The sequence below is a fragment of the Lethenteron reissneri genome, chromosome 22 (assembly GCF_015708825.2).
Source record: "Lethenteron reissneri isolate LAM-NWPU_2019-01 chromosome 22, ASM1570882v1, whole genome shotgun sequence".
Lineage (NCBI taxonomy): Eukaryota > Metazoa > Chordata > Hyperoartia > Petromyzontiformes > Petromyzontidae > Lethenteron > Lethenteron reissneri.
The window spans coordinates 7,718,156-8,004,484 of NC_083800.1; the positions used below are offsets into that span (position 1 = coordinate 7,718,156).

General features: G+C 46.9%; 3 protein-coding genes across 3 annotated transcripts in view; all 3 read right to left on the bottom strand.

Annotated features, from left to right (window-relative positions):
* Positions 1 to 9,264, bottom strand: part of LOC133345591 (cytochrome P450 26B1-like) — a 25,396-nt gene extending 16,132 nt beyond the window's left edge. Inside the window, exons 1-3 of the mRNA XM_061556499.1 lie at positions 8,972 to 9,264; positions 6,824 to 6,903; positions 2,828 to 3,192 (exon numbers count right to left, since the gene is read on the bottom strand). Coding sequence (XP_061412483.1) covers positions 2,828 to 3,034 — 207 coding nt within the window. The 5' untranslated portion in view covers positions 3,035 to 3,192; positions 6,824 to 6,903; positions 8,972 to 9,264. The remainder of the gene's footprint in view (positions 1 to 2,827; positions 3,193 to 6,823; positions 6,904 to 8,971) is intronic.
* Positions 9,265 to 25,027: 15,763 nt separating this feature from the next.
* LOC133345589 (exocyst complex component 6B-like) lies at positions 25,028 to 174,734 on the bottom strand. The gene is given in 23 exon segments (XM_061556498.1): positions 25,028 to 26,287; positions 27,896 to 28,008; positions 51,650 to 51,723; positions 68,367 to 68,508; positions 89,114 to 89,293; positions 90,241 to 90,375; positions 105,334 to 105,445; positions 113,289 to 113,398; positions 116,822 to 116,927; positions 117,407 to 117,504; positions 118,376 to 118,447; positions 119,737 to 119,857; positions 120,452 to 120,498; positions 123,535 to 123,618; positions 132,667 to 132,735; positions 141,154 to 141,348; positions 150,011 to 150,085; positions 150,087 to 150,216; positions 152,462 to 152,507; positions 154,607 to 154,697; positions 155,395 to 155,442; positions 156,876 to 157,041; positions 174,597 to 174,734. Coding segments are annotated over 23 exon segments (2,451 nt in total). The 5' UTR covers positions 174,701 to 174,734; the 3' UTR covers positions 25,028 to 26,154.
* Positions 174,735 to 229,999: 55,265 nt separating this feature from the next.
* Positions 230,000 to 251,753, bottom strand: HHEX (hematopoietically expressed homeobox). The gene is made up of 4 exons (XM_061556500.1): positions 250,803 to 251,753; positions 237,870 to 238,048; positions 235,163 to 235,213; positions 230,000 to 234,354 (listed from the first exon to the last, which is right to left on the bottom strand). The coding sequence occupies exons 1-4, from the start codon at positions 251,302 to 251,304 to the stop codon at positions 234,202 to 234,204; spliced, it is 885 nt and encodes a 294-aa protein (XP_061412484.1). The 5' UTR covers positions 251,305 to 251,753; the 3' UTR covers positions 230,000 to 234,201.
* Positions 251,754 to 286,329: the final 34,576 nt, after the last annotated feature.

Sequence of the window (286,329 nt, forward strand, 5' to 3'; positions counted from 1 at the left end):
CCGCTCAAGGAGAGGAGGGGGGGGGGGCTCTGTGGACGTGCGTGCCGGGGAAATCGGTGGCGCAGCGGACATCGGCGGTGGCGATCACCCCCGTGGCGCGCTCCTAAAATCGCGACCGACTACGCCGCGTGGCACGGCACGCGGTGGACGGGGTGAGGGGGGGGGCTCTCATCCAGCAGCGGATTGACAAAATGTTGCTGAAGAATCATGGGGAGCAATCAACGGTGTCGACTTGCTGTTGCTGCCTCCTGCTGCGCCTGTGCATCGCGCACGGGGAGCGAAGGACGCGGACGAGATCGCCCTCCCGCGAGTGTCCGAGAGCCTCCAGGTCCCCAGAGTCACGGAGAAGCGCGGTCCTCACCGCCGACTCGATGTAGAAAGAACAAGAAGCAAACTGCTGCTGCTGCTGCCTAAAGTGTTACCATCATCGGCCGTGACCAATCCACTGCTGGACGACGACCTCCCTACCGACCCCCCCCCCCCTCCTCCTCCTCCCGAGCGGCCTCGCGATGCGGGGCACCTGCACGCGGGACGATTCGTCGTTGCGACGTCGTCCCGAGTCTCCGGCGAGGTGGCGCGCCGCGTCGACAAACATCGAATCCGCAGTCGACATATTCACCACTGTGGCCTTGGCGGCGTTCCAAGTGCGTGCGTGAGTGAGCGTGAGTGGGGAGCGTGAGAGAGCGTGAGTGAGTGAGTTAGTGGGGAGCGTGAGTGAGTGGGGAGAGAGCGTGAGTGAGCGGAGTGGGGAGCGTGAGAGAGCGTGAGTGAGTGAGTTAGTGGGGAGCGTGAGTGAGTGGGGAGAGAGCGTGAGTGAGCGGAGTGGGGAGCGTGAGAGAGCGTGAGTGAGTTAGTGGGGAGCGTGCGTTAGTGGGGAGCGTGAGTGAGTGGGGAGAGAGCGTGAGAGAGCGTGAGTGAGCGGAGTGGGGAGCGTGAGAGAGCGTGAGTGAGTGAGTTAGTGGGGAGCGTGAGTGAGTGGGGAGAGAGCGTGAGTGAGTGGGGAAAGAGCGTGAGAGAGCGTGAGTGAGCGGAGTGGGGAGCGTGAGTGAGTTAGTGGGGAGCGTGAGTGAGTGAGTGGGTATGTGAGTGAGTGAGGAGCGTGAGTGAGTCGGGAGCGTGAGTGAGTGGGGAGAGAGCGTGAGAGAGCGTGAGTGAGCGGAGTGGGGAGCGTGAGTGAGTTAGTGGGGAGCGTGAGTGAGTGAGTGGGTATGTGAGTGAGTGAGGAGCGTGAGTGAGTCGGGAGCGTGAGTGAGTGGGGAGAGAGCGTGAGAGAGCGTGAGTGAGCGGAGTGGGGAGCGTGAGTGAGTTAGTGGGGAGCGTGAGTGAGTGAGTGGGTATGTGAGTGAGTGAGGAGCGTGAGTGAGTCGGGAGCGTGAGTGAGTGGGGAGCGAGCGTCAGCGAGTGAGTGAGTGGGTAAGTGAGTGAGCGGAGTGGGGAGCGTGAGAGAGCGTGAGTGAGTGGGGAGCGTGAGTGAGTGGGGAGCGTGAGTGAGTGAGTAAGTGCGAGTGGGGAGCGAGCGTGAAAGAGCGTGAAAGAGCGTGAGTGAGTGGGGAGTGTGAGTAACTGTGAGTGGGGAGCGTGAGAGAGCGTGAGTCGGGAGCGTGAGTGAGAGAGCGTGAGTGAGTGAGTGGGGAGTGTGAGTGAGTGGGGAGCGAGCGAGCGTGAGTGAGTGTGAGTGGGGAGCGTGAGAGAGCGTGAGTGAGTGGGGAGCGTGAGTGAGTGGGGAGCGTGAGTGAGTGGGGAGCGTGAGCGAGTGTGAGTGAGTGAGTGTGGAGTGTGAGTGAGTGTGAGTGAGTGGGGAGTGTGAGTGAGTGGGGAGAGTGAGTGAGTGGGGAGTGTGAGTGAGTGTGAGTGGGGAGCGTGAGTGAGTGGGGAGAGAGCGTGAGTGGGGAGTGTGAGTGAGTGTGAGTGGGGAGCGTGAGTGAGTAGGGAGTGTGAGTGAGTGTGAGTGGGGAGTGTGAGTGAGTGAGTGGGTATGTGAGTGAGTGAGGAGCGTGAGTGAGTCGGGAGCGTGACTGAGTGGGGAGCGAGCGTCAGCGAGTGAGTGAGCGAGTGAGTGAGTGGGTAAGTGAGTGAGCGGAGTGGGGAGCGTGAGAGAGCGTGAGTGAGTGAGTTAGTGGGGAGCGTGAGTGAGTGGGGAGCGTGAGTGAGTGAGCGTGAGTGAGTGCGAGTGGGGAGCGAGCGTGAAAGAGCGTGAGAGCGTGAGTGAGTGGGGAGCGTGAGAGAGCGTGAGTGGGGAGCGTGAGTGAGAGAGCGTGAGTGAGTGGGGAGTGTGAGTGAGTGGGGAGCGAGCGAGCGTGAGTGAGTAGGGAGCGTGAGTGAGTGGGGAGTGTGAATGAGTGAGTGTGAGTGAGTGGGGAGCGAGCGTGAGTGAGTGGGGAGTGTGAGTGAGTGTGAGTGAGTGTGAGTGGGGAGCGTGAGAGAGCGTGAGTGAGTGAGTGGGGAGCGTGAGTGAGTGGGGAGCGTGAGCGAGTGTGAGTGAGTGAGTGTGGAGTGTGAGTGAGTGTGAGTGAGTGGGGAGTGTGAGTGAGTGAGTGGGGAGAGTGAGTGAGTGGGGAGTGTGAGTGAGTGTGAGTGGGGAGCGTGAGTGAGTGGGGAGAGAGCGTGAGTGGGGAGTGTGAGTGTGAGTGGGGAGCGTGAGTGAGTGGGGAGTGTGAGTGAGGGTGAGTGGGGAGTGTGAGTGAGTGAGTGGGGAGTGTGAGTGAGCGAGTGGGGAGCGAGCGTGGAGCGAGGAACGCGCGCATTAACGCAACAATCGAGCCGCGCGCGCGTCCGCAACTCATCCATCAACCCCGGCAACTCCCTCCTCCTCCTCCAGCCGCCTCACCTGCACCATCCAGTGGAACGTTTCTCCCACCACGGGGAAGCCCATGGAGCCTTTGGGCAGCGGCAGGGCGCTGCTCTTGTCTCGCCCCGCCGCCCAGCGGAGCCTCCACAGCTGCTGCACGACGGTGACGAGGAGCACGAGCGAGGCGAGGCACGCGGTGACGGTGCTCGCGGCCGACACCGCGTCGAGGCTGGGTAGCAGAAGCATCGCTCTTGCGCTCTTGCGCTCTCTCTCTCTCGCTCGCTCTCTGTCCTCTCCCTGCGGCGTCTCACGTCGCCGGTGCGCGCTGCGTCCCCTGCTCCGCGTCGGGCGCCACGGAGTTGAGTTGCCGGCGGGCGGGCGGTTGTTGAAGGTTGGTGGGGTTGCTTGGTGGTCGATCGGATCAGGCAAAGGCGACGGATGAGGAGGTGCGGAAGAGGGAGTTGGAGGGCGGGGGCGGGTGGGGGAGTTGGTTCGAATAGCACAACAGAACTACGGTCAATAAAGGAACACGCGCGTGATGTTGGTGGACAGGACGCGTCCTGGCGCGCGTACGACTTCGCGCACGGCGAAACGAGCGCGCGCGCATGCGGGGAAAGTTTCGAGGTTGTCGCCGTGAGTTTGGGATGAACGTCTCTGGGATGTCAAACTTTCGCGGGCGCTGCTAATTTTGCCGGTGCCGCTCTGCCATGAGACACGAGAGAGAGAGAGGTGGACACCGTGTTGTCATATGCGAGTGAGTGGTGGTGGGGGGGGGGGGGGGGGTTCGTCGAGGCAGGGGCTTGGTTTATATTGCACAGGGGGTCGGCGCTGCTGCCGCTGCCGCTGCTGCCGCCGCTTCCGTGAGTTGAGCGCAGTGCGCGTAGACAAGCTACGAGCCTCATGCTCGCGCCCGGGTTGCCGTCACACCGCGCACACCGAGGGGATTCCCCCGACTCGCCGTCAACATCGGGCACCATCAACTCGCATCGCTCGTCATCGTGCGCTGTTGTCGTTACCGCCAACGGCAGCAGCACGACCGACACCACCCCGTCAGCACCGTCATCGTCAGCACCACCCGCACCACCCAATCAGCACCATCATCGTCAGCACCACCCGCACCACCCAATCAGCACCATCATCGTCAGCACCACCCGCACCACCCCCACCAGCACCATCATCGTCAGCACCACCGACACCACCCCCACCAGTACCATCATCATCAGCACCACCGGCACCAGTACCATCATCGTCAGCACCACCGACACCAACGCACCATCATCGTCAGCACCACCGGCACCACCCCCACCAGCACCATCATCGTCAGCACCACCCGCACCAGTACCACGAGTGCCACCAGCTCACGCGCCACTCGCACCACTCAGCACTCTGACCGTCTTCACGAACACTCGCGACCGGCATGGCAATCGTCACCAGCGGCGTCACCGCCACCGTCGTCACCGCCACCACTCTCACTCTTAACACAGCGCCAGCAGCAGCAGCGGCACCACCACCACTGCCAACAACGCAGCACACATCGCAGTCCGCGCCACCCGCAAGCCGGAGCCAGGAATGAAATGGAATAGCCCTATAGACTGTCAACTTGGAGAGTCTCTACTGCAGCAGCGGCAGCAGCAGCGGCAGCAGCAGCAGCGGTGCCAAGCGGGGCTCCAGGGTTGCACGGACAGAGAGATCGGCAACTCTCCGGCTGCACCCGGCGTGTCGAAGTCGCGCGTTTATCAGCTCGCGTCTGCGTGTGACTTGGAGCGCGCGGCGAGATCGTGCGCCCGGATTGCATCATGTATGTACGAACTGTATGTATGTATGTTGAACTTCTTTCGCGCCGTGCTAATCGGAGGTGCTGGAGGAGGTGGGGTGGGGGAGGCAAGAAGCGGTGCAATAAAGCAGCGCTCGTCGGATCTGATTTATGTGTCTACAGAAATATACGTTTGTTCATTTAGACTTTAGTTAACGCCAACTCGAGTTCATTATGTGTGTGTACACGCACGCGCGCACGTACAACTGGTGACAGCACTTTTGCAGTGACTGTGCGCGCTCTATGCGCGATGTGGGCGCTTTTCTCGGAGCGAACTTTTCGAGTTTGTGTGTGTGTGTGCGTAAAACGAACGAGGCGTGTGTTGCTTGTACGCACGGACACACGCGCCGTCCTCGTTCATCGCACACGCGCGCGCACGGCCACGCGATGAACATCGGATCGACGGATTGTGTCCGTTGCAATCGTAGCCTCGGTTGCGCACGAGGCTGCCTGCGGTGGAGCGATCGTGTTGAGTGGAAGAAAGGCGAACGAGGCGGACGTGTCCTCGGCGTGCCGAGTCACGGCTGTCCCCCCCCCCCATGCCTTGCGCGTGCATCACGAGCGAAGAGCAGCAGCAACAGCAACAACAGCAGCAACAGCAGCAACAGCAGCAGCAACAACAGCAGCAGCAACAGCAGCAGAAACAGCAGCAACAGCAGCAGCAACAGCAGCAACAGCAGCAGCAACAGCAGCAACAGCAGCAGCAACAACAGCAGCAGCAACAGCAGCAGAAACAGCAGCAACAGCAGCAGCAACAGCAGCAACAGCAGCAGCAACAGCAGCAGCAGCAACAACAGCAAGAGCAGCAGCAACAGCAGCAGCAACAGCAGCAGCAAAACGGCTCGAGATTCCGACGCGCGCGGCCTGCATCTCGGCGCTTAGCGATCACGGTGAGACGATCCTTAAGCCCGCATTTCGGCGGAACGCCGCGTGGGAAAGAGTAAAGGGGGGGAGGGAGAAGCGAAAGAACATCAATCCGTGTTTTGTTGTTGTTGTTGGGTGTTTTAATCAGAAAACCAAACAGTACCACCTAGCGGCCGCAGACTCACCTAGTCGGCTCACTCTTCCCGCCGCGTACCAAAGACGCACGGACGGGCAGACAAACGCGTCGCCCGCTTGCTTGCTTACTTAATCGCTGCGGTCAAACGCGCGCGCTTCGCACTGCGGGTAGGTGCGGGGCGAGGGGGTGGTGTCAAGGAGAGACGCGAGATTTGCCGAGCAAGACGGAGGCTCGCGAAGTGGTGGACCTGTGGCTGCAACGCGGATGGACGATGTCGACGATTTCGCCGGCTCGCAGAGCGGAGGAGTTTGCTCGCTCTCGGCTGAGATGTTGAGCGGCGTGGCATCGATCATTAAGCCCGTGGTCGTTTGATGCGGATGTGACTGCGATGATGCGCGATTTGCTTTTGAAAAGGTAAGTAAGGTGGTTGGTTGATTGTCTTGCACAGACTCGCAGAGGATCTCGGTGCTTGGGTTGTGTTGGCGGTGTGATGTTTCTCTCGCTCTCTCTCTCTCTCAAGTGTTGACGTATGTTACGTGTTTTGCGTAAAGTCAATTGAGAAGTTAAAGTGAATGCCCTCTCTCACCACCTGCTGCAAAGTTCGTAACCACTTCCCTCTTTTTAAATGTCAGCGTGTTGACAAAAGTAGCGATCGTTTGTACAATGCATTAAAGGGGAAGATGCGATTTTTTTTTGCCAAAATTATTAGCAATCAAAATACGGAAAACTTTTTTTTCGGAAGTTTGATAAGAAAATAAAACTGATTCAGTTAAGTCCATCGGTTTTCACGCACATAAAGTTCATCAAGCGGGTGTTTTGTTGTTTGTTTAGTTACTAAAATAAATCATCATCATCATCGACCCTTGGAAACATTCACAACTTTGTCTCGCTCACGAGACGGACACTCGAGCCAGTTACCACTTTTGAAAAGCCATCAGCGCTCTACGTGATATCAAATAAAAAACACACAAACAAGACACTCGCAAATTAATAGCACGGTAATTGTCTCGGAATTGCGGGCTGTTTGACCATGCGGGTTGGTTGAAGCATACATAATCGTAGAATCAGGCAATACATTGGAACTTTTTTGTTTTATTTTTAACGAATCAAAATGTTGTACAATAAAGAAAAGCTGAGCATGATAATTATAATGTCTAATGGGCGTGCGCTGGGCAAGCTGTGTTTTAAGTCGAATGCAACAATGACAGAGGGATGGACTCACTTGGTAAAGGTTGAGCGAAGAGAGAGAGAGCTCGCTTCAAAGTTGGTGGTGGTGGTGGTGATGATAGCTCTGTCTCGTCCCTGCTTGCATGGACAGACCAAGTTGGCTCCTGCCATCACTTTTATAAAGCAAATCACCATGGAAACACCTACTAGTATGACGTGCCTTATCCTGCATATATATACTCACACACACACATGCACGCACACACGCACACGCCGACACACATACATACACAGCGAAGGTATAACCACCAACCCCTCCCATCCACCACCACCACTTTCCCAACACGCCATTGCCTCCACCACCGGCACCATCCGCGTCCTCCCACCCACGTACTCCACCAGACTCCATCACCTCCTCCCCTCCACCACCACCACCACCACCTTCCCGATACACAATCGCTTCCATCACCACTCCACCACCCTCCCCTCCCACCACCCACCCACCCACCACTACCACCACCACCACAACTACCTCCCCCCCCCACCACCCTCAATACTCCACCCACCACCCCCGCCTCCTCCTCCTCCCCCACCTTCCCCCCCTCCACTGACACTGCCATGTGCGGTTCACTCAAGCCTTGTGAGGTCGCTAAGCGGTGCAGGCGATTAGTGTCCAACGTTTGCGAGGAGTCGATTGAGATCGCTGCTACTTCTGCCGCTGCCGCCGCTGCTGCTGCTACACTTCGACCAAATGCGGTCTGTTTGTGCGTGCAGGAGCGGTGGCGCGGCGGTTAGCGCACTGCGCTTTGGAACCCGGCGAATATCGATTCCTGGCCGCGGATTAAAAAAAAAAAATCAGTGGCGAGTTATATCAGGTATCAAGCGTTCCTGCGTCCTCGCTAGGTCGACTCAGCATGAAATAGGTCGGCTAGCTGGTGCTGTATGTATATATCAGCACCGGGGAGACAAAGGCGGACGGGCGTGGGGCTAGGCACAGCACCACCGCCACGCAACCCTCCTCGCTCCGGCCTTGACAGTAGTTTTCCCCAACAGTCTGGACACGGCTATTCTGTATGGTTGGAATATTTGTTTTTAATTGCACATATATACACACCGCGTATATGTACATTGATAATTATCTATTATTCTGTATACATTCACACGCGTATGCTATATTCGCAATTCAACGGTAACGGAATTACAACGTTAAATGGCTTGGCTCTCCGACACGCCGGCGTGCTGTACGAGTGACGAATTGGCCACGTTCCGTTTACGTGACGACCCTCACTAGTTGGCCGTGTCGGGTGGTGGCGGCTTTTAACGACAAAAAACCCTCGAAATGATGAGAGCCCATTTATCACTCGCCGCTTATCCTCACTCGTACGGCCTGCGTCCACTCGCGGTAATTCCGTGACCGTGAAATCGCGACCGCACGCACCGCGCACGCCAACCGAAGGTGCCGTTTGATGACATCGAGAGTCAGAGCGGTGGCGCGAGTGGACAGGGCGCCCTGCGCTATGAACCCGGCGGCAACCGGGGAGTTGTATTCGCGGCCACGGCTAACATCAGTGGCGAGTGATCTAACTCGACCGACTCTTGGTTTCATCCACCCCCTCCACCCATTCTACAACCCGCACTGAGATTGCGTGGTGAAGTATGGTCAAACAAACCCCCTGACCCACGCGGCGTGGGGAGGCCTTCATCCAGCAGCGGATTGACAACCGGCCGTAGGCTGATGTATTATTTATTGCATTGAAAGGAATTCCTGAGTCTTAAGGCTCTAAATTTCGATTTAAAGCTTTCGTGACTGCATGGATTCATCTTCTTGGTTCTTTCGGTAAAGTCACGTAGAATAGAAATAATAAAATAATAAAAATAAAACATAATAAAATAATTTTCACGACGTTTCGGCCACAACGCAAGCAGCCGTCCTCAGGTGAAGAACAGTCTGTCGATAAGTCTGTCGAGTCTGAATGACACGTCCTGGGCTTGGAGCGTCTATTTAAGCTTAAGGCTCTGTGGAGATAATTTAGACATGCCTATACTTGGGCACTATTGTCCAACGATGCATGAACGCATTAATTAATGCGTAATATCAGCTCAATATTCCATCAGCCATGATCAATCAATTGCTGGATGTAAATTGGCATCCCCCAGCCGACGCCGTCACTCACGACACAACCAACAATCCACCTCAACAGACCTGCACCACGAGTCCCAAATCGCCGCTCCGTCTCCCCCCCGTGCCGACGTCCTCTCCGGCACGTTCCACGCCTTGTGGCTGCCATGCCGTCATTGATCTCGACCATCGGCCGTCTAGGGTGAACTTCTCCTGAAAAATCCGTCAAGAACGCCGTTTGCGGGGAGCGACTGAAAATACACTGGGAAACGAATGTGTAACAGGCGACGTTTCGGGCAATGGGCCTTCTTCATAGCAGGTGCTGCGACGAACGTGTTTGAGTCGCTGTTTATTTATTTGTGCTCGTGCACCACTGGACAACACACCGGAAGAACTACACAGTTCACGTTGCATCAAAAAAGCACAGCACATTATAAAGGACTCTTCTCACCCTGGACACTCACTGTTTGAGCTGTTGCCATCAGGCAGACGATTCAGATCAGTCAAAACAAGGACAAACAGATTCAAACAGAGCTTTTATCCTACAGCGATCACCAAACTCAATAATGCTAATTAATTATTAAGTAATAGTGTTTACAATTGACTGTGAAATAGAGATGTGCAATGACAAATGTAACCTTATGTGGGTATGTGGGTATACTTGGGCTGTTTTTATATATAGTATAAATTGATTATCTTTCATTTAATTTTATTTTTATTTTCTTGTTTTATTTAATTTAAATTATGAATGATGCCCTGACTGGTGAGCATTTTAAATTTCGTTGTACTGGTGACAATGACAATAAACGATCTATCTATCTAGGCCGCAAACCAGCATTAGCCGCTTTGTTGACTTTCCTGAGCACTTTGAGTGACGTCGTTCTTCTTAGAACGTTCCCTGGCCCACGTGGTCCCCATCTCCGTGTCTCCCTCCTGCTATTGCGAGTATCGCTTTGGTCTCTCCGTGAGTCGTTCGTGTGTACGTCACGTTGAACTTCTTTCGCGCCGTATGTGGCACACCTTTTCCAGTTTTGTTCCGTTTTCTTAGTTAATTACCGTGTGTATGTATATTCGATATGTTGACGGACGCGTGCATGTATGAAACATATGTTAATGGCCGTGTGTATGATCCATATACTAATGACCGCGCGTGTGTGTGATACATATGTTAATTAAGGTGTGCATGTACAATCAATATGTGTATTCACGTATTTATGATCCATATATTAATTACCGCGTGTATGTCAGATCTATATGTTAATGATCGCATACATGTATGATCCATATGTTAATTGCGACATGCATATATGATTCATATGTCAGACATCGCATACATATATGATACATATGCTAATTACGACATACATGCATGACCCGCATGCTAATTAGCGCATGCATGTATGATACATTTGTAGATTACAATGTGCATGTATGATTCATATGTTAAGCACCGCATGCATGTATGATACATTTGTAGATTACAACGTGCATGTATGATTCATATGTTAAGCATCGCATGCATGTATGGTCCATATGCTAATTACGGTGTGCATGTATTATGCATGTGTTCATTGCCTTGTGTATGTATGACACGTATGTTAATTGCATCGTGCACGTATGATCCGTATGTTATTGATCGGCGTGCGTGTATGATCCATATGCTAATTTCTGTGTGTATGTATCATGCGTATGTTAATGATAGCGAACATGTATAATGCATTCGTGACTGCAGGGATTCATCTTCTTGGTTCTTTCTGACTTTACCGAAAGAACCAAGAAGATGTATAATGCACATGTTAATTAAGACGTGCATGTATCATGCAGGTATTACGCACTCAGCGACAGCTCAGAGGGACACCAGGTAATTCTCACCACGCCAGCATTAGCTGTGACCGGGAGTTGAACTCAGTCGGCCGAGTTCACAGAGCCAGCGACAACACACACGTGTTTTACCGTTACTGTTGACACGGTTTAAATACCCCCCCCCCCTACACCACGTTTGGTAACGCGAGAAAGATAACGCGTGTGTGAGTTCATGCCGGACAACAAAGCGCCCTGGACTTTCACGACATCAACGAACCTGGGACAACGTCGCATTACTGGTAGTGTCACAAGACGGTGCGATTCGGATTGCAAGACGCTCCAAAACGTGGCCAATGCAGTTGGTTTCCAGATGATCTCGTCATTACCACCGCACTTGTCTATCATATACATGCCGCACTATTGATTAAAGGTCGCGCTAACGACGTAATTGGCCAGCGTGTAGAGTTTGTATTGCATGAGCATCAGTAGCAGCATCACCCGATAATTTTTTTTTCGATTTAAAGCTTTCGTGACTGCAGGGATTCATCTTCTTGGTTCTTTCGGTAAAGTCGCGTAGAAGGGAAATAATAAAGTAATGAAAAAAATAAATATTTATAATTTTATTATTTTATTATTTCCCTTCTACGTGACTTTACCGAAAGAACCAAGAAGATGAAACCCGATCATTTGTGCAGTGTATCGGATTGTAAGGCGCACGCTCTCGTGTTGCTTTTTGAGTACGCGGCGAAGTGTGCGTCTTATAATCCGGGAAAAAAGCCCGCTAATATTTTGATAATTACGTTAGAATGCCCCGAAAAGGCGGCTATATGCATCCTAAACACAACAGAATAGAATGCTCATTCATTCCATCATTGCAAATGTATTCTAAATTATAAAGACATTTAACGTTAGTATTAAACTTGTATAATTGTTTATCATAACAGTACAAATATTGAATATGCAAAAGACCTTTCACGTCATGCATTCCACATGTAATATTCATAACTCTGACATCAATGTACTTAGTACATGCAGAACATGCAATATGTCATCCACAGACTCACTTGTGCACTTACGCGTACCCAGAAACACGTGCCCGTACACCGACTCGTATACTCGTACAACTGTAAATAAAAAAATAACAAAGAAGCCCCATATAGCCTTGAATACTCTTAGGGCAAGTGCTGTTAGCGAGCACCTACGAAGGCCGGCATGGCACACGAGAGGGTGGGTGGCCAGCACCACCCACGCCCGGCCGCCTTTGTCTCCCTAGTGGCGATGTTAATACGCGTTCACACATCGCACCAGGAACTCCTTTCACGCATGCTCACATACCCTGATGTATATTCATATACACATATCGTTATATGCATATACCCAGACACACACACATTATGTTATGCATGCATGTAAAACATACACATATATGTACATGCGTGCAAAGTTCGGAGCGCAGTGCGCTAACTACTGCGCCCAGCGCTCCACTCCTCATTTGAATATATTTAAATTAAATAAAGTATTTAAATAAGCCTTGACATGAAGCTGCAGTCACTTTTTACTGACGTTGCTGTCAGCTCCTGCTTTTAAACTATTGATCTCTTACGGAATTCCGATGAGTCGCCAAAGCTGTTTTGAAATGTGTGCAACAGCCAATCAATTCAATCTTGATTGGAAGCTTTTGTGACTGCAGGAATCCATACTCTTGGGTTCTTTCGGTAAAGTCACGTAGTTGGAAATAAATTTAAAAAATAAAACAAATCACGACGTTTCGATAGCAACACAAGCAACCATCATCAGGTGGGTAAAACCACAGCAAGAAATTATTTTTTTATTAAATATTCCCCCCCCCCCTCTCAAATACTATAGCCCCAAAACAAAAAAACGAGGCTATTGCAATCGCCTTTGTAATAGACTCCTCAGGTTTCGATTGAAAGCTTTCGTGACTGCAGGGATTCATCTTCTTGGTTCTTTCGGTAAAGTCACGTAGAATGGAAATAATAAAATAATAAAAATAAAACATAATAAAATAATTCTCACTGAGAATTATTTTATTATGTTTTATTTGTATTATTTTGAGTGAGAATTATTTTATTATGTTTTATTTTTATTATTTTATGATGTTGTATTTTTATTATTTTATTATTTCCATTCTACGTGACTTTGCCGAAAGAACCAAGAAGAGACTCTAGATTTGAAGCTTTCGTGACTGCAAGGATTCATACTCTTAGGTTTTTTTGGTAAAGTCACGTAGGTAAACAATTTAAATTAATAAAAGTAAAATAAAACAAATTAAAAAATTCACGACGTTTCAGGAAGCAACACAAGCCTCCGTCTTCAGGATCACGTCGGGAGAGCGCGCCTGGTCGCATCGCCACGTCGCTGCGAGCGCCAATGACAGCAGCAGCACGCCGACGACCACGTGACTTCAAGTCTCACGTGGGGAGCTCTCCGGCCACGGCTGTCACGCAGCTCAGACGTGTCAGTTACACGATTCTTGGTACACGGCTGACTTCCGTCGTAGAATACACACGTTTCGATTTAAAGCTTTCGTGACTGCAGGGATTCATCTTCTTGGTTCTTTCGGTAAAGTCACGTAGAAGGGAAGTAATAAAATAATATAAATAAAACGTCTAGACGCTGTCGCCTCGACAGACCTGGTCTTCACCTGAGGACGGCTGCTTGTGTTGTGGCCGAAACGTCGTGAGAATTATTTTATTATGTTTTATTTTTATTATTTTATTACTTCCCTTCTACGTGACTTTACCGAAAGAACCAAGAAGATACACACGTTCATAACAATATTAGCCTGTGGTACATTCCTGCTTAAACCCCCGTGGTAGCGTCTTGATCAGGGATTGATCTCAGCCGGGTCGGTTACAGTCGGCGAACCAGACATCGTTCGTGCGCCCGGCACACCACATTCAGTATACATGTTGCCTGTGGCTATTAGTTGAGTGGGGTGCTGCGGTGGCGAGATGTTAACGACCTCGCCTGCTATGCAGGAGGTTGCGGGTTCCAGTCCGGCCCTGACAATGCCTGTATATTTGGAGGCTGCATGTTCTCCCCATGGCACCGCGTGGATTTTGGTCCTCCGGTTTCTCCCTCCACATTTAGAATCAACGTGCGTTTAGAGCATCTGACCACTTCGTTGAGATGTCATTTGTGGCCAGATCGCTTCTGAAAAAGAGCTATATAGCCCAGTGGGATTTACCTGGTAAAATACAAATAGTTTTAATCACGTTTCACTCATACGACAAGCACTGCCAGCGACCCGGACAATATCTCCGCACCCGGCAAAACCGCATCCAGTACGTATACCCTCTCGCTATGGCCAGGTGGCTACTGTCGTCACGTGCCAGCCACAATCCAGTGCTACCCAGCGGTCAGGAATAACATTTCGTGATACACTGAAACCTCTCTCTCATCTTAATGCGCGCATAGATGGCAGGCGGTGGCGGTGCGCATTTCAACGGAGAGTTTCAAACCTCGTGTGTGAATCGCGTGGCGAGAAATAATAAGGGACTCCCAGCTCTATTCTATAAAACATATAGTCGTGTGTCGTACACACTCCGCCACCCGACACGGGCAATTAATAAAGCTGTCACGTGAACAAAACGAGATTGGTCTCCAACACAGCGTTGATGCTGGGGAAGCAGAAATTAATTCTGCCACGGGCCTGATGATGCTGGTTGTAACAATAAGTTAAATGTTGCGCGTTTGCTCTCCAACACAGCGGTGATGCTGAAGCAGTAATGCATTGGCCACGTTTGTTCACGTGACAACTGTGTCGGGTGGAGGAGGGGTCACGACACACATTTTATTTACGCAATCTGATCCCAAAAAACAAATCCATTAGGAATTACATCCTTCACTTGCTGCTGTCTGTAGGAGCAACGCGACACAGAGACACGCCGAGCACGTGACCGTGCAACACGTGTGCGTGTGTGCGTACATATGACTGCGCATGCTCTGTGCGTGTGCGTTTCAAATTGACTATGTACACAATTCCTGTTTGCTTACAATGTAAAATGTAAAATTATAATAGTATTGTGCATTATAATTTAATCATCTGATTAATTATAATTCGTTTTGAGTGTGATTATCGTTGTATAACTATATTAATTTATGTAATTTGAAATGCAATCATCATTGTATCATTCACCATTCGCAAAAAGAGCAACAGGGCATTGGCCGATTAACACGGAGAGACAGCAAGAGATGCGGAAACGTGGTTCCGGGAACACATCAGGATATTACTAGTAGAGGAATCCGATGAGCTATAAAGCTCTTTCCCACAGAAGTCCATTAAGGGGGCACGGGGGTCATAACGTTACAGCAACAAACGGTGCAGGGTTAGGCACGCCGCGTTGACTCTGAAGGAGGACAGCAGCTCGTGTGCCTGGGCAGGACACATCGCTCCGAGAAGGGACAGGTGATCGGTGGGTGGTCAAGACTAAGGTCGGAGTGGCAGCCGAAATGAAGGAGCGATTGGTGGGAGCGATGATCAACCATCTCGAGTGGATTACTGCATTGCGCAGCCGCGTTTGACAGCTTAGATGCCATTATCCAGCAGTGGATCGATCTTGATTCTTGCTGCTGCAGCTGCTGCCACCGATGATGTATACACGGCACGTAACCCCGGTTAACGTCGGGGATGCGTTCCTGAGAAGTGCCAAGACGAGTATCCAAACGACGTCAATCAAAGCTATGAACAGGCTCTGCGGAGGCGGAGGCTGAGAGGCGATGAACACGAGAATTGGCGGACGATGCTGTCAGCGACGTTAAGCACGGGCTCGAGACGAACCCAAATCATGCCGCGGTGTTAACTAAAGTGACGACGTCTTAGCGAAATAACGTAAAAAAGGGTGGGGGGGGGGGAAACGTAATTTGGGGATATTACCGCACATAGAAATAATGTGTATAGATTGTAATTAGACAACGGGGGGAAAGGAATATCACAGCGAGAACCACGGAGGGCCCCAGACTCACCCAAGAGTGACGTTCTGCATCCACGCGACGGCCCCTGGGTCCGCGTTGCTCAATAATCACGACGATGTTGAATGTTTAATTGATTAATTAATATGTATGAAAAATAAACTGGAGTCTCGCAGCTGTTGTGGTCGCGCGAACACCGAATCTTCGCTTTTTTTTCACGTGCGTATTGAATGTGCCACGCGCGCGTGCACATTACCTGTGTTCGTTCTGGGTTATGTTGGTGCCAACTTACAGCTCTGTCCTCGCCCTTGGAGAACATCAGAAGCCGATCACGCACGGGTACGCGTGCTCGTTGTTACTCATCAGTGAGTCGTAAAACTACTAAAAAGCCACGCAATTTGCGTGTGCATACATTGCGATATATTTATGTAAAGTGCATTTAACTGTGTAGACAGTTATTTTATGTGTATTCAACACAGTCAACAATTATTATTTGCATGCAATTTGTCAATGCACGGCTGGATAGAGGCCTCCGTGCGCCGGTTCAGTCGTGGGGGCGGGTTTTTGACCATACTTCACCACGCTGGTTCCACTGCGGGCTGGTTAATGGGGGATACCCAGGAACAGTTCGGATAACCACTCGCCACTGATGTTATCCGTGGCCGCGAATGGAACTCAAGTCGCCGGGTTCAGTGCGCTAATCACCGCGCCACCGCTCCTCCACACGCACACAGTAACTGTATGCACAGTTGTCCATTGCTGCCAACACGCAATTGAGTATCATTACGAATGTTAAAATACACGCACTTGTGTACGCAGTTCATTAAAGTGATTGCAATACAACGAACGGGACATCGTAAAACAATGTTACACCCCCCATGTCGATCCACTGCTCGATGGTGCTCGTGCATTTCGTTGCTTACGCGTAAAATGTTAAGGAATCTATTTTGAACGGAATGTATTAAATATAACACGCTTAAACACCACACGCACCACACACACGCACTGCACTTTGTATTTCAGTTCTCAGTACTTATTGACCGGTCCAATATCGTGTCTATTTACAATCACAACATCACCACCATCATCAATCATCGGGATCGTGCATTCACAAGCATTGCATAAATATGAGACCCGCCGTGACCCACCAAGGAACGGAACGCGCCCAACAGGGCCATACCCCGTGCGAAGGAGACGGAGCGATGGATTAAGTTCTTTGCGCTGGTGCTCGTGGTAGAGGCGGATCATTGCACCGCACGATGGCGGGTCGTGGCGGAGGCATGGGAGTGGGTATGGGGAGAGGGGGCGGTCTTCATCCAGCAGTGGATCGACCAATGGGCTCATGATGACGACGAATCGCGCGATCAATATGTTCCACGGATTGCATCGACGCGAATGAATGAACGCTCGCTGGCGCGCTCGGAGCGAGCGAGCGAGCCAGCGATGTCTTCAAAAGGAGCAGCGCGTATTGGCCCTCCGGATTTTGGATGTGTGGCTCAATGAGCGGTATGTTTACCCTCTGACCCGGCTCTCATTAATTACGGACAGGCAAAACGGCTGGAAGACTTTGAGCATCAATCTTCATCAGCGTGCTCGGTGTCTCGCCGGCACCGCTCATGCCGAACGCGCGCGGCGGTGTCCTGCGCTCGAAAGCCCCGCAGCAGTGTCGGCAGCAGTGGCAGCAGTGGTAGCAGCAGCGGCAGCAGTGGCAGCAGCAGCAGCATCGCGTAATCCTAGATCGGTCTTAAGTTACAACAAACGCACAGACAATAGAGGCTTTTTAGGAGGGGTTAGATCGCGTAAATATATGAAAGTGTCGTTAAAACCCGCCACCACCCGACACAGCCAACTAGTAAGGGTTGTCACGTAAACAGAACGTGGCCAATTCGTCACTAGTACAGCACTAGTGTGTAGTTTATAGTGTAGTGTATAGTAGTGTATAGTGTAGTGTATAGTAGTGTATAGTGTAGTATACTAGTACAGCACGCCGGTGTGTTGGAGAGCCAAGCCACAACATTTGCAATCTTGAGTACGACGTTTCGTCAGTAATTACCAACTAGGTTCATCAGGCGACAGCCAGATTTGTGGAGAAGTCCACCTGTTATTATGGATGATATTAGTCGCGAAAGCCCACCTGTTAAACAAACGTACAGATCTTTGGAAATCCACTGCTGAATGGATGGGTGAAGGCTTCCGCCGTACCGTGTTGCGCTCGTGGGGATTGTTTACCTTACTTCACCACGCTGGTCAGTGTGGGTTGATGAAAGTGAGAGATGGGGGACGGGGGAATGGTTCCTGTAGGGCTGGTTCAGATATCACAAGCGACTGATGTTTGCCGTGGCCGGCGAATATAATTCACGTCGGCTGAGTTGTTCATGGCGCAGTGTTCAGCGCTCCATCTTCCCCGCACTTTGCAAATTCCGCCTGCAATTAAAATAAAAACATCTCTAGTCCTTGCTTAAAATCCGCATTAGTTACGAGGTGCGTTTAAAATTAACCAACAATTAACACCCACACACGTGCAAACATACGTGTCATGTAGTCATGCCACTGCTGGATGTCGCGTCGGTCACGGGAGGGGGGTAAATGGGGGGGGGGGGTGCTTGACCATACTTCACCAATCTGGTGTGGTCAGTGCGGGGGGAGAGAGAGAATTAGGATTTGTTCAGATGTCACTCGTTCGCCACTTGTGTTGTTAGCCGTGGCCGGAAATCGAGCTCGGTCGGATTCACGCGGATTCATCTCGCAGTGCGCTAACCACTGCGCCACCGCTCCACCGTGCCAGAGGACTCTGATTGACGCCAGGGCCGGATTAAGTCGTGGGGGGCTCTAGGGGGCTGCAACCCAGGGGCCCCCGTCAGCTGGAGGGCCTCCAGAGATTCAGTGAAAAGTTATTTAATTTGTGAATGCTGAATTGTATGTTGTTAGAACTTGTAAAAATTTTATTTTTTATTTTTCTTTAACTTTCTTTTCCTTTTGAAAATATTACTGGGGGCCTCAAAGTGTACCTGCAGCCCAAGGGCCTACAAAATCTTAATCCGACCCTGATTGACGCAGACAAACGCGGTTGTTCATTTCTGCCGCAGTGGAGCAGTTGCCGTGTTGGAGTGAGTTTTGTTTGGCACGGGAACGCACGCATTTAAGAGCAGGCAATCGCACACAATAGGCTCGCGGCGTTCGCTGGGGCGCTCCTATTTTCACCAACCCGCACCCGATGCAAACTTTGCATCGCACACCGACAGCTGCAACAGAAAACTCCGGTGTATTAATGACTCCACTTTGCTTTCAATCGGAGAAACGGGTTCGGCAGACTTCATCTGATAATTACGTGCCTATCAGCCCACTTATTTGCACGGTCGGGGTGCGCTAAGCGGTGTAGGTTTTGTACGCGCGCGAGCACACGGAGAAATACACACGGGTATATTATTTTATAGTAGCCTTTTTTGCAATACACTGCTTGACCATACCTCACCATACTCTTAGTTCTTTCGGTAAAAGTCACGTAGGTAAAAAATGAAATTAAAATTAATAAAATAAAACAATAAAAATCACGACGTTTCGGAGACAACACAAGTCTCCGTCATCAAATCTGGCTGTGACGGTCCCACCTGATGACGGAGACTTGTGTTGCCTCCGAAACGTCGTGATTTTTATTGTTTTATTTTATTAATTTAATTTCATTTTTTTACCTACGTGACTTTTACCGAAAGAACTAAAAGTATGAATCCTTGCAGTCACGAAAGCTTCAAATCTAGAATCATACCTCACCACTCCGGCCTGCGCGGGTTTGGCGAAGAAGGGATCGATTTGAGATTATAATGCGTGACTGGTGTCACTCAGCTCGCCAAAGTTGGGGCTCGAACTCAGGTCGCCCGGTTCATCGCTCAGTGCGCGAACTGCTGTCCCACCGCTCCCCCCCCCCTCCCCTCCTCCCAAAACGACATCACACTGGAAAATCGCATTTGTGCAGGCTACAGTTATACACTCGGTGTATTCATACTTGTTATACGAATGCTCGATTTATTAAGATTGATGTTGTTTTCATTTGAATGTTTTTTTGGTGTTGCAAGCGGTGGGGGGTAATAATAGCATTGAAAGCAGCGGATTATGTTGGGATTAATTACATTGATACCATACTGTGCATACACAACGCACTCGCTCTCTCTCCCGCTGCAAATAGTGCAAGTTTGAGTCGTGCATTGCAGTGTCGATTACCGTGGGGCAAGGTAATTTGCTATCCAAGTAATAAACGACCGCGTTTAAAAAACAAATAACGTCCTACTATTGCGAACGGCTATATGCACGATGCGACCCAACAAGCATTACCGCATTATCCGTATTATGAGACGCTCCAGAAAGTACGACGCGGTTTGTAAAGTCAAGATAATTCACATGCGTAAAGTTAGACAAATATGGGCACGCAGGCACGCCCTACCGGAATATAAGACGCACCATAACTTAAAAAAAAAACATTTTAAAATGTAGGTGCATCTTAATAATCCTAAGAATACTGCAAGATACGATGAGCCGTGTGTCTGTGTTGAGTGAATAGAAAACTGTTAAAAAGAAAATCACGCGCACAAAAAGTTTAACGCAAACTTCGGAAACGGCGTGGACACTTTCCCGGACTAGCACGTGTACTTATTTACCTATCTGGAGAAAGAATACACAATCAACTGTTTTCGCGATAACGCGTAACGATGATATCCCATACGTATGTTGAACTTCTTTCGCAACCGTAAACGTACACGTGTGTTCTATACACGTACGAACACTCCCGTGAACATCATTATTATTAATAAAAATTTAAAATTAATACAAATTGTAATTTTTTTACCTACGTGACTTTACCGAAAAAACCTAAAAATATGAATCCTTGCAGTCACAAAAGCTTCAAATCTAGAATCATTATTATTATACCATCGGCATTGGTCCATCGCTGCTAATGAGTTGTTTGTGCACTCCATGAATCGCCACGCTTACCCTCCGTGCATTATGCTGTTTAACTCGAGTGCAAGATGGACATTGAAGGTAATTTAACTGAAAGCACGCGTCAATATGGCTCACTGCACAAGACGAAACGCGAGGGTCCCACTCAAGGAAAACTACCGTTCTCATCGCGGTGACGTCGGGTACGCAGATACACGCGTGCCGCCCGAACAACGACGAGCACACATGCGGGAGAGCGAATCATTTCTGCTCGGGAACATGATGCCTTCAATGTGCGTGGCAATGCGCTCGTTTTACAGACAAGGATACAATCGCAAAACGCGAGTTGAACACATTTTTTAAATAAAAACAAATATATACACCTCCCCCCCCCCACCGACTCACTGTGCCATGTTAGCTTAGAGAAATTAAATCTGTAAGTTAACTTAAAACTCACGTAAAAAAAAAATTAAACAACAAAGACACGGATCCCCTGCGTAGAGAATTTAACAGACTGTTGGGTCCAAGGTCTTTGCGCGAGCAACCTTGCACGACCACGTGGGAAGGGTGAGTGAGCATCACGCCCGGGCAGTCCGGAGTCTCTCCCCAAGTGCCGACGGTGACGCACACCGCACACGACCAGAGCCTTATTCACGGCTGAGTCGACCTAGGGCGAAGCCCAAGACCTGTTCGAGATATTCGTCAAACCATGTTGCTGGCTGCGAGCAGGAATCCCAACTCGGCACGACCCATTTTCGTAGCGTCAACAAAGTTTTGTTATAACATTTTTTTGATGACCAACGCGAAACCGCTACGCCGAAATGGACCACGCACACACGGGGCAAGACGCTGCACCGCTGGACAAAAACAAAAAAATGAAATTCAAATGTCCTCGACTCTGGCATGGGAATTCGACCTCTCAATGGCAGCATTGTTGCACCACCGCAAGACACGATCAGACACGATCAGGGCATGTTTAATATATAACGCAGTCCGAGCAAACGGCGTAAAACAACTTGCCCTCGCATTGATTTGCATAATAGTTCTATTAGCGCAGCCATTACACTCATTAATATGAGCACGTGCGTGGCATGCCGATGGCGCCCGCAGTGAATGAAAAGAATAACTTTGGGCCCGTTGTTGTAAGTTACGACTATTGTATACTGTGTCGCCAGTGACCAAATCGCCCGGAATGCACCCTGAGCTCATCAGACCCGAAAAGCCAAGCGGAGTTTAGCCTGTGCAGTGCTGTGTCTTGGATGGTCGACCGCCGTGTGTGTGTGGCATATACACAGCACATCGCTGTGGTGGATGGTGGTGGTGCTGCTGCTGCTTTTGGCATTGATACAAAGTAGACGACGTTTCGGGCAATGAACCTTCTTCTACAACGTACAAAGTAGGCGCCGCAGTGGCGAGATGTTAACGACCTCGCCTGGTATACAGGAGGTCGTGGATTAGATCCCGACCCTGACGATGCCTGTATGTTTGGAGTTTGCGCATTCTCTCCGTGGTCGCGTGGATTTTTCTCCGGGTCCTCCGGTTTTCCCGTCCACATTAGGAATCAACATCACGCGTTCAGAGTATTTGGCTGCTATTAATCTCCCCACGATAAGCCACTTCGTTGATCTATCATTTGTGATGGCCAGGTCACTTCTGAAAAAGAGCTATATAGCTCAGTGGGCCTTACCTGCTAAAAATAAAATATATATTTCGATTTAAAGCTTTCGTGACTGCAGGGATTCATCTTCTTGGTTCTTTCGGTAAAGTCACGTAGAAGGGAAGTAATAAAATAATAAAAATAAAACATAATATTCTTTTAGTATGTTTTATTTTTATTATTTTATTACTTCCCTTCTACGTGACTTTACCGAAAGAACCAAGAAGATAACCTGATGATGAGCGCTTGTGTTGCGTTCGAAACGTCGCGATTTATTTAAATTGTATTTGTGATTCATTTAAATTGTATTGTATTTCTACATACGTTACTTTACCGAAAGAACCAATGAGTAAGGCACGTCACGTTGCAATGTTGACGAGCACGTGTTCGGATGTGCAGCTTGAACGTGCCTACCAAGGAAACACCGTTGCGCAGGGATTCCCAAACTCAGCTCCTTGGGACCCACCACGCGACGGACATCCGCGCGTTTACCAACTTACTCTTCCCTGTCGAATACAAATCAACTCGTCCCGCGCTGCTCGGGGCCAGAAGATGGCGAAACACGTCCCACGTGTCGCTCCACGCGATTGCCGCTGTCTGCGCGATTCAAATGAAGATTGAGATGCGCGTGACGCAGAGAGGGTGACTTGTTTGGAGCGCCACGCGTTTAGCAATCATCAGGCGCGTGCAGCGTGAAACGAGTTAATTTGTATTTGAACGTGAGGAGTAAATTGGCAAACGCGGAAATACGAGGGAGTGGTGGTGGCGGGTTGCGATGACTGGAGTTCGGGAGACCCTGGACTCATGCCTTTAAATTACAATCATTGATGATTCAGTTCGCCTGTGAACAAAGCAGACGTTAACGCAACGGTGTGTGCATCGAGCCGGCTTCTGTTGTAACGCAGTGCTTCCTGAAATGCGCTGCCGATTAGAGTCAGTTGCATTCACACACTCAGCAGAGTTTCAGTTGACAGGCCTCTGGACATCCACTGCTGGATAAAAACCTCCCACCCACCGCGTCGTGTCGGTCGTGAGGGTTGTTCCGAACATACTTCACCACGACGGGCGGTCAGTGCGAGTTGCCGATGGGATCGAAAGGCCAGGACCGGTTCCGCTGTAACTCGCCACTGATGATCGTTAGCTGCGACCGACAAACTCGGGTGGCCGGATTCATAGCGTAGTGCGCAAACCACTGCGTCGCCGCTCCACCCCAATTTCGACACGATATAAATCCAAACCTTGTTGCATTGTAATACATGGCACAGGGCCGTACAGCATCACGACAGTAGAGATATAGCATGTGTTGCATTAAAATATAACGCTAATGCAGGGACAGTGAGCCCATTGTGTGTGTATGCTCCGTTCACTGTAGACTCTGTATGCATTGGGACAAATGATGCATTGTCGCTAATGGCTCTTTGTTATTTATATCAGCTTCTTTTTCCAGAGGTTTGTTGGGTTAGATCGCGTAAATGTCGTTAAACCCGCCACCACCTGACACAGCCAACTAGTAAGGGTTGTCACGTAAACAGAACGTGGCCAATTCGTCATTAGTACAGCACTAGTGTGTAGTTTATAGTGTAGTGTATAGTAGTGTATAGTGTAGTATACTAGTACAGCACTAACCGGTGTGTTGGAGAGCCAAGCCACGACATTTACAATCAGAGTACGACGCTTCGCCAGTAATTACAACTAGCTTCATCAGGCGACAGCCAGATGTGTTTCTCTTTTCCGCAGTCATTCGGAGTAGCCACGTGACACGAAACCCTCCCCCGGGCCATTCGCCAGCACGGTGAAGTTAAAACTAAAAAGGACCCCCCCACCCCGAAACAACGCCAGGACAAATTTGCACACGCGTCTCTGGACGAGGCGGCGTAGGAAGGAAGGAAAAAACGCGTGACGTTATCCCCCGACGTTTGAGTTTATTCGAGCTGAAACACAATGAGTGCAGGTACAGGCCACACATCGACAACTCCCCCCCCCCCCCCCCCGTGTACGATTGTTTTTTTTCACACACGCAACATCCCTGCTCATCGTAGCGGACCGTGAAACGCTTATAAAGAGCTCCATTTGTATCAATTCAGCAACCCTCAACACTCTTATACTACACATTTTGGCTGCAGCAGACATTATTGTTGTAGTAGTAATAATTATTATTATTTTACGAATTATTTCCGTACTATTATTTGTAATTAGTTACACACACGCAAAAAAACCAGTAACCAATGCCGGTGTGTAAGTTTCAACGAAATCACAATTAATCGCGACCTGTCCCCCATTAATTCCACTCCGCAAAAGCTGGTGGATGAAGCGTACGCTTTGTGCAAAATGAGTAAAAAAAAAACTGTAGTCATTTTTAATAATTATTTACATGAAATAAAACGAAAGCCACGAGGCCGCGCGGCGCTGCCACGAGCGGTTGTGAGCGGTGCGGATTTCATTATTTTTATTGCCGAACAAATTCCATTTGAGACAGCCTGCGAGCGACTGTGTTTGTTAGCTGGGGGGCACGGGGGGGGGGGGCACGAAGGGCGATCGTTACCGGGAAGGGGGGGGGGGCAGAATGCGGCTACGCATCTTTTGGCGAGCGCAGAAAACCGACGGACCTTCTCGCATCCGTGGGGCGCGAGCACGGCCGCACGTGCACCGCGGTGAAAACGACGAATGTGACAGCGACATCCGCGGAAGACCAAAACGCACGGTTTCAAGCAGGCACACTCTGGTCGGCCCACACTCTCGTATAAGCCGTGAACTGAACGTCTCCCTGCCCCCCAAACCCTTCGCCTCCACCCACCCCCCCGCCCCCCCCCCCCCCCCCGGAGGAGTGTGCTTATCTTTTGAAGTTTATACAATGGAGTGGTCATTATGTTGTAGTAAATATTGGGTCTGGAATTTGTCAATTTCAAGCCAGGTATGTTTTCTTTCACCTGGTACTCACCCTCAATAGTCAAAGCGTACTTTTTTTTCCACTCTGCTCTTGCGAATTGTCAAGCCTTGGGGCCGCATTCTATGAACTTTGCAGCCGCATCATCTGATTTCATTGGTGTACTTTGCATTTTTTTCTTTCGATTAGGCAAACATTTCCAAGCGGCGACAGCAACAGGAACAAAAAACGCCCGCCCGCTCGCCGCCCAATCCCCCCCACCCCCCCGCTCCACGAATGAGTAAGCGTCCGTGATTCCCGACTCGGGAGCTGAAAACGACCAAGGACCCCTGCTGCTCACAGCCGTGTCGCAGCAGGACAGAGTCCCGAAGCTCAGAAGTGACGTCTCTTCCGCTTCACAGTGGTGGCGGTGGTGGCATCAGTAGCAGCAGCAGCAGCAACCTGCTTGGCAACATGATTTCTTGAAAAAAAAACCGATAGAGAGTCATGCCGTAAAAATTAAAAAATCTCTCCCCCACCCCACCCCACCATGACAGGGGAGGAGAAGACGGACGGATAGACGGTTACTTGCGCAGGCACTCGGCAAAAGGTTAACTCTCTCCAGCAGGCGTGAGAGTTGCTCGCGTGAGATTTGGCCGCATGACCGTGTGGGGAATTACGCACTTGAGGCGTGGGGTAGAGGGGGAGTTGTGGCGCTCGCTCTCCGCTCGCCGGAGGATTTAGGGCGATCCCAAAGCCGCTCGCTGTGAATGTCGGCGGCGGCAGAGGGCCGTGTCTCGGTTTTAGGGCCGCGGGGAAGTCTCCGCGTCGCTCCCCGTCGATTAAGAGGCAAAAGCGGAGCGACGCGAGTCATCTCTCCCGGTGTCTGACCCGGGGGCGGCACCACAGGCATTATATAAAAAAGAAAACACAAACAAAAATCCTTCGGGGGAAGCGTCGAGTTCTCTGGAGGTTGCAGTCTTTCCGTAAGGATTCGCAGAGCTCCAGTCCAGCCGGTGGGGGTCGGGTCGGGTCGGTTGGTTTGAGTCGGGCACGATCGCGCACGGCAGCATGCGCGCACTAGCTGTGGTGGGCGGTCCCATTGGCCAAGCTTCGGAGCTGTTTCGCCACTGTCTCGATCAGCTTCTGCTTATCCCGCTCGTTCTTCCGGAACTGTGCAAAGATGTTGCTCTTGCGGGTGTGGTCTTTCATCCTGAACAAGACGAGCGCGAGACAAAGTCAGCCGTACACTCCCGAGAAGCGTGGCCGGCACGCGAGGGCCAACGCAGAAGACCGACCGCACACCTGAATGCCGAGCGGCTGTGAAAAACTACTTACTGAATGAGCTGCGTGCTCTTTTTAAGCACATTCAGAATCAGGATCTTGATTTATCCTGGAGGAATCTGATGAGCGATGAAGCTCACAGATGTCCATCGAATAGATAGCAGCAGAACAAGTCAGGGCCGTCGTATTGACTGTTGAGAAAAAGTAGGCGAGCCTCTGGCTGGGTACGTCGCTAGAAGGGCTGGTGGTCGTTGAGACCGACGATAAGTGGCAGCAGAAGAAGGGAAACAGAGGCAAGAGGACATCACTGGGGAGATGAAGGTGGCCGGGCGTGGTGCTAGCCCACCCACGCCCTCGTGTGCCGTGCCAATCTTCATAAGTGCTCGCTAACAGCACTTGCTCCTACAGTCTTATACGGCTATACGGGGGATCTTTGCTTTTGAGAGGACATCCACAGAGCGGATGGAGTGATGGACAGATCGTTGCATTAAAAGGCAGGGGACACTATCATCCAGCAGTGGATATATCATGGTTGATGATGATGATGAAAATTGTGACATAGCAGTATAATTATAATTTTATTATTTTTGTTAACGAAACAGTTGCGATTAGGAGAAAATGCTTAAATTATCCGTCACTCGCGCGTAATAATTGCCGATTCCATTCGTTCCATACTCACCCCTTGTTAACTCTGACTCGGCAAAGAGGAAAAATATTGGAAAGGAGAAACGGATAGCATTAGAACAGAGCAAGCAGCAAAGGGAGACTGGAGAGATAAAATGTTTGGCTGATAACGTCCACAAGTTAGCAATTCACATAATTGTCCTTCGAAAAAATTACATGGTGTAAAAAAAGATAGAATTGCATCACAGGTGTCTTCCCCCCCCCACCCCATCAAAGGCAGACAAAACACAGCAACCACTATTTGGATATTCACTCACCAAAATCTCCTCTGGCATACCGATTACATTATTATTAAATTTCGATTTAAAGCTTTCGTGACTGCAGGGATTCATCTTCTTGGTTCTTTCGGTAAAGTCACGTAGAGGGAAATAATAAAATAATACAAATTAAACATAATAAAATACAATTCTCACGACGTTTCGGCCACAACGCAATCAGCCGTCCTCAGACCTGTTCTTCACCTGAGGACGGCTGCTTGCGTTGTGGCCGAAACGTCGTGAAAATTGTATTTTATCATGTTTAATTTTTATTATTTTACATTATTATTTTTTTTAAAACCGAGCTGTACATTTCTTAATGGAGTTGCAGGTCACGGGTTTGTACACGCGGCTCGATTGGAGGATGACACAGGGCTCCTAATCGCGAGCTTTTAAGTTCAAACCCGAACTCTGGTCCCGCTCAGCCAAAGCACCCGTCTGTCGCAATACCACAGACGAGTGCGCGCTACCCACTGCACCGCCAACGCTTTTCTTAGTGAAGGCGGAATTTCACATTGACTCTCCCTCACCCCCCCCTCCACCCCCAGTCTAAATAAACAAGAGGTAATCTCTTATTCAAGTCGAGGCCGGTTTACTTTTCGAGGAGGATGAGAGCCGTGTTTGGGTTGACACGCAGGTACTTGTTGTTGGGATGCCCGTAGTCAGCCAGGTACGTGGACCAGTCCCAGACCATGAACAAGTCCAGCAGCTGTGGAGGCAGAACACAGAGAGGGAAAGGCGGGGGGAGGGGTAGGGGGCACAGGGGGGGGGGGGGGGGGGGTCAGGGACAACGGCACGACAATTTTTTTTACAAGGGTCAAGCTATCGATGAGCAGCTTCTTAAGGGGTTGGAGGGAGGCAAGGCTGGTCATGGGGTTGGCACACAACGTGAGAGGGGGCGGCGGTGGTGGAGGCGGAGGACTGTGGGGGAAAAGGTGGATTTGCTCTTTGGTTACTAGCATACAAGTATGCTAGTATTTAATTTATTATTTTCTCTTTATACGTGACTTTACCAAAAGAGCCAAAGAGTAATTCCTGCAGTCACGAAAGCTCCAAATTAAGTTTGAGGTGGATTTGTTTAGGCATCACGATCGAAGCTTTGCAACTGCAAATGCTCCGTCGCTGACTAAAAGAACACTGGGCCACACCTGCGTGAAAAAATGCTACTGAAACAAATATGGGAGTAAGCTGTATGATTTTTACATAAAATTATACCAACAATGATGTAAGCCCTTTGGTAAAACCACTGATGAATGGAGGCTTCCGCCCCAAGCTGTCTACGCTGATCTTGGTCGAGGGATGCCCAAGATCGGCTCCAATAAATATCACTCGCCACCGACGCGAGACGTGGCCACGAATCGAACCGAGGTCGCCGGGTTCCCAGAGTGTTTGCGTCATCAAGAAACTGGACACAAATCTTTGAAAGCAGTGGAATAAAAGCATCCAGCACGAGGCGTGAGGCTTATATTGACAATTAATGAACAATCACTTTGAAATAGACCAATGCATGCAGCATTTATATACACCACACATATGTGCATGCTTAAAAGATGTCAAAACTAAACGTGTATTCCTTTAAAATAAATAAAAATAATTTTAATAAAAGAACAGAGACCGTAAAGATGATGAAAGCTTCCTAGGTGCCTCAACGGATCTCGTAGAAATCTCAGCGAGATGAATTGCAGACAGATGAAGTCAAAGAACATTTGAAAGCACTGGGACAAATTTATTTACCAAGGGGAGAAGGACATGTTTGAAGATAATAAAGTCCCAATTGGATTTTCCTGACTGATTTCAGGCAATGGCTTTACCATCCCTTTGTGAGCTGTTTTTTTTTAATAATATATATTTATATTATATATTCCCACCACAAGACAGCTTGTGGGTATAGTTTTTTGTTATGTTTTCAAGGGACTTCTCTGCTTAGCCAGCGATGTCTGAACGACGACAGACAGTACACCGATGGCGGTTACACGAAGCGGACACACAACGACACGAGCGGGCGAGGCGGCTTGCGTGCAGTTGTCAGAATCAGAACGTTTATTTGTCCTGCGGGAGGAATCCGATGAGCTATAAAGCTCTTTTTCGCTCATGTCCAGTAGCGGCACCGGGTCAAAACGTTTCCACAACAAAACAACACGTAGAAAAAGAACACAACAGGAGCGCCAAAGTATAGGGAAAAAACTAAATATAAGAAAACGAAACTACTTTTTATCTTACCAGATAAAGCCCTGTTTAGCTATTCGCTTATTTTTCATAAGCGACCTGGCCACAAACGCTGGCTCAACAAAGTGGCTTTTTACGTGGAAATGTATTGCAGTAAAATAATATAAATAACCCAAATGCACGCCACTGCTCAGCCTGACTTCTGCTCCGAAGACAAGCCATGCCCAAGACGTCAGTCTATCTATTACCTTACATGTTACACGTCTGTTATTAGTCATCGTTCACGAAAATGTAATTTGCTGCATCTTGAAAAGTGGTTACATTTGGATGCTACTACGTAAATACCAATTTAAATCCAACTAAAAACCAAACTACTCTACTTAGCAGGTAAAGCCCACTGAGCCATGAGCTCCTTCTCAGAGGCGACCTGTCCACACATGATCGCTCATGGAAGTGGCTTATATCATGTGGGCATTCATGGCTGTCAAGTAATCTGAAAATGAATCCAAGTTGTATTATATAACGCACTACATTGTGGATTACTGCGCTACACATGAATACAACGCAACTTAAATGACGCGGCACAGGACCATGGGTATCCTGGCAAAAGGAAGTAGAATGATACTCTTTGGTGATTTTGTTGCGGTTTCAATTTCATTTAACTTTTTAGTTTGTCTGAATGAGCCGGTTGTATTTATAGGATTTCCATGAAAATAATCTTGAGCCGATGAGTGTTTGTACACTACATAAATTGCAAACTACTAACACCCAAGTATGCGTATACTCTCAGGAGAGAAGCATAATGAAAACGCGATGTTTCATTAAATAATAATAATTTGGAAAATGATCACCGTATTTTAAAGGATTTATCACAAGACGCATTACAGAGGGCTATGCATTTACAGGGAACGATCGCTCAAAGGAAGAAACAAATACAACCGAGGGATTTATTACCAATGCTGTCAGAAAATGCCCAGGGGACACACAGAATGAAATATAAGGGGCATTATTTACATGGCCGAGTGGCACCGGGCGTTTATCGGAGAGCTGTCAGCGTTGGCAGTGGTTATTTACACCGTGCTGCATGGACAAACAAGGTCCCGCCATAAAATGCGAGTCTGTGAAACACTACCGCCACCACCACCACCGTCACCACCACCGCGATCACAAACCACACATCCCTTCTGACGCTGAGAAACAGAAAAATACACAGAAACGGCACACCTCGTGATATTAGCAGAAGTGTTCGGGCGCCGCGAACTATTAATCAAGTCGAGGTCGAGTGTCGCCCAGCTCACACAGGTAAAGAGATGGCACCGGTGGCAGCGCATGCGGCGGTGGCGGGCAGGAAAGGTCGGGACGATATTTATTTTTAAATAAAAGTTCAGTACTCTGCCTGAAAAGACCAAAGGCCGATTTCTTCAACCTTTAGCCCAGTGAATATTTTTTCACCCTCATATTTAAAATTAAGTTTAAGGGTGGTAAAACGATATTCAGTCTGTTCTAAAATAACCGTGGCTGTGATGAATGATATCAATTGTTGAAATCAGCCACCTTAAAAAGACGTTTCGGGCAATGGCCCTTCTTCACAGCACACCGAGAGAGACCCAGAGAGGTGGAGCGCATGTGCACCACTGCCAAAGCAGAAGCACCAAACCGCCCGTTTAACTTTCGTGACAATGCAAAATAAGTCGACTATATTAACACAACCGCTTTAAAAAAACGTGTCACAGTACATGCAGTATTGCGATCGCGAATAATAATCGTGGGTTATATTTCCAACTGAATTTCACTGGGCGAAGCCAGCGGCTGGAAATTCCACATTTCTACGGAGGGTTGAGGTATTCCATCGGACAACTGCTGTTGTTCGACTTCCCACAGGAGGACGCGTGTGATCAACTATGAAGGGACAGAGAAGAACAGAGCCGCCCTCTTGACGGCAACTTCAACTCGCAAGCTTCCGATCGCGAGCCGCACAGTTAAATTAACGACAACGACGACATCACCCGAGCGGTTACACAGCATCACCAACGCAGTGAGGAGGCAGACACAAGAGAGTGCTGTGGAACGCATCGCTTAGAAACGTACGGCTATCGAGTTTACGCCTCCGCATCATGCCAAAGTGTACCTTCTGACAGTCTCTTCACATTCTGGGGCTCTGATACAGTAACCCTAAAGTGACATGACTAGTTTTTTTTAAGTACCCAAATTTTTAACTTTTTTTTTGTGTGTGTGTGCGTGTGTGTGTGCGTGTCTCTTCCTCGACCGGGCTGGGTGGTTCACACCAGTCAGGCCAGATTTCTTCTCTCCCCATGCAGTGTCGCGTGCGTGCAACACTACCGCACCTACGAGCGAGGGCGCGGGCGGGGGAAAAACTTCTGATACGCCCCGGCTCCCAGCGAATTGTGTCGCAGGTTCACGCAGAGTTCAAGCTCAAGGGCAAACTCTGCCTTGGCAGGGCACAGCTCAATCGTGGGTTGTTTTTAATTGATTTTTGTTGTTTACAAACTAGGGGCAGGCGAGCCGGGCAGTCAAGAGGACACCACGCGCACGGCACACAGCGGCAAGGTCGGGGCTCCCCACTGGCGATGGGAGGTGGCGTCTGTCAAACAGCGACCAGATGAATGGCACGAGCAAAACGGCAATAATTGTACGTGTGGCACACAGAGACGTAAAAAGAAAATGTCAAAGTCCTTGTGTGCTCGGTCCGTTATTTATGAGCTGACACCAGCTTGCGTCTTTGAGTCAGTGCAATGCACATCATGATATTTTTTGTATCAATTACATGAACAAATGCTATATACCCTATACTTTGTGTGTTTTGTTGAATTGTTGTTCAGAGTTGCGATGTGAACACTGGCTCACGCTGAAGCAACGTTGCGTCTCAGGGCGTGCTGTGTTCAAGAATCCGCAGAAGCACCTTTAATTAACAACACAAAACACGAGGCAAATATCATCGGTGCTTGTCAAGGATTAAAATTGCATTGCTCGGAGCCGATCGCGCGGAATGTCATTTGCGCAAGGGAATTAAGCGCCAATAAATAATCTGAATAAAGTTCTCCAAAGCCTCTGACACCCATCAGATCTCTGCCCTGCATTACTTGGCAAGGATATGCCTATGCATTCGGCAACTTCAGCCGGCACAATTCACACACCCAGGCAGCAATAAAACGCGGCCAACTGCCTGCAGGCTGGATGCATGGAGCGTTGGGAAATAACCTGACCGGGGGCTCAAACGCTTTGCAAATTTTCAGTTTTCGCTAACGTGCCCCCCCAACCCCCGCCCCACTGCTCCAAAGGAAGGGGATCGTGGCCGCATCCCTAAAGAGGTTTAATTTAGACACAATCCAGATGATTGCCCAGTTCATGGCAAACTTTGCGTGCTACGTTTACCACCAACAATCCCTCGCATCAAGGGCTTAGACGTACGACGGGCAGCGGGGCTCCACAATGCACCCTATGTTTGTGGAGGGCTGCCCTGGATTATGGGCACAGGGATAATATTGGCAAGGCAGAGGCATCCCCCCCCAGCCACCCCCCCCAAAAAACATCCAACACTCTCGCTCAACAAAAAAAATCACGCAACAGCCCACAAGTCCATCTTTTCTACCACCACCATCATCATCACCATCCCCAAAAGCTCCAATCTCACCCCCCCCCCCAACCTCTCCCCGGTTCTCTCTTTCCCTCCTCCCTCCACCCCCTCCAAAACACCATTACCAGAGCCGGATGGGGAGCGAAGGCAGGGACAGGTTTTAACGGCTTTATTCACACAAACAATGGCTTGGAGAGGTGGGAGCTCTGCTCCTTGCTCGGTGTAATGACCCAGTAATTAGCTCCCGGTTGGTTGTGGAAGCCGAAGCCTCCTGGGACCCTGGTCTCCTCCGGGAGGGAGGGGGAGAGGCGGCGAGGGAGGGTGGGGGTGGGAGCAGGTACGGTTAGCGGAACCGCCTCCACATCACTGGCCAGACTGGACTCCGAAATCTCGCCCCGAAGGCATCGGCGCCTCCTCCTCCTCCGACCCACCCCCCTCGCTCCCAGGCTTCCTGTGGCCATCTCACTTCCCAGGCGGCCAAGAAGAGGATAAAAAACCAACCTCTCCCATTATCCAAAATCCAGCAGACTTAACTTGGGGAGATATCACAGCGGGATGCCTTTCCTGCTGTATCTGCTTTGGGTTTCTTCCCACCCAGCAGACCACACAGATGCTCCGATTATTCTCCAGGCCACGCTCTGACCCATCACGAGAACTCGGGCGAGCGGCGTGGGGCGGCTAGAAGCAGCACATGTGCTCAGTGTCACGCTGTTGTTTATTGCTCCAAGAATTAGTCGCTTAATTGGATAATTAGGTAGTTATTTAACAAATCTTTTTTCTCAATATACTTAATAAAATGTGACAGAAGTACTTTGAGTTTGAATGTGAAAAGACACAGAGCGGGTGCATTTATTTAACCATAATGTTTTACAATGCAATCTACTGAATAAATATTGTAAAGTGGAAAAATGTGTGTGTGTATAAAGTTTACATCCAGAATAGGGAGTCTCGGATGGAACAGTGGTGCAGCGGTTAGCGCACTGCACCCTGAACTCGGCAAACCTGAATTCAATTACAAGCCACGGCTAACATCAGTGGCGAGTGATACCCCATTCACCAACTAATGCTGACCAGCATGGTGAAGCATGGTCAAACAAACCCCATGAGATGACAAGAGGGTGGGAAGGGCTTCATCCAGCAGTGGATTGGGAAAGGCTTAAACAAGTTTTTTTTTAAGATAGTGAGCCGATACAATTAAGTGGGCAACCAACACATACCACAATAGCATGCAATTGTAATACAAGCCATGAAAAAAAATCCAACAATATTTGCAAAAGCTACTGTTCAACATTAAGTAAAACAAAAAAAATATTATTATATCAACGATTAATTATTAAGGACAATCTATTACTCAATAAAAATATAATCGTCGGTTGATGTTTGCCAGGAGTTGAACGCAAGTTTCCGGGCTCATAGCGCAGCGCACGATGCACTGCGCCACCGCTCCCTCCCCAACGTCTGCGTAACGCAACCTAATGGACTTTAAGGTGCCACCAAGCAACATCAACTTCGCCCTGGCAAACGACTTATTCATGCAACCCAAACGCGCACGTATTCCAGGACACCCGCCGATGGGACTGGGCTCAATGGGCAACCCAAGGGAGAGAGAGAGAGAGAGGAAAGCTCTGAAGCTAAGCCGTCTACAATACGCGCGGACACCCAACCCCCCATCCGCAAAGCCTCTCAACCCACAGCCAGTGCTCGCACATGCACGCACGCACACGCGCACACACACACACGCAGCGTGCGCACCCCTAACACCCACTCCCTTCAGCAACCCCCCCCCCCGCCAAACCAAATGTTATTCATACCGGACACAGCAATTAGGAGGGATCAGGTCGTAAAGCCTGTCGAGAGGTCACTCGGAGATTTATGAGCCGAGCTCTGGGCGGTGCGATCGCCCGCTCCTTCGCTTGCCGTGCCGCCCGCTGCTGCTGCTGCTGCGTCATCCTCTGTCCGCTGGCCGCGCTCGCTCGCTCGTTGGCCCCAACACTCGCCCGCTCTCGCTCTCCCGTCAGTGCGTGCGTGTTTGTGCGTGTGTTCGTGCGTGTGTGTTCGTGCGTGTCTGTGCGCGCGAGCGAGCAGAGGTGGGCCCGCCGGCACACTATGCGCTGTTGTTAAAACAAACACGGTGACAGCAGTGATGCTCGCTCCTACTTTTGTTTTTAGGTTCCTTGTTTTTTTGCAGGTTACTTACTCTCAGTTACTCTCTTTCGGGGCTTTTCTCTTGTTTTTTTTTATAATTGATTGGCATTGGTTCAAGTCATGCCATTTGAGGCTTTTGTACCCTTTGTCTATAAATAGTGCGAGAGGTGTTTGTCAATGTATTTATTTATTTCCTTGGTGAAGTCCCGCCAAGTTTCAAGACATTCTATAATTATTATGTTTGTTTTTGTGGGCGCCACGGTGACAAGATGTTAACTACCTCGCCTGGTATACAGGAGGTCGTGGGTTCGATCTCGACCCTGACGCCTGTTGAATATTTGCATGTTCCTCCGTGGTCACAGAGATATTTCTCCACGTCTTCCAGTTTTTCCCTCCACATGTAGAAACACGAGTTGAGAGTATTTTGCTATTATAAATTTCCACATGATAGGCCACTTCGTTGAGCTGTCATTTGTTGCCAAGTCGTTTCTGAAAAAGAGCTATATGGCTCAGTGGGCCTTACTTGGTAAAAAAAAAAAATTCTATAGTTTAGTTTACCCAAGAAAGCCTCGCCGAGTCTCGCGCCTTTTTTCAGGAGGGTCCTGCAACATTTTAGGGGGCAATAATCAAAGTAGGTGGCAATGATCTATATTTGTATTCTCAATGATTAATTTGACAATCATTAATTTGAGGGTAAAATGTGGATGGCACGCAATGGCCTACACTTGCAAATGGCGTCACGGGATCTTCCACGTCCAATGCGAAGGAGCTGGTGCGTGATTTGACGGTGTATACACACCGCAGTGCTAATCAGTGCGGATTTGACCCAATAAGTGGCAAACGTGCCACTGCTGGGCCCTGCTGCCTGACGTTTGGTCAATTCATGATTTAGTATTTGCACATGTGGGAGTAAACTTGGCGTGTTTCTGGAGTAAAAATACGAGGGGATAACAATTGAATTCTGCAGACGAGTCGTCAACATACTTTCTGTACCGTGATTGACGCTGCAAAGCTACTCAAGCTGCCTTCGTGGCGAGACAAATACCACCGATTGAAGCAACAGAAAACGACACTCCACTATCACCGACGTAAATATTTCCATTCGTTTCAGCAGGCATGCTCATTGTAATGTGCTTCGTTGACATTACGTTTTCCACTTTCATTGTTTAAAAGGCACTATATTTTTTTGGGGAGCGGAGAGAGAGGGGGGGGGGGGGATTCAAATTGCACGGTTGCTCCGCAGAGCGACGGCGCGGACGTGCGCTTCCGTAAGAGTTTGACGTGCCATCCGACGTGTGTTGTGCTTTGCGATCCATCACGCCCCGCTAGATTGCCCACAATATTTTCCCATTTCTTTGCAAACACTGGGTATTGGATTTCCCAAAACACATCCCATGCAAAATCATTACTTGCTGGGTCCGACGGCCTCTGCGCCCATGTTAGCATTCCAGGGAGACCCGCTTCATGCGACCAAGGGTCATAAGATGCCGACTTTTGCCCCCCCCTCCCCCCCCCCCCCCCCCCCACTGAAAGGAGGGAAAAAAGAAAGGGTGAAGGTAAATAAATAAATATATAAACTAATTAAAATTCCCCGCTGGGCTTAAAATCACTGGCCCAGACACAACTAACACAGGCTGGGTGATGGCACGCACCTGTCTTGACAAAGGTCCCAGGTCTGCTTAAGCACGGGGAAGAGGGCGACCGGGTTGAGAAAGGGTTATAAACAATGGTGACCTTTACGTGAGCTCGTCCAACAATGGGGACGTCAAAAGAAATGTAACTTTTCTCAAAACGCCCCGGCGTTCGCCCACAAGAATGGCATTTGCACGTTCGCGGAGAACGTGTTATTTATTTTCAACCATGCGGTTAATTTCATCGCTCGCATTCCGCACATTCCAATTCGCTGACATTTTTTTTTGTCACGGACAGGTTTCGGGGCACGATCGTCCACACATTTGGAGACGCCTTCATTACCAAGAGCGATGAACTTCAGGTCGTTCTGTCAAGATGCGAATCGTTCCGACAAGTGGTCTATCCCTGAGCTGAGCATTCAGACAACAACAGAAATCACGATGCAAAAATGTTGTTTTATCATCAGCAGCAGCATCCACTGCTGGTTGGAGACCTCTCCAATCCACCACTGCCACCAATCACCTTCCTAGCGATGTCATAAAAATCCACCCAGCACCTACACACGAACCGGTTTCATCGCGCAGCCCTCCCGGAAACGCTCCATCATTTGGCTGCCAAAATGTTGTTCACATATCAATATTAATGCACTCTGCCCACCGAGTTCATTAACGCTCGACGATGACGGCACAAGCAGGCTTTCTTTAACCCAGCAAATATCCGTGCGGTGGAAGGGGGGGTGGGGTTGGTATTTTTATACCAAGCCTTGTTTACAAGCAATTTCAAGTTCAGACTGCGAGGTATGAGCTCGCCGCAAGGCACGCACCTGTGTCACCTCCTTCGCCTTAATACAAATAATGTTGCAGGTGCCGTGTGGCCAATAGCAAGGGACGACGGCTTACAGCAAGGGCTGGGTTTGCATCGCTCCAAAAACGCACGCTCGCACGTGCTCACAGGGGCAGGTCAAATTTCTCTGTAGGCAAAAAAAATAGTAATTGTGACTGCAGAAAAAAAAATCAAAACACCACGATTGTGTTTACTTAATGCGCCTTCATTTTTCGCCCCTTTGTTAATTCACTGACGGATGAAAACATGTCTAGAGCAGTGTGCAATAACCTGCCTCAATGGACTCCCCCCCCGCCCCAATCGAGGGCGTCTACAATCCGCAGCCCAGTGCTGGGGTCTACAGCCCAAAGCCCTGGAACCAGTTATCGGCAGATCTTTTGGGATCCATCCTTGAGCCTGAGCCAGTTTTTCGCAACAGACTTACAACAGCATTGTTGTTCCAAAGAGCTTACTCTTTGCGCACGATCAGTGGGCATTCCCGACGGACTGGACTCGGGAGAGTGCGTAGAGTTTTCAGACTAACTTACTTACTCCTCGATGGTATAATCGTCACGGTGACTTGTTTAACCATACTTCCCCGGGGTTGTTGAGTATCGTGTGGTGAAGGGGAAGCGGGTGTTGCCGAGGACCGGCTGGGATATCACTCGTCATTGCTGTTAGTCCGTAGCCGAGAATCAGGTGACAAATTTGCGCGGTGCTGATTGTGCGTCATTAGGACAAACGAGCAAGTGAGAAAAAAACAACAACAGCAAACAACAAACCCCACGGAGAGACAGAATCGCGAGGTAAAAATGTCAGGGCATAGGATATATATATAATTTTTTTACAAATTACTTTGGTGGCAATAGGTACAAAGCGCATCTAAAGTTATTAATATAATTAAGGATATTCAACAATACTGTGCATGCAACCAGTGGCGTTCTTAAGCAAAAATACAAATCCACCGTCACTGCAATTTCCTTACGAAAGACACGGTTGTTACAATCGTAACTGTACCCATGTCTGGCACATGCATTATTTAGAGAAAAAAAAGTCTCACAAGATTGAAATTGTTTGTATTAATTTAAAATAATAACACAAACGTAAGGTTAACTGCCATTAAGCGACGTAAAGTTGCCAGTCGAGCCCTGCGGGGAATCTGAACAAGTTCTTTGTCACCTTTGGCGCCAGATTTGGCCAAGATTGTGGTCTCATGTGAGAGCTATTAATGGGATCGGACAAGAGAGAAGCCAAGAGTGCTGCTCAGTGAACTGATGTAATTGTTTTGAGCCATTGCGCCGATTACACGGCAAGCAGCCTGGTACCACGAAAGACTTAACTCAGGCTCAGCGCTCCAGTTAACATTCTGACACAACCTTATGACCTTTCATTTGACAGGATTTTCCAGCCGAGTCTGATTTTCTGGATTCATTAGCTGCTCCAGCTCAATATTTTTTTAGCAGTGGGTTTTTTTCTCTCTCTCTCTTCCGTTGGTCAAAATGGTCTTTCGAAAATTTCATAAAAGTCTTAAAACGTAAACACAGCATGCGTCTTGGCTAATTAAATCATCATAGGTGCTCGATCATAAAATCCATGTCTAGCCAGAAAAATGTGAAAAAGCTCGTGTTGTATATTTAATAAATAAAAATTACGTAACAAGTAAAACCGTTTCAATCACCTAGAATGAAAGTCAATGTTTGTCGAGGGGGCCTTGACAAATGTTCATCTCGCCAAATAATGGCGGAATTTCTTTGCGTGCGCAAAATAAGTTCCTCCTTAACTTTTACAAATGTTTTACAGACTGACATAGAGCCGGACGTAAACACACATCGACATGCATATACATACACATATATATAAAACACAGCCGGCATGGAGGCAAAAAGACTGACGCACAGCTCTCCTAGCTAGCAATACTATTTACTTCACACTGTTTGGAAATGCAAATGCATTTAACGCCATAGCTTAAGTAACAGTGTCATTACGTTTGAAGGTGGCAACCCCACTGCCCCACTGCAGGAGGTACAGTCCAAGGGTTAGGTAATCCTTAAGACAGCTTTAGCTCATTATGAACACAAGGCCAGGATAAAATCCTGAAAATAATCTCATTACCCATAGCGGGGTTTTGTTTTCCAGGGCTGTGTGGTAGATCGTGAATGGGCTCCATCCAAAGTTGTGTGAATATCGCTGGAAGCCGCGCTCGCTTGCTAAGCCATAACATGCGCAAATTCGCCCGGGCTACAAGTGCATTCATACACATTAGGCCAGAACGCGATTAGCCCAGAACGCATCTGAACGAGCGATGTTTTTAAAGGGCGGACGTCTTTAATTAAAGTGTTCAATGAAGAAATCGAAGGAAATTACTTGACACAGCAAAACAGTCTAATCCGAAGCCTGATTTAGTATGAGTGGACATGTTATGTAAATGTACCATGCACAAGCACTGTGAATGCAAACGTGCACTCTTTGGCATCAGTATTTTAACAGCGTTTTTCTAAATATACATATGTAAATATTAACATGAAAAGTGAAACAGAATATGATAACATTTGTATAAGTCGTTGGGATAAAAAAAAATATCCATTTACATGGTAATTTTTTTTTACCTCTGTGCGTTTCTATGTATATGCACATATACAAATGGTTTCGGTGTAAAAGACGATCAAAGGAGCATTAACGGAAGCACGAGGCATGTTGTAAGGAAGCAAGAATTCACCAATTAACATCTATTCTGGTTCTGCAATCGTCCTCAAGGACCCTGCTGTACACATTCTCTGCAATGTTTACGTTTTTGTCTTTTGTTTTTGTTGCTGCTTTTGTGCTCGTGCACAACCACGGATCTCCTTTGCAAAACATCCGGGCGACTGGCTAAACGGGAGCCTCTTTGTAACAAATCAAATAAACTCGATGTGTATAAATGATACGCCAATGTTAATTTGTTTTGTTGTTAAGGCTAACCAAGGCGCAAAAAACTGAGTAAAAAAGATGAGAAACAACACAAACGAGGCAGTCGAAAGATGACAATAAAACGATCGATTTGTGAATCGACTTAGGGCTCTTGTGTTAATTAATCCGGGGGTGAGAGGGGATGTGTGGAGCAGGATGGGGGGGGGGGTAAATTCGTTAAATGCCTCACTAAGACCAATTACTACGGAAACCAGAATCATCCCCTCAATCTGCTTGTTTTCGTTGTTTTAACGTACATTACATTTCATCGTTCAATACTTCCGATTGTTCGATTACAAATTTCGAAAATAAAATAATTCATTTTAATTTGACGAAATAAAATTAATTGTTATCATCGAATACTTAAAAGCGACGTATATGCATACATTAATGTAATTTTAATTTGTCGATCGATACCTTGTTCAGATCCTGCCAGATTTGTTTGTGTGTACACGTACAAATATTTAATACGTACAAAGATCACGCGGCATCATTCGCGAATAATCGAAGTAAAACATTTACAAATCACGTGCTTTTAAGCGGTCTGGAAGTTTTAATGTAGCGCTGGATCCCGACCCCGCGTAGATTACGCTACATTTAATTTAACCGCCGTCGTTTTCTAACCCGAGAGGGCTCACAGGGCAAAGGGGGAAGCATTTCAATCGTATTCGCGGATTACGCTGGAAAAGATTTACACCCAAGGTGGCAGCGATCAGAATTTAATCTCAGAATCCATTCATTTGTCCAGTTGCAGTCACAACTTGCGACGGTAATGGAGAAGAACGCTTGGTGAACCTCACGGTAACGTGACACAGGAGCAGCTTGACAGCAGTCCAGCGTAGAACTGCACCAAGCGAGCATTCTGAATAATCAACCAATCACCTCTTGCTCCCTATTCAGAGATAACAATTAAATATTGTTCAGTCAATTGGCTTCGACTGATTGACAATCATATAGGTATAAAAAACAAATCTACTCATTTAGTTTGATAGCAAGAAGGATTTTATAAAGTGCCCTTTATTAAGCTGTTAACGAGTCACAAAAACCCACGCGCAAATTCGATTCAAGATTAAACGTTATTTAGCACTGTGGTGAATGGTAATACCTCTAGTCGCTAAATGGGTCACGTCAACTACTTACTGTACACACAACATATGCCGGTTGAAAATAACAGATTCTCACAAGCAAAACAGTTTTTTTTGTTAATGCCTAGCTTTGAATGTAAAATATTCCCGGATATATGTACGTTGTTCTAGCGCTGATATAAGCGCATTAATTTGCACAAACAACAACAAAAAATCTTCGTCGTCGCCGCCGCTTCCAAAATCTGGAAAGCTTACAAACGTTTGCATTCGACGCGTTAAATAAGCGGCACTTGCGCTGCACGACGGACACGCTGCGTTTACAAAAACTAGCGCCCGCATTGCTGTTTTCCCCCACGCGTGAGATTCAGTTCATGCGCGGTCAGCCGTTTCGCGCCGCTGTTGTTGTCATCGTCGTCATTGCAGTCGCGCTTAAAAAACACATGTCATTCGCACGGCCGACGAGCTTCCTGCCAACGGCCGGCGGTTTCCTTCCGGCGCGACGTACTTTCGCCGGCCAGCTTTCACCGTGGTGGCGCTGACGAGGCCCAGAGCGGAGCAACGCGCCGTAACGATGTTATGACTGCAAGTGGCCAAACGTGCGAGACTGTGCCACACGGAAGAAATCACACCTGGGCCTCCTTTGCCCGGGGGGGACCTCTCATCAATCTGAGATGAAAGACCAAGCGAGGAGAGACCCTCGCCTCTGAGAGATGACTCGCATCAGCCATAAGATTTCCCGGCTAGCAAACCCAGGCCGAGGCTATTATAGGCAACAGCCTTGGACACAAAACAATGCAGAATATGATGCATCAGGGACCTAACTGTCAAACCATCACATCACGCTTAATTAACGCTTTTTAAACTGACTCCGAGCCTCTGGCAGTGTGAAAAGCCTTGGAAATGCAAATATGCTCATTATAACCCTCACTTATGCTTTCACAGGCATACTGTTTGTCAGAAGAGAGGGTTAGGGGGCAGGGAACGGATGCTTGGAGAAGTCTCAATCAATGTATTCCCACATTGGGGGTTTGGAGTCACAGGACATATTTTATTTATGAGAAAGTAGCGCAGAGGACTGTATTATCGTTCTCTGAAATTTGGGATTTGAATGCCAGCGCCGAAATGTTTGACAGTGTTGTCTCAATTTGCATAATTGTATTCACCCGAATATAAACCTGAGCAGCAATATCATTGTTTTCGATGAGTGCTGATTAAGTTGTTTGCTAGAAACAGATTGGACAATAATTTGAATGTAGAATGAAAGCAATTTAAAAGTCAGAAAACAAGTCTACAAATGTAAATATATTTCACGAACATAATATATGTCGAATCAGCCAATATATTTCATGTACTTGGCAAGTCGCTGGCTCGCAAATACAACCATTTAAATAGAATTTAATACATTGAAATTGTTTATTGCTTTTGTAAATGCGCACGTGTAATTAATTGTGATATTTAAATGCAAAAATGTTTTCAATCATATTCCAAAAAAGGAACATCACAATAAATTACAACGTTCAAAATGCGCTCGTGAGATGGAATAGCACACATTGGTTGACGTTCCAACTCTTAATTAGGACCCTTAACCCATCGCAAATGCATCATGGGATTCCGTTCAAGGAATCTGCGACAGAATGCCTGCGACGGCTTGTCATGCCGGGCAGGAGCTGTCAGAGGGACAAGTGGAATGAGACAGAAACATTGTGGCGCAAGTGGGCAGATCCTGCAGCCCTCGCTTCGCTGGACAACTCCATTCATTAGACCGCCCGACCGCGGCTCCAAAAAAAAGGAAACAGGTCAGCAGAACTGACAGCACTCCCACGGCCGGTCCATCACGCCGCCACTCCGGCCCCTTTGTGCCGGCCTTTGTAGCGAGCGGCGGGGTTGGGAGGCCAGCGGCTCGCGCTGCGTCCCCACCGCCGCGCTCTGCGTGCCTCTTTACAGTCCGTCTCGTGACCCCTGACGCCCAGCCCGCCCAGACGGCCGAGCACCCACCACCCCCGCACACCCCCCCCCCCGCCAACCTCTTTCCTCCCCCCCCCCCGACCACTCCGCCTCCAGAGGAAGGGGATGATCAGGATCGCACCCGGAGGGCTGACAGGTGTGGATGTGTGGACCCCGGCAACCCCCGTGCTTTCGCGGGGCTTCGCGTGAGTGACGGCCGCTCACGCGAGTGTCACCGTCACCGTGCTTCCGAGGGCCCTGTGGTCCCCCTTTCCTCAATCTTAAATCATCGCCATATGCTAAAGGTGACTTTGCAGTCGGAGGCAATGGCTCAGACTGTGTGGACACATAAAGCTAAAATGCAGACTTAACAGTCCTTTCGTCGATCCACTCCAGGGTTAGGGACCTCCCTTCGTTGTGCAGTTTGCGGGGATTATTTGACCATACTTCACCACACTGGTCGTCAGCGGGGGTTCGTGAAAGTCCGGAAGCTAAAGATCACTGTGTTAATGATTTAACAAGACGTTTGTCAAGATAGCCAAAGCCAGAGTTCAGCGACTTTGTTATTTTGTTTTGAGGCCTCTAGGCACCTGTGGTCTTTCCCATTTCCCATTTCACGTTGATCAGTTGTGCTGAGTGCTGGGCTGCAATTGCCGTACTCCAACGAAGGATTAGCGGTCGATGGCATTGCTTCAAACTATCAACAACCATCGGTGAAAGAAGCTAATAGGACCTAATTTATTGCTTAAATGTGTAACTTAATGACAAATTTTATATGGCCGCGTATGTTCATCGGGTTTTAGAATGTTTTGTTTTGTTAAATTAATACAGTAAAACCTTGGATTGCGAGCATAAACGTGTTTGTAATCCAAAGCACTCGTATATCAAAGCACTCGTACATCAGTTGTGATCACGCGACGCTCGGCAGACAAAGCATATATGCGTACTACTCGTGTTGCAAGACCTCGCTCGTTTATCAAATTAATCATTTTTTAACATTTTTGCTCGTCTTGCAAAACACTCGCAGACCAAGTTACTCGCAATCCAAGGTTTTACTGAGACAGCGTCCATTTCGGACGCTGTCTTTCCGACAGACCTGTTCTTCTCCTGAGGATGGCTGCTTGCGTTGTGGCCGAAACGTCGTGAGAATTGTATTTTATAATGTTTAACTTATTATTTTATTATTTCCCTTCTACGTGACTCTACCGAAAGAACCATTTCGGACGCTGTGTTTCCGACAGCCCTGTTCTTCACCTGAGGACGGCTGCTTGGGCTGTGGCCGAAACGTCGTGAGAATTGTATTTTATTATGTTTTATTTTTATTATTTCCCTTCTACGTGACTTTATCGAAAGAACCAAGAAGATCAATATAAGTAAGCAAATGTAAATAAAAGTGGTTCCCCTTGTAACTGAATGAAACAGCCTTTAAATATAAACTCTGCAAAACAAACTGTTTATAGGTTTTCGGACTCTTATTATCATTGAATATGAGGACCCTACATTGAGATGGTTTGATGAATACAAATTTTCTGGGATGTTATCTGAGCAGACTGTGTAATTATTGGAACCGTTTGGCAATGTTGTGAGTACATGAACATTTCAATGGTGTGTTAGTATTTTTTACACTTGTGTAAATTCGTTAATAAACGTAAAAGTTTAAATGAACTCATTAAACTGCATATTTTCCCTTTCAATTTAACGTTTGACTAAGTTTCCTTTCACGATACTTGTTGCGTACGTTATTTTAGACTTCTTATTATACACGTTGATTGTGTACAGCAATCAGAATAAAACAAATACAAATATCTCTAATGCTATTGCAAGACTACACTTGTTAATGAACAGTGAATTAGAAAATGAACATTGGAAATAACTTAAAACTTACGTGGGTTTTCGTAGTCAATGCAATCAACGATCATACATGATTTTAGGTTAGGCCATTTGGTCATGGGTTTATGCCAAATTGAACATCATGTTGACCTCAGTCTTGACAAGTCTGAAGCCACCGGTGAAGCTGGAGATTTACTGGTGAGAATTTGATCGATACGTTGGCCACGTATAAAAAAAATATACGTATCTTTAAAAACTAGGAAATTTTGTTGGCTGGTGGAGGGTTAATAGCAGGAATGTTGGAATAAAACTATGACCACGTGGCCTAACCCCAAAAACAAATATAGATCGTTGGAACGTCGCTTTTCCAGGTAGTTATGAAACAAGGTTGCTCTATTGTCATTTTTCTAAATAACTAAACTAGTGCAAATGGATATTTTAAAATTATAACTTAATGATAAATACTACAAGTCCCAAAATGAGACATGTTTTTCATCGTCACAACGTAATGTTCAGCAACTGTGCTAAATAATACGTGCAAAATACTTTAAAACTATTTAAATTCTTGCAAGTTGTAAGAAAATCCCAACTATAATAGATCTTCTTGGTTCTTTCGGTAAAGTCACGTAGAAGGGAAGTAATAAAATAATAAAAATAAAACATAATAAAATTATTCTCACGACGTTTATTATGTTTTATTTTCATTATTTTATTACTTCCCTTCTACGTGACTTTACCGAAAGAACCAAGAAGATGAATCCCTGCAGTCACGAAAGCTTTAAATCAAAATGTAACCATAATAGAGTTTTTTTTTGGGTTAGATCGCGTAAATATATAAACGTGTCGTTAAAACCCGCCACTAGCTGACACAGCCAACTCGTAAGGTTTGTCACGTAAACAGAACATGCCAATTCGTCACTAGTGCAGCACACCGGTGTGTTGGAGAGCCAAGCCATGAAGCGAGTTGTAATTGCTGGCGAAACGTCGTACTCAGATTGTAAATGTTGTGGTTTGGCTCTCCAACACAACCCTGACTAGTTGGCTGTGTCAGGTGGTGGCAGGTTTAACGACACACTTATATATTTACGCGATCTAACCCCAAAAAAACCCTCTATTATGGATGATATTGGTCGGGAAAGCCAACGTGTTTAACCAAAATACCAACTACGGGCACCACTGTGTCTTTATTACTGCCAAATAACACTTTTGTCAAATAGATTCAATATGACAGCATCATCATTAACATTGAATAAAAATGAATTTTTTTCGTAAAATATTTTATAAGGTCGCGCAATAACGGCGGTGCTTTTACACCGTTGCAAATGCGGCATCTTAAATCTTAAGCAAACGAATATTCATATTGCACTGTGGCATCTCATGTCACAATTAAAGACAAGTTGATAAACAGCACACGACCACGTAACTAAGCTCGCCCTGCGACAATCAAGAAAAACAACAAAACCACCCCCCCCCCCCCGAGCTTTCCGCCACAATACCCGTCAACAGAACCGAAGCATGCGAAATTGTTGGCAGCACAGGAAGCTGCCGCGTCTTGGCTGGCGCGCGCGCCACTAATGAAGAAATCATGCGCTATTGTCGCGCGCGTCCGCGCTGGCCCCTCCCCTCTTCCGCGGTGGCGGCCTATGGGATGAAAGGAAATGGGTGGGGGGGGGATGACGACCGAGGAATCTGTCGCCTTGTCTAGCCTCGATCTTGGCTCATCCATCAGGCGGCTCTAAATGAGTGCTGGCGACGCTGACAGCTCATGTCAGGGGTCCTTCATATCCCACAGGAAAAACCCCGCTGTAGCGTGCCCACGCGCGCATCTCCCCATCGGTGCCTTTTGTAAGCAGGGGGGGGGGGCGGGGGGACACGCACTGCTGGCCAGGCTAAAGAAGGAGGAGGAAGAAGAAGACCAAGAAGAACGGGGAGACACAGAGACAGAGGGAGGGTGGAAAACAAAAAAAAATCCTTCCGCTGCAATTGGGTGCTGCGTCGAATGGACACGACGGCGTTCCGCTCTACGGACGAGTATTTGTTTGTGTTGGGCGACAGACCGAAGATGAAATGCCGACCGGCCTGGGATGGTTCGGAAATGATGCCTTTCAATCAACAGCGGTTCGTCTTGGGAAATGCTACGTGTATATTACTGCTTCGATAAAGCACTTGCATCCACCGCATCTTTATGGAACGAATAGATTAGGCTGCATGCAAGGGTTCAATTTAGGCTGGTTCGGCAACCGTGAAAATATTACTCGACCCAGTATACCACATCTAGTATATCCCACTTGCTATGGATGGAGCTACCAGTCACGTGACTACTCCAGTCTACCAGTGACCCGGAAAATATTCAGTCAGAAATGAAGTTCCTGCTTTATGCTTAAATTTATGATTTTTATATAAAATGTATACAAGACCAAGATCCCCCGTATAGCCTTAACAGACTTTTGGGCCAAGTGCTTTTCGCGAGCACCTATGAAGGCCAGTACCAGACCTGGCCACATTTATCTCCCTAGTGGCGATATTTACACACCGCACCACATTTAAACTGTTTAAACAAATTTTGTTTGATCAAGTAAGGCACACTGAGCTATATAGCTCGTTTTCAGAAGCGACTGGCCACAAATGATAGCTCAACAAAGTAGCTTATCGTGTGGAAATGTATCGCAGCCAAATATTCTATTTAGTTTATACATAGCACCAGGTACTCGTTTTAGGCTGAGTCTCCCTAGGGGAGGCCCAGGACCGGTTCAGATAATCGTCACTGGTGTTGGCCATGAGCGGCAATCGAACTTGGGTCGCCAGGTTTGTAGCGCAACGTACTAATCGCTCCCCACAAAATTTATACACACGTGCAAAACATGTTAATCAAATTAAAAGAAATCACATAATAGTTCTTTATTTTTAGTTGTCTAAGGTGACAACTGAGGTTCAGTGTCGCCTGGCAGCCCGTCCATGGCCAACCTACAATGCTGCATGTCCCTGGCGAATCTAAATTATTCCAATGTTATACTAAACCTATGAACAACAATGATCATCATGAGTATTGCGGTGGCATCAGTTTGACTTTGGTCACGATGACATCTCAATCATTCCATTGAGTATTTAAATACTACGCCTGCAAATTGCACAAAAAAAATCAACCATATACTTTATCAACTGATTTATCCACATCAACATTCCTCGTAACGAGCACACGGCCGCCGATCAAACCTCGCAACAACCACCGCTTGTTACGTTTTTTGTTTGTTTTAAAGCGCGTACGCTGCGTTTCGCGGGGGCCGCGCTGGAAGATGGATTTCCCCGGACTCTACCGCATTATCTCTCCGCTAGTTCCTACGCCACTCTAGCTGTCTTCCCAGCACGTGGAGGCGAGTCCATTTGTCTGTCCCATCACGGCACGGAAAAGGCCCAAGAACGGAGGGGGGGGGGGGGGGCCGTTTTCAGCACATGGCACCTGCCAAACTCGAGCGAGCCAAGAAAACAAACCGACAAAGGCTCCCCGAGCCGATCCATCTCTGTCAGGCGCCCAGTGAAAGGGCGCGCCGCGCAGAAAAACCGCGACAGGAGCGACGCGCATTGTGTTTTCACTACAAGCCATTAACTCGGAACAAGGCGGCGAGCGTACGAGTCACGGATTGACGGTGGCCGTCGATGAGAAGATGTATGTGGCGTGCGTGCGGCCCATTTTTAATCGGTCCCCGCTCGGCCATCGAGACTCGTTCGGGCAGCCATTACTCAAAGCGCTAATTCTTCAAGTTCACCTCGTGCATAGAAAACGGCGCCGGGCGCCGTTAAAATAAGGCATCGCCCCACTCATGCGGCGTGTCTTAATTTTTAATTCGCATTGCGTCAACACGTGTGCGTATTGTAAAAGAGTAAACACTTAAATACCTTAATCCTTTGCTCTTAAGCAAGGGCAGTTTTTTAGGAGTTCATGGTTTCAAGTACACGATTTTATGGTGTATAAGACGTACTTTTCTGCCCCCTGTATTTAACGCAAAAGTCAGGGGTGAGAGTTATAATCTGGTACGTGTGTATGTGCGTGCGTGGCCAGATGCGTAGAGGTTAATTGACACCAGGCACAAGTTTGGTGTGCATATTACTCTCTCGAGCGTCTAATCATCCGGAGATTACGATGAAATGTTACATTGCAAAGTAGGCCTGATTAATTGAAATATCGACTACTCTTTATTTTAAATGCCTTGGTATTAAGTTATATTTAATGCACAAGATTTACAGTGCTTTAAACTCATGGAATAACTCAGAAGGATCATGACTTGCAAATACATCCAAAGCAACAGTTACATTTCATATAAATAAAACACTGTACCTTGTTATTGGGGGGGTGAATATAAACACACGCACACGCACGGACAACCTTTATTCTTCATGCACCTCCTTTGAAAACAACTCAACACTCGCCAGAGCTCTGACGGACAACATTTCTGACCTCGCATGCAGTCCCCCCCCCCCTTCATTGTGAGCGGCCTTGTGCAAATATTTGGAAATTGTTTTTCTCCTTTCAAATCGAATGGAGGGGTTGGGGGGACGACAACTACGACACTTCCCTGAATCAACAGGGCTAACACCCAGCAGCCAGCTACCCCGCTGCTGTCACAACAAGCGAGTGACAGCTCTTTGCTGCCGCCTGCGCAATCGACGACACAGGCTCGGCTGGCCGTGCGCAAGAAAAAAAAACTCGGAGAACGCACGCGGCGCGGACACGTGACGATGACAGATATATATATTTTTTTGGCGCTTGCGAAGATTTTGTTTGTTCTACAATATTCCGATTTCAGAGCGTGCGGCCCCACAGCACCTGCATTTGTGCTTCTTCTTGCGACTGAGCGACATCACAGGGTTTATCGCCGATATTCACTTCTCAGAAGGCGGAATATTTTTGCGAAATTACCTGCGGGCAGTCCCCTGGGTGTTGACGCCAATCAAAATCACAGGCTCTGTGCAAGCCGGCCAAAAAGAAAATTAGGCCACAAACAGCCTCTAGATATGAACCATAATTACCACTGGAACTACACGATGAATAATAATTTAGAGCCCTTTGTTAATCCATGCTCTGTTGGTCATGGAGGTTGTTTTGAGCATACTTCACTACCCTGGTCAGTGTGCTGGCCTGGAATTGAACTCAAGTCACCGGATTTTTGGTGCAGTGCGCTAACTACTGAGCTGCAATTTCACCCCGGGATGCAATTAATATCAAACTCAAAATTAAGCAATATCACGTGGAATGATTTAAAGTACCCTTAGATTGCACAAACAATATACATTTAAGGGATTATAAACCAAACCTAATGCTACAATGTATTTTTTTAAATTTTCATGAAAAAAAACTACTTCTGTTACTTAATGTTGTGTATTAATGTAATATGTCTCTGCAATGCTTAAAAATTACAATCCTGCATGACATTTTTCACCCTTTGTATCTTAGGCGAATGTATTGCTTTCGTGTCAAGATGCCTTCGCCTGCATTTAAATAAAGAACACAGCGGATAAGGATATGATGTTTCACACCCCAAGAAATTCGATGAATGGTTAAAATTCAGAGTCAATTCAAAAATGTATTCGTAACATTTGTACCGCCTCGTTTGTATAATTCAGCATTACTTTTAACGTCTCATTTCAGAGTTCTGTTCACACCATTCGCCTAATTTCAACATCGGCCTACGACTTGGATATTGTTTTGATGATTTATAAACGACCGATTCTCACGCGCAATTTTCAACGCATGTGTCGTGGAGTACAACGTGTTTCGCCACTACTTGCCTCGGTCATTGAAACTCCCCGCCGAGTACTCGGGAACTGAACGACCGAAGCTACTCCACGCTCTGCTATTTTGAGCTCTGCGATTACAATCATATAAAACATCCTCCTGGCGGTTACATTTACAACCCTATCCGTCCATCTTGGTCTCCGTCTACCTCTGTTCCTCTTTCCTTACGCTTTACCAACCGTGACGCATGCTACTCGGGTATTCGCCATCATCACGCCAGGCTAGGAGTCCAAAACACTTTAGTGTCCCTCTTCTCTATCACACGCTTAGTTCACACTCGCGCACCTACCCACCCACAGCTCAGTCGCAGGCCAAGACACTGCTCCAGCGAGAGGAAGCGCGAGGCTGAGGGTGGGAGGGTGGGTGGGGGGGGTATGGGCTGGGTGACACTCACTTGTCTCAGGTCGATGAACGCCAGCTGGAGGGTGTCTCCCTGCAGGCCTGGCACTGGCTCGGAGCTGGCAAACACTGTGGGAACCACAGGGACAAACCTGCGTGTGAGACACACCGCCGCCGCAGCAGCAGCAACACACCCGCACGGGCGGCACGGGCGACCTTCAGCGCCACGACCGGCCACTGGTTCAAACGCTGCTTACGAATTCCCTCTTCTTCGCGCGAGTGAACCGGTACAATGCACGCGTACGTGTGTGCGTGTGCGTGCATACATTTTCCATCAAATGTGCAGTGAGATGCAACAAAAGTTTGTTATTTGGCATTTTGCACGCTGCTGAAGTTCAACGGTTTTTGAGTGTGCGGGCGCAGCTTGTGCCTGCGCGCTCGAATGCATTCCCACGCTTTGTCAGTGAACATTGGATATTGAAGATTAAATAAGATCAAAACATCAAGGACTTGTGTTGGCATGGCTGTAAAAGTACAAACATATGTTTATAAATAAACAAAATAAAAATTCTCCAAGTTCATTATTCGCATTGATCCGCCCTCTACTGGACACCTGTGAAAAAGAGCTTCACAGCTCTTCAGATTCCTCCAGTCTAAATAAAGAGTACGATTCAGATATTAACTGCGACCGAAACACATATTGCAGGCTTATGCTTGTAGGACAGCGTGAATGGTGAATACGAATGACATCGGTTTTGCCCTTTTCATTTTTTTGTTCATCATTATGACGATGATGATCATCATCATCAGCCATTGCCTATCCACAGCTGGGTGAAGGCCTCGGGGCAAGCAGTCCCCCCCCGTCCCCAGTGAAGACGCGAGATTAATCAATGAATCCAACTCCCGCTCACGAGCCGATCTCATCGTTCCATCTCCGCAGCAGACGCAACCTCGCGGCGGCGTTCACTCCTGAAGACCGCCGGGACACTGCTCCTTCCAATCCCCAAGTTCAACCCGAGCCAACGTACTTTTGTTAACGGACAATTCGATCCATGTACCAGTTGGAATGTTTCTTCATTGAGGCTCAAAAGGTTGCTTCCAATAAACAAATGTAACTTGCCAAACTCACTGCGACCTGCTTTTTACTGCCTCTTAGTTTCATTATTTCGATTCTCTCCACTGTATTTTGTTGTGGTTTTCAGATGTGCCTCCCCAACAATCATTTTATTTTACTTTGGGAACTTATTTTATTTGCGCAATAACATTGCAGAAAAGACAAATGAATATCTGATATCGTATATACGTCTGGCTTTTGCAGACTACGAAAATGGTTTTGATTCTGTGGAAAGTCATGCAGTAATCCAGGCTCTCAAAAATACGCAAAAAGTTATCATAGCAATTTACAAAGGTGAAGCATCTATACTGAGATTCTATGTAGAAAGTACAGACTAAAGCTAGAAGCGAAGTCAACTAAAGAGATGCACTTCACACTGTGACTATTCAGTTGTACGAGCACATATATAAATCTAAATGAAAAAAAACATTAAACACCACGGATTTTTTTTCATGACAGAGTCTTCATAACCACAAAATGTAAATTAACTATGGGAAACGATGCATTAACTTAATGAATAATGCAAAGGTGAGTTACAAATAAATAGAAGCGACTCAAAAGTATACAACATCATAATTTATCATCGTCAGCCATGGTCAACTACTCCACTGCAGGATGAAGGCCTCCCCAAATCATAACATGTCGCAAAACGTATTCATGACATAAAAGCAGTCATATGCATATATGAGTATTACTCGCATATACACCAGCACACACATGTATATACACACATGCATTTGTGTTAAATGACAAGACTTGTACGCCAAATTACACGCCATTCGAATGAAACGTTGCCAAACGATCACTCCCTGCTGGGTCACGTGCCGTTACCCTCTAAGGCAGAATGAGTTCAGCGACAAGCACACGGCGGCGGCTGCCACTGCCGCCGCCGCCCCAACGCCCCGGCTGAAATGGAGCGCGGATGCCAGCGCGCGCCAGCCAGGGGCTCAGCGCGGAGGGCTCAGCAGCCGGACAGGTGCTGGCTTTGTGCGACTGGAATGTAGACGCGGATTGGAGGTGCGGAGCAGGGGTTGGTGGAGGTCAAGGGGGTCACATGGGCCGGGATTAGGCCACGGGGAGATGGCGGAGAGCGAGCGGGCAGGAGGGTTTGGGACAGACGGGGCGAGGGTCGCGCGAAGGAGCAGTACACACGAGAAACTACTGATGTACGCGTGTCTATGCGTGCGCACATGAGCGCGCGTATATACACACACACACACACGTGCACACATACAAATAACCGTCAAAAAGTTTTGAGATTGGAATATGAATGTGGTATTAAACTCGCATGCATGATTATTCATGTATCCATGAACAAGACTAGAATTACTGTTACATACGTTAATATTGTATGACTAATTGATACCATGTCAAACTACAGATATTTTTTTTTCTACTGAAAACCAGCGTGTAAATAACATGTGTGTGTGTAAATAGAGCTGCGCTGTGTAATGTTCTCACATCTATACTCCCCATCTTCAGCAACCGGCACTGACCAACGTGGTGAAGTATGATCAAATAAACCCCATGACCCACACGGCACGGAGAGGCCTTGATTCAAGGGTTCTATGCAAGTATATGTACATCTTTTTAAACTAAAACTAAACTACGTTTTTTTTGTACCAGGTAAGAGTTACCTCTGTTTATAACTAGGTAACAGCCCAACGAGAACACCCACGAGCAGGTGGGTTGCCAGCACGATGCCCGGTCGACCTTTGTCTACCTCCTCGTGATGTATACACACCGCACCAGGTACTCATTTGAGGCTGAATCAACCTAATGGAGGCCCAGGACCGGTTCAGATAATCATCACTGGTGTTGGTGACCATGAGCGGGAATCGAACTCGGGTCGCCGGGTTTGCAGCGCTGCGCGCTAACCGCTACACTACCTGCTGTCTACGTGTACACAAAGCAAAGACAACTTTCCCCCGTATAGCCTCAACAGACTGTTGGGGCAAGTGCTGTTAGCAAGCACCTATGAAGGCCGGCACGGCACACGAGGGGATGGGTGGCCAATACCACGCTCGGCCGCCTTTGTCTCCCCAGTGGCGATGTATACACATCGCACCAGGTACTCATTTGAGGCTGAGTCGACCTTGGGGAAGCTGCGCGAACACACACACATACGCGCGCAGTGGTCAAAAACGTCTATCGCCGCGCGCGTTCACTTTGCTGCCCACTTACATCAAGCGAGGAACAGCTGCTGTTCGCTTTTACAAAGCGCCCCACATCAGGCGTATCGGATATAACCTAAAGTGCAATGATTGATTGTATTCCTCGCGATGCAAATTCAATCCGCCCGCCGCACTTGACGCGGGCGTTCTGGAAAGTCCGGCTCGTTCTGGCGGGGCGGCAGGAATGCGAGCGCCCGCATTGAAGCGAGCGAAACGCTCGCTGTAGCGACGCTACAGGCAGACAGAGATGAAAAGCGTGTCCGTTAATTAATTACTAAAACTATATAAATTATATGTATCCAAGTGCTGCCCACTGAGCTGCATAGCTATTTTTTCAGAAGCGACCTGGCGCCAGGTGATAGCTCAACGGACATCTTAGCATCTGTTTTATTGCCAGAGGGGGTAAAAGCCGATTCTTATAGTTTTCATCAACGAAGTGGGTTATCACGTGGAAATGTATAGCATCCAAATACTATTAAACGCAAGTTGATTCTAAATGTGGAGGGGAAAACCGGAGCACACGGAGAAAAATCCACGCGACCACGGGGAGAATGTGCAAACTCCAAATGTGCAGGCGTCAGAGTCGGGATCGAACCCACAACCTCCTGTATACCAGGCGAGATGGAAAATAAATTGATGAACGCCGTTCCCCTCCTGCGCAAAGATGACTGCAAGATCTAAACGAGAGCAGCTCAACTTGGCGATGGTAAGACAGATTAATGCGTTAAGATTTTTGGGGTGCGCGCACGGAATGCAACTCGTTTGTATACATTAGGAGGAGAGGATCGATGGCCACTGTATGAACAACTCAAAGCGAGTATATTGTGTATGTGAGAAAACACACTATAAGGGGAAAATGGGTGCAGGCTGGAAACACACTGATATAAATTAAACAAATTTTGTTTAACTTTATCAGGTAAAGCCCACTGAGCTATATAGCTCTTTTCAGAAGCGATCTGGCCACAAATGATAGCTCAACAAATTGGCTTCTCACGTGGAAATTTAAAGCAACCAAATACTCAACAACACACAAGAGGTGTGGCTGCTCACAATGAGCGGGAAGGCGCGGAAACTCCCGTCACGTGATCACCACGTTACATGTGGAACGCTCTCAGCCTTGCCTAGACCACCAACTAAAAAGAGTAGAAAAAAATCAGCCATCGCAAGAGGCAGCAGTGAAACAAAAACAACTGCATACTGGTTTTGTCCTCGTGAGAAGTCATCAGTGCAGTGGTAATCAATGTCACCCCATGCCTCTGGGAGCCCATATGTGGAGAGCTTATCTCGACACTGCTGGGTCGCACATGAGCACTTTCCTTAAGGTAACGATAAATCAAACCCCACACATAAATAATGAGACAAACCGCAAGCTAAATAAACACATCTCAATTCATAAGAAAAAAGATATTACGGCAAAATACTTTGTTATTAAAGTTGCTATTATTATATTTCGTGGTCAATGCCTGAATTAGCTGGAAAGATATAACTTGAATTACATTGTAATGCATTTTCAGTGTTTCCGTAATGACTAAATAAATACGCCTTTCACGTCTAATAAAACTAAACATTGTCAGCATTTTATACACGTGTGCGCCGATTTATCTCAGCAAAAGGGAAAAAAATACTTCCAGCAAACATGTGGCTGACATTAAGGGAAGGATATCATCCATTTTATGTTTTTTTTTTTCCCGAACTAAGAAAATGAAATCCCCTGAACAATTTCAACAGGCAAAGGGGGGCCATTACAGCAAAAATCCCAGGACCAAAGTTCAGCCTGGGGTCACAGCAGCAGCACTGCGATGACTCGCAAGCGATACACAACTACAGCGAGCCAGCCAGGCAGGAGGGGGGGTGGATTGTCCAACCAAGTCACATCAGGGAATTCTTCAACAAAGTACGTGCGTACAACAGACGGCGGGGAAATAGGAACGGAGGCACCTTCCAGAGGTCAGGCACGAGGTGGTGGTGGCTGGAGGGGGGCGACGACGGGGGTAAAAATAAGTGAATTTGGAAAGAAGAAAGACGCGCACGTTTTAAATTATACACCGTGGGAGCTGCTTAGTGTCACTGGCATTGACGCTGGGGCAGCCACCAATAAAACCAGCTGCGCATTTTCGAGAAAGCCGACCTCGGTGCAGATGCGTGCCGAAAGAGAAGAAAAAAAAAATCTGTTTTTTACAGGGAAAAAAACGCATGTTTGCGATAATGGCCGCGAGCCCTTTGTGAATGCCAGAAAGATTTTCCGTTTGGTAAATAGTCAAAGGTTTACTCCTCAACGTTGCGAAACTTATTTTGTAATGCGAGCACGGCATCTGAACCATCAAGGCGGGAGCTGATTAAAATCTGAGCACGACACTACAGAGTATTTTACATAAAAAAAAGAAACATCTTTATTCGAAAGCGAGGAGAACAGGTATAGAATGTTTTTTTTTACTTAGATGTAAATAGATGGGGGAAGGGTTGGTGCGGTGGTTACAGCACTGAACCATGAACCCGGTGAAACTGATTTTGATTCCTGGTCATGGTTAACATCAAGGAGCAAGTGACATCTGAACTGGGATTGCTACCTCGATTAATCAATTTGCATCGACCAGCATGGTGAAGTATGGTAAAAGATCTCCCATAACCATCGCGGTGTGGAGAGAAGGCCTTCATCCTGAATTGGACTGACAAATGGTTGTCTATTTTTCCTACTTCTTTCCTTCTTCGCCACCTTACTGCTCAAGTAGTTTCGATTTAAAGCTTTCGTGACTGCAGGGATTCATCTTCTTGGTTCTTTCGGTAAAGTCACGTAGAATGGAAATAATAAAATAATAAAATAAAATATAATAAAATAATTCTCACGACGTTTCGGCCACAACGTGACTTTACCGAAATAACCAAGAAGATGAATACATTACATCGTGTTGATAATAAGACAGAGTCTGTCTTTTCGACAGACCTGTTCTTCACCTGAGGACGGCTGCTTGCGTTGTGGCCGAAACGTCGTGAGAATGATTTTATTGTTTTATTTTTATTATTTTATTATTTCCATTCTACGTGACTTTACCGAAAGAACCAAGATGATGAATCCCTGCAGTCACGAAAGCTTTAAATCGAGATGTAATGTATTGTTAAGTAGAAAGGGTTAAGACACCTCAGTGTGTTTTTTTTATTATTAATCACACCGAAGTTCATTGTCAGGGGCACAACTACTCGCCTCTCTCGCGAATCTGTGACTCTCCACAATTCAGGGATGCGATTTGGCTCATGCATTCAGAGTATTTGAATAATTTTTGCTGCTATAAATTTCCACGTGACAAGCCACTTTGTTGAGCTATCATTTGTGGCCAGGTCGCTTCTGAAAAATAAGTTAATACCACAGTGGTCTTTACCTAGTAAGATACAAAAAATAGTTACATTTTATTCGTATTATTTTAAGTGCTTTGTTTACCTTTCCTATACTTTGCACTCCTATTGTATGTTTGTATTGTTTGTTGTTGTCATTTCTGACCTGCCTTTACTGGACATCTGTGAAAAAGAGCTTTTATAGCTTTCCGAATTCCTCCAGTGTAGATAAATATTCTGATTCTGATTTCTTTCACTGACCAAAAGCTCAACATTATAACTGCGAACATTTGTTTTGGACCTCCGGCGAATGAAGTGGCCACTCGTGGCTAGAGGGGTCATGTGACTCTATTCGCTATAACATTTGTGAATGACGGACATTCTTTCACGCACCATTTGATGTGTGTATCACGCGTAAAGCTGAAGAGCACCATGTGACTCTACAAAATGATTGCATTTGCTACGACTTGCATTGATTCACTGATACCAATTATATTGTAATTTTAAACACCCGCTTAATACAAATGATTTTCGAAAATTCGTTTCAATCGTTTTAGTGAGTCTTATTAATTTAGAGAAGTGGAGGAGGAAATGGGAAAAAACAGGTATTGCATTTGCATTAAAAACCCTGCTAAATTATTAATGCAATTATTCGTCAATTCATCAACGAAAATCTGTTGTTACGCTCACAGTACATGCATCGAACCGAACAAAAATATCGCAATTTATGCAAATTAAATGGTAGAGATACAATTAGGCTAAATCTGTAAGTGAAACCGCTTAAACGTGACAAAAATCATTGAAATTACAAATTCTAAGATGTCACTAAGGAACTGAAAGAGAGCCTATTCTTCAATAGAATCGTGACGCTGAACCGTGACTATTCGTGACATTCTGCGAGGGTCGAATTCGCTACTCGCCTCCCTATGAGGTGTATAGGCTCCTGAATGTTTTGCACAGATTATTATTGCACGGGTTAGTCTGAGCAACGTTCTACACACGTTTTGTGTCAAGCCACCGGTGGATTCACGAGGCAAGCTCCATGCCTTGTGGGTCGCGGGGATTACCTGACCATGTTTCACCACGTGGATGGTCAGTGCAATTTGGTGAAGACAAAAGAGTGCAGATGTGGAAGCATACAAGTACGGTACAACTGATTCTGCCGCACGGCCCTTTGCTGCTCACAACGTAGACCAAACAGCATCCGATAGTGCCCTGTTCTACGCACTGTGTGGTAGGTGAACAGCAGAGGGTTAACTGTGTGGTAGGTGTACAACGCAGGGTTAGCTGTGTGGTAGGTGTACAACACAGGGTTAACTGTGTGGTAGGTGTACAACACAGGGTTAACTGTGTGGTAGGTGTACAACACAGGATTAACTGTGTGGTAGGTGTACAACACAGGGTTAACTGTGTGGTAGGTGTACAACACAGGGTTAGCTGTGTGGTAGGTGTACAACACAGGGTTAACTGTGTGGTAGGTGTACAACACAGGGTTAACTGCGTGGTAGGTGTACAACACAGGGTTAGCTGTGTGGTAGGTGTACAACACAGGGTTAACTGTGTGGTAGGTGTACAACACAGGGTTAGCTGTGTGGTAGGTGTACAACACAGGGTTAGCTGTGTGGTAGGTGTACGACACAGGGTTAACTGTGTAGTAGGTGTACACCACAGGGTTAACTGCGTGGTAGGTGTACAACACAGGGTTAACTGCGTGGTAGGTGTGCAACACAGGGTTAACTGCGTGGTAGGTGTACAACACAGGGTTAACTGTGTGGTAGGTGTACAACACAGGGTTAACTACAGGTAGGTGTACAAAACATGGTTAACTGTGTGGTAGGTGTACAACACAGGGTTAACTGTGTGGTAGGTGTACAACACAGGGTTAACTGCGTGGTAGGTGTACAACACAGGGTTAACTGTGTGGTAGGTGTACAACACAGGGTTAACTGTGTGGTAGGTGTACAACACAGGGTTAACTACAGGTAGGTGTACAACACAGGGTTAACTGTGTGGTAGGTGTACAACACAGGGTTAACTGTGTGGTAGGTGTACAGCACAGGGTTAACTACAGGTAGGTGTACAACACAGGGTTAACTGTGTGGTAAGTGTACAACACAGGGTTAGCTGTGTGGTAGGGGTACAACACAGGGTTAACTACAGGTAGGTGTACAACACAGGGTTAACTACGTGGTAGGTGTACAACACAGGGTTAACTGTGTAGTAGGTGTACAACACAGGGTTAACTACAGGTAGGTGTACAACACAGGGTTAACTGCGTGGTAGGTGTACAACACAGGGTTAACTGCGTGGTAGGTGTACAGCACAGGGTTAACTACAGGTAGGTGTACAGCACAGGGTTAACTGTGTGGTAGGTGTACAACACAGGGTTAACTACAGGTAGGTGTACAACACAGGGTTAACTGTGTGGTAGGTGTACAACACAGGGTTAACTGTGTGGTAGGTGTACAACACAGGGTTAACTGTGTGGTAGGTGTACAACACAGGGATAACTGTGTAGTAGGTGTACAACACAGGGTTAACTGTGTGGTAGGTGTACAACACAGGGTTAACTGTGTAGGTGTACAACACAGGGTTAACTACAGGTAGGTGTACAACACAGGGTTAACTGTGTGGTAGGTGTACAACACAGGGTTAGCTGTGTGGTAGGTGTACAACACAGGGTTAACTACAGGTAGGTGTACAACACAGGGTTAACTGTGTGGTAGGTGTACAACACAGGGTTAACTGTGTGGTAGGTGTACAACACAGGGTTAACTACAGATAGGTGTACAACACAGGGTTAACTACAGGTAGGTGTACAACACAGGGTTAACTGCAGGTAGGTGCACAACACAGGGTTAACTGTGTGGTAGGTGTACAAGACAGGGTTAACTGCAGGAATTCAGAGTGTGCACAGACAGGTTTAATTACACGTTTTCGTGAATGTACATCTCATGCTTGACCTTTAAGGTTTAATGCAGACTGTACAAACGGTGGCAGACAGCTGTAGAAGGACATTGTCCGTGGTTTGGCATACCTATAAAATCTTGCGTAGAGCTACGTTTACAATAGATGATGATTGGAATTGCAATCGGTTTATGCGTGCATTTTTGTTTACTTCAAGAGCGTTGTTGACACGAATAAACATTCCTTAATCGTAATATATGAACCTCCGCGAGTTGCGTATTGCACAGTGTTAAGAATATTATTACTTAACGATAACCAACAGAACATGTCTCGTGACAATTCAAAGCTGTTGAATTGTCAACCATCTCATGCCCCCCCACAGTATCAAAGTGTGATCTTCGACGACATGTCAAGAAACCTCTGCCCTTTCACTCCCTCTACCTCTCTGAAGAGCCAACATATACAATATCAGCCGTTAAATATGTACATTTTTCTGTTACGAGGCAGCGTTTAATGGTGAGTTATCAAGATAGATTTTGATCGTTGCTGCTAGTACTAATATGTATATTACATTGCTATTAAATTGTTTAAACCATTTAAGAATGTTAGCCAGAAGTGTGGAAAAATAGGTTGCCTTCGCTGATAAGATATGCCCTGACTACACATTCATATACTGCATGTAAGAAAGGGTCAGCAACAATGATTGAGAATGACAGTTACCCTGCCGTATTTTGGGTACATTTTCTCATCCCATATTTATTCATAAACATAACTAACTTTGAGTGAATGTGTAATTTTTTTTTACACATGATTAACAACACAATGGATTGTTTTTCATATACCGAGGTATATAAGATGTGAAATGCAACTGAATGTTTGAAATATGGTTTAATGATGAAGACTTCAAAATGAATATTGGATTGTGGTTTATATAAAAATAAATCCCATATTACTTCTCCCAAGAAAACTATCCCCGATACCACAACAGTGATATTAAATGTATAGCTTTCGGAAGTATAGACTGGTCCTAACAACAAAAATGTGGAATCTCGAATATGTTTTAAACTAACCTCTGTATAAAATGACATCCGGGAGTCAAACATTAATTAAATCGGTTGCTTCTTCTCCACTTCCCCTCATAGGAGTTTGCGTAACATACACCGCACACACGCAGATAAATTACAATCACTTCATCAAACTCATCCACTCCTTTAAACATCTGACACTTCTATCGCTCAACCTTGAATTATAGCAGAAAAAAATAAATTTGGCGGCCAAATAAATTCCCCACGCGGATTTCTCGGGATTATAAAATCGTTCCGTAAAAACAGAGGGTGATATAAGTGCACCGTGCCGTTTGAATAAAACCGTGCATCGGAGATCTCAAAACTCCTAGAAAAAAAAACCCCCACCAACGGGGGGGGGGGGGTAGAAGCCAGGTGAATTGGCTTTTTTTTTATTCCCAACGTGCTGCTACTTGTTTTCTGATGGATTTCGCAGGCCTGCTGTACGGAGCGCGCCAGAAGGCACGGTCGCTCGCCGCTTGTAAGCGCGGATTGAGTTACGCCGGCGGTGGCCACAGGGAGAGAGACGCGGCTCTAAGAATACGGCAGACTAACGAATGCTCTCACTTCCCCTCGCCTGGTGCTGCCCCTTTTCCCCTGACCGTTCCAGGGACCACCGCCCTCCAACCCCCCCCCCACCACCCCAACCCACCCTTCCCGGCCCGTTCAACCTCCCTGCCCGCAGACTCTCTGGGCACACACACACACACACAGGCAGCACCGGAGACTCCAAACTTGAGACTCCCTGCTGGCTGGCCCATCCATCAACCTGGACAGGCCTAATGCTAATAGGAAGCTGAGTGTGTACACGCCATCAATCTGATTTAGCTGTACACCGTCTAGCAGCATGGAGTCCGCCGCGGCTATTGTGCCAGCGAGTCGCGGATGAGTACGTCCTCGGAGCATAGAACTCATCATTCATAGTTATTCTTTAGTTCCCTGTGGGCTCACCCATTGCTCCTGTGAGCCCAGGAAGATTTGGGCCGTGGATACAGAGTAATCTGTGCGACGTCGTCGCTCATTAACCGTTTCCCATTCCAAGACGTCTGCAAGTTGCAGGGTGGATCTTGTTTCACCACTGAATCTCGGAACGTGCAAGCGGTTCGTCTTTAATTTTATTTAGAGAGGCGTAGCGCCATTGTTTTAAAGACATTGTCCTCACTGTAAATAACTGTAGCCACACAACTGCACTCTATGATAGCTGGCACCAAACTGTACCACACGCCCTCCCGTATGGCCTTTTGGGAGAATCAGCACCAATAAAGTGATTTTATTTATTGCAGGAGTTTTGAGATCTGAAGCTTGCGTATATTAACTCTTTCTCGTTCGGAAGAAAAACAAATGACGTAGGATGGGAGACGTGTAGGTACGTCATCGGAATGGGAAAGGGTTAATACACGGGCGTGAAACGAGGGCACGGCGTCTCCCAATCGTGACAACTCTTGACAGTGTGTTGCGCAACATCTATTTGCTTAAAGCCAATAAAAAAAAACACTGGCAGGAATTTCGTTAAATTCAAAACGTGTTTTAGTTTTTGTCACAACTGTAGTTAGTTCAGTGGCTCATCCTGGCTGAGCTAATTATGCTATTTCACGTAAGGCTTTCTATCAATCTGAAAGGGTCGATGGTTACACTTCGATTTTAGAACCATCCGCCTATACCGATGTAATTGTAGCAAAGAAAATGTGTTTTCGGCCAGCGATCAAATCGATAAACTTCCTCAATGTGAACTAATTGCCACCCTTTAAGGCCATTTCAGAGGAGACGCTCAGATTTCCCGTTACAATTTAACTCCGTTTCGTTATCAATCAATGCTCGCTGCCCACATGGGGAACAGTGTTGCGCTGTTGCAGCGTCTGTGCTTCCTTGGCTCTAAATTCTCCAATGAGGGCTAACTGGACATCAGTCTAAATAAAGATTCTGATAACGAATCCTTAACTGTGCATTATTTTACACATATACACACACAGAGTTCTGATGTAAGGTCATTTCATTCTATTAACAAATACATGGTTGAATATTTCTACTGCTAAGTTTGTAATGCACGATGATAGAGGTAATGAGATGATCAGTTTTTTTTAGCAAGCGATAACTTATCAAATCAAATGCACAGTACTAAAAAAAAAAGTCAAATCACAAACCTGTAATGAGATCGCCAATGTTACGTAATTAAAAGAAAATTTGCACCCGGTTTCCAAAGGATCAATTATGCAAATTGTCTTTTTGGAATTATGATCAGGGTATTTACAAACGTAAGATGTTTATCAAAGTCATGCTCACCGCAAAAATCATATTATGGTGAAGCAAATGATCAGGTTGATTAATTTTAGAAAAAAATCTCGGAAAACTCGCATCACATAAGAATTGCACGCAGCCAATTCCAGAGATAAGGGTCCACGGTCTTTAGCCTCTTTGCTATTAAACAGAGGCACTAAAGTAGTTCGAGACCCATCCTCCACAACCGGTGCTCTATTCCCGAAGGACAATGAGGAACATTTACCTTTACGGTTATTTCACTTTGCAGAAACGTTGCGCGAAAATAACCCCTTCTTTAGCTGAACGTGCGAATGCGTGTACGCATTCCGCCGGATTTAATCATTCATAAAGTTACCGCTAGTTACCGATTTCCTCGGCCATCATTCACAAAATCAACCAAGAGCGCATTTAAAGTAGCGCCAATCTGCGGTCAACAAAAGCCTCGGCAAATGCAACATCACAACCACCGCGGCAGACAAAACGTCCTAACGTACAAGACGACCTCGCGACAAAGTGAAAATTTAAAAAAAGGTGGGGGGGGGGGTATAAAAAATAACAAATCACAGCGGCGCCCGGCATTCTGCTGTGAAGGCCATCAATCACGTGTGTCTTAACCTGCCGAGCAGTGGAACTGAAAAGGGGCTATTGCGGCTGGCCACGGGCTGCTGATCAAACCTGCTGGTTACATTGCTAACGGCTACAAAGGGCGTAGATCTTGTCGAGGCTCGCGGTTCGTTTGTAGTACGAGCCATCAATCTAAACTTGTCCGGCACAGGCCCGGGCGCTCCGCACGGTCAGCAAGAGCTTTTCTTGCCGTGGCTGCGGGAGCGAGGGATTTTTGGGGTTCGCGTGACGACAGGCCCCCCCCCCTCCCTCCCCCCGTTCCTTGCCCCTCTTTCACAGTTGGCCAGATACACTGGGTTTCCGATTACTATTGAAGTGGGGGAAGAAATACGTTTCCGACTTGCATCACGTATGCATTTGAAAGCGAACAACAGTCGCGCGTAAATATTTTTTCCGACTTTTGAAGGGGACACACTTTTTCAGGGCAGTGGTGGTGTAGTCCTACAGTTTATGGTTTTAAGAGAGACAATTTCAACTAAATCGATTATATCAAACGGATGATTGGGACTCAATGGATATTTAAATAGTTACATGACACTGCGTATGTTTTAATGCATATATAAGGCATGCGGTAAGCATTCATCCAGCAGTGGATTGAGATAGGGCTATACATTATTGTCATTATACATGTGTATGGTCTAGAAATGTATAATGCATATACAAAAAGCATAGGCTATATATATCAATATTAACATGCGTACATATACACATAATGTACATGCACAAATAAATATGCCTGTAATGTTGCATTGAGCCAAAAGTAAGTATATGGGTATAACTGCCTACTGTGAGAAACACCACAACAAATACTATTTAAAGCATCCCGTTCATATCACCATGAAATAAATGCATTGTCTAATAACAAGAACAGTGGGGGGATTTGTTTTGCTGCCATCCTGTGCACATGGGTGGACGTGATTGTGCGAAATCACACATCCCTTTCTCAACATGAACCTGCTTGGATCGTTATCATCACATAAAAAAATTGAGCCAGATTATAAACACTTCAATGTAGGTTGCTTTGGATTAAAAAATACAACTTTAATAGCTACTCATGTGGTTTATTGTAAAGTCATCGATGCCTTTTGCTTATCTTAACAGGCAAAATTATGCTTTTTAAATTACAGACATCCTCTAACCCACGTGTTCTTCTTTGGAACTGTAATTCCATATTGACTCTTAACCCTTTCCCGTTCATGATGACGTATGTGTACGTCATCAGTTTTATTTCCGATTCCATTCCGTTGACGTACACGAATGTATACGTGTACGTCATTGAAAGAAAAACAAAAATAACTTTATCGGTACCGAGGCTACCACAAGGCCATGCGGGAGGGCATGTGGCACAGGTTGGGACCAGCTATCATCAGTGTGGTCGTGTCGCTACAGTTCTCTGCGGTGAGTGGAATGTCTTTAGAAACGACGCTATGCCTCTAGAAATAAATTGAACGCTAACCGCTTGCGCTTCCCGAGATTCAGCGGTGAAGGGGACCCACCCTGTCACTTGCAGTCATGTCAGAACGAGAAAGGGTTAAATAAAGTAAATGGGCTTGGGGGCAGGTAGGCAGGACCCACGCAGCAAAAAGGGATGATGACCGGCGGTTGGAAAAAACGACGTAGTGGCAGCCAAAGGAGGAAACACACCCGACAGCACGCCTGTCACGGAGACGGAGTGATTAAATCAAGCTCATCCGCCGGATGGATTGTTGCAACGCAGGACCGCGAGAGATGGCGACGGCTTTGGAGAGGCCATTCATCCAGCTGCGGATTGATCACGAAACGCCTGACGAGGGACGGCGTCTTACGCCGCTACGAATGTTCGCGTAGCTATTAACGACGTCGAGGCAGCACGTTTCCTCGCACCGTGTTGAAGGAGTTTCCGTGGCAACCGGCGGATACACAAACTGATCTTGAACAATCGCATCCCTCTTTTCGCGAGTGACAAGAGCTGCACGTTATTACACAAGCGGAAGAACGGAAAAGGGAGAGAGAGGGGGGGCCCTTTCACATCAAACGCTCTCATTTTTTTCTTCTTTTAACCATTTTTGTAAAAATTCCTTCAGACCCACGCCGCAAAGCGTAATCAGATATTCTGAGTGAAAGGCTGGTCTCCATTGGCCATGTCTTGTTTCCTCTAATCACCGCCAGCTTGCACCACGTGCAACCGGGCAGCTCAATGCATTCTCTAACTGTAATAATCATTAACGTCTATTTCGGCGTTCACAACAAAGACCTGCTCGTATAGCCTGAACAAGACTTTTGGGGCAAGTGCTGTTCGTGAGCACCTACGAAGGCCGGCACGGCACACGAGGAGTTTGGCAGCCAGCACTACGCCCAGCCACCACCTTTGTATCCCCAGTGGCAATGTTTACACACCGTACCAGGTACTCATTTGAGGCCGAGTTGATCTAGGGGAGGCCCAGGCCCTGCTCGTGGTGGCCGTGAGCGGGAATCGAACTCGAGTAACTGGGATCGTAGAGTAGCGCGCTAACCACTGCTCCATTTGGAGCGGTTCAATTAGTTCAGATTACGCTCTTTTTTGGCCTTTGATCTATAAGGGTAATGTGCAAAGTGACTTTTTTGGAACCAGATTTTTTTAAAAATCCACCGTGATATCCTCAAAGTATTTCAACTTTTCCATTCCGTATCAAAATGTAACTTAATAAAGTGGTGGAAAATACATCGGTTGCTCGTTCATAAATTGCAGACTTTAAAAAAGTATAGCTGCAAAAATCAAACAGGTTTTGTACTGATGAATAAACCAGACTACAATGCTGCCTTAAAAGTTCAAACGTACTGTTTCATTTCTACTCTTTTCTTTTTAAACTCAATAAATATGTCACTGACTCCCTTACGTAGATAGCACGTCATGTGCTTTGCAAAAGGCCCAAAATAAAAGTAGGGCCAAGAAGGGCCATTGCCCGAAACGTAGCCTGCAATATATATTTCTCCTTTTAAAGGACACAGGGTTGTTAACGAAAATGTGTCGAATTTCTGCACCATTGCCGATGGATGCAGCGTCACCAAATATTTTTTAAAACAATTAGTTAAGCAACGCCATGTATAGGGCACATACACATTCCCTCTGCGTTCACCCTTAACCTGCACCGTCGACGGGTAGCTGTCCCCCTCCCCCTCCGTGTTCCCCCGCATTACCCCGCGTTACCCAGAATTCCCCCACGTTAACGCGCGTGTCCCTGCATTACCCAGCATTCCCCCACATCATCCTGCGTTACCCAGCGCTGTCATCACCGCAACCGCTCGCCATGCCCCGTGCCTCCCGAGCGTCGCCCGGCGCCCACTCACGTTCGCACTGGACCAGGTCGAGGTTGAACTGCTGGATCGCCCCCATGGTCACTTGCTTCACCTCCACGTCCAGGATTTGCTGCAGGAGCCTCGATGCCAGGTGCTTGCTCGCGGACATGCAGGCGGTCTGAGCCACCTTGCCCTGAGGAGAAACGCGACCAGAAACACGCACACGCGTCGGTCGCGGTCGTGTAAACACGGGGCGCGTACGTACAACGGACGCATCGTTTAATCAACATTTTGACATTAGCGATACACGCATCATCTAGTTCGAGCGCACGTGTGCGAGGGAGAACCGATTATTTACGATTTACGTAAATAACGTGCAAAAAGGATAACAACAGCCGACGGATCTGTACGACTGATACGAGGTGGGGGGGAAGTTAAAATGGTCACACAAACGAGACAGTAACAAACAAGACGACAAATGATCGATTATTGAAACAAATCCCGACGGTGAATTGTGATGATTGATCGAATCGCCACGGGTAATCCTCTTTGAGCAATTCGCTCAATGCAATGCCCAGCAGACACCCTCAATGAGCAGGCATCACCAGAGGACCACTGCTGCTTGCACGAGTCCTGGATGTGCATTTCAATTTAAAGGTTTAAAAAAGTTGTATTTTATATGCAATGTCACCCCACTCAAGGGGGGTATAAAACTATAGTTACAAACAAATTCAGAGATTAAATCAGATAAAATACACTTAAGGGAAAGCGACGAGGAAGGAGTGAGTCTTGAATAAAATTTGAATTTAAGGTAAACATAATGCATCACCTCATACATGCATACATATACATGCATACAAACAATACGTTAGAGACCCATGGGTGAAGGCCTCACCATGCCAGGTCAGTCATTAGTGGTTTGACCACACATCACCATGACAGGTCGGACCGGGTTGGTAGTTGGGGTTCCAAGACCAGCTCAGATTTCACTTTACACTGATGTCAGCCGTGGCCGGGTATCAAACTAAGGTGGTCGGGGGGTTAGATGGGCAGCATGCTAACCACTGTGCCAATGCTCCCATCCTATGTATGCAAACAAAAATATGAATCATCAACAGAGTTACTTTTGTTTTTAAATCTACAAAGCAACAAAACAATAATCTAAAGAATGCTTAGTTCAAAGGAAGGACAACTAATGGCAAACAAAAACGGTAATCTAAATAAACAGAACATTTATTTATAATCGACGTCCATTAATTACAGGGTAATTTCATTACGTACACTGGCACATTTCTGTACGTGATTAGTTCTGGCATAATTGAGAATTACTGAGGTGGGTGCCGCCGTGGAGAGATGTTAACTACGTCTCTCCTGGTATGTCGGAGGTTGTGGGTTTGATCCCAACCTGTATATTTGGAGTTTGCATGGTCTCCCCGTGGTCGTGTGAATTTTTATCTGGATACTCAGGTTTTTCCCTCCACATTTAGAAACGTGCGTTTAGAGTATTTGGCTGCTACAGATTTACACATGATAAGCCACTTTGTTGAATTATCATATGTGGCCAGGTTGCTTGTGAAAAAGAGATATATAGCGCAGAGGGCCTTACCTAGTCAAATAAAAATGTATTATAGAATAGGTATTAACGCGCAGGCCTTGCAAGCTACCACTTAAGTGCACGCAGAGGCTCATGGAACCGCACCCAGCCTGAAGTCACTGAGGGTAAGCAGAGGGGGGCATGGGCTAGGGCTAAATAATTTGATATTTAATGTCCATAACAGGGAGGACCAAAGGTCATATTATATAGACGCTGCCACCAACTGCAACCAGTTTCAGGTGTGCGTTCCAGCCAATGAAACCGATTGTTGGTCAGGATTATTTATTTATCTGAAGTTGTAGTTGTCAACATTATCGTAACGATCATCATCCTTAACCAACTGAACGGCCACAATCGCAATTTAGTACATTTTTATTTGAGCCAGGAAGTATCCCTCCCATGAGAGTAGAAGGCAGTCAGCTACATCGAGAGACGAAGATGATACAATCGAGAATACAGTAAGTGAGCAGATTTTTTTCAGTTTTAGCCCAGACATGGGTGAGTAATCGCTAACGCTTTGCCAAAATGTCCAGGGATGTTTAGAATTTTCACCACCAATTGGGGGATCGAAACCGGTTCTCCCCTCCTCCCCCCTTCATTCACCTACACTGGCCAAAGTGGTGAAGTTTGGTAAAAAAAAAAACGAATGCCATGACTGACATTGCGTGCAGAGGCCTTCATCCAATGGTGGACTAAGAATGGCTGGAATGTATCTATCTACCTGTCTAAAAAATTAAGAAATGTGTGAGCTCTTATCTCTTACATCTTCTAATAGTGCTGCTCATTGCTGGCCGCTGGGAGATTTGGGCCCTGGGGCTTACGCTCAGCCAGCTAATAAAAAAAAGATTAACACACACAGTACATGTGATTTCATTTTATGTGCGTGTAACAAAGAAGGGCCTGAATCATTGCCAAGAATATATGTATTGTTCCTTTTAAGGCCACGGTATTTTTGCCGAATGCGGAGAGCTGCTTATTTATTTGTCTGTTCGGGCGATCTCATGCAGCGCGGGCGAGATGGAACACGCGAAACCGTGGCACCAATCCGGCTCCGCGTCCCACGCCGGAGGACGGCGGCGCCACAGCGGTACGGGGGGACGCCGAGCGGTGCCCGCCGGGGGGGCTCGCTGTGGCTGCCAACGCCTCCGCGCAGCACGCGGGGATCGGGGAGCCGAACGTGCGCTTCATCAGAACGGCGTGGGCGCCGATCGCACGGGGGGCCCCTCGCGAACGCGCGCCAGGCGCTCTCGCGCGCTGACAACGCGGGAGATTAAAGCGCGAGTGCACAAATATTGAGGTGTCATCTACCGTGGAGCAGCAGTAATCTCTTTGGAGAATCGTATAATGAGAAGAAAAAGTATTTTAAACATGGGAATGTGTCGTAACTCTTGCTCAGCAATGCAAGTTTGGATCACCATCGAACAAAGATGGTCATTGCATGGCGCAATTTCAGATGCGCTTCTGCGGCCGTCTGCAATGCCCTTCCTTCCGATATTAGGAAGCCACTGCAGTAATGCACTTTCAAATCTCGATTGAAAACTCATTTCATTTTAACTGCTTTTTGTGTTTAACTTGTTGTCCTCCCCTGCACCTCCGATTATCACGGTTGGCTACGTACGGTGCAAAAGAAATTTCAACATCCATGTATACAACTTAATGAGATTGTGAGAGCACTAAGTTGACGGCGTGAATACATTACGAGCGATACCCACAATGCCTTTTACACCGGGGTGCAGCGGTGGCGCAGAGATTAGCGCACTGTGCCACGAACCCAGCGACCTGCGTTCCTGGCGACGCTTTACATAAATGGAGAGCGATATTTAAACCAGTCGTGGGCTTTAACATTCCCCAAACCAGCACTGACAAGCATGGCCAAGTATGATCAAACTCCCATGGCGGACACAACGTGGGGAGACCTTCATCCAGAAGTAGGTTGACAAAGGGCTGGAATCGTCAAAATAAAAAAAACCACACTGTCACTGTGGATCCTGAGAGACGAACCAACCCCTGAATAAAAGACTGGGTGCTTCAGCCAAACAGAACGTGCCACCACACATTAATACAAACGTATTTGAGGGAAACAGACAGGTCCATGTGTGGCCACTAGAAAAAGGATTTCTCCCGATGATTTGTGAACTTTTCAAACGCAGTTTCAAACTGTCCCCCGCAGAGTGTCCACAAAGAAGAATGGGCGCGCCTCGGCGGCAACGGCGATTTATCAACTTGGAGCGATTGTGCGCGAGACGTTTCTTAACTTGAAAGCTCGGGCTCAAATTAACCATGAAAATGGGAGCTTTTAATGGCCGCGCTGAGCGAGTCCGGCACGGCTGTCGGAGCAAAGCGGCTTTATTCTTTAATGTTGAGAAATTACTTTATCATTCACGTAATGGCTTGTACCGACATCATAGACTCCCTTCTTTCCGCATTCAAAGCGACCGTGCCATAAACACTGTTTAGCGGCACATTAAAATCTCACACTTGCCAATGTCGTATAAAATGCCACAGAGGCCAGCGTCATTTCCATGAACTCCTTAAATGTGGATTCTGTTTAACGGTAGAGATAAAAATAAGCTTCGTGACCAACTCATTTGTCACAATCATCATCGGCAATTGCTTAATTAATAGAAGCTCGCTTGAAAAGCACAGGACTTATTTACACACTTCTTTAAAAAACGGGTAAACTGCAAGCAAAGGTGTAAAACTTTTCCGTGACAAGACACCAAACGGCGACTTACCTGGTGGGACATTTAACCTGTGAGGTGCTACGCTAAGCAAACAAACACCGAGAAAAGGAACGCGAGCAGAAATGCGGCATGGAGAGAAAATTCCAACAGCATGCCAGAATAAATCACGGTCCAAGGCGCACAGATCACGCGCACAGCATCCACAGGTGCTCTTTGCAAAGTAAGGAAACCTGCTCAGTAACAGTCAGACGAGAGTTCAAAGGGCAGCAGACAGACACAGACACATACACACACATTCCATGGGGCCAGAATCTCGGTGCCCCCGAAAGAAAGGTGGTGCGTGATGCGATGAAGACAGAAATTACTAAATGACCTCACGCTCCGCCATTCCTATCACTGGTGACAATTTTCAGAATGATTGTCGTGATGGTGCATTTGTCGGCAGCATCAGACACTTGAAACACATTACCATTATATATTTGTTTAAATATTATAAATGGTTATATTTTCAAGTTGTTCAATGTAATAGAAGATTAAACAAAGTATGAATCATTATTTATTCTAATTACCCAAGCACTAATAAAGCACCTATGCAGCAACACACATGTCCGTACTGATACCAAATACCAGGGATGTAAGAATTCATTAAATTCATGACTCTACGATGTGATTTTACAAATTGTAACAGATTCTGTGCAACGGATTAAGAACCAAGTCCTTTTGGTCTCGTTTTAAACCGCCTCTATTATATTGTCCTATTTGTCCTGTCTTGCTTATAGATTATGAGCACCCAAAATGTAACATCAGCATTGTGTACAATTTCAATAAATAACAAAAAGCAGCTGCATGTATTATGAAGCGAGGCACTGATTTATAATTGCCGTTTAAAAAATCATTACATTCCATCCAAGAAAAGTGTTTGCAAATTGAAGACTAATGATATACACTGCTGAATGCTTTGTGCTGTGTGTTGTGTGCGATTAGCGAGCTCTGTAACAGTGACAACACATTGTGTATTTGTGGCCTATGCTGTTAGAATTGCTGCACGATGTGTGCTGCTGATATTTTGTGAAATGCGATAATGTGCTAGAGTGGAGTGGTGGGTGCGCTATCATGCAAACTCGGCTACTCGACTATAGATCAATTCACTTGGAAATATTACATTATTTTAAGAAACAGCTTTAACTGGGCGTATCACAGTCGACAATTATACGGTATTTGTATGAAAATCATGATTTACAACAAACTAAATTTACAACCAAGAACTACTGCGGTGGTCTGGTTAGCAGCCTGTGCTCTGCACTTGGTAACCAATTCCCAGCCAAGGCTAATATCGGTGGCAAGTGACATCTGAACCGGTCAAGACCTCCCCCCCCCCCGATTCAGCAACCATGCACTGGACTAGCGTGTGGAAATATGCCGAAGAAACCTCAAAAACCTACATGGCTAAACACATTAATTATGGAAGCCAAACCAGACATGGGCATTGCACTTGCCAAAACATACGGATTAATATTCACACGAGGTGTGGAACAATTCACGCCCCCCTCCCCCTATACCCTGATGACAGTACAATTCACAGTTGCTATTCAATTCAGGAATCAAAACTTGCTTCAACACAACAGTGAACGGTGCCGCCTCCAGTGACTGCAGGGGTGACATGAACAAATTAGAATGACAAACACGACTACATAAAACAAAAATCCATTCGTACACGCACACCATTCGATAAATCAGCACGAGTTTCATAATTAATATTTAGAGAGATAAATCAACGCACCGTTCCACCCCTAATTCACCCAATAACTTAACACGCAACATACCTTGACTAAAATTAACGTGCAAAGGTAAATGAAAATGGACAGTGTAATAGTGCGAGTGCACCGCGCGACAAGGTGAAACCGTTGGATTCTGTTGGCGCTCGTCAGCATGTTGTGAGCGCCCGTTAGCATCTTGTTAGCAGCGAGGACTCCGTTTGCGCTTCCCGCACACGCGAACCGGCGTTGGGTTATCGATAAGCTGCTAACGAGGAGCGCTTTGTGCTCCTTAGGCCAGTTGTTTCCATTCACGTGGCCGCTGGGCCCAGTGCCGGGTGAGTGACCCCGGCGCTCCGAGGTGGCTGGTGTTTTTCTTGTCGGGTGACGGACGAGCCCCGTAACGGTTTAATCACGCCGGGCCGCGGTGCGGTACCACGGATAGCGCGGCTGACGAGGGCGCTATGCCGCCCGTCTAAATCGGCAGCGGTTTTATACGACGGAATAAGGTTCGGGATGATAAAGTGTCTGAATATACAACTGCACGATGAAAAGAAGAAGAGGCTTTACACTTACTGGCAATAACACGACGGGCGTTAAGATGTTCAAACACCAAATAGACACCTATTGCAAGGCATCGAGTTGGTATTAACATGTGGTAAACCATGCAAACAAACATGCTCTGATAATAAAGGCATTGTCTTTGAAACTGATGGTCCACACCAGGTGGCTGGGTTGCCAAGCATTGAGCAAGACGACACAGAATTTAAGATACTGAACATTTGGTCCTTTGGTTTTCAGCTTCAGTTTTTAGTTTCGCGATATGTTTTTGTTATTATTGAGGTCGTTTGTAACCAAGTGATAAAATCTCACAAATAAACCCATTCCTGAATTCTGCTGATTCCTGAATTGTGCTGGAATGCCGATTTTCTGCCAAATTTCTATGCAAATATCTGCCGGATGTTGACATCACAACATCCCACATTCTGTCGACTTGCTGGTGACAGATGCACCATTATCAAAGTAGAAACGTTAAACTTTTCTTCATTAGCAACCCTTCCATGTATTATTCTACTCAAAGAGTTGAGCTTCCTCCGAGCACATTTTAAAATAGAGGCATGCGTGGTTGTCACTTAAACATCAACCAGCACCCACCCACCTCTCCTTCCAAATATATTCCCAACAATGCCCCCCCCCCTTTCATCCCCGCCCCCCACCCCCCGCAAAGGCAATTCAATGGTTTTCATTAGTTCCTAACGCACCGTGCTGTGCGAACTGCATCACACGTCTTTGTCACTCTATCTCGATAGAGTAGCTAAGTTTGGATCTCTAAGTCCTATCCATTTACACGCCATTCTTGCACATTTTCTCGAGCATGTGAAGTTCAGACACAAAAAAATTGAAATAGGTTTAGAGAAAAAATAAAGAATAGTTCACAAGGGCAATTTAACGTCTGGCTATGCTGCAGGATATTTTTTTATGCTCCATTTGATTGAGAGGCTGCACGTTGGACTATAGGGTGAGATATATGCATACGTGTGTTTAAATGTCTTCTTGCAAACAATATCTTGCTCGTAAATGTCAATAAATTCCAGTGCGAAATATTTGTCGTGCCCTTATATTTACATCTAACCCCTTTGTACCAACAGCTTTGTGTGAGCGTGAATGTGTGATGCGAGTCAAATCATGCCAGCCAACAGGTGTACAATGAACTGAGATGTAAAGACTCGGAAACAATTTGTATTTGTGATGCTTATAGCATTTTATAGTAGGTCTATGCATCTGTAGGGCTGTTACAGAGGGTCTGTTTGTGTAGGGCTGTTTACATAGGGGCTAATGGAAAACAGACACAGTGGGCGGGGTCTCCGTGAGCACACGGGGTGGTGCCCGCAACGACGTCCGTACTGGACGGCGTGAGGGGGGTTTCGATCCTCTAACGGGGTATAAAAAGGGTTGAGCCAGAGAGCTCGGGGCTCAGTCTTAGAGTAGTTAAGAGAAGAGAGAAGACCAGCCAGATAGGCCCTGGACTCCCCCTGGGACGCCGCCCTTGTAAGGGCAGTGCAGGCTGGAGCCAGTGGCGTGGTCCCGGAACCAGAGTCAGACCTCTGGGATTCCGGGTACCGTAGCCCGACTAACCAGTGTCGGGCCAGACAGCCTCCCCTAGCCCGTTAGCGGAGGACTCAGCTAGGAAGGCTAGCTAGGGGTGAATTCCCAGTTGTACGGGTGAGGGGGCCGATACATCCCTCTAGTACTGTAAGCCCTTTGTATAAATAAATACGTGTGCCTTACCCCGTTGTCCACGCGTCTTCAACAACACTTCATCTGGCGTCAGAAGTACCAAGAACATGGACACGCGCCAAACAGCTCGAGCCAGGGAACAGCGGGCGGAGGACGCCGCCGAAATTGCCGAGCCCGAGATGGCTCTACTAGACGACGTGCAGCCGGGGCCGGATGCGGGCTTACCGGAGCATCGCCATGAAGAGGAGCAGCGGGGAGACGACCTGAGGCTGGCTCATGAGAGGCTGGCGGAACTGCTCTACGCCGCTGCCGCTGCGCTGGGGGACATCACACGGCTGGCGGCTGGTGGTCCACCGCGGGGCGAGAGGAACCGGCGTGGGGAGCGTCTTCCCGCCATTTCTGAAGATTTAAATTTTGAAATTCCCGCCATCGACGCAGCGACCGCTAGGGGCGTGGCCAACCTCAACCTGGGGTCCGACATCGGCCGCGCTGGGGCTGCTGCATCAACGACGGAGGAGGGCGCGTCATCAAAGCTGCGACAGGCGATGCCATCTGCCATTCGCGCCGAGACGCAGCCGAGTCGGGGAGGCAGCAGTCCACGGGACTCCACGGCAGCCGCTGCGCTACACCAAAGGCTGCCCCCGCTTAAAGAATTCGTGGGCGCAGAGGGCGACTGGAGCGGCTTTCAAAGACGCTTCCTCGCCCACCAGGAGATGGCTAAATGGACGGACGAAGAAGCTCTCAGCGCCCTGCCGGCGCTCCTGGACGGCGACGCGCTTGCCGCCCTAACATCGGCACCCAAGGAAAGGCGCTCCACGTTACCGATGGCGCTGCAGCTGCTGGGAGGGGTCTACGGACCGTCGGCGGAATGCAGACAAGAGTTCTACGACCGCAAGCGGGGAGAGAAGGAGTCGCCCCTAGCGTACCGAACGAGCCTCCTGGCGATGGCCAAGTCGGCCTTCCCCCGGATGGATGACGACGGCATCGACGCTATGGTAACGGAGAAGATACTCCTCCTGGCCGACGATCTAGACATCGCTGTCGTCGCACAGGAGGACGCGGAAATGACATCGCTCCAGGCGGCGCGGCTCCTCCACGCAAACCTCCTGTCGCTTCGACGCAAAGCCAGCAGGGCATCGGCGGGGCGTGCGGTGGCTGCAGCCACCCTTCCGACGGAGGAACTCTACGCCGTCGACCACCGACGGCAACAGGCGACGAGTGCACGGCCGGGCCAGGACGGGTCAGGCCGTTCCGACCACTCGTCACCTCCGACATCGCTCCCGCGGTGTTATAACTGCGGCGTCCGGGGCCACGTCGCCTCGGGGTGCCGCTCTCCTCGTCAGCGCGGGACGACACCTCACCGGGACGACGGGCCTCATCCCAAGCTCCACCGTCAAAAACCGGCGAGTCGCGGCACCCCACACGTTTGGCCCACACACACACCCGTCACGCACTCAAACACCGCGACGAGAGGGGGGCCGGTATCACGCACCATCGCACCATCACGCACCACTCCGGGTACCCATATCGAACCCGGCCAGTGGTCCGTGCTGGCCGATCGTGTGGTTGCCGCATCGTCGGGGTCGTCGGCCGTTGTAGGATATATCGACGGGGTGGAAGTGCGCATCCTGGTCGATACGGGGGCATCGGCGACTATTATTTCGGAATTAATTTACAATATTCTCCCTGTCCGGAGCCGTCCTTTGATGCCTGTTAACGTACCATTCTATGCGGCTAACGGGGGCTCACTTGGCATCATCGGACAAATTCGTGCCCAAATTTGTATTGGGGAAATTAAATTGTCTGGGCCGATTTTTGTTTCGTCCTCGCTGGCGGTTCCGTGCCTGCTGGGGACGGACTTCCTGGCCAAAATGCCGATTGTAATTTTGATCGACCAGGGGTGCATAGAGCTTCCATCGGGCAGACGCATGGCGTTCCTGCCATCACCGGTTGCGACTCGGACGGCGTTCGCGACGGTGCCGGCGTTCGTGGAGAGAACGGTACGCGTTCCTCCGGGAACGCAAATGTTGGTGCCCTTGAAGCTTCGGCGGCCCCTCGTTAAGGGTGCCGGGGCGCAAGGGGTACTGTTGGGACCGTCTAGGGCCGGGGTTAGTGGACCTGATTTACTACCGGCCCAGACCATAGTGAGAGGGGATAGTGAACCCTTCATCGCGGTCCTAAACGTGGGCTCGCAGACGGTGGTGCTCCCACAGGGGACCGTGCTTGCTCACGCAACGCCGGTGCCGTGTGAGGAGCCCGCCGTAAATTCCGTCAACACTGTCCCTGCGTCGCGACCACGTTCGGACAGCGATGAAGGGTGGCTCGAGGCGCTTTGTGCGGGATCGACGGACCTGTCCGATTCAGAGCGTCAACAACTTAAAACGCTATTGCGAGAATTTTCCGACGTTTTTAGTCGAGATAAATATGATTTGGGCTGCACTCACTTGCTGCGTCACCATATTGACACGGGTGACAGCGCGCCAATTCGCCAAAATCCGTTTCGGTTGAGTCCCGCCGAAAAGGAACATGTCAAATCGGCTGTTGATGACATGTTAGCCGCGGACATCATTTCTCCTTCCACCAGCCCTTGGGGAGCGCCGATCGTCCTGGTTAAAAAGCAGGACGGTTCGTTGCGGTTTTGCGTTGACTTCCGGCGTCTTAATAAAATTTCGGTTGCCGACGCATACCCGCTCCCTCGGATGGATGAATCGCTTGACGCTTTGGCGGGAGCGCGATTCTTTTCCACACTCGATTTACTTTCGGGATTCTGGCAGCTTCCTCTGGATGATGAGTCTAAGCCTAAAACTGCTTTTCGTACACCGCACGGCTTGTTTCAATTCAACAGGTTGCCGATGGGCTTGCACTCAGCGCCGGCAACTTTCCAGCGTTTGATGGAATTGGTTTTGGCTGGACTGCAATGGGAGTCGTGCCTCATTTATTTGGATGACGTTATCGTCTTTAGTAAAACTTTTGATGACCATCTCCAGAGGTTGCGGGCAGTTTTCCTAAAGATGCGGGCTGCTAATTTGAAATTTAAGCCCCAAAAATGCCATTTGTTGCGTGATTCGGTGCGTTATTTGGGGCACATCGTGGGACGCTCGGGTATTGCTACCGATCCCGCCAAAACGCAGTGTGTCAGCTCCTGGCCGACTCCCACTACAGTGGGAGAGGTCAGGAGTTTTATTGGGTTCGCGTCGTATTATCGACGGTTTGTTGCTGATTTTGCAACAATTGCAAAACCCCTGCACGCTCTAACATCTAAAGGGGTTCGTTTCCACTGGGGTCAAGAGGAGGAGGCTGCGTTCCGCTCCCTTCGGGACGCCCTGGTGAAAGCCCCTCCCTTGATCTACCCTGATTTTTCGAAACCCTTTTTGCTCGACACCGATGCGAGCAACACGGGTATTGGGGGTGTGCTTTCCCAGGTGGTTGATGGCGTTGAACGGGTGGTCGCATACGGTAGTCGGGTGTTGTCTCCTGCGGAGCAGAGATATTGTGTTACCCGTAGAGAGCTGTTGGCAATTGTTTTTTTCATCCAACAATACCGCCCATATCTGTACGGTCGGCATTTCACCGTCCGCACAGATCATGCGGCACTACAGTATGCCCTGCGAGTTCAACAACCATCGGGACAGTTGTCTCGATGGTTGGAGGTTCTCCAGGATTTTGATTTTGAGACCACTTACCGTAAGGGCGTTCGCCATACCAACGCGGACGCTCTGTCACGCATGCCAACCGCCTCGGAATGTGCATGCCTCCTGGGGTCGGGACGTTGCAGACCTTCAGGGGACGCATCGGTCCCGGTCCTGGCAGCCACCGACGATGACGAGCCACTGGCTGATAATTCTATCGAACAACAGGGAAGGGATTCCCTGTTGGGGTTGCCCGTCACTGAGTGGGGGCGCCTCCAAATGGAGGACACCTCCCTCCTCGGGTGGCGTCGTCGCGTCGGGGGTGCTGGCCGGGTGAAAGGTGATTCGGGTGCATGGGAAATGGTACAGGGTCTGCTCATGCACTGGGACGCAAAATCACAGCGACATCGGCTGGTCGTCCCTTCGGAGTTGCGAGGCAAAGTGGTGTGGGCCGCGCATGAGCGCCTGTTACATCTGGGGACTCTAAAGACCCTCGCACTAATACAGCTAGATTTTTTTTGGCCTGGTATGACAAAGGATGTGGGGGATCTTCTGAGTTCATGCCCGCGGTGTGCGCAGCGGAAACCGCCGGCGCGGGAGTCTAACCCGCCGTTACAATCCATCAAGGTGTCCAGGATAAATGAGCTGGTCGCACTGGACATCTTGGGCCCATTTCCCGCCACCCCCAGGGGCAATAAGTATTTGCTGACAGGTGTCGAGTATTTTACGCGCTGGCCCATGGCCTGGCCCCTTGCCAACCAGTCGGCAGCAGCCATCGTGGACGCCTTTGTTCAGGGATACGTCCTGGACAAAGGTGCCCCGGAACGGCTGCTGACCGACCAGGGTAAAAATTTTTCCAGCAAATTACTTAAACAAGTCTGTGACCTCTTAGGCACAAAGAAAATTCGGACCTCCCCGTATCACCCACAGACTGACGGAATGGTCGAGCGCCTGCATCGCACCATTTCGTCAATGATGGCACAGCAGGTCTCAGATTCCCAGACTGATTGGGACCTGCATATTCAGGGGGTCTTGGCGGCATATCGGATGGCACCCCATGCGGCTACGGGGTTTTCCCCCTTTTACCTTATGTACGGTCGCGAACCCGACCCGCCTGTTCGCGCCCAGCTGCAGATCCCCGACCAGCAAGGTAAAACAAAATTGGCTGACCACGTCAAATTTAATTTGGCTAAGTTAACAGAGGCACGGGATGCTGCGAGGTTAAACTCGGACCTCCGTCAAAAGGCGAACGAGCGCCTCAGGTTGGGTCGAGCGCATGTCATACAGTGGAAACCGGGGGACAGGGCATGGTTGCACTGTCCCCAAGTACCCCTGGCTACCTCCCCAAAGCTGGCGCGACCGTGGCGGGGGCCTGTGGAAGTGGTCGAGGTCCTGCGACCACAGTGCGTGCGCATTCGTTGGGGGAAGCGGCGATGGTTCGTGCACCCCTCTCGGTTGAAACCTTTCGTCGCGGCACACAAACCCACTTCACACATGCGTGGCCAGACGTGTGGGGGGTCGACCGACTCACTAGGTCCGTCCCCACCGCGCTCACCTAATGCCTTGCCGGCCGTGCCACCTCCAGGTGCATCGAGACTGACGGGCTCACGCCCGACCACCCCTTCTGGGGATACCAACAGTCACGAGGCATCAGAGGAGACCCCGCTCCCGGACGGACGATTGCCACCTGACGGTCCGCCAACCGGGGTTCCCCCGTGTGAGGGGCCCGCCGCAAGGACACGCGCAAAAATGCGCAAACTGTTGTGATACCGCAAGGACACGCGCAAAAAAAAAAAATGCGCAGACTGTTGAGGAACCGCAAGATTTGTATATATATGTTGTGTTCATTGTGTGTTGTGTGGGGGGGGGGTGTCCCCTGCCCATTGGTGTGCATTGTGGCTTCGCTACATATTGTATATAGCTCGTTCTTACGGTATCCGTATTTATTCGGGGGGGGGGTGCGTCGGATTGTTCCCTTTCAGGGTTGAGGGTTTTGTTGTTGTCATTGTCGTTGTTGTTGTTGTTACTGTTGGTTCCTTCAAGTTAGCGTTCAAAACGTTTTTTTTAAGGCACACGCGGGGATCCAGGGGTTGAATAACCTTTATTGAAAGTTGTTGCAGCCGGGACGGCTGCGAGCTGTACAGGGGGGGGTGATGTAGGGCTGTTACAGAGGGTCTGTTTGTGTAGGGCTGTTTACATAGGGGCTAATGGAAAACAGACACAGTGGGCGGGGTCTCCGTGAGCACACGGGGTGGTGCCCGCAACGACGTCCGTACTGGACGGCGTGAGGGGGGTTTCGATCCTCTAACGGGGTATAAAAAGGGTTGAGCCAGAGAGCTCGGGGCTCAGTCTTAGAGTAGTTAAGAGAAGAGAGAAGACCAGCCAGATAGGCCCTGGACTCCCCCTGGGACGCCGCCCTTGTAAGGGCAGTGCAGGCTGGAGCCAGTGGCGTGGTCCCGGAACCAGAGTCAGACCTCTGGGATTCCGGGTACCGTAGCCCGACTAACCAGTGTCGGGCCAGACAGCCTCCCCTAGCCCGTTAGCGGAGGACTCAGCTAGGAAGGCTAGCTAGGGGTGAATTCCCAGTTGTACGGGTGAGGGGGCCGATACATCCCTCTAGTACTGTAAGCCCTTTGTATAAATAAATACGTGTGCCTTACCCCGTTGTCCACGCGTCTTCAACAACACTTCACATCTATATGTAAATTATATCTGTGTGTGCGTATATATAAAGGAATATGAATACGAAATAATACAATGTTCATGCACAATTGTATACAGGCATCACGCCTAGAACTGGGTGATTCACTTCTTAGAATCTGATATTAAATGGCATTGATTCGTGTTTGTGAAGCCTTTTTTTATTTCTCTAGAGAGTGCTGTGTTTTTTCTCCGATTTCTGTGTTTGCTGCCTTTCCGCCTTACGTTTGTTTCGGTGACCCGGGTCACCTTTGCAAATCAGACTAAATCCTCGTCCCTTGAATTCCCAGCTGTTTCAACAAAAATAAACTTGAACTTGAATATAAGTTCCTAACGGGATCGTGGCCGGCAAAGCGTAAGAAGCTAGAGGGGGCCTCCATGGGGGCCTCATTTGCCTCGTTGAATACCGCCGATGACTCGGTAATATGTTTTCAACGACGACTCGGGTCAATACCAGCCGGCCGGTTAATCACAATCGCCGTTGGAAACCCCTGGCCAATGCCTGGTGTGCAGAATTGGCCTCGATTCCATCCCGACTCCGGATGCTGCTACAAATGTCCAAATGATAAGCCACTTTGTTGAGCAATCATTTGTGGCCAGGTCGCTTCTGAAAATAAAGTTAATACCTCAGTGGGCTTTTCCTGAAAGGATGGGGATGGTTTAGTTTTATTTGTATGTGTTTGGGTGTTTTGTTTACCGTTCTTGTGCCGTGCACTCTCAAGTTTTTGTATTGTTTGTTGTTGTAACGTTCTAACCTGCCCCTACTGTACATCTGTGAAAAATAGCTTCAAAGCTAATCGGATTCCTCCAAAATGAAAAAATATTCTGATTCTGTTTGGGCAAGACGGTAGGGCCTGGGGGGCCTACACCCCTCGTGGAGGATGTACCAGTCATGGTACCGACTCAAGCCAAAGGCACAGCCAGGACACATCGAGCCTTCCGCGGCAGGAATATCCCTGGCAATCATCCCTTGCAGAATTACAATGCCTGCAGGAATTACCCAGGGTGCAATCATCGGAATCGAATACGATTCCTGCAGGATCCATTCAGCTCTAATCGTGATCATACATCACTCCTTAAGACAATGCCAGGACACTGCAAGCAACATTCGTCAACACCCATGGTCTATCCATGGCTGATGGCGGTAACGTGGGCCAGCGGTGAACACACTCGCCGCTTGTTGCAGAGGTTCACGTTTAGATTCCAGCGGCTGCCTTGATGATGATGGCTGCGGCTTCAATAACCATAATATCAAGCGCTGGCTACGTCACAGCGGACGTTAACGATCCCCTGATGTCATTCGCGTGAGCAGGCCTATGTTTGGACGGCATCAGGGACCAAATTTGCAACATTAAAAAAATTAGCGCGCTCAATTGGGATTACACACAGCAGCAATCAGCCACCCTATTGGCACACTGATGCCTCAGGTCACTTGCAAATGAGACTATCCTGGTCTCTTGGGTGTTCACGTGGTTAAACAAAATCAACTTTAAACTGTCCACTGGTGAACGGAGGCTCTCCCAAAGTGCCATTACCACCTCTCACAGTCTTCGGTCCATCTCGCTCTTGTACTGGAGCTGCTTTCATTTGCTCCATCTCCACGGTGGATGTACCTCTCAGGTGTGTTTCCCTCCTTTGGCTAAAGCTGTGGTGTTGTTTCTCTTTTGAATGTGTGACCTGGCCAAATACTCACGAAAGCTCTAATTATCCGACAGGCTTTGCGGAGCTTAGCAGAACATGTGCCTTCGAGGCAGTGTCACCCTTTCCCTACAGCTGCAATGGCTCTGGGGGTAAGTCAACAGAGCTTAGTGAGTGTATGTTACATGTGGGTTCAATATGAACCCTGTTGTCAAATTTATGATAGCTGTTAAATAAATTGACAATTTATAAAAAAAAAGACCATTCCAACGATACGAAACATTGCTAAATGTGTGTGTGTGTGCTGTTTTTACGATCGCTGTTAAATTTTGGGCACAGACGTGGATGAAGAGAAAAGGAAGTTGTAATTCACATATTTTTACAGCAAAATTGGGATAAAGTTATTATTTTATATAAAATATTAAATAAATGCAGCCCTTTTCCACTGCCCTGCTGAATGAAGGCCTCATTCATGTCATGTATGGAAGTTGTGCTTGACCATACGTCAATGAGGGTTGGTGAAAATGACTGGTTCCAATATCACTTGCCACTCATGATATGCATGGCTGGGAATCGAAATCAGGCCTCCGGCTTCAAGACAGCTCTCAAACCACTGGGCCACCGTACCACCCCATCCTCATTACTTTGATTTTAAAGGGGTATTTTTTTTTGGGGGGGGGGGGATTTTAGGCACAACATGACAAAACCCTATACTACACATTTGAGTCTCAACATAAACAACATGAGCGGTAAGGTCAAACAACCACATCCATGCGCCCACATTTAATGCGATTAATTGACTATTTTCAATCCGAGATGCCGCCAGCCTAACAGGCGCTCTGTCAAACATCAAATCAGCACCGTACGCGACCGCTAAACTGGCAGCTGCGCAAACACGGACCAACGACCGACGTACCAACGAAAGCACGTTGAGGGTAAAACGATGCACAGTAGGACGCAACTAAAGGTTGGGAGGAGGAGGAGGACGAAGACGAGGAGGAGGAAGGAGACGAAGACGACGAAGTGAGGAGGGAGAAAAGAAAAAACACAGAGAGGTCAAACGACCTCAGCAACTAACACCGGGCCCCAGGACCAGGCTTCCGTCTCTGGCAGGTTGGCAGCTCCTGACCACAGGTCGGCTCCCCCGGCCTGTCAATCAGCAGGCTCTGCGGGTCACGGGTCGTGCAGGATAACCAGGGCTAATTTACTTCCCACACTGGGGAAGGCGGCCGCTGAGTGACAGCCTTTCAGAGGTAATTACGGTACGGGGCCTCTAAGCATTACCTTGCTTGCGCACTGCAGAGTCGCCAACGGGCAACTCATGCCGTCGCGGGTGCCTTCATTGTGCCAACGCGTTCGCAACGGGGCATACCTGGAGCAGAGAACCCTTAGAACCTCTTTCTGATTGAGGGCCAAGTAACCAGCGTGTAAACTTCTAACCGAATGTCTTTCAGCTTCCCGGTATACTGGATTATAGGCACGTGCTTAGGAGCTACGGCCATAGTGAGAGGGATACTGGATGTGCAACGCCATGTGCTGAAATAACCATCCAGGTCACGGATCAGCACATACTCGGCTGAAGTCAAGTCCTGGATAAGTTCTTCAAATACCTTTGGTGGACCCTCATTCACAGACACCTTGGCGTTATCCAATAAGGAGAAAAAAAAATCAGGGATGAACGAAAGGCCTCTCCAAACTGCCACCACTACCTAAGGTCCTGTACAGATGTAATGCACGAGCCCGAAAAGATTATTATTAGTATCTCCCAATTTGCGAGTGAGTCATTTGTGTTCTATGTCTTTGCTGCATGTCCATCACCAGTCTCGTTATTAAATACATACACACACACAGGTGGCTGTGTTATCAATATAGTGTATTAAGCATATTGTTATGGTATCACAATAGCGTTAAGTGCCTGTCAGTGCTGCACATTTATACAACGAAGACACCTGGTCCTGAAAGGGCCGAGTTCAACTGTGAAATGCAAATGTGTCCGCTGAGCTATGCATTAGGGAATGCTTTTCGAGTGCACAAAAGGTGAAAAAACAACACCAACTCCTTCTAACTTTCCTCCTCGAACATCGTAACATGTGCGTACTATCAGAAAACACCAAACAAACGCAGCGATGCATTTTGAGATTTTAAGATAGATTCAAAGCATTTACAAATAAATTCCCATAACGTTGCATCCACAGATTCCACAAAAGGATGAATTACATTCAAATATATCCATAGTCACACGTATACCGTTAAAGAAGTATGTATGTTGAACTTCTTTCACATGCTAATTGGAGGTGCTAATAAGATGAACCTCATGAACATTATGATCACACAATAACGCCATGAATATTTGAATTCATCACCAGGCACGATTTAATAACTTTAGCGGATAAATGCCTCTCCCCAAGCTGTCGCCATCGTCAATCACGGTCTTGCGAAGTAAAAATCCATCGCCCGCGTACAGAACAGCTGATTTCAACGCCCCATCTATGCGGTGGACGACCGTGTTGGGCGCGTTCCGTCCTTTGGCTGCAGCTCCATCAGTAGCCTCGACCCCCGGCCACCATCCCTTCAAACGACGTGTCCTGCCCAAGCCCACTGATGTACTTACGTAAATGTGTACTTTTTACTTAATTTATATTTCTATATTTACTTTTACTTGGTTACCCTTTCTCTAAGCTTACTTAGCTTAACTCTTCTTCGCTCCCTGTGGAGCACAAGGCCACAACAAGCCCACGCCATGGCGGATGGTCTTTAGCAGCATTCTCTCAATTTTTCACTCTTGTTTTTTGTATTTTTTGTTGTTGTAACGTGCTGACCCCGTGCCACTTACTGGACGTCTCTGAAAAAGAGCTTCATAGCTCATTGGATTTCTCCTCCAAATAAATATTTCGATTTAAAGCTTTCGTGACTGCAGGGATTCATCTTCTTGGTTCTTTCGGTAAAGTCACGTAGAAGGGAAATAATAAGATAATACAAATAAAACATAATAAAATAATTCTCACGACGTTTCGGCCACAACGCAAGCAGCCGTCCTCAGGTGAAGAACATGTCTGTCGGAAAGACAGCGTCTGAATGACACGTCTGAATGACGCTGTCTTTCCAACAGACATGTTCTTCACCTGAGTTCCCTTCTACGTGACTTTACCGAAAGAACCAAGAAGACAAATAAATATTCTTTTTTACTCTGCCCGCAAATCTGGATTTCTTTTCAATCCACATTTGCCATGAATTTCGTTTCACGAAAAAATCCAAGGGTGCAAGGGAGCCCTTAGTAGTTGAAATTCCATATTCCTGTGGCAGGGACCAGAATCTCCATGGGATGATCACTGATGGAGGTGAACATGCGGTACGAGTCTTGGTCGATTTCATCACCCTCGAAAAAAAGCTTGTTCGCTCAATAGACCCTAACCTCTCTCAACAAAACCGAAGTCTTCATACGGTGGAATATACCACACACAGGAATCTCATTAATATTCTTGATGGATTGCACGCACCTCTGGGCTTACACGGAATAACCAGGCACACTCATCAATATTAAAGAGCGCACGGGCAAGAGAACTGGCAGGTAATGCCTGGTGACAGTGGCGATGTCTTGTGCCACCCTTAAATGTTGCTACGCCCGTAGTCCCTCCCTCGCATAAACAATGCAAGTGAACGTTGAGACTCGTTTCATGACCCGTAGAGATATCAACATGAGGCAGGTTACGATTCACCATTGCCCTCTCATTACCCAGCTATTTCACGAATCAATTCATTTTGTCTTGATTTCATCATCTCATTTGAATACTCAAAAATGTTCCATATCACTCAAGTAATAATCGCTTGGCATTAGCGGAAAACAAAAATTACCACAAAAGATTTAGACACCAAGGCGGGACTGGCCACAGCGGACCGAGTGCTCTGTGGGGAGGAACAATGTCGAAAAACTACTCACTTCTAAATCTTTTGTAGTAATTTTTGTATTACTTTCGTATAAATACATGTCAATGTTGATTCATATGTTGTTTTTAAATGACTGTATGTGAACGAAAAGACACAAATTCGCCCGTTTTCTCATTGGAAATAGGTACATTTAAAAATATCACTGTCCTGAGCACAAAAGCAAAGTTTGTGGGGAATAATAGCCATTTTCTATGCTTTTTAGGCATAAGCAATTACGAAATAACACTTACTACCCAGGAACAAAAATTGTGTTCCATAGTGTAATCAAAGGCTTAAGAATCAATATTGATCATTTATACGGCGAATCGTTGCAATGACAGAAAATTAATTAAAATGAAATAAGGCGCGCTATTAGTCTGGAATTTTGGTAGTGGCAAGAAGCGGCGTCTAGCTTTCGTTCCAGATCATCTGACTAAGCCGTCGAGTTGTGGAGCCCATCAAGAAGCTGTTCGGGTGGCGAGTCATCGCAACGACCAATCAAGTCCCAAGCAACCGGCAAAACCAAGGCAGACGGAACTCCACGCGTACATACGTGCGACCGAACGAACGTGCCAGGCATTTCCCCGCGAGACGAAACTAATTGAGGAACAAACAGACTTGGGATGGGGCTACTCACAGGCAGGTGCGTGAAGACGGCGAAGGTGCTCCTCAGGAAGTTGATGAGGTCCATGAGGTAGTCGCTGGCGTGCCCGTTGGGCTCAGGCAGCATCCAGTCGTAGTCGGCGAGCTGCAGGAACTCGTCGATTTTCTGGTGCAGCTTCGTGTAGATCTCCTCCTCCGCCGTGTGCCGGGCGTCCTGCGCGACACGACAAGCCACGGGCCTCCCCGAGTTATCGACGAGCAGACGGGGGGGGGGGGGAGGGGACAAGACCGCAGCAACTACCCCCGGCGGTGCATCTCACCCGCATCGGATAAAACAAATACGGTCAAATCTCTCAAAGCCTGAATTAGGTGTAAGTCATAGAAGATGCACACACACACAAGATGCCCACACATACAAAAGGAACACTTTTAGCCGCACTAATTAAGCTCGCGCAGTCGGAGACGGTGTGTGATTGCAAGCGAGCAATTGTGTGATAGCTGGTGAACCTGAGCTCTTGGACTCCGCAGTCATCGATTTCAGTCTTGTTTTGTATTTTTTAGATTTCTATATATATTTCACAATATCTCTTTTGGCCTTCCACATCCAGTAAACCGCAGCCATCCACCTCTGCTTCATGGTGATGGTGGACTCGGATTACACTGGGCAGCAGATGTTTTTTGAAGTGTTATCAAAGTGAAAATATTTCCAATAAATATTCAGTGAAGTGTTAAATTATTCATTCTCAAATGTCTCAGGCATTATGTGCAAGTAAAATAATTAAATCGAGTTTTGCTGAAAATCTGTTTTGTCACAATGCAGTGGTTTGATTGCTTAACTCCCTATAGATTCAAACCCAGGTTGGGGAAAGATTCATCATCACTTCGGGGTGAATAAAAAAAAATAGTACCGCTTTGTGTGACGTCAACTCCCCCCGCTTATTCAACTCGCGTATTTTATCCGAAAAAACATTCGCACGTTCACGCGCAGGCAATGTTTGTACGGAGGCATTTGCCCTCGTGACACCGGATTTGGGAAGGAATTTGAGCGAATCGAACAGGAGGCTCATTCATTGGACCGGCTTGCCCCAGCCCGGCCAGGAACAGTGGCAACATTTCACCAACGTGACGGCGCTTCTCTTCTCGCCGTGACCCGCCCCCCACCTTGAAGGTGGAGGTGCCGTAGAGCTTGGTGGTGTGCACGGTCTCTGGGGAGACGTTGGTGATGTTGGTGATGAAATCCTCCAGGTATTTGCAGGACTGTTCCAGGTGGGTCGTGTTGATGATGATCTGCACGAGCTGCGGGGAGGGACGGCAGATGCGGAGACAATCGGCGACGTTGTGCTCACGCGCGCAGGGAAGGCATCGGACCGTGCGTCTGCACACTTTTTCTAAAACCGCCCCCCCCCTCCCGTCTCCCTCCCCCGTGCTCTGAGGCCGCATGTCGGCAGCGAGATAAAGCTCTGTCTCAAGATGAACATTTTTGATACGGCGGTTGGTTTGCATAACAATATCCTTCCCGGGAAATGTCTATTGGCTCAGTCAAAACATGAGATTTATTTAACTTAAAATAACCAATCAATGGGTCTGCCACTTTAGCCAGACATCATTCGCTCCGGACACAGAATAACCATTAATTAGTGTTATTAAAAGGCACGTTTGCGTAACAGCAAAAAATATACAGGACTTAGTTTTCTTCTTCTTAAAATTAGTTTCAACATTGCGACCGACTGGCTGTATTAAAGGAAAGACTTTTTCACGGGAAATTCCACACACATACACAAACACACGCACGCACGCACACGTACATACAAAACTGTTTCAACAATTTCAAACCATTTTATACGTGCGCTGCTTATTTAAGTGCTTGGCACTCAGCGCATCTGTTTTAAACATCAGCGTGGAATATTATTACTCCGCACTTGGGACGCCTTTGAATTGCATTCCTTCCTGCAGATACCCCAAAGGTGAACCGGAGAGTAATACCTGCTGATGTATCAGCAGGAAACCCACGAGCACTCAGCAGCCTGGCGGACAAAGCACGAGCAATGAAACCACGAAGCCGATGAAAGCTCAAGACGTCGACCTGTCAGCCCTTTAATCAGCGCTGTTATTTTGCTGGATTGGTGCAATTCCAATCGGGTGGCATATTTTAGCGTGAAAAAAAATTACGAAAGCACTGCTGATTGGGCCGCAGAATAATACATCAATCAACCTTAATCAGGTTTACCAAAAAAACAGTGACTCGCACGGTTGCATGATGGTTTGAACAGCCGTTAAAAGTGACAGCCCAAGTGTTTCAAAACGCGATACATTTCTTTGATTCCCCAACGTCAACAGATAAACACAGCCACCAGGCATGCTATTTCGAACTTGATTTGTTTGCACTTGTGGGTAGAATATTACGACACGGATGATGTACTTCAGTACTTTGGAATCTTATACACCCACACACACGCCGTGCTCTGTGGTTGACCGCTAATCACCTTATTCTGCAGCCACTCTGAGTGGAAGCAGTGATTTCTGACACACGAGTAATGGTGCAGTGGCTCGTGCACTGCGCCATGAACCCAGTGACCAGAGTTTGATTCTTGTTCATGCCCAACATCAATGGCGAATATCTAAAATGGTTCCGAGCCTCCCTCAGGTCGCCGTATAAATGTGCACCTGATGTGGTGTGCAGACACCAGACAAAAGTCAGCTGTGTGCGGTACTGGGCATACCACCCTACCTATGTGCCATTGCGTTCCAAATAGGTGCTCACTGTGTGGGTGTGATTGTCGTGCACAGCAGGCTGTTGTGGGCTGCTGTGGGGCTATGTACTGGACAGGAGCGGGCAGTGCGGAATAAGGCATGGTTACATTGTACTTCTATGCTCCCACATCTATACTTCCTGCCTTCAACCCGCAATGACCAGCCCAGTGAAGCAAAGTCCAATAAGCTCCACAGCCCCGCATGGCGTAGGGAGGCCCTCATCCAGCAGTGGATTGACAAAAGGGCTGTACATTCACACAGTACACAAAGTTACCGTCCGGCCCAGACAACAGCGGCAATGACGTACTGTTAGCACGTGTAGGATATGTCTACCTCATGCAGCAGCGGATTGATAAAAGGGCTGTACATGTACTTGTCCCAAACAGACACCTGTGAATGAGTGGATGGGACCCGTCAAAGGTAACCGCAGCACTGGAGGATGTCCGTCAGTGGCTTGTAGCAGCCGATTAATTTAAATGAGGATTTTTTTGATCGCCCACTTGACCATAAAACAAGATGAGCACAAAGAGAGAGAGACACAGAGAGACAGAGAGAGAGAGACAGAAAGAGAGACAGAGACAAAGAGACACAGAGAGAGACAGATACAGAGAGACACAGAGAGAGAGACACACAGACAGACAGAGAGACACAGAGAGAGACGGACAACCAGACATGGCTCCTTTGACCGCACCCAACGTCACAGCAGCAAACGCAAAATGCAGTTCCCGACTCAAAACCGAACACTGTAATATTTACAAAACAAACTTTGTGCGACTAACCTACATTTATCTTGAATCCCCAGCCGACTGTCGATCCATGGGAAGTCGCCAAGTCTCCTCTACCGCCCCCGTCGTTTGGAACTCCCTTCCCGACAGCCATCCGCTCGTCTGGAAATGCCTTCCCCAGTCATCAGTGCTGTCGACTCCGTGCCCGCACTCAAGTGGAGGGCTCAAGACCTTCCCTATATTTTTCCCTGCCCTCCAACTGATTGTCTTTATTAAATAAATAAGTCTATTGTTTCTAGGCAGGGTCTCGATATGCGTATGCATTTAGATATGATACAAATAAAAATTGTATTGTATGGAGCTCAATAAACTAAACTATTTTTTATTTTACCAGGTAAGGCCCACTGCGCTATTTAGCTCTTTATCAGAAGCTACCTGGCCATAAATGATAGCTCAACAAAGTGGCTTATCGCATGGAAATGGAGAGCAGGTTTTTATTCCGAAACGCATGTTGTTTCTAAATGTGGAAAGAAAAACCAGACGACCGCGAGAAAAATCGAAGGGACCACAGGGAGAACATGCAAACTCCAAATATACTAGGCGTCGGGGGTTGGGATCGAACCCACGACCTCCTGTATACCAGGCGAGGTCGTCGTCATCTCGCCACCGTGGTGCCCCACTGACCTCGGGTAGTCGTAACATGGGGAGCGATGTCGCAGCGGCAGAGGTCGCAAACGGGTTTTGATTCCTTACCCGTACCCGGCCGCACCAGGGTCGCAAACGGCTACCCGTACCCGTACCCGGCCGGGTACAGGTAGCCGGGTATCGGGTAGGGTACGGGTATCGGGTACCCGGTTGCGACCTCTGCGCAGTGGTTAGCGCACTATGCTATGAACTCAGCAACCAGAGTTCGGTTCCCAGCCATAGCTGACATCATCAACAGTGAGTGCTGAACCAGTGACGGGTTACCCTCCCCCAGCCTTCACTCACCCACACTGGCCAGCATGGTGAAGTAGTCATACAACCCCAGCGATCGATACAGAGTGGGCGGGGTACATAGAGCAGATTTGGCTAGAAGTTCTAAATTGATTGAGGTCTCGTGCTCCTAAACAGCAACAGGTATTGGATCTCCATCATCAGTGAGGCAAAGTAATTCACTGGCCGTGGATTGTGACGAGACGGGTTGATAAAATACCAAAAATATCCAAAGCTCGATAACGATTACTAGCGCAACGTACAGGCTGTTTGCCACCTATACAAAGTCACCGCCGGTGTAACCTGTCCGGCAGGTCACAGCTTGGGCGTCAGCCAAGTAGATCGCAGAGCAGCAACAATAAGTAATTTTTTTTTAAAACACGCTTTAATGAAATGTACCCTACTAGTAATGGAAGAACTCCACGACTCCAGGAAGTGGTCCCGAAGCTTGCCATAACGTAAGGGACCGTGGCCAATTACAGCCAACGTCAGTTTACCGTGGACAATTAGACCCAAGCCGAAACATAACATGTAAAAAATATTGTTTAAAAATATTTATTTTTAATTTTTTATGATAGAATATGGTATTGTCATCAGTATGACATAAGTATACCAAGTTTGCAATCAATACCACATTGGGAAGTGGGTTCAAATTGAGTTACAAGATTTGAGGATACAACAACAGACACAGTGAGTTAATAGAAAGCGTGTAAAAAAAGTACACACGGTTAAATCTACTTCGGAGGTGGAGCGGTGGCGCTGCGGTTAGCGCAAAGCCATATGAAACCCAGCCACCTTCGATTCCTGGCCACGGCTAACATCGTTGGCGAGTGGCACCCAAAACGGTCCTGGATCGTCCAAATCTTCACCAATCCGCAATGACCAGCTTGGTGAAGTATAATCAAACGACTCCCATGGCCGACACGACACGGGGAATAGACTGACCAAGGGCTACAACTAGATGACGTCACCGTGCTGCTGCTCTATTTAAGACCGGGAGCAAGTGGAGGGCCTCGCCATTCTGGCAAATTGCCCGATGATGCTGGATGTAACGTCGTACTCAAAATTTTAAATGATGTTGATTCACTCTTCAACACACCGGTGGGCTAAAGTAGTGAACTATTTGTCTTTTGTAAACGTGACACATTTTTTACTGTTTGGCCGTCGTGTCGGGTGGTGGAGGGTTACGACACATTTATAAATAACGCGATCTAACCCAAAAGCCTTTATTATGAATAATATTGGTCGCGAAGGCCTACGTGTTAAACTAGCATAGTTACTTTACTATACACGCAGCCAGCTGTGAACCTTCCACCCCAGTGGCAGGGTTAATTGGCGACCACTCGGCGTGCTCCGGCAAAAAACGTCAGCTCCAGTTTGCCGGCCTCGCGATGCTCAAAAAGCGAGCGAGTGCTGCGATCAGCAACAACGCCCTACCACCGTGACAATGGGACAAAAAAATGGTAAGGCCGCTCGGAGCGTGCCCCGGCACGTTACGCTCGCACGTCGCGTTCAAATTCCAGTACCTGCACACGCCATGCCCCAAAAACCACCACGCGTGCCGAGCCCAGCTCACGCCTCCACGCTCCGCTGCACTGATCGTGGGCGCTTGATCCGGGGCAAACAATTGGCGACGTACGACGCGTGGCCCCAAGTTCACCTTCCAGGCGAGCGCACGCTGAACTCTGACCGAATTCTATGACGACTGCGGAAAGGTCGCATTCAGGTTTGAACAGGGAGCAACCGGCGGATCCTTCAGCGTAATCAGTAAGGGAATGACACGGGACGAAGGGACATCAATTAGCAGGTACGCTGCTTTTCGTAACGCGAAGCTACACGTTTTGATTGTGTCAAAATATTAACAGAAATGTGCCTCAGATGCCGAGGCGATGTTTCAGTGACATTCCACGGTCAGGAATTGCCACCTGGGACTAACAGAGACCAGAATCAGAATCTTTATTCATACTGGAGGAATCCCATGAGCTATAAAGCTCTTTTCACAGATGTCTAGATGGGAGCTCAGCGACTGCAACACGTTGTTACACTTGCACACAAACAGAGTAAAACATCTCAAAGCCAGAGTTAAAGTGAACTGGAATTCACACGAAGCGAGAAAAAGCTATCGGGGAAAAGAAAAGCATAAAACTTTAAAAACTTCAAACGGAATTGTACTCGCACGCTAACGACCACGTGGACGAGCTTCATACAAATCATGATCAGGAAATTTGAGATGTGCTTGTCAACACGAGTAAGTTTAAGACACTATCCACTACGCTATCCCGCCAATCAACGTAGCGCGCAAACATTGGTGCATTTGTTTACTCGCAATTCTGAAGATGTCTACCTACTTGTGTTTTATATGGAAAATTCGTGCACCATGCCCTTGGGACACCACGTGTACTGCCAAGTGCTCTCTCTCTCTCGTGTGCACGTTCTTTTCACTTTAAATAAACTAAATAAATCCTTCAACCCTATCAGAAAATCGTGTCAGCCTTCCGCATCCACGGAACCTCACATCTCCATCATGGTGATTGCTCAGCAACATGGTTTATATCCACACCTACGATTAGCACGGTTGGATATGAGCGGTGTGAAATAAGTTCAACATGACATGTCTACAGTCATGTTGTATCAATTAACGCCAAAAAGAACAAGGATGGTGTCTGCTGTGACTGTGCTCTCATATGCAGCATCTTATATGGGCTCCGATGATATAATCAGTCATGTATACAGCCTAATCTGCAAATCGACACACGGCGTTCTGTGAACCGGTATGTGTGTGGGTTACATTATGGCGAGTAGTAGTGTCGGGGTTACGCGCTGCGCTACGAACTCGGCGACCCAAGTTCGAATCTCGCTCACGACCAACATCGGTGACGATTATCTGAACCGGTCCTGGGCTTCCTCCCCGAGGTCGACTCAGCCTCAAATGAGTACCTGGTGCGGTGTGTAAACATCGCCACTGGGGAGAGAAAGGCGGTTGGGCATGGTGCTGGCCACCCGCTCCCTCGTGTGCCGTTCCAGCCTCCATAGGTGCTCGGAAACAGCACTTGCCCCTACAGTCTGTTAAGACATTACAAGGGATCTTTATCTTTGTAGGTTAAGTTGCTGCATGAGCTGGTCACACTTCTCTGTACCCCGGTCCACCCAATCCCGTCTCGATGGTGGGGAAATGTCAGACTGACTATGGCGATAATCTCCCTGCTGTAGTCCAATCTTCTTACTCATTAAATAAAGAGGCTGGCTGTGACCCAGCCTTCTGCCATCAGTGTTCGGCCGTCTACGAGTAATGCTACAAAAAGATTGCTCAGTATTGAAAGAAAAGGGGGAAAAGATAAAAAAATTAATGTATATTCATTACTGTTAATCGCTCAAAATACAAAGATTGATGATGCAGGTTAGTTCACAGTGAGAAAGCTGAAAGCGGTGATTTATGGATATAAGTTACCAAAGAATAAAGCTGATGTTTGTTGTAGCTGTGTTGTTTAAGTTTCAAGACGTGCATAGCATCTGCTGATATAATCGATGCAAAAACATTTGCACGTAGGAAACGCTACGCATTCTAACATCTTACAAAACACAGATGTGTCCTTTGTGGCTTCATTTTTTTCAAATAAGAGGTTAAGGTATGTACCCAACCTGCATGGGAAAATTATTTCACGAAAAAAGAACTATGGGAAGAAAAGAGGAAAAAAAAAAGGGACTCAAAACAAATTAGAAAATGTGCAGGGCTAAAGTCAGTTTGTCGGGTCAAGGCTGAGCAAAATGTGAAAGTGTTTGGTTTCACGATGCAGCCCCGGGCTGTAACAGGGAGAGTCACTCAGCTGTCACGGCAGCGTTTGGTGAAATATCCCATACGAACATGTGCAGGTGTGCGCATACCATTATATGTGTGCACAATGCACATACATCATCATCATCATCAGCAGCAGCAGCCGTGATCTATCCACTGCTGGATGAAGAGGCCTTCCTCCCCCCGCCCCCCCCAACCGCCAAGCCGTCGCGAAATCTCACGCGGCCTCGCGATGCAGCAATCCGTCCAGCTCCTGCACGTCAGCCCGTCTCATCATCTCTCCATCTGCGTGGTGGCCATCCTCCCGGGCGTGTTCCCTCGTCTGGCTGCCACTCTGCCGTTGACTGGCGACCGTCCCTTCGAGCAACGCGTCCCACCCAAGCCCAGTCAACATGATGTCTTTAACTTGTGTGTGTGTTCCATGCGATATGTGGGTAGCGCAAGTGTAGCAGTTGGCGCGCTGCGCTACGAACCCGGCGACCCGAGTTCGATTCGCACTTACGGCCAACACCAGTGACGATTATCTGAATCGGTCCTGGGCTACTTCCCCTAGGTCGACTCAGCCTCAAATGAGTACCTGGTGCGGTGTGTAAACATCGCCCACTGGGGAAACAATGGCAGTTGGGCGTGGTGTTGGCCACCCACCCCCTCGTGTGCCGTGCCGGCCTTCATAGGTTCACGCCAAAAGCACTTGCCCCAACAGTCTATTCAGGCTATAGGGGGATCTTTATTTTTTGTTCATACAATATCCACGCTTCTGCAGGCACTTATAACCTTCTTATCAATGTCCATGCGTTTTGGGATACAGACAACCTATACACCAAAGAAACCACAAAAATAATTGCACGCCGCTTCTACCCAAATTACCTTTCATTGAAACGATAGAAAACCGAAGTGGATATTCGTTCAGTGGAATGTGATGAACATGTCAAACGGTAGAAGTCCCTCCTCCAAAACGACAACAGCCAAACCGTGACAGCTACTTTATCATACGCACTTTCTAAAATCAAGTCCAAATTCAAAATCAATGCAAAAGCACCGTCGTTCTCGCACTAGCAATGGGGCAGTACTCATCCCCCACGGGCAGCCCTGTGGAAATTCCACATTCCCACCACCGGGACCAGTGTCCTCATGGAAGAACACAAGTACAGCCCCTTGTCAATCCACTGCTGGATGAAAGCCTTCTCATAATGTGTGGGTCACGGCGGTTATTAAACCAGATTTCATGACGCTGGTCGGTGAGCGTTGGTGAAGGGAGGGAGCATAGAAAGTAGAGCACAACAATGGCTTGTTCTGCACTGTCCTCCACTGTCAACAATGTAGCTACCAACACAGCCCAAACAAATCTACTGAGTGGTGGTCGCACATACAATTGCTATCCCGCCCATCCAATTGCGATCCAGGCTCAAAACTGCTTAGGTTCTGAGATCTGATGAGATCGGGTGCATTCCGGGTGATTTGGTGATAAGTTCAAGAAAAAAACAAGGATCTCACACGTACAAAGCTCACATACAAAGGCACAGTGTATGTGCAGTCATTCACTTGTGCTAATGTGAAAAATATAGCAAACAATGTGGAGAGAGAGAGCACTATGAACCGCTAACCTTGAGTCCAGCGCAATTTCGCCGTGGGCGAGGAATACAGATATAGCGTGACAATGAAATGTTCCTGATAATGCCTTGCGCCAAAAGGAAATGCATGTATGAGTCTGTGTGTGTATGTGTGTGTGTGCGCGTTGCTGAGAATATAAGGTCACAGTGTGAGGCATTGGAAAAGTCACTGGGTCTATTGGAGTGGCCACACACAAGGAGACGCTGCATCGGGAGCTCGCGCTTTGTCCCGAACCGGGTCACGTAACCTCGCACGAAAGCGCGCCGTCACGTTATCGTTACGTGCGCCAAGCTTAAATCATCGTCACCATCGTCAGCAACGATCAATCCGCTGCTGGATGAAAAGCCTGCCCAATCCATCTTCATCTTTTCGCCGTCATGGGATGCAACGATCCATCTCGCTCCTACACAGAGCTCATCTCGTCGTTACGTCCCACGATCGATATGCTCTCTCATGCGAATTTCCTCCTTTGGCTGCTGCTCTGTCATTAAGTTTTGACTGTCAACCGCAATCCCATCCCGAAAAGCGCCCTGCCCAAGCCCACTTCGCTTTCCTTCGCAGTCAAATCGATTTCTTCAACTTGTGTATGTTCTCTAACCCATGTGTTGCACTTTCTGTCTCGCAGCACAATTACAAGCACGCACCTCTCTCACAGGCTTCTCTGAGCACTCGTCAGCTTTTGTTGAATTTTCTTCATCAATGTCCATGTGTTTTTTTTGTATCTGTATGTCATAGCCGCTAAATGTACACTGCTTAAATACGTGGCATGATATTGTGATTTACTGCAGTGGAAACCGGTTAAGGAATTGATCTTCAACAGCACTTAAGAGGGCCATTCGAGAAATCATCAGAGCCGAGATGGTGGCAAACACCTGGGGGACTCCCTCTCTCTCAAAGCTTGCTGTGACCATGTGTTGCCAACACCCTGGTGGTTGACACGTGCATGCTCAGAGAAGGAGGACGACTCACACGATGAGATAGTCACACACTTCAAAGTTCTTGCCACAAATGAACCACAATACCTCGCCGATCTCGTCAAGGAGCATAAACCATCACGCAAACTCCGGTCACCCTCGGAGCAGCCGCTTTTGGCTAGCCATCGAACAAAGACGGCCACTGCATCGCGCGCTTTCAGATGCTCTTCTGCGGCCGTCTGGAACGCTCTTCCTTCCGATATTAGGAAGCTACTGGAGCTGTGCACTTTTAAATCTAGATTAAATTTTTTTAAATAACTGCTTTCTGTGTCTCGTATGTTGTTCTTCTCCAGCACCTCCAATTAGCACCGTTGGCTACGTCCAGTGCGAAGTTCAACATACGTACAAACAAAGTGTGTGTCTAATTATAATTCTTAAATGTGGTTTTAGTGGTGCGGCAGTGGGTGCGGCGGTTAGCAAACTGCGCTATTAATCCATAATGGTTGATATTGGTCGCGAAAGCCTGTTTGTTAAACTGCGCTATTAATGCGGGAGGTTTAATTTTGTTCCTTGGCCTCGGCCGACGTCAGTGGCGAGTGATATCTGAACCGGTCCTGGCCTCCAGCCACCTTCTTCAGCAACCCACATTGCTCAGAGTGGTAAAGTATGGTCAAACAATTGCTGACGACCGGTGTGGCGCAGGGAAGGCCTTCATTCAGCAGTCGATTGACAGATGTCTGTAAATTAAGCCGCATGTAAAAAGGGAAAAAAGTTTGGACACTGAGTAAATTAAGTGCGAGCTTTGCACATTTTAAAACAATCTCATAGCCTTTTGAAAGACAAGTTAAAAGAATTCGTTTTCATCTCATTACCATTTTTGCTTTAATATAGTTTCTATTTAAACCAAATGTTAACAACCAATCAATAGCTATTATAGACGCAGCAGAAAATGAACAAGTCATTATACGTATGTACAAACATTATAAAATATATGCATTTTAATGTTTTAAAACTACGGTTAAAAAGTGGATGGTTTTACTTTGTTCGAGAGGCCACACGGAACGAATTGGCACGCTCAGATGACCCGAGGATTGGTTCTGGTCAGCTGCTCACAATCCTTGCTCGTTTCCCTTCCCGGCGTGTTCCCAGGTAAATCCACAGCTGGCCGGCAGGGACCGGCTTAGGATAATCCCCGACAAGCCCTAAATTGTGGCGTCCCAGGACCCCGCAAGAGTCAGAGGGGTCCCATTGCGCATTACAGTGAACCCAGTCCAAACAGATTAGGTGCCTCGAAACACATCTTAGCCTCTGCCTAAACCCACATCCTTAGCAGCGGGGCCAATGCCAGCGCAAGGCAAACAAAGTGTGCGCACTAATACGCCCTAATACACGACAATTCAAACCTTTGTGTGTGTGTGTGCGGGGAGCGCTATTTCAGCGGTTAGCGCGCTGCGCTACGAATCCAGCCACCAGAGTTCGATTCCCGCTTATGGCCAACACAGGAGACGATAATCAGAACCGGTCCTGGGCCTCCTCAGCCTCTAATAAGTACCTGGTCCAGTGTATAAATATTGCCACTGGGGGGACAAAGGTGGTCAGGTGGGGTGATGGCAATCCACCCCCTCGGGTGCCATGCCGGCCGCCATAGCTGCTCGCTGACAGCACTTACCCCAACAGCCTGTTAAAGGCTATATGGGGGATCTTTGTCTTTATGTGTACCGTCACATATTTTTGCCTTATCTAGGTTGAGCAAATGCAATCATATATCGCCTAATTAAATGTTGTCATGGCTATCCGAGACTTTTCAACTATTAATCATGAGATAAATGGTATACTTTTAATGCAGTAGGGAAATCGTGTTAGCGGGATTGAATTAATTTAAAAAATAATGGCTGGCAGATGTTTAAGCAACCAAGTCTTATAAGTTTCATGACAGACGTGTATTAAATCGTGACAACTAGCCATGAATGTCACCTTAACTTTTATTATGACAGCTAATTAAAATCCTGTAATAACCTTCTCTTTATTGCCTTATTCGTAGATAGTAAATGTAAAACGTCCAGACCGCCGCGTGGCGGTGTGTGCCGTTATTAGCTAGTTCGCCAATTACAATGATTTCCATGTCTATTGATTGCCAAGCACACACAAACAGACAAGGTGGATGTGTAAAGCCCTTTTGTCAACCCACGGATGGGCAAGACCTTTACCATGCCGTTGCAGCCAATGGCAGGGCCCCGCAGCAGTCTATAACACATGTTATTAAACATCCGGGTGGTCGCTCATCGAAGGACTATTTGGGCTCAACACTGCTGGTGATTTGTTCATAGGCTGATAAATGTATATGAGCAACGTAATGCAACTTTTTATTGGATTCTAATTTCGACGTTCTTAGTTGAAAACAGCTGTGAGGCTCCGTTCATCATACGTGGTGTGGTACCACCTCTAAACGTTAACGTTAGAACATGAAGTTTGGAACAAAAAACACAATCAATCCACTGCTGGATGAAAGCTTCCCCAAGCGGTCTCCGTCTCTGAAGGTCCTGTGATATAACCATCCATCTAGCACCTGCAAAACGTGCTAATTCCATCGCTCCATCTCCGCAGCAGCCACATTCTCTGGCGCGTTCTTTCCCTCGGCTGGCATTCCATCGTTATCCTTGACCACCAGCCATCATCCCTGCTATTGGGACATCTGTGAAAGGGGAGCTTCACGGCTCATCGGATTTCTCCTGGACAAATAAAGATTCTGAACAGGATTCGATCGACGTGTCGTGCCGAAACCCACTTACCTCTCTTGTTCCGAGTATGTATTTTATAGTATGAACGCTACTAATAGCTCAGTAGGTTTTACCTTGTAAGATAAAAAAACGCTGTCTTTCCGACAGACCTGTTCTTCACCTGCGGACGGCTGCTTGCGTTGTGGCCGAAACGTCGTGAGAATTGTATTATTTTATTATGTTTTATTTTTATTATTTTATTATCTCCCTTCTACGTGACTTTACCGAAAGAACCAAGAAGAAGATAAAAAAACTGTTTAGCTTTATTTGTATCGACTGTTTTTAAGTTACTCGTTTTGCTTTCCTATACTTTGCACTCCCGTGTTTTTGTATTATTTGTTATTGCAACGTTCTGATCTACCCCTACTAGACATCTGTGAAAAATAGCTTTACACATCATCGGATTCCTCCAGGATAAATAAATATTCTGATTCTGAAGACCTGGTTTTGTATTAACTACCGGGTCAACGGGCAGCTTTTAAGCATCACCTTTATTTATACATGCAAACACCCCCTTATAAACAGAGACAGATGGGCGGACAGGTTATGCCAGTCAACTGCAGATACCAACATATCCAGGAGTATACACACAAATATAAAAAAGGACCTCTGACATACTGAATCGCAGCTGGAACATGAAAGGCCGGGCCAAACGCTCTAATGTGCCGGATAAGCCCCATGTTTTCTCACACTGTCAGTCACAGCGGTTCAGCCAAGAGGCAGCCACTGCTTAGCGCTCGGCACGCAGAGGTCACCTGTTTCTCGGCTAATTTGACTTGGCCAAGGTAACAAACTCGTTTTTTTTTCTTCCTCTCTCTCTCTCGTTTTTCTGCCCGGCTTCAGCAGGACATGAGCGATCGCAGATGTCCGAACCCGCATTTTACCAAAACCACGGTAAAATGTCAACTAAATGGGTTTGGAAAGGAATGGAGTATTTATTTATTTATTTATTTTTATTTAATAATGAGCGCACGGCACTGTTATGTGTGAATGCATGTGGTATTTTCAACAACAACAAAGAAATAAGGGACTGGCTAAACACGCAGCCTGTACCACAGCCCAAGTCTGGAAGGTCGTCTACTGCAAGCACGTCAACACACACACGCTTACCAAAAAATCTCAGATTTCAAGCAATGACGTATTCTCCGATTTAGAAGATGCCCTTTTTTCCTCGTGCACTTTAGGTCATAAGTTGGGGGGGGGGGGGGCGTGGGGGTGCATCTTTTTAACCCGGCAAGCGTACGTGTCTCACCAGACTTGTATGACCTAATTGACGTCGGGCACAAGTTGAGAACCTATTTTGTCAGCAATCCCATCGATGATGTCCGTTTAATATTGCATGCTTCCAATTATGAACGAAATCCATCCCTCTTTCTTTGACGAATGGTGCACGAGTAAGGACGATGTATCAGCGGTGTGAATGCGTTTTAATTATGTAGTCGCTTACAATCGGCCAAGTTGGAAGGCAGCGCAAACTGTAATCCTCTGATTATGAAGAAGGGTTTGTTGAATAATGTGAAGACAAAGCTTGCTTGTGGAAGATAGCATGGCAAATAGGTCCCTGACCAATCTGTGTCAAGTTTGGTAGCTTTTGCTTTGTATGATTGCCGTTTATCCTCACCGTCCGGTTAAACCAAACATGCTCGAACAGGGTCCTCTTGAACACGAGCCTTTAGACTCCTGGTTAAACAATTGTATTGTAAACACAAAGCCTTCCAAAGGCTGTTGGGCTACATGCTGTTAGTGGTCATCTATGATGGCCGGCAGGAGCATTTGAAGGGAAGCAGTGGCCTGAACAACGCTAAACCACCATTTGTCTCCCCGGTGCTAATACTTCACACACCAAAACAGGCCGAGGACCAATTCAAATATTTGGCACCGATGTTGGCCGTGAGCGTCAATTGAACTCAGGTTGAGGAGTTCAGAGCACAGTGCGCGCTAACCACAATGATACCGCTGCCAAAGAAAACACACACACACACACTCCAACACACTCACACAAAGACAAAGATCCCCCGTATAACCTTGAGCAGACTTTTTGAGGCAAATGCTGTTCAACAAGCACCGATCAAGGCCAGCGCAGTACACAAGGGGGTGGGGGGGGGGTGGCCAGCACCACACCCAGACGCCTTCGTCTCCCTAGTGCCAATGTTCACAAACCACACCAGCTACTCATTTTAGGCTGAGTTGACGTAGGGGAGGCCCAGGACCGGTTTAGATATTGGTCACTGGTGTTGGCCGTGAGCGGGAATCAAACTGGGGTCGCCGGTTCGTAAAGCGATGTGCAAACCACTGCACTACCGCTCCCCACAACGCGACCACTCTTCTACCCACGTACATTCACGTACTCGCACATGCACACACGCCGCACGTCCCGATGCTGCTGCTGCTGCCGCCGCCGTTGCCACCACCGCCGCGTAGTAGCCGTGATGTATTACAGAGCCGCTTGAGTTACACGCCACAGGATCGCCACAGTTCCCAAAACACATCCCGCAAAACACTCGCGCCCACGAAATGCGACACCGGAACCCTTTGATGCTCTCCGCTATTAGGAGCAAGAGAGCACACGCGCGTGCTCGAGGAGGCCCCCGCTAGGAGCGGGTCACCGTGGGGTGGCCATCCGGACGCTTGTGGTCTGTGCAGTCAAAATTTAATTTATATATATATACATACACACGCGCGTGCGTGTGTCTGTGTGTGTGTTTTACCTCGGTCAGACCAATGTTGGGTTTCCGGATGAGGTTTTGCAGAGAACTGCTGAGGACTCTGCTTAGCAGAAGGTTTGCCGATTTCCGGATCATATCATCGATCTCAGTGGAGCTGCCACGGCAACAAGGGGAGACAGAGGTTTGGGGAGGGGGGGGCGAGAGAATGAAAAACAAAGAGAAAAAACACAGGAATTCCATTTAAAATGTCGGTCTTTTGTAAAAAAAAGTTCATATTTGTTTTGTTTTGCGCCGTGTTTTATTTGCGGAGGCCGACATTTCAAAAGCACGACGGAATTTTAAGAGAGCACCGTCTGAACACCTCGGATGAGGTAAGCATCATGAGATTTGAGGCAGTGATGGTCATGACGTAATGGCAAGACGCATCTTAGAAGACAAAGAAAAATACTAGCACCTTTTTTTTTTGTCTGTAAAGGAATTTCAGATTTGAACTATTACCACAACCATGACCAAAATGTCATCTTTAAGTAGGTAAGACCATGTTACATGTGCGAGGGTCATGATGTGGAGATATTTTTTTGTAAATATTCTATTATTTTAAGAATCAAATAGCTTTTACTAGGAATCATCGTAGACAATTCGATTCTATTTGTATAAAAAACCATGATTCTCAACAAATACAATTCACAACCAAGAATCTGCAGTATTGTGGGGGGGGGGGGGGGGGGGGGGGGTGCAGTGGTGTGGTTAGCGCCCTGCGCTCTGAACTCAGTGACCGAGGTTCAATTCCCAGCCATGGCCAACATCAGTGGCAAGAGTGATACCTAAACCGGTCACGGGCCACCCCACTTCATCAACCCGCATTGACCAGTGGCGGTGGTGGTTAGATACGGGAAAACCCATGACCGGCACGGTGTGGACATTACTGAAAGAACGGCTGTAAATGGTTATGGATACTCCGCGTGTAGATACAGTATAACCCATTTAAAGCAATGCCAAGCACCATACATAGGCACTTCTGTAAGCAGTAAATATTCATACCAATACACTGACCTTTGGGTCAACCGTAAAACTGCAGTCAAGAATTCGAGCTTATCAGGTTACGCAGTGCAATGCACGCTGCAAGCGAATAGTTATTTAAACCTGCGCACAACACGACGACACGCCATTTTTTTTGTCTCGCGATAAATGCCACAACAAAAAAAATTAACCGCGCATTGCATTACGCAATCCCAGATGCGACAGAATGCCTCTTGGCACGTACGCGAAATCATTGTGTGCGCATGTGGGAAACACATGGGGTGCACGACGATGAAGTCACGTTCATTGCTGCCGTCACTGCGTTGTCACATGCGGGTGCGGAGAGGGGTGGGTGGAATGAAACAATATGATAAAGGTCGCCACTCCCTGCCGCTGCCGCTGCCACCACTGCAGGTAAACTTTTTACCTTTACCCCGTGGCTTGCACTTGGAGGAATGCCATAAACCTGGCGCACTACAATGGGCCGTCACAATACGTGCCAAGAAAAAGCAAGCCGTGCAATAAAGGTGAACAGGGAGGTGCAAGAGATTGACATAATCTTTAAATGTCACAGCTCCTAATTCCCCTTCTGGCACACACTTTACGGCCGCATTTCTTTGTTTGTTAAAGTGTGAAATTCATCACTCGGTAACAATTTTCTCTTTTTTTAACCGTTCAATTTGGCGCATTGTTGCTTGGCGATGGCCATGGAACAAAACCACAAGCGCTTCGGATTCCTCCCGGCCGGAGCGAAAGGCACGACCGTCGTAAGAGGGACGTCTACGGTGCGACTGCGACGACCCTGCCCCCCCCGTGAACTCTGCCACAAATATGAAGCTCTCCGCTGCCTCTGACGCAACGAGCCGGTGCAGACAAAAGCAAAGACCCCAACAAGTAACCTTTCACGGACTATTTGGTTCAGGTTGTGTTAACGAGCACCTACTAAGGAGGGCACAACGCTCAATGTGGTGGTGTGGCCAGCGCCACGTCTCACAAGTGCAAATGTTTACACACGGCACAAGGCACTCGATTAACTCACTAAAAGCTGAGCCCACCAATTCTATACATCACGCGCCAATGACGTCGCTGTTGTTAGCTGCGGCTAGGTATCGAACTCAGGTCACCGGATTTGAACCACGAAGCCACCACTGTCCAATAAGCATACACACACCATCAAAAGTGTACACATTCGTCAAAGACTCGTTACCAATTACATTACATTTTGGATTCAACCTGTGGGCACCAATTCTCAATGTATTATTAGAATTTACTTTAATGCAGTTCCGTGAATATATTAATATTGATATGATAAAAAAAATACGATACTCGTTGCTTAGATGACAGTGAGGCACATATTTGTTACAGATTCTACCACAATGTACATACTCTTTGGTTCTTTCGGTAAAGTCACGTAGGTGAAAATAAAATAAAATTAAAAAATAACGACGTTTCGGAGGCAACACAAGCTTCCGTCATCAGGTTGGACCACAGATTTTTTTTTGCTGTGGTTGTCCCACCTGATGACGGAAGCTTGTGTTGCCTCCGAAACGTCGTGATTTAGTTATTTTGAAATTTTATTTGGTATTTATTTTATTTTCACCGACTTGACTTTACCGAAAAAAACAAAGAGGATGGATCCTTGCAGTCACAAAAACTTTAAATCTAGAATAGTGTACACAGTCACGAGTGTGTGATTGCTAGATGTGCTACGGTATTCACACATTTTGAAAGCAATGTGCTTAATGAATGTATAACTGTAAAAAAGCCAGCAATGATAATTGAACACCTGCTACTTAATACACTTTACAAACTCATAATAAAGCCTCGAACGAAGACAAGAAACTGATCAATGCACGCAAATCAGAAGTTGTTTCAAATAAAGGTGGCATATTAAACGCAAACCTCCACACAGCTAAGTGCTGCTAATTTAGAACATATAAAGTTTCCTTATAAATATCCTGCAAGGTCCAACTCAGAAAGAAACAAAGAATTTGCTGCGTCACAATTGGCTTTTAGCGGTAGAGACTGCGCCAAGTACCGTGCGAGAAAAATTTAATTTGTTGTTCAAGCTAAAAAGTCCTTCGAAAAGTAAACATAACCCTATGCACTTACAGCACATGAATACACACACTCAGACGTACGAGAATAATGAGCTGGTTCCCGAATGAGAGCAGTGTATAAATGGAATATGACACGTAATGGAATATGCATATTGAGACCTTGAGGGAAGTTGTTGAATTTTTTATGACGTATTACCCAAAGGTGTCCACGGCTTGTCAACTACGACTTCCAAATGTGGGGACCTATGGGGAAATTACCACTAAAATATATATATATTTTCGTGCTATAAACCACCAGTGACAACCCCCAGTTTAAGCTGTCATACCTTACTGCTGGAATGTAAAAGTCAACCCAAACAGAACTCTGGCGGCTTTACTCGGGCTAGCAACACGCGCGCTGTTTAGCTCTGTATTTCATAGTAACACAAATTACACAAATTAATCACGCTTATTTATTCATCCGCAGATACAGACAAACTCTCATGAGCCCCATCTGGGACAGGGAATACAAATGACGCCCTTTAAATAAATATAAATACAGTTTGTGGCAATCGACTGAGGGCGAAAGGCGAGGTTCTCTTTGTCACTCCAAACACACAAAAGCCATCGACTCACTCACGAGACCATTACTCTGCAACGCGTTCACTGCTTTACAAGTGCTTTTTTGTCAAGGTGACGTGTTCGGCGGTGGCTCAGTGCGGGTGGGTGGCTCTTCAGGTCAAATGTGCGTCTCTGACCATCGTTGACGTGTACAGAAGCAATTCGGTTTGAAGTGCGGCCCAATGAATACTGCCCCTCCTGATACCGCGCGGTAAAGTGCCTGCGAGCAGCTGCGGTGCGGTTTATCTTTGAGCAAGAACGTATGACCCCGATGGAGCTGTGTGAACGCAAACGGCATCAGAAATGTGAACTCGTTCGCGAAGTTCGTCCCGTGAACCGTTAAGAATTCCAAGCACCTCCGATTAGCACGGTTGGCTATGTATGGTGTGAAAAAAATTCAACATACATACAAGCCATCCTCGCTGATTGTCAGCAATGAACACCGCAGTTAGAATGTTTGACCAACTCGGCATTTTGGTAGTTTACAATCCCATGTACATTGTATAGCGTTTGTGTCAATCCACCGCTGGATGATGGCTTTCCAATATTATGAGAGTCATGGCAAGGTTAGGGGTTATGTGACTAAACTTTACCACACTGGTCAGCACGGGTTGGGTGAAGGGGACATAGAAGTAGGGTACAAGAAATTATGCTGTAACCACCACAAAATCCTCAGAAGCCCCATGTCAGTCAGTGCTCATTCATTGGAACAAGATCCAGGCTAAAGCTGTTTAGCTTCCAGAGATCTGTCACGATCGGAACTATTCCAGGTGATAGTCGTAGGCAATTGAAATGACACTGAGTTGTTTGTATTTTAAGCAATCGTCCTATGGAGCGATTGGCCCCGAGCATGGGAACGGGTAATCTATACCGATGGAACAGAGCCGCAAACGAAGATGAGCACTGCCCAATCGGTCAAGTAGGAAGCGTTACACTTTGAATTTTGACGACACATATAAGCTGCTGAAATAATCATCTAAACTTCAACATCGTGTATATGTTTAAGCTCTCTGATTAATACTGTGAACTGTTATAACAGGCCTGACTCAGGAAAATCATACTCAAATGATGGAAATGCAGTCAGATTTCTGAAACATTAGACTGGATTATGTAAAAGGCTCATCCAGCTTAACATTTCAGACGTGATGTGACTGCCACAGAATACACCGTGACGTGGATGAAAAACTCCATGAAATTCTGAAAAACATTCAACCCACATGAGGACTGGAAGATATTTTATTGCACTGGATTGCCATCCACAAGCATGCAACTTATTTTCATACAACTCCCATCACAAGATCCGACATGGTGTTATTCTTCGACATCACTTTATTATAACTGTTGCACCGCAATTCCCATCCTCTGTGTCACCTCTCGAACTACGACGCAGAGCCGTAGTAGTTTTACAAAGTGTGGAGTTTTGTAACGAGTGATAATGTAACTAAAGTGGCTACCAGAAGCAGATCAAAAAGGGTACCCCCCCCCCCCTTTCTTAAAAAAAATATAGCTTTGGCTTCAACAAGAACGTGCCTAATGCTCTAGGGCATGAGCAAGCACAAAAGCACGGGATCTTTCTTGGCTCCGCTGGAATCAATGGCACAGACTGCCGACGAACGCAGGCAGAAAAGCATGCGGGGCAGAGCACAGTGACAGCCCGGGACAAACGCGGTTCACGTAACGACGCTTTCAAGGCCTTAACCCTGCCACATGGCGGCTCACAATAGGGTGGGGAGGGGGAGGCTCGTCCGATAGGTGTGTGCGCTCGACGCCACAAAAGGTCCCTTTCTTCGTGGCACTGCTATCTCGATACTCTGCCATGGACTCACTGTACCGTGTTACATAGAGGGCAGAACATGAGCCGGCAATTACCCATATCGCCAAACCTCTGAGACGTCGGGGGCACAAAGGCTGAAACGGAGCGGCGAGTGGGGAGACCGCTGACAATGAGATATTTTCTACTTCTCATTACTGTCTTCACCCTGCCCACCACAAAAACTGCATCGTCCCCCCCAGCCCCCGCCCCCACACGTGTGGATTCCCATTTCATCTGGCAGCGACAAGAGATGTCAGGGGCACTCGCACACAAGCTCGTAAGAGTGTGCGCGCGCACGCGTAAAACGCACGCGCACACACGCGCGCGCAAACGCACAGCGCCGCTCCCACGCAAGCCAAGTCTGACGAACGTGTACCTTGGTGCGTACGCACATGCACATGTGCGCACACTAGAAATAAAGATTTCTTGCTTCATTAAAATTGAGCTTCGTCATTAGAATTGCATAACGTTCAATTAGTGGATTACATTATTCACCAATTAAAATCAAAGCAGCTTGAAAGTTGATTTGCTTTAATTGAGGATGGTAACACAAGCTTTCCTGAAATTTGCTCTAAGTGTTCTTGCATGAGAAAATATCTGCCAGTTTTCTCGCTGAACATTCTGAATTCATTACAACAAGACACCCACTCATTATGAAAGAAAGATTTAAGAGCATGTAATGAGATTTTAAAAGTTTTTTGTTCTTTTATCAAATTGAAGACTTTCCAAAAAGCAGAGCTAGGGAACTGAAAGAGCAACCTCTTTAGTGACGAAACGTGATACAATGGAGCAATGATTGTCTTGCGGCATTTTCCATTTCCAAGCAAGGTATCCTTGGTTGTAGTGCAGCCTCCACCGTGCCAATGGAGCTGCGCCAATGGGGTCACTACTCTCCTGTAAATAAACCCGGCATCACTGTTTCCCTGTCGCCTTTACGTCTATTCCCGTCATCCGTCATCACACAGTCCGCATTGTTCCCTGTGCAGACAAGCAGTCTGCGACCACGGCCAGGACTTGCATTAGGAGCTCTCCTCTCTTATGCCGGCCTCTCTAACGTCAAGTGAGGCGGGGGAGGCGGGGAGGGGGGGGGTTAGGGTTTATCACAGGGGTGGGCAACCTTGCCCTGACTTGAGGGCCAAATGGAACTTTAAAATACTTTTGGCGGGCCACACATTAACGCATGCCTCTCGTTCACTTCTGTCACTGCGAAGAGGCCCTTGCAGATATTTTCTGTAAGGGATTAATGGCATTTGAGGCACGTTTCTTCGTGGCAGACATCATGCGGATGCAGGCCGTATGACATGAAGTCATTTGTCGTATTCCCAACCCTTGGTTTATCGCGCCGCACGCTTACACGCCAAAGCACCACGTATGGCAACGCCAGGCGCTTAGCGTGCAGGGCGTGTGAAGTGGTTTATTAAAAGGGGGTGAAAATGTATTGATATGGGGATTGGGGATTTCAAATCATTTCCTCTTTCATCACTTGTTATATTTTTTTTATCCAAAACATAGACCCTCTACGTGCTGTGCGAACGCAAGGCTCCTTCCTATAAAGCAGTGCCATCATCAACATCATCCAAAATCACCGCCATCCGACACACGAGCCAATTTCCTTGAACTTCCTCCAAGAATGACGTCCCCCCTCGGGCGAGTTCCCTCCCTTTGGCTGCCACCCCGTCGTTAGTCTCGACCGCTGGTCATCGTCCCCTCCCTTCTAGCGACGTGTTCTGCCCAGACGCATTGACTTTTCAAAAAAGTCAATATTACACGTTTCTAAAACTTGTGTATGCGAACGCTTGCATGTGCTCCTCTTCCTCGGTGTATCCATCAGTGTACGTGTATTAAATTATATGTAACAAGCAATATATATTTTATAATACATTTTGAATTAGTTATATAATGTCTTGAGCAATAATACCAGCAAATGTTGTGTGTGTACGTATATATATATGCTTAAATTGGAGACTGAATTTTAAATACATATATATTGTTCCCCATAGAAATCCACCAAACATTAACTTACTCAGGTGACTACCACAGGGCTATAACATTTCAATTGCAAGACAAACACGCTGACAGGTTCCAATAATTAAACCCTGCTACTGGGATGAAACATCCACAGCTTTGCCCGCTACAGCCATTTGTTCATACACTGCTTGGATAAGGGCATGCCCACGCCATGTCGGCCATGGGGGTTAGTTGACCACACTTCACCACATTGGTCAATGCGCGTTGGAGAAGGATGGGGCCCAGGATTGGTTCAGACATGACTCGCCACTGTGATGTCAGCCGAGGCCCGGATTCGAACTCGGAGGACCGGCTCATTGTGCAGTACGCGGACCACTGTGGCAACGCTGCTGCTGCGCTGGGACGGCGTAAGCCAGACTCTTGAAATCTCGGCATTAAAGCTAAACGCACGCTCCCCCCTCATCCTCACGAGCGCCCTCGTCGCATCCAATGGGACGCTCCGATGTCCGCGTGCGGCTGTCAGCTCTGAGCCTCACCTGAGATGGAGATCTTCGGAGAACTTAAGGCAGGCGTAGATGAATTCCTTCACCTGCGTGTAAATGCTGGGCACGAACTGCGAAAACGGGATTTTCTTTGGGAAGGTTTGCTGGAAACAAAAGAGCCAAAAAAAACACGTCAAATAAAACACGAGATGTAAAAACAAAAAATGACGACATCCTTTCAACGGGCAGCCCCGATCACGGCATTATAAACGAAGAGGTTTCTCAAAAAATTGTGAGACGCGTAAGAAGAACGGCGCGTAATAATGCAAGGTCCGGTGTTGGGTATTAACTTCAGGTTGGGTCTACGAAACGTACCCACCGTTTGTACTCAACAGTGGGGAGTTGTATGAAAGGCACAAATAGCCGTGCTGAGTGACAAGTATAATCAACACTTCTTTTGTCTCATTCAAGTCGCGTGTTATTTCGTTCATATATGTCGGTCGACGCATTAAATCCGGACAGACGATAACATCACGTTGCAACGGCGCAAAGACCACACAAAATGTTTATATACAGCACGTAGCAAAATTCTGTCACGAAGAGCAAAAAAAAAAGCCCATTGTGTTTTAAGAATGAGGCCTTCAATGAGTGCATAATGATAACCGTGATGTATGGAATGTAAACACGCTTGCAACAAAAAAAAATGTACAAGACCTGAAAAACCACACCACGTGCGCACGGACAGATTCAACATTTAGAATAAGTCTAAGACACAATAAAATAACCGCACGTATTAAAAAAGTGCACGAATCCAAGACGTCGCCATCACAATTAATAAAAATAAACAGACCAGAGAAAGACGTCTAGCAGGATGGGGATGAGAATAGCATGAGTTAAGCAAAGGAAGGGTGGTCATGAGAGTGGACCACGCATGAACGGTTGCCCAAAGAGAAGAAGTGATGAAATGAGACTGAGCTAAGGTGCAGCTGCATAGAACGTGGGCTTTGGCATTCATCCATAAATCAATTAATAAAAAGAGCTAATGACCATGGTGATATATTTATGTATGTGACTGCGTATGCTAACTTATAACTGCATGTGTGTGTATATATATATATAAACAGAGCGGTGGTGCATTGCTTAGCGCAATACGCTACCAACTCGGCAACCCAAGTTCGATTCCAACTCACGACCAAAAAACGAGTGATCATTGTCGAAACCGGTCCTGGGCCTGCCCTAAGTCAACTCAGCCTCAAATGAGTACCTGGTGCGATGTGTAAACATCAGTACTGGGAGAGGCAAAAGCAGTAAAACTGACCACCCCAGAACGTCATTATGCGAGGTGCCAGCCTTAATAGATGCTCGCTAACAGAACTTGTCCCAACAGTCTGGTAAAGTCTACATAGAAGGCAGTGGGAGGGGGGCAGATCTTTGTCTTTGTGTATATAAGTATACTTTACTTTATTTGCATAGTTGCAGTCACAATGAGTCCATCTGGACCGGTGTTGCACTCGCGGCCAACCGAGCAGGGGTCAACGCACGGGCTAATCTATCTGCGCCGGGAAGATTTCTTTGAAAGTCGCCGAGGTCCGCACGCTCGGCGGCTGAAAGCTAAGCGAGCCCTTGGTGCCTGGGTGCCCCCCCCACCCAAAGGGCCGGCCAGGATAATCCCCGCAAAGCCAAGGGGGGGGGGGGGTTGGGGGGGGGGCTTCTGTAGGCGTGCAGCGGTGGCCCATCCCGTACGGGGGCTCTATGCAAGCAGCGCCCCGGAGGTCAGCGCTCGGGGTTAATCCCGAGCAACCTCCCAGGACCTCCGCGCCTAAGCCGCAGCGGCAGCCATGGCAACGGCGTTATTGAAAGTCGGAGATGAAATCGTCGGTGAATAACCGAGCGGCGGCGCCGACGCGCAAACAAAAAAAGAGGCGCTTCTCGCGAAGCGGCGAGCTGGCCGGGTGCGGCATGCTGATGAGCCATTATGGTGGCGAAACGAGTCTGTGGATGAGCCAATTTCGCCGCTAGAAGGACGTTCGGCCATATTTCGAGGTTGGCGAGCTAGTGGATGGCTTCAGTTAGCCTGGTGGATGCCCTAAATGCTGCCGGTGAATGATCTCAACAGGCAGTGCCATGCCGGACAGTGCCATGCTATGTGGTCAGTGGTTCGAAATATAGAAGACCCTTATACAGAGACACAGAAACTGTCAGAAAGCAAAAGCCAAACATTTGACATAATTAGCCTGTTTAGAAACTTAACTTACAGCAATTGCGACGACTATATTAAAAGAACATTTGACAAATTGGGCAGTAAAATATGAAACGCACATTCTTCAACGTCGTATTGGGTATAAGATGAATAAAAACGCTTCGCCTTTTGGCTTCTTATATAAACAAAAAAAATACTAATCAGCTCAGTTGCTGGGGTGCCGTGTGACCTAATCTCCCGTGGCTTCTTTCCAATTAAATCGAAAAGCCCAAGATGCCACGACCGAGCAGATGCATCGGGCAGGGGAAGAGTCAAAGGCGGCCCCGGCAGACAAGGTGGCCCCCCCCCCGCCTTGAGACTGCGGTGGCATTTCGGCGCCCAGAGCGCCTGTCAGATGCACTTAACCTCGACCCGCTGCTTGCCCTCCTGCCATGTGGTGACCACAGATGTCCCCAGCTTTATTTAGGTGCAATCGGGTCCCCGGGAGACGCGGGACCTGTCAGCTTCTGAGAGCCATCGCCGCATCAAACCTCCGCGCTTGTGAGCAAGACCTCGCAGACGCCCCCGCGCAAAGCCACGCGACGGCTGCGTTAATGCCTCCGTGACTTGCGCAGCTCTAATGTCAGCTTTAATTAGTGCAATTCACCAGAACCCATCTGGAGATTAATATTCGTGTGTCCTGGCCTAATCCATGTGCGAGTGATTTCATAGCCACTGTGTCATGATATTTGCGCAAATGCCATACCCTTTTCACCCCTCTATTTCTGCGCTTGTAAACGATCTCATAATACCGCTATTTATTTATTTTCCAAGGAAGGCATCAATGAGCCTACAAAGACTATTTCGTAGAGGGTCCTGGTACATTTGGGATGGTTGGATAATATAATTAAGAAGTGTTTGCTATACGGGAGGATACGCCAGTATCGGTGAAATTAATAAAGGTGTGATAGTCAGCGATGCCATCTCTTGGCCAGGCCCCAGTCCTATTCCTACACTACCGTGCAAGCTCTGGTAGTCAACAGTTTGGGTTAGATCAGGTAAATATATAGATATGTCGTTAAAACCCGCTACTACCGGACACAGTCAACTAGTAAGGGTCGTCACGTAAACAGAACGTGGCCAATTCGTCACTAGTACAGCACACCGGTGTGTTGGAGAGCCAAGCCACAGCATTTACAATCCGACAGCCAGATTTGTGAAGTCTAACGGTTTCATTGCTGATATAGGAGGCATAGGCTCAGCCTGCTTAGCTGTTGACATTTGAAGCCATTGGGTGCAATTCAGGCAATTTTGTCGTTGGCTATATTTGGCGGTATAGTCGCAAATCTAGCAGGATTTCCAGAGAAAGGGTTACCAATAAAAAGTTAATGTCAAAGACAGAACATACCTTCTCCAATTCTGCATCCATCAGGGGGAACTGGCTAACTATCTTCCGATATTCCTCGTCATTGTTCACTGGAATTGGGCTAAAGTTATCTCTCTCAAATATTGCCCTGTGAAAAAAAGGAATTCATGATTATTAACAATATTCAAATAAAAAAATGGACTTAATTTTTTTTAAACAAATGAACAAAACATATATTTCCCTACTCAAAACATGTATTCTATCACTGCAGTAACAATGTAAAGAACTCAAGTAAACACTTTACTTTCAAGTAATTTTGAGAGGATGTAACAGTTAAACCCTCTTTCCCTCAGAATCGATATATTTTCCCGATTCGATGTCAAATTTTTATTTTATTTTCAAAAAATGCATTAAATGCTAGCACCTCGAGAAGGTTGCATGGATCCAATGAACTCAATTTAATTTAACGTACACGAATCTAAAACCATCGATTGGCGTGCGTGAGAATCGCGAGCTTAAGAACCGACATCAATAAATGCATCGTCACTGCCCAAAGTAATCTCGCTGCTGTTTTGCCAATGCCGCAACTCCATCCCCACTGTGCCGGCAACCGGTACGGAACCTCACCGGAATTCGGCAGCCCACTTCTTCAGCAGAATCTCACAGTACTGGTCCCTGATCTCCAACAGCAGGTCAAACAGTTGGTTCATGGAAAAACCATAACCCTGTGGAATGAAAAAATCAGCTCACACATTTGATTGCGACAACCTGTAGACCACAATACTCTTTGGTTGACGTCAGCAGTTCTCCTGCTGTGTTTGTTTCATCTGATGACGGTTCGCTTGTGTTGCGATCGAAACGTCGTGATCTATTAATTTTCTATCTACGTGACTTTACCGAAAGAACCAAAAAGTATGGATTCCTGCAGCCACGAAAGCTTCAAATCAAGACTGTAGACCACCATTGCACGCGGTTTCCCCAGCGTTGCTAATGGATCGCCATACTTTTGGATGGTAACATTGCACGTATTGGTTTTTTTAAGCATTGTGTTCGTATAACGGCGGTAACGTGGAACATATTTTTGCTTGTTTAATAAAACTCTGCTGGAAAACAGAGGTCCACAAGGTGCAGGGAACCGGCGGGTCGAAGAGTGTTATTTAATTTTTCTGTGAAGAGATTAAATTTTGTCCCGTGCACTAACACAATCCTCCCTCAATGAGGTTTTAGAAGATATACACTTAGAAGCGTAATCGTAAACATCTTGCTTGTTACTCTAATATTAATTCAAGAGCACATCTCATTAATTTCTAGCATCTTAAGGCAGCTGCCACACGATACCTGCGACCCTCTATCATGAACGAGCGATCGTGGGCGAAGGAGCTCCCGGCATTGTAAAAAATAAAACTTGACAAATAAACCAGAATTCTGCTGGCAGCTGCTTTTGTTGAGCGTCAATTATCTCATCATTTCTCCAGAGTTGCACATCACACAGAATCGCACATGCAGCGTGGGCCAACACGACTCGCGCGGCTGCTGTCAGGCATTATTAGCAGTGCAAGTTTGTGCAGAACGCAGAGACGAGTGCATTGCCCTCACCTGCACAGTGTCTGCAAACAGAACAATGAGATGCTTCAAGTCAAGAACCAGGTTAGGGTTTGTGCAGTAGGACTATAACACACACGCGCACACACATACACGCAGAAAGGGCACAAAAATTACACGAGTTAAACGACAAGGACAACGTCATTGTTGAATCCAGATGCTGACCTTGGTTTACAGGTTTGTGAATGATTCGTGAACTGCTTGGGGTGGTATGCGGTGGGTCACAGATCTTGTGGGTCACAGGACGAACCATCAGGGTTGATTATCGCAGCAGAGACGCAGGTGCGCAATTTCGCATTTTCATTAAGAGCTGGCGGGATTTGTGACAACCCTGTAGACTTAGAATGTGACCCAAGATACTCTCAAAGGGCCCTGTGATGGGCCGGTGGAAATGAGCGGTAAGCTAACATCCGACCGAGGCGCTCAAGTCGACCCCACCGGAGGTAACACGGCGTCCGTAAACTGTGGTTGAATGCACTCGTGGTTTACGAGTTACAGCCCTCGATGTGCGGGAGTCCTTGGCATCGTATGGATGCACTACTCTCCCTACATTCTCAGACAGACCTCAAACGCATGTGTCTATCCAGCTTCATGTCGATATTTTTTTTAAATGCAGCGAGGGTTGATTTTTATATCGCTTACCTGGTCACTAAAGTGCAGTTCAAAACGCAATGATCTCAACACTGGCAAGAACTATTTTTTTATGATTTATGTTTTGTGGCACGGAGTGCGAGGCCCGCTTATTGAAGTCTGCCCGAAGGCAAAAGACTCAATTCCCACAAACAGCTTGCCTTATTTGCAATGAAATACCAAAGTGTGTTGGCAACAAAACATTTTAAAATGAGAAAGCCTGCGGTATCATTCGCTAGTAAATGAATGTATTCCAATGCCGGAGAATAAACCAAAATTAGAAAAATACTCACGAATACGTCAAAACACAAACTCGCTTCATGTAATCACAGATGCCTAGATTCCCCTTTGAAAATATCCATGAGCTCTTCACAGCCCGTTGTCAGTCCACTGCTGCATGAATGCCTCCCCATGCCGTGTCGGTCATGGGAGTTGTTTGACCATAATTCACCATGCTGGTCAGTGCGGGTTGGCGAAGGGTGGGGGGGGAGAAATCACCTGGACCGGTTCAGATATCGCTCGCCACCAATGTTAGTTGTGGCCGAGAATCGAACGCAGGTCGCTGGGTTCATAGCACAGTGCGCTAATCGCTGTGCCACCGCTCTAATACACCACTTCCTATTAATAGGTCTTTGGACGGATCAGCTGATACACAAATTAACCGCATCTACACTACACGCAGACAACCGTTGCAATGTTGCGAATGCTGCTCCCAAAAGTCTCACAGAGTGCGTGCGCAAGACTGCGATGATCCTGGAGAGGGCCATGTCCCAGAGCTCATCCATGTACGCCCGGTTTACCAGCCCTTGCGTCGTGTGCAAAATGTGGTCTTCAACCACAAAAAACCTGTCGGCGAAACCCACAGGTGGGGGAGGGGAGGGGGGGACACGGAAAGGCAGGCGGGCAGACACAGGCAGGACAAATACCCACCGCCGGCAAGGTCTGGATTCAATAGCGGCAATAACAACAACAAAATGTAATTACATTGAAGGAATTCTTTTCAATAAAACGACAATGAGTGGGCCAAAAGCATAGAGAGGGAGAACTGCATTAAACGAAAACCACAGGCATCTGTGAAAAGGCAGATGCCACGAACGAAGAGATAACGCTTTTGAAAGACGAAGCACGTTTCGGCTCGTTGATAACATTGCAAGTACATTCACGAATCCTTTTTTTTGCGTTTAGCTCCATGCAATTATTCACACGTGCTCGAGAGTCAAAACAAAGGGTGGCGTGGATGACAACACCCTCTAGTGGAAAGCAGAAAAAGGCACTTAAGCGTCGCATTTGGAGGAACTTCCAGTAGCTGGCTTTTTTTTGTGCAAATCAGATCAATGAGCAGAGGTTTTGAATTACAAGGGCTTTAGCTGCGGAAGCTGTTTGTTTGTTTGTTTGCGTGGCGGTTCAAGTGGTTGTTTTTTCCTAATGCAGTCGACTCACCCGACAATCTGGTTGAAATATTTCTTGTAGCCTTCTAGGGTTTCGTGCTGCGTTTCAAAGACAAAAGGGGAGAGGGGCGATCAGCTCATGCGACGGAGACAGTGAGACAATGCATGGAACCGTGCGTGTCTGCGCGAGGGCATCAGCTGGCATTCCACGGAGACAGGGCCCTCCTGTTTCGAGTTACCCCCTTCAAGAAAAGCCGGCAACTTCTCAAGCTCATCAGTGCTGCCGAGTGGAAAAAAATAAAACGCTCCGGTGAAGTTGTTTTTGGAGGCCACTCGGCGACGGAAAAATGACCACACACGGCGGAATAAGACTCCCTGTTGAAGCGCCTGAGAGGACGTCCGCTGCACGGAGGTGGAAGGAGCGGATGATCATAAGCCGCGATCAATCCACTGCTGGACGAAGGCCCTCCGAGTCATCACCAAAGAAGGGAATAAGCCCAAGAGCAACTCCACCGTAAAGACTGAGCGGTGGACATCAGCTCGTGCGCAGGTAACGAGGTGAAGTTACCGTGCAGAACCGTGAAAAACGGCGGCGGCCTGGGGAGGCCTTCATCCAGCAGTGGATTGATCATGGCTGAAGATGATGATGGTTGTTGAAGTGACATTGCTGCCTTGCTGAACTGTTTTGAAATGTGACATGAAAAATAAGTAATAACTATACTTTTTAGTTTTTTGCAGTCAAAGCCAAAAACATGACTGAAAAAAAGTCTTGAGAACGTTTTAATGAGATCAATGTTGGCTTTCCTTTATTCCCTGTGCAGTGATTGAGGTAAATAATGCCATGGCCTCATAAAAACGTTTCAGCTAATGGCCATGAGAAAATTAAGCTTGCTTTCCACTCTCCCCCCACCCCACCCCACTCCTCTCCATCCTCCCCCCACCTCCCAACGTTATCCCCCTCAGACCCAGCCTGCACCCACACTCTCCGCTCTCTCGCTGTCGCACTCTCCACTCTCTCTCTCCCGTCTGCTCCTCCCCTCTCACGGTCCCACTCACTCTGCCCCTCTGCCCCTCTCTCCCGCGCGGACACTCTGCCTACGCGTCTCCTCCAGCGTCTCTCTCTCTCCTCCCCACAACCTGGGCCCAATCCGCGCGACGTTAGTCAGCGGCAACAGTCGAGGAGGGGGTGGTGGGCAGGGTGGTCTCTGCAGTCGACATTCTCAAGCATTTTTTTTTTACTTTTAAAATGTCACTGGGAAAATTAGTGTTCAATCCCGGGAGAAGACCACGAACACCAGAGCAATCCATCATGCGGACAAACATTGACCCTTTGCCGCACGGAGTGCGTAGGTGGCATTGTGAGTTACCATTGTGTACCACGTCTGGCCACACGAGGGCACCTGTGAGATGAGTGAACAGACAAACAGACCTACCAATGATATGTAATCACAGCAATTACCCCGGTTTACGTTGGGGATGCGTTCCTGAAAGGTGCCACGACGAATATAAAAACGCCGTAAATTAAAGCAATTTACAGGGTAGGTAGTTGGGGAAGGCCGAGGCGACGGACACGAGAAAGGATGGATGATGCTGTCGGTGACGTGTTAGGGTTGAGGCGACGCAAATCGAGTAGCGGTATTCATAAAGTGACCACGTATCTGCGGAACGACGCAAAACGGGGAGACATAAATAGGGGTATTTCTGTACACGTAGTGTCCCTCCCTTTAGTCCTCTGCCCAATGGCAGGCCTTTACCTCAAACTCACTCCAAACTGTCCGATTCGGAGCTACCCACTTCGTTACTCCATACGGGCTTCCTTCCTTCACGTCGTCAAGCGGACTATTTTTAAATCCTTTATATTAAGTTCACTTGCTTGCTTGCTTGTGCGCTTACGACCGTGCAAATCTTTCGGTCGTTTTTTCACCCACTTCCCGTGATCCAATCGAGCTGACATTTTGCACACAGACCCGTTGTGCGTGACAATTTATTTTCGTGAAAATTTTTTTCCATAACTTTACACTTTTTAGGGAAAAAAAATGTATATTTAATTACCAATTGCTTAATGGTGGCAGGCAATCATCTGACCAATAGGTGGCAGCCATCTCAAGCCAGAGGACGAGAGGACTCTAGCCGCCATGCATATAAAGGATTTATAGTGAAAAACTTTGTTTTTCCGGGTTAATTTTTCTCCTGTCTGTTGGCCCCTTCCACAACTTCCCTCCTCCTTCCAGAACCTCTTTCACCCAGCTCTCACCTTTGTGAATGTGCCCAATCCAGATCTTTTGCCTTTTCTGGATATTTCTCATTTGGCGACTCTTCTCATGAACCTGCTCTACAAAGGTCCCCCATTTATATGCAAATAGACTTCCGGGGTTAGTGGTGTTAGCGAGTGCCTATTTAGGCCGGAGGATTACATAATTCAGTGGGTAGTGTGACCTGCGCACCCTACCCAGCCACCTTGGCTCAGGATAATCAATGTGTTTTGAGTTATGCAAAATACGAACAAAATGGCATAAATCTTCGATTCAGATTAATGAGAACAAAACTTTACAAAACAAGAGATAAGGAAGAGAAACAATCCAAGCAAGATGAGAATAAAAATGACAATTTCTAGAGCTCCGTGACATGGCGAGCCATTACAAGGGGGGTGATGATAAAAACAAGACAAAAAAACTCCTTTAAAAAAGTTTTTTAAAAACAACGGCTTTATTAACAACTTAGTTTAACTCACGGTCGAGAAGTACGTCAATGATGCAGCGCCTGCTCCCACATCAACGCTTACTTGAATTATTTGATTACTTTATAAATGAATCTTCAATGTACAACTTTTGTTTGTGTGGAGTGAGGGTGCCCGTAACTCGTTCACGAATTAATTTATTAATTGTTGCCGTTGTTTAAAAAAAGGGCATGCATTGTCACCGGATCTGAGTAGGTGTGCAAAATGTGGAATTGATTGGACAATAGGAAGTAGACAAAATTTTGAATACAAGATTTGACCACGACAAACATAGGAGTCAAGTTTAGTAAAACCGTTGATAAAAGGACAGAATTTTTCATCAAACACAGCCCTGAATCAGGACAATCGTTTACACCCGTGCGACGTGTGATGTATGACAGGAGCAAGGGAACACCTACCATGTTGGACTGTGCTTGTAACACCAATCTGGCCTGCTGCCTCCTTTGATTCCGGTAATAGTTTTCAAACGTGTCACGCGCACCCTGCGACAAACACAAGCGCACGCGACGGCGGGTGAGCAAAACCGACGACTCGCTGTACAAATGGAGCGATGAACACAATCGGTTTTATTCGTGAGGCTTATGTGTGTCACTTTGCACTCCGAGCCTGCGTGGAAATTCTTCATTCTTGTTGTCGCCCAACCAGATCCTTAAGTTTTGGACCAGGCGAGAGAACACTGAGATTGCAAGTCTCTCTTTCAAACCAGGGTTACAAAGGCAAACACAAGAACGCAGAGCAACTGCGTAACGCCACAATGAGGTGCAAGGTGTCGTTAATCATCATAACAACATGACGTGTAAGATGTCAGTAATAACTACTTACAATCAGCGTAAAATCAATACACTTATCAAAGAGGAGAGAGATAAAGTCAATATAGAAGATGCACTGATTAGAAGAGGCCGCACAACGATCAAAATATTTCAAATTGTGTACCGCGGTTATCAGTAAATATCCACTTTCTTATAAAATCCAGTTCATCATGGAAACGAGGTTGGATTGACACAATTCAGTACACGTTTTATCGACCCCTGAGACACGAAGGGATGATGCAATCCAAAACCAGTTGTCGTGCGCTCTCAATCTGCCCACTGTGGGGTGCACGGTCTGACCACCGCAACACCTGGGGCTGGGTGACCGCGATCAAGGCCAACACATTGTCAGTCAATAATGTACGCAATTCAACCTGTCATCCCATTCGGTAGTTCTATTTAAACCAGGTGAGAGCCAAACGAGTTCAGTTTCTTTGTAAGACGAGACCTTAGAAGCAAAGAAAGGGAAATACCAAGGCAACAGTTCTGCACGGTGACGTTAAAATAATAACAAATATAAAACAAATACATTTCTGACAATACAATAATATACATACATTGAAATATATATACACATACGCAAGTGTAACACAGTACGGTGTTTATCCAGAACATTCATAACTGTCAGTTGTTACGCAAAAGTAGCAAAAATGCCACTGGCTCAGGGTCACATGGACATAAAGTCAGCCTGCGTAATTTCATTCATTAACACCGCCCGGAACCCTTTGGAAAGTAGAAAAACATTAACCCAAATAAACCGTGTTATCACCACTAATACGCCCAGAGAGAATCTATTAGCTCATGCCGGCCAATTAAATTCAACAGAAATATCAGCGGAGCATGTGACACAATGGGATCCCATGAGGCTGCCCTTACAAGGGTCAATCATGAGTTAATGATATTTGTTTTACGTCTTTAGACGGCTGGGGAGCTCCATCACAAGGGTCACAAACCCGACTTAAATGGACCATAAACGCTTGGCTCGGCTTGAGAAAAGAAAGCACGGAGTCAAAGTGAAGTCATCCTTTACTTTTACTCCTACTAGCAGAATATGATACCGGTGGCGACTGTTTGCTCTTGGCTATCGTGGCCGAACTTGCAGGCAAATCGGAGGAATGAAGATTCCGTTGGATAAATTAAAAAAAACTGAAGACACCGTTGACACATACGGCGCATGATTATCGCATCGAAGCGTGGAAACGAGCCCAGTGCACGCTGCACAACGACAACGTGTAACTTTCGCCAACACAGATTTGCTGAAGGTAAAAAAAAACGAAGTAAAGGTAAAAGTACAAGATTGAAATTGTTGGCTCAACGCCGATGCGGGTGAAAGGGCATCCAAATAGAGGGAGCTCCAGAGAGCCCCTCGAGAGAATGCTAGGCCTGCTCTTCCGCGCTGGCTAGACGTCTTGGAAGATGTGGGATTACCCACACTTTACCCCACCACACGTGACCAGTTGATCGATTTACCATGGTGTACTCATACTGCTGCTGGGTGGGCAGAGGTGGTGGATGGGTGTTGGGGGGGGGGGGGTGTTAACAGCATTGCTTCAACTGCCGTGCCGGGAGATCGAATCGAACCATCGACCTCTCGATCACAATGCCAGCCAGAGTGTGATAACCGCCACAGCAGCATCTCTGGTGGAGGTTGAATTTCCTGCACGTGTTAGTAAAGTATCTGAACTCAAGCAGAGAGGAGAAGCAGAGCTTCGCATGGACACAAAATGCCTGGCTCTTCTTGAGCAATGCTTATTATGTTACGACGGTAGTACCACGTTATGTGCATCTGTCAATAAAGAAAAGGTTTGAAGAATATGCTACGAAAAAGAGCTCAAACTCTCATCACAAAACTACCTTATACTCAATACAGTCAGTCATGTCAATGTATAATAGATGGTCATATCACGAGTACTTACTCCTCCACGTGACAGCATTCTTCTTTAAACGCCCACATCGATGTAAATATGTTTGGTGTGCGTCCGATTATAAAGTCCGCACATCGTCATCATCAGCCTTGATCCATCCACCACTGTACACACAAAGTGCTTGCCACAAATGAACCACAATACCTTGCCGATATTATTAAGGAGCATAAACCATCGCGCGAACTCCGGTCATCTTCGCAGCGGCTTTTGGTTGGCCATCGCAAAAAGACCGTCACTGCATCTCTCACGCTTTCAAATGCACAAATGCGGGCCGTCTGGAACGCTCATCTTTCCTATATTAGAAAGCCACTGGAGATATGCACTTTTAAATGTAGATAGAAAACTCATTTCTTTAGAACTGCTTTTCGCGTTTAGTTTGTTGCACCTCCGATTAGCACGATTGGCTACATATGGTGTGAAAGAAGTTCAATATACGTACATACATACGTACGGAACCCATCCCAGATGGCCGCCGTCTCACAGTTCTGCGATCTTCCTAAGTCACCTGGCACCGACATAGGAGCCAGTTTCATCACTCGATGATCAATGCAGTGGACGTACACATGGGCATTTGCACCTCCCTTGGCTTCCACATCATCGTTAGGCTCAACCACCGTCCATCATCATCATCCCTTCTACAGATGTGTCCTGCCCAGGCCCTCTTAGGTTTTCAAATGTTCTAATATGTTTGGAATGTTGTGCATGTGTTCTCCAATCCATGCATTTCTCCTCCTGTCTATTCATGTAATTGCAAGCGTGCACCTCTCTCCATGCATGTTTGCGCACTTTTCAGATTTTGTTCCATTTTTATTTGTCGAATGGTCAGGTGTGTGATCCATTTCATAATAGGTAATATACAAAAGCAATAGTGGAATAAATAAAACACACAACCCCTTGTTAATCCATTGCCGGATGAAGTCCTCCAACAAAAGGTTAGTTGTGGGGCTTGTCTAATGACTATACTTCACCACACTGACTATTGTGGGAAGAAAGGGGGGGGGGCACAAGGTAATATGCACTGACCAAAAACCAGCACGTCACTGAAAAAACGAGGCCGCTTTGGAGAGCGCATTCGGCGCAAGCGGTCAGGGACGCACGCAGCTTTGCGCGATCGCTCGGCTCACCTCTTCGCATATCTCTCAAGCCATCTCGGGGATTAGGGGACCGTGAGCGCCGCCGGGCCCTAAGTGACCCGTCTCGGCGAGGCGAGTCGCCGTGAGGTCAGCCAAAGGCAAAGGGGAGGACGCGCGGGGGGTTGGCGGACGCAGGCCGCCGCTCACGCCAGACGCACGGGGAACGGCGGACGGGAAGGGAGGGAGCGATGTTCCCATCGGCTGCCCGTGAAGCGCCACAGACACACCGCGTCGTCCTTCAGGAGGTGAGGTGGGAGAGAAGGCGATTCGTGGTAACAGCCGAGCGGCAGTTTGTCTCCATCCGAAGGAGCCTGGTTTTTTTTTTTGGCCGTTTCTACTTTTGACTGCGAATTGTTTTTCATGTTTTGCTGCCCGGCGAGCATTTATTTAATGTGTCACAAAGGAGACCGCAAATCTCGAAAGTCGGAATACCGAGTATTAGTGCTCTGTCCAGCTGGCTCAGAGCTTCTGGACTTGGCCAATTTCAAGAATGATCGTGTTCATTCGTCATTCCTCCCCCACCATCAATTTGATTAATTGATTTCGAAAAATAACATAAGGGCTTCATGCAGTTTAAATTTGAATCGGAAAAGTGTTTTTTTTAAACAAGTGCAATTGCGCAAATTCTCTGTAAACTATTCTGAAACTGTTTTAGGAGCTCCAAAAAAACGAAACAGATAATTTGTCTGTAAAAGAGTGAGCTATAGCCTCCAAGATAAACAAGGACGAGCAAATGAGAAGATTTTTTTTCTCCCATAAAAGGTTCATTTAAATGGGACAACGGCACGGATAAAAAAAACTTAATTAATCTAAGACATAGCACAACAAATAATTTGCGGCGGACTTTGCAAACGCCATTAATAAATGCCCTACAGCCACCACCACTGCTATAAATGCAACAGAATGCTGCCTGTCAAAGCGATAGTATTCTGTGATCTAATCCCATCAATAATCCGCACCAAAACTAAGCAACAACACGCCCTTGTGTGTAACTGTCTCATTACAATGCTTCGTGGGGTTTTTTTCCTTGCCGGCGCAGATCACGCCGTGTCGACAATGGGCCCTTTCCTGGCAAATCTCTCCGCACTCGCATGCGGTCCATTTAGAAGCGGGGACTGCAACATGCTCGGAGGCGAGCAATAAATCATGGCATGCATCGCCGTGTCACAGCCTCCTTTCACTCTCCTCCTCCACCGGGCTTGGGAAAAGCCTCCTCCTCGCATGCGATTCCACAGCTGTTTTGTATCATTCCCCTATTGAAGAACGGTCCGCTTCTGGAGCCATTTCATTTCAATGAGGCAGGAGATTTTAACGCGTTAAAAGTTGCAGGGTCACTTACGGGGAAGGGTGCGGGAAGAAATACATTTCCAATAACGCTTCAATGCAGTTCAACTTTTAATAAAGCTTCATTAGTACGCGAGGATAAAAAAAAACTGAGCGCGCGCGCACGAAAAAAGTTTAACAAAGTATTTTTTGTTATTAATCCATCATAATAACCAGACTAGTTTTAATCCGAAAATATTTAGCATTTTGGCAACGGAGGGTGGGTGTAAAGAAATCATTAACACTATGTCAATGTTCATATTTATACCAGACTGTTTCTAACCCCATGCTGGCCTTACTGTGAACCCCCGAGAAAACCACCGTGGACTCCAAATGCACCCGGAACACAAGTGGCCACGCATTTTTCTTCTTATTCATCTTAACTCCACACTCCCGTCGTGCAAAGCAGAACAACGGACCGTTAAAAATAAAGTCCGTCTGCGAGCGCGCACAGTTCAGTGAGCGGCCACGACGTGAACCTTCCCGTCACGGCGGCGCGCACGGCTAATATTGTGTGTTGACTCAGGTAAGAGAGAGAGCTATGCTGGTGACAGCCCTCCCTTGTTAAGTCGCCGTGCGAAGGTAATGCAGAGTGCTGATTGATTACCCAGATTTTTTTTATGAAATAAAATCAAGCCCGTCTGTCCTCTCGCAGTTTGAAACCAAATAAACATAACTCGCCCCCCCCACTCCCCCCCCCCCCGAACAATTTTTGCTAAATGCACATAAGTCATGCAAATCATTTATCTCTTTATCGTTTTTTTAACCACCGCGTATAATCTTTAGTTTATTTGATCGTCGCAAGCCAAGACGGCTGAACACGCGTGTGAACGCATTCTGGTTTCATGCCAGCGTGGCTTTTGCGGTGTGTGTGTGTATAATGTATTAAACAAAAATTTTGATCCGGTGCTGACAACGGTCGTCAGCAAGTGAGAAGTGACGGCGGAGTCACCCGGGACCAATAAACCCGATGTGACCATGCATTAGCGCTTCGACAACGAGCGGAACAGCACGTACCATTCTTGCAGCAATGCGAGTGTGTACGACGTGCGTGCGTGTAGGTAAGCGAGCAAGAACGCATGAGCACCATGCAAAATTTAGTTATTCTGGAGCAAGAATGCATGAGCACACTGTTAAATTTTACGCATGAGCACAATGTAAAATTTAGTTATTCTTGGTTCTTTCGGCCACAACGCAAGCAGCCGTCCTCGGCTGCTTGCGTTGTGGCCGAAACGTCGTGAGAATTTTATTATGTTTTATTTTTATTATTTTATGATTTCCCTTCTATGTGACTTTACCGAAAGAACCAGGAATATGAACCCCTGCAGTCGCGAAAGCTTTAAATCGAAAAATTCTATTTTGTTGTTTTCATAAGGACGTTTGATTAACATTTGGGAAAACATTTTTCTGATAACAAAATGTTGTTCTTTAATATATATATTTTTATGGCTTAACGCGATGTCTCCTTTGTACACAGCGTATTTAAAATGAAGACTGCATTGCGTGCACATCGTAAACGCTTTTTGTTTAAGTAACGTACGAGTACGCTGAAACAATTGTATTCCAGCGTCAAATGAAATAAAAGTCGCACCACTGATGCAATGGCATAGAAATCAGTAACTTGGACCATGAAAGCGTACCCAAGGACTCTTGTTTGAAACATGGTTACACCGCATGTTTATTTGATTACGCGCACACGTTTCTTTATTCCCTGACAATGTAAATCCGTGTCGGCAACACACTCTCTCTTTGTGCGCTGAAACCAAACATTTCGGCTTGAACTTCACATGACTTCACCTTTCGCTCAGAAAACTTTGCTGAACTTTGCTGGCATACCTTCACTGCATTCCTATTTTCTTCCCCGGTCACCCCTACAGCGCCGCTCCCCCCCCCCCCCCACCACTCCAACCAATTCCCCTGAATGCCCTTGTCTTCCAAACACCCCCAAGCTCCCATCTCAGTGCAATGCCCCCAGCCAACGATAATACATACGTGCAGCGATCCCCCCCGCTGCAGCTGGAACATTATCGGTCACGACCCGGTCCGCACCCACGCCGAGTTATGACAAACATCTCCCCGGCGGCACGGCCGTGTCACGTTGGCCTGACAGCATTACTGCCCGTCCCGCCGCGGCGACGGACAGTAATATCCCCTGGCGAGCGCTTGTGAACGTTCCCCCCCCTTGAGCACCTTCCCTCACCCGGGCAGCATCGGGATATCGGAGACAGGCGGATCACGCGAGGTCACCCGCGCATGTTTGCCGAACGCCCTGAGACGATTCATCTTTCCCCCGCAACGGTGAGGCCGTGCGAGCGCGTCGATGCGACTCTGCCGGTGGCACGCGGACCGACTGCCGGCCGACGCCTGCTCTCCTTGGTGCTCCGCTTTTGTAGGCAAGGCCATGCGCGGAGTTCACGACGATACGCGGGTCCGCATTTGGACGCTACGTCAATCAAAACTGTGCTGCTTCGTTGTCCATCCGCTGCTGGATGAGGGCCTCCTCACACTGTGTGGGTCGCGGGGGTTATTGAACTATACACCACCACACTGATGAGTGCGGGATGGTGAAGGCAGGCAGCAAAGATGCAGAAGGATACAAGTAGAGTATTGTAGAACAAAGGATGTTTCAGCTGCCCACTACGTAGCGCCACATCAGCCTATAACACCCGTTCTGTCGATGGAAGACGCCCACCCAAGCACGACCCAGGTCCACATTGTGCAGAGTCCAACTCAAAGTGACTTTACTAGACATCTGTGAAAATACTGGACATCTGTGACAAAGCGCTTTATAGCTAATCGGATTCCTCAAATATAAATAAATACTCAGATTCTGACTTCTTGCAAAAATGAGCATCGCAATGGGCCTCACCCTCTGCTGGCAGCCCCGTTCAGCCAGCAGTGGAAATTCCACATTCGCTTGTGGCGGGCGTGAGTGGCTAGTGCACTATGCTATGAGCCAGAGGACCCGAGTCAGATTGTAGGCCCTGACTAACATCAGCGGTGAGCGATATCCGAATTGGTCAAGGGCCCAACACCTTTCACCAATCCGCAATGACCAGCATAGGGGAGTATGGTCTAACAACCCCCAAAACCAACATGGCATGAGGAAGCCTTCATCCGGCAGTGAATTAGCAAATAGAAATCGACATTGTAATATTCAGTACCTTTGTTGAAATTACGCTTCGTTTAAACGTACAAAAACGGTACGCTTTATGTATGTACATGAAGGCAATTTGGGGTTGAATCAGGCAGACAGAAGTAATGCTGGGCTTCCAGACAAGGTGGGTCAATTCTGGGTCACATCTATTCACACAACTCCTCACTAAACTTAAATGCTTATCTGTAGACACATTAAAAAGTGCTCGCATATAAAGTTAATCTATAAATATGCTCGCAACGACATTTCTCGAGACATGACATGGCGCTTACTCGCTTGCAACACGTTCCGTAAATACGGTAACCAGGATCACGCATAACCCATTTAAAAGAAAAGGCATCGTGCAGAAAAGCATAACGGGGCCCAGCTGCACACCAACGACAATCACCCGCGCACAATGTGCTCTCGCCGTCATCCCGAGCGCTCGTTACGCGATCGGTCCGGCTTACGAGGGTGGCAAGGCCAGCGACCTCTCCCACACGCCGGCACTGAGCAGTCATCTCGGGCTGAGTGCACCCTAAGGAGGGGGGTGGGGTGGTAGGGATGGAGGGAGGGGGTCTTGCCGCTGATCACAAAGGACCAATTGAAATGACAAAAATATGCGGTCCTCGTGGGCTGCAATCAGCCAAGACCACTAGAATGAGAGAGGGGCTTACATGTGGGCAAAGCCTCGCGCCACACTTTGCTAGCTACTTTGCTCACGCTACCCAACCGTCGATATATATTGCTTTTTCATTTTGACGTCTTTTAATAGACAGGGCAGCTCAATCAAAGTATGTGCGGCTCGCTCGCAATGAGCTGTCCCCGATAAGTACCCTATTGGGGTAATCGAGTACCTGCAGGTGATTTTCCACGCATTATTGACGCTGACATTGGCACGCAGGTGACCTTTGCGCGTGAAACACGAGTTAGGCGACGTCATTTCAGGTTTTTGGACATTAAGTGGCACCCACATAATATTCTCATTCCGGGTAAAATTACTGTTGCAAGAAGTGAGCCCCTCGCCAAAAAAAAAAAGCAAGCCACAGAACGAATTTCGTGAAGCGAAGCTGCTTCGACGTCTTTCAGTGCGGCCATTTATTTGGTCACGCACATCTGACATCGCGGCGGCGGCGTCGGCGCGGCATCGGGCAGGGTTCATTAGGGGCACCGCGACGCGGCCGAGTTTAGAGAAGGTTCCTACCAGCACGGTGTAGATGTGCAAGCAGCGATAGACTGGCGAGAAGTCAACAAGGTCCTGCGCATTCAGCACCTGCAAGAGAGAGATAACAACGCATTAGCAGTGTCACGTTACAGGAGGAGCCGGCACATGCTAATACACACAATCGCCACCACTGCCTTCTACCACAATCAATCCACCGCTGGATGAAGGCCCCTGCCCCCCAAGCTTTCACCATCTCTGATAGTTCTGCGACGTAAGCCATCTCTAGCGTGAGTGCACACGAGACGATTTCATCGCTCAATTTTCACGATGGACGTCCTCTCGGGCGCGTACCCTCCTTTGGATGCCACTCCGTCTTTAGTCTCGACCACCGGCCATTGTCCCTCCCGATTACTTATTAAATAAAATACAGCAAAAGACATATTGGCTATACATTTGTTAGTGTTGGTTGTGTAACCATATGTAAAACAAAGTGTCAGGCAAATCCATCAACGAATGAATCAAAGTATTTCATTACAGCAGACAACAAGAATCGTTGGCAAGAAAAACACGGATGAATGTCTACTTTGTAAGAAAGCTTAATTCATTTGCGCCTGTTGTGAAGGAGTAAGTGGTTCAATCAACATAGCACCTGTGGATGTTATTACCAAAATATATTTTTTCTGGTATTGTACTGCCAAGGCGCAGCATTTACATGGCATTTTAAAGCACAACATATCAAGAGCAATGTAATCCTTATGAAGTGGCCGATTAGGTCAAGGATCAGAGCAGTGACTGCTACACATCATTAAACCAGGTTCTCAAGTATAGTAGTGGATGGTCTATCAGCCTGCTCAACAATGAATGCACCCAAATAAAACATTATATTAATTACTCTTTGGTTCTTTCGGTAAAGTCACATAGGTATAAAATAAAATAAATCACAACGTTTCGGGCGCAACACAAGCGTCCGTCATCAGGTGGGAAAGGATTTTTTTTCTACCTACGTGACTTTACCGAAAGAACCAGAGTATGGATTCCTGCAGTCACGAAAGGCTCAAATCATAATATGAATTGTTATATTTTAAATATTTTGTATTATTCTAGATTTGCAACTTAAAAAATATATAGTTTAAATCCACAGGCATCAGACCCTCTTTAAAATGCATAAACAGGTGAACATTTTGAGTAATAATAATTCAATTGGAGTGATTTCAGTAGTAGTTCTGTGATGCCAACTTCTAGACCCATGTGAGACGTCAACGTCTAGACACAGGGCGATGCACTGCTCGGGGTTGTTTCAAGACGTAATGCCGATAATAAAATGTACAAAAGTAAAAATAAATTGGGCCTATTTGCAAAGTTAATTATGATCATTGTCACCATGTGACTGGCAAATGAAGCCGCATCCTTGCAAATTGCCAACAGCTTGTAGTCCAGTGCAAGTACAATCCATCTCATTCCCGTGTGACTCCATTTTATCGCTCGCCCCATCTCCAGGGCCGTCCAAAGGGAGGGTGCGGGGCCCGGGGGAAATCCCACCTTGTGGGGCCCCCCAACGCCGTCCAACTAAACCGGAGGTATTACATCTGACACCGTGACGTCGAAATGTGGGCCCCCCCATAGCACGGGGCCCGGGGCGGTCGCCCCGATTCGCCGGACACTAAGGGACGGCTCAACCCGTCTCCCATTCGGCTGATGCCTCGTGCACGTTCAATCACTCGGCTACGAATCCATCGTCAGCTGTGAGCCTCAACTTTTCAATTGCAAGTTTCCAATAACAATCGGCTGTTAGAGTAAAAAAATCGAGAGATAAAAATACACTTCTCCAGATCGATGTGATATATCTCTGAAATACATTTTATGATGTATTGCAAAGATAACAATCTGTGGTGGTTATCCTGGTAAATATTCACAAAAAGTAAACGGATTTTTTTTAATATATATAATTGCTTTTATTAAAATAAATGCTGAGATAAATAGCTCCCGTTCCAGTATGCAAAAGAAGTCTATACTTTAGGGAAAATTAGTGATATTTTATCTTCATTCCTCCGAGATGATAATAGCTATGGGCTTACGGACATGGAAAACATGGGATTTACCGGCAATGAAAGCTGCATAATCACTGCGACTTGGCGAGCTAGGAGAGAGGAAGGTTTGAGAATGTAGCTGAATCAGACCAACAGCTGGCACACTTGTTAGCTTTACACATGTGCTGGTGTCAATTGTCGAGGGCAGGGTGCCCCGAGAATTAAACGCACACTCGTATGATGATGCGCTTTAATAAATGCACAATAACGTAGACATTAATATGTAAGCAACATTATTCGGCACTCCGAAGATATGTCTTAAAGTGATTAAAAACATCCCATTTGTAAATAAGGCTTATACTATCAGAAATAATGCAATGCAAAGTTGGTTTGATAACGGGACGTTGAAGCATTTCATTTTCTGATTGCAGTACATGGAGATGTATGGCCCTCTTGACCATCCACTGGTAGAGAATCCTCCAGACAGCATGTGGGTCCGATGCCATGAGCTCCTGATGTCTTCACTTGTTGAAAGTTGATCAATGTCTCTTTTTAAACATGGATAAGCATTGTTGGCTACGTACGGTGCAAAGAAAGTTCACCATACATACAATCATGATTGTCGCAACATGTGCCCATGCGAGGTGTTGAGGCCTTAGGGAGGCCTTCAACCAGCAGCGAACAGTTTTCGGGCTCAAGAGGATGAACAGCTCAGCTGTACAAGAAGAGGACAACCCCACGACAAAACTAGAAAATGTTACGGCGGTGAAACTTTCTTCACGAACGGTTTTCACGCATCAACTTTGCCCCTAACAGCACCACATGGCGGTGGATTACTGTCACAGTGGCAGGTAAGGGACATTGGCAAAGCTCTTAAGCACGCGCCAGTTGTGAAGAAAAACCGTGTCCTCTACTGCACCTGAGCATAAACACACCTTGATACCAGTGCATGCCAGCAATACTGACATGTTGGGCAGCCGGCCAACATATTTGCATTAAAAGCCACGTTATGAAAAGAAAAAAGAAAAAAAAGAACAAATTTTTTTTTAAACGTCACTGACAATATTTGATCACTTCTCACTATAACCAACCATAACACAGGCCCCGAAAATATTTGCAAAAAAAAAGAATTTTCGCTAAAGATAATAAATGCGTATCCATCTTTCAATATTCGCAACTTAAGCCATAAACGCAGCGCGCCGTGACATTGTGACGGTTTTTTTTTCGCCAAACAAGATCCGAACGGGAGACAGTGGAACATTATTTTCAAACGAAAGCCAAACAAACCCCGAGCAATGTATGCGTTTCTGCACGTTGCACCACTTAGCAGTGAAAACAAACACGACGCTGCCAAATTGGACGGGGGGGCCATGATGCTGGCGCGCCTGGGAGCCTACTTTTAGTAACGCACGGCCAGAACGCATCTGTACGAGCGATTACGTGAAACGCGATAAGAGGTCGGAACGATGGAACACACAGGCAGGCAAGGCAAGGCATGCACACTTAAATAATAATAATAAAACAATTCGCTAGAAACACTTTGTCTCATGGTCTATTAGACTAAATATCCTAAAAAAACGATCATGACCTTTGCCATAGATAATGCGTAGCGAGCGTGCGTGCGGAGAGGTGGCGGCAGAAAGGTTAACACACCGCGCTACGGGCCCATTGATCTTAGTCCGATTGCCGACCACGTGAATCGAGTGATATTTGAACCAGTTCTGGAACTTTCCTCGGTTGACTCGGTCATAAATGAGTACGTGATGCGATGTGTTACCAACAGCACTGGGGAAACAAAGGCAGACAGACGTAGTTCTGGCCAAATCGACGTGCTCATGCAACGTGCTCGCGAACAGAACTCGGCTAGACAGAGCGTGTTGAAGGCTTACACAGGGGATTTTTGTCTTTGTATATTTCTAAAAACATTTGGCATTGTGAGTGTGATGGCATTGTGGCTTATTTGACTTAAATGGTTCTGTAGGAAACCGAGCATATTATCTTCTGGACAAAGCAAGCCACCCTGAGCAAAGTGTGAACTTACAATTTTGTCCGCTTCATGCGATCCATCTTTACAAACACCTCATGAACTGATTGTTAAGCATGCAACGAGGTAATCTAATCGATTAAAGTGAAATCCTAAGCTCGCGGTAAAAATATTCAATTGTGCGATGAAGAATGCGTTATACGTAGCCTGTGCAAATTACGTGAACATTTTACAGTTAAGCCAATAAAGTGAACGATACTGAAGGTCAAGATGGAACTAACAAGAAGCAACGCCAAGGAGATGGTAAAAATTAGACAAATAATTTGACTGCTGCATTCAATTGTGACCACTGCTCATAAAAATGTATCAAATCACCAGGGAGGTGAAGCAATACATGGCAACTTATTACTTAAATAAACACATTTATGAGTCTAACGACCTGAACTTGATTCCCGGTCACAACTATCACCAGTGCCAAGTGCTCTTTAAACCAGACCTATCCCCCCCCCCTTCACCAAGCCACACTGACCAGGGTGGTGAAATATGGCCGAACGAGCTGTACAACTGACACGGCGTGGAGAGACCTTCATGCAGTCGTGGAATGGCAAAGGACTGTGTACGACTATTATTATTATTACACATTATGTAAACCTTGCGCAAGGCAAAACTACGTGCCCATTGCAAACGTGAGCAGTCAACCAGCAAAGCACATCCCACACTCCGGGCATTCTGGAGCCCTCGATTTTCCCAGACGTGGGATGATGTGGCCGACTGCCTATGCACGATCGGTGGTGGTATCCAGATGGTATTGAGAATAACTTGTTCCGTTTTTGTGGTGCATTAAACCAAAGAAAAGCGCTTTCTTTTCTTTCCCCGAAGCGCGCTTGCACCCCGGCTCAACCGCCCCGTTTACGAGTTTCACGTCTGCGGCCAACGGGGTTGCACCCTGATATCCAGCGGGCACGCAATAAGAAAAAAACTCCGAGAGATAAGTTGGCCAAAAAAGCACGGGCAGCAGCAGCAGCAACAACAACAAAAAAAGAGAGAGAGGCAGACTCCAGAAAGTCACCGCTTTATCTGATGGACCTGAACGTGACCTCGGAGCAAAGCGCGTCAGAGATGGACGAGATAACTCGAAAATTACACGGACGGGACAGGAGGTTTCATATGGCCGACAACTCTCATCCCGTTCCAGCACGTCTGTCCTCATCAGTGTATAAACATAGGGGGGTGCAGCCCGAGGTCAGACGCGGCTGTAACGTACACACGGCCTCTTACTAACCCCCATAAATACTAACAAAAAAGAAATACCCATTTGCTTAACCCGGCGGACGAACCAACAGAGGAGGGCACCGCCGGGGGTTCGACAGAAAAAAAATAAACGCACCGCCTTTAAATAACCGCACGTTCCAAGAAACACCAAAACGCGACCGTTTGCTTAACCTTGAGCAATGTGGTCAAAATAAATTCAAGGATTTTTTTGTTAAATTCGTATAAAGAGTAACCCTTTATGGAAGAGCGTATAAACACAGACGTTTAAATGTCACTCTTGAAAGAGGCTGCACAATATTAGTGCTGTGAAGAGCCATGGTTCAACCGTTCTCATAAATAAACCACGTTTTTCCATCGCAAAGGCCTTTTGCAGAATTTCAGCAGCAGCAAATGCACGCATGTATCTTTTTAACATGGCAATAAGTGGAATAACACGAGTTTCCCTGGCGTTGTTTGTTATTTATCGCACTTGAGTCGAAAATACGCACGAAAACGCCTTTTCATTGGCAGCACATTTTTATTTACTGTGCATTGTACGCGGCCATCAAGTTGAACGGGAAGGACGCCTAGAAGTGCAAGGAAACGCTCGCCACATGGGGGCCTTACAAAAATGTAATTTACGCCATCTCATAAAACTCTGCCCGAAGCGATGTGTACGACCGCAATGACAGCGCAAATTTTCTGCACAATGCGAACAGATTACTGACCTCTGCGCAACCCAGCTCGCGCTCGGAACCTGCACCTCGCACGCAAGGCCGCCGTGTGGCCAGAGAAGTTGTCATCGGTGCGGAATCGGCACGACGGAGCCGAGATTACCAGGGCTCTTTTGTGGCAACCGTGGCCTCGGAGTGACCTCATGGAAATCAGCCTAAAGTACTCAACTCTTTACCCCTGCTATTACAAGCACTTCAAACGAATATGCCACGGCAGTGGGAGCTTTACACGCTTTGATAAAAATCTGGCTGCACCCCGTGTGGCGTTCGCTGTTGTACAACACACAAGTGAATTTATTGAGTGAAAATTGCAGCGATATATGTATAGGGTTACGAGAAAATTGGCACGCGGCCACAACCATCGGCTTTGTGCCGCCGCTGGAATGATTAGTTTTTAGGCGCTTGTTTAAATCAATAGAGTATATGTTTGGTAACAAAACTACTCCAGCTGGGCTTCATGGATGTTGTTTTTTGTTGTAGTAAAATGTTAATATAGCGTGCTATTCGAGAAATCGTTGAATTGGGACGGCAAGTGAGTGGCACATGGTTCGCATGTGCCACTCGTGCAAGTACATTTATCACAATTGAGTTTTTTGTGTGTCAAATAAAGTTGTGAATACTTGTGAACAAGATATACTGATGCTACAAATCAACACGAAAACTTTGTTAACCCATATGTGAAGACATCAAGAATGATAATTAAATTAAAAGATGAAGATAGAAACAAACCGTTTTTTTTGCTTGCCAATGTACGTGACGGAAATACGTCCCTTTTAAATCGGCAATCAATACTTGCTCCAAAATAATAAACTGTTTGTGAACGATGTCACAGGAATTTTACATCTACTTTAGCGGATCAAAGGCTTTGGTAATTCCTTGCAGCTATAGAAAATTAACCATAAATTGTATGCAAACTGGAATGCACGGTAAGTCATAGCTTAACACGATTCTTATATTCGAGAACACTTTTCGCACAATGCGGAATGCGCACCGTTATAAGGCGGTTTCTGAGCAGTCGACGACAATTTACTTTCTTGAGCTGCGTGGCTGAGCGGCACAACAATACAGTACGCGGAATGATACAGTACGCAGCATACTCTCATCTCAATTCTTTGTCCTGCCATGGGATGACTGCAGGCTGAAACAGTCCAAATGTGATTCAGTAAAGTAATTCCTCCCTTAACGCGGTTTGTCACTCAATGGGGCACTTTTAAGGAATGCATCTACCATATTCAACAAGGGATTACTGTTTTTAATTAATGGCTCACTGGTGAGTATGATGGCCACTGGACTACCAAGCTACCCCAAACTGCATGACTGTAGGACAGTGTTCTTCATTGCAAGGCTTGCGGGCCACTGGCGGCCCCTGTTGGCCTTTTGTGCGGCCCCTGACAATACACAACACGTGAACACACCCCATCATGCTGTCAAACCCAATGGTTTCAAATGTGTGGCAGCCCTCATACCGATGTCTTAGAGTGGCCCCCCTATGAAAATTAGATGAGGAACACTGTTGTATAACAGAACACGGGAACCCACCCTATGCGTGCCATGTATGAGTAATCACCCATTAATCTAGATTTTACGTTTTCGTGACTGCAGGGATCCATATTCTTTGGTTCTTTCGGTACAGTCACGTAGGTCTCAAATACAATAAATTCAATCACATGATTTAATTTATTTGATTTTATACCTACGTGACTTTCCCTAAAGAACCAAAGAATAATAGAGCACCCATTAATTTGTGTGGGTCTCCTCTGCGTGATCAGGTTTTCCTGCCCAATGCTCAACACGCCCGTGCGTGGCAGATTTCAAAATCTAGGCAATGTCTGAGCCTGGTGAGTTACTTGGATGGGAAGGCTGCCTCTCAAATGCCAAACTCTCATTTAAAGCACTGGCAAAACATTTTAATAAAATGACCCTTCTAAACCTTATTTGAGACTCAGTGACTCTTTCCTGGGTAAATAAATGAGCGTTGTCTGTTTTCAAAGGAGGTGGGGAAAAAGCAAGGATTCACAGTGGGAGTGGTGGCCACACCGAAGTCAAGCGATTCACGGAAAGCTTGAGCTCATTTAGAGACGTTAACCATCTTGTGCATTCCAACTGAAACTGGGAACCTTCACGTGGAAGCTTCTTGCCGCCTCAAACTCCAGCGTGCCAGAATTTTCCTCTCAACTAAGTTTGTGTTGTGTGGTTTACCCATGTTTGGATGTCAGTTTTGTAAAGTACAACGTCGAACATTCGACTCGATCTTGACCGAGATATTGGCGGCTATATAAAGGCTATATAAAAAGGTCAGATTTGTGAACATCTATGGAAAATGACAGTCATGACAGTCACACTGCTTGAACATGACAGAATGCTTCACTGTGCTTTAGAAGTGAATGCATGCGAGAAGGTTTGTACTTGTGAATGTTACACTGCGCACCGGGTACGGCCGGTTCAACGGCCACGGTAGGAAACTCGACGTTGCACTGCAATACAAAGGCAGACACAAGAAAATGTGAAGTTCACCGAACCGGCCACCCACCTCTTCCTCGAGCTCCTCTTCCTCCTCCTCCTCGTCCTCGTCCAGGATGCCCGAGTCCTGCTCGGACGCGGGACTGTTCCCGGCCGGCTCGGCGTCCGAGCCGGGCCCGGCGGCCTCCCTGCCGCGACCTCTCTGGGCTTCCGCGCTCTTCTGCCGCTGGTGCACGGCGCTGTCCAGGCTCCGCTGGCTCTGAGCCTACAACGGACATGCGCGCGTCATTTAATTCGGGTTCGTGACAGTCGCCGACAGCCGCGACCGATCCTCGTGGTGCCACGGTGCGGGAATCCATCCAGCTGGTGCACACGAGTCGATTTCATCAATTCTAGATTTGAAGCTTTCGTGACTGCAAGGATTCATATTCTTAGGTTAATTCGGTAAAGTCACGTAAGTAAAAAATTAAAATTAACAAAAGTAAAATAAAAATAAAATAAAAATCACGACGTTTCGGAGGCAACATCACTACGTTCCCAAAGCGGACGTCTTCCTGGGCAAACTTCCTCCCACAGCCACCACTCCATCGTCAGTCTCGACCATGGGCGATCATCGCTTCGAGCGACGCGTCCTACCCAAGCTCACTTTCTTAACGGTCGATATAATGGGCGCCAAGGTGGCGAGATGTTAACTACCTCGCCTGGTAAACGGAGGTCGTGGGTTCGATCTCGGCCCTGACACCTGCATATCTGGATTTTGCATGTCTCTCTTTTCCACGTCATAAGCCACTTTGTTGAGCCATTATTTGTGGCCAGGTCGCTTTTGAAAAAGAGCTATATAGCTCAGTGGGCCTTACCTGGTAAAATAACAATTGTTCATAGTTTTAATATCTAAAAATTTTTGCTTGTGTTCTCATCCATGTGCGCCTCTTTCTGGCTCTCAGCATCTCCCAAACACTCGTCTCTCTATACATGTTTGTTATTCAGCTTTTATTTAATTTATTTTGTCATTTCCCGTGTCTAGATCATGTCAGAGCACGATAAATGTGCAGATTAAAAACTATTTTTTTGGAGCCACATTGCTTTTCATTTTCAAGTTGAGATTTCCAAAAGTGCCCCAACCTGCTCCCATTTGCCTCTGTATCCTATAATGTTTTGATCTGTTTTCAATAATTTCCATAGGAATAAATATTCTAGATCTATACAACGGAAGATATATATTGCAGGGATACAACTAGAAAATACATACCTCGGACAATTGCTGAAGGTAAATTAACGACTGAAAAATCCTATACGGGACATATACATACATTTAATAAGAGATAAATTGTTCCAAAAAACATATTCCAAACACACACCAAGTTTCGCTATCGTACGATCATTCCTTCATAGTCACAGTGAAACCGTTTCCCTCCCACCCCACCCCCTCCCACAGCCGTATGTCTTGACACTTATAACCTCTCCTTGGACCATTAAACAGTTAAAATTTTTGTACACTGTAGCACAAAATGATGTTGTCAAGTCGATTATTATGGAACTGCAGCCATAACGACGAAAGGTGTTAACAGCACCGTGTCTCAGAGTTCGAGTGTCAACGTAGATCCGTTCTCAACGGCCAGCGTGTTGTGATACGCTCGGTTTAAAAATATTCATTAAAAGAGCGATAACCCCGGGTTCACGACGCTCGCTGCGACGAAGCTCTTGGTGCGGTGCGGCGTCCTCGTTGAGTCCGGACGATAGCTCTGACTGATTGTCATCGTGGCACGTGATATGACGGCGACGATGGGATTAGGCCTATTAGGCTCTAACCCCTATAACGAGACGGGAATGGCATGGCGAAATGTTCAATGCACTCCCGGCCCAGTGACCCGGGTTCGAAAAACATCAGTACCGCCATCGCCCACGAAATAATATGGGCCATCGCTACAAAAACACTCAGGGTAATACAATATCCAACGGCGTTATTATCCAGAAAAGCGAGTTCTCGGAGCAGTTTTGTTCGTGTGAAAATTATCTGCAGTACTGTACTTTGTGTAATACTGAAATAACCGGCTGTTAGACTGTAGCTAAAAGGTCAGTCCGCTGTGGCATTTACGTCAAGTGCTTAAGTAGCTCGTAAAGATTGCGATGTGCTACCATGCAATCAGCTGTTAGACGTCTTATGTCTCTCTCCCTTTGTCAATCCAATTCTGAAAGAAGCCATCACCCCCCACACTTGTTAATATAGGAATTTGTTTGAATATACTTCAACAACCTACTCGGTACTAGCCGGTGAAAGGGGAACCCGGGACAGCGTCAGATATCACTCGCCACCTATGCAAGGCGGGACCAGGAATCGAACTCGGGTCAGCATTTGTAACGTAGCGCACCGACCACTATGCCAAGGTTCCACCCCAGCTGTTAACATGCTGGTTATAATTCAACAGGTAGGCGAAATTCAATCTAGATGATAACAGCTCTGAACTTTTGACAAGCTTCACTAGTTTAGTGACCCACAGTGACACCAGCACTCAAAAGTCAAAAGTACAATTTGTCATGAAGTCTGCGTAAACCAGTTTGTTTTACATCAGGCGGGAGAAGACAGCAGCAGTAATGAGTCACATCCCACCTGCACACCCAAGTGCAGAATTGTGCAAGTGAGGATTAAGAGAGCAAAGTTAGAGTGCGCACAACGTCCTGAATGAGAAATCCGATAGAGCTACGCACACACACATATATATAAAGTGCTTGTACAAACGTAGACCTCTGAAAGCCACCGACGGATCCCCTGACCAACCCTCGAACCGATCCAACGATCCTCTGAATGTTCCTCGGATTCCACCCTCGGGAGTCCCTGCGTGCAAGCCGCATCAGAACACCGCACGATAGACGCAACCATCTCCGAGGCCGACGGAGAATTAAGAATGGCTCGCAGTGCAACTGTGGTCACCAATCTCAAACCGTGGACCGCATAGTAACGCCACTGCCCGCTCCGATCATTGACCGTCAGGGTTTCAGATTTCACCAGGTCACTCGCGAATCCGTCCAAGCACTGGCTCACTCACCGTCACGACCATATATACGTTACCGAACAACTCTCCCGCCATACGAAAGAAAGAATAAGATTTTGTTGGTCAGTCAGTCTGTTTAATGTATCTTTATTAGCGGAACTTTTAATTACCGTATCCAAAAATATTTCTGACGAATACATTCAAAATCGAGATTCAGTGACGAGTGCATTTGCTTGATTGAAAATTATTTTAAGTTCGAAAGAAACTCAGTTTTTTTATCGCACCCTTTTGTGGAAATTGTACATATTATTTTTTTCATTAACGCCAATGTGTGTTAAAGACAGCGATCGTATCAACAGAAGTAATTCTGACAATCATAATGGCCGCTGCGGTTTAACCCGCTGCAGTTCCCGTCACTGTAATCACTCGGCGACAGAAAACTAAACCTCGCCGATGCCTTGCCGGGCAAGCGGCGGTCGATCGCCGTGCGCTCGGCGAGCGCTGCACGCGAGGCGTGTGGATGCTGACGCGCGGCGTCGTCCAATACGAGGATCGTCGCAACTTTGCGGAGATAAATGTAAAAAGTGCGAATGCAGCATTCGACAACGTCAATCCGATGTTTAAGTTAGGTGTGGATAATAAAGCCATTGGCGTAACTTACCGCAACGCGCCGCAAAATCGCATCATGCAAATACACGAGGCGCGCATATTTAAGGTCACGCCGTGAAATCCCCTGATACGCTTTTTTGTTAAACGCTGTGTCATTTGTTCATTAATTAAGCAAGTAAATTGAGGATTTACGTAATGAGCACAATTGTGTAATAGAAGAGCTTTGAATACATTTTCATACCGTGTATCGCTAACTGAATTGTAAAACCTGCCAGCGATTATTGACATTTGGTTGTGTGATAGGCAAAGAAAAATATTTCCTACACTACAAATTTGATGTACATAGCACCTAAATGTATCTATTTGATTCTTAAAACTGAAGGATATTCCTCAATCGTTATAAAAAAAAGATGATGTAATTTTTGGTTAAGTTACTAAAATAAGTTTTACTCTTCTCGTATTTTCTACATATAAAATAAAAACATTTCTCACAGCAATGTTTTAAATAATACAAAAGACAAATTCCCCGTATAGCCTTTAACAGACTGTGAGGGCAAGTGCTGTTAGCGAGCAGCTATGAACGCTGGAACGGTATACAAGGGGGTAGGTTGCCAGCACCACGCCCGACCGCCTTTGTCTCCCTAGTAGCAATGCTTACACAACGCACCAGGTACTCATTTTAGGCTGCGTTTACCTAGCGGAGAGGCCTAAGACCGGTTCAGATAATTTGGCCGTGAGCGGGAGTCCAACTCAGGTCACTGGCTTCGTAGCACAGTGCCCTAACCTCTACACTATCACTCCCCACTTTATATATACACACACACACACAAAGAACACAGTGGGGCATCTACTTCTCAGCATGAAATGGTGATAAATTGTGCGCAGGAATGCTGGTCATGAACTCTGTGAAGTCCACGTGAATGTAATCAAGTGGAATATCAGCGAGGAATGTTTTGTCTTTCGTTGCTGCTTTACTTTTATCTCGTCACAGAGACAATGGCGATGCGAGAGCAGACAAAGCCGCAGGTGCGTGGGTATCACTGGGGCTGCGCGTTTATACCGTGTGCCGCGCAAAAAGGAAAAAAGCAAAGTCCGTAACCAGGGAACGTCGGGTTTAAACCGCTGTGAACTTGACACTGCGGCACGGAACCAAAACCTGTGTGCGTTTTTCAAGCACTAAACAAAAACACGAGCTTGGGTTTAAAAGAGCAAAGCGGGGGGGGGGGGGGGGGACATGAAAGGCGACGCAACAGGTGTACGAATCCATGCCTAACGAATGTCCGCCCCAACCCCCGCCGTCTCCGTTTCCCCGACCCTTCTATCGCCTTTTCCCACCGACGTTATCGCCCGCGAAGAATTGTTCCCCCGTGTCACGCAGAGGCCAGACCTATTTACGTCTTGCTTGCTTGCCTGCCTGCCTGCCTGCCCGCCCGCCTGCATACCACAAAGTTCGTTTTACCCACAGTTTGACCCCGAAGTGCGATGTGCTCGCCCTGTTGATGCTCCGCATCTCGTGGCCTCTGCTCACTTATTCGCGCCCGCGTTCAGGCCGGGGCGGCACTCGCGACAACGCTCGTAAAGCTGCCCGGGTAAATTCTGGCGTTCTGTATTTATCGAGTCTCACGTGTGTGTGTGTGCGTGGTTCACTTGTCGGAGCGTGTGGGCGTGTGTGTGGGTGTGTGGTGTGTGTGGGCGCACGTGTGTGTAGGGATTTGTTGGGTGTGTACGTGCGTGCGTGCATTTCTGCACGTTCAACTGGAAATGTATTAATTAATGACGTATTGTTACATATTATAAACCCGTCATTAAAACAGCACCTTGCAATATAGGGAATGGCATTTAAATACACATAAAAACATTAAATAACCTTTCATAATTTTCTTCATGCACTGCATCAGCGGGCAGCCATGGTGCAGTGGTTTGCGCATTTGGCTAAAGACCCAGACGATATGACGACCAAAGTTCGATGCCCAGGCATGGCGAACATCGCTGGCGAGCGATAATCTAACCAGTCTTGGTAACCGCCTTCTCTAACCCGCACTGACCGGCATGAAGGATGGGCAAACAACTTTCGCAACCTCTACGGCATGGGGAGGCCATCATCTAGCAGTGGCTTTATAACGGGCAGTAAATTACAATTTATGATTTATCTTTGCACTGCTTTATGCAGTTTGGCAGTGTTTTCAAATGTGTTCAACAGGGACAAAACAGTACAGCCTACATATCTGTCGTACTGCATATCAACCTCAGTGGTATTTAATGCCTTGGACGGTGACATGGCCTTAGCAGTAATGCATTCGCCACTTGTTGCAGAGGCTCATGGTTCGGAGAAAGCGAGTACCCTGGTTAATACTGAAGCAGAAGATTAGTGGTGGATACAGTCACATTTGCAATTGCGAATTGTAACTTTGATCCTGAGTTGTGTAACGATAGTTCCAAGTGAATGGGCCATTTTATTGAGGGACAACTGCTGTGTGGTGTTATTTTAGTGTGGCCTGCGACTGTTTTGTTGTTGTTTTTGCGGCCTTTCCCAAGGTTAATAAAGCGGACTTATATGAACGATTTATTATTTATTTACTTATATTTCGTTACTTGCTTATCATTTTCTCTATTTTGCACTTTCATCCTTTTTTGGTTTTGTTTACTGTTGTAACTTGCTGACCCCGTCCATATAGGACACCGGTGAAAAATAGCTTCATAGCCCATCGGATTCCTCAAGTCTAAATGAAGATTCCGAATCTGCATACCGCAGGTGTAATGACTGATAATACTGCGTGCCATCTACTACACAGTGGACGTTAAAGATCTCCTGCCATTGTCCGCAAGAGAAGGCCAAGCAGGATACAAAATTGCTAAATTCTAAGCTTACCCAAAAATTACACAATTGGGATTATACGTAGTAATTATCGCCCCCCTAACGCCAGACGAATGCCCCTGGTCACTGCGTATAGTGCATGCATAGGTGACCACTATGCATAAAACACCAAGTTTCAGGCTGCGTCATGCTACATTATAGGCAGCAGAGTTCAATGCAGCAACATCTATTTTAGTACAATTCTCCCACATCTATGCTCCCCACCTCCACCAACCCGCACTGGCCAGCACGGTGAGGTATGGTCAAACAACTCCCACGACTCCCGTTGCAGCGTGGGCCAAGCAGTGTACATGCATGCCACAATCTCAAAGGCCAATGCAGATCAAATGTAAACATTTCATGCAACCGACCTCAAGTGAAAAGTTACGCCGACATTAAAATTTGACGCTGCATTGCAGCCCTGCACTTCTGTTGAAGATCGCAACCAAATGAACCGAGGCGTAAAACATGTTACGTGCAAGCCCAACAACAAAGTAGTTGTGCTATACAGTACTGTGGCGCCCTCTGCTGACCAAGAAAGCCTTCAAAGTGCACGCTCCTGCTCCGAAAGGAGTCCATGTCCTAACGCTCCTGCTGGCTCACACCACCATGGTGCAAATTCAGCAATTAAGCGTGAGCTCGTGGCGATTTAACCAACACGGTCTTGTGGTATTATCGTCCACTCGGCAACAGCAGTAGCAGCAACGGCGCACAATGACCACGCTAAGCTTCACCACGATACAAAATATATCTGGATTATAATCCAGATAAAAATCTGGATTATAATCCAATAATTAATGGAGATGACTGGAGATGACTTTCAAACAGCCTGCCCCTGAAGTCACCCTGTTCGTTTTTTTGTTGGTGCTAAGCAAAAATATCTCCTCCTCCTCCGCAGCAGCTCAGAAAATCTGCACGCCCCCACAAAAATCGCAGCGGCCAGTTCCAAGCGGTGCAGCTGTTTGACCTTTTGCAATGGAATCACCAGTAGGTGGACGTCATGCTACACACACGTCGAACCGCCGAGCCCGGACTCCCACCTCCTCGCGTCGGTAACAGGAGCGCAAGCAGAGAGCCCTTTCACATCTGGATACGCATCACTGGAGCGTTCACACAGGCTGTGGCTGAGCCGGTTGTGTTTGGATACAAAAACCGGAGCAGAATACGGTGCTGAATTTTCACATGCCGGTTGCTTCTCTCCGCACCCAAAACTTGTGTGGCACGTGGTCTTAGTCCCCTTGGGCATACGAGGCACCTAAAGCGACTTCCAGTCCTCTGAGGGTGGTCGTACGTCTTATTATGTTCGATCCCTCCTTTGGCAGCCATTCCATCACCAGTACGTTATAGCATTGGTTTAATAGGCTTACAGCTTGCTGATGAGAGTCGGTTCAGGGTGTTTCCTTGCTGAAAACTAAATTCTTTAGCGATCGACACAGATGCCTGTCCATCTATTAAGTGCTTATTTTATTAAATATTAGAAATTCACCCCAAGCCATGTTGATGCATAACCTGTGGCCTAACCCGGCAACTTTTTGACATTTCACATGCCCTCAAAGTGAGGCCAGGAGCCGCATGGAGGCAAATTGCAAATGTTTTTTTATGTGTGTGCAAGCCACTCCCCACTGTGGGTGGTAGATACGCGGCATCAACGCGTGTTCAGGCGTATGTGCATCGTGCATGCACGGACAGGTATGTATCACGCATGCGAGCATGTGATGACTATGCCGTATATACGTGAAATAAACGTGGCACGAATGTGTGCAGGTGCGTGTGCATTACGTATGACGCGCGTGTCTAAACAGCTTTTGTTCGGCCAGGATCGAGGGGGCTAAACGGGCGAGGCACAGGGCTAAAGAAGAGATAGAGTGATGTGGTACAGGAGGACGTGGAGCTGAGTGGACTTGCTGATGACTGGTACCAGTGGTGTCAAGATCGGCCTTTGTGGAGGAGGCTCATGAAGGACGCTACTGGGCAGTTGGAGGCAGTCGCCCTCCAACAACAACGGAGGGCAGAGGAGCGACGCTCACAACGAGTAGAGCGCCAGGGTGGCTAAAGCACAGCAAGTTAGCACAGTAGGGGGCACAGGTGGTGCATCAGCCAGTTATCTCGGTCATCTCGGCCAGTCGACCCATGGCACCTGGGTCTGCCCAGTGACCTCCTGCCAGCGGGCATTCGACACTTCACATGGCCTCAAGGTGCACATGGCCTGGCACAAGCGTCGTAGTGACGTCACCGCCACTTAGTGGCGAATGGCGGTTGTTGTTGTTGTAAGGGGAGCAGTGGTATATTGATTTGCGCTACAAGCTCGGCGACCCGAGTTAAATTCCTGCTCATGCCAAATACCAGTGATGATTAATTAACCAGTCCTTGGCCTCCGTTAGGTCGATGAAGCCTCAAATGAGTATCTGGTACAATTGCTGCGTATGTGCAGTGTGTGCACGCGTGCACATGCACGTGCTGCCCTGCCCACGTGCCTGCTTCATGGCCATCTGGCCGATCTTGTCCGAGTGCTTGCGGATGCTCTCCAGGAAGTCGTTGAGGTCGGACATAGGAGACGTCGCGAATCTCCTGGCGCAGTCGGGGCAGCGTGTCGAGCATGAGGCGCGAGAAGCGGTACTGGGACACGAGTGGCAGGTACTCCTGCTCCAGCACGTCCAGCATCTTCAGCGCCGGGTAGTACCTGCGCACGCGTGCAGAACCCGCGACTTTTGCTCACTGCACTTCACACGGAGGTTGTTTTTTTTGTACACGTAGACTTTCGCAACCAATATTATCCATAATAATTAAGAGCAAAACGGGAAGACTTCTTCACAATTCTGAATAATTTCCTGATGAGACTGGTTGTAATTAATCATCAGCGAAACGTCGTACTCCAATTGTAAATATGGTGGGTTTACTCTCTAACACCACCCGACATAGCCAATTAGTAGTGTTTGTCACGTAAACAAAACACGCCAATTCGCTAGCACACCGGTGTGTTGGAGAGTAAATTGTAAACGTTGTGGGTTTACTCACCAACACACTGGTGTGCTAAACTAGTAACTAATTGATAATTGTTTTTTTACCCTTCTATCTGGCAACAAAACTGACACCTTTTTTACGAGGAGTCATGTTTGCATAGACCACAATACCTGCAGTCATAATGCAAACAAAAAACATAACTCTGATAATGTATGCACTGTTCTTGAAGTTGATTGGTCCACACCCGAGAGAGCTTTCCTTAGAGCCTAGTCTCACATGGGTTGGACCAGATGACGCCAAAAAGTGTCAGTTTTGTTGCCAGATAGAAGGGTAAAAAAAACAATTATCATATTTTTTACTGGCAAATGAGGTTCCAATGGTAGTAACTAATTGTCACGTTTTTTGTTTACGTGGCAAACCTGACTAATTGGCTGTGTCGGGTGGTGGTGGGTTTAAGGACACGTTTATATTTACGCGATTCAACCCAAAAACAACTTAATGCAGCAGTTTTTAATTTCACTAATTTTATCATGTTCATACTATCGGCAGCGTGTAATGTGACGAAGCATTTCATTCGGAACTCTCACGGAGCAGGTGCATCACCCTGTGTTGTAGAAAATTATCTGCATGAGGCCGTACCACAGAACTGCTTCTAAAATCTCTTCAAGTGACTTCTTATCAACAGCCCCTGCTCAGCATTGCACATTTTCCCAATTCTAAGATGAAAATACACTTTCAAAGTCACACAGCTACGTGCAAATTCAGACGGTGACCCGCACAAAGTGTCCCTCTTTCAATTAACGGCGCAAGTCCCTTCTGACAGGTCATACTCAGAGTCAAGAAATTGATGATGCAGGTTTAGAAGCTACAACCCTAAAATTGAAGACAAAACATAATGTGAACCCCACTTGCTCCACAGACGTTCAATTACTCATGCAGCCCACGGCTGCTTTGCCAAGTGAACCATAAAGTGCTTTAACTTGGTGCATTGCAATAAGCCCAACCAGCTTTTACTAAAGTCTGTACAGTATTCCTGTATCCCCCGCCAACACAAATGCATTCTGCTCTTAAGTCACTGCAAAACCCGCACGCCAGATAACATTGCAACGATGACTCAAGGCATATGGTGATGCCTTTTACAGTACTTCAACAAACCCTGTTGACATTAAAATTAAAAACTTCAGCTACAATTGCACAAGTAAATTCAAGAGGGAAGATAGTGTATGAATTCGTCTTGCTTAATGTTTACTTTGAGCGTTGTATAACTTATTATTTAAGTTGACAAACTTTGGTATTTTTCTTGGGTAACCTGGTGATCTAAAATGTTTGCCACCACACGAAGACGAAATTCTATTGGTACAGGACCCAGACCTCGACTGACCTGGCCAGAAACACAATAACCCCTCCTCAAACCCATTTCCAGCTCTTAATTTCTTCATGGTGTTATTTTTATTAATCAAGAGCCCCGGACAAAGCACGAGCGATGGGGAGAGGGGAGTACAGACATTCCGTGGACAATTAGTCCGAGGACAGGTGCACACGGGGCAGGGAACAGGGAAGGTGGCTGGACTCACTGCCCTACTCGTCTAAGGGCACCGTTTGGGAAAGTGGTATTTTCAGGGTGGGGAGGAAGGATTAAGGAAGGGGGGGGGGGGGATTGCAGCCCTTAAACTGCTTCGTAGGAGGAGCAGGGGCACAGCGATGAGCAAGAAGCACTATGAACCTGGTCCCCGAGTTCGATTCCCGGCCATGGCTAACGTGAGTGTAGAGTGAATTCTGGACCGGTTCTGGGTCAGTCTCTTCACCGACCCACACCGAGCAGCGTGGATAGATGCGGATCAAACAACCCCCATAACCGACGCGACACGGTGAGGCCTTCATCCAGAAGTGGGCTGCCAAAGGCACGTAAGTTATTGTGATTAATTATTTTTGAAGTAGTAACCACAGTTATTGAATTGACTTACCTTTTTGCTTTCATTTGCTCTTTAAGCTTGCTGTACATTTCCAATACTGAAAATAAATATAAAGGCATTCAATGTCTATTACAGTGGTGAAAAAAATCAACAATTCTAAGAAAAAGAATAACAAAAATCGATAATAAACTTCAGTTTTATGAAGACGGATTTTAAAGAGGCATCTTTTGACACAAATGTGATTTCATTAAATAAAAAACAAAGTGCTCGGCAAAGGCAAATACAACGAACAAATAAAACACACGAGCCAGTGGTCATAGCAGCTTTAAGCTAATATGCTCTAACTTTCAACAAACAAAGAGTGAACTTCAGCTGACCCACTAAAAGCTTGTTTTCTGTCACGACGAACAGGCAACAACAAGCTTGTCACTGGTGAAGATGCCATGGCGCAGCTTATTTACTGTTGGTCTATTTACCGGCCACAAGGTCAGTGCATTTCCTGTCCATCAAGCGGCAGTTCTTCTATTCGCCAAATTTTCTAAGACCTCGATGCTATGTTTAAATGAGTCATATTTTTAAAAACTTTTTTTTGAACACGCTTTTATGAAATGTACTAGTAATGGAAGAAGTCCACGACTCCAGGAAGTGGCCCCGAAGCTTGCCATAACGTCAATTACAGCCAACGTCAGTTTACTGTGGACAATTAGACCCAAGCCGAAAAACATAACAAAAAAAAGATTGTTTAAAATGTTTTATTTTTTATGATAGAATATAGTATTGTCATGATTATGACATAAGTATACCAAATTTAGCATTCTCAGGAAGAACGTAATCAACCAGGTAGGGTGTTGACTGTCATATTATCCGACTCTCTGTTGTATTACATTACATTTCTAAGTATACCAGATTTGTGTTTCTATTTCATTTATACCTGATGATGATTGCTTGTGTTGCAATCGAAACGTCGTATGCTAGTATTTAATTTATTATTTTATCTTTATACGTGACTTTACCGAAAGAACCAAAGAGTAATTCCTGAAGTCACGAAAGCTCCAAATTAAGTTTTTTTATAAGTATACCAAGTTTGCAGTCGATACCACATTGGGAAATGGGTTAAAATTTTGTTACAAGATTTGAGGATACAACAACGCCAACAACAACAACAGACAGAGTGAGTTAAATGAAAGCGTGTAAAAATAATGGGTCATCCACTACATTGGATGGAATGAAAATTGTCACGTAAAAATGTTACCGCCCATCATAAAACACGGCCAGACAAGGTGTAATTTCAGTACTTTGGAAACTAGGGTTAGTGGATCGTGCAGAGAATTGTGAAACTCTCAATCATGCTAGGTTGCGGGGGGGGGGGGGGGGGTGCGTGAAATGGTGGTACACCACGTGGATTCTTGAATGCATGTGTGTGGAACTTTTTGTCAGTCGCTCATATAACTAGCCTTGCTCTAGGTACTCAGGTTTTATCCAACATGCCAAATGCTCATGAATGAAAGTGGCAGAACAACCCAAATTCAGAACATGAAGCCTTTATTAGTATTATTAATCGCATACATTTTATTAAAATAACAGATTAATAAGTTATTTTCATTAAATTCCTGGGGTTTTTTTGAATGGCACTTATTTCATTTAAAATATTTAATCGTTATACGAATGACTGCTGCTGCACAGCAGCACCTATTTAACAACGTAGCTGACCAAATCAATCGTCATCTTAAGCATAAAATTATTCTTTGTTTTATAACTATAAAACCTTCCCTCCTTGAATACCAACTGGCCAGCACGTAAGCAATGCCTAACCTATCACCACCAAAACAACCAAAGACCTCACTTTAATCGATACCTACTTGAGCAGAGCAAACAGCTGGCAAAAGTAAACGAAAAAGCCCGTCAAGTCACTCAAATTAATCAGCCACTCTCTCCCATCCCGGGCCCTAATTGCAAAGCAAACTTACAGAGCAACGTCCAAAAAAAAAAAAACCTCCCTTCTGTTTTTTTTTCGATCGATATCCCTGGCGGCAGCGGCGCAGCAGCAGCAACAACGCGGCTCATTCAACGCCTTATCGCTGCGGCCGCCCATTAAAGGGTGCCGTTACCTTGATTCTTGACCTTCCATCGGCAGCCACTGGTTTACGCTCAAGATAGCCCAGCAACACCACAGGTGTGCCCCCCCCCCCCGCTCACCGGGCAGGCAGAGGTTGAGTTTGTCGACCGTGGTGGCGATGTTCCGCTGCTGGACTCGACACCGCGTCAGCTCCTCCATCTCTGTCACGAGCTGCGGGGGTCACATCCCCATTGCACGTGGCAGCCTCACGGTGGGCAGGAATGCCACTACTTTACAGGCTCGGCGCTAGCTTTCTGTCCACGTGTGCATGCGTGTGTAAGGGGCATCACTTTCCTACCTAAGCGGCCATAGACTGTAATGTCCATTGGGTGACAATGAAAACCAGAATTTTAATATTCACAGCTGGAATAAAGTCAAGTAAAGTGTAAAACCAATTTAGCTACGATGGGGTTTTTTCTACTGCAATCATTGGTGATTGAGATGAGATCATCAACTCGCTACACTTGAGAACAGGTTTAATCACAGGCAACCGGCAACATTCAAACCCAGAATCTCAGTGGTGCCAGCTCAAGACACTGACCTCTGAGCCACCCGGTGACCTCCCATTGGCATATTTTTTTTACTGTTTTCACCTAAAAATGTTTTAAAATCCATGGCCCAAAATGTCACTTTAAAACAAATAATGTCAGCTCCAATAACAATGTTGGCAAGCTAATTCAAGTGCTCATTCTTTATTTTCAAAGTATAAATAACTTGTATTAGAAAAACAACATTTAAGTGTCACGTTAGAGGGTTCACCAAGTCAATGGGTCTACGAGAAACAGTATCGTTTACGTCTCTAAAACTAAAGAAAAAGTGTGTTAATGGCCGTGTATAATGCAAGGAAGTTGATAAATCCTTATCCTACCTCCTTTCCAGTTTCCTGCAGTTGCTTATTGGTGGCAACGACTTGACACTGCAAGGAAATCGGAATGTCAAACAATCTACCCATATTTCCCTTTCATTTCCAAGTGACCTTTTACAACAGGCAACATAATTTTAGCAGAGAGCACATGGTTTACACAATGAAACCCAGAATCAATCACAGAAGACTGCATAAAAATAGCTGCGTGCAAAAACAAGCTTATTTAAAGATGCATACATCAGGCATGAAACGACGCCCATTCATCAACTACATTTGATCCTTACGCTCACGGAACATGTATCGAATTGTGGGTGCGATAATATATTATTTACCATTCACCCAAATCAAATGGAAACAGTGAGCTAATTTTGATTTAAAGCTTTCGTGACTGCAGGGATTCATATTCTTGGTTCTTTCGGTAAAGTCACGTAGAAGGGAAATAGTAAAATAATACAAACAATAAAACAATAAAAATTCTCACGACGTTTCGACTGCAACACAAGCAATCATCATCAGGTGTGAAATCCATGTGTTTTATATTTGTATTATTTTATTATTTCCCTTCTATGTGACTTTAACGAAAGAACGAAGAATATGGTGAGCTAATTGTTAAGACGATAGAAAGATCCATTCGTCCATGAGTCCACTCGCCCATACCATCTGAAGTGGTATCACTTTAGCGGTTGCCATTTATCGACGTTGCCAAAAACAGTGAATTCTATGATAACCATTTGAAATTAGTGGATTATCATCTAATTAACGATTATTAGGCGTATAAATAAATAAGTATTACAAATGTTTGGTTACCTTGTGTGGTACCAAATCTGCTCTAGTCCATGGATGACATCGTCGTACTATACGCCTTCACCAACCCGCACTGACCAGCATGGCGTTGAGTGGGGTCAAACAGCAGCGTGGGGAGGTCGTCATCCAGCAGTGGATTGACAAAAGGGCACTTAATATACATGCGCATATAGCTGCATGTGACGTGTATTAAACACTGCTAATACTAACCCGTGTAGTGACATGTGCTCAACAAAAAGATGACCGGTGAACATGATTAGTGGGTCAGTGGCAATTCAGCCCTCCCAATGATTGTACGAATTGTTTGTCTACAGCACGAGCCAAAAAGACCCCCCATATAGCCTTAACAGTCTGTTAGGGCAAGTGACGTTAGTAAGCACCTATGAAGGCCAGCACAGCACACAAAGAGGTAGGTGGCCAGCAATGTTTACGCACAGCACCAGGTACTAATTTGAGGCCGAGTCGACCCAGGGGAGGCCCAGGACCAGTTCAAATTATTCTCCACTTGTTATTGGTCGTGAGCAGGAAACGAACTCGGGTCACCGGGTTTGTAGCGCAACACACACATGACGCGCGCAAAAACACACACACACATTACGCGCACACTCGAAGGCAGTGCTGGTGCCAGCTACCGGGTTGGCGCGGTCGTGAGCCGCGGTTGGCGAAGAGCCGGGACTCACCTTCACCTTCCCGGCCTCGCTGCGCACTTTGAGCAATTCCGTGATGGAGTCGACGAAGCCCTGGTAGTGGAAGTTGCACATCTTCTCGATCTCGCGGTCATGGCTCTTGATCCGAGCCTCGAGCTTCTCCAGGAAGCGCTGGTGCTCCGCGCCATCGTACACCGACCTGTGAGGCACAGTGCCATATTTTTAAGAGACGAATTATAGTCACGTTTAAAGGGCCCGAGGTCAATCACCTGCGTCTGAACACGTAGTTGCTTTGTTGGTCTGTGTCCATGGTCCCTTGGCTGGTACAAAAGGATGTGGAGCTGACTGGACTTGCAAATAGACGACAGGTACCAGGCGGTGTCAAGATCGGCCTCTTTGGAGGAGGCTCGTGAGGGACGCTACTGGGCAGTTGGAGGCAGTCGCCCTCCACCAACGATAGAGGGCGGAGGAGCGACGCTCACAACAAGGAGCTGAGTGCCGGGCAGCTAAAATGCAGCAAGTCGGCACAGTAGGAAGCACAGTTGGTGCATCTGCCATTCAGCTCACACAGTCAATCCATAACACCTGGGTCTGTCCCATGACCTCCTGCCAGCGAGCCTTCAACACTTCCCGTGGCCTCAAAGTACACCTAGCATGGCACAAGCGCCATGGTGACGACACCGCCACTTCATGTAGAATGGCGGTTATTATTAGCTGGTGTTTAGGTGCTGTAGTCAACATCTCATTTTTCTATGGCTCTCGTTCTGTATTTGACATATTATCTTTTACCAAAGTTTCATTCAGCATGCACATCAAGTAATGTAATTCACGCACTGCAGGGGGCAGCACCTGTTTGCCGAGACGAATGCAAACTGTGCACTGGTCATGGCTCACGTTTAAATTATTTGAAAAAGTGCTCGTGATTTGTCACAAAAGAAATTACATCAAATTTCGATTTAAAGCTTTCGTGACTGCAGGGATTCATATTCTTGGTTCTTTCTTATTTCCCTTCTACGTGACTTTACCGAAAGAACCAAGAATGACATAAAAGTCAACGTAATTAACAATAGGTTTTCCCCCCCCCCCAAGTCCATTAAGAGTGTGCCATCGGTGTCATCACACAAGATGAAGAATGAATCCATTCGGATTGCTTACAGAGCAGTGAAATGTTCAACGTTCGAGAAAAAACCCATGTAAGATGATACCACAGATCTACTTCTGAGATCCCTTCGGGTGAGCTCTGTTATACACGGCAGAGGGCAGCAATTCCCTAGAGCTGCAATGTAGTCAAATCAAGTGTCCAACTATACTTCGTAAAATAGATTTACTGCGCCTTCATTGGTGACCGGCTGAGACCATCAACTCACTGCCCTTGCCTGGATTTGAGCCCAGAATCTCAGCAGTGCCTGCACAGCGGAATGACCTCGAAGCAACATGTCCATCTGGCTACGCTTCGTTCTTTAAAAAAGGTATCTGGTCCACAGTTTATTCATTTAAACAATTTTTGCTGGATAACATTCCTCCAAAAAGCTCATAGGCTAATACAGACAAAATTATATAAATGCTGTAGTGCTGGCAGACAAATATCCACAATTCAGGACCATCCTAAAAAATAAGTATTCTGGCTAGGTTACGCATTCCTAATACCACAATAGTCGACTGATCATGGCTGATGTCGATGATCAATGCTGCACAACAGGGATAACGTATTTTAACAACGTGCAGGTCGATTCCAATACGGTCTCGTGTTTCAAGAGCGCCGCCTGCTGGCAGTGTTTTTTTAATATCGTCACGGTCAGAAAAAAACACTGCCTGGTTTTGATGTTCAGCATGACCTGTTATTTGTTGTGCAGCACTGCCAGGTTTGGTGTGCAGCTCTGCCTGGTTTGGTGTGCAGCTCTGCCTGGTTTGGAGTGCAGCGCTGCCTGGTTTGGTGTGTGGTCATCAGGCAACAATGTATCAACACAGCAGTGTGCTGCACTAATAGCCATCTAGTGGCCAACTGAAGAAACACAATTTAAGAAAAAAATTCAAGAGAAATTTGAAAATAGATACAATTTACAATGTGTACAGCCCTTTGTCAGTTCACTGCTGACTGAAAGCCTCCACATGTGGTGTCGGCCATGAGGGTTGTTGGATCATACTTCACCATGCTGGTCAGTTAGGGCTAGTGGAGGGGGATGGCCCAGGACAGGCTCTAATATCACTCCCCACTGATGTTAGCCGTGGCCGGGAATCGAACCCATATCACCGAATTAATAGTGCAGCGTGCTAATCAGTGCACCGCCACTCCCCCTCAACTTCCTTGTTTGAAACAACCCATGCAAACTTCACTGGAACATTTTACAATCCACTTGTCATTGTTTTTATTGTATCATTTCCCACAATGTGGCGGCACAATGGATACAATGATTCAATGTTTTCATGGACTTAATCCACCTCCTCTTAACAACAGTTGACTTTCGGGGCAATGAGTGACTGCGGGTTATCAAGTGTTTCCAGGCCCATCCCTCATTTGTCGTGGAAAAATCAACCATTGCCGCCACATGACCTGCTGTCACCATTAGCTTACAGGGTGTAAATTAACTGCGAGGTTCGGGATTAACGTTCTATTTTAAAAGGTGTGTGGCATAGCGGAATTGCTATTCATAGAAAAGCATAAACGTGACAAGAAACGATGGCAGATGGGTGCAGCAAGACGTTGTGCAAGGTAAATTTTAAACTAGGTCGCGTGTACAATAGATATGCAACAAATCATCTCCCCCAGTATCACAAACGAATCATTATCATTCGGGGTAGTAATTTCTTTGATTGATTAATTTATCGGATTTTCCCCCCCATCTCATTTGTCTACTTGGCTCCGTCTCATTCTGTCCTGTTCATTACATCGGCCTGAAAGTAACATGAGCATACAGTTGGCAAAAGTCGTAAATATATCGATTCACACTCAAGATATGATACGTGCGATATCAGTGAGCGCGATGTCAACGAGTGGTTGAATTGTTACATGCTCCATGTAAATTCTATGTAAGTTTTGCAATATTTCATTCGAGAACAAAAGTGAAATGTCTTGAGATGATTAACATGGAATAGCATTGGATAAGTCTTAAATAACACTCCTGCCGTGCGCACTGTCAAAAAGTTGTGTATGTTGAACTTCGATCGCACCGTACGTAGCAAACCGTGCTAATCGGAGGTGCGGCGGGATTTGAAGCAGCAGAAAGGCCGACATCAAAACCCTTATTTTTCTGTTGGCACCTGAATAATTGCGATGAGCGATTTCACACCGGATCGGCAGAAGAGAAAAAACACAGTTTTTGTGCCCGTAATTGTGAGTTGAACTGAACGCCCAAGTGCTGGGGACATGCCCATAACAGTGTTATTATTATTACTACTACTCGCTGTGACCAACACGTACCGCATCAACCTTGTTTTTGTTGAGTCTGTACGCGTACTACCACAATAAACAGGGATTACGAACGCTGCCGATTTCTCGACGCGTATGCGCGGCTAATAGCATTACGACACCGCGCTGTAAATAACATGAGTAATGAACATCCTGTTGTTGGCCCCAACAGCCACAGATTAACAATGTATTTGCGCTGGACAGGAACACTTTGTTGCCAATGATAACTTATCCTGCCCCAAAGAACATGCACTTCCCACGTCCTTGCGGAACCACTACCAAGCGAATTCAATGCAGATTCTTCCGTTTCAAAACAAACGCCGCTTATTTTACCAAATTCGCGCAGCTGTGAATCACAGATGCATTTGCGTGACCCGTATCTGATAATGCGCAATATAAAGTGTCCTGCCGTGTTCGCTGTGGTGCCAGTGACCAAACTAAAAAACAAGCTGACTTTACCCAACAGAGCACGTGTGATGTTAGCTAAACACGAAAACACAATGTAACTGGTATTGGTCAAACATCTCAATGCTAACAAAAAATGTACCTGCAAAATACTCTATTGGAATTACACACAGAGAAAATGCCACCTTTACTGCAAAAATAATAACTGAAAGAATTTCCAAAAAATTGTCTCGAAATTCGTATTCTTGTGTTTTTTCGGTAAAGTCACGTAGGTAAAAAAATTAAAATTAATAAAAGCAAAATAAAAATCACGACGTTTCGGAGGCAACACATGCCTCCGTCTTCAGGTGGAACCGTCACAGCACGATAGCTGTATAAAGCGATCTTATTTATTTATTATTTTACTTTTATTAATTTTTTTTTACCTCCGTGACTTTACCGAAAAAACCTAAGACTATGAATCCTTGCAGTCACGAAGCTTCAAATCTAGAATTGTCTTGAGACTCAATGAGGCTTTGCTGGGTAAACAAGACATAACTACAATAACAAATCATTGCAATAGTTTTTTTGGAAAGTATAAAATTACGCAGTCTTTTAGAATGTATTATGCGGGTTGAGGTTGGTAAACCATTTCGCTGGCATCAGGAGCTGCTTGGGCAAGAAGACAACAACCTTCCCAGGGTCTTCCCTGTCCCGTGTCAAGACACAAACTAATGTCATGAAATCGGCGACTGAATGAGGACGGTCATCGTCCTCCGGGTCAGGTCAAACGCTCGATTATCTGTGGACTGATTATCTGGGTGGTGGATTAACTGTGCTTTTGGAAAAAATAATGAAAATAGAGAATAGGGTATTCCACACGCCGTATGCGCATGCGCCGGATTCTATTATTAGCTGCTCGTGACTCTGTGACCGATGACTTTAATAAACAGCAGAACACTACACATTCAATCTTATCCCTCCCCCCCATTCTGCGTGTGTAAACAATAAATATACATAAACAATGCATAAACATACAAAAAAAATATACGTAAACAATGCTTGTGTTGCAGTCGAAACGTCGTGAGAATTTTATTGTTTTATAATTTTTGAATTTTTTTATTTCCCTTCTACGTGACTTTACCGAAAGAACCAAGAATATAAATGCATACGTAAACACTATACAGTACAAATAATAAATATACATAAACAATGCATACGTCAACAAATAAATCCTATTTAATAGATGATTTTGGACATGATTTGCATCGTCCATGTTTCATTTTAATCCAGGTCACCCATCACTTCCCCCTCCACCCCCCCCCCAAATGACCCCGGGTAATCGAGAGTTGACGATGACAATAACCCACATAACTTTCAATGCGAGACTAAGCAGTAGACGACTATGCTTTGGCAGTGCATCCTCAACACAGCCATTGTCCATACAGCCGAAAAATAACTGCTGCTGAGTGAACCTGGGGAATCTTGAAGGCAAGCCCTCCACACCAACAATGCCTGGGTGGGGCTTTTATTGCCGTGCTAGGATGTAATCTCCGAGTGGAAATATTTTGGCGGACAACAATACTATTTTACGCTGCTGTTTTGACATTACACATTTATGAAGTCGCGCAAGCCACAGCGGTGGCCGTACTGCGGTTCTCTCCTGCACTGCAACAAAGCAATGCCTGCTGCACCTGCCTTCCGCTCACCAACACGCCGATGTTGCGTCGCAGCTCCCAAGTGGCGGATAAGATATGTTTGCAGGCAGTTTCGGAGTGGATGGCCGCTACTGTGGCCGGAATTAAATTAAGCCACAGCTCGTAGTTTCCCCCACCCGCACTTAGATACACAACTCTCAAATCGATATAGACAGACCAGGGGGTTTTTGATCATTCTTCCCATCACAAACCAATTAATCGCCTCGACTGGAGCTCGAGATTCAATTCAAGAGTCCAGGCTTACATTATGGTAAATAGTGGCCTCGAATAGCTGTAGGCAGTCACGCTAAACCATTAATCACAGTGTACAAATATAATCAGTACATCATATCTAATGACACGGGATTGTACTATCCTTGTTTAGATATCGATGTTAATTTAAGAATCGATACATCGATAAACTCATGCACACAATGAAGCCACTGAAGTTTTTAGGATTAGTGTGTCTATATGGGAATTCATCTACGGAGCTATTTTTAATTGCATTCACAAAGTGTATTCATCGAACAAAAGCAGCCGATAACCAAATAACCCAGATTCCACCTCGATAGCACATTGTAGGGGCGACCACCAAGCACAATCAGGTCGTCATAAGCGGTGGCAGGGCTGCGTTGCGAACGGTAGATGGCGGTGCTGCAAAATCCATCATTGTAGCGTACTATGCTCCCGCATCTATGCTCTCCGCTTTCACCAACCCGCGTAGACCCGCACATTGAAGCAAGCACTCAAGCAACCCGCCACAACCCCCACGGCGTGGGTAGGCCCTTATCCAACAGTGGATTGCCTAAAGGGCTGTGCACGTGTGCACACACGCACGAGAAAACAGAAGGCGCATAAAACATTTGATGTAGCTCAACGCTGACCCGTCCATCCAGAAACACGTCCGATACAAAGAACGCTCTGTGTGTGTGCAGGTTGATGATGGCCAGGCAAAGGTGGGCTACGTAAAGAAAATCTTCTACGTGAGCAAGGAGGGCCTCTGTGTGGTATCTACAGTGGAAAAAAAAAACACAGGAAACAGGAAGGTTCTGTAGCCCATCAGGTTCCGATAAGTAACGGAGAAAAAAAACACTCGCACTGCGAGTACCCAGTCAGCGTTCACTCAAACCCCTGCAGCTCGCAAACTGTAAAGTTAGGTCACCGTATAAATAAGGGACTGAATACAACACAACCAAGATGCCAAAACCCAAAAGTAGCTTCTGGCAGCTCTTAAGCAAACGATTCCCCACTGCCAAAACTGTCCAAGGGCCTCAAATACAACTGCTTTCAAGGCGTGTAAGTTGTCCACTTTGAAGATGTATATCGTGAAAAGAGTGCGATTGAACAAACATGAAAGTGGCTTTCAAAAGGAGGGCCTTTATTGCATTTGAACCATGCAACTAAATCACAAGTGCTGGCAAGGCTTATTGTGAGTGTGGGCGAAAAAGGCGCAGCTATGGGTATCGAGAGAGTAAGATTGTTTGTATATGCGTAAGAGGCATAATCAATTTTGGAGCTGAACCCAACTTGACAAACGCTTTGTCCACGAAGCTGTTGCTTAATGCGGATGGTGGCTTTTCAACTCACGTGAAGCGTGGCTTTGGGTTCACACCTGCAACGGCAGCCAGATCCGGGCGCCTTAAGCAGAGGCAATCGAAAAAGCAGTGTTCGTTCATCTTAAAAAAAACAATCATCCTCATCGGCAATAATCAGTCCACTGCTGCATGAATGGCTCCCCAAGCTACCACCACCACCACGTTCTCACGATCCTGTCCAGTAATCACCCCCATGTTCCTTCACCATCCCAACCGATGCCATGGTTGGAGGATCCTGAGCTTGTGCTTTGGGGCAGTGACATGGTCCAACGGTAGCGCATTCGCCGATTGTTGCAGACGTTGATGGTTCGAATCCAGCTGCCACCCAGATTTTTACTGCGGGTGTAATGAATGCAATAATACGCGCCGTCTCATTCACAGCTGGCGTTAAAGATCCCCCAATGTCATTCGCAAGAACAGGCTGTTTGTGAGCCGGCATCTGCGCCTAAATTTGGCAGATTTTGTTGTATTACCCCCAATTTACTCAATTGGGATTATACACTGGAATAATTGCCCCCTCCTGGCAGACTAATACCCCGGGTCACTCTTACATATGAGACTATCCTGGTCTCGTGAGTTCTCACCTGTCTTCTTGGTTCTTTCGGTAAAGTCACGTAGAAGGGAAGTAATAAAATAATAAAAATAAAATAAAACAATTCTCACGACGTTTCGGCTACAACGCAAGCAGCCGTCTTCACCTGAAGACGGCTGCTTGCGTTGTAGCCGAAACGTCGTGAGAATTTTTTTATTATGTTTTATTTTTATTATTTTATTACTTCCCTTATACGTGACTTTACCGAAAGAACCAAGAAGATGAATCCCTGCAGTCACGAAAGCTTTAAATCGAAAAGTTCTCACCTGGTTAAATAAAATAAACTTGAACTCTAGCTGTTGTGGACTGGGGGCCATGGTAATGGTGGGGGGGGGGGACTATACTTCACCATCGCAGAGTGTGGGTTGGTTAAGGGAGCACAAATTGTCTCTCCTCTCAATGAGAAGCTGATGGGTAGAGATACCCCTATTCAGTATAGCATGTATAATAGACTTTCTAAAACTGTCTGCTCAAGTTGAGAAGTCTACTTGACACAATGTACAAAGGCACGTAGGCGCACGCATTGACAAGACAAAAAACTGTTAAATTAAAAGACCTCGTAAAATGCTTTCAGACCAACAGCAATGAATCATTATAAAAAATTACACTCGTGTTTAATATGTTCCACAGTGGAAATATCGGCTAAGTTTACAAAGGCAATAAAAGGGCTATTATATCCAAGTGACTCAAAGTTGCGGCTATTCACCCCGAAGTATTATCAGTAAATCCAGATGGTGCAGAGACAATGCAAGATGGAGCAACCCCTTGAGGCTAACATAAACACACCCAGTCACCCCTTCCTCCGAGTTCACCCACGCACACAGCAACACAGGCCCTCTCGCAACCACTGACAGACAACATCTTTCTCCGAACACAGGGCTGGGTTTTACAACCACCCGGTCATAAATAAGAACCGCCTTGTCTCAAGTGTTACTCTACAAGCATTAATGTAAAGATAATTCGTTACAATCACGTGCAAGGCATACTGCGTACTACGCCCCAGTATTATAAACAGGCGCGTTATATTTTTAGTCCTTTTGTGATGAAAGAACAGTGTTGTATCAGATGATTCTTTTGTATGTCTTACAACAATATCAGTTTCCCCAATAACTAAGCCCAAGCACTCATAAGTGGCTCAACAATGCATTGAACACCGCCAGTAATTATGACCACACCTCGCTCTGAACCCTGCCATATCCTTTGACAGCCCAACGGGGGGCTGCATCCAAAATCGTTGCAATTCTTGCCAATTTGCACATGCATGCCCCAGCAAGTGAAAGCACGTGTAGTACATGTAAAGGAGTGTGCTTTGAAAGTGTAAGTTTTAGCGGTCCGTGTCTGTCTCTTACAGCCAATAGGAAATGTGGTTTGCGATTGCCCCCGTCTTATACTTTCCTGACACTGTTATCTGCCGCGCACACTCGTCTGCCGGTTCCTGTTTTGCACGAACAGGCTGCCCCGTCAAGAGCAGGAGGTTTCCTGTGCCACCTCTAACGGCCTTTCCCAGCCAACAAAACCATTAGCCGTTGCACCTATAATGTGCTAGTGTATGCACAGCGTGCATATCTGCACCATCATCGGCAGGGACCAATACCAAAGCCCCCCTCTCATTGTTGGTTCAATTGTTAATGGTAATGTTGAGCAGTGAGTAATCAAACTTATGATACGCTTTTTCCCTGATTGTGTAACCACAAAATGTTCCCTTTGGTCACTAACTAATACGAGTGTGGCTCTTAGTACAGCTAAGATTTGCACAGCCTGTGACAAAAAAAATTGCACGGCTATTCCTTTCCAGCATGTAGAACTAAAGTAATAAGGTTTCGGTATAGTGTTATGTGGATGTATGCACATGTACAGCCCTTTAGGAAATACACTACTGGATGAGGGTCTGCCCACACCTTATCGGTCGTGGGATTTATCCGACCATACTTCACCACCCTGGTAAGTACCGGTGTCCGACTGGACATCTGTAAAAAAGATCTTCACAGATCATCGGATTCCTGCAAGATAAATAAAGATTCTGATTCTGAGGTTGGTGAAGCCAACGAGCATAATTGAAGTGGATGATAACTGCAGTTCAAAAATGCATTTTGTTGCACCACTCTCGATTGCCTACCATATCGCTCCACAACCTGCTGTACTTGATGGTCAACCATCCAAGCGCGATGCTAGCCCGATAATATCCAGGCTCCACCGTTTGATCAACTCACTCAGAACGCACCCATTCTCATCAGATCAGTGGCAGAATATGCGTAAAACTTTAAAGTTAAAATGCAGCCCTGAAAATTCTGACTCGCGCTGTTGGCAGAAGGGCCACCAATAGAGGGAATTCTAGAGAGCTCCACGAGAGGGAATTTGGCCTACTCTTCCACGCTGGCCAGACCCCTTGGAAAAGGTGGGAATACCAATACAGTACCATTCACCCCACCATACATAACCGGTAAATCAAATAACTGGAATATGGATGAGTAAATTAGTTAAATAAATCAAAACAAACACCGATTCAGAAGGCTCGTAGACTGACCAATGACATTAACATATTATTTTCTAGAATGCAATTTTATTGGAAAATAATTTCCTGCACAAATGACCATCAAGGCGGTGCTCATCAGCCCTGAATCAGTGGTGGAACTTCCTCATTCCCAGGGCAGGTACGAGTCTCTCCACAAGACAACAACCACAGTTGCCTTCCCCACAAAGTGGTACTTATTTTATCGAAACCAGAAGGAAGATAGACTGAGTCAACCCTCAATCGTTATTTGAACTTTCAACCTTCAGATTGTGGAGTGCTTGCACATCCACTCAACTGTCTGCATTAAACTTCCATATATTCAGGTCACATTGATAGTGGTTACGCTTTAAATACAATTTTTATATAAAAATATTCATTTATTTTTACCAGGTAAGGCCCACTGAGCTAAATTTCGATTTAAAGCTTTCGTGACTGCAGGGATTCATCTTCTTGGTTCTTTCGGTAAAGTCACGTAGAATGGAAATAATAAAATAATAAAAATAAAACGTAATAAAATAATTCTCACGACGGCCACAACGCAAGCAGCCATCCTCAGGTGAAGAACAGGTCTGTCGATAAGTCTTATCGAGTCTTATCGACAGACCTGTTCTTCACCTGAGGACGGCTACTTGCGTTGTGGCCGAAACGTCGTGAGAATTATTTTATTATGTTTTATTTTTATTATTTTATTATTTCCATTCTACGTGACTTTAGCGAAATATGAAGGCCCACTGAGCTATATAACTTTTTCAGAAGTGACCTGGCCACAAATGAGAGCTCAACGAAGTGGCTTATCATGTGGAAATGTATAGCGGCCAAATATTCTAAACGCATGTTTGTAAATGTGGAGGGAAAAACCGGAGGACTTGAAGAAAAATCCACGCGACCATGGGGAGAATATGCAAACTCCAAATTTACAGGCATCGTCAGGGTCGGGATCAAACCCACGACGTCCTTTATACCAGGCGAAGTAGTTAACATCTCGCCACTTTGCACTTAAGGGTGATATGTATTGTGGCATTGCAGGACCATGGGGCTGGCGGTGGCATGGAAAGACCATTGCAAACATTGTGGTTGATAAAGATTAAGTTTTCGACCATCAGAAAACCTTCTCATCATATTACGTTTTGTCTAAATCAGAAGGGGCATAAGCTCAGAAATGCAAAATGTTTTAAAGGGCGGTGCCCATCTCCTTTTCTGAGCCTTTTCTGGGCCCAAAGCCAGATATGTCATGCAACAATTCCTGCGGATTTCTGACGAGTGAATCATCCACTCCTGTTGCCATCACACAACAACATGCAGTTCAATAACAGTCATGTCAGGATCACAAGGCAAGCACTCCTTTAACTTCCTTACCCGGATAATTGTAGATGTCCAGATACGAATCAGACCTGTCCCTTATTTTACAATCTCAACATTGGTTTCTATTGGAAGGAAACTTTTCAAGAAAGCAAAAAATTGTAGCGTGAAGCTGAAGAAAGGACATGTGAAACTGGGTCTTCTGTATTGCAATAAAGATGCTAAAAGAAAGAAGTGTTCATTGAGTAAAGACAACGCTTTTGGTACAATGTAGCAATATACCTCTCCAAATATAAAATATTTTAAAGTGTGATATATATTTATTTCAGTCATCGTTCATTCCACTGCTGGATTAAAGTATTCCCATGTTATGCGGAACATGGGGGGGGGGTTTTGGCCATACTTTGCTACCCTGGTCAGTGGGGGTTGGTGAAGCAGGAGTGGGTCTAGGACCGGTTTAGATAACACTCGGGTGAACAGGACTCGAACACGGGTCACTGGGTTCAAAGCGCAATAAAAGAACTCCTGTGCCATTAATTGTAATTCTTATTTTAATTGTAGAGGTGGCTCAGTGACTCAGGGGGCAGAGCACTTAGCCAGTATTGTTGAGAATTTGGGCTTGAATCTGGGCAGCCACCCAGGATTAAGCTGTGGTCTCAAGTGTAATGCGTTCATGGTCTCAGCTCAGTCACAAATGATTGTACAAACATCAAATACATTTTGGATTTCATTTCATTTTGATTATTTAATTACTGAGCTGTTTGAAATCTGTTTTACTCACAAGCAACAATCGGTCATTCCAAACCACACACACAAAGGTTTGAACCTAGTCTGCTCAGGAGGCCGGTGAAAGTGAATTCAACAGTAGTCTGGGGGTGCCAAGATGACCAAATGTTATCTCCTTTCGCCTGGTACGCAAGGTCGTGGGTTCCATCCTGACGATGCCTGCTGTATATTTTCAGTTTTCATATTCTCCCCATGGTCACGCGGATTATTCTACGGCGGCTCCTCCGGTTTTGCCGTCCACATTAGAAACGTGCGTTGAGATTATATGGCTACTATACATTCCCATAAATACGATAAGCCACTTCGATGAGCGATCGTGTATGACCAGGTTGCCTCTGAAACAGAGCTAATAGCTCAGTGCACTTTACCTGGTAAATAATGGTGTATATGTATAGGTCCGTGAGACCATCTTCTCTGACACAGGGTAGAAGAACTCTCCACTGAGGAACTCTCCACTGCTGGCTGGAGAGTTCCAAATAGAAATGTATTAATCTCCAGCGATGACACAAAAAATACAAATGGAATGTAATATTTGCAAAAAAAAGAAACACTGGTAATATTCATGAAATAAATTTTATTTAATTTGTTATCAGTATTAGCAATAAAGATTGTGCAAGTCATACTGCAAACTGAAAAAAATTCCTACCGAAAAAAGATATGTTCAGATGTGGCCTATAAAAATCCATAAATATATCAAAAGTAACTGTACGTTACATGTCGGTTTGCAGGAAATAAATCTGAAAAACTCCTGGAAATCATGTGCTCGAATCGTGTTGGTGTATGCCACAGCTGCCTACGGACAATATCACCTGGAATTTCCCCACAGCGTTGAGCCTGGACAGTGCTTGGATGAGCAAACACTCTGCAAAGAAGACTGATGTGGGGGTGAGGGTACTTTGCAGACAGCATGGGAGCAGTGTTCAATATCCATTGTTGTACTACACTTCTACACTCCCACGTCTATGCACCCCACCTTCACTAACTCGCACTGACCAGCATTCCATACAGCATGATGAAGACTTCATACAATCGAGATGGCCGATACGGCTTTCAATATACTTACAAGCAAGCAAAATTTCAGGACATTCTCAAGAAAATCAACTGCTTGGATTGATCTTAATGACGACCAGCATTACATAACATCATAATGTGATGGTGTCACCATAATATGACGGTGTCTGCCAAGAGACAAGATGTGACAGAGAGGATGTCCACCTTAGGAGGGTGATGAAATTATATCGTGTACAGGTGATAGGCAGATTATTACATGACAGGACCAAGAAAAATGCACCATCTTCAGGGTACCTTCATCCAACAGTGGATTGATCAGGTGATTGATGACGTCACCCAACGCGATGGTAAGCATCGTGAATTATTCAGTATAAGGCCATTCCTCAGGTAAACAATTCCAATAAAAGTGGCTATATTTGGAAATCGGAGTGCTATGGACTTGAATCTCTTTACTGTATCACCAATTAGCTCTGACAAAATACCAGACACTTCCCTGCAGCTTTTTCTATTCTTATCATACATTGTCACTGATAACCGTTCTGATGAGAAGAAAAAAAAACATCACATTAATTTTCTGGGAGGCTTCTGGTAACTGTTTGAAGTGAAACAATTAAATACTGTAGATGAGATATTAATATTTCATTTCCACATAAAAAATGTATTTGGACTTCCAGTAAATTAGCCGTTTCGCTGAGGATTCGGTGAAAAATATGAAGATGAAATGTACTCGGGTGCATTGCCAAAAAAGGAAAGAGATGGAGCAATGAAATCAGTTTGCGTCAAGTGCTAAATATATTGCTAAATTACTGAAACGTGACAGATGGAAACGGTTTGGAGATTTATCCAGCTATCAGTGGATTGATCGTGGCTGATAATGATCATGGAGGGTGAAAAGAAAATTAATTGTTCAATCAAATAAGAGTTCATAATAGCAGCCAGTTAATGACACAAAACACAGGCTATTTAATATTCCTGAGATTAAGTGACACTCAAACATGACCTGCCATATATACGCGTATGAACCCAACGCGAGCACATCTAAACAATAATACACCGTGAGATACCACATTAAACCTGGATTTGAATTCAATGGTAACACAACGTAACCACCCTCATGCCTTGGGTGGAGTGGTGACAAAGCGGTTAGCACATTGAATTTCGATTTGAAGCTTCTTTCATGACTGCAGCAGGGATTTCATCTTCTTGGTTCTTTCGGTAAAGTCACGTAGAAGGGAAATAATAAAATAATAAAAATAAAACATTATAAAATACAATTCTTACGACGTTTCGGTCACAACGCAAGAACAGGTCTGTCAGGAAGACAGCGTTCTGACCTTTTCTTCACCTGAGGATGGCTGCTTGCCGAAACATCGTGAGAATTATTTTATTATGTCAAATTTTTATTATTTTATTATTTCCCTTCTACGAGACTTTACCGAAAGAACCAAGAACAGGCTAGCACATTGTGCTATGAATCCAGCAAATATTTTTAGATTCTTAGCCATGGCGAACATCAGTGGCGAGGTATGTCGGAGCCAATCCTGGGCATCTCCTTCATAAATTATGACCGACCAGCATTGGTGAAGTAATGTCGAACAACCCTCAAACACAGTTTAATGCAGGTGTAGATTGATATAACTTTTTTAAGTTAATGATGACTGTTATTAACTGTCTTCTTGGTTCTTTCGGTAAAGTCACGTAGAATGGAAATAATAAAATAAAACATAATAAAATAATTCTCACGACGTTTCGGCCACAACGCAAGCAGCCGTCCTCAGGTGAAGACCAGGTCTGTTCAGACGCTGTCTCCCTGACAGACCTGGTCTTCACCTGAGGACGGTTGCTTGCGTTGTGGCCGAAACGTCGTGAAAATTATTTTATTATGTTTCATTTTATTATTTTATTATTTCCATTCTACGTGACTTTACCGAAAGAACCAAGAAGATGAATCCCTGCAGTGACGAAAGCTTTAAATCGAAATTGTTATTAACTGCTAAATACTTTAACGTTAACAGTCAATATAATGAAAAAGTTAAATCATGTGAGCTCGTCTGCAGTCCTCTCTTCTCCACGATGTGGCAGGAGTAAATATAGACGGGGTGAGATCACCGATGTCAGTTTAAGCAGCTGTCCCTCTCGAGAGGATACATAACACGGCAGCTCATAAACTAATATCTCCTGCTATACAACTGCACTAGTATTGATTCTGAAGTGGTATAAACGTATGCACAGCTAAATGTATACATTAAAAGATCACCAAGCTTTATTATGGATACAGAAAATAGCACCTTGCAGATGTGTCATCCCAGAAGGTTTACCATTTTATTCCAGCTTAAAACAGGGTCAGGCATGAATGAACAATACTGAAATATGGCTACTACAAAAAAAGATCAAATGTGGCCACAAAATTGGCACAGAAGGACCTACTCTAGCAAATGAGTGAGTTATTTAAACAGCAACCAGTGCATGTGAAATATTATTGCGTGGGTTGTTAAAAAGGAAAAATAAACAAACCCTGAGTACAAACACATTAAAATCTAAGCATGTAAATGGCAGCATTAGCGGTGGGAGTGACAGTGTGAATGGGGACAGCCAAAAGACCCTCTTGCATGGACAAGCACACACAAACCGATCCCACCAGTAAACATTTGACTTTGAGTATACACATACGATATTAAAGATAACAAACAGATGCCTGTGCCATGGTAACTACCACAGCCAAAAAAATCACACTTAAGGTGGTAGCAGTCAGGAATTGGCAGTGGGTTCCTCCTGGCCTGTCTGTGTTTTGAGTGTTATCCCCTAGAACGCATGTTTTCTTTTGGAATTCTGGTTCACTTCCACAATCAAAACACTCATTCGTAGAGTTATCCAAACATCCCGTTCAGTTACATGCTGAAAAAGAGTGTTGAGGCTCAGTGAAACTTTCCTGGGTGAATAAAAGGAATTATAATTGTTAACTTCATTAAGAAGTAAAGCATTCAAACGCTGGCAACATCTTTACACAATATCGAGGCTTCCCTGGATTGTCAAATAGAATGATTGATGATACTGTACTCGTATTATGATAGTGATTGTCTTACAAACTGTCCCTGCCATCAGGATATTAAATTTACACCAATGGCAATGGGGGGTTGCCCATAGAAACATCTTCCAAAGTGAATTTCAAGATGAAAAAACTACAATTTCAGTTCAATGTTACGATAGCCATTCAAAATATCAAAGCTACAATAATTAAAAAGTACCGCGTCGAAATTCATATATAGTTAGCGAGCATATATTTAGATTTTTGAAGCGTCAAGGACCAACAATCAAGTATGTTAGCCACACACCTGACCAAACGTGGGTATTTTTTTAATGCTGAGTAGACTTAGAGGCGTCCCAACTTACCTACCCAGGAAGCCGAAAATTAAGCCAACACTTGGCCCCATATTAAGTCTCTCCCTATATTTGCCACACCAAACCACTTATTTTAGGCTGAGCGGAGTTGGAGGTGTGCCAACAATCCAGCCAGGAAAATCAGGCCATGTCAAACTCACCATTGGCCTCATTCTAGATTTGAAGCTTTCGTGACTGCAAGGATTCATATTCTTAGGTTTTTTTCGGTAAAGTCACGTAGGTAAATAATTAACATTAATAAAAGTAAAATAAAAAGTAAAATAAAAATCACTGACATTAAAGTATTTTTTGTTAACTTTTATTAATTTCAATTTTTTACCTACGTGACTTTACCGAAAAAACCTAAGAACATTGGCCTCATGTTTACATTACATTGGCACAGTGTGGGTGAAGGGTGGCACCACCAGAGGCGGGAACTAGTTTCACGCTGAGTGGCCCTACAGGTATCCCACCCAGTCAATCAGCCCAGAGCTCAGACGAACCCTCGACCCCATGAGTACATTGGAATCTCTCCCTAATTTCAGCCACAGCTAAGAACTCATTTCATGCGGAGTGAACTTACAGGCGTCCCGCATCACAGCCAACCAGCTAGACCGGAGATCAAGTCAAGACAGCCCATGTCCACATGTTCACGTTAGTCTTGTCTCTCTCAACCACGCACACGATCACCAGACAGGAGTACACACACACACAGTCACACGGCTCCACGGACTTAAGAGAAGTCCTACTGAGCCACCAGCCAGGAAGACCGCCCAAGAGACCAGGCCCTGGTCTCCTGTGTTTGCATTACAGTCTCAGCTCGTCTTCGGCCACAGATGATGACTATGACACCGCACCCCCCTCCACTCATTTGAGGCTACGCGCACCTAGAGGCGCTCCCACCCAGCACCCGTGTCTACAACTGCAGTGCCAAGCCACCACGGCGAGCGCGGTGTGCGACTGTGTGGCCTTGGGTCCCACCGGTGGTGAGTGTGGTAGCAAGACGGGGTGAGGGGGGGTAAGGGCCAGGGCGCAAAACAACCGGCACGACGACCACGCAAGCAAGAGCCTCCCCCCCGTCTGGGCGTGTGAACCTGAGCGTGGGGCCGATGCACGCCGTGTCCGTGCTCTCGATCTCGCGCAAGATCCGCTCGTGTTCCGCTGCCGTCTCAACGCTCTCCGCCTCCACCGCTGCCATCTTTCACTGTAAGCTGGTGGGGAGGAGTGAGGCGCTATGACGTCATGTCACTCCGCGATGACGTCACCGCCGTCGGTACAGTAGGCGCAAGTGACGTAGAGGCAGAGGTGAGCGGGGTGCATCGGGGCGAGAATGCGGCGGTGACGTCATGTAATGGGAGGTGGGTTGATGTGAGCTTTTGACGTCACCGCGCAGGGTGTGAGGACTGCGGCGGAAAAGGTGGGCGGTCAGGGGTGACGTCATTGCGGGATTGTTATACTCTTTGGTTCTTTCGGTTTAAGGGGGCGTTCATAAATGACGTCACGCGATTTTGGACGATTTTTGACCCCCCCCCCCTCGTCACACAACGTCACAAAAAGTCAGACTCCCCCTAAAATATGACGTCACAAAGCTCTGCCCCCCCCCCCCAAAAAAAAAACATGCTTCAAATCAAGATTTGAAGCTTTCGTGACTGCAAGTATTCATATTCTTAGGTTTTTCGGTAAATTCACCACGTAGGTAAAAAATCTAAATTAATAAAAGTAAAATAAAATAAAAATCACGACGTTTCGGAGGCAACACAAGCTTCCGTCTTCCGGTGGAACCGTCACAGCCACGACAGCTGCATCAAGTAAATGAGTCGTGCTGTGACGGTTCCACCTGAAGACGGAAGCTTGTGTTGCCTCCGAAACGTCGTGATTTTTATTTTATTTTTATTAATTTTGATTTTTTTACCGACGTGACTTTACCGAAAAAACCTAAGAATATGCTTCAAATCGCTTTAAACTATTGTCATTGTAGTGCGTATTTAATGTGGCGCTGCACTCTGATGTTGTAGGAGAAAACATTGATTAAAAAGTCTATTTAATTAAGTAGAACGTGTTGACTATATTTATTTAAAGTTGCGCATTTTGATGTGACGTCACATTTCTCACCCCCCCCCCCCCTCGTCACACATCGTCACAAATGCCTGACCCCCCCCCCCCCCAGGTGCGTGACGTCATTTATGGACGGCCCCTAACACAAAATCGCCACTACCAAGGACAGTCGTCATTTTTGTATTACTTTAGTATAAATAAATGTTAAAGTATGAATACATTTAAAATTTGGATTCATATGTTGTTTTTTTCTGACTTTATGAACGAAAAGACACAAATTCGCCCGCGAAAACAAAAGCATCATGTGCCTTACGAATAACGTGTCTAACCGGCGCACGTAACACGTTTGGAGTTTGCACGTTCTCCCCGTGGTCGCCTGGATGTGTCTCCGGGTCCTCCGGTTTGCCCCTCCACATTTGGAATCAACATGGATTTCGAGTATTTGGCTCCTATATATTTCCGCATAAGCCACTGCGTTGAGCTATCATTTGTGGCCAGGTCGCTTCTGAAAAGGAGCTATATAGCTCAGTGGGACTTACTTGGCAAAAAAAAAAGTGACTTTAATGGCTTAGTTTAGTTAGGCAGTAAACCTGTATGCCCCAGAGTGACAGCCAACACAGGTGACATGCCGAGAGACGGAGCGATGACATCGGCATCACGGAACATTGACACATGGCGATGGGATGGAGAGAGCCTTCATCCAGCAGTTGAATTATCATGGCTCATGATGATGATACTGATTTACGTGATCTTATATCTCAAATCCAATTTGCGGGAAGCATCTTTGAACGTCGCTCCTGAACAACCTTTGCGTTGTCACCTGGCCCCAACTCCCCTTCTCGCTTGAGGGTGCCTTCACATCCAGAATCGGGTAGATCGTGACCGCTGACGATCGTTGCGGTGGTGCCAAATGCCACGCTCGTGTTTGACCGTGCGCCGTCTCAAGTTGACAGCGGGTTTTTTGCTGACGAGTTGGCTTCAGAAATGAGCCCATGTTCTCCTTCCAGACAGGGCATTTCCTAACCGAGGATTGTACAAATATCTGGCTTTGCCGATTATCCCTTGCGGCCAGACTTCCACCCATCCATTGTGCAACCGCGCGCATCGCCATCCCTGCCCTCCCCCCACCATGTTTTCGTAGAGACGCGTTGGTTGCTGCCGTGATGGCGACTGGCCCAATAGCGGTGAGTTTATTATATCTATGCTACGTCAAAGTGGCTGTTTTCTCAGCTGCCCTTGAACTTGACGAACCCATACAAATTCCATCGCTCTCACATTTACGACTGTTGAGTGGCTATATATTTTAAAATGTGCTTTGGATGGTAGTGGACCAGTGGGCATGTCCAGATCATTAAGGAAACATTTCGGGGCGGCGTTATTGGGCAGCAGAGGGCAGTGCAGTGAAAATAATTATTGTACCGCACTCCTGTGTTACAACAGTCTATAGCCATATTCAATTCACCATCATCAACAGCCATAATATAATCTTACCCACTGTTGGATGAAGGCCTCCTCAAGTCGTCCCCATCTCTCACATTCCCGCAATATAACCAACAATCCATCCCATCGACAGTAGCTCCCTCACGTAGCTTGTTGTCATTGTTCCACCCTCGCGTTTAACGTCGTCTTGGGTGTGTTGCCTCCGTTGGCTGCCACTCCGCCGTTAGTCTCGACCGCACCTGATCGCCCCTTCTGGCCATGATGAGTGCTGCCTATGGTCCACTTGCTTTACTCAACAGTCAATATGATGTCTTCAATTCTAGATTTGAAACTTTCGTGACTGCAAGGATTCATATTCTTAGGTTTTTTTGGTAAAGTCACGTAGGTAAAAAATTAAAATTAATAAAAGTAAATAAAAATAAAATAAAAATCACGACGTTTCGGAGGCAACACAAGCTTCCGTCTTCAGGCGGAACCGTCACAACACGATAGCCGTATCAAGTGACTTTTATTAATTACATTTTTTTACCTACGTGACTTTACCAAAAAAACCTAAGAATATGATGTCTTTAACTTGTGTGTTCCTCATTCCGTCTCTTGGCGTAAATTCCAAGCCTGAATTTCACCTAACTTCTTTGGATACTTTTCTAATGTTTTGCTACATATTTACCAACGTGCTCCCTTACCTGTTGAACAAAAGGGCGTGTTTAATCGGTGCGTATTAGCTGCTATGACACATACATCAAAACATTGATGTTGACAAAGTAAAGGGATGAAAAGCAAAACTATAAATAATATTACGAGATGTTACATTTGGATGTGTGCTAATCGTGCTGGGAGAAGAATAACATAACATTTCCCGTCCTTAGTACTGTTAAAGCGATCTCATCGGCTTTAAACAAACATCTGTGCTATTCCTCGAATTCAGCAAGCTGCGAATTTTCCAGCGTATGGAACAAAAGTAATACTATCTCGTTGTCTTGTCACGTGGATATATGCACACATACAGCACTTTCGTAAATCCACTTCTAGATGAGAGCCCCTCACATCGTACAGATTGTGGTAATTATTTGACCATATTCACCATACTTCACCAGTGTGGGTTGGTGTCGGTGGGAGGTATAGACTTAGACGCATAGAAGCACAGTACAACAGTGGATTGTCCTGTACTCCCCCTCTACTGACAACGTAGCTCTGGAACAGCCGACAACAACCGTGCAATGCATGGTGGTCGCCTGTGCAAGCACTATCCTCACTCGAACCTGCTTCGATTGCATTCCGGGTGATTTGGTCATAGGCGCGTATAAAAATATAAATACAGTGACCATTAATGCGAACGTTATGCCACATTCAGTTGTGGCGACTGTGGCTTGCAGATTTAGCTCCTTATCCGTCAGGAACTGCTGGCATTGCTCTTTTGGAGCCTTTGCAAGCACAAAGGAAGCAACGCTTGAATATTATTATAATTCCCGTTTTATGCCCAGCGCAACGCCAATGACTTCCTCACACAGCCCGCTTGATATTAGTCGAGTATCATTGCGTGCGGGAGGAATTCAGAGTGCTCGGCAAACACTCACGTGTACGAGAGAATAGCACTCAAATTCTACACAGATCTAAAACAGCGGCATAGCCACGGAGTGTGCAGGCGGTGCAACTGCGGCAGTGCCCGTCACGTGCCAGGAGGCTCCAAGGGGCCACAATTCGTGGCATGCACTCGGGCTCGCGCCAACCACGCTATGCCAATGGTCTGAAACCTCCCTGTTGTACTGTATGTATGTATGTTGAACGTCTTGCGCACCGTACGTTGCCAACCGTGCTAACTGGAGGTGCCCCTAAGAGGCACCTCACTGCCCTGGAAGTGTGTTTTCATTATTATAATATTATATTGTTTGGTCTTCCAGCCCCGCAAAATAAATTATCCTATTAATTTACGGCAAGTTAAAATGAACGAAGCACTTTTAAAGTTCGGCATATGCTTCTGACTTAACACATCCGATTTTAAATAAGTGCACGGTCGATTCCACGGAAATGCAATTGCAGCATGGGCCACAGAACCTCTCATGATTATAACATTCAAACGACAGCATCGTTTGGAATGTCGTAGTTTCTAAATCGTTGTGCACAGCAGCAGGCTTGCTGCCATGCATAACAGGGCCCATGTATGATGTATGTTGAACTTCTGTCGCACCGTACGTAGCCAACCGTGACAATCACCCATCACCGTGTCGAATTAACCTCCATTATTTATGTAATTCAGTGACCGTGGAATCATCATTTAACAAATTTTGTAAAAAGTAAAATAGTAATATCCTACGTCAGCAGTCCTCCTGCTGTGTTTGTTTCACACCTGATGAAGGTTGCTTGTGTTGCGATCGAAACGTCGTGATCTATTATTATTTCTACCTACGTGACTTTACCGAAAGAACCAAAGAGTGTGGATTCCTGCAGTCACGAAAGCTTAAAACCAAGATGAATACAATATTATACAGCCCCTTGTCAATGGCAGCATCTCCACGCAGCAACAGCCTGTGAAGGTTACACACGGGAAGGGGGGGGGTCCCCTTGCCTTTCTTTAGCCGCACTCTTTGCGCGCGAGTGCACGCGACGTCAGCTCGGCGATAGATAGGAAGATAGATACGCATTCATATTCTAAGGGTTTTTTCGGTAAAGTCACGTAGGTAAAACATTAAAATTAATAAAAGTAAAATAAAAATAAAAATCACGACGTTTCGGAGGCAACACAAGCCTCCGTCTTCAGGTGGAACCGTCACAGCCACGACAGCTGTATCAAGTAAATGAGAGATTACAAGAGCTACCACTCCGTATATATAATGGTTGGAGAGGGGGGAAGGGCCAAGTACGGCACACTTTTTATTAATATGGTAAGGTGAGGCTTAAGAGGCTGAGCCTTTGTTATGGAGAGGTACGGTTTGTGACTAAGCCTGGCCTACATAACAATAGTGTGTAAAAAGAAACAACTAAACATGGTAAAACAAGCCTGGCTGTCTATCAATAACCTGTAATAGTTGTCTGTCAAATAGAATGGTCCAAATAAGTGTAGTTAAATCTTTTTTGCATGGTTCGCAGGGATCACGGGTGAGAGACGACGCTTGGACGCCCCCGGTAAAAGTGAGCAAACTCTCCGCATTCGTATTGTTATGTAGACTAGCCGTAGTCTCAAGCCGCACCTTACTATCATAATAAAAAGGGGGCCTGTCCTGGCCCATCCCCCCCTCAACCAGTATATATACGGGGTAGTATCTCTTGGAATATCTCATTTACTTGATACAGTAAGCGTGCTGTGACGGTTCCACCTGAAGACGGAAGCTTGTTTTGCCTCCGAAACGTCGTGATTTTTATTTTATTTTTATTTTACTTTTATTAATTTTAATTGTTTTACCTACGTGACCTAAGAATATGAATCCTTGCAGTCACGAAAGCTTCAAATCTAAAATCTCCGCATTCGCTTTGAGGTCCGTGGCTGAGTTATGTGCGAGCCGGCCGCGTGACAAGGAATCGGGTGCTGTGTGCGCTGGGGCCGTTTGCAGCCAACGAGAGGAGCATGCTTAATTTGGAGCTTTCGTGACTGCAGGAATTACTCTTTGGTTCTTTCGGTAAAGTCACGTATAAAGAGAAAATAATAAATTAAATACTAGCATACGACGTTTCGATTGCAACACAAGCAATCGTCATCAGGTATAAATGAAATAGAAACACAAATCTAGTATACTTAGAAATGTAATGTGTTGACTGTTATGTCATCCGACTCTCTGTTGTATTACATTACATTTCTAAGTATACTAGATTTGTGTTTCTATTTCATTTATACCTGATGATGACTGCTTGTGTTGCAATCGAAACGTCGTATGCTAGTATTTTATTTATTATTTTCTCTTTATACGTGACTTTACCGAAGGAACCAAAGAGTAACGAGAGGAGCGACCGCTAAGGCTCCTTTCCCTACTCACTCGGCCCCATCTCTCGCCAAAACCACACACGGCTCGCTCGATCTGTTTGATTTCAGGGCGCAGCCGTCCCAGTCAAAATGTTTCCGCAACAAAAGTTAGCGACGTCTATTGCAGAAAGAGCTTCATAGCTCATCGGATTCCTCCAGTAGAAAATACATTTTCTGATTCTGTACACTCGTCGCGGTGAGCCCCGGGTGCGTGAAACAAGTGTGAGCACGTGCTTTGTGTTTAGTAGAGGACAGAGGCATTAATTCAAGCTGGATCTGTGTTGATGGGTAACCCAGGAAATGTCTGCACCCGGCACACAACGTCATCCTTCCTCTCGCTCTGGCTGTAGTGGCAACCACGCTGCCCACGTGACATGTCCTTCCTATTCTAGATGTAAAGCTTTCGTGACTGCAAGGGTTCATACTCTTAGTTCTTTCGGTAAAGTCACGTAGGTGAAAAATTTAATTAAAATTAATAAAAAATTCAATAAAAACAATAAAATCACTTGATCGGAGTAGGAAGGACACTTAAAATGTCCTTCCTACTCCGATCTACCCGCGAGACAAGAAACAAAACATTCAACCGAGGAATTACGCCTTGGCCGCTAAACGCCCTATCTCCCACCAAATCCAAACCTCGGGGTCTGCTCATGCCCAGCAAATCCGATCCACTCGTGGCCGTGGAGTATAAGGAGGTGAATGAGCTGAGTGTGTAAGGGGGTGGTGGGGGGGCTAGGCTAGGGATTGAGGTGGGGGGGGGGCTGGTGGTGTGGAGGGGTGGGGGTCCTCTCGGAGATGTTTGAAGTCGGCACACTCCACGGCGGAAGCGTCTGCATCCGCGAGATATCGCCAGCCTCCACGCACGCTTCCCGCTCGAGCACGGTTTTCCTTCCTGTTATGCTCCCCACTGCGCTGTCTGCTCTCGTTTCAGAATAGCAGCTCCTTATAATACACCGGGCATAGTTTAGCGCTGGGAAAAGATTGAAAGAGAAGAAAAAAAATTACGCACGTTTACTCACCACCCCCCCCCCTCCTCCACCTCTGCGTCGGAGCTCCCCAACCCGGCTTAATTCTATTTTGTATCGGCTATGAAGCGGGGGGGAAGTCTAATAAGATCAAACGAACACGAGAAGAATGTGTCATAATTTATTTTTGGTGCTTCCCAGAAGCTCGAAAATGTTCGTCTCTTAAGTGCGAAGCGTGTTTGTGCGCTTTGAATAAAGGCAGGAAAACATGGTGCACTTGGAAAAATATAATAATAAACGAGTTCACAATTAATCCCATCAATTCCTGTTGACGAGGGCAATTCTGCTGAACGGCGTTACGTACGTCGTCTGAGAATGAGAAGTTTGTTATCCGAGTAAATTACCCACGGAGCTCTACGACTCTTTTTCAAGTGTGACTCGGCCAGCAGACAGACGCAGCAGCAAGAGTTCCCTTTGGAACTGTGAGTAGCGAATTGTCATCAACCAGTCGGACAGAGCATTGCAAACGTCAAGCAATGTTCGCAGAAATGACATAAAAGGGCCTCTTGCAAACACTCGCTGCCGTTGTAGGTAATTTTCATAACTCGAGTCTTTGCATTTCATTGCTTTATATGATTTGGCACGTTAGGCGTCGCTGGTAATCCAGAGTCATAATCGGAATATTTAATTATCCCAAAGGAGGAATCCGATTAGTTAAGAAGCTCTTTTTCACAGATGTCCAGTAGAGGCCGGTCAGCAAGTCGCAACAACAATCAATACAAACAAAAAACAATATAAAAGGAAAATAGACCACACGGTAAACAAATTGCATAAGTACCGTGCGTAAATTCTTGCCGATTTGTCAACACCAAACGCAAGCTTGGCAAGGCACCAAAACAACAACAACAACAACAGTCCCCGACCACACCAAGAAAACAAGACAAGCCCCTGGCTGCGTTGAGGAGGTGATGGTTCCAGCCCTTCTCCTTGAACCACCGCAGCCACCGTGCTGGAGGTACTGCCGCCCCAAGGGATGTTACTTGCCAGAGAGTTCCAACATTGTGACCCAGGAGGCTTTGCGTGGTCGGGTGGGGATGCTTTAGTTCTATCTGTATGTGTTTGAGTGATTTGTTTACCTTTCTTATACTTTGCACGACTTCCACGTGTTTGTATTGTTTGTTGTTGTAACGTTTTTGCTCGCCATTACTGCACAAATGAACCTCTTGGCGGTACCCCAGGGTACCATAGTACCCCGGCTCTCGCACAATGTCCGTGCTGCAGCCACGTTTGGTCTGTTGATGGTCGTCGATGCGGCAATCGACTCATCTCGACGAGCTGTACACGATGCAACTATTCAAAGTTAAAATTTTCGATAACGGATTTTTTTATGCTGATGTTCGGCGTTTCGACATCGCGGAGTGTGGCACTGATTTCGGTTTGATTGGAACCCCAGTCACAGAGTGAAGTACACCCCTGGAAAAAATAGTGTCCCAGAAATAAAATATTTAATTGCTTCTGCCACTTTGTATTATTTGCTACCCCGGAGTACCGCCATAAGGATCATCTGTGAAAAAGAGCTTCATAGTTCATCGTATTCCTCCAATATAAATACATATTCTGATTCTGCATGTTTGAACTTCTATCGCACCGCACGTAGTCAACCGTGCTAATCGTGATGATGATGATGAAGGAGCGGTGATACATTGCATTCGGGACATCTGGCATAATACATTGCCGCACGACAACTTCTTGGCAAGGAATATAATACAGATAGTCCCCGAGTTACGATGGTCCGACTTACGATATTTTAGACTTACGAAGGGGTCGTCGTAACGCATCTCCATCGTAAGTAGAGGACTGCCTGTACATGATAATAAAACGTAGTCATTTGTGAATCCACTGCCGGACGAGGACCTACTTGGTACCATGGACGTTGTCTGACCAGACTTCAAAAATCTCTGCTCAGTGCAGGTTGGTGAAGAATGTGTCCAGGTCCGGTTCACACATTACTCGCCACTCTCGTGTTGGCCGGCGCCGGGAACCGAACTCGGGTGACTCACGTCATGACTCGATGCGCCACCACCACCACCTCCACCACCACCTCCACCACCACCTCCACCACCACCACCTCCACCACCACCACCACCTGTCTTAAAGAAAACCACAACAGCAGCAACAACAACAACTTGCGCATAATTCTAAATTTGAAGCTTTCGTGACTGCCTTGATACAGCTATCGTGCTGTGACGGTTCCACCTGAAGACGGAAGCTTGTGTTGCCTACGAAACGTCTTGATTTTTATTTTATTTTACTTTTATTAATTTTAATTTTATTTTTTTATCTACGTGACTTTACCGAAAAAACCTAAGAATATGAAAACTTGCGCATATCCAAGTAATTTTTAGCCGATTTGCAAGCAGCTCAAGGTTTCTGCATCCCCCCCCTACTCCTGCTGCAGCTAAGGCGATTGCTGGTGTGGTTGAGCACTGCGCTACTGCTGCAGCAGCAGCAGCAGTCCGTCGTCCCCGACAGCGTGCGTGCTGCGAGACAGCTGACGTCTCTCGATTTAAAGCTTTCGTGACTGCAGGGATTCATCGTCTTCGTTCTTTCGGTAAAGTCACGTAGAAGGGAAGTAATACAATTATAAAAATAAAACATAATAAAATAATTATCACGACGTTTCAGCCACAACGCAAGCAGCCGTCCTCAGGTGAAGAACAGGTCTGTCGGGGAGACAGTGTTTCATTCAGACGCTGTCTCCCCGACTGACCTGGTCTTCACCTGAGGACGGCTGCTTGCGTTGTGGCCGAAACGTCGTGAGAATTATTTTATTATGTTTAAATTGTATTATTTTATTACTTCCCTTCTACGTGACGACTTTACCGAAAGAACCAAGAAGAGGAGCTGACGTCTCCTCGCCGTGACATTGGAGAATCCCATGGCGCTGTCGGCAAGGGTAATCGGCCATTGTTCGCAGGTGTCAAGGCTATACCAAGCACCTGCTGTGCTCAACGCCTCGCTCGCGCAACAATAAACACGGTCTCCTAGCAAACAAACAGCGGCATCCGCTCGTGAAACGGCGGAGTTTCACAGAGATGTGTTGCGTGCGTACTCGCACGCTTGACTTCGCTGTTGACTGAGCGGCTTCATTGCAGATTCTAGATTTGAAGCTTTCGTGACTGCAAGGATTCATACTCTTAGTTCTTTCGGTAAAGTCACGTAGGTAAAAAATGAAATAAAAATTAATAAAAATAAAACAATGAAAATCACGATTTGCTGCATCAAGTGGTGCAGCAAATCTGGCTGTGACGGTCCCACCTGATGACGGAGACTTGTGTTGCCTCCGAAACGTCGTGATTTTTATTGTTTTATTTTTATTAATTTGTATTTCATTTTTTACCTACGTGACTAAGAGTATGAATTCATTGCAGATGTTGCGCCCTGTTCATTTTACTATCGACGGAGCAGCAATAGCCCCAGTTACGTCTCCCCCCTTTCGCGTCGTCTCGCAAGTACATTATCACCGCAGTTATTATCATCAGCAGCATCATAATCATCAGCTCAGATCGATCCCCTGCTGCAGTGCAGCAGTACGATTAACGCTCCACGAGACGATAGGTCAAATGACTTCCGGCGCGATCTCTGTGCTTTATTTGCTTTGAAGTAGGGCCATTGCCCGAAACGTCGCCTGTTATATACGTTTAATGTTTAGGCCACGGCGAGTTTTGTTGTTGTTGTTGTTGTTATTTGTACTTGTGCACAACCTGTCAACGCAGCAGCAGCACCACGACCACCAAAGCTGCGCTTTTGGGGTGTTACGCCTGCCAAACGATAACAGGTGAGCAAAACAAAACCAATCACCCCCACCTCCTTAATAAAAACGATTTCGCGGACAAAAACAGCTTCGCGACTCGTCGAAGACTCTACATTAACACTTTACGATTGACTCGGGCCGCTGAATTAGAATGGCGCTGCAAAAAAGGGTGGAACGCGCCTCTGAAAAAAACCATCTCTAAGGAGGCCCTTTTTTTTATAAACAGCGCCACTCGGCCAGGAAGTTATATTAAGGCTTTGTGTTTCCAAGCACTGCGGAATGAAAGGGGCTCGCAAGAGGCTTTCCAGTGTTATTTTTTTCAAGTCTAACCTCTAATGGGACTAAAAGCACAGCTTCTTTCTTGCTTGGCTCACCTTGTTTGAATTCACCTCCCCCCCCCCCCCCCCCCGGGAGCTGCGCGCATCAGTGGGTTTCTCAGCCAACGAGAGTGAAAGGCACGAGCGTTTGGACGCGCTGTGTTTTGATTTATTTATAATAATACAAAAATTCAACAATTTTTTTTATTTGACCAGATAAGGCCCACCCGAGCTATACGGCTCTTTTTCAGAGACGACTTTGCCACAAATGATAGCTCAGCGAAGTGGCTTATCGTGTAGAAATTTATAGCAGCCAAATACTCTAAACGCGTGATGTTGATTCTCAATGTGCAGGGGAAAAACCGGAGGAGTGGAGGAACCGGAGAAAACCCCACGTGACCACGGGGAGAACGTGCAAACTGCAAATATAGAGGCGGGTTAGGGTCGCGGTCGAACCAACGACCTCATGCATACCAGGCGAGGTCGTTAACATCTCGCCACCGTGGCGCCAACACATTGATGTGTTTGTAATAATTCGGCCTCGGAATTTTGTTCTCAGTTGCTCCTGAAACTTGAAAATGTGTAACACAGGATATTATTTAATGCTGTAATTTTAATATCGTATTGCAGTTACATCTAGTGTGATATCTCACTCGTCTCATGTACCACAAGTATCGATGTGACATTTATTTAATAACATACACTCTAAATAATGGATGTTATTGATTGAATAAATAATATATTGTCGATAAATAAATGCTTCACAAGGGTGATTGAAGGCGTTGTTGAGGCGTAATGTTCAAGTTCTTGTGCATTCTTAAAAAAACACATTTCCCACTCGGTGTTATTCTTTTTTGTAACCGATGGAATTTCACGGACAGAGGGTCACTATAACGAGCGGTGAAAATTGAAGTGTGGCGCGGGAGATGGGAATGCAGGGATAATTTTAATGGATCGAGTGTAAACATTTATTATAATTACATCCATACTAGAAACTATGCCCACTGTCTATGGAGGTTCTGAAAACATTTTAGTAACATGGGCCAAAAACCATATTATAGCCATAAATATCATCCGAATTAAACAAATGTCAACAGGAGTAAATTTTGGTCGATGGTCTTTCTCAACAACACAGGTAAAAGGTGGTTAGAAACTATGAATATACAGTCAATTCATTTGACGTTTTCTAAAGCTTTAATAACGGAAATATTTTAGAACTCAAAAATAATAACCTCCGTTCTTTCTCCCCGCTCTAGAAACGTCTTTAAAAGAACCCAAAGTCTTATCGCGCAGCATCTCAGAAGCCCACCGCGCAGATTCTACCTTACGTAAAGCGTCCCGAGACACCCCTTAATTGACGCGAAGTGCGCTGCTTAAATAAAGATCGATTAATTATCTGATATATAAAGGGCACTGATGGTGATGAAGATGGCAATGGCGAGGTGGTGTTATTTTAGTTTTTGCTTATTCACAGTGGCCATTGGGGCGGTGTCGCTCTTTGGGGTTAATGTTGACGAAGGATTGTGGGAAGGGACCCCCCCCACCCCATCACCACCCCCACCGTGGGTCACTCACTGCCATCCCGGGGCGGGCTTTGGCGTGAGTGTTCTCAGCTGCAGCATCACGGTGACAGTAAGAGCGATCTGTTTTCAGTGAGGTTCTTCCTCGCTTCCTGGCCTCGTGCTCACTCCACGAAAGAAAAATCCAGTCCCGCCAACAAGAACCCCTCTGTTGTCCCCCCCTCCCTCCTCCTCCTCCTCCTCCCCGTTTCGCTCTCAATTAGCCGTTGCGGATAATCGGCGCTGCTTTTGCCAACCACCCAACCCCCTCGATATTTTCTTTTTGTTCCAGTAGGCGACACTCGCCGGTTAAAATAAACAGCTGCGGCGGTTCACTCAAGGCCATTTGTGTAAGCCAGGCGGAGGAATTAAGCGCCCACTGACATTAACTCTGTGACAACACCGATGTTCCAGTTCCTGTCCTGAAGTATCAATTAGATTCAATCGCCTTATCAGGTTCCTTCCCCCCCCCCCCCCTTTTTGAAGGGGGCGGCGGAGGAATGAGTAGGAGGGGAATCCTCTGGTTAGATCAAGAAGCTTTAAAAGGGAATCTTTTTTTCTCACAAGGCTTCGGCTTCTGCTTATCATAATTCTAATAAAGAGCAATAGTATATTGTCTTAGCCAAGGATGTCTCGCTTTAGACTCAAGCCTTTATTTCCATCGCCTGCCTGAATGTAGACGCAGGACATTTCAAACGGGAGTTATACTGTAGTCACACTCACCCTGTTCCCCACTGCCGTTGCGACAAATCACAGGTGATATTTAAAACGTTATACATGTGCGCCGTGACTCTGCGAAACCTATCACCGAATCACCCGTCATGTGCCCAGTTACATCAGATTTCAGAAAGTCAAGCAGGCTTGAGCCTGGAATGATGCTTGAATGACCACCACCACCACGCACAAATCGTTTGTCAAAGTTCTAGATTTGAAGCTTTCGTGACTGCGATGATTCATATTCTTGGGTTTTTTCGGTAAAGTCACGTAGGTAAAAAATTAAAATAAAAATCACGACGTTTCGGAGGCAACACAAGCCTCCGTCTTCAGGTGGAACCGTCACAGCACGCTTGATACAGAACGCTTGATACAGCGAGCGTGCTGTGACGGTTCCACCTGAAGACGGAGGCTTGTGTTGCCTCCGAAACGTCGTGATTTTTATTTTATTTTTATTTAACTTTTTTACCTACGTGACTTTACCGAAAAAACCCAAGAATACGTTTGTCAAAGGGCTACGTGGGCTTCGTGGTGGACAGCAGAGGGCAGTGCGGCAAAATCCACCGCTGGTTTCTACTTGTATACTCCCAAGCCTATCTCTACGCTCCTCGCATCCACTAACCCGCACTGACCAGCGTGGTGAAGTATGGCCCGCACACGGCATGGGAAGGCCCTCTACCAGCACTGGATTGTAGGCGTGTGCACGCGCCGTGAAGCTCACGATGATCAAACCCACGTGATCTGCCTCGTGTATTATTTACTTATTTTCAATAGCCGATTAATGCATCGCTGCATCCCTCTCGGTGGAAGTGTTTCATCCTCGGAACAATGGATCCCGGTCACCTAGTCCGTGTGAATTGTGAGACCGACGCAATGGGTATGAGTGAGGTCACAAACCTCAAACAATCCGGATGCCAGACTCGGCACCATTGGTGAAAATGTTTTCAATCGCGCACCAACAATGATGTGGCCCGTGATTATTGCCACGCATTTCTGGCTTACACGTCACCATCAGATTAAAACAACAACAACAATGACGACATGCTTGATATACTTCCGAGAAAGGAGCCAATGACCATACATTTAGAGGAATTAGATCTATAATCGGAGCCAGATTGTAGCACGATATTGTTACTGCCCTTTTCGCGTTATAACAATAAGTTGACAAATTTAATTTTCCACATTGGTGACCCTCTTGTGCTGCTATCGGCGGCAAAGTGTACATTTGGATCGAAACAATTTTTTTCCTATTTAGTATTTTACCATATAAGGCCCACTGAGTTATGTAGCTCTTTTTGAAGCTTATCACGTGGAAATTTACAGCGGTCAAATAACCTAAACATGTTGATGCGAATTGTGGAGGGGAAACTCCACGCCAACTCCAAATATAAAGGCGTCAGCGTCGGGAACGAACCCACGAACTCCTGTATACCAGGCGAGGTAGTTAACATCTCATAGCAACCACGGCACCCACTCGCAGAGCAAATGCGACCAGGGCCGGATTAACCCAGAGCCTTAGGCCCTCATGCTTTGTCGGCCCTCGTGTTTTGTAAGCCTTCCATTCCACATTGAAATAACAGCTGAGCAACAGTACCGCAGCCATCAGAATGTAATTATCTATGACAGCGTCCATGACTTTGCCACATAGCTAAAACTATCATAAGAATAAATGTTTGAACGAATGCAGTGAGTGATTTATGTTTAATGAATTTAATTTTGAATCGAATACATTTGAATACATAGGTAAAATAAATAGCTTCGTTTGATGACTTCACAATTGTTTTTGCAATATGTAATACATACTTAGGACTTTCCCTTCTCTCGATTTTAAAGCTTTCGTGACTGCAGGGATTCATCTTCTTGGTTCTTTCGGTAAAGTCACGTAGAGTGGAAATGATAAAATAATAAAAATAAAACATATTAAAAGTATTCTCACGACGTTTCGGCCACAACGCAAGCAGCCGTCCTCAGGTGAAGAACAGGTCGACAGTCTGAATGACTCTGTCTTCTCAAGAGACCTGTTCTTCACCTGAGGACGGCTGCTTGCGTTGTGGCCGAAACGTCGTGAGAATTATTTAATTATGTTTTCTTTTTATTATTTCCATTCTACGTGACTTTACCGAAAGAACCAAGAAGGACTTTCCCTCTTGTTAGCCTTAGGCCCCTCGTGACCTTAATCGGGCTCTGAGTGAGAGCCTTCACGTTAGAGAGTGAACGGCTCACGGAATCGGATATCAGAGCTACCTCCGAGACCCCATCAAGTGACCTCTGGTCCACTCAGCAGGAGGCAACATTTTCTCACCCACCACGAGAGTCATAATTATCATCCCATGGCAGTCAAGTTGATATTTTTAGTTTTCGTAGACTTGGAATTTACCCAAATGAAGTGCAGAATTAAAGTTAATGTGTTCATATTTTCTGCGTGCAGTCAATGGTGGAAGTCATTTAAAAATGGAATAATCGTTGTAAATGAATTACAATGATGCTGTAATTCCAAGAAATATGTTAAACCACAACGCTGCAGATGAATTGTCACAACTCGGGGTTCATTTTTTTATTCAACATTAAAACAAAGTTAACATTGCGTGATGTAAACCCACTACACACAACGTTTATGATGAAGCTCAACGAAGAGTCTTCTCAACGTGATTCAACAAACGTCTGTCTAAGTCGCAGACTTGATATTAATCGGTGCATTGTTCCACCTCTATTGTTTAAAACCTTTCAACTTATTTTTAAATGCAACATACAACAGCACCACCACCAGCCCACCACATCCCGGCATCTGATATAAAAACAATAAAACAACATAAAAAAAACTCACGCAACCAAAGCGACGCAAACATTTAAACGCAGCCAAATTTCCAATACCGATGCCACGCACCGAGCGCAAAGGTTCGACCCCCTGATTGTCCGCTAAGGGCTACCACCTGGTGCTCGAGAACTATTCACGACAGCGCCCGCTATTATGATATTACTCACGCCGCGACCACTGCTATAGCGAGCGAACCACAAGGATCCTCCACTCACGCCGGAACACACCCCCCGCCCCCACATGATCCATTTTTCCCCGGTGCCAAGAGCTCTTGCTTTGTGTCTTTTCCTCCCTCCAGATAAGATATATCCTTTGAGCGTCCCTCTAGTGTGTGATCACAGCTGCCGTGCGCGACGACCGCTACTCATTCTCGCTCAGGGGCCCGGCCCGCCTCCGTTTGATCCTCTTCCAGATACTGACAGGCGGGCGGGGATGAGGGAGGAGGAGGAGGAGGGGGGGGTCGCTGGTGCTGTCAACAGGACAGTGTCATCAAATGGCCACTCCATCGCTGCCGTGTCTAAGCCCCGTGCCACTTTGGGTGGCAAGGCGCAGCGCGAGTACCATCACGATGCTCCTAATTGACGGCAGGAAGTGAGCCCTCGTTGTAACTGAAATTCCCTCCTCCCCTTGCCGGGTGCTGCTCACTCGCACAGAGGCATTACGTCAACGTCTTGCCCCGAGTGCGTTTCTCTCATCCACGGCCCACGTGTTCCTCCTCCGCCTTCTTCTGTGTCTCAGTCTCAAGCGCGCGCCTCTCCGCGCTGCTGTTACGCACTGTTTCAACGTCTGTGGGTCGTCTTTGTCCACGTTTGTGATCCTATACGTCAGAGCACGATGATGATGCTGCTGCTGCTGCTGCTTTGGCAGTGATGCACATGTAGAATTAACAACAACAAAAATTCAACACATTTGTCAATGGCACTAAGGGGGGAAATATGTAATAACGCCAAACTAATGCATGTTTTATTTTACCAAGTAACGCCCACTGAGCTGTATAGCTCTTTTACAGAAGCCACGTGGCCACAAATGAAAGCCCATCGAAGTGGCTTGTCATGTGGAAATGTTTAGCAGCCAAATACTGTAAAACATCGCACATGATTTGCTATGAAGAAGGGTCATTTCTTCAAACGGGGCAGTGTTTTATTGATGAATGTATTGTGGTTGTTTTTGTTCTATGTCCATAGCAGGTGCTACGCACTGATTACCCAACTAATCGACTCACATTAATTAAATGTTGACATCATGGAATTCTGACGTCTCATTTCATGCGAGTCTAATGTCATTTCTAAGTAAATTGAAGGAACTCTTGAAAGTAACATTGCTTGCGAAAATATTCCGAATTTCAGATAAAAAAATTCAATTGTGGACTGGAACTTTTACGACAATTTCAACGATTTGCTTTTTAATACTGGTACAGCGCGGGACGGCCATCATACAGCAGTTAATTGACAAAGGGCTGCAATATATGTACAATACCGTATGTTCCAGAATATAAGGCGCTTCGGATTATAAGCCGGTGTCAATGAAGTTCAACGAAGCCGGTGGCTCTCTCTCACTCACGCACACAAACCTATTGGATTCTAAAACGCACCCCTCCCTACATTTTGATTATCAAATACAGGGGAGAGGCAAGCGCATTCATAATCCGGATGATACGGTAATATATTTCAATGAGATTTGTATCTACATTTGCAAGCCATCACTTGCTCATCATACTATATCCAAATCTTTTTTTCGCCACGGTTTCTTAAAAACAATATATATAAACAATTAACACTGCTGTAATCTGTCTGCAACGGGGAGAGAAAAAAACATGTAACAAGTTAAACATTAAGTTGTACAAAGTCAATTTGTGTTTGAAGTCTATCTGAGCAATCCTGCCATGTTTGCCCAGGTCTGATAGCCTGCGGGAAATATCAGGTTGATAACAATGAATGGGAGGAGAGTGAGTGAGTGAGGGGCCGTGTGTGTGGGTGTTCGTGTGTGTGGGTGTTCGTGTGGGTGGGTGTTCGTGTGTGGGTGTTCGTGTGGGGAGCGGTAGTGTAGCGGTTAGTGCGCTGCGCTATGAACCCAGCCACCCAAGTTCAATTCCAGCTCACAGTCAACACCAGCGACGATTATCTGAACCGGTCCTGGGCCTCCTCTAGGTCGACTCAGCCTCAAATGAGTATCTGGTGCGGTGTGTAAACATCGCTACTAGGGAAACAAAGTCAGCCGGGTGTGGTGCTGGCTACCCACCCCCGCGTGTGCCGTGCCGGCATTCATAGGCGCTCGCAAACAGCACTTGCCCCAACAGTCTGTTAAGGCTATACAGTATGGGGGAGTCTATGTCTTTGTGTATACTCACCCCCTGTTTATTGGCAAGATCTGAACCATCACGCAAGTCACCCCACACAAATGTGACTGGGTCATATGCCAGCCAGCAGCGGGCTTAGATATTAACTCAGTAACGAGTGGCTTTTACCTCTGTTTGAACAAGTCAATTACAAGATTGGTTAAAGGTTAACGGGCTGTATTAAACACGGGCTCCCAGAAACCAAGCTCCTGGATGTTGGTCTGAGCAAACAGCCCTAGAAGCGATGCGCTCCATCAGTTGAGCGTTTGTTTGGAAACCCAGTTAGTTGCCTTTCGACAAAGGAAGCATCTCCAACACTCCAAGCAAGCAGAACAATTGGCCGGACTCTCATAATTGCTTTGCATTAGGCCAATTTAAGTTGCGCGGGGTTGGGAGGAGGCGGGAGGGTAACGTGGATATTTGAATGGCAAAGCAAATACAAATGCCATTCGTAGGTTATAGCTGTGAACACCCAATATACTTTTATGGCGGAATTCAGGACGAGAACGACAGCAGACCACCTCTCTCAAGCCAGACGGCGTGATAAACATCTGGGAGACATTTTCAGCTCACACAAAAGAACATTGACGTATTATTGGGTTCCCTTATGAGTCCGCGGGTGCTTTAAGTGCAGCCCCTAATCTCGCGTGCTCCCCGTACAATCCCAATCCCTAACCTATACACCGCCCCCCACCCCTATTAAAACAAGATAAAGTTTGTCGATGGGCTGTTTGACACACCCACCTGCCTGGTCAGTTAAGAGCCTGTAGAAGGCAGTACAGAAAGTCCACGTTTTTGTCTAAATTGTAGCAGCAATTTACGTCTGAAAACGTGCCAATTAGTGACTACTTCAGCACACCGGTGCGTTGGAGAGTAAACCCCGCAACTTTTACAATTCGAGTACTGTGACGTTTCGCTGGTGGTTACAGCCAGCCTCATCAGGCGATAGGCGATAGCCTGATTAGGCTGTTTGCAATCGCGAGTGAAACGCCGTAAATGTTTTCGGTTTACTCACCAACACAGAATCAGAATATTTATTTCTACTAGAGGAATCCGAAGAGCTATAAAGCTCTTTTTTCACAGATGTTCGTCAGGGGCGAGTAAGAGCGATACAACAAACAGTGCAAACGCATGATAGTATAGTGCAAAGTACAAGAAAGGTAAAAACAAATCACGCGACCACATATAGACACAACGAAACACCGTTGTGCTGAAGTGGTCATTGGCACGCTTTGCTTTCGTGCCAAACATTACTAATTGTCTGTGTCGGGTGGTGGCGGGTTTAACGACACATTTCTATCTACGCGATCTAACCCAAAACAACCTTTATCGTGAATATAGACTCTGGCAAGTAGCGCTTAACGAATAATGACCAACAAAGTGTTCTTTTGAACCGTTCAAAAGTCTGCAAGTTGCTTCCTCTTCGAGGCCAAATACAGCTACTACATTTTATGAATCTTACGAATCAAAGGTTGGCTCGTATAAGGCAATGAACAAGGGCGATGCGATGTTATACAACCTGGGCTTATCAGCCTATGGGCCAATTGCATCAATCCATCCACCCTTGAGAAATATACCCCTACTTGTTATTTTACGGAGCAGTGGTCTGCCAATAAAACATCACAACAATGACCCATAAAGGAATGGTATTGCACGATGTTCGGCATTGCCAGCGCTGTATAAAATGCCACTTAAATAATATAGACACGGCATGGGCATCATTAAAACCATTACCGCGCTCACTGCAGCATCATCAAGCACGCAACCGCCGCGTACGCACCACGTGTGACTGCGCTGCACTGCATCTGCGCAATACAAAGTAAATCACCTCCCGAGCGTTTTGATTAATTTCACTTGTTCCCGCGTTTGCATGAGACGTGGAAATGACGGTCAAGTTAAAGATGTCTCCCTCCCCGTCCAGACGAGCGTTGGAAAGACACCTTTAAGGGCTTGGGAAGGACATCAACCTGGGCCTTACAACAGAGAGCGATCGCCAAGGGAGAAAGTCCACGTACACGTGCCAGCTGAACGTGGCCGGAACGCGCGCGTTAAGAAAGTCTCAACGTTTTCCGCTTGTCGCAAGCAAAACTCATATCGCTTGCTCTTGACTCGACTACGTTAATCAGATGTGCGGTTTGGGTTGCACGTGTATATTGCTCCAATCGCCTGCACAAGCATCTCTATTCGTCATCCTCCCACCCCCCGCCGCCGTAGCCACCGCACCAAACCTCTGCTTATCACTGTTTGTTTACAACGCATTCAGCCGCTGCTGCTAATCCCCAATTGGAGGTTGTCACGGCAGTGGGTCGCGCAATTGTCGCGCCTTTGTTCGTCCCCCTTTCATATTGCTGCCTCCGCGCGACGAGCTGGAAGGGATTTCCATTTGGATGGACGCGGCCAGCAAAGTGCAGATCACCCTTCGTCGGAGAGCAACCTGGACGGAACAATGACATCACAGGGCTACGACTCACAGCCACCACCTCCGTGTACCGTAGCCCTCTTTTTCCCACACTCGGAGTGGCACGTTTTATATGAGCCTAACAAAATGTGGCTTGGCCGCGAGTCAATAAAAGTGAATTCATTATTATTATTTTTACCGTCAGTGCTGGAATAACCCACGATATATGTAAACTATACATGTCAGATGACTTCTTTCTTTTTAAAGGAGGCACGTTTTCCTTCTCCCCGCGTACCTCCGCTTAGCACGGTTGGCTACGTATGGCGCGAAAGAAGTTCAACGTACATACATGCCATATTGCCATTCTCTCGCACCTCCGATTAGCAGGGTTGGCTACGTACGGCGCGAAAGAAGTTCAACGTACATACATGCGTACGTTACCAGACTACAAGCGATGGACTCTCTGGGAACGCCGTTTAATCACGGGGAGGCGAAATCCAGACTCGAGCTCAGGATCTCAGCAGTCGCGGGTCAAGGGCTGTGACCTCCTGGGAGACGCGGCCACCTCCTGTTTTGCAAACAATCACCAGTCACGACGGTGTTCCAGAAACCTGGTCATAATACGGTCACTTCCTCAGCAATTTTCTGATGTTTGTACAATGTTATTATTTTTCGATTTAAAGCTTTCGTGACTGCAGGGATTCATCTTCTTGGTTCTTTCGGTAAAGTCACGTAGAAGGGAAGTAATACAATAATAAAAATAAAACATAATAAAAAAATATAATAATATAATAAAATAATATACTAATATAATAAAATACTAATATTTATTATGTTTTATTTTTTTTATTTTATAACTTCCCTTCTACGTGACTTTACCGAAAGAACCAAGAAGATGAATATTATTATTGACATTAGGTAACGCTGTACAGGTGAACGATGTCGAGCTTTAGCCGTGGTATCGACCCCTTGGTGTGTCCACGCCCGCGCCCGTAGCCTACCCTCGCTCCATCGTGAATTACGACTCACGTCCTCCGTCACCGACCCACGTCCTGCCCGGCTCAATCCTCGGCACGCTGTTCCTGCTCCCTGAGAACGGCGGAGGAATCCGATGAGCTATAAAGCTTTTTTTATCACAGATTTCCAGTCCAAAACTCCGAAAGGTTCCGTCTGGTTGACTCACACCTCGGATGGCCAACTCTTGACTAAAGCTATTCCGATTTAAAGCTTTCGTGACTGCACGGATTCATCTTCTTGGTTCTTTCGGTAAAGTCACGTTGTGGCCGACACGTCGTGAGAATTATTTTATTATGTTTTATTTTTATTATTTTATTATTTCCCTTCTACGTGACTTTACCGAAAGAACTAAGAAGATGAAGCTATTCCAGCAGATTTTTTTTTGCATCATTATTTTCAAAAATATATATATTATCCGATAATTAAAATCTCCCGGAATCATTTAAATTGTAAGAAGGAGGGTTGGCGACCACAGGGCTCTTTAGGCACTCGTTCTGGCCGGGCGTCACGGTGGCAAGATGTTAACTACCTCGCCTGGTATACAGGAGGTCGTGGGTTCGATCGCGACACTCACGCCTGCTGCTGTATATTTGGAGTTTGCGTCTCTCTCTGTGGCAAGATGTTAACTACCTCGCCTGGTATACAGGAGGTCGTGGGTTCGATCGCGACGCTGACGCCTGCTGCTGTATATTTGGAGTTTGCGTCTCTCTCTGTGGCAAGATGTTAACTACCTCACCTGGTATACAGGAGGTCGTGGGTTCGATCGCGACACTGACGCCTGCTGCTGTATATTTGGAGTTTGCGTCTCTCTCTCTCTGTGGCAAGATGTTAACTACCTCGCCTGGTATACAATAGGTCGTGGGTTCGATCGCGACACTGACGCCTGCTGCTGTATATTTGGAGTTTGCGTCTCTCTCTGTGGCAAGATGTTAACTACCTCGCCTGGTATACAGGAGGTCGTGGGTTCGATCGCGACACTGACGCTTGCTGCTGCTGTGTATTTGGAGTTTGCATGTTTCTCCCCGTGGTCGCGTGGACTTTTCTCCGAATCGACACGCGTTTAGAGCACGTGGCTGTTATACATTTTCACGTGATAAGCCACTTGGTTGAGCTAGCATCTGCGGCCAGGTCGCTTCTGAAACAGAGTCATACATCTCAGTTGGCCTTACCTGGTAAAATACAAAGGAGTCAAGAGTAGTTAAATAACATTGGCGCGTGTTGGCGGGCCCCGTGATGTCAGGCGTGTGACATCACCATTTCTAATCAACATTTTAGTTTATTCCCCCCCCCCCCCAAAGACATTGTCACACCTTTGTCCACACTCTGCGTTGAAGAGGAGCGCTTCTCTCAATGTCCACCAACCACTGTTCAATTGTTAAACACCCTCTGCCTAATTATCAACCAACACTTCCTCGATAAGCCCCGACGACGACTTAACACTTTGACGAGGCTTTGTGTTTTCTCAACAAGACTGTCTCCAGCTCCTGTCTCCTGTCCCGAGACAGGCCGAGTGGAGCTCTGGTCGCGTTATCATAATCCCCGGACACAATGGGCCTGTTTGCACCCTCTGCCTCAGAGAGTCAATCGCCACGATGCAAACAGCCTTGGTGAGGTATCCTTATTGTAATGCGTAACTCGTGGCGTATTCCCACTCAGGAGCGGAGCGGTGGCGCAGTGGTTAGCGCGCTGCGGCATCCACCAGGCGAACGGAGTTCAATTCCCAGGCCGCGGCTAACAGCAGTGGCGAGTGATGTCCGCACTGGCCCATGACGCTCAACTTTGTCAACCGGTATCGTCAAACAACCGCCGTGACCAACAGGGCGTAGGGGAGGCTTTCATCCAGCAGTGGATTGACAAAAGTTCGTCACGGACCATTCGCAGCGGAGCGGGATTGATTAAAATGTAGCTCGACGTCCATTCAGCTGTGTCTGTTGAAACATACAAATTTCCCTTCACCGCATACATAATTTGCAAAGTACCATTATAATTATTAACTTCTTCTTGGTTCTTTCGGTAAAGTTACGTAGAAGGGAAATAATAAAATAATAAAAAATAAAACATAAAATAATTCTCACGACGTTTCGGCCACAACGCAAGCAGCCGTCCTCAGGTGAAGAACAGGTCTGTCGGAAAGACAACGTCTGAATGAATGACGCTGTCTTTCCGACAGACTTGTTCTTCACCTGAGGATGGCTGCTTGCGTTGTGGCCGAAACGTCGTGATAATTATTTTATTATGTTATTTTTTTATATTTTTTTTATTTCCCTTCTACGTGACTTTACCGAAAGAACCAATAAGATGAATCCCTGCAGTCACGAAAGCTTTAAATCGAAAAATTATCAACTTATAATGATTATTATTTAGCATAATAGCTCACCGCTAATGTTATCCGTGGTAAATTGCAGGACGCTCAACACTGCCTCATAACGGGTTCGTGCTCAAGATTAGCGTCAGATTGATATATTTTAGCATTAAGTGCAGTAATGGCAATGATGCCATCCCGTGTGATGTCATAGTTTCGGATGAATAAGAAAACAAAACTAAAATTCGGATCTTCCAAAATTTCGAATCGAGGCCTGACTCTCTGATATTTCCGAATGAGCCGGTTACAACAACTATGAACAAAACCCTTCATGCCCCAGTTTTGCCACTGTGGCCATCCAGAACAGATCGGTATAAAGTATAACGACGCAGCAATGCCCCGGTCCACCAATGCGAAGGAGACATCACAGCGAAACCACTCCACTTGCTCCTGACTCGGTTATCTTTGCTTGACCACCTGAATGTGAAATTGCAGTTGGTGCTCTCGATCTAAACACATCAGCCCATATAGGAAAGCAAGAGACCACAACAATCCCGATGGTTCAGGTGCGTCCACGAGTCGGACAGAGACCCAGACAGCACAGGGTGGGCACGCTCGCTCGCTCGCTCGATAACTGTACCACAACACATGGGCCCATTATCACTTTTCGGCGAACCTTGGACGCGCAGTGTTAATGACCCCACGTTCATGTCGTACACTCGGTCCAACCCGACATGCGTCAACGAGAGCCTGGTACAAGATGCCAACGTCGCAGGAGACGACGCATTTTTGTTTTACAACAGGGGTAACGTCAAGGTGTAGTTGGTCAAGGTGGCTGAGTAACTTTACCCGTGAAGCCAGAGAGATCACCGCGGTGGCGAGATGTTAACTATCTCGCCTGGTGTGCAGGAGGTCCCAACCCTGTCGGCTGTATATTTGGAGTTTGCATTGTCTCCCCGTGGTCGCGTGGATTTTTCTCCGGGTCCTCCGGGTTTTCCCTCCCCATTTAGAAACGTGCGTTTAGATTATTTTGCTGCGTTAAATTTCCACGTGATAAGCCACTTCTTTGAGCTATCATTTGTGGCCAGGTAGCTTCTGATGAAGAGCTATATAGCGCAGTGGGCCTTAACTGGTAAAATAAAATAAAATACTTACATTGTGACCTCACGTGACACACCGCGAGAGATAGCGACGTCTCGTAGAGGCTTTCATCCAGCAGTGAATAGAACACGGCTGATGATGGATGATCGTGATGTTGACGACGATGGCGAACCCTCCAGAACAAACGCAGAATGATGTTTCGTTTACATCGTTAAGTTGGGTGGTCTCCAAGACGCGGAATCTTTTATGGACTAAATGTGATCCATGAACATTGTACCAGTGCTGCGTGCGTGTGTGTGCGTGCGCATAATATACGTAAAGCAAACACGCAAATAAACATTTTAGTGGATCTTTGTGCATTCGCCGCTTCCTCCGACTGACGACACCGTGACGACTGCGACATCGAGTGCCCTCCGATGAGCGCGGTTAGGCTACCAAAGGGGCGCGCGAGAGAAGATCAACATTCGTACATGCAAAGAGCGCTGCAACATGTCGCTGTGCAAAGGGAACAACACCACCAACAACAACAACGATAAGTCTGGGGGGCGGCTCGAACGAGCGGCCCTTTTGTGTGCTTGCGCGTATCGGAACATCTGTGGCAGGTGGCGGTGCTCTCTGTGCAACTGCGGCTCTCGATAGCAACAACAAGAAGACGAAAAAAACAACGGGGAGCTCAAGTGCGCAATAAAGGTGACCCAGCCCCACTTTGATGTCCGCAGAGCTTTACAACCTCTCCTGAAGTAGTTTAACACAAACTACTGCTGCACTTAGCGCATTTAACACCCGCGCACCTAACGTTGTCCGTGCGCGTCTTGTCTTTTTTTTTTCCTTCTGTGCGTCGCTTTTGAGTAGTGTTTTATGTACAACGAACAATTTTCATAGGCACATAGTTTTACATCGGTGGCGGTGTTTGCCTTTTAGTTATTACGCGCCCTTGTGCAAACATCTCTTTTCTTTTGTACGTATTGAAAGAAAAGTATATTGGGGGGGCGGGGGGAGGAGGAAGGGGGGTCAAGGGGTTGGGTAGGATATGTCACTGGCAAGCGACAGATGCAGCGGAGTAATGACGACATTATCAGCTCAAAAGGGGGTGCTGTTATCGGTCACGTTAGGGCCCCAATAGTAGGTTTTCGCAATTTGTGTGGAAGCCAAACGTTACTGCTCGAATTAAATGAAAATAAAACGGCAAACGTAAATGAAAGCATTTTCATGAAATACATTCTAATCGCGTTTCAAATCATTGTTTCGTCTTTTTACACTTTAACATGTAGGAGGCTTTCGCGACCAACAGTATCCATAAGAGGTTGTTTTGGGTTAGATCGCGTAAATATAAATGTGTCGATTCTAGATTTGAAGCTTTCGTGACTGCAAGGATTCATATTCTTAGGTTTTTTCGGTAAAGTCACGTAGGTAAAAAATTTAAATTAATAAAAGTAAAATTTAAATAAAATAAAAATCACGACGTTTCGGAGGCAACACAAGCTTCCGTCTTCAGGTGGAACTGTCACAGCACGATAGCTGTATACTTTTATTAATTAAATTTTTTTACCTACATGACTTTACCGAAAAACCTAAGAATATAAATGTGTCGTTAAACCCGCCACCATATTATATTCACGCAATATAACCGAAAACCCTCTATCTTCTTGGTTCTTTCGGTAAAGTCACGTAGAAGGGAAGTAATAAAATAATAAAAATAAAACATAATAAAATAAAATAATTCTCACGACGTTTCGGCTACAACGCAAGCAGCCGTCTTCAGGTGAAGAAAGAAAACCCTCTATTTATGGATTTTTTTTCCGCCTGTTGTTGAAAACATCTCATGGTTATTTTCAAGGTGGCCCCCCAACTCGTAGCTTTGGCCACCAGCGGGGGAGGCGAGGCACCCCCTCCCTGTGCTACGCTCGTTACGCTCCTGGATGGACGCTGATGGCCTGATGGTCAAGACGAATGAGTGAGTGGCAGTCGAAGGAGGGAACGCGGAGATGGAGAAATTAAAACAGCCCATCGTCCAGACGCTCCACGTGGATTGTCACATCGCATGACCGTCAGAGATATGACGGAGCTGATGGCTTTGGCACGCGTTCATTCAGCAGTGGATTTATTATTCATGGGTGATCATGATGATGACGATTTTGACAATTATTGGAGTTCAGTCCGGTAGAATAAAAAACTAAAACTGTGTGCATGCAAGTGAGAGACACAATACCGTCATACATGTTTTAAACAATGTCCTTCGTGAATGTGTATATTGAAGTGAACGAGTGTTTGTGTGTGTTCATTCGATTCCCCCTCGCGGCCAACACCAACGACGATTATCTTAGCCGGTCCTACGTCTGCCCTAAGTAGACTCAGCCTTAAATGAGTACCTGGTGCGATGTGCAATCATCGCCACGAGGGAGACAAAGGCGGCCGGGTGTGGTGCTGGCCAACCACCTCATCATGTGCCGTTGCAGCCTTCGTAAGTGCTCGCGAACAGCACCTCCCCATAATTGTCTTTGTGCAAGCGTAAAAGTTACGAGGAGCGGTGGCGCAGTGGTTAGTGAACTGCATTGCAGACATGGTGACCCCGAGTTCAATTCCAGACCAGGCTAACATCCCTGTCAGGTTGTGCCTGAACCTGTCCTGGGTCCAGTCTTAAACTTCCACCTGCTGCCGTATGTCAACATCGGTACTGGGGACACGAAGGCGGCGGCCGGCTGTTGCTGCTTGACCACCTCGATGGCGAACGTCAGACTTCGACGAAACCACTCCACCCCCAGCGACGTCGAGACGGGCAGCGCACGCGCGCGTTCCGGCCAAGGGAGAGGACGACTCGCAAAGCGGCCGCGTTCACTAAGCCCCGACGCAGTGTAGCTGCTGCAGCGACACCAGGCTGGACCCCGGCGTGAGCTCGTTCAATATTTGTGCGTCACGCCTCCCCGTGTGCTGCTGCTATTGTACTCGCGCGAGAGCATTAAGATGGAAGACAAAGTTTCCTTTCCTGCTCTCGTACAATTGAGAGCCACCGTGGGGTGGGCCTTCAACTCCAGGGCCCAGAGACACTTTGCCATTGCCACCGGAGTCAATATTTGAACACCTGTCACTCGTGACCCCTCTTGTGCGACGAGTTATGGCATTTCAACCCCCGGCACCACCACCCCCCCATTCAACATCATTAATCCCATTAATCAGCAGCAGCAGCAGCAGCAAGCGCGTTTTGAAGCACTGACCTTTATAAGCATTACGAGCCACTCGAAGTTTCTATGGCAATTGCTGAGAGCAGATTTCAAAATTGCACTTGACAGCTAAAGTGGCATGTGCAACAAATTGTCGAATGTCATGGGCGGTGAGTGTGCTCTTAAAAGAATAAGAAGGAAAAGAAGAAGAAAAACAGTAAAACTGGCGGAGTAAAAGATGATAGGATGGTGGCGCGGGTTTAAGTTGCGTGACTCTAGTTCACGTACGAGGTTCCCTTTTTGTTGTGCGTGCGGAAATGTCAAAAGCCTAAATTTGGTGTGACATGTAACTTGCACGGAGCCCATCCGCAATTGATCAAACGCGTTGAGATGAACCTTTCACGGCCGAGTGGGTATGTGGAATGTGTGAAAGGTTTGCACCATTGATTTTCGGGAACAAGATTGCGAGCAAAAAAACACAATTGTTCGGCCGAATGTTTTTTTTTGTATTATCCCACAATGCGTGCGAAGCAAACCTTCGACTAATCAGATCGCGATTGTTGGGCAATCTGGAAACAGCGCACTCGACTGTCACTCAATCTGCATCATTTCGTACGCTCGCTCTATGCCGAATTCATAACCACAGCTCTTCTGACGGGTGGAGATGTTGACTTGCGACTAGTGTAGGTCGGTTCATAGGTCCGGCTCCAGGCGCGGTGTGTTCTGCATTATCGTACGAAAAGAATCCCCTTATTTAAGTTTTCATTTAATGACACGTCCAAGTGTAAGTTTGTGAGCCGTGCGAAAAGTCGCTGTGGAGATGCGGGCACAGTTGAACGATGCAGTTGGTCACCGCGATGCGGTCCGTCACGTGGTTCGGGTGTCCGAGGTCACTGCACTTTGGGGGGAGGGGGGTAGTGAGGGGGGGGTCATCTTCAATGCCCCTCTCGTGGAAGGGTGCACGCAGCAGCAGCAGCAGCGAGCGGTCGCCGTCGTGAAACGGTCGGTGATGGAGCAGCCACCAACCACCACGGCTTTTCTTGGCAGATCAAAGCCGCGCGGAGCTGGGGCCCTCGATGAGGCTCTGATTAGGAACGTCGGCCGAACTCCACGGCGTTCGCCAGCGGTCTTCATTTGACCCTGCAGCATTGTCCAATTGTCTCACAAGGTGATCACAGATCGGTGTTCGGGAACTCAAGTTTTTCAAGTTTTCATCTCATTTATTAGGTATAGCCCTATTCTTGGTTCTTGCGGTAAAGTCACGTAGAAGGGAAATAATAAAGTAATATAAAAATACAACAATAAAAATTATCACGACGTTTCGACTGCAACACAAGCAATCATCATCAGGTGTGAAATCCACAGCAAGAAAATTAGAAAAATATACACACTTTTTTCAAATTTGAAAAATATACACATTTTTTAAAAAAATTTCTTGCTGTGGATTTCACACCTGGTGATGATTGCTTGTGTTGCAGCCGAAACGTCGTGATAATTTTTATTGTTTTATATTTATATTATTATTTCCCTTCTACGTGACTTTACCTAAAGAACCAAGAATATGAATCCCTGCAGTCACGAAAGCTTTAAATGAAAAGGTATAGCCATGTGAGCCATTCGGCTCTTGAATCTGGTGCACTTCTTTCTCCCCGTCATACGACTTATTTGGGGCGCCACGGTTATGAGATGTTAACCTCCTCGCCTGGTATACAGCAGGTCGTCGGTTCGATACCGATTCTGACGATGCCTGTATATTTGGAGTTTGCATGTTCTTCCCGTGGTCGCGTGGATTCTTCTCCAGATCCTCCGGTTTTTCCCTCCACATTTAGAATCAACGTGCGTTTAGAGTATTTCGCTGCTAGAAACGTCCACTTGATAAGCCACTTGGCTGAGCTATCATTTGCGGCCAGGTCGCTTCTGAAAGAGAGCTGTATAGCTCAGTGGGCCTTACCTGGTAAGATAAAAAATACCTTATCACTTCGGCCTTTTTAGATGTCGTTAATAAATATCGTTTATATATTCAATTTCCAAGTATTGTATGTGTAAATACGAACTAAATAATTCAACTATTAATTGCTGCACATATGTGAAGACATTTGACGGATTGTTATCCTTTAAAATGCACTTTCACTGGTACAGGAGTCCCGTACCAGGAGCAGAGCATGTGACCAAACCACCAGGAAACGCGCCCGATCTCATCAGATCTCAGAAGCTAAGCGCGTCTCAGTCTGGATAGGGAGGCAAGGGCGACTGCTACACACGCCCGATTGTCATAGACGGCTGCGCGGCAGAGGGCAGTCCATCAACATCGAATGTTGTACTATACACCTATGCCCCCCACCCCTCCTCCGCCTAAACTAACCGGCACTGACCAGCGTGTATGTACGTTGAACTTACTTTGCACCGTACGTAGCCAAGCGTGCTAATAGGCGGTGCGGGGGAAGGACAACTACATTAATAAAAAAAATCGTGGTGAAGTATGGTCAAATCACTCCCACGGCGTGGGGAGTCCCTCATCCAGCAGTGGACGGACGACAGCGCTGGACCGACCAGGGGTTGGGAGAACACGTGCGCTCATTTGAAAGCATGCCAACCACATTGTGCCATGCACACACTCGCTACAGGCAGATGGCGATACAGGCAATCTTTGTTGACGTGTGTGTCAATAACGTGCCATGGGCCTGTGGTCTCGTTAACAAACGAACTTCGGGCGATTAGTTGACATGTTTGACATGAGTACGATGGACTTTGTTCAGCCAACAAGAGTCGAGATGTGTTCATCTCTCCTACAGACCGCATCACTCTGGGACAATTGCGATGGCGCTTTACTCATGCTGAGCCGTACTATTTGCAAGCAATCCTATACGCTGAATATCTTTCCGTTAATGTCGCAACGATATCGACGATTGGCGACTCGCTGCAGCGCCCTCCTTTTACGGGAACCATGACAAGAGGCATTTAAATGTCGCAAATTCAATCGCTATCGTGCAAACCGCCACATATTAGGGTCATTGGATCGATCGCCACGGTTTATAAATTCTAATAATTCACCCAAAACAAATGCGGGAAGTCTGAGAAATATTAACCCACGATTGTGCAATGCTTACACTCGGGTTTCTTCATTCAGTGTGATGTGACTATCAGTCTCAAAATATGTACATTCACGGTTGTTTTGTCTCTCACCCACCCCCGCTACCGCCACCACCACGGAGAAAAAAAAGTAATATTTAAAATGGATTTTTTTTTAAACACGCTTTTATGAAATGTATTAGTAATGGAAGAACTCCACGACTCGAGGAAGTGGCCCCGAGGCTTGCCATAACGTAAGGGAGCGTGGTGATTTACAGCCAACGTCAGTTGAGCGTGGACAATTAGACCCAAGCCGAAACATCACATATACAAAATAATGTTGAAAAATATATGGGTTTTTTTAATGATAGAATATAGTATTGTCATCAGTTTGACATAAGTATACCAAGTTTGCAGTCGACGCCACATTGGCAAGTGGGCTCAAATTGAGTTACAAGATTTGAGGATACAACGACAACAAGAAGAACAGACAAAGTGAGTTAAATAAAAGCGTGTAAAAACGAAATACAATAAAACATGCGCATGCTTACAAACGTTGGTTCCGCCGTGTCTAGAGCGTTTGTACGTCTGTGCACTACAACCACCGTAGTGATTGCCGGCCAGGGCTGACATCAGTGGCGAGTGATAATGACCTGGCACACTCCTTCACCGCGAACCTGCACTGACCAGCGTGGTGAAGTATGGCCAAATGACCCCAACGACAACCAACACACAGCATGGTGTGGATGACCTTTGCCCAGCAGACAAGGGACTCTATATGATTATTATTATCAGCATTGTATTTTTAGAATTCATCACGTGTAGGTAGTGTAGGCTACTACAATGTGCAATGTAATGAGTTGTGGGGAGTAGTCGAGGAGGCGTGGATTGACCGGGAGGGGCCGTAACGTCTCATCAGATTTACGATGCACAGCAGTTGTCACCACTATTATCCGTTTATCTTGGGCGGCGTTTGTAAAACGGGTGGGGGGGGGGGGACTTGGGATTGGCTTGACAACACTTCTCACTTTAGCTTCAGGTGACGCCAGCCGCCACATTTCAAAAGCCGATCAGTTTCAAACTCAGTGTGTGACAATATATAGCCCGAGTTCAACTCCCCTCCCTCCAGCCTCCCCCCTACTGGGATAATGAGCCCATACCTGGCGTTAAAAGAGCCGTGGCCACCACCACCACCGCCACCGCCTCGGTTGGGTCAACACGCAGTGGTCAAAACACATTGAACGTTTTTTTTTTGTTACGAGCGAATTTTTGCACCTCCACACTTTGCGTGGGCCACAGAACCTCCGCCCGTCCGTCCGCCGGGCGATTCGCTTTTGTTCGGCCACGTCGACTGTTGCGGAGCTGCTAAATTTATAGTGGCACAATAGGTGGGTGTCCCTTTGAACATGCTCCGTTAATGTTTTTGTTTAAAGAGCATTTACTGCGATTGGCAAAAAGAGGAGATGGGGGTGGTGGTGGTCGGAGGGGGGGGGGGGTCCTTTGAATCATTTGCCCATCACCGCTGAGCATACAACGCCATGGACTTCCCATCAAAGGCTACTTTAAAACGTTTAAAAAAAATTACAACTTCAACCGGGCGACAATACTTACGACTCCACGATTGCGCGTGTCAACACTGGTGCCAAGTGTTAACAGTTTTAGGAGCTGTTGCACCGTGCAAACCGAAGGCCGGCATTCGTGTTTATTTTCTGTTTTGTTTTTAACCAACGCTGAAGCGGTTAGCGCCGGTTAGCGCCGCGCTTTGCTGTTGAGCCCAGAGGACCTCGGTTCGATCCCAGGCAAAGGCTAACATGGTCAGTTAATAAAAGTGTGCCGTACTTGGCCCTTCCCTTCTTCAACCAGTATATATACGGAGTGGTAGCTCTTGTAATCTCTCATTTACTTGATACAGCTGTCGTGGCTGTGACGGTTCCACCTGAAGACGGAAGCTTGTGTTGCCTCCGAAACGTCGTGATTTTTATTTTATTTTACTTTTATTAATTTTAATTTTTTACCTACGTGACTTTACCGAAAAAACCTAAGAATATGAATCCTTGCAGTCACGAAAGCTTCAAATCTAGAATGGAGTGATCCAGTCCGGCCCTTCCCCCCCACCACCCCTCATCCCCCCGATACCTTCACCACCCCACACCAACAACCAACGTGGTGAAATACGGTCAAACAGCCCCCGCCCTCCGCCCACAAGGGCTGTAAATCATTACTGCTATTTCTTACAATTTCATTTTCAAAAAAATAAGATCTTCATTACACGCACGCGATCATGGATGTTACAGTTAAACTTCGTGAGCAGCATCCGTCGGTAATATGTCTTTACGCTTGCTTTCTTATTGTGAGTTTACATCTATCAGATGTTTACATCTGATAAGAGCTTTATATCTCATCGGATTCCTCCAGTATAAATAAAGATTCTGATTCTGACATCTATCTGATGCTATAATTATGCGTAATTGGAAATAATATTACAATTGCACTTAGAGAAGGCACTGTGCTGAAATTAGCAACGATGTTGTGAGCATTCATTCACATCTTGGCTCTAACCATATCACCAGACACGCGGCTTGTCTACACGGATCTCGCAAGATGAACACGCCTGGGCCTCGACACTTCTTTCGGATGCTGTGGGACCACGTGGTGGGCTGCAGAGGGAATAAATCCACAAGTGAAGCTTCATCTTCTTGGTTCTTTCGGTAAAGTCACGTAGAAGGGAAATAATAAAACAATAAAAATAAAACATAATAAAATATTATTTTATTATGTTTTATTTTAATTATTTGTTATTTTATTATTCCCCTTCTACGTGACTTTACCGAAAGAACCAAGAAGATGAATAGAATAATAAAAATAAAACATAATAAAATATTATTATTTTATTTTTGTTTTTATTTTATTTTATTATTTCCCTTCTCCGTGACTTTACCGAAAGAACCAAGAAGATGAATCCCTGCAGTCACGAAAGCTTTAAATCGAAATTTAAGTGAAACTTCGTGTTGTACTGTACTTCTAAGTCCTCACGTCTCCGCTGCTCGACCATCAACTCCGTACTGAGCGGTGGATTGACGGAACTGGATGTGTACCAAGTATACAGCGAGACCCATTCATAGATGTCCCACCGAGATCTCAATGACCGGATTGGCTACGTTGGGCAACGTGTATCAGACGAGAGTTTACATCAGCGGTCGGGAACCTATGGCTCGCGAGCCATATATGGCTCTTCCGGTGACGGCATATGGCTCCCAGACAATTTTGAGTTGAAAAACTAAAATAATAAAAAAATAAAATAAAATCAGTTTGGAACTGATTTTAAAATACTTGTGATATTGCTTAATAATACTGTGTTAATTTAAAGTAAACAGAAATTAGTTTTTAAGATAAAATTTCTCGGGTCACGGGTCCCGTGACCAGAAGTCGCATTAAAAGTAAGACATATTTTATTTATTATACGTTAAAAATACTATATGGCTCTCAATGAAATATATTTAGAAATATTTGGCTTTTATGGCTCTCCCAGTCAAAAAGGTTCCCGACCCCTGGTCTACATTGTTCTCGCGCGTATGATGGCAGTACATTCAGACGCCGAATTCCAACGTCGAGGTCTGTTAGGCACGAGAGAGCGCGCTTCAGAAGAGAGTTCGTGTAGTTTTGCTCATTCCTTCTCCTGAGTGGCCCATAGGTCGCATGATCACAGTGGCGCGACTAGTGCCCTGTGTCTCGAATTCTCCATCCACGAAAGCGACGTGACCATCGGCCTCTCGATGCTCTGAAGCGCGTGACAGTTCTATCCACCAGCGAGTCTTCAAGGAGGAATGTCAGATGCCAGGAGAAGCGATGATGTTTGGGGTCTCGGACGAGCAGTTTATTTTGGACAGTCCGCGTTTGTTCCGATCGTCCGGATCTGGGCGAGATCCTAGAATGTGTAGGATAGGGGCAGCAGAGCGATCCCAAAAAGGAGTGGGATCGGGGACCTGAGTCTGCGGATAGGTACAATAAATTGTAGTAGTAATGATAATAGGGGAGTGTTCAACAGTGCGCTAATAGGCCCACGTGTATTGGGATTCGCGTGAGCCGTGTAGAGCAGTGGTGCTTAACCTGGGGTGCGACTACGTTGTTTCATTAAACCCTACGTATTTCGTTACATTATAAAAACAATATCCGATTGAGAACCAAAGATGTGGCAAGGCTGCAGTCAAGGTGAGGAACCACTGGTGTGGAGGCTTTCGATGAAAATGTCGTAAACCTCTCCGTCATGTCGGCACGCTAATTTTCGTGGCGATATCTATCAATGGATCGCGATGGACATGCGCATCAAGAGTTCGGCTATTGGAGCCCCTCAAAGGGATTCATATTCTTAGGTTTTTTCGGTAAAGTCACGTAGGTAAAAAATTTAAATGAATAAGAGTAAAATAAAAATAAAATAAAAATCACGACGTTTCGGAGGCAACACAAGCTTCCGTCTTCAGGTGGAACCGTCACAGCACGATTGCTGTATCAAGTAACTTGCTGTATCAAGTGAGTCAACTCGTGGCGTGTTTGCGGCTCGTTTGCCCCCCCCGCGCCGTGGCCGTATCGCGGGGCAGTGGGGCCGAGTGACACCAGACATTGACGTTTTGGAGCGGCTTATCTCCGGAGTAAGTGCGTTTACAGCAGTTTCAAAAAAAAGTCTATATAAACACACAATCAGTGGGTTCAGGGGCATAACCACACGGGTTTTAGATGGGATGGAGGGGATGGGAGGGGGGGGCAGTTTCCAGTAATATTGGCGTCACGTGCGTGGAGTGATGGTGGCGCAGTGCTTCAGCGACCTGCGTTGTGAACCCGGCGACCTGGGTTCGATTCCTGGCCAAGGCTATCATCTAACAAACGTCAGTGGCGAGTAACAGCGCCCCCATTCCAGCAAGGAGAGTCCAGGCAGCCGTTCACAGATTCCATTCGGAAATGCCACATCCATCTCGCTTCATGTTGGCCCTATGGAAATTGTTATTATTGTACGAATACAGATTTTAATATCGCGTCATTATGTGTAGGCATAACCAGTACTCTAGTGGTAGTACCTTACACCGACAATCCCTGCTCCAAGCCGGCCGAGCAGCGTTCTGGAAATTGTTGAGAGGTAAAGTGAAGCCCTGGTGGCAAGGGGGGATACATGAACAAATCCTTCAGACATCTCCGCCTTCCATTTCACGAAGATGTCTTGAACGGCAATGGTGAAGTGTGGCTAGACAACCCCCTACGACTGATATGGGTGTGCGGAATTATTAATCCAGCAGTGGATTAACAAAGGGGTTTGAAAAGAAGGTGGGGACAACAAAAATCCCATGCCATGCATCAAGACCGTAGCCATGGAGTCAACATTTGGGGGGACCAAATCTTCCAGGGGGTCTGGGGTCCCCCCCCCCCCCGAAAAATAAATCTAAATATAAAAACTAAATTCCTGGCATTTCCTGCCTAATATATAAAAAAAATTCACTAACACACGGGATGGACTTTTTATTTATTTTTTACAATAATGTCTAATAGTGTATTGTATTACATTGCTCTGTTTTTTTCTTTTTTACCTTTTGTTGTTTCATTGTATGTAATGGCAGAGATTAGGGATTAATAAAGTACAATCGTATAAACAGAAATCCATTTTATAGCAATATATATGAGGGGGACATTTTGAGCATGTGTCCCCCCCAATTTCTATTATAATTACGGCCTTGCCATGCATGCAGAGCCTTCCGCGCAGGCTTTTTTTATTTTATTAATGAGGGCCTACAAACTAAGTGTGCTTAGCGAGGCGACACTAACGTTTAAGCCAATCGCTCACCTTGGAGTCGGGTTAAATAAGCCGGCGTTGTTGGCTTGCGGGGCAACGTTGATGGCTGTTAAAACGATCGCGACGTTATGGAAAAAGTCGTTTCCCTTAACTTAGCACGCAAAAAACAACTGGTATAAAACGTGATTTTTAAAATCAGCATTTGCAAAGGAAGCTCTCGTTTTTGTTTAAATGATCAAACTCTTAATTAGACGTGGAATTAAACACGGTATGTTTCACGTGTATTAATTTTTATGAATAAAATATAGTAAGACGCACAAATTGAACATAAAACATGCCGAGGCGCGGGGGGAATAAACGAAAGATGGAGAGAGAAATTCCGGAGTTCCCTCGCTTTGTGCGGTAGTAGTCGTCGTAGTAGAGGCATTCCAAAAAAGCAGGGAGCTTACAAAGCGAAACCGCTGCCTACCGAGAAGCTCATACGCAGCAACAAAAAGACAAAGATCCCCTCGTACAGCCGTAACAGACTGTTGGGGCAAGTGCTGTTAGCGAGCACCTTTGAAGGCTGTCACGGCACACGAGGGGGTGGGTGGAACACAGCACCACGCCCGACCGCCTTTCTCTCCCTAATGGCGATGTTTACGCACCGCACCAGATACTCATTTGAGGCCGAGTCGACCTAAGGGAGGTCCACGACCGGTTCAGATAATCGTCACTTGGTGTTGGCCGTGAGTAGGAATCAAACCCGGGTCGCCGGGTTCATCGCGCAGCGCTCTAACCGCTACACTATTGCTCACACACAGTAACACACACACAATGTTGTCCCATGTCCGAACGCATAGTGAATTGAAACCGCATAGAGCGAATTTTGCTTGAAATTAGGTTAGCCGCATATAGGCGAAATCGCACAAACGGAACTCGCATGAAGCGAGGGAAATCGGTAAACAGATTCTGACAGGAGTACGTCACCGACGCTGACTGTGCGGCGCAGTGAGAGAGGAGGGGAGTGAATTCCAGACGGCCGAATCTTAATGTTCAATCGTGAATTACATACTACTATAATGAGCCAAGAATGTCTGTGTGTCCCGCGCGTGACGTCACTCCACGTCGACCAGCCCCCCTCATTAATAATCATGAACAGGTGACGTCCTCCAAATGGACACCCCCCTAATTAACAATCATGAGCCGGTGACGTCACTCCACATTGGGGGGGGGGGCGAGGCGCCTCCTTCCCCCTCCTCGGCGTCAACTCACAACCCTCACTACAAAGGCAGAACCCTCACGTCATCACGTGATCTCCCTAGCGCTGTTGAGACATCAAAGTAAAAAGGACGTCATGATGAACAAGGGATTATAACCTTCAAATGAAATAGGTCTGTGTCACCGCTGCCTTAGAAATTGCACACGAATTGATGCAATGAATATATCACGTCGCGGTCTGATTTTCGCTTCGCAAGTTTCACATTCACCGCAATACAGCCGTCGTCCTTGGACGGGCAAAAGGCGAGTTCAAAATAATATCCAAACGCTGCGAAAAAATGAAGCCCTCTCTGAAGGTCCGTGGTGGAACGTTTTGTCTTGCTATCTTGTATCACGTTGAGAGAGAGAGAGAGAGACGGATCTAGGAAGGGAGACGCTTATTTTGTGTCTGCTTGCCTCCGACGACGCTATATCATCGGTCTCAGCATCGAGTCCATTGAGGCTGTGTGTGCTTGGGAAGGGCTCCATTCAAAGCGACTCGCTATGCGGCCTATAATAGTTGGCAAATTGACTCGTGTTGACACAGGCTCCCCTGCTCAAGAGGACCCTCTTGAGCCGGGGACCAGCCGACACGTTTGGGTGACGAGTAGGGGAGAGAGAGGGGAGAGAGAGAGGGTGGGAGAGGGGGGGGGAGCCTTCGGGGGGGGGGGGAAGTTGGTACAAAAAAAAAGAATAATTGTGAAGCACTTGCAAGCAATACCGGATTAACAGCGGGTCGTTGAAGTTCAACACTCTGCTCGTTGCTCTTCAACACGCCCTGCATTCAATCGAACGCACACTCGCATGTGCGTAGTGTGTACGTGTGCGTGTGTACACGTGTGTAGCGCTGTGTGTGTGTGCACGTGTGTAGCACTGGGTGTGTGTGTACACGTGTGTCGTACTGTGTGTGTGTGCGTGTGTGTACACGTGTGTGTGTGTACACGTGTGTCGTACTGGATGTGTGTGTGTGTGTACACGTGTGTTGTACTGGATGTGTGTACACGTGTGTAGCACTGTGTGTGTGTAGACGTGTAGGGCCGTGTAGGCCAGTAGTTCTTAACCTTTCCCCTGCAGCCTTTGTACTCCTTTGGTTCTCAATCGTAAAACAAAACAAGAAAAATGTATCATGTCAATATAAACATGGGTTCGATGTAACAAAGTAGTTGTCCTTACGTGCTTAATGTGTGTCTCGATGATTAACCTTCTCGAGAAATCTGGCCGTGTCTCGCACCCCAGGTGAAGAGCCACACGCGATGTTGCGATCGTGGGCAAGCAGCACGCGGACAGTTGCGATCCCCGCACCTGCGATGTGGCAAGGGTGGGCTACGTACAGGTGCGAAAGAAGTTCAACGTGTTAAATTTCGATTTAAAGCTTTCGTGACTGCAGGGATTCATTTTCTTGGTTCTTTCGGTAAAGTCACGTAGAAGGGAAATAATAAAATAATAAAAAGAAAACATTTTTTTTATTAATTGGATTTTATTATGTTGGATTTTTATTATTTTATTATTTCCCTTCTACGTGACTTTACCGAAAGAACCAAGAAGAAGTTCAACATGCATTCTAATGATCCGACCTCCGGACGCGGCAGTGGATGCTTCGATGGTGCAGGTCTCCTTACATTCCCCTTCAACCCCCCCCCCCGCTGCCGAACCCAACCTCGTCCACCTCTGTCCACCGAGCAGTCTCAATGGGCTCAGCCACACTTAGTCGACCACCACGCGGGTCGACTGCGGTGGGGCAAAGCGTGGGTAGCCGCCACCTATTGTATTTTGATTGTCAACCAACACCGTGTAAAATACACATGTTGCGCCTATTGTTCTCTTTTAGCCCCGCCCACCCCCTCCCCAACACGTCCCATTCATTGGCTACCACATCCAGATAAGCTCCTCCCCCCTTAACTTGTATTTAAGAGATTGTCTCTTGGAATTTTGCGTCACTTGATATGGTAAATCTCGCTGTGACGGTCCCACCTGATGACGGAGACTTGTGCTGCCTCCGAAACGTCGTTATTTATAATTTTATTTCTATTATTATTTCGATTATTAGTAATTTTATTATTTATTTTTACCTACGTGACTTTACCGAAAAAAACTAAGAGTAACCGCCACCTCCTCCGGCGTCAAAGTGTCGACCAAATCAAGTTCAAGTTAATTTATTAGTATAGCCCTGTGAGCCATTCGGCTCTTGAATTGGGTGCAACCGCAACAAACAAAAAACAAAAACATGAACAAAAAACATCTTAAAGTGAATATGTGACTAAGGGCAAACAGAAAATCCATGAAAAGACAGCAAAATATTGCAGAAAAAAAATCACCCTCTACGAGGAGGGGGCCACTCTGTGGAGCTCACACTCTTGTGGGGGGTGGCTATGCAGCAGTTGGAGTGAGCGAGCAGTTGCAATGTCACACCTTTGAAACCACCTTCATTGCGGACCTTTTTGTCAATTCCACTGTTGGATGCAGGCCTCGCCACGAGGGCTTTGGCGTTCCCAGGATCGTCCTCTTGTTGAGGTCGCCGCGGTCTTGGGGAACCTGTGAAGTCATCCCGGGACGGGCATTACAAGGCCCGGTTTTTTTTTGTTGGCCGTTTGGTTTGTGATGTACCCATCGATATCTCATTTCGCACCACACGTAGCCAACCGTGCCAGTCGCAGGTGCGGGAGAAGGAGAGCACTCGTCTGGTAGTGCGAGATTAGTCTTCGCGTTACACGTTGCGGTCTTTGATCCTCGTAGTTGCCAACTCGACACTCACCGCGGGCGGTTGTTTGACCATACTTCACCCCACGCTGGTCCAGTGCGGGTTGCCAAGGTGCAGGAACGCGGTGGTATAGAAGTGCAGTACAACAGTGGATTTTGCCGCGCTGCACACGAGATTGGCGGCCGCCCAATCTTGCACTGCCCAGGCTCGACCCGCTGTGGGGTCATCACGTGCACATGACTTGCCATGAAACCCTGGACTCGTGACGACTTCGTGTGCAACGACGGTCACATCAGCAATGTGTATCAGGAACACAGAGACATTATTGCAAGGGGCATTATAAATTGCGTGTAAATTATAATTAGTGTTAAAAGTGCGCAACGGAAACGCTTGCCGCAGATGAGCCACAATAACATGCCGCTCTCGTCAAGCAGCTTAAACCATCACGCCAACTCCGCGCATACTCGCAGCTGCGGCTTGTGGCTACTTAGCCATCGAACAAAGACGGTCACGGTATCGGGCGCATTCAGATTGCGCTTCTGAGGCCGTCTGGAAAGCTCTTCCTTCCGACGTTAGGAAACCACTTTTAAGTCCAGATTGAACGCTAATTTCTCGAGAACTACGGTTTTGTGTCATGTTTGTTTGGCCTTCCCCGCACCGCGGATTAGCGGGGTTGGCTACGTACTGTGCGAACGAAGTTCAACACACATACATATATAGATAACAAACCGCGTCTCGGTCGGAATCATTTCCATGGACGGAGCCCGCGGGGCTCAGAGTCAGAGCACAAGTGGTCGTCCTCACGTTGACTCGAGTGTTTGATGTTCAAATTACCCAGAAGGAGGTGGGCAAACTCGCTGGACGGCTGAGCCAACAACGGGGCCGCCTCTTCCACCCCCCCGGACCCCGGAGAGGTTTGGCCCTGGACCTTTATGGGTTTTATGCGTGCGCGTTTGAAAGCGCATGAAGAAGGCACTCCCCCGCCTGCCCGCGCTCTCTCCGTGTCGCTCATAAGGGGCACGCGGGGTGCACGGGAGGTGGATGGGAGTGCATTTGCTGGGGTTGTGTGTGTTTGTGTGGAGGAAGCGATGTGTGCGATGTGTGTGTTGGAAGTTGCAATATATTCATAATCACGTACGCACCATCACTCAGTCTGCACATTGTATTAACGCTTTATGCATAACCAGCTTTACATAATTCAATATCCCAAGCGCCACATTTTCAAGTGGAACGTTTAGGTTATATCTTATCCTATTTCACTGTCACTATATGCAATCGATTCACCATTGTGTTGATATATAAAAACAAATTATGTATATTCCTGTTATCTCGGCCTCGCTGTGCGCTGCGTTGCACCGCTAGTCGAGTAGACAACCATGTGTTCAATAAACCCTCGAAGCCAGGATGACCGTCCAACTCCGATCGTCATTTATTGATTTAACAGGTAAAACTGGTGAGAAAACACAGATACAGCATCTGTTATAATTCGGAAACACCCACACAATGAACACCACAGCATCAGAACATTGTCTCAGATAACAATAGATCCTGGAAGGACCAGGCCCCCACGTTACCCCTGAACAACTAGACAAAGGCACAAGCTGATGCGTTGCATACAGGCACAAGTGTATTCATCCCACTGCACCCCAAATGTACAGCATTACACTTAACACTAAACTGTGGATGAGATACTTCGTTATCACTCTCAGGATCGCAACATAGGCACAAGTCTGACTCGACCTACTAAATCACAAGTAACATCCACAATAAGGAAAATCACAGGCTTCGTTACTAACTAGGCCTCGTATTCACTACAACAACTTAACGGCACCATAAAGGCATTTACATTGCTATAACGGTCATTCCAACATTACAACAGCATTTCCAATATTAGAGGAATATAAACAACTTACGGATAATGCTTCTTAAGCTCCCACAATGGATAAGTGCGGCTGTGGTCTCACTGAGATGCGATGCGTGCCGCCATCTTGACTTATCTTTGTAATGGCTGACGTCCCAGTGGTACAGTGGAAATCTGACATCGTCACTTCCTGGTCACGTGACCAACATTAGCATAAAAAAACAGGAACTTCCTGTTAACATACGCTCCCCATCTGCCGTGAGGCAAGACACTCCCCGTCTGGTATCTAGGAGATACCACCATTTATTTCCTATCTCATAAACAAGTGTATAACAACTTCAACGGGTCGACTTATTTGTCCATATCTTTGCGAGAGAGAAGTAGTACTATCTCGACTATGGGCCTGATGAAAGTTCTTGCGACACCTTGCTTCGCAATCATAACCTCGACCTTTCGAACTTTTCCATCGGCACTTGGAATCGACTTGAGGATGCGGCCCATTGGCCACTCATTCCGTTTGGCTTGGTTGTCCTTCAGTAGGACGAGGTCGCCTTCTTGGATGTCTGGTCTATTAGACTGCCACTTGTTGCGCACTTGGAGTGTCGTAAGGTACTCGTTTTTCCAGCGATGCCAGAACGTGTTCGCGAAGCTCTGCACTTGTCTCCATTGACGTCTGTAGAGGTCTGCAGTGCTGGCCTCCTCGGTAGGTGCTGTGAGCACATCTGTCTTCTGGGTAAGAAGTGTAGCAGGAGTCAAGATGAATGGTGACTCCGGGTCGGTTGAGACGGGGATCAGGGGTCTTGAGTTAATTATGGCTGAGACCTCGGCCATGAGAGTGGTCAAGACCTCGTGAGAGAGCCGTGTGGACCCGACATCACATAGCATGGAGTCGAGAATGCGTCGAGCAATCCCGATCATGCATTCCCAGGCTCCACCCATGTGCGAAGAGTGGGGAGGATTGAAGATCCATGTGCAGCCTTGGTCACTAAGGTATTTCCTGACAGAATAATCTTCGACATTCTCCGTATTGATCTTAAGCTCTTTACATGCTCCTATGAAATTGTTCCACAATCAGAACGGAGTTGCTTGGCTGGCCCTCTGATGGCGAAGAATCTCCGGAGTGCATTTATAAAGCTCGAAGAGTCCATGGACTCGATGACTTCGATGTGCACTGCTCGTGTACTCATACAGGTGAACAGCACTGCCCAACGTTTGCTGTTAGCGAGCCCTCCTCTGGTGCGGCGGGAGATGACTGTCCACGGTCCGAACACGTCGATCCCTACAGAGGTGAAGGGAGGTTCCACACTGAGTCGATCGGCTGGGAGGTCTGCCATTTTCTGTTCTTCCTGTTTTCCACGTAGCTTGCGACACCGGATACACTTGTGGATTGTGCTGGCGATGCACCTCTTTGCTCCAACGATCCACAGCCCTGCAGATCAGATTGCTCCTTCTGTGAAGTGCCGACCTTGGTGCTTGACCTTCTCGTGGTAGTGGCGCACGAGTAAGATTGCGATGTGGCTCTGGCTTGGGATTATGAGGGGGTTTCGTTCATTCTCATCTAATTTTGCATTCCCTAGCCGACCACCGATCCTGAGCAAGTCGTCTTTGTCCATCCCGGGGTTTAGCTTCCTGAGGGTGCTGACCCTAGGAAGGTCTTCTCCCGTGTTGATAGCCTTGATCTCACTTGCATAAGCTGCCTGTTGCACACAGCGGAAGTTTGATTTCCTTGCTCTGGGAAGCTCGTCTTCAGTGCATGGCACTGTGCAGTAATGCCATCCATTGCAGCTACCAGTGGTGCCTCTCATCGGGCGATGGAAGCAGTCTGCGATATGCGTTAAATGTGCTATCGCTCGAACGAGCGTCGTCCATTTCGAGAAATGTTCAAAATGGTGTGGACTCAGTGGACTTCTTGGTCGCACATTTATTACGAAAGTTGTCACTAGAGGACGAATCTCCTTGTCGGACTCGGGCTCTAAGAGTCCAAAGGTCTCCTTGGTAGTACATGGGCCAACGTCACGTCGTAACAGGAACGCTGGACCCGTCAGCCAGATGGTTTGATTCAGCAGAGATGCAGGGACGGACCTAGTTGCGAGATCTGCTGGATTCTGGTCAGTTGGAACGTAATTCCATTGCTCCGGCTGCGTCGATCTCCTGATGCGCTCCACCCGGTTGCTGATGTAGGTGTAGAACCTTCTGGTTTGTTTGTTTATGTAGCCTAGTACGACCTTACTGTCCGTGTAGAACTTGACCGCGTCCAGTTTGACGTCAAATTCGTCTAAGATCAGTTCCGCCACCTCTGTAGCAAGAATGGCTCCACACAGTTCGAGCCTTGAGATGGTATGTTCCGGTTGTGGGGCCTTGCCGTGGAACTCCTTCCAGAATTCCCACTCGGACGATAGCTCCGAGTCGAGGAACGGAGAGGCCACGGCCGCAGCAACCACCGCCACGACCATCAGCAGAGCGACGAGCAGCGGCTTCGTCTTTGGCTTCCTCTTGTCAGTGAGGACTGGCTTGGAGAAACGTGGAGGAACAAAATCCATCGAAGATGGTGGATGTACGTGGGAAGTTGTGGTGGTTTCTTCGTAAGTCTGCACGGTACAGCCTTGACTTCTCTCGCCGAGTTTCTCTTTCAGCGTGAAGTGGTTGGGGCACGGTTTGAAGAACGACGTGCATCCATTCACGAGCACACTCGTTCTGAATGTGCTAATGTGGTCTGGTTTGTGTCTTCCATCGAGACAAACGTCACCTATGATGACCCATCCTAGGTCGAGTCTCTGGGCATAGGGAGCGTCGTGAGGTCCATTACGTTGGTTACGAACCTTGTGGACTCTCAGCATGTCCCTGCCGAGCAGAAGTAAAATCTGTGCCGCGTGATCCAATGGCGGGATGAACTCTGCTATGGGTTTCAGGTGTGGGTGGTGACGTGCAACTTCGGGCGTGGGAATCTCACTCCTGTCGTCCGGTATCTCGTTGCACTCTGTCACCGTAGGAAGGGCTAGCTTCATGGTGCTATCTATGGTTTCCACCATGAGGCCGCTCACTCTTCTTCCCGCTGTCTCCATCAGTCCTGAGCATGTTCTGAGCGTGTATGGAAAGGAATTCCCACCTACACTTAGCTGATCAAAGAACTCTGACCTTGCCAAAGACCTGTTGCTCTGGTCGTCCATTATGGCGTACATCCTTACTGCCCTTTCAGGATGTCCTTTGGGATAGACTCGGACGAGGCATATCTTTGAGCAAGATCTTCCTTTGAAGCCTTCTCCACAGACTTCTGTGCATTTGGTTGTGATTGACGAAGTGAGTGCGGCGGTCTCGCCTTGCTCCCCGCCGTGCTCTGCTTCGGGATCGGAAGCCTTAGTGCTACTGGGTTTCGAGTAAAATGTGTGCAGAGCAGTTGCGTGTTTTTCGCTGGCACATTCCTCGCACTTGATATCTGCCTTGCAATTCCTTGCAAGGTGGTTAGTAGAAGCACAGCATTTGAAGCACACTCCAAATTCTTTCAGCATGTTCTTCCGCTCTTCCAATGGCTTCCTCCTGAACTCACGGCATTTCTGGAGGGAGTGAGGTTTATCATGCAATGGGCATTGCTTCTCTGAATCCTCTATCTTTTTCTTTGTGGTGGTTGCCTGGACAGAGTTTGCGAATGTCGTAGGAGAGACCTCAGTCTTGTGTACGGAAATTGGCACTCTCGCTGTTCCTCGTTTCGCCGTTGTCCTTTCCATTTTTGGGAGATCTGGACTGGAAATCCCCGTGGTGCCAAACATGAAACTCGGGTCATTTCTAGTCTTAGCCAGGTTGCGGATAAACTTTGAGAAAAAAGAGAATGGGGGGAATGCAACCTGATGCTCTGACTTGTATCTTGAACCCGCTGTTCTCCATTTTTCCTGCACGTCAAATGGCAATTTCTCTACGATGGGGTTCATGCCATGGTAGGTATTCAATAAAATGAGACCTGGTAAGTAGGGGTCAGCCTGGGCTGATTCAAGCTCCATCAAAAGATCTCCAAGCTCCCGTAACCTTTTATTGTCTCGACCAGAGATTTTTGGAAAGTTCTGCAACTTCTTGAAGAGAGCCTTCTCAATGGTTTCTGGGCTACCATAGCACTCCTCGAGCCTCTCCCACACCGCATGCAGGCTTGAGGTGGGGTCGTCAATGTTTGCTGACCGGATCCTCTTTGCGTACTCTGCAGATTCATTTCCTAACCATTTCACCAACAGGTCGAGTTCTTCACTTGCAGAGATGTCTGCATTTCGTATTGCATTCCTGAAGGTAGATCTCCAGGCTCGATAGTTCTCAGAGTGGTCATCAAACTTAACGAGTCCTGTGTTGATTAGTTCGCGGTGAGCCAGGTACCTAGCAAAGTCCCCTAGTCCTGCTGATCCAGAGTGTGTCCATATTGGCGCTTGTGAGGTGCTATTATTTGCTGCATTGCCTTGCATGCCGTCATTTGCGATGGCGTTGGACTGTGGGCCCAAAGGGTTTCGATCACGTTGGTTGGATCCCCTTATGTGACTGTCTGGGATGTGGGTCTGACTTGGTGCATCCACGTCTGACCCCACGTGCGCGACGCTGAGTTGGCGACTAACTGCCAGGACAGGATATGCATTTTCACCATTCCTGTAGACAGCATTCATGTTCATTCGGTGTGGAGATGGCGATGCCTGAACGTCCACCCTTTGTTCAGTATCATTTGGTGGAGGAGCATTGATGCATTGTTCAGACCAGTCCAAAATATTTTTTCTGGTGAGTTGATCACGGTCCTTGACAGGTATCTGAGTGCCAAACTCACTCCAATTCTCTTCCTTATCCAGGTTGGCTGCTGCCTCGAGCACCTCTGCCTAGGCCATTGCAGCAGCTGCTTCCCTTTTGAGTTGTAGGGTGCTTAACTTAGCATCCAGCTCAATGTTCTTCCGCGTGGCGGTAGCCACTAATATACTCTCTTGCTCTTCAAGCTCTGCTTTCTTCCGTGCTGCAGTAGCCACTAATATACTCTCTTGCTCTCGTGCGGCAGCAGTTGCTAATATACTTTCTTGTTCTGCTTTCCTCCGTGCGGCAGCAGTTGCTATGCTTGCTTCTTCTTGTATGTGGGCCTTTTCAATTAGCATGGCTTCCTCTTCAGCCATGTAGGCAATACGGGCGTTTGCTGCTTCTGCTGCTGCGCGTGCCTGAGCTGCTGCCATACTAGTAGATGATGTCTTTGAGTGTGCTGAGGCTTTAGATTTCGTGGTGGACCTGGATGAGACGGAGTGCTGAGATCGTGTCTCTCTTAAGCCCTCCAGACGGTCCATTGCATCTTGTATCGCTGCCTGCACATTATCATCGAGCAGTTCGAGGAAGTGTTCTTGTCTGCGCACTCCCTCAATGCCCTCGTCTGTTTTCACCTTCATCAGGAGCGAGATGTATTTATTTGCCAGGAGCTTGTAGCTTGAGCTGCTCACATTCACTCGCTGGATGGCCCGCTGAATTGAGGCCACTGTGTCTGAGGCATTTGAAGCTTCGGATAAATCTGCTTCAACCCGGTTCCATGCCCGTTGTATCCTGGCATCCAGGTCCTGTTTCTCAGCCTCATAGCTTTCCAAGGCCCGTTGCGTCAACCTCACCTCCCTCTGGGGCCTTGAACTCCCTTGGTCCTCTTGAGGCAGGATGGGATATCCTGGATTGCTTGGTTCACCTTCTTCAGCATCTCTCCCTGCTGAACTGTGGCTTTCCATGCTGCGATGCTTGCAGCACGATTTTAATGTAGACTCGTTGCAGAGCTCCTTGCTTGCTGCAGGCTGACTGCTTGAGAGCTGGTTGCTTGCTGCAGGCTGACTGCTTGAGAGCTGGCTGCTTGCTGCAGGCTGACTGCTTGAGAGCTGGCTGCAGAGCTGGCTTCAGAGCTTCTTGGGAGCTTTAAGAAGAATATCCTTTTACTATCTCGGCCTCGCTGTGCGCTGCGTTGCACCGCTAGTCGAGTAGACAACCATGTGTTCAATAAACCCTCGAAGCCAGGATGACCGTCCAACTCCGATCGTCATTTATTGATTTAACAGGTAAAACTGGTGAGAAAACACAGATACAGCATCTGTTATAATTCGGAAACACCCACACAATGAACACCACAGCATCAGAACACTGTCTCAGATAACAATAGATCCTGGAAGGACCAGGCCCCCACGTTACCCCTGAACAACTAGACAAAGGCACAAGCTGATGCGTTGCATACAGGCACAAGTGTATTCATCCCACTGCACCCCAAATGTACAGCATTACACTTAACACTAAACTGTGGATGAGATACTTCGTTATCACTCTCAGGATCGCAACATAGGCACAAGTCTGACTCGACCTACTAAATCACAAGTAACATCCACAATAAGGAAAGTCACAGGCTTCGTTACTAACTAGGCCTCGTATTCACTACAACAACTTAACGGCACCATAAAGGCATTTACATTGCTATAACGGTCATTCCAACATTACAACAGCATTTCCAATATTAGAGGAATATAAACAACTTACGGATAATGCTTCTTAAGCTCCCACAATGGATAAGTGCGGCTGTGGTCTCACTGAGATGCGATGCGTGCCGCCATCTTGACTTATCTTTGTAATGGCTGACGCCCCAGTGGTACAGTGGAAATCTGACATCGTCACTTCCTGGTCACGTGACCAACATTAGCATAAAAAAACAGGAACTTCCTGTTAACATACGCTCCCCATCTGCCGTGAGGCAAGACACCTGTTATATTTATGAATTGGCCACGGTGGCCTAGGGCGAGAGTGAGTGGCTCGCGATCGCAAGGTGGCGATTTCGGAATTTGGTTAGGGGCCCGACTTAACTCATCATACCTCCGCGGTCGATAAAATAGGCACCACATTGTTGGGGAAGTTAACAGTGGTTGTCCTATAGATATACTCGTCTCCCACCCCTGCCATACGAATGTGGAATTTCCACCGCTGGCTCGGGCCTGTAGACGGGAGATAAACACCAATGCCACAGTTCTCATTTGAACAGAACATCGCTCACTATTTTGATATCATTATGTTGTTAAAATATGCACAATGTAAGACTACAGTATAAAATACAATATATATTTTTTTATCACTCTTCAGTTGCCGACCGCCATATCACATAAACCTTTTTTGTACAAATAATCGTATACTCGTATATACTGTACATACGATAGAAATCCTTGCAATAGCCTTAACGGACTGTTGGGGCAAGTGCTGTGAGCGAGCACCTATGAAGGCCGGCAAGGTCACACGAGGGGGTAAGTGCCCAGTACCATGCCCGGCCGCCTTTGTCTCCCTAGTGGCGATGCCATCACGTCGCTCCAAGTACCCATTTGAGGCCGATTCGACCTAGGGGAGGCCAAGAGCTTGTTCACACAATCGTCACTGGCGTTGATCGTGAGCGGGAATCTAATTCGGGTCGCCGGGGGTTTCGTAGCGCAGCGCGCTGACAACTGAACCACCACTACTCACATATGTGCATCACGGATATCGTTTAATATTCAATTTGAATCACAGTTCCTATGATCACTATTACATTGCTTTCATAGCTTTATTTTGGTGATTTTGAAAACGTTTGCTTTAGCCATGTTTGTTTGTTGAAGTACAGAGCCTGATAACTTTGGATCTAAATTGTCTTATGATTGTTATTGTTTGACTTGCATCCCACTGGGATTTTTGCACACAGCATTGATATTCGGTGCTTTTTTCTCGAAGATTTTTCAGTTTTTTCCTGGATGTTTCTGTTGTGCGTAGTCTCTTTAAGATGTTCTTTGTTCATTTTTTGTTTGTTGCGGTTGCACCCGAGTCAAGAGCCGCATGGCTCACAGGGCTACACCTAGTACATGAAAACTGAAAACGTGGAATAAGTGTACACACACACACAGACATCAAGCTTCACTTTGTAACACGTCGGCTTTCGCGACCAATATTATCATGGTAGAGGTTTTTTGTTGGGTTCGATCGCGTGCATATGTGTAGCACACGTGCTGGTACTTTTCATCTCACAAACACAGTTACAGTATGCTTAGGTTTTTTTTTCGGTAAAGTCACGTAGGTAAAATTTTTAATTAATAAAAGTAAAATAAAAATAAAAACACAACAAAGGCTCATTCCTAACAGCGTGCTTCAGCCGCACCGAACGTCACAAAAATAATATTCAGGGTCTACCTTGGCTCCTCCCACCCTCAACCAGTATATATAAAAATACTGTTTCTTAGAATTTCTCTTACTTGATACAGCTATCGTGCTGTGACGGTTCCACCTGAAGACGGAAGCTTGTGTTGCCTCCGAGACGTCGTGATTTTTATTTTATTTTACCTTTATTAATTTAAATTATTTACCTACGTGACTTTACCGAAAAAACCTAAGAATATGAATCCTTGCAGTCACGAAAGCTTCAAATCTACAGTTACAGTACACAACGTGCTCTACCGGGAACGCTTGTCGTTTGCCGAAAAGCGAATCACCACGAATGTGCCCGATTTCTATCAGTGCTCGTGAGCCGAGCAGGCGCTGAGCCCGGTTCGTTCTTGAATGTAACACACAGTCGAGGAAAACCAAGCGTCGTAGGCTTGGTTTGTGCGTTGGCTACGATAGAGGAGTACAGTCATAAACTTAATACATCTGCGTTGAAACTTTAAATATAAATGTGTCTTTAAGAGCCGCCACTACCCGACACAGCCAATTAGTAAGGTTTGTCACGTCAACAAAACACGCAAATTCGTTACTAGTACGGCACAACCGGTGTGTTGGTGAGTAAATTGTAAACGTTGTGGATTTACTCACCATCACACCCGTGTGCTCAACTAGTAACTAATTGTCACGCTTTATTTAGGTGACAAATTAAACAAATTGGCTGTGTCGGGTGGTAGCGGCTTTTAACGACGCATTTATATTTACGCGGTCTAACCTAACAAAAAAAATCTGTTATGAATATCAAGCTTCCTTCGATTCGGCTCTCCATGAACGCAGACATCGTGATATTGATCTTCTTGGTTCTTTCGGTAAAGTCACGTAGAAGGGAAATAATAAAATAAAAAAATAAAACATAAAAAATATAATAATAAAATAAAATAAATATTACTTTATTATTTCCCTTCTACGTGACTTTACCAAAAGAACCAAGAAGATGAATCGCAGTCACGAAAGCTTTACATCGAAATTGAAATCGTGCTATTGCTTAACGCGTCGCGTGGGACGTGTCTAAACAATCATCGGCGTGGTAGGACTTAATAAGCATTAGAACGACGTGGGGGATGGGGGGGTGAAGTAGTAACATCGGTAAACGCGGAAAGACGGAGCCGCAATGATGGGTCGTGCGGACCGTAGTTTGGGCCAAACGCAGAGAGAGAGAGAGCGAGCGAGAGAGCTACCGGAGGCAAACGCCGCTCAGCCAACAGAGAGACTGGAGCGCGCTCACACCGGCAAGGTGGAGTTTGGATCGGTGCAAACGCAAGAATATTGAGCTCTCTCACGACAAAGCACGCTCGTGTATATATATTTTAAAAAACGCAACTTATAACGGCCGCCGCGTCAATTCTGCGGATCCAAAACATCGATCCATGCGTGCGAACGTTTAAACAGATAAAATAAAATATAACCCCAAAAGGGGTTTTAAATGGGTTCACCATTTGTCGCAACGTGAACTCGCCGATACATCCGTAAGCGCGTTGTTAGCGAGCGCCTATTGAGGGCGGCGAAGCAACTACCACAAGGGGTGGAGGTTGCGTCCACAAACGAATTCCCGACCTCCTTGTACCCCCCCCCCCCCTCAGCGATTGTGCATATGCGTTCGCTCACTTGCACATCAACATTTGAGGCTGAGTGAACCTATAGGAGAGACGCGGATTTGTTCAGATAATGATTGCACGCTTGATGGATGCAGGATCCAACGAACCGATGGACTTGATTGTAAAATATAAAATATATTTATTTAAATGCGGTGATACGGTTAAGAATATATTTTAATTTATAGTTATAGAATATCAATATTTATTGAGTCCAATAAATGATCAAATATAAATACATATTTATTTAAGTATATATTCACGTTAATTTATAAATTATAAAATGTGTTTTTATCCACTTCAATGTAATACGGTTGACATAACATGTGTTTCATCAGCACAACTGATTGCTGAGCCAAGCTTGGTGGTGTTCATTCAGACGCTGTCTTTCCGACAGACCTGTTCTTCACCTGAGGACGGCTGCTTGCGTTGTGGCCGAAACGTCGTGAGAATTGTATTATTTTTATGTTTTATTTTTATTATTTTATTATCTCCATTCTACGTGACTTTACCGAAATAACCAAGAAGATGAATCCCTGCAGTCACGAAAGCTTTAAATCCAAATTCGTGTGATAGTTGATACGTGATTCGTTCCTTCGTTTCTCAATCCGCTTCTCCTGGTGAGGATCGCGGCGGCAGCGTGTTGAGTCGTGGCGGTCCGGACCTCCCTTTCCCTCGCGACAGACTCCAGCACTATACACTACTACACTACACTATACACTACACTATACACTATTACACTACACTATGCACTACTACACTACACTATACACTACACTATACACTACTACACTACACTATCCACTACTACGCATTGCACTATACACTACTACACTACACTATACACTACTACACTACACTATGCACTACCACGCATTGCACTATACACTACTACACTACACTATACACTACTACACTATACACTACTACACTACACTATGCACTACTACGCATTGCACTATACACTACTACACTACACTATACACTACTACACTACACTATGCACTACTACGCATTGCACTATACACTACTACACTACACTATACACTACTACACTATACACTACTACACTACACTATACACTACTACACTACAGTATACACTACTACACTACACTATGCACTACTACGCATTGCACTATACACTACTACACTACACTATACACTAATACACTACACTATACACTACTACACTACACTATACACTACACGATAATGCACTGCACTATACACTACGAGACACTAAATATACTTAAAGCCTTCGTGGCTGCAGGAATTCATATTCTTTGGGTCTTTCGGTAAAGCCACGTAGATAGAAAAAGAATAAAAATATCACGACGTTTCGATCGCAACACAAGCAATCGTCATCAGGTGAAAAATATCACATTTTTATCCACGAACGTCAGTTTAACGCCACACTTATATGTACGCGATCTAACCGAAAAAAATAGTGGGGATGGAGCAGTTGTTCACCCATATTTCACCACGCTGGTCAGTGCGGGTTTGCTTCGTGTGTGGGAGACGCCGCAGGACCGATAGGTTTGGATTCCACTCGCCACTGATGTTAGCCGTGGGCAAGAAACGAACTCGCGTTGCCGTGATGCAGCTTTGCTATCCGCTACACCACCGCATCTCCAGATTATGCACACGTGTATAGACGACATTAGTACGTTGATTAACACACGTGTTATTTTATAGAGATATATTTCCGTATGTATATATACGTAGCAGGCTATCTGCCCCATGGATCGTGATGATATAAACGTTAAGGCATATTGGCCTATTAAGGCATGCAGGAAAATGGACAAAGGTATTAATTTAGTGGTAAAATGAACCCTTGTTTGATTCGTGCTTAAGTTTCTTTTTGGGATATGTCGTGGAGGTTAAAAGTAATCTTTCAAATGGCTACCACTCCACGAGCCGACAGGGCAAATGAAATAAAGTTGTTACGTAATGTGCAAATATGGCAATGGGATTGGTTGACATTATACCTCCACGATCTAACCCGCACTAAAAAAAACTCAAATATAAATATATATATATGACCTTGTATTGTATATTTGCGTGTTTGTTGCGCGTGTTAACTTATGCGAAATTAAAATTATCCAAAAAAATATATGTGGGCAAAAAAAAACAAGTTTATTTCGTAAATAATAAAAAAGCACGTTTTGTACACCACCATACATTCATCACAGCATTTAATTTAACCACTACGTATGTACAGTACATGACGACACAATCTTGTGTAATTACGAATTATACTGGTGGCTGCCAGATGATAAGGCACACATTATGGATCTAACACTGGGTGCATATCTATCTGTGTGTGAGCGTACACAACAGATGTCCTGAAAATGAATACCTGCTATTCACTTGACCCATCCCCATGTATTACGCTCTCTGATTAGTACGGTTGGCTACGTACGGCGCGAAAGAAGTTCAACATCATGCATGATACAAAGTTTTCCATTTTCGTTCGCGAGAATGTCATGAATATTTGGCCAAACACTCTCATCTATCTATTCCTTATCTGGAAATAAAACTCAACACATTACGCAATAACACAGTGTGTTGCATTTGTGTCTTAATTGGTGCAGCTGCCAACTCAGCATCGCCAAATCATCTATCCTCGTCACAAGCCCTTAATTCGTACGTGGAATTGATACCAGATCATCAGCACCGTGTAGCCATTTGTGAACAGCGTCCTGTAGATACAGCAGCGTCATCACAAAAAAAACTGTCCCAATTCATCTTTAGTCTTTCAAGGAACACGGGGATTGTGACAAAGTGTGGGTGCCACATCTGGGCTGTTCACGGTCGATGGGGCATATAAGCAGTCGATCCAATCCGTGCTAGTTGTCCCTCGTGTGTTCAGGCTCACTGGTACTAAAGTTCCGGAAAAAAATATATTAAGCGCACGGTGTCCTCAAACCTATTGTCGAATTGCAGGAGGCCTCACGCCATCTGACAAATGCTTGACAATTCCATGAATCATTATATACAACTTGGGATAAATTCAATAAAAAATTATATAACAAATAAGAGGTATTAGTTTTGGGGTATCTCTCATATAAATTATGTGTAAATGCTTACACGTGTGCATGTGTGTATGTAAATATATGTAAAATGATACTGATTTGGTTTTGATATAGCCATCCTCCGACACGTCGCAGTGCATCAGGAGCGCTTGACATCTCACATCTCGACACATTTGAAAGGGGCACCTCCAGCAGCAGCAGCAGCTGTCCCTGTACGACACAAAGGCTTAACTCAGCCAGCACCTGGCCTGCAAACGGGCACTACACATCTGCCAAGTATACCTACGTAGCTTGCACGCGTGAACAAAGGTCAGAACATCTACACGTTTTGGAGTTGCGGTGATAGCGGACGGGTGCGTGTAGAGTGCTCGATGATGTCAATAACGCACGTGGTTTTAACTGTCCTAAAATATCCACGTTTGTTTGGAAATAAAACCTCAAAGGTCTTCAGTGTCGGCTCATATTCGTCACGCGTTGAAACTCACAGCCATTTGCTATACCCACGCCCCAAACCAGATGATTCCGCACCATAGGGTGAATTATATCTCATCATCTTTACAGTACAAAAACATCGTACTGTACTGTGTTAGTTTAATTACGAATGTACATATACACAACACATCAACTGTACACATTTAAAACCAAAAAAACTGATTTTATGACAAAACGGAAACCCATTCATAGCTCATAGTTTTATACCACCGGTGTCTTCGATTGGAGAAAATGTTGCACGACAATTCTCCGTCTGGTCAATTTATCACACAGTTCATACACAAAAACCCATAAACATTCAAGCTGTTCAATAACAGCCCATACAGGCTACCTGAACATCCATCAACACTACCTGAAAATTACACATCGCCTGAACATTCGAGAATTGTGTCAAAACGTTGGAGACATCCCACAGTCGCCTAGACATTACAGGGACTCTTCTACTTACAAACATTCGACTTACGAACTTTCAGAGATACGAACAAATCTGTCCGTATGTCCAGTTGCCTGTTCGGTCCGAGAGTCGTAAGTTCAACCACCACGCAATAGATGGCGGTGGTGGCATCTACATCTGCAGAACGTGAAGAGCCAGGGGCATCTACATCTACAGGAGATTATACAACGAAAAGCCATTCCCCGTGTTGAGTGTACATGGCGTACAACATGTTTGGAATCGACAGGGGTAAAATTGGACTAACGAACAATTCGATTTTCGAACAGACCTCTGGAACCTAACTCGTTCATAAGTAGAGGAGTCCCTGTACACGTTTTTATTTGTCTCTGTGAAGTGTTCTCCAGGGTGGTCCAAAAGTCAGGACACGTGTAGGGTTGTTATTATAATTATTTCAACAAATTACACGGGGTTCTAAAGAATTCCATTAACATTAATGCACGATGAATACAATTCTCGTTTGAAGTGAACGTAGGTCTTCCCCCCCCGCCCTAAAGATGACAGGCGTGTAATCTTTCAACATTCATCAATTATGTTTTGTCTCAATTCACTCCGGGTTCTTGGTCGAGTTTTTGTAAACAACGAATTTCAGTTGACCCAACAGTACGGAGAAGAAAAATCGATATGAATAATGTTAAACGATTAAATATTAACTTAAATAATACGCAAGTAAAATGTTTGGATGCCTGTGTTGAAATAAATTAAACCTCCCTATGTGTCCTGACCATTGGCCTACCCTCTATGTGAAATAGTAGAGAAGTTTTGGAACAAGTCACACGGAATGTACCTGATCTCGGAAGCTAAGCAGGGTTTAAGCCTGAATATTGCTTTGATGGGTGACCGCATATGCACAAGCAGGTGCTATAGGCGACGCGACATTGTGGAGCGGCACATTGTTGTACTGCACTATATCCTGTGTCTATGCCCACCCACCTTCTCCAACCTGCACGTACAAACGTGGTGATAGGTTGTCACGGATAATGATCCCCTGTACAGCCTGGACGGACTGTTGGGGCAAGTGCTGGCACGCAGCACGAATGGGCTGGTCGCCTACACCATGCTCTTCCGCCTTTGTCTCCCCAGTGCTCATGTTTACACACCGCACGAGTTTACACACGGTACTCGTCTAAGGCCGAGTTGACCTCAGGGAGGCCCATATGTGGGTCAACAGCCCTCAGGGCCCACAGAGGCTCTCATCTAGCAGTGGATTAACGAAAGGGCTGCACATTGTACATTGAATGTAAAAGGCTTGAATGGGCAATGCTCGACACTCGGCGGAACCTGAAAGTGATCAGAATGTGTGAGACGAGACGAAAATGCTGCGTGCATCGACCGTGTAAATGTACAACGCAATGTACAGGCCAACGACAAATAATAATAATTATAATAATAAACAACAATTAAATCAACTCCGTACATATAAAGTTGGTGCTTAATGCTATGGAATATTGAATGAAACAGCACGACAAAAGCGCTCGAGAGGAGCAACACGTGATTGCCAACAATCGAACCGGGTTCATCCTCTCCACCCGACGACTTTGTGCGAAAGAGATGCAGGCACAAAAGCAAAAAGGAGAGGTTCCTTTAACACTGTCCGCACTTTACACGCGCAGGGACTCTCCCACGAGCACGTTAGGTGAGTTACAGCAGCAAACATCGCGCATACTCAATAATGCTCAATCGTTATTAAAAAAATAACTATTTGCTGTACACGGCGGATACTGCGTCGGCAGTGGTGCACAAGCGCAAATAATAATACAAATAAAACTCAACACATTTGTCCATGCCAGCGTGGCCTTAAAAGGAAATATATATGTATAGCACATGAAGAAGGGCCATTGCCCGAAACGTCACCCATTATACACGCTTCCTTGTTAGACCACGGAGTTATTGACGAACGAGTTGAGTTTGTTGTTATTTATACCTCACATGGCGTTGATGTTCAGCAATAATGAGGCGTGGGCATTTGGGTCGTGAGGAGTCGAGTCTTGAGAAGCCCCGATCTCCGTAGCTCTGCACAATATTTGTTTCTGCCACTTTCCAATTGACGTGTTCCTAGAAATTCCCAGCACGTGCTGCGTGTCACCTCTTGGTTGTACCTCTTCGTTCCAGTAAACGTACGAGGTTTCGTATGTGCACGAGATGCCGTCATTGGTACGCTGCCGGGCCAGTGGTACAACACAGTGGCTCCAACAATACAATACCATGAATTATACCTTCCGACGTGAGTCCATGGTTTAGCTCAGGGGTGCAGGGTGGTTGCTGGTGGTGGTGATGGTGGTGGGAGCCAAATTACAATTTGGTTGTGGAGGGGGGTGTGATGGGAAGGGCGGTGAGTAGAGGCACTCCTTAGTTGGGTTCATCCACGTCCACATCTTCGTCGCTATCGTCAGAGGAGACGGTGGGGGGGCTGTCGGAGCGACTGCAGTCCGAGGGGGGCCCGCAGGGATCGGCTCTGGCTCCGGATTCTCCAGACTCCACTTTGCCGTCTGACGGAAGTTCCTGGTGAAGATGAGATTGAGGGCGTGTTCATTGCGATTACGTGAGCACATGGCTTGTTTGAGCACGTGGAGTGAGCATGTGTTCAGAGAGAGCACGTGGCTTTATTGAGCACGTGGTTAGGGTTCAGAGCACGTGGTTAGTGAGCACGTGGTTAGAGTGAGCAGCACATGGCTTGATTGAGCACGTGGAGGGAGCATGTGTTCAGAGAGAGCACGTGGCTTTATTGAGCACGTGGTCAGGGTTCAGAGCACGTGGTTAGAGTGAGCAGCACATGGCTTGATTGAGCACGTGGTTAAAGGGAGCACTTGTCGAAAGAGAACACTTGTTTATAAAAAAGGACGTGTTTAGTGTGAGCACGACCAGAGTATAGACAGTTAAGATTGAGCACGCAATTATTTTGAACACGTGTGGTTAGAGGGAGCACGTGGTGTTAATGATCACAAATCCTAGCCACAGCTAATATCAAGAGGACCTGGAGTGCTATCTGACTCCCACCCCCTCTTCATCAACCCACACTGACCAGCATGGGGGAAGTATGGCCAAACCCCGCGTGACCTAACACGGCGTGAGGCCCGTGCGTACACACGTACGACGTTATACGGTCCATATAAGCCATTTTAAGAAGCATCGACGCCGACTTGTAAAATGTGTCATGTGTACTATTTTATTATTCATTTCATTCGCCCGCCCACAATCCGTTTGTTTTACTGCCGCCTAAATGCGTTCCAGTAAAAAAAAGAAGAGAGCGGAGCAAACGTAGGAGGAGGAGGAGGCTGCTCGTAAAGAGCCGAGTCGCCGAGACTCTCACCTGCTTGAGTCGCCGCCACTTCGCCCTCCTGTTTTGAAACCAGGTCTTCACCTGCATTCGTTCGCGCACACACACACGCACACACACGCACACACGCGCACACACACACGCACACACACACGCGCACACACACACATGCGCACACACGCGCACACGCATTCCGTGAGCGGACACTTGTGCACGTGTGCACTGTAGGTATGCGTGCACCGTATACAAAGCGGTGCCGTGCTACGAACCCGGCGAAAATGAGTTCGATTCCAGCTCATGGCCAACACCAGTGAAGGATATCAGAACCGGTCCTGGGCATCCCCTAGGTCGACTCAGCCTCAAATAAGTACCTGGTGTGGTGTCTAATCATCGCCATTAGGAAGATAAAGGTGACTGGGCGTGGTTCTGGTCACCTAAAACCTCGTGTGCCACCATTCCTGCCTTCATAGGTGCTCGCGAACAGCACTTGACCCAAAAGTCTGTTAAGGCTATACGGAAGACCTTTCGTCTTTAACTGTACATACAACTCGATATTTGCATGCTCTTGCACGATACGCCTTTTTCAATGTTTACCAATATTTTTCGAATTCAAAAGTATTTTTTTACGCACTGCACTTGCCTGATGATTGGTAAACACCCCCCCCCCCCCCCCCCACCATGTAAACAACATCGTATCAACTTAAAATGGAGGTTTTGAGTTGCTGCCTTTGATTGATCCACCGCTGAATGAAGACGCCCCCACGCCTTTCGTTCATGGGGTTATTTTGACCATACTTCACCACGCTGGTCAGTGCGTGCTGGTGACGGACGGAGAAGGGGGTCGGAACCGGTTAAGATGTCGACCGCCATTTTTTTTTTGCCGTGGCCGGGACAGTAACTCCGGTCGCTGGATTCGCAGCGCAAGCGCGCAAACTGCTGTGTCACCGCTCGCCCACTGCAGAGTTCTCTCTCCAACTATGACAGATGCACAAGTCTGCGATCCACGGCAGTGGATTACGAGTGAAAGAAGTCCGAAGCTTGAGTGCAACAACTTCAAATGCAATCCCTCGTAATCCTTTGTAACTGGACTGTGCGTGCATTCAATATGACCAAATCACCCAGAATGCACCAGTGACCTCGTCAAGATCTCAGTAGCTAAGCGGGTTGGAGCCTCTGAAGTGCTGGGAAGGGCGATCCACTGCGCATGACAGGTTGCGAAAGGCGACGTGGCAGTCACCAGAGTGCAGTGCATCAATATCCAGCACCGCGAGTAGTTTACCGCACACTTCACCGCACTCCTGTGCTCTCACGTCTACGCCCTCCTCCGGCCTTCCCCAACCCGCGTGCTGACCAGCGTGGTGTAGTGAGCTCGTAACGACCCGCACGGCATGGGGAGACCCTCACGCAGCAGTGGATTGTCACAAGGCGCCGCCGCACATGCGGTGGGCATTGGCACGCACAGGTACCGATCACCCTAATGCGAGAAGTCGGCTTGTTGACAAACTCAAGCAAGAACCGACACTCGCTCAAAGAGGAATTGTTAACTTCTTGTTTCCCGTGAGAAAATAACAAGGGTGGGCCACGCGCCGAAACCCTCGGCAGCAAATCATAAAAACTGCGAAAAAAAGTGATAACCCACGACAAGCTCCAGTGCAGCAGCAGCAGCAGGCTTCCCCCTAACCCAGTCAGATCCACGTCCACATCAAACACATGATTTGGCAATTGATGCTGCTGCTGCTGCGTTGGCAGTGGTGCACAAAAGACAAAGACCCCCGTGTAGCCTGAACAGAATGTTGGGACAAGTGTCGTTAGCGAGCAACTATGAAGACGGGCACGGTACACGAGGGGGTAGGTGGCCAGCACCACGCCCGGTCCCATTAGTCTCCCCAGTGGCGATGTTTGCACATTGCACTAGGTACTCATTTGACCTACGAGAGACCCGGGGCTGGCTCAGGTAATTGTCACTCGTGTTTGCCACGAGCGGGAATCGAACTCGTGTCGCTGGCTTCATAGCACAGCGCGCTAAACGCTACACTACCGCTCCGCACACGTAACACAAACAACAACAACAATAACAAATGAAACACATTCGCCAACGATAACGCTGCGTGCCCTTAAGTGGGACATATATAAATTATATGCGTACACATTCCACTCTGTCCTTGCGTACGATGGCAGCAACATGGTCGAGGAGCTGAATGGCAATGTTGATGCCCGCTAGCGACGACGAGAGGGCTTCAGGCGAGAGTTGGAGCAGTTTGGCTGCTCTTGCTCTGTCGTAGGAGCGCAGACTACAGCGAGTTTACCGTAAGTTTGGGTTTCATGGCCACAATCGCACTGTGTGGCTTGTCTTTAATGCATCCCCATTGGTTCTCTCTCTCTCTCTACGGTTCTCCAAGTATATCCACGTGTCTCTATGGATTTCACAACATGGCTCCATAGTTTGGGGGTGCATGTTGACGTCCCGTTGCGGTCGATGGTGACGGCTGTGTCTTCGAGGAGCAATGTCAACGCCGGGAGGGAGAGGGGGGGGGTGGCGTGCGACGTTTGGGGGGGTCTCGCACGAGGCGTTTAAACGTTGGGACGTCCGCGATCTTCCAACGCGAGAATCGATTCGTCTAAACGCCACGCACGCTGCGTCCTGTTCCGAACGTAGCGACAACATCGGCAAAACCCGCGGATTCCAACAGCCACCGCCGCTTCTCCCCTCCCTCCACCTCTCCCCTTCCCCGCCCCTCACCTGTCGCTCGCTGAGCTGCAGCAGCTTGGCCAGGCCCTTGCGTTCGCCGGGGGAGAGGTACTTCTGCCGCTCGAACTTGCGCTCCAGCTCCACGGTCTGCTCGCTGCTGAAGCGCACCTGGCCGCCCTTGCGCTTGTGTGCGGGCCGCGGCAGGAAGGGAGCCCACAGCAGCGGTTTGCCTGCAGCGCCACGCGGGAGTTACAGAAGACTCTGTAGCGGTCGTGCAGCGGTCAGCGCTACGCTGCGCTGCGAACCCGGCGACGCGGGTTCCATTCCCGATCACGGCCAACACCCAGCGACGATTATTTGAACCTGGTCCTGGGCCTCCCCTAGGTCGACTTAGCCTAAAAATGAGTAGCTGGTGCGGTGTGTAAGCATCGCCACTGGAGAGACAAAGGCGGCCGGGCGTGGTGTTGGTCACCCACCCCCTCGCATGCTGTGCCGGCCTTCATAGGTGCTCTCTAACAGCACTTGCCCCAACAGTCTGTTAAGGCTATAACGGGGGAACTTTGTCTTTGTAATGCACACACCCCCTCGTGTGCTGTGCCGGCCTTCATAGGTGCTCTGTAACAGCACTTGCCCCAACAGTCTGTTAAGGCTATACGGGGGATCTTTGTAATGCACCCACCCCCTCGTGTGCTGTGCCGGCCTCCATAGGTGCTCGCTAACAACACTTGCCCTAAATGTCTGTGAAGGCTACACGGGGGGCCTTTGTAATGGTTAACACACAATGGCGATCGGGTGTGTGCTCACACTACCTCTGAGTTGGCCTTGGTAGGTACTCGCTAACTGTATACGATGACACGGTGAGTCTTAATAAAGTTGTTCACGCATACCACAGTTTATGAATGATTAAACGTAATTAATTGTCGATCAGAGTGCTTATTATACTGCATCCACGGAAGTGAACACACCGATATATGAACACCGCAAATATATGCAGCACCACACGTGTGTAGTTTATATACGAGGGGTCGGTTAACCAAAATAACGAGAAGAGCCAATTTAGTTCCAATTCGGGAAACAACTCAGCACTATTTCAAGAGCCGCAGCAATTCTAGATTTGGAGTTTTCGTGACTGCAAGGAACCAAAGAGTATGATAGGCGCAGCAACGCACGCGAATGCGAGACGGTGGGGTACAGTATGCTTCAAAATAATGTTAACATTTAGATATTTACGCGATCTAACAAAAAAAAAACTCTATTATGGATGATATTGGTCGCGAAAACCTACGTGTTCAACTTGTATGGGACCATCGTTTTGAACGTAAAAGAACGGATAACAGTTCAAACAGTCAGAGTCTCCAATTGTTCGTCATCATTGTCAACACGTGCCTGGAATCTTCTCCAGATGGTCTCCAGAGCCCGGAGGCACATTTCTTGTGGTATTGTTGCAAATTCTCAGAAGTGTTCACATTTCTTTGAAGCACGCTGTATATACCTACGTGTAGTATAGCGTGTATAATGTATATGGCACGTAGGGGGAGCGGTGGTGTAGCGGTTAGCGTGCTGCGCTACGAACCCCGCGGCTCGAATTCGATTCCCGCTCACGGCCAACATCAGTGATGATTATTTGAACCGGTCCTGGGCCTCCCCTAGGTCGACTCAGCCTCGAACGAGTGTGTAAAAACATAGCTTAGTGTTGACCACCCAACCACCTCGTTTGCCGTGCCGGCCTTCATAGGTGCTCGCTAACAGCACTTGCCCTAGCAGTCGTTTAAGGCTACAACGGGGGTAATCTTTGTCTTTGGTATGTAGTAGAGGCGGGTGCGTTTGCTGTGAATTGTGGGCAAGAGTGGTCAAAAGCTATGCCGATAACGCGTGGGAGGCTTTGACCCGGCCCTGTGGATTTGCAAACGGGATGCGGGACTTATATAATCTGTTTGTATCTCTGCCCGTGGTAGTCCTCGTGGGTGGAGCGGGTGTCATCATCAGTGGTTGTTATTCAGTGCGCCATGCTATGAACCCGGTATCACAAGTTGCTCGTCGCTTTCCTAGCCAGGGATCATAGAGCACCCGCGGTCAGAAGTGAGATCTCAAATCGGGCCTGGGACCCCAACACGTTCTTTCACCAACCGGCACTGACCAGCGTGGTGAAGTATGGTCCAAACAACAAGGCCCTCCCTCCACCCCCATCCGCCAACCCCCCACGAATCATACGGTGAAAGGTGGGTATGTTACCCTGTAACTTGCACTGTTAGTGGATTAACATCGACCATTAAAACTTATTGGTTCTTTCGGTAAAGTCACGTAGAAGGGAAATAATGAAATAATAAAAATTAATAAAATAATTCTCACGACTTTTCGGCCACAACGCAAGCAGCCGTCCTCACGTGAAGAACAGATCTGTTCGGGAAGACAGCGTCTGTTTTATTTGTATTATTTTATTACTTCCCTTCTACGTGACTTTACCGAAAGAACCAAGAAGATGAATCCCTGCAGTCACGAAAGTTTTAAATCGAAATCGACCATTAGAGTTGTTGTTGTTGGTGTTACTCTCGTTGCAGGGCAATCAACGCTCTTTCCTTCCGATGTCAGGACGCCACTGGAGCTGTGGACTTTTCTCAATTGAAAAGTTATTTCTTCAGAACTGCTTTTTGTGTTTAGTGTGTTGTCCTTCCCCCGCTTAGCACGGTTGGCTACGTACGGTGCGAAATAAGTTCATATACATAACGCGCTTCATGCATTATTATTTTTAAGTAGACCATTTCACGACCAAATAAAAATGTGTAACTTTTACACCTACAAGTACATTATGTTGCTGTTAACAATCGCGATACGAAAACACATAGCTGTGGTTTCATCAGAGACCCGTGCATTATTTCAACGTGAATTATAATAACAACAATATACACATCGGCAAACTATCTATGGAATGCAGCATGCAATATTCCAAACTGAGCACCATACGATACGGTACATGCAGGATACATAAACACATAACACAAATGAAAGCAACTCAACACGATCACCAAAAACACTGTGGCCTTAAAAGTAAAATATATAATAGGCGACGTTTCAGGTAATGGCCCTTCTTCAAAGCGCAACAAATATGTTTTGTGTGTACAGTTGTCCTTCCTCGTGCCTCCGATTAGCAACGGTTGGCTACCGTACGGTGCGAAAAAAGTTCAACGCGCATGCGTTCACATACGACGAATGAAGCTCAAAAAAATGAACACCACGCTCTCAATCTAAAACTGCGACCTTCAGCTGGGGGGAGGGTGGTGAGGGTGGTGACACACGCTCTCTGCATCATCAGCACCTTTGGTGGTCACTGTACGTTTCGAGAATTGCAAAAGCAGCACAGAACACGACAGCTCTGGCGAGCGACAACTCCGTTTCTGTACCCACCCCACCCCCGTGCAATTGCAGGCGCGCGGCTTCCGCTTTTCCTGCAGGTGCTTCCTCCTCTGCTTTTATCCTCTTAGCGCACGACTGTTTTCTTTGAGATATATCGCAGTCCTCCACCACCACCTCCTCCTTTGTCATGTTTTGTCCGGGTCATAATCGTATCGGGTTCCACCACAGTTTCTGCAAACGCCGCGGATTACCGCTGCTGCTGCTGCTGTTGCCTGCTGTCGTGACCGACTTAGCTGATCTACGACTTACTCACGACACGGCCCACGAGTTTCCTGCTGCGAATCGCTTTGGGATGTTCTGTGTTCATATGTTGTTTGTTGCGGTTGCACCCGACTTAATAGCCGCATGGCTCACAGGGCTATACCTAATAAATGAAACTTGAACAAATAGCTCCCGCTCGCATACACGGCAATGGGATGGGGTGACGCATGTTCCGCCAGACGAGCCTCCCTCCACAAATAAACAAACACGCACGCACGCCGATGCGACTATGCTCGTTATTTATTACAAACCGGCTGGTGAGTGGGTGGCTGGAGAAGGGGAAGCGGCCACGTGTCGTAGGTGGGCGCAGCAAAGCGAGACGAGGGCGAGTTTCCAGCATTCGCCAGGGTCACGGATAAATTCGCCGCACGCAATCGCGGTGGTGATGATCCGTGGATCAATATACCCCCCAAGCAGAGCTTCACAGACTTCTCTCCCCCCATCATCATCACCCCTCCACCATCACCCCCACTGGAGGAATCCGCTGAGTTTCTAAAGCTATTTGTCCACAGATGTCCAGGATTTGTGACGGCTGTCACGACGAGTCGATCAATATCGGTTCTTAGGTTCACGATGTCGCATGTACTGTCAAAAGTTGTGAGTTTTCCAAGTGATCCTTATCAGCCACTCGTGGCCGCATCATTCGCCGCAACGGTGAATAACAATCGATCGTTGGATGTAATCGCGATGATTAGTCGAATCGCGAACGGACCGTTTCGTTGCATCGCCCTGCAATGCTTGTACATAGCTCAGTGGGCCGTATCTGGTAAAATAAAAATAAATATGTAGTTTACTTTCGTATAGCTTTTGGTCGTTCACAATGCAAGCAGTCGCCCACAGCAAAAGGTCGAAATTTAATGACAATATTTATCTCTCGCCTTGAAGCAACAGGAGAGCTTCACCATTCTTGCCCGATGAAGCTGATTGTAACGATCAGCGAAACGTCGTACTACACAAATTTAAAATGCTGTTGATTCTCTCTTCAGCACACCAGTGGGCTAAAGAAGTGAATTATTTTGTCCTTTGAAAAACGTGACACCTTTTTACTATTTGGCTTTGTCGGGTGGTGGAGGGTTACAACACATTTATAAATAACGCGATCTGACCCAAAAACCTATATTATGAGTATTTATCTATTCAACCGCTCCCATTGCAGTACGTGAATAGATATATTCATAACAGATTCAATCCGGGCAAACTATGCAGCGCTGGATCGAGGGACGTTAACAATTGTATCACGAATTACATTCAGCAAGTTATCAAAGGATTTGGCTCTGCGAAGTGCGAAACTAACGAACGAGATGGGAGGGACATTGACGCCGACTCTGCTGCTGCTGATGAGATACTCTGGTGTCGAAACCGGTCCAGAGTTGTCTTTTGATCGCCTTGAATCAATGCTGCCGGAAATGATGCTGCAGATTTGCGATGTGTGAGACGCAATGCTTGGCATTTGTTGTTTGATGCGTAGAGAGACGGCGTATATATTGTATCGCCCCCCCTTAATGCTGTGCGTTTCCGCTCTTCTCAATGTATGCGACGCTAATGATTGACTTATCAGAGTGGTTGGTTGTCTTCTGAGTAAAAGCTGTCCCCAACCATAGCAACGTGCAATACCCAACGCGCTACCCACAACAATATTTGAGAAGAATATTTGGGGAGGGGAGGGGGGGCGAATGGAGTGGTGGGGGCGCAAAGGTTCGCGCACTGCGCTACGAACGCAGCTGAGTTCGATTATCGATCACGGTAACCAGTGATTATCGATCACGGTAACCAGTGATTATCGATCACGGTAGCCAGTGATTATCGGTCACACGGTAAACATCAGTGACTTGAGTTGCAAAGCGAGACCGGTTTCCTCCTCCACCATCTCCCACGCCTTACCCCCCCCCCCCCCCCAGTATATAAACCCGCACTGACCAGCGTGGTGAAGTATGACCGAGTAGCCACAGTGACCGATACACGGCATGATGAAACACGATCAATAGCATCGGTGAAATCGTTGATTTTACACAACAGAAATAATTTGTATTCGGTCACTGAAGCGAAAAAAAAATGTGCGTTTCGGCCTACTCGCCTTTGTCAGCAAAATATTGAGGCTTAGGAGTTAATGAGGGTTAAATGTATTTAGGGGGAGGGACACTCCCTCTGATCCTTTAATTCAACTGTGATGATTGCACTGTGGACGGCTCCGTTTCTCGAGTATAGTTGTTTTGTTGGGAGGAGTGTGACGCTAAAGCGGAGAGAAAGCACATCGAAGCCTTTCAGCGACTACACAAAAAACACAAGTATACACTTGGGACCTCATCGCCTTACAAACGGGGCTCCTATATGGTAGCGATACTCACAATGAGATGTATTTATGACCAAGTAAGAGGCGCGCCATGGTGTCGAGGTCTCTTTTGGAAATTCGCTTATCATAGGCATCCAGTCGTCTGTACTAGGCGTGAATGTAGTACTGTATAGTTTAAAACACATTTCAATATCCCTTTGCATTACAATTTGTCGACTGTTTAATGCACATTTCACCTTGCTTAAATATAATGCGTTAAATATAAATAACATGTTATCGTTTTAATTTGTTAACTGTAGATGTAAATTGTGTTCATAAGATTAACGCGTTCGCCTAATAGTTTGAGGCCTGCTGTTGGCTTTGCACCCTCCTTACAACTTGATTGTATTAAGACAAATTTATTCGCAACCCAATGAACGCCTGTACTTGATTACAAATATGTAAATAATGCATAGCACTCCGCCGATTAATCGATTATTATCAGTGCTTTTTTGGAGGCAGAGGTGATTTAACTTGCTCTGCGCAGCGCGCACATCGAACTACATCTCGACACATGCGTCTACAATAACACTTGCCCCTGAGGAGAACCAACATATACAGTACGCGACGTTTCGGGCCATGACCCTTCTGCATGGCAGATACAAGCATAGAGCAAATGGTCTTACTTCACTTGCAATGGAGGGCTATTTGCCTCAACGGCAGCGTATCATATAATGGTACATTTCCCGAAACGTCTTCTTCTAAGTACGTACCATCTTTGGTTCAGAGTTATTGACAAATGTGTCGAGTCTGATGCTATTATTTGTGACCCTGCACAACTGCCAACGGAGATCATCAACCAACAAACAAAGGAGGTAAGACAAAGACCACCCGTATAACCTGTAACAGACTGTTGGGGCAAGTGCTGTTAGCGAGCACTTATGACAGACCATCATGGCACACGAGGCCAACACCACGGCCGGCCGCCTTTGTCTCCCCAGTGACGATGAATTTACACACCGCACCAGGTACTCATTTGAGGCTGAGTCGACCTAGGGGATGCCCAGGATCGGTTCAGATAATCGTCACTGGGTGTTGGTGGCCGTGTGCGGGAATCGAACTCGGTTCGCCGGGTTCGTAGCGCAGCGCGCTAACCGCTACACGACCGCTCCCCCCACCATCATCACCACCATCATCATCATCACGGCCATCATCATCATCACCACCACCATCAACATCGCAAAAGAGAATTCACTCGGTTATCCGGCGTCGATTGTTTCCCTTCATTGGGCTGAATTGCGGAAACCGCCGCCTCTAATCAGGCGCGCGCACGCACGCGGCCCCGCGGCCCTTGTGCCGGAAAACATTTGAGCAGCATTACCAGCAGATTTACTCCTATCGAGAGCTCAAGGCTTCCTGTATTCTGATTGTGTTGTGTGTGTGTGCCTGGAGTGGTGGTGGTGGTAGAGTTGGCGAGGGGGGGTGGGGTGAGGAAGAAGGTGGGGGTGGAGAGAGAGAGAGAGAGACGGCTGGGAGGTTGTGGACTGGGCTGATGGTGGTGATGGTTGGTGGTTTCTGCTGCTGATGTTGTTGCGAAAGCAGCGGTGAGCCGAGCCCCGGCGAGACCGTTAGTTGCTGGATTGGATGGTTGTCTTGCGCCGTGCAATGCCGGCCCTATCGCTGGATACACATCATCGTCGTGGTCTGTTGTGACATGCCAGCCAGTCCTGCGACACCCACCCACCCACCCACCAACCCCCCTCGCTCCCAGATTGTACCGATAATGATTGTGTTGGGTCGTATGACACCCCCACTGCATCCACCCACCCGCAACAGATTGTGGGGATAGTGTTGTGATTGGTAATGTTACAATCATTATGACTGGAGTGGGTTTAAAAAAACATATATAGATATAACTCACATTATTACATTGCCTATGTGTAGCGATGTTTATTACATATAGCTGCTGTGTCTATGACCCACTGTTTATTGAGAAGCGTCTTGCATGTAAACGCTGAAGCGATGTATTAGTATCTTTAAGGGTGTATTGATGAGATACATTTCCCACCACGTGTTTGATTAAGGGCCGCGAGTTGAGGTATCGTTTTTCATTCGTGCCGCCTGAATGTAACACGGCCACAGTGGCATTCTTATCTGCGTGCAATTTGAATCATCCCCGAAGAATAAATCACATTTCACGCAACGTACCCGTGTTGTACCCGTCCTAAAGCCATGCATTTATATAAACTTTACAACCGCCGCTAGCGCGAATTGCACACAATAAAACCCTACAGCTCACTTATCAATATGAATGGGTGGTGTGAAGAACGAATGCATATTGGATGATTTTACTGTCACTCATTATCAATCCACGGCTGGATGAAGGTATTTTAAAGCTGCCGCTGCCGCTTCTACCTTCTATCACAACCGTGCGAACTCAACTAAAAGCTATTTTACCAGGTAATGCCCACTGAGTTATATATCGTAGCTTTTTTTCAGAAACGACAAGGCCACAAATGATAGCTCAACGAAGTGGCTTATCACGTGGACATTTATAGCAGCCAAATACCCTAAATTGGACAGCCGTGAAAACGAGCGTTATAGCTCATAGGATTCCTCCTGGATAAATATATATTCAGATTCTGATACACGCAGACCTCTCTAAACCAGGTCCTGTATTGAGCAGTACAAGACTCACTGGGTCGCAGCAATATATTTTAAAAGAGGCTGGCATAACTGAGTTGGTTTGGCCAGTACCTGTTTCGCTAGAATGTTAAGTTTTCCAGTTGTGGTAATCATGCGAGGCATCTCGTGTTGAAATGTAAAAATATATAACCATATCACATATATAGAATAGGCAAATGTAAGTGCATGATGTGGACTGTATACGAACACGTCATTTAAATTACATTGCCACAGTTGTAGTCTTGAAATGAATGCGCGTTGAAAAAGCCCGTTTTTTTCAATTCACTTTTGAATATCGGTCATGGGGGATGTTTGGCCATACTTCACCGCGCAGGTCAGTGACGCGACAGATAGACGGTTCCCATTCGGGGCCAGTTGCAGGAATCATTAACCCATTTTTTGTGAGCTGTGGCCGGGGATTCTAGCCTATGGCGCGGGGTTCGTAGCACAGTGCGCTCACCAAAGAGTCGCAATACCAAGAAACAGCAACACGCAATTTGAACTTCGTAACCCCAGTGTGCATTCGTGGAAAGATTGTCACTTTTGCTCAGATTTCCCTTCATTTCTGGCTGAACGCACACGAATGCGCGTCTGACCCATTGTTTGATACGCTGCCTCAACTCAAGAAGTGGAAACACCCGAGATGAGTTGGATACCCGCTATCCAGCGCACGCCGAGTTCCGCATTCACGTGAACTTATCGTCCACGCCATTTAGGTACAGGGCAATCGCGGCGGTTAACCGCTGTCTGAATTCAACATATGATTCCTGTTTTCACAGTCACTTCAATGTTTTGCACCATCGACAGCCGGGCTTATTGACACCAATAAAACCAGTCTTAGATATAGATGTATATGCACCTACCGTGCCGCCACTATTGCAGAGGTAGTGTAGCAGGTAGCGCTACGCTACGCTACCAACCCAACCACCAGAGTTCGACTCTCGCTCACGGCCAACATCAGTGACGATTATCTGAACCGGTTCTGGGCCCCCCCTAGGTCGACTCAGTCTCAAATGAGTACCTGGTGCAATGTGTAAAAACATCGCTACTGGGCAGACAAAGGCGGCCGGGCGTGTTGTTGGCCACTCATCCCCTTGTGTACTGTTCCCACCGTCGTAGACACTCGCTAACAGCACTTGCCCTAACAGTCTGTTAAGGCTATACGGGGGATCTTTGTCTTTGCTACTATTGGAAGGCTCTCACGTCGGGTCGTGAATATGTGCTCTCAATATATCCCACTACGAACGATTATAATAATTATAATGATTTAAGAGAGATGCGACCACCTTGCATTGCCGTCCGTACTTTAAAACCCAGTCAGTCTCACCACGTTACAAAGTGTGATACGGACGATAAACCAATGTATATTACTTAACTGTAAACACATGACACCGTAATATTTTCAGAAGATGAAAATCTCTTTTTCAATCCATTGCTTGGATGTTGAATGAAGGCCGATCCACAAGCCGTGCCGTCGATCCACGCGGGGGGGGGGGGGGGTTGTTGTGGACCATACTTCACTCTGCTGGTCACCGTCGAGTGTTTGGTGATTGGAGACATCCACTCGCCGTGACCGGAAAATCCCAAATCTACCGGGTCCATAGCGCAGTGCAGTAACCACTGCGCCACCACTCTACCATCACAGCGAATATGCTGTCATGCAGCTCAATAAGATGTAATGCAGAATATGTTCAGAATTAACAGTTTCACCGATGGGATACAACCGACGGGATTAATGTTTATAGGGTTTTTAAAAAATGTATTAAGGCCGTGTTTACAATATTGGATAAATATCTTCCAATTAGACTGCAAATGTAATGATACCCAGGTAATAGCGAATTGAGACTTTAAAGCCAATGCCAAGGTGAACCGGCATGGGCTCTACTAATGAAATAAAAACATCGGATATTTGAATTGCCTAATTAATTGCCTAATTAAAATAAGTACCGTCTTAAAAATCACTGCATCTGTTGACAATCCGGTCCCACCACGCTTACAAAACTTACGCAACAAAGTCATATAATTTGCTAATTTAAAAAAGATCATGAAAAATTAGCCGTTTGTTTTTAAGGTGATATATTATCTCTACACGCGAAAAGGCAGATTTGACATCATTAACGTATAGCGAGTAGCACCTATGAAGGCCAGCACGGTGCACGAGGGGGTGGGTGGCCAGCACCACGCCCGACCGCCTTTGTCTCCCTAGTGGCGATGTGTATACACCCACCGCACCTTGGGCTCATTTGAAGCAGAGTCCATTTCAGGGAGGCCCAGGACCGATTTAGATATTCGTCACTGGTGGTAGTGGCCGTGAGCGGGAGTCGAACGCGGGTCGACGGGTTCGTAGCGCAACGCCCTAACCGCTTCACCACCGCTCTCCGCTACCTCCCGCTAATAAGACGCACACACACGCGCGCGCGCGCGAGTACACATACTATGTATCTGGTCGATTGCATGCGTTTAGCGCACAGTGAATTCGTTCTAAGTCAAAATAAGCTGCGCGTGACGGATGCCGTCCAAAACGCATCCGTCAATAACGCCGTGGCCAAAGGAGAGAGTGTATCGAGTAATAGGCGACGCTTCGGACAATGACCCTTCTCAATGAACTTATAATCGCGGGAATGTGATCAATCAACAACTGAGCTGCACGTGACAACTCATCCAATCAGAGATCCGTCACCAGCTGCGCTAATTGGAATGAAGCAAAATCCGCCGTGAGTCGCAGCGCGCGACGACTCCATCGGCGACAGAGTTCCGACATGGAACGCGAAAAGAAAGATTTTACATCGTTAACGTATAGCGAGTAGCACATATGAAGGCGAGGGGGTGGGTGGCCAGCACCACGCCCGACCGCCTTTGTCTCCCTAGTGGCGATGTGTATACACCCACCGCACCTTGTGCTCATTTGAAGCAGAGTCTATTTAGGGGAGGCCCAGGACCGATTCAGATATTCGTGACTGGTGTCCCCTGTAGCCGGGCGTATCCCAATAGGAACCGGCCACGGTGTCATTTGCGGCTTCTGCGGCCGTCTGGAACGCTCTTCCTTCTGATGTTAGGAAGCCACTGGAGCTATGCACTTTTATATCGAGATTGAAAACTCATTTGCGGAGGGAGTTCTACATACATGATACATACATACATGCTACATAAATGCATACATTCTTATCGATATTTTACTTATAGACACAGTTCTGTTTAACTATCCAGGGGAGGCCCAGGACCAGTTGTAATGATACTGCATATATATACAGTACTGTGTATATATGTATAAATTATACTGTACTTAAGAATATCTACATGAGGCTTAAGTCTCGCTTTCAAGGGCGGGTTCCTACCGCTTTGCCGATATTCTGGCCAATTCCCATTCCTGTCTGGGGGCTTCGTGGTGGGACGAAACCCCCCCCAAGATCGCGGAGAAAACCCCTCCACGCAAACGGAGAAACCCCCATCACGAAAACGGAGAAACCCCATCACACAAACGGAGAAACCCTTCCACGCAAACGGAGAAAACCCATCACGCAAACGGAGAAAACCCATCACGCAAACGAAGGGGACAGCAGCAGCATCAACACGAGGATCAGCACTCGGCACTGCCATCGCCTGGCCACACCTCGCAGCGGTGACCCAAGCGAGGTGCTCTCTCGCCAGGCTCAAATCCTCCGCTCAAAGGGTGATTGGTTGTCGTACACTACCAACGACACCCCTCCATCTCACACGCTCGGTGCATCTAATGTGTTAGTCGCGGGCCGCGGCACGCGTTCTGTGTGGATTGCAAGTCCGGTGTGTTTCCACCGCTGTGGCAGCATCATCTAAACACGCGCATTCCCGGTTTCGTTTACTCGACGTCTGTGAAAAATACTGGGCGTCTGTGACGAAAGAGCTTCATAGCTCATCAGATTCCTCCTCCTCCCGTCTAAATGGAGGTTCTGATTCCGATTTCGTACGTAGGCGCTCTCCTTGGGGCGCCACGATGGTGAGACGTTAACTACCTCGCCTGGTATACAGGAGGCCGTGGGTTCGACCTCGACCCTGACGATGCCTGTATATTCGGAGTTTGCGTGTTCTTCCCGTGGTCGCGTGGATTTTTATCCGGGTCTTCCGGTTTTTCCTTCCACAATTCGAATCAACATCACACGTTGAGAGTGTTTGGCTGCCGCGAAACATTTCCACGTGATAAGCCACTTCGTTGAGCTATCATTTGTGGTCAAGGTCGCTTCTGAAAAATATCCATATTATAGCTCAGTGGGCTTTATCTGCTTTAAACTAAAAAAAAAAGCTATAATAGTTGAGTTGTAGTTTCGATCTCACGGGAGGGGAGAGAGGCGGAGAGAGAGGAAGGGGGGTTAGGCGAGACTCACCGAGGTGGTCGTGCCGACCCAGCAAAGGATGCCCGAACTCGAGCGCCGTGCGCGGGTAGGGGTACAGGTGTCCCGGGAAGCCCAGGGTGGCCGCGTAGGCGAGCGGCTGCCCGTGCGAGGGGTACCCGGCGGCCACAGCGGCTGCAGCAGCGGCAGCGGCCGCGTGCGCGTGGTGGCCCGACACGGCGGTCATCTCGCCGTAGGTCACGGGCGCGCTCCTGTAGCCGGGCGTCACGGACGTGAAGGACGAGTTGGGAGACGGGTGCAGGGTGGCGGCCGCGGCCGGAGGGGCCCCCGGTGGCGAGCTCTGGAGCGGCGGCAGAGGCGGCTGGGAAGGACGCCTCCTGGCGCGCTCGTCGGCGCCGCTGGCGCAGCCCACGCCGTCGCGTCTCAGGATGTCCTCGATGAAGAAGGGTGTCGGGTGGGCCACCTGCACCGGGGTCGGCGCGTACAGCGGCACGCGGAGCGGCGCGGGAGGAGGCGACGCGTGCGGGAACTGCATGGCCGTGCTCAACCCCGGGGAGGGGGTGTGTGGGGGGGGGGGAGTCGTCCCGACTGGCGATGGGCGAACGATGCCCCGGGTGGTGACGGGATGGGAGCCGGCGGAGGGTCAAATCCTTCCCCGTCCCCCCCTCACTCTCCTTCCTCGCCTCACCTCACTTGGCTCTGACACTCACCACCACCACCGCCTCCTCCTCCAGCTCGTCACCCCGTTGGCTGTGTTGTTGTTGTTGTTGTCGTCGGGCGAGCGAGCGAGCGAGCGAGGAGCCGTGCCGCGCCAGCGGTTGTTGTGAGCGCGCGGGGCACCACGCAAGTCGCGGTGCGCTGCTTCTGTAGCGCGCGCGCGCGCAGCCGCTCAGAGGCGGAGTTGAAAGCGCTCGTTTCCTTCCGTCCTCGCAAAGAAAGCCAACAACCAGCAGAGTTGCTCCCTCGCCCCTTCTTCTATTGGCTGATGTTTATTTTTTATTTCGCCTGCGCTTCATAATCCGAACCACCCTCCTCCCCCCCCTTCTTCCACCCGACTCTCCTCCTCCTCCTCCGGCTGCTCACCTCCCACCACCACCCCCCAGCCAGTTGTCTATCCGGGGATGAACTTCTCCCGCGATTGTGGCGAGTCGTGACGCGGCTTAGACATATATCTGCCAGACCCGCGCATACAATGGCGATGGGATAGCGGGCGCTGTAACGAAGGCGATCTTTATCAGCCCTTTTGTTTGTCAACCCACGGCTACGACGCACGGCTGTTTGTTGTCGGGCAGTAGGCAAAGTAAAATCAGCAACATATAAAAACAAAGACAAAGATCCCCCGTATAGCCTTAAGCGACTGTTGGGGAAGTGCTGTGAGTGAGCACCTATGAAGGCCGGAACGACACACGGGGAGGTGGGTGGTCAGCACCACGCCCGACCGCCTTTGTCTCCCTAGTGGCGATGTTTGCTACACACCGCACTAAGTACTCATTTGAGGCTGAGTCGAACTTAGGGGAGGCTCAGGACCGGTTCAGGTAATCGTCACCGATGTTGGCCGTGAGCAGGAATCGAACTCGAGCCGCCGGGTTCGTAGCGCAGCGCTAACCGCTTCACTACGGCACTAGCGTAAATGTGTCTGTACGTATCCGTCTGCCCACACGCACAAAACACATGAAGGATTTCTAATACGGCCCTGGTCTGGGAGTGCGTAATTTCAGCAGAGCTCAATCAATACGAACAAAAACTCTGGAGCGGTTTCCACACAAGACGTCTCATCAGGTAGTCGGTAGTAGGATTGTGCTGGACTATACTTTACCACGCTGTGCGCATAGACAATCGTACGTAATTAACGATAAGGTCCCATTGTCAGATGAAAGCGCGCCCTGATATGGAGATGTGTATACTGTATATATGTATACATATATGTTACTGAATATGGTGTGAAATACACACAATTCACACACGTGCACAACATAGGCGAATTAATACCTTTGAACTAGAATATCTTTGTCATGACACCCGCCATTATTTTGTGTATGCTGCTTTATGAACAATATAATTTGGGTTATTGTGCATTAACACTTGAAAGCTAAATGCGTTTAACGCAAAAAAGAATGCGTTACCGATGACGTACTATGCTGAACTTATTTCGCATCTCACGTATCCGTCGTCGGAAATCGAACTTAGGTCTCCGAGTTTATCACGCAGCGTGCTAACCACCGCTACGGTACATAAGTGTCCTGTGCTCAATGTGCTATTTACATGGACGAAAGAGAAAGATCGAATGAAAGTAGTTTAACACGTAGGCTTTCGCGACCAATATCATCCATAATAGATGTGTTTGGGTTAGATCGCGTAAATATATAAATGTGTCGTTAAAACCCGCCACCACCCGACACAGCCAACTAATAAGGGTTGTCACGTAAACAGAACGTGGCCAATTCGTCACTAGTACAGCACGCCGGTGTGTTGGAGAGCCAAGCCACAACATTTACAAACTGAGTACGACGTTTCGCCAGTAATTACAACTAGCTTCATCAGACGACAGCCAGATGAATGAAAGTAATCAAATATATCTTGAATGATTCAAACACCACCACCTCGTTGTGTCGATCACGTACAAAGGGACGCCTCGAGTTGGTGCCTGAAGCTCCGTCATGCTGCGTTCTCCGCCGCGATGCGGACAAAATTGTTGACCCAGGCCACTCTCGCAAGAGAGACACTTCAGGTCGAAACGGGTCCACGCCCGGTGAAATAAACGCGACGAATGAATACCTGCGCCACATCTGTACATGGATTTAAAGCTTTCGTGACTGCAGGGATTCATCTTCTTGGTTCTTTTGGTAAAGTCACGTAGAAGGGAAATAATAAAATAATAAAAATAAAACATAATAAAATAATAAAAATAAAACATACATTTTATTATGTTTTATTTTAAATAATAAAATAATAATAAAACATTAAGAAGTTAATGTTTTATTTTAAATAATAAAATAATAATAAAACATACTTTTTATTATGTTTTATTTTTATGATTTTATTATTTCCCTTCTACGTGACTTTACCAAAATAACCAAGAAGATGAATCCCTGCAGTCACGAAACATACATTTTATTATGTTTTATTTTAATTATTTATTATTTCCCTTCTACGTGACTTTACCGAAAGAACCAAGAAGACACATCTGTACTGTTACCTGGGTAACATTTGTAGTATGGTAAATCGATTGGTCGAGTTTAGGGGTGGCGGGCGGGGGGGCTGATTCAGCAGTCTTCTTATTTCGTGCGGCTGCTGATGTAGACGCAGGGCAACAAATCAAAATTAACATTCAGGTGGTCCATCACAGATCGCCGCGTCAGCAATAGCGGAGTGTAACGGTGTGATGTCTCCTTCGTATTAGGCGATCGGGAATGGAAGGTTTTTAATTTTCCATTTGTGCATCGGGAATCCGCAACTTCTGGCAATGGTTTGTGCAGTCGATGTGATTTTGGGTGGACCATGTGCTTCGTGGGAGATCAAACCAGCGTGGTGAGGTATGGTCAAATAAAATCCCCCCAGGAACCGCACGGCGTGGGTAGGGCCTCACATATCAGTTGACTGACTCATCATGGATGTGCCTTACACACGACGGGTGTATTTATCCAGGAAGCCACACTGAGTGTGCTTATGTACAAGCCCAGGGAGGTCTTCTACGTTTGAAGCTTTCGTGACTGCAAGGATTCATACTCTTAGTTTTTTCGGTAAAGTCACGTAGGTAAAAAAATTAAATTAAAATTAATAAAAATAAAAGAATACATTTCATTTAATTTTCTTTTACCTACGTGACTTTACCGAAAAAACTAAGAGTATAGGTCTTCTACGGGTCGGCATTTCACAAGCAGCGGGACACGATCCAACGCGTGGCTCACCGCACGCCACTCAAGCCACGCGCATTCCGGGACCAAAAAAAGTATCTCGGGGTCCTGCGGCCGATCAATAAACACGCGCCTCGTGCAGCTTCGGCCTTGCTCGTCCTCCAGGGCCGCCGTCTGTCTGCCGGTTGCCCCCCCCACCCCCACCACGACTACTCTATATCTCCTACAATGCGACCTTACAATCCACATTCACCAATTCACATTCGCCAATTGCAATAATCGCAGTCATGATGTGCAGCCCTGCGTGGGATGAAAGTGATGGCCATGGGGTGGTCGTGGTAGAACCGGCCCTGGGCCTCTCCAAAGTCGGCTCGGCCTCAAGCGAGTACCTGGTGCGGTGTGTAAACATCGCCACTGAGGAGACAAAGGCGGTCGGGCGTGGTGGTGGCCACCCACCCCCTCCCTCGTGTGCTGTTCCGGCCTTCACAGGCGCTCGCTAACAGCATTTGCCCCAACAGTCTGTTAAGGCTACACGGTGGAGTTTTGTCTTTGTTCGTTTGACCATACTTCACCACGATGGACAGTGCGGGGTTAGTGAAGAGAGAGAGAGAGAGCGACACGCACGAGTGGTTTAAAATCACACGCCTGCACTCCCGTCGTAACTTTGACCGTGGTCGAGAATTGAACTCGGGTAACCAGATTCACAGCGCAGTGCGATAACACGACTTGTTCCCACCGCTCCAGCCCAAATAGCGCACGCGAAGTGTCGAGCACTGCGCGTTGTTTCGCGATAGCAGTGAGATTAGCCGGGGGGGTGGGCAGAGCGGTGGTGGTTTTGGCTTCCTGCGCTATCCAACACGGCCACCTGAGTTCGATTCAAGACCACGGATATTTTGGTTGCCGTAAATTTCCGCGCGATAAGCCGCTTCGTTTGAGCTATCACTTGTGGCCAGGTCGCTTCTTACCTGGTATAAAAACTAAAAAGTTACGTTTTTAGTTTTAGATATCCTCGGTAACGAGTTTGATGATCGGCGTGGGTGAAGTATGGTAAAATATCGATTTAAAGCTTTCGTGACTGCAGGGATTCGTCTTCTTGGATCTTTCGGTAAAGTCACGTAGAATGGAAATAATAAAATAAAAAAATAAAACATAATAAAATAATTCTCACGACGTTTCGGCCACAACGCAAGCAGCCGTCCTCAGGTGGAGAGCAGGTCTGTCGAGTAGACAGAGTCTGAATGACGTCATTATTTTATTATGTTTAAATTTTATTATTTTATTATTTCCATTCTACGTGACTTTACCGAAAGAACCAAGGAGAGATATGGTCAAATAGCCACCACGCTTGTGTAATTAACACAGCGTGGCACAGCAGGGAATTACTTGTGAGCCATGTCACTTGTTAGCCACCACAAGCACACGGAAGTACAACTCAAGGTTCTTTGTTAATCCACTGCTGGATGATTGCCTCTCCACGTCGTGTCGCTCATGTGGGTTGTAGTGCAGCGGTCAGCGCGCTGCGCTACGAACCCGGCGACTCGAGTTCGATTCCCGCTCGCGGCCACCAAGTCCAATGACGGTTATATGAACCGGTCCTGGGCCTCCCCTCGGTCGACTCAAACCTCCAATGAGTAACCTGGTGCGGTGTGTAGTAACCATCGCCACTCGGGAGACAAAGGCGGCCGGGCGTCGTGTTAGCCACCCACCCCCTCGTGTGCCGTGCTGGCATTCACAGGTGCTACTCGCTAACAGCACTTACCCCAACAGTCTGTTCAGGCTATATGGGGGATATTTGTTGTTTGATCATATTTCACCGCGCTCGTCAATGCAGGTTGGTAAAGTATGATATTAGCTGCTGACGCAATTGTCCATTGCGAAAAAAAAAAAACTAATCAATTTTAGAGAATTTTAATGCGTAAAGCCTTGAGTAAAAACTAAAGATGTAAATATATATTAGATTTGCTTTAATCTAACGAAGGATGTACAATAATAACTGTAATACACAAAATACATATATGTATTTATATATATGTATTTTGTATTATACTTCATTTGCTCCCACATCTATGCTATCATCCCGCATCCACAAACCCGAACTGACCAGCGTGGTGAAGTATGGTCAAATGACCCCCCAGGACAACGTTGCCTTTAATTGGTCGCGTTGCTGTCGATAAAACTGGTCAGTTTATCAGCTAATTTTTATTAAACAGGTCCACAACAATCTACTAAAACACAAAAGTAAATGTTTAATGTATTAAATATATGTATTATTGTGTGTGTGTGTGTATATATAAATTCGGGCGTGGTGCTGGCCACCCACCCCCTCGTGTACCGTTCCGGCCTTCATAGGTGCTCGCTAACAGCACTTGCCCCTACCGCCTGTTAAGGCTATACGGGGGATCTTTATCTTTATAAATCAAAAGGAAACATTGGGAATTGTCTCGACCACGGGGTGTGTTAAAAAGTCGCCGAATCTCTGATTCTCGCACTTAATGTATATCCTACAAGAGGCTTTGTAAGTCTGCGTTTAAATATTCAGTTGTAAATGTAGCCGAATGTTTAATGATATGTAGTTGTATGTAAATATATCCCAACCGTTCATCAAGTAAAGAGTTCACTTGTTCGCTAACCGATACGCATTCATTCAGATGACGATATTAAAACATGACGAGTTTAATAACCTTCACGACTTTACGAATCAAATCTATAACATTTAAGCTCACAATCATCATCCTCATCATCATCCATGATCAATCCACTGCTGGATAAAGGCCTCACCCTAATCCGTCTCCAGCTCTCGCCATCCAGCGATGTCATTTACAATTATCCACCCATCAGAATTACAACCCGACGATTTAATTCTTGAACGAATTTACGGATAACATTTCACATTCAAGCCAACAACACAACAGCATGTATATTAAAACGTCGCTAATTAATTTGTAAATACATTAATATTGTAGTTGAATTCATAAATCCTATTCAATAACATAACCACCCAAACGAAAATGTGTCCGGAGAAAGTATCAACAACGCACGTGGAGAGGATGCGTCGGTATGGGATTGCTCTCCGTCGTTATGTCCACGAGACTCAAATGGAACCGCCTTGGATCATAATCGATCACTCACGAGGCTTGCAAATTAGCCACGAATGCGGACTGCCGATTCCCCCGTGGGGTTAATTAGCCACTCGGTATCGGAACGCTGCTCGGCTGCCTTGGAGTCGGGATTGTCGGCGTAAGGCACTACCACTAAGAGTCCAAACTATAATCCATAATCCAGAATAATATCAACCCGTAATAACAATGATATATTAATTAGACCCTATATTCCTATAATAATAGTATGCTTTAATCTTGATTTGAAGCTTTCGTGACTGCAGGAATCCATACTCTTTGGTTCTTTCGGTAAAGACACATAGGGAGAAATAAAATAAAACAAATCACGACGTTTCGATCGAAACACAAGCGGTGGTCATCAGGCAAAAGGTATCGGAACGTTGCCTGATGACGACCGCTTGTGTTTCGATCGAAACGTCGTCGTGATTTGTTTTATTTTATTTCTAACCACGTGACTTTACCGAAAGAACCAAAGAGTAATAGTATGCATCATTAGGATACAACGAGGCGACATAGATGGATGTGGCGTGCCAAGATTATTCCGGACAGTTACACCTCAAATGTATCACTCGGTACACATTTTGGAATAATGCTTAACGTAGGGAACACATCTGCTAATACGAGACGCAACTAGCGGGAGACTCAACCAAGGAGACGGAACTAACGAGACAACAACAACAACGACCACCACCACCACCAGACTTCCCAATCAACCACGACAATCGATTCTCGAACGGAATTGCAAGCGGGGGAATCGTGGGCGAGTGGCCGCATGCCCCAATCTCATAACCCCACTTGGGGATACAGCGGAATCCTGTGTGCGCTTATCTCCAAAGCGGGGAGGGAGGAGGGGGGGGGGGCTTTTTTTCATACAACAACTCCGGATCACATGAAAGGCGCATGCATGCTTTTCCTCGGAACACCTCCAAGCCCATTAGGACTGACAATCATTAATGCTTGGGGCGAGCGCGATTATTTGTCACTTGGGAGTGGGCGAAGGGGAATCAATAGTTAACTTTTTGGTGGCGCCTATTGATGTTATCTCGTCTGGGAGGGCTGTGCATAAACAGCTTTAGCGGAGGCCCTCCTCCCAGCGCGGATGAAAGGGGCAGGTCTACGCGCCCCTCTCGTTTCCAAACCAGCCCCCAGAGTCACCGGCGTGATCCGTTTATAGATAACCCACTCGAACGAAAATAAACTTTTTTTTCTATGTTACCAGGTAAGCACCTACTGAGCTGTAGGTGTTTTTTTTTAGAAGCGGCTTGGTCACAAATGATAGCTCTACGAAGTTGGCTTACCGCGTGGAAATGCACAGCAGCCACATTCTCTAAACGCGCATTGATTGTAAACGTGGAAGGAAAAACCGGAGACAAATCCACGCGAGGGAGACACCGCAAACTCCAAATATACAGCAGCAGGTGTCGGGGTCGAACTCACGACCCTCCTGCATACCAGGCGAGGTAGTTAACATCTATTCCACCGCGGTGAGCTTCATTCTGAATAGAGAGCAAGATTTAGATGCGACGCTGGGTTGTAGCAGTGGCGCGCACAAAAAAACAACAACAACAACTGAACACATTCATCAATTAATGGCATAGAATTTGAACAAAAAATATGTGACAGGTGACATTTCGGGCGATGGCCCTTTCACCACAGCAGAGACGACTATTGTCGAGAAAACAACGGTCCATGTAATTCCCAACAATCTCAACTCACTTATTAAATATGTAACATTCTCATACCGCGCAACACAGTATTTTTTTAAAGTAAGAAGAACGTTAGAAATCAGTGGGGCATCTATTCAAGTGGCATCCCGCGACAGTCCGCAAACTACGATTAGCCCGCATCTCCGATGAGCACGGTTGGCTACGTACGGTGCGAAAGAAGTTCAACATACAGTACATACAGTCCGCTAGGGATGGGGGCACTGGCTGAAAGAGTCTCTGTGGAGCCGAGGACTCTATCCCCTAATCCTCTAATCAAGGGCCCCATCGAAATTCGCCCAATTTGCCTTTTTTAAGGGTATGTCTGTGTGTTTTTCTCTTCTTCCCGTGAAGGACGCTACTGGGCAGTTAGAGGCAGTCGCCCTCCCAACAACAACAGTGGAGGGTCGAACTTCGATAGCTCACAACAACGAGTGGAGAGCCGGGTGGATAAAACGCAGTTACGTGGCACAGTAGGGAAGCATCTCAGCCAGTGACCACACGGCACCCGGGTCTGTCCCCGTGATCTCCTGCCAGCAGCGGCCCTTCCACACTTCACGTGGCCTCAAGGTGTACCTAGCCTGGCACAAACGACGCCGTGGTGATGTCACAGCCACTTAGTAGCGAACGGCAATTGTTTGTTGTTGTTTATTATTCTGCTTAAAAGACCCAGGACGAGTCACACTAGTCACGCATTAAAGGCATTACGCGTGGTTACGCATTGTGGTGATTCTTAACTAAACCATTTAAACTAAACTATTGTTATTTTAACAGATAAGGCCCACTGCGCTGCGTAGCTCTTCTTTTTAGAAGTGACTACAAATTATCGCTCAATGAAATGGCTTATCGCGTGGAAATTTGTCCCAGAGGAAAAATAGACAAATCACTTAAAATAAAAATACAAATAAAACTAAACTATTTTTTTTTATTTTACCAGGTAAGGCCCACTGAGCTATTCGTTTCTTTTTCAGAAGCGACCTGGCCACAAATGACAGCTCAAGTGGTTTATCATGTGGATATTTACAGCAACCAAATAGTGTACTCTGAACGCATGCTTATGAATGTGGAGGGAAAACACGGAGGACCTGAAGAAAAATCTACGCGACCACGGGGAGAACATGCAAACTCCAAATATAGAAGCGTCAGGGTCGGGATCGAACCCACGATCTTCTGTGGACCAGGCACTTTCGTGGCCCCAGGCAGTGACAATGATCTGATCCGGTCCTGTGCCTCCCATAGGGTCAACTCACCCTCGAATGAGTACCTGGTGCTGTGTAAATGACGTCACTAGGGAGACAAAGGCGGCCGGGCGTGGTTCTGATCATTCATCCCCTCGTGGCCCGTCGTTCCTCCCTTCATATGTGCTCGCTAACAGCTCTTGCCCAAACAGTCTGTTGGAGGCTATACGGGAGAGGGCATATTTGGCTTTGAGCATGCTTGTGCAAATGAATAAATAAATAATAAAATACCCCAGAAGCTCATTCATTCTACATATCTGTACTTTACAAATCGATGTGTTGACAAATGATTGGGCAAGTATTCATCGTATTACGCGATGGAGATCACGTGGCCTATCGCGAAACATTTTGCAATCGTCCGTGTCTCCGTGCGCTTTGTTTTGTTACCTGCTGCCGTTCGTTCGTCAGACAGTCACAAGGGTTGAGTTTGCTTGGAACCGGAATGCCAATCATTAAACAGAACACAGCGCTGATATCCAACACAGCCCGATTGTTTGAACGCGGCCTGCTGTTGTAGTGAATACTGTACAACCACGCGTCATCGTAATTGTCATGCATTCAATTCACTAACCCGCTGGGTTCTCTGCGATTAAATAATAATCCACATAGCACGTCCTGCACACGAGTTGATTCCATCGCTCCATCTCATGAGTGGAGGGCCGTGCTTTGATCGCCTTCCATTCCTCCTCGGCTTCCGCTCCCGTCATCATTCCGGACAATCGATAATCATCTTTCCTTCTCGTGACGTGGTGGTCTGCCCAAATAATGTGTTTATTATATTTATACGTTTCTGCTCAGCACGTTTAAATCCTGACTCACTCGTTGCGTTGTCACCGTTTGTAACTTTGTTATTTTACTTTTGCCTGTGGGCTTTTTTATTATCCTGGTCTCCCTTGAAAGATAATGTCGAGGTCTCAATGGCATTGTCATCGAGGATTACTGGCACCACTAACGCTGTTTAATTAGACGAAAGCCGTAGTAAACATCCAACAGACACCACGTGTTACGCGATTGTTCCGACGTCCAAATTGCTCCCCCCGCTTTCACCAACCCGCCTTGACGACCAGCGTGGTGAAGTATGGTCAAATCATCGCACACGACACGCGCGGCGTGAGCAAGCCCTCGTCCAGCAGTGGAGTGACCCCAGGACCGTACAATTTGGACATCATGCTCATTGAACACGGGCCCTCTCTATTCATCGCGTGAATTAACTACTCCATAGAGTCAAGAGTGTAAGACTGTGTCTCCCGACTACGACACGAATTGGGCACGTATGCACACATTGTTGAACTTCTTTCGCACCGTACGCAGCCAACCGTGCTGATCGGAGGTGCGGGACCATGCTGCTTATACATAAACATCCGTGAGCCGATGGTTGAGGTATGTTCTAAGCTTATCGTGTAGAATGCCCTATTATAGGATAGAACATCCTATAGGCTGAACACGATATGTGAAAATTCACATTGTCTAAATAACTTAACATAAGAAGAAGAATATGATAATTGTTTTTTTACCATTTTATCTGGCAACAAAACTGACACCTTTTTTACAAGGAGTCATGTTTGCATTGACCACAATACCTGCAGTCGAAAAGCAAACAAAAAAATTTATTAAAAAGTCGATTTAATTATTTAAAGTTGCGCATTTTGATGTGACGTCACATTTCTCACCCCCCCCCCCCCCTCGTCACACATCGTCACAAATGTCTGAAACTCCCCCCCCCCCTCTCTAGGTGCGTGACATCATTTATGGACGGCCCCATACTTCACCACACTGGGCAGTGCGGGTTCTATTTGGTGCAAGTGTTGGGGTTGGGGAGGGCGGTGTTCATATATCACGGCCGCGGCGGGGAGTCGAACTCGGGTGTCTCGAGCTCGTTGCGCGTGCGGTGCGCGAATCGCCAGCGCCACCGTGCCAGCCCCACGGGGCATTTCACTGGTCAACAAACAAAAAAATTCTGGCCTGGACTTTTGCAGCTGTTTTAGACTAATTTCAGGGTGCTGATTCCAAATCTGACAATGTACTCATTAAAATCAGTACACAGCAAGAAATAGGTCAGAACTCTCCTCCCCTATTGCACAATGTGGTGAAGCTCCGCGTCTTCCTGTGGGAGCTGCTCCATGTATTCAAGCCTGAGGTTTGAACACGATGAGATGTACGTACGTTGAAATGTTCTCGCACCGTGCATAGCCAACTGTGCATCTACAATGCGCTACAAGACCCTCATATGGCCATATTGAAGGCACGGGTAACAAGATAACACTGGTCAACAAAAAAAATTCTGGCCTGGACTTTTGCAGCTGTTTTAGACTAATTTCAGTGTGCCGATTCCAAATCTGATCTCAGATTTGCTCTATCACATCTCGTTTTAATGCTATCGGCATACCCCGTTTTCATTGATTTTACCCGAAATTAACTCTGTCACTTATGATTGCAAGTTGTTGCGAGTCAGTGACTACTTTAGTGTTAAAATATGGTGCTGCATTTTTAGGATAGTGTGTTTATAATATCATGTTATGTAGATATCCACATTTATTTAATATTTTTCTTCTGCAGTTTTTATTTAAAATGCAATATTTGATATCTCAAAAACCTGATGTGATAGACAAAAACTGATGCCAGATTTGGAATCAGCACCCCAAAATTACCTTACAACCGTTGGAATACCTTATGCCAGAAAAAGTGTGTTGACCAGTGTTACAAGCGCAGACGACCGTGCGTGCAACATTGGTCAAGAGCACGCATGGCCATCGATAGCGGGCGCACATCTAAAAGGCTGTACAACACACAGTGGGGCAGTTGATTCGTTCTAGCACCACGAGTCGTTAATGGGCAAGTGCTGCGTACTCTATATGTGTGTACTCTACCTCCATTTGAACATACTCGATCTCATCTTTACACGTGGAGTAGCGGCGCAGCGGTTAGCGCACTGTGCCGGTGTGAAGCTCCTCCCCCTCTCCTCCCCCCTTAGCTGGAATTTAAGAGCTTGCATCTTGAATCCCTCCCTCACTTGATGCAGCAAATCTGACTGTGACGGTCCCACCTGATGACGGAGACTTGTGTTGCCTCCGAAACGTCGTGATTTTATTGTTTTATTTTTATTAATTTTTATTTATTTTTTTTACCTACGTGACTTTACCGAAAGAACTAAGAGTATGAAGCCGATCAGCTGAGTTCGATTCCCGTGCGCGGTGAAAGGTCCGTGGCGAGTGAGATCTCTGAAACCGATTCTGGGCATCGGCTTCAGCAAACCCACGCCGACCATCGTGGCCTGCTTCCGTGTGGCTGACGTAGCTGCAGAACAACAGCGACAATGTCACATTCAGGCGGTTTTATTTTTATTAATTTTTATTTATTTTTTTTACCTACGTGACTTTACCGAAAGAACTAAGAGTATGAAGCCGATCAGCTGAGTTCGATTCCCGTGCGCGGTGAAAGGTCCGTGGCGAGTGAGATCTCTGAAACCGATTCTGGGCATCGGCTTCAGCAAACCCACGCCGACCATCGTGGCCTGCTTCCGTGTGGCTGACGTAGCTGCAGAACAACAGCGACAATGTCACATTCAGGCGGTCAAGGCCAACCCAGATAACCGCGTCAGGAGCAAACGGAGTTGTATCGCTGTGATGTCTCCTTCGTATTTGCGGATCGGGGCATTGCGTCGTTATACGGTGTACGGTCTGTTCTGGATGATCAGTCGCACACTGCAGAGTTTTTATATATACAGTAAAAGCTTGGATTGCGAGCATAATTCGTTCCGGAAACGTGTTTGTAATCCAAAGCACTCGTATATCAAAGCACTCGTATATCGAAGCACTCGTATATCAAAGCACTCGTATATCGAAGCACTCGTATATCAAAGCACTCGTATATCAAAGCACTCGTATATCGAAGCACTCGTATATCAAAGCACTCGTATATCGAAGCACTCGTATATCAAAGCACTCGTATATCAAAGCACTCGTATATCAGTTGTGACCACGTGACGCTCGGCAGACAAAGCGTATATTGTACGTACTACAGTACTCGTATTGCAAGACCTCGCTCGTTTATCAAATTTGATATTTATTACAAAAATTTGCTCGTCTTGCAAAACACTCGCAGACCAAGTTACTCGCAATCCAAGGTTTCACTGTATTTATTTTCCATTTGTGCAGTGGATACGATTTAGGGTGGACCATGAGCTTCGTGGGAGATCAAACCAGCGTGGTGAGGTATGGTCAAACAAAATCCTCCCAGGAACCGCACGGCGTGGGTAGGACCTCACTTATCAGTTGACTGACTCACCATGGCTGTACCCGACACTGAGTGTATGTATGTACACACGAGTGTATTTATACAGAAATCCACAATGAGTCATACGTCTCTTTTAAAGAGGATCCTGCTACATCGGGTTTTGATTTGTAAATATATGTTCAGCCAATTCATGCGTGGTTATTGTATTGTTATTAGCTTTTTTTGCCCGTCCAAGGACGGATGTATATTGCGGTGAATCTGGAATATTCAATAGAAAAATTGTTCAGTTCATGATTATTAATGAGGGGGGGGGTTGCCCCATGTGGAGTGACGTCACCCGCTAATGGTTATTGGGGAGGGGTGCGGCATGTGGAGTGACGTCACCAGCTCATGATTATTAATGAGGGGAGGGGTACGGCATGTGGAGTGCACGACCTTCTTGTGCGTTAGTGTAAATTTCCACGCGGGCATGAATATTAATGAAGGGGGGGGGGGCTCTTTTGCAGTGACGTCACGCACAGATGTAGCAGTGTGCTGCGTATATGTATTTTTTACCGTCACTTTCTGTAAAGAAACGTCATATTTGAAGCGACTTTGCGTCATAAATTATATCATTCAGCTCGACCTTCCTCTGCGTTGGTGTAAAAATCCACCCAATCATGAATATTAATGAGGGCGGTGGGCCTCATGTGGAGTGACGTCACGCGCGGGACGGACAGACATTTCTGGGTGATTATATAGTAGGTAATAAACCTATAAACTTTTTATTTTACCAGGTAAGGCCCATGCACTGAGCTATACAGCTCTTTATCAGAAGCGACCTGGCCACAAATGATAGCTCAATGAAGTGGCTTATCGCGTGGAAATGCACAGCAGCCAAATACTCTAAACGCACGTTTCTAAATGTGGAGGGAAAAACCGGAGAACCCGGAGAAAATTCCACGCGACTACGGCGAAAGCATGCAGACTCCAACAAACTCCAAATATAGAGCAGGCGTCAGGGTCGGGATCGGAACCCACGACCTCCTGTATACCAGGCGAGGCAGTCAACATCTCGCCAGCGTGGTGCCCTACTAAACAAGTGGAAGGACACCGGAGCGCCCAGAGGAATCTCATGCCCGCGAGAAGGCAACATCTCAGTCCCTGTACAGATTTAAACAGATGGCGATGAGTCCACATGCTCCACTGCCTTCTCATATGGCTTCCTCCTCGACGAGTTTCACAACTTCTGCGCGTGGTTCACCAACCCTCTCTGCTGCGTTCACAGTATTGGAGCACAAGCCGCGACACGTCCGTGTACACCCTACAGGCTGATCTGTATCATCCTATATGGCTACTGTACACAGGTTTGCCTCGCTTTATGCGGGTTCGGTTTGTGCGATTTCGCGCTGTACGTGCGGCTATTACCTAATTTTTTCCGAGAAAATTCGCTCAGTGCGGTTTTAATTCCGTCACGTGCGGCCATGCGGTCGGACACGGGGCGACACTGTGCCGCGTGCCGTGTGTGCTACTCGGCAGGCAGCTTGCCTCGTGCGGGTGTCGCTTCGTTGGGCCCTTTTTTAAATCCTTTATATTAAGTTCGCTTGCTTGCTTGCGTGCTTGCATGCTTGCTTGCTTACGACCGTGCAAATCTTTCGGTCGTTTTTTAACCCACTTCCCGTGATCCAATCGAGCTGACTCGTTGTGCGTGACAATTAATTTTCGTGAAAAAATTTTCCTAAATTTTACACTGTTTAGGGAAAAATGTTTAAATATTTAATTCCCAATTGCTTAATGCTGGCAGACAATCATCTGACCCATAGGTGGCAGCCATCTCAAGCCAGAGGACGAGAGGACTCTAGCCGCCACGCATATAAAGGGTTAATTTTTATTTTTGTAACGCATCTACCACTACCGCGTGCAGCGAAGGACATGTGTACAGCAAAAAAAAACTATATCGGGCGTTGTAAGTTAGGGCTACGAGGCACTCTGGGAGATTAGCAGCGGAGCATTAGCAGTATAGCAAACGGATTCGTGAGTCTTCTGTATGTGGTGGAGTTTTGAGTGTGCGTCCACTCGTCGGAGGTGGTTGGGGTTTCTCGTGTTACTGCGGTTTCCTCTCACGCCGAGTGAAACGCTCATTAATGTGGAGGTGACAAAACATCCCAGTGTAGCAGCGCCATCCTGAAAAGGAGTCTTGAGACTCAATGAGGCGTCCCGTGGCAAATAAAGGACATTATTATTATCATTTTTAATGTTTACTCGACACCGCCAGGCCGTTTAAATGCAGCACGCAGCTGATCCAACAGTCGCCTAAGCAATGCAACTGAAGGCGAACAAAACACAGGGCATGCTGCAGCTATGGGCCACACATACATACACACAAAGAAATATCCCCGTATAGCCGAAATCAGGGGTGGGGAACCTTTTTTCGGCCAAGGGCCATTTGGATATTTATAACATCATTCGCGGGCCATACAAAATTATCAACTTAAAAATTAGCCTGTTATATTTGCTCAAACATTTAATTAAATCGCCCCTAATGTGATGGCTGGAACTGCTTCTCTTTGGCGAGGCGTGTGATGTTAGCCGGTATTGATGATGTTGCTGCTACTCGAAACTGCTTTTCCAGGTTTGCGCCTAGATTTATTGACTTTCGAGTCCCGCCTGCGGTTACCTTGGCAGGGCCACACCAAATGATTTCGCGGGCCTTGTACGGCCCACGGGCCGGACGTTCCCCACCCCTGGCCTGAACGGACTGTTGAGGCAAGTGCTGTCAGCGAGCACCTGTGAAGGCCCAAGACGTGTTTATTTATTCACAGATCGGGGCAACCGCCGTGGCGAAACGGTGACGAACGCACTGAACTAGCAAATGCGGGGTGCGCCGGTTGCGATTCGATCTCCCGGCGCGGCAGTGAAAACAACGGGCAAGTTTATTATTGAAATCCCCCGCCTCTGCCCACGCACTCGGCGGTATAAATGGGTCAGGTCGGTGGGTCTCCGAGTGTGGCACCCGGTTATCCACAGGGTGGCTGGTGACCGCCCCCAGGTTGTCGTCAGTGTTGTCGGACATGAATTCATATTTTACTCGTGATGTTTAAATTAAAATTAAAGTTGGATAATCTATCCTAGCCCTAAGATCTCAATTCTGCCGCCCCCCTCCGCCCCTCCTAAAACAACACCTTATACCTGCGGTGCGCTGGCGAGTTTTAACGACGTATTTTTTATATATACGCGATCTCACCCCCATAAAAAAATACCTGTATTATGAATACATTTTCTTATGATCCGTAAATATGAATAATTTGATATTCCTGATATTCAGTGACATATGCTAATGCTTTTAGATGCCAGGGGTGGGGGAACTGAGTGGGTCCGCGGGCCCAAACGAGTTTGAGAAACTCTGGGTTAGGTGAACCACGTTTGGTCGATCTGCAAAGCCGCGTGAGGGTGCAAAAAAGTGTGGGCACCCCCCCCCCCCACCTCTTCCAGCGTGGACGAGCAGGCCAAGTGCCCTCGTCTAGAAGGCCTCAGTGGAGATCCTCTCACCAGCAGGGGCGTAAAAAAGCTTTTGCAGGGCTGCACTTTATACGAAACAAAGATCCCTTCGTGAAGCCTTAATAAACTGTTGGAGCAAGTGCTGTTAACGAGCAAACGAGGGGGTGGATGGGCAGCACCGCACCCGACCGCCTTTGTCTCCCTCGTAGCGATGTTTTCACACAGACGTAGCAGAGGCCCAGGATCGGTTCAGATAATCGTCACTGGTGGTGGTGGCCGCGAGGGGGAATCGACCTCGGCCAGCGTGCTAACCACTGCGCCACCGCTCCCGCTCCCCCCTGTAAACACACACGCACACGTGCTATGCGAAGAGGCCACAGAGTGGACAAATATCTGCCTTCCAGACTCAAAGAGGATGGATGGGGCTATTGAAGACGTTGTCATTGGGATTTGCAAACACGCTCGGTGCGCGTGCGGTGTTTATTACGAAGGACACAAAGCCGTTGTGTGCCGATGGATTTAATATTTATTTGGTCAAGCTCTCGCCCAATCGCTTATACCGCGTAATCTCTGCGCCGAGACGACATCAAAGTGCGTGCCGTCTGCTGTTGTCGTGTAGAGTGAGCGGTAAAGATCCCCGCCCCCCCACCCCCGTTCAAAGATGTTGCATTAACGTTAGAATTATTATTATTATTTTTATTATTTTATTATTTTTATTATTTTATTACTTCCCTTCTACGTGACTTTACCGAAAGAACCAAGAAGAAGATTAACGTTAGAAGTTACACAAGCACAATTTGTTGTTGGAACTGTCCAAATAAATCTCAACGTGTGGACCTCTCGACGAACTACTGACACTCGGCGAGGCAGGAATTCCTGGATAAACGGAAGACCGCTACTCGTAAAAGGTAATGGAAAATGTGCAACTCTTTGTCAATGCACTGCTGGCTTGAATGGATAACCAATGGCGTGTCAGTCACGTTGTTTGTTCGACCATACTTCACCACGCTGGTCAATGGCTCGGCAGGAAATTGCTTCCACATGCATACAGCTTGGTAATGGTTGTTAGCCGTGGCCAGGAGCCCAACTGGGTTGCCGGGTTCGTACCACGCGGCTTAGCGCAGTGGACGAATTACAGCGCCACCGCTCCACCAACAAAGGCAAATTCAGCAAAAGGGCACATCTCAATGCGGCTATGTGCTGGTTAAATGCACGCCCGTGTCTGCTGATGTGACCCAGAAGGTCGAAACTAGTCCAGAGTTTGGACCGGTTTCTAAATTATAGAAAATTATTGAATTCATGGTGATTCTATATAATTATGTATGAAAAATAATATCTTGTAAATGACCGACTGCGTTGCGTTGGTAAATCCGTGCGCTCTCAACTGCATTTTCCATCTCTCTCCTGTGTCAATGAAAGCACGCGAGTACTCGAGGCGGCCTGTGATGGTCCCTGGGCTGCGATTCTTGCACCGGCTGAATTTGACGTGGAAAAAGATGCAAGTCCTGTACCCGAGACTCACCGCAGCGAAACGTCGCGCGATCCCCAATTCAGCGGCGGAGCGTGTCTCGTCCTCGTCGAAGTTTGGGGGGTTCTCATTGAACACTCTCCCTTGACTCGCTCAATAGAAGTCGGAGATAGATCGGTTCGAGGTCTGCCAACACGACGCTTTGCATCAACTGTTGGTCCGGGAAATCAATGCACGAATATGGTGCCGAGTTGGAGCCGTTCTGGTCTTAAACTATCTGCGATCGTCTTTCCGTGTTGAGATTTTTGAACAATATTTGAACAATGTCCTACGTATTTCACAAGAAGTACTAATCCCATATCTGTATTTCCCATAAATATGCTAAATTCCTCTTGATATGCAAATTCTTTTGTCAAGGCGCTCTTCCCCCTCCAACCCAGCTTAAATATACGCTCCAAGCCTGGGGTGCTTCATTCAGACGCTGTCTTCCCGACAGACCTGTTCTTCACCTGAGGACGGCAGCTTGCGTTGTGGCCGAAACGTCGTGAGAGTTATTTGTATTATTTTATTATTTCCCTTCTACGTGACTTTACCGAAAGAACCAAGAAGATGAATCCCTGCAGTCACGAAAGCTTTAAATCCAAATTTAATGTCAACTATTCTTGGACGCTGCTGAGATGTGCACCGGTTCATCATAAACTCCCAGGCTTTTACTTTATTCCTGCAAAAAAAAATTCACCAAAATCATTAACACAAAATACCGCTGTTTCAAATCAGGTAGTTACTGATGGCCCACCCTGTACATGTATAATAATACACTGCGCTACAAATCCGACTTCCCTAGTTCGATTTTGAGCCACGGCTAATATCACTGGCGATTATTTGGAGCGACCCTGGGCCTCCCCCTAGGTTAGTTCAGCATGAAATGAGTACCTGGTGCGGTGTGTGCATGTCAGCATACGTGGTTCTGGTCACATCAAACCCCTCTTTGTGCCGTTCCGGGCTTTTCATAGGTGCTCGGAAACATCACTTGCCCCATAGCGGTGTGTAACTTCCACATGGTCATCTGTATGTGTGTAACTTAGTATACGGCGCAGACTTGTGACGTGGGAAAGGGCCTTCATCCAGCATGGCTAATGATGATGACGACGTGGTTGTTACAAACCCCGGCTGTGGCTCCCCCCGTTGAGCACATTAAATGAAATTAAACTATTACAAAACTATTTTTTATTTAGCCAGGTAAGGCCCACTGAGTTATTCAGCTCCTTTTCAGAAGCAACCTGGCCACAAATGATAGCTCAACGAAGTGGCTTATCACGTGGAAATGCTTAGCAGCCAAATACTCTAAACACGTGATGTTTCTAAATGTGGAGGCACAAACCGGAGAAAAATCCACGCGCCCGCTGTGAGAGAGAGAGACACGCAAACTCCAAATATCCAGCAGGTGTCAGGGTCGGCATCGAACCCAACCAACCCCCTCCTGCATACCAGGCGAGGTAGTTAACATCTCCTAGCCACCGCGGCGCACACATTAAGGCGCGGTGAGAGAGGCACGCGATCAATTTGGCCGCTCAAATATTTGTCGCAATTGATTGGAGGCCAGGCGAGCTGGCTACACGTTCAGTCTGCGCGCGTCGTCTGCCTAGCCCTGACCGCTGCCTTATTCATAGCCCTTGGCTCCAGGCCGATTGTCCGATAAGCGGCGGAGAGAAGTGGTCACTCTCACTCAGTGTCTATATATCCCCCACTCCCGTGCCTTGCCCACCCCGCTCCACGCACCCACTCAACCCCTCCACCCACCCCACCCCACCCCCTCCACACCTCGTGTCACGCAGCGCATGCGGGGAAACTCATGAATAAGTAAACCCGTAAAAACAAAGTTTTTCACTCTAAATCCTTTATATGCGTGGCGGCTTGAGTCCTCTCGTCCTCTGGCTTGAGATGGCTGCCACCTATGGGTCAGATGATTGTCTGCAGTATTAAACAATTGGTAATTAAATATAATATTTTTGTCCTATAAAGTGTAAAATTTTGGAAAAAAAATTTCACGAACATTAATTGTCACGCACAACGAGTCTGTGTGGAAAATGTCAACTCGATTGGATCATGGGAAGTGGGTTAAAAAACGACCGAAAGATTTACACGGTCGTAAGCGCGCAAGCAAGCACGCAAGCAAGCAAGCAAGCGAACTTAATATAAAGGATTTAAAAATGAAGCTGCTGTTGTTTGGCGAAGTCGATCAGCTCGCGTTGAGCAGCTAGACCAGGTGTGGGCAATCTGCGGCTCATCAAGGGCTGATTGGTGACATTATTTATTAAGGAGAGTCTCGTACTTAAAAAAAATTGTTACCAATTTCGAAAAAAATGTCTCTGCTTGTTGTTTTGGTTGACGACACCCCTGAGCTCGACAAATCATTTGTTGCACCTCGAGGCCGTGAGAGATGGTGACGGAGTGGTAATGTCTTGATCGCTCATACAGCGGTGGATAGATAAAATCAATGAATCCATTAATGTTTATTTGTTACGCGGAAAGTCCCATTTAGACAGTTACCCGGCTGGTTTGCAAGGGAGATCCGTGATGCTTCACAATGCATTGCACGTCTCGTCAAGGAGCATAAACCATCACGCAAATCTCCGGTCAGACTCGCAGCGGCGGCTTGTGGCTACTTAGCCATCGAACAAAGACGGCCACTGCATCGCGGCGCTTTCAGATGCTGCATCTGCGGCCGTCTGGAACGCTCTTCCTTCCGATTCTCAGGAAGCCACTGGAGCGATGCACTTTAAAATCTATATTGAACATTTATTTTTTATGTAGAACTGCTTTTTGTGTTCAGTTTGTTGTTCTCCCCCCCCCCCCCGCCGCACCTCAAATTAGCACGGTTGGCGATGTACGGTGCGAAAGAAGTTCAACTGACATCAGCACAGAACAAGAACAACGACATCGTCGTGATGCGTACGGGAGGAACAGGCAACAATGGAACATCGCTGATGATGATGATGATACCACGTATATTGGAATGATGAAGCGATACAGGACCAACGCTGCCTTTGCCAGGGCGCAGGGTTTAAGAACTCGAATCACGAGAGGCGAATTAACCGCGCCTGCTCCCGACTGTACCCTGCTCCAATATTTGTACTCGCGAGGGGAGGGTGCCTCTGATAAGTGACGCCGAAAGACCCAGGCGCGCACCAACCCCGACAAGGGGGTCACCACCACCAGCAGCAGCAGCAAAGACAAAGAACCCCCGTGTAGCCTTAACAGACTTTTGTCGCAAGTGCTGTTAGCGAGCACCTATGAAGGCCGGCACAGTACACGAGGGGGTGGGCTGGCCAGCACCACGCCCGGCCGCCTTTGTCTCCCCAGTGGCGATGTTTACACACCGCTACACCAGGTACTCATTTGACCTAGGGGAGGCCCAGGGCCAGTTCAGATAATTGTCAATGATGTTGGCCATGAGCGGGAATCGAACATACAAGTACTGTGGTTAATGCAGACATGATTCCTTGTAAAAGGTGTTTTTTTGTTGCCAGAAAAAAGGGGAAAAACCTATTCTCGGTGTTACCAATTGTTGGCTGAAGGCCACTCAATGCTGTTACCATCCATATTTACCCCCGAAAGACTGTTTGGGCAAATGCTGCTGGCAACATACAAAGACAAAGATCCCCTGTGCTGTATAGTCTGCATAGACTGCTGGGACAAGAGCTGTTAATGAGCACCAAGTAGAGTGGACACTGCGCAAGAGGGAGTCGGTGTGACGAACGCCACGCCTGGCCGCCTTTGTCTCCCAGGTGCTTTTACTTACCAAGTACAGTACTCGATAACTGATTTTTTTACCCTTTTATCTGGCAACAAAACTGACACCTTTTTTTACAAGGAGTCATGTTCGCATTGACCACAATACCTGCGGTCGAAAAAAGGTGTCAGTTTTGTTGGCAGATAAAAGGGTAAAAAAAACAATTATCATATTTTGATACTGGCAAAGGCGGTTCCAATGGTGTAAGTACAGTACTCGTTTAAGACTGAGTCCACCTAGAAGAGGCCCATGACAGGTCGACTGCGACAGGTCGAATGAGGGCGTCGCGGTGGCTAGAAGATGTTAACTACCTCGCCTGGTATGCAGGAGGTCGTGGGTTCGATCGCGACCTTGACGCCTCCTTAATATTTGAAGTTTGCGTATTTTCCCCGTGGCCGCATGGATTTCTTCTCCGTTTTTCCCTCCACTTTTAGAATCAACATGCGTTTCGAGTTTTTTTTTGGCTGCTATACATTTCCGTACCGTTATCCACTTCGTTGAGCTATCTCTCATTTGTGGTCGATTTAAAAAAAATAGCTACATGGGGGCTGTCCATAAATGACGTCACGCACCTGGGGTGGGGGGGGGGTCAGACATTTGTGACGATGTGTGACAATGGGGGGGGGGGGGGGGGTTGGAGAAATGTGACGTCACATCAAAATGCGCAACTTTAAATAAATATAGACAACACGTTCTACTTAATTAAATAGACTTTTTAATAAATGTTTTCTTCTACAACATCAGAGTGCAGCGGCCACATTAAATACGCACTACAATGACAATAGTTTAAAGCGATTTGAAGCACGTTTTATTTTCAAAATGGAAATATGGTTTGGGGGGGGGGCAGAGCTTTGTGACCTCATATTTGAGGGTGGGTCTGACTTTTTGTGACGCCGTGTGACGAGGCGGGGGGGGGGGGGTAAAAAATCATCCAAAATCGCGTGACGTCATTTATGGACGGCCCATAGCTCAGTTGGCCTTATCTGGTAAAATAAAATAAAAACGTTCAAACATTCTAATCTCAGGTTGGAAAAGGGGGAGCTGATATGTCACTGACGATGCCACTGACGATGCCACGCACCATACAGAGAGATTCATTTTCCGATTCACCGCAACTGTTCGTGAGTCCGCAGACTTTCAATCCACGAAGCATTCGTTGAACAGAACGAGAGACGTGACGCCACCGGAGGGCGCTGTTTCACTTGCGGCGAGCGCCAAGCAGAAGTCGCAAACGGGTTTTGATTCCTTACCCGTACCCGGCAGTACCCGATACCCGGCTACCCGTACCCGGCCAGGTATCGGGTAGGGTACGGGTACGAGTACCCGATTGCGACCTCTGGGATGAAGCCATGTTGCAGGCGCGGGTGGGTTGATTCTAGGAACTTGAATTGTGCGAAGAGACAAGACGTTGGGAAATGAGTGACAAACGGTGACTCACCAGTGACTCACGGTCTACCCGTACCCGGCCGCACCAGGGTCGCAAACGGGTACCCTGTACCTGTACCCGGCCGGGTATGGGTAGCCGGGTATCGGGTAGGGTACGGGTATCGGGTACCCGGTTGCGACCTCTGGGGCCAAGCCACCCATGGCCCCGTCTGGCAGCTCGCTCGCTCCGGAATAATGATCAAGCCACTCGAATGGATGTCCAGTGCACGGGTGCCGCTTTACTGTCAGTCCACTGCTGGATGAAGGTCTCCCGCCACGACGCCGTTGCGGAACGCGACGTGCCGTTCTTTCGCGTGGCCCATGAAGGGTAAAGGGGCCGTGAAATGTTTGATCCTACAACATCAGAGTGCAGCGCCACATTAAATACGCACTACAATGACAATAGGTCAAAGCGATTTGAAGCATGTTTTTTCATTATGGGGGGGGGGGGCAGAGCTTTGTGACGTCATATTTGAGGGGGAGGTCTGACTTTTTGTGACGCCGTGTAACGAGGGGGGGGGGGGGGGTCAAAAATCGTCCAAAATCGTGTGACGTCATTTTTGAACGGCCCCAAAGTGTTCGTGATTTCGGTCCCACGTGATTTATACGCGGGGCAGTGCGAAGCCCCCAGTCAACATGGCACGTCGAGCCAACGTTGGTCCCAACCACATGTCCAACATCTTCTTGGTTCTTTCGGTAAAGTCATCACGTAGAATGGAAATAATAAAATAATAAAAATAAAACATAATAAAATAATTCTCACGACGTTTCGGCCACAACGCAAGCAGCCGTCCTCAGGTGGAGAACAGGTCTGTCGAAAAGACAGACCTGTTCTCCACCTGAGGACTTGTTCTTCACCTGAGGACGGCTACTTGCGTTGTGGCCGAAACGTCGTGAGAATTATTTTATTATGTTTTATTTTTATTATTTTATTACTTCCCTTTTACGTGACTTTACCGAAAGAACCAAGAAGATGAATCCCTGCAGTCACGACGTTAGTACGTTTACTGAGGTCACATACGGTCCGTGGTTGGTTGTTTGTAGCTGCAGTCATACACGTGAGAATATTTTATGTTACACTTGTGCATCCCATTTGTGGGGGGGCGGGGTAGGGAGTGGGAGATTATTTTGCCATACTTCACCACGCTGGCTACACAATACTGCGTCCACTTTTGAAAGTGACGATGTTCCCTTATTTAATCATCATGAACGTCTCAACACTTTCAACGACAACAAAAGTCCACGACATTGTCGAGTTGTCAACAATTCAACTTTGATTTCGATTTAAAGCTTTCGTGACTGCAGGGATTCATCTTCTTGGTTCTTTAGGTAAAGTCACGTAGAAGGGAAATAATAAAATAAAATAAATATTTTTATTATTATTTCCCTTCTACGTGACTTTACCGAAAGATGAATTCAACTTTGTATAAAATAAAGGAAGGAATTAAACACAAACAAATATAGGTTGCGCCTGCCTTCTATCTCGTTATGCAACATGCGATTGCCCTGGGAACACAGATTCGCGTTACCCCCCACCCCCTACTCCTCCCTGACCCCGTTACCGACAGCAAGGTAGAGCTCAGTGCACGACAACGCTTCCAACCTTGGTTTAGGAAGCGGTAAACAAACGTTGAAAAAGCTCATCAATTAGGATTCGCCCCCCCCCACCCCGGATAACCTCCAATCAGAGAGATTCCCGTCGGCCCAAGATTGGATAAATAAACGAACGAAATTTTTGAGGGGGCTTGACACCCCCCCCCCCCCCCCCACTAAGAAACCCCCCTCCCCCCCCCTTATTATCAGATGTGATGTCCTGACATGATGCGGTGTTCTGATTCTGCTTTGTGTTGCGCCCGAAACGTCGTGATTTATTTTATTTTTTTACCTACGTGACTTTACCGAATGAACCAAAGAGTATGGATTCCTGCAGTCACGAAAGCTTCAAATCAAGATCGAGAGTGGCAAGTTCAACCGCTGTGCAATAGATGGCGGTGGTGGCATCTGCATCTGCAGAATGTGAAGAAGCAGTGGCATCTACATCTACAGAACGTGAAGAACCAGTGGCATCTACTTCTGCAGAACGTGATGAACCAGTGGCATCTACTTCTGCAGAACGTGAAGAAGCAGTGGCATCTACATCTACAGAACACGAAAATACCAGTGGCATCTACATCTACAGGAGATTATCCAACTTTTGAAGCCACTCCCCGTGTTTAGTGGACACGCCGTACAACACGTTGGGAATCGACAGGAGTAAAGTTACGAACAAATCGACTTACAAACATATCTCTGGTAATTCTAGATTTGAAGCTTTCGTGACTGCAAGGATTCATACTCTTAGTTTTTTCGGTAAAGTCACGTAGGTCAAAAATGAAATTACAATTAATAAAAATAAAATAAAAATATTTTATTTCATTTTTATTAATTGTAATTTCATTGTATTATTATTAAAAATAAAATATTTTTTTTAACTTTCTTTTTATTAATTGTAATTTCATTTTATTATTATTTTATTTTTATTAATTTTATTTTCATTTTTTACCTACGTGACTTTACCGAAAGAACTAAGAGTATGTCTCTGGTATCTAACTCGTTCGTAAGTAGAGGAGGGCTCCTTGTACCGCACGTTGTTCAGCACAATGTCCGATGTTTTGTGACACGCGCCGAGAGGAGTTTCTGTGATCCACGTGGACATCTGTGAAAAAGAGCTTCATAGCTCATCGGATTCCTCCAGTCAAAATAAAGATTCTGAACGTCGGGCATCGCTCTCCGATCGTACACTTGTACCACTCCACGTTTTGTTGGGGAGATTGTTATTATTCCCCCAAAAAAAGCTCCCAAAGCGTGGAGTGGTCTAGCACGTGGAATGAAACGTCGGACATCATGAGGAATAAACACGCGGTACGAGACAGCCGTACATCGGACAGCTTCTAAGCGTAGCGGTCGAATTTACATCACTCAGTCACTCTTATCTATACCTGTTTGGTTAATGTGTGGGCATACAGCTCAGGACTAAAGGATATGGGGGGGGGGGTATCTCAATCCCTACTTTGGCCTGGGGAGGGGGGGGAGTTGGATTAGCTAAGCCACTCCACCACTCACGCGTCAATTTAATTAGTAGCCTGGCAACGGATATCACTTAGCGAATGTGCACGACAAATCAGCCGCGACTGTTACACCCTCAAATGATGGCCAGAATTTTGATTTGAAGCTTTCGTGACTGCAGGGATTCATCTTCTTGGTTCTTTCGGTAAAGTCACGTAGAAGGGAAATAATAAAATAATAAAAATAAAACATAATAAAATATAATTCTCACGACGTTTCGGCCACAACGCAAGCAGCCGTCCTCAGGTGAAGACCAGGTCCGTCGGGGAGACAGCGTCTGACAAAGGAATGCATGGCGCCCTTCCTCCCCTAACCCAGCTTAAATATACGCTGCCAAGCTTAGTGGTGTTCATTCAGACGCTGTCTTTCCGACAGACCTGGTCTTCACCTGAGGACGGCTGCTTGCGTTGTGGCCGAAACGTCGTGAGAATTATATTTTATCGTGTTTTATTTGTATTATTTTATTTTTTCCCTTCTACGTGACTTTACCGAAAGAACCAAGAAGATGATGGCCAGAGTTGTGTTGAAGTGGCTGCGTAAAAGAACTGTGCAGATTCACGGCGCGCCGAACGTTGCCGGGGTCTTCCTGCAGCACAGCGTTCTTCGTCGCAAGTCCCGCGGATCACTGGGCGGCAATTTAGTGCGGTCCCCCGACAATACGCGACGCGAGCAAACACCCACCTCCATCATCGTGCTGTCAAATCCACAATGGTTTCAAATGTGTGGCTGCCCACACGCTGATGCTGTCTTATCGGCGGCGAAAGTGTGCCCCCCCCCCCCCCCCCGCGCGCCCTGAAAATGAGTGAAGAACAACGCTTTGGCGTTCATCTCTCAGTGGAATAATTGCCCAAAGACGACACTCGGTTGCTCTATAAATACCAATTGTCATTAAAGACTCCTGATCATGGCATCATTTGTGTGGGGGGGGGGGGGGGGGGTTGTTTTGACAGTGAGTTGAGTCGTCTGTACTGCCGTCGGAGGCCGTTATGCGAAATATAAATAGCAAGGTACCCCGGGTTTTTTTTTGGCTTGTTAGTTCACACTTATTAATTTAAATTAAAATGTTTTACCTACGTGACTTTACCGAAAGAAAACCTAAAATTATAGTTCACGACCCCTTTGTCAATCCACTTTTGGGTGGATGTTTACCCACGCCGGTTTGATTGGAGGGGTTGTTTGACCGTGTACTTGACCACACCGGTGAAGTATGGTGAAGGAGTGGGGGGGGGGGCCTTGGACCGGTTTATATATTACTCGCCACTGGTGATGTTAGAAGTGGCCGGCAATCAAGCTCAGGTCCGATGGGTTTAGAGCGCAATGCGCTCACCACCGCACCACCACCACCACCGCACCACAACCACCACCGCACCACCACCACCACCAAGTCGGGCAAATTTGGCGGAACTAACGGGAAACAACACAAACAATGCAAACGAGACAGTTTAAAAGAAAAACGAGACGAAAAAATAATAATTGCTGCTTGAATGAAATCTCGGGTTTGTAGTCGAGGCATTACATCGAATCGCTGGTTGGTCGGGGTTGCGAATCATCGCATTCGGAGCACGTTGAACGATGGCTCGCAGTTTCACGATTCTGGAGAAATTGTCGCTCTCGTTCTGAGCGGAGGATGCTGTGACTGGCATAGCAGCAGGCAGATTAGGGCCACCCCTGTAATTTGACTTTGATTGCGGGGGAATCCACAGCAATGGGGCTTTTATTAACCGCGTCGGATAGAGATTAGGTCGGAGGCGTCTGTGTCATCACCAGCTGCGAATGACTCACGGCGTGGCCCCCTGCATTCGAAAGGATTTGAAAGTCCTCGGCGTTCATCGCATTCAGTTTCATTTCCAGGTCAAAGGCAATGATGCACGGCTAATAAGCTTTTTGTCCTGCATGCCTTGAGCATTTCGACGCGTGGGTTTTAATTTTGAAACGCACGCGCTTATATAATTGGCAACCAAAGCACGTTACATAATTTACGCGTTGGTTCTTTTTACTGTCACGTAGCGATGCTCATTTGAAAATGTGCTACCGTCACCCACCCTCGTGCGTCGGTGACTTGGGAATGAATAACAATGGACATTTACAAACGGACATGGATGAAAAGGGCGCAGAGATGTGCGGAGGGACGCGTGCTTAAAATTGCATTGAGAGACAGAGAAGGCGAAACCATTGATGGCTGATACAGAATCAGAATCTTTATTTAAAATTGAAGGAATCCGATGAGCTATGAAGACCTTTCTCACAGATGTCCAGGATGGGGGCAGGTCAGAACGTTACAACAAACGATACAAGACCACGATAGGAATGCAATATCGAGGAAAGATAGACAAATCACTTAATTTTCGATTTAAAGCTTTCGTGACTGCAGGTATTCAACTTATTGGTTCTTTCGGTAAAATCACGTAGAAGGGAAATAATAAAATAATAAAAATAAAACATAATAAAATAGTACAATTCTCACGACGTTTCGGCCACAACGCAAGCAGCCGTCCTCAGGTGAAGAACAGGACTGTTAGCAATGTACGGTGCGAGAACATTTCAACGTACGTACATTTCATCGTGTTCAAACCTCAGGCTTGAATACATGGAGCAGCTCCCACAGGAAGACGCGGAGCTTCACCACATTGTGCAATAGGGGAGGAGAGTTCTGACCTATTTCTTGCTGTGTACTGATTTTAATGAGTACATTGTCAACAATTTCTGGTTTCCATTGCCACATATTAAAATCAAACAATACCAACCAAGATCATGCCATAGAGAGCGCTGTGCAATGCAAGTAACCGTAGAGATTACAGCAGCCATAAGCAATGAAGTAAAATTGAACTCAGTTTATTGGCAATTGTGCATTCATTGCATCGCAATGTAAATAATGCAACTTGATTCATGCGTGGACCAAATACGGTTGGCGAAGCTACAAAGGCCACTGCGAAGCTACAATTACTCCACTATTCTAAAAATAACATAAGCTCTATATAATCGGGTAAAGTAAGCTTAGTTTCAACGGGGTCTTCTGTCACGCCTGTTGGAGACCCTATGGCCATACAGTGTACGAACAATGTAATACTTGTTCTTGTAGAGCACAATATATTCGTTGCGTAACTTCATTATAATTACGAGCAATTATTTTATCCACTGCTGGATGAAGGCCTGCTATCAGGCTTGGTCTTGCGACGCAACCATTCGTCTGCTGTGAAGGGCTTCGCGGTTGTGCTGCTGCTGCTGTGGTTCGGCACGACGTCCGACGTTTCGCTCCATGTGCTGGCCGGGAGCTTAATCAGGAATTAAATCGTTCAGGAACTGAATATTTTGAAGAGGAAAAAAACATCAGACAGAAACTCACGTCATTCACCCCGCGCCTCTGATCGGCGCGGTTGGCTACGTGCGAAAGCAGTTCAACATACACACATCGATGCCTACGCACGAGCTGATTCCATCGCTCCACATTACTTTCCTCATTCGTCACGCGGGTAACCAGGAGGTTCGAGTTTGTGGCCACGGTTTTTGTTGAGTTACAGGAAACCGTGAGGAACCCCTGTAGAGAGAAAGCCCGGCCAAATCCTAGGGAAGAGCACGACACGTCAGCACAGCTGAATGATCAACGATTTTCTCGTCGACAACCGAAGGCAAACCCAACAGGGCATCACGTTGACCCTTCCGTGTCTCGGGGGACATGATCTCAACCTGAGCTCATCAACCCCACCTGGAGGCTGCTGGAATGCCACGGCCTCTGCAGTGACGATTACGATTCTGGTTGAGGCACGCATGGATCAATACGGGTTATTTACACCTAACAACGACGATAGAATAGAGTCTGAAGAGTGCCAAATGAAGCGAGGAGAGTTGCATTAATTGGAGTTGCATTTATGAGAATTTAGGTAACACAAAAAAACATATTTTTAACAGGATATATGATGTGTGTCTCTTAACTGTGATTCTTACATGTCATTGTTAGTTGTTAACGCGTGGTTAGTGACACACAATAATAGTGCTCTCCAGTTGTCTGGGCGCAAAGTGCTTTTGCCCAATCCTGGCCAGCTGGTTCAAACCCCTAATAAACCAAATGCGATCAACCGAGCACACGGCTTAGAGAACGTACACACACACAGACGTTCATTCCATGATTCGTGTCACCTGGGGAGGGTCGCCACGAGCAGAGACGATGGCCGATGTTCGTCACTCGCGACAAGAGTGGCGACCAAGGAGCCGAGAGGCGGGCCAGACACCACGCACGAGGAGACGGAGCAATGAACTCTGCTCGTGTGCAAGTGCCACGTGTTGGGGAGCGGTGGCGCAGCGGTTAGCGCGCTGCGCTTCCAACCCGGCGAACCGGATTCGATTCCCGCTCACGGCCAGCACCAGTGACGATTATCTGAACCGTGATGGGCCTCGCCTAGGTCGACTCAGCCTCAAATGAGTACCTGGTGTGGTGAGTAAACATCGCCACTAGGGAGACAAAGGCAGCCGGGTGTAGTGCTGGCCAACCACCCACTCGCGTACTGTGCCGGCCTTCATAGGTTGCTCGCTAACAGCACTTGCTCCTACAGCCGCTTCAGGCTATACGGGTGATCTGTGTCTTTGTTTATTTGATCAGGTAATGCTCACTGAGCTATGGAGCTCTTTTTCGCAAGTGACTTGGCCACAAACGATGTCTCAACGAAGTGGCCAATCGTAGGGAAATGTATAGCAGCCACAAACTCTAAACGCGTGATGTTGATTCTGAATGTGGAGGGGAAAACGGAGAAAAAAAATCCACGTGGCTACCGTGGAGAAAATTCAAACTCCAAATAAGCAGGCGTAAGAGTCGGAATCGAACCCAGGCAGTTTAGCATCTCGCCACATTGCAAGTCTGTGAGCGATGGTGACCGATTGAGAAGTGAATTCATCGTGGATAATGACAATATGAGACCGTGCTTATTATTTCGCTACTGCCACGGTTACTGCTCCCATTGAGTTTCACTCGACCATTCCTCCACCCATATTCTTAGGTTTTTTCGGTAAAGTCACGTAGGTAAAACATTCAAATTAATAAAAGTAAAATAAAATAAAAATCACGACGCTTCGGAGGCAACACAAGTCTCCGTCATCAGGTGGGACCGTCACAGCCAGATTTGCTGCATCAAGTGAGGCAATGATTCAAGATGTAATCCCTTAAAAGCAAGTTGAGGGGGGAGGAGAGGGGGGGGGGAGCTCATCAGAATGTGGTAGCCAATGAATGGAACGTATCGGGAGGGAGGGGGGCGGGGCTCAAAGAAGGCACGAAGTGCCACGTAGAACGCATCGGGAGGGGGAGGGGAGCGGAGCCAAAAGGATGGACGACGCGGCACACGAGAGTCGGCGGCGTGGACGTGGTTGTGCGCAAGCAACTACTGCTGCACACGCCAACGCATTGGACAGAGAGGGGGAGGGGAGGCCAAAAGAGAGTGTGGGGTGCAAGTGTACGTGGACATGTGTGTCTACAAGCACCTGTTGATACACATGATAGAAAAGAACGAAAATGCCCATGTTTATACCAGTGCTGGCTGAACAATAAAGAGAGTACTGTTAAACACTGGGGATGTTAACACTCGGTAAAGTAAAGTAAAATAGTGCCTGTCAGATGAGATGGTCCAAAAATGTGTAATTAAGTCTTTTTTGCGTGGTTGATAACATCTTTCCTCCACCCATGTTGAGGAGCAGGTCCACCAGACTGCATTCAACCACCACCAACACCACCACTGCAGGTCACAATACTCTTCCTCCCGCTGCCTTCCTCACACTGCTCGACTTTGTAAGTCACTCACGTCGTCTCGTCCCAAGTTCTTATCACCTCGCTCAATAAAACAAATTACCCGGTGATAACTTCCCATCTATTCTACCTTCACGAATGGCGTTTGTTGATGTCCGGTGGGCCCCCTTTAGGCCTGTGCTCAACAACTGTGATTTAAAAAAAAAATAGATCAAAGTAACAACTGGCGCATTGTCGCTTTATCGGTACGGTGTTGCCATCACTGTCAACGTCATTTCATGTTGGGGGGGGCGGGTGGGGGGCCGTAATGACTCCGAAGCAACACGATCGCGGGAAAGAGGCGACACATTTGCGCCACGCACACCACAAAAAGGCCGCGAACAGAGTTGAGCTTTGGGCACGTCTTGCCTGAGCCGAAGGATATCCTTGAGAATCAGAATAGAGCTCCATTAAATAGGCTTTAGGGGGATAACTCGCACGGCAGATTCGCTGACTTGAACTTTCCGCTTTGTCCTGCGCGGGCAAAATCCACCTGTGCGTCGGCGCGACCCCAGAGGGCTTAAGAGTGGATGGAGTGTTTGGCTTTAATTTCCCAGGTTACAAATAACACACAGACCCCCCCAACAAGCTCGCGGGGGCTTATCATTGCATTACTGGAGCAGTTCACTGCTCCATCGCGAACACGCACTCCAAACCCGAACTACCACGCGGTTTGCAGAGCTCCATCCCAAGACACAAGACCCATCTCCGTGTCCTCTCACCCACTTCAGTTCAACGGCTATCGACCGCCGGTTAAAACGTTTTCCAGTGCCCGGTGGCTTACCCATAGCACTGCCTCGCGCGCCATGCACGAGATGTCCTGAGGTTACAAATAACACACAGATCCCCCCCCCCCCCCCCAACGAGCCCGCGGGGGATTAGCATTGCATTACTGGTAGACGTCGCGACAGCAAATTAATTTCCTTACGCATTGTAACGTTTAAACGTTGTTGATCAATTGTGTTCTTTTTGGGGGGAGGGGTTTGACGGGGTCATTATTTTCAACGAGATTTGACACTGCACCTTAAGTTTCAGAAGGTATCTTCTTGGTTCTTTCGGTAAAGTCACGTAAAAGGTAAATAATAAAATAATAAAAATAATACATTATACAATCATTCTCACGACGTTTCGGCCACAACGCAAGCTTGTCGTGAGAATTATTTTAGTATGTTGAATTTTTGTTATTTTATTATTTCCCTTCTACGTGACTTTACCGAAAGAACCAAGAAGATGAATCCCTGCAGTCACGAAAGCTTTAAATCGAAATATCAGAAGGTACGCGGAGGGATCAAATTAATTTGCGATGGAAATAAAATGTTGGTATCGTTTAGTAACGTGTTGCCTGCTAGTTTTATGGTGTTGTTGATCGATAACCGGATAAACCAGAATCGATTACCAGTCACGGAAAGTCACGGTGTGTAACCGATTCGAATACGAGTCACAGATGCGCGGCTTGGCACGTGCGAGTGTACACACTGCATGGCGGCAGGCCTATGGGTATGTAAGCAAGGATAAAGGAGCGGCCCCGCAATGGCCTGCTCACGCCGCTGCGAGCAGAAGGGCTTCCACTGAAGGGAACTCTTGGCCTTCTCTTCCAGCCACACCTCTTCCCCACCACACTAAATCTGCCGACGGACGAAACTGGGTTGCACTCCATTACTCTTTGGTTCTTTCGGTAAAGTCACGTAGGTAGAAATAAAATAAATCACGACGTTTCAGGGGCAACACAAGCGTTCGTCGTCAGGTGGGAAAGCGTGGCCTGCTGCTCAGGCAGACTGCTCTAGAAGGTTTGAAATGTGTGTAGCCCAACGGTCATACAGAAGTGGGCGGAGCTAGTGATGTTAATGTAAGAAATTAGCATGTAGCTGTAAGAACGGAGAGCGGCCTCCTCGACGAGGGCACGGCAGTGGCTATGTTAATGTGAGAGATTAGCATGTTAATGTAATACATTAGCATGATGTTAATGTGAGAGATTAGCGTGATGCTAATGTCAGATCGAAGAGTGGTGCCATCCAAAAGCAGCACAATGTCAGCAGACGTCGCAGCTGTCGCGATTTTCACCTGATGCATGGCCCGCCATGTGCTCCGGAAAGGAAATTGGTCCATGACTGGCTAGAATACAGGATTTTAAGGAATAGATGCGTCAAAAAAATACGGCATGCAAAAAAGGCATACTTTTCCTCCACTCTCCTGGAATCACATGGAAATGCCAGGATCTTCTGGAAAACAATCAAACGTATCGATAAGGCATCTAACACAGATAATCTGCCCGTTGAGCTAAACCGAAATGGGGAATATTTTTCAGCGCCCCAAAAAAAAGTTGACAATTTTAACCTTCATTTTTCTGAAGCTGGTGACCTTTTTGATCATGTATTGGG

Excerpts from the sequence above, each read along its gene's own strand:
- HHEX (XM_061556500.1), bottom strand. The coding sequence starts at position 251,304 with ATGCAGTTCCCGCACGCGTCGCCTCCTCCCGCGCCGCTCCGCGTGCCG. Across the intron at positions 238,049-250,802 it reads GGGTCGGCACGACCACCTCG|GCAAACCGCTGCTGTGGGCT; the intron begins GTGAGTCTCGCC and ends GTGGCGCTGCAG. Across the intron at positions 235,214-237,869 it reads TGCAGCTCAGCGAGCGACAG|GTGAAGACCTGGTTTCAAAA; the intron begins GTGAGGGGCGGG and ends GAACGAATGCAG.